This window comes from Mauremys mutica, chromosome 2 (genome assembly GCF_020497125.1).
Source record: "Mauremys mutica isolate MM-2020 ecotype Southern chromosome 2, ASM2049712v1, whole genome shotgun sequence".
NCBI lineage: Eukaryota > Metazoa > Chordata > Testudines > Geoemydidae > Mauremys > Mauremys mutica.
This window is the reverse complement of record NC_059073.1, coordinates 157,977,986-158,219,536: the sequence shown is the minus strand read 5'-3', so window position 1 is coordinate 158,219,536 and position 241,551 is coordinate 157,977,986. Positions and strand designations below refer to the sequence as shown.

The following is a 241,551-nucleotide window of genomic DNA, read 5'->3' as shown; positions in this document are numbered from 1 at the left end:
CACATGGCCCACTGGCGTTGAACTATTTAATTTCCTCTTGTAGCAAACACACTGCTGTTACAACATATGCTGAGCACAAATGGTTAAATTTTAACAAGTCCCTGAAGGACTGGTACTTGCTTAGCCAGGGCTTCCTTTTCTAACTGGAAATCCTGTCTCAAGGCCTGCAACTTGCCCTGGCGCAGGTTTGAGTTGCCGCCTGGTTCATGATCCATGCTCTTAATTGCTCAATTCTAGTTATCAAGTACACATCTCGGCCCTTTTCTCCAACTACTCTATTGCCCAGTCCTGCTACGACTGGGGGCAGATCCACCTGCCACCCTTCCGGTCAACCAGGGTGGAGAGAAAAATGCTAAACCCCTCTCCAGTTCTCAGACTTACTGCAGCTGAGAGTAGGCTCACCTTTAATCATGCAATCCTCAACATATAACACCAAAAGTACCAAACAAAAGAAACACAAAACAAAGGTAAAACAGATAGATGGTGTAAATTCTATAGGGCTCCCCTATTCTCAATTGCTCACCAAACTGTGACAAATTTGTTACCAATTCATCTACTGCAGGACGTTGGGGGAACACACCATATAATCAAATTTTAAAGCTTAATTAAAAATAATAAAACAACAATGAAGAGTGTTGGGAACGCTCCCACATTACTCAGGAAGAACATGAATACTTTAACCCTTAAGCCACTTTAATACTCACACATGTCCAAACTGGCCACGTCTGTATAACGTTCAGAGAAGGGGAATAGGCAGACGGGAGATTATCCTGTATACAGCTTGTCCAGAATTTCCAACATGCTTCCGCTCTTGGGAGAGCTGTTTTTTACACCCTGGAATCTCCTGCAGTGTCTCTTTCAGAGAGTCCAGTTCAGATTCCAGCCTGTGGCTTCTCCAGTTTCACCAAGTCAGGCTGAATTTCAAATTAACCCGTTCCTAGACAAATTGCTCACACTGTGTCAGAGGCTTTTCTTTGGTGATTAAAAGCTCCTTTGAGATATATGATCTTATCTAGATTGAAGGTACCTTCTAATGGGCATTGTTTAGATAGGTTTTCACGCGTGTAAAGATTCCAATTCTTTAAATACCTGCAGGTTTTAAGACCATAATGTACGTACATGTAACATGCTGGGGTACCCTTAGGGGGTGAGGTGGAATATTTAGACTGTCCCTCCCCCATTTTCCACACACACACACACACACACCAAGGCCATTATTTCCTATTACCACGATGCATCATATCTTGCTGCACAGTCAATAAATTCAGATGGCGTGAGCCCAAGAGAGACAGACGTCCCCACGGACAGTCTTCCTCCCAGTGTGGCTCTGGGGCATATGCTGGGGGATTTTTACAAGAGCTCTCCATACAGCTTTAAACATACAGCTCCAAAAGCTACCTGGTTCCAGAAATCTTCTTTCAATCTTTAAGTATTAGAGACAATGGGGCGTCCCCCAGACACTTACTGCCAACTTGTTCCATTTTGTAAGGGGACTCTAACCCCTCTTTCCCGCGTCAAGGTAAAGGGACTCTAACCCCCACCTCCCGCGTCGAGCGCTCACTTACCTCTCCAGGGGACTCGAACACCTGGACTGGGACTCAAACCCAGGCTGGGACTCTAACCCAGACTACTTGGATCCTGTGCAAACCTGGACTGGGACTCTAACCCAGACCTAAATTGTCAGGGACTCTAACCCCGACAATCTGCACTGGGACTCTAACCCAGGCAACCTTAACCCTACTCAACGGGTAGGTGGATGTTGCTGGATTTCTACGAGCTTCAGCTGGTTCACAGAACTCGCCTTATCGCCGACGCAGAGATCAGATTACCAGGCAAGGCTCCTCTAAATCAGAGGATGCGCGCTGCGTTGCCTCAGAGTCTGATCCCCCGCCGGAGAGTCAGACAAAGTCCCGGCGGAGTCGCCAAAGATGTCGGGGACTCGAACCCCAACAGCGAAGTTCGTTGTCTGACCGCAGAGTTACAGACAACACCAGCAAGGTCCAAAACAAAAGCTCTTTATTGACAAGTGCACGTGTCAGTAAAGAACTGCTCGTATCCGAAGAGAACCAGCCCCCCCTTTACAGCTTAGTATTAGCTTATATAGACAGTTTTATTACGTCATAAATTATTCACTTCACACAACCCATATCCCACCCCCCTTTGGTTAGTAACAAACCCTAATAACAAAGCACATCTGTCTTTCTTTATAATGTAAGCAAGTTGTGATGCCCCAGCAACTTTCTTATCAGCATAGTTGCCAAGCACCAAACACTGGAAGACAGGAGTTAACGCAGCTGGTAACTTGAGGAATGCACCTCCCTTTCGTATCTCACTTTTTCCCAGGGCTTTATGAAACATGCTGACTTCAGTCAGATTGACATAACTGGTTTTTGTGCTACATCTTTATTCAGGCCTAACATTACGTACGGCTGAGAAGCCAGGTTTCCAGAGGAGTTTTCATCCTATTACTTGGTATGTGTCTTAAATCACTAGTAGCTTTAATATAAGTTAGTATTATTCAGTTACAGAACACAAAACATTTTCCATTTCTTGACACAGTCAGAAATGTTATGGTGTCCAGATAAACAGATACACCATTAGTACTGTACTACACTGTAATAAAAAATGGACACTAAGGCCTGGTCTACACTATGAAGTTAGGTCAAATTTGGCCGCGTTAGGTCAATTTTATAATGAAAGCGTCTACATAACCAACCCCATTCCACCGACCTAAAGGGCCCTTAAAATCAACTGCTGTACTCCTCCCCGACAAGGGGATTAGTGCTAAAATCGACCTTCCTGGGTCTAATTTGGGTAGTGTAGACGTAGCACTGTCCAATTTGACAGCATTGGCCTCCGAGAGCTATCCCAGAATGCTCCAATGTGACTGCTCTGGACAGCACTTTCAACTCTGATGCACTAGCCAGGTACACAGGAAAAGCACCGGGAACTTTTGAATTTCATTTCCTCTTTGGTCAGCGTGGTGAGCTTAGCAGAACAGGTGACCATGCAGTCCCAGAATCACAAACGAGCTCCAGCATGGAGCGAACAGGAAACACTGGATCTGATTGCAGTATGGGGAGAAGAATCTGTGCAGGCAGAACTCTGATCCAACAGAAGAAATACTGATATATATGCCAAAATTGCACAGGGCATGGTGGATAGAGGCTACACCAGGGATGCACAGCAGTGCTGCGTGAAAATTAAGGAGCTCAGGCAAGCCTCCCAAAAGACAAAGGAGGCAAATGGTCACTTTGGGTGAGAGCCCCAGACATGCCGCTTCTATGATTAGCTGCATGCCATTTTAGGATGGGACCCTACCAGTACCCCAACACTCTCTGTGGACACCTGCAAGGTGGCAGCCTCATGCAACATGGATGAGGATTTTGTGGATGAGGAAGAGGAGGAGGAGGAGAGTGCACAGCAGGCAAGTGGAGAATCCGTTCTCCCCAGCAGCCAGGACCTCTTCCTCACCCTGGAACCAATACCCTCCGAGGGCCTATTATTCCAAGACCCTGAAGGCGGAGAAGGCACCTCTGGTGAGTGCACATTTGTAATGACACTACAGGGGTGTGCTTCACATCCACCCCAAAACCGCTGCCCCTCCTTTTAAACGCAGCCCCTCCTTTTAAACAGCAAAATCAACCAGCATTGGTTGCTATGGGAAAACCATTCCCACATATTATGAACGCAGAAGAAGCCAACCCCACATACCCTTTGGCTTACCATGGCTCCCTGCAAACTGAATGCTGTTGCCCAGCTGTGTGTGATGTGTCAACATACTGGCCTCTGGTTTCCACCAATACAAGTGGTGCTCATTAGCTATGGTAAAGGAAAGGGACATAACTGTGTAGAATTTCTTTCCCATCCCACTGTTAGTGGCTGGTTACAAGGATGAAGCCAGGAACAAGAGAGGTGATTTTAAAGTAAAACTCAGGCAGTGGTTCATATTAGTAAATGATATTCAACATATGGGGTCATCCCTCCACCAGGACCAATATCAAGTGCCTTCTCTGTATTGCTACAGAACTGGAATGGGCAAAGGATCCTTGACAGCTTCTATCCCTACACTGGAGCAGAGGATTCCTGTGTGCCTCTCCACCCATTCAGTTAATTCCATATGTGCTCAACAAAATCACAGCACATGGCCAGGGTGATAGTGCTAGCAGAGGCCAGGCAATTCTGGTTTGCAGAATTACTGGAACTGACCGGCCAACCTCTTCTATCCTCATGTCAAGATCTGTTACAGAGGAATGGCAATATCCTATATTCAGACAGTCTCTGAATCTGCCTGTTTAGGACATGGGTCTTACAAATGGCTTCTCCTGCTCTGCTGAGGTGCAGGAGGTCCTCATTCACTGCAGATAGGACTCCATTCACATCGTGTCCACACAAATGAAAACAATTTAGTGTATGAGAAGCCAACAACAATCTTCCTCCAGTCTACTCCTATATCATCTGTCACAGAGTGGACTGTCCCTTTAAGGCTATATGGGTTCAGTCTCACCTGTGCCTAGTTATCCACTTACCAGGTTAAAGGGGTTGGGCCAGTGGCTGGGTCTGGTGACCAGGCAGCTCATGAGAGTAGCCTGGCATAGGTGACGCATGAGTCTTTCGTTTGGGGAGGCTACTCCCAGGAGTGCCGGAAGCTCCCTAGAAGTAGGGGGAGACCAACACCTGGACTGTGACCATGACCCTGCTCTGCCCTTCCCCCCGAGTCCCTGCCCATGCTCCACCCCTCTCCCTGTGAGTCTGCTCCCACTCTGCACCCTCGCTCTGCCTCTTCCTGCCCCCCTGCCTCTTCCCCTGAGGCCCTTCCCACCGCTTGCTACTCTCCGCCCCCTCCGCCCCCATTTCTTTCTCTTAAGGGGAGGGGAGGGGCAGATGTGGGGAGAGGCCCCGGTTCAGGTGCCAGTGGCCCCCCACTTCTAGGGAGCTTCCAGCACTTCTGCTTCCAAGGCGCAAAGGCAGCGGGCTGGCGCATCTCCAAAGGGAGGTGAACTGCATCCAACATTTGCCCCCCCGCATGGCCAGCCATTTTTATTTTGGGCAGGCTTATGAAAGGGAACCTGCTCTGTCAGAGAGATGACACCAGGGGTTAGGGGAGAGCTCTTTGGAGAGTCCCAGACAGTGAAGGGGGCCCAGCAGAACTCACATATTCAGATAGATCAGGGAAGTTGAGAGAGTTTGGGCCTAATTCTCTGATTAGAGTTTGGGCCTAATTCTCTGATTCAAGTGTAACAGGTGAAGGACCTGCAGAGAAAATGTAGGGGATCTAGAGGGGGCCCAGGGTCAGAGGGCGTGTATTGTGGTGAATTGCTTCCAAAGGTCCTGAGGTACTGGTTTCACAAACAGAATGCCATAATACAGTTTGAGATAAGAAAGTACACCTCTACCTTGATATAACGCTGTCCTTGGGAGCCAAAAAATCTTACCATGTTATAGGTGAAACCGCATTATATCGAACTTGCTTTGATCCACCAGAGTGCGCAGCCCCACCCCCCCCAGAGCACTGCTTTACCGCGTTATATCCGAATTCGTGTTATATCAGGTCACATTATATTGAGGTAGAGGTGTATATTGTTTTGTGTTTTTTAAATCCATCAATTACAAGCTTTGTGTAACTCAGTCAGAAGTGCCAGACACCAATAGCAGTGTCACAACAGTTAGAGGAATAAAGTGAAGGGAATGTGTAGCTATAGAAGTGATAGGGAGGGAAAATATTTGTAGATTACGCAAGCCCAAAATAATAGCCTGAAGGCCTCCTGCCCAGCATGTTCTACAGGAATTCTCCAGTATTCACAGTGGCAAACCTGTGATTCTGATGCTGCATATAAGAAAAACAAATCGGCAGGTTTTTTTAAAAAGAAAAAAGCTAATATTTTCTTAAGCCCGAAAGGAAGAGGCAGCTATAACAGCAGCAGAAATGACCATTGTGTGCCATGCAGTAAGGCATCATTAGAGCAATAATTCCTTTGATTGTGGAACAAGCTCTCATCCCAATTGCGGAATTGTTTTCCAACCCTCAAAACATGTAAAGTGCACAAACAAAAGCAAAGTCATTCATAGAATTATAGATTATTAGGGTTGGAAGGGACCTCAAGAGATCATCTAGTCCAACCCCCTGCTCAAAGCAGGACCAATCCCCAAATGGCCCCCTCAAGGATTGAACTCACAACCCCGGGTTTAGTAAGCCAATTGGATAAACATGGTATGGCACCAAAATCTAGTCAGAGAATTATTCAATACCTGTCTGGAGATTATACCATTTTCTGCTTGATTTCAACAGATGCATTAAACAAGGGCAATAAATTGTTTCTTTCTGCATTACATCCTTTAATCTTTGCACTTCACCATATTGACAAGTTACTCAATTTTGTAAAGGAGTGCTATGAATTGTATCAGAGCATTCCAGATACTGGCAACAATTCTTTACTATTTCATTACCGAAATGAAGTAGTATTTCTGCATATTCAGCAGTCAAAGTGAATAGTTGTTTCCACAATTGACAGTCTGCTTAACAGTGCTTGAAAGCAGAAAATGAGCATATAGTTAAAGTAAATGGCCCTGTGTATATTATCCACAGTATATTTAGTTTGTGTAGCGCACAGCTAACTGTGAAAACCTGATTATGAACATCTATAATCCTTTAGCACCCTTCTCCAGTGTTACTTCAATAAAGCTGGGGGCTGCTACTTAAATCTATCCCTGTGTCTGTCTTCATTCACCTCCATGTCCTGATCTTCACTTTCAAAGCCCAATGCTACATCTGGATCCAGACTGAATACCTGGAGTTTGACAAAGGTGGTGAGCAGAAGAGGATACCTTACAGAAATTAACACACTCCTTGTATCAAGAAATAAGTCAACCAACAGAATGTATTCCAAAAGATGTCCAAGGGCTTATGTGCTGGTGCATGAAGCAAGAGATTGGACCAACTTCAGTAAAGGTGAAACACACATTATCAACCTTTTGTGTAGGAAGCTTAGTAAGGGAATTAAGCCTGTTTGGTTTCCTGTACTGTCTTTATGAAATTCATCACTTTATGGAATGGGCCTTAATTTGGAAAAAAGGGTTGCATCATGCTACATGGTATTTGGATAATTCTTTTGTTTGCAGGTCGGGCCAACTCAGGAATATGTGGGAGTTTAGAAGGTGCTGATGGTTAGGTTACAGGTGTAAGCAGAGTCAGGATGAGCCCCACCCTGACATCTGGTGGTAAATTATGGGGAGTGCAGAACGAAGTTTAAAGTGTTGCATTGGTATTTCGGTTATTTGCATGGGCACTCCCACCCCACTTAGCATACCGCAAAGCAGCATGGGATGGTTATTTTCACAGCTGTGAGAGCCCCAATTTCGTTGTTATTGGGGCAGGAGGAATGAAATGTTGTCACCCTGATTGGGTAAATGGGGAACTACAAAATTGTCTTGTGATGGGGGGTTTCATTGTCAGCAGGATAGCGCTTGCTAGATGGGGCACATGGGTTCCAAAACCCATTGAAAGGAGAGAGGCTGGGGACAGAGATCTGTACTGAGTGGTGCAGGCTTCTTGTGTGAGCCAGAAGCACCAGTCCCACTGGTACCTCTCTCCACTGTGGAATGTCAGAGTTAATTTTTGATTCCCTTAAGAATCTAGATACAGGTTACTGAGCTGAACTCACTGGGGCTCCCCTACTATGAGCTGGAATCACTAAGAGCTGAAATCACTGAAGAGCTGGACTTGCTGAGCTGAGAGCACTGACTACTGTGCTTATGAGTGGGGGAGCCTGAAGCAATACCGTGGAGCAGAGCAGCTGGCAGAGCGGAGTGGAGCAGTTTGTGCAGCCCTGGGTGAGTGGAGCCAAGAAGCTCGTGAGGACGGCTAGAGTGGCTCACAGGACAGCTGGTGGGCCAGAGCAGCTGGCAGAGCGGAGCAGCCCACAGAGCAAGCGGACCTGAGCTGTTTGCGGGGACGACTAGTGGAAGCAGAACCCCACGAAGAGGCAGGGCAGTTGGCCCCGAACCCATGTAAGGTGCCCCTTTCTACCTAGGCTGGGGAGGGGGACCTCTGCAGAGAGACTCTTGAACTCTGGGGCTGCACTGACCCAGGACAGAGACTTTTGGATTGTGGGACTTTTGGGACTGTGGGTAATTTGGGGGTTGCTGGACTCAAGGGCCCCAAGAGAAGGACACGGCCCAATTTGCTGGGGTGGGTCTTTGCTCACGGTTTGACCTATGAACTCTAGTTGAGGTATTTTCCCAGTTTAATGCTTGTTGTTTATCTCATGTAATTAAACCTTTTCTGCTACACCAAGAGTCTGTGCTTGCGAGAGGGGAAGTATTGCCTCCTCGAGGCGCCCAGGGGTGTGTGTAAGATTTTCCCAGGTCACTGGGTGGGGGCTCGAGCTGGTTTGCATTATGTTGTGGGGGAAGGGACCCCTATGTATTGAACCCGGCCCTTGCTGCTATTGTTTTGGCCCAGCAGAAGGGTTACACAGGGGAAATATGGAACCTCCAGTATCCAATTTTGAAGAGCAAAATGGCAACCTATCCACTGTGTGACCTCACATACACCATAGGTGTGCGATCATGCTGCACGAAGGATGCCATTTTGTGTTACATCCTCCACACAGTGTGACCTCATATGTGCTAAGTCACACTGTGCGGAGGATGCCATTTTGCTCTACAAAATGGCATCCTCCGTGCATTGTGACCTCGTGACCTCGCATGCACCCAGGGATGAAAGTAACTTAAAGGATTTACCGGTACGCTGGAGTCCTGAGCAGGGGCATGGCCTCAACTGGAAGAGGCGTGGCCTCAACCAGAAGAGATGGGGCCTTTCAATATTTAAAGTCCCTGGGGCTCCAGCTGTGGCTGGGAGCCCCAAGGCCTTTAAATCACCTCGGAGCTCCCAGCTGCAGAGGCAGCTGGGAGCCCCAGGGGCTCAGGGGCGAATTAAAGGGCCCAGGGCTCTGGACACCATGGAGCACCGGGCCCTTTAAATCACCACAGGAGCCCTGCCGCCACCACCCCGAGGTGGCAGGGCTCAGGCTAGGGCTGGGGTAGTGGCGGCAGGGCTCTGGTGGTGATTTAAAGGGCCTGGGGCTCTCCACAGCAGCTGGAGCCCTGGGCCCTTTAAATCACCGCTGGGGAAGCTGGTGCAGTCCGACACGGCACCGGACCGTACTGGCTTACTTTCACCTCTGCATGCACCGTATGTGCGAGCTCACGCTGTGCAGAGCAAAATGGCATCTTCCACACACTAAGGATCACTGTAACCCCATCTGCTGATAACGCAATCCCAAACAGTTTGGGAACAGCTGCTCTAAATGATGCCTGAGTGGAGACTTTTATAAGCCGCCTCCCTTTGCTAGAGGACCCATGGAAAGGGTGGGTGGGTCCAGGGGCTCCAGACTGCCATTTAAAGTGGAAGAGGCCATAGATTTGCCCCTTTCCCACCTGACCTTCCTCTTCCCCTCTTAGCTGTCCCCGCACCTGCAGCCAAACCCCTACCCCCCGCCCATGAGCCCTTAAATTCACCCCCTCCCAGGAGTCTCAGCCTTTCACGTAGCCCTTAAGGTAGCACTCCATCCCCTTCCAGAAGCCCTTGCCCCCCTCCACCCTGCTCCATACCTTACCCCTCCTGGATGGGCAAACCTTGCCCTCAGGTGATGCGTGCACACAGCAGATTACATCTCTTGAGAGATAGCTGACAAGAGAGTAGAAAAACTGGCCAGGCCAGTCAGAAACCAGCTGGGTGACAACTCTATTTTCCATGTACCTGCTTAAAAGTGGTCAGACCATGACCCTGGTATGCTGCCCTCCATCCCTTTCCTCTCTTGGCTCCACAGCCTATGGATGGGTCAAGAAGGACATAAGGCTACTCCTTTGTTTCCATTTTAAACAACCATCTGGGCTGGAAGATGTGGAAGAAGCTGACGAAAGGAAATCTGGGTAGAGGAGGTGCATTGTGCCCACACCCACACAACCCAGTAGTGCAGGGAACTGGGCTTATTAACTATACTGCCTGAGTGGTTGTTCTGGTGTTTGTTTGTCATTACTGGTTCCATTTGTTGTCTGTAACATATTTATCCCAACTTTTCATTCTCCTCACCCTTTTCTTAAATAAAGTGCCTCCTTCTTTAAAATGCAAACTGCTTATTGAGTTTTATCATGGTTTGCACTTGATGTAGGTGTCATTTGTTTCTTTGAATTTACAAGTGAAGGGCACCACAAACCCAGAAATCAGTTACACAAGGGTCCCTGTAGCAACTTTGTGTCTGGGGGTCACTACAGTGGAAAACCTGCAAAAATTAATTTTTGGGTGCACTCTGGGCCCTTATTTGATATTTGAATTTTGCCTCTTGTGTGGTGCCCCCTAGTCAGGGCCTTTGGTTTTTAGTTTGAGTCAGAGGTACCTGCTCTGCTTCACTAGAGTCACTAAGGAAATGAGGAAGTACTTAGGAACACAGAAACTGTTTATGTGGGCTTAACAGGATATCTTCGGGAAGAACCAAACTGAATTGACTTGCATGTTGAATTTCACAGTGAACAGTGCCTTTAGTGATGGTGCTTGGAGTGGGCCTGGCAAGGGCTGATAAAGGATATTGCATTCTTTAATTTTTCCCTATCTTGTTGCAATCACAATCACTACCCACATCCAGATTAGAGATTCTTTTTTGGTGTAAGAGTTATGCTGTTGTCCGCATTGGCAGCAGCCTGACAGTGATATCCTAGGCAGTAATTCAGTTCATGGGCAGATTTCAAAGCTTAAAGCTTACTATTTATTTCTCTTTGACTCCTGTGTCAGTCCAGATGCTTGGGGATAGAGCCTCCCGGCCAGCAGACAAAGACAATACACAAAACATTTTCATCTCTGTAACAACCCCTTCTTCCCCGCATTTAATGGGCTTGCCAGCTCACAAAGCCCCAGCGCTGCTGTCTCCAGAAGGTGGACATCCCATACTTTTGCTGGCTGACCTAGAGATTGGAGAGAAAATAAAGGCCTGTGACTACAAAACCCCTTTTAGGACTGGGACACCCTCAGTCTTCTCATCTGGTGGGCTGCTTGTTGAAAGACTTGGCATATCTGACTCCCACAGGACCCACAGTGAATCCCAGAGGATGCTGGGACAGCTGCATCTGTCAACTGCAAGAAACTGCCAGGTGATCACCTCCTTAGTGTCCAAATCTGCCCAAATCTCCTTAACAGTCTAGGTACCCTCAGCACTCTGCTGAGGTAACTAGCAAGTGTGGGGAAACCCTGGGTCCAATGAGACCATAGGGATTCCCCCCTCTCTGTGTGAACTAGGCTGCCTTCCCTTAGGGCTGAAGTGCCCATCCCTTTCCTCTGCTGCTCAGGAAGCCTCCAGGCTTTGTTACTCTATGGTATCTCCAATCTCCAGAGGGCAGAGAGGCTTTCTCTGGCTCTTCTCCAGCTTGCGATTGCCACTGCCACCACTCCCCCGCCCCTACCAGTGCTCAGGGATGGGGCACAACATTAATATTCTGTGGCAACTGCAATTAGGGTTAGATGGGCAAAGTTAGTGAGCAGCAAATCACACACTACCCTTCGGCTAGGACTACTCTTCTTCCCACCTTCTGGCAGTGACCACTGCTTCCCGCCTCTCAGAGCGAAGCCAAGTCCCCACTACTTCCCCCCCTTTCCCAGCCAGCCCACATCCTAGTTGGGAAAATTCCTTCCCAATTCCCTTCTAAGTAGGATGACCGTACGTCCTGTTTTGGCCGGGACAGGCCCCTTTTTAAGCTCTGTCCCTGCCATCCCCCCCCCTTTTTTTTTGACAAAAATGGGCATTTGTCAAAACTGATCAGTTAGCAAAAGCAAACACCCAGTTTACCAGAAAAGTAAGGTGTGCCCCCCCAAGGGGGGCATGGAGGAATGTTGGGGAGTGGTGATGCGAGGTGCTGGGCAGCAGGGCTTGGGGGTGAGTCACAGCCCCAGGTAGCATGGGGAGCAGCCCCAGCCCTCGGGGGGCCAGCCCCAGCCGTGGTCAGCTCAGAGGTTGGGGGGGATCAGCCCCAGCCCCACACAGCGTGGAACTTGAGGAGAGAGGGGGTGTCTGTCCCAGCTCCAGCCCCAGCCACAGGCAGCATGGGGTATGGAGCTCAGGGTGGGGGTCACCCCAACTGCAGGCAGCAAAGGGCTCCAGTGCTCAGCCCCAGCCCCAGCCCCAGCCCCAGCTGCGGGCAGCATGGGGAGTGGAGCTGGCGGGGAGGAGCTCAGCCCCAAGCGGCGCAGAGCTTGGGGGGGTATAAGTGCTGAAACTAGGGGTGTGGGGCATAGGCGCCCCCTGACTTTAAGTGTTTTCCATTGTATACAGGGTTTACAGTTTGGTTCATTGGCCTTCAGCATCCCCACTATACAAATTGTTCCAGGACACCTGGGGGGGGGGAGAGTCAGCCCCATCTGCAGGCAGCATGGAGCTCAGGGAGGCGTGTGTCAACCTGGCCACAGGCGGCACGGGGCACGGAGCTCTGGGGAGCTCAGCCCCAGCCCTGGGCGATGGGGGAATGGCGGCTCTGGTGAGTCCTGTGGGTGTGTGGGGTGGCTCAGGCGAGCCCCGGCTGACCTGGTTTTACTTTAGGAAATATGGTCACCCTAGTTCAAAGCCTTCAGACTAGAGGTTATGTGAGTCATGCCTGGGTAATAACTTTCTTGCATGAGTGCTAGTACATGTAAAAACATAGTCAAGGTGACTTCTATTTCACACTTCAATGTTTGAATCTAGTCTTGCAGTTTAACACACTCACTCTTCCTTGGGCAATTGCATTTTCTATAATCTCTCAGTGAAACATTTAACTTTGGCACAGGAAGTGTTTAAAAATGATCCCCTTTTGAAATTCCAGCTGAAGTGTTTTCATGTTCTTTTAGTTAAAGAACCACAAAAGGCTATGGTGCTTAGCAAGGTTTTTTGGGGAAGGCACGACCGGTTGTGGGACAGGGGCAGGAAAGTCCCTCTGCCAAAAGTACACGTTTTGTAAGAAAATCACTTTGATTTGTAAGTTGGTTAATACAGACAGAGAAAATATCTTAGCATTAAACCTACCTAGTAATACCTTAGATTTGAACAAAATAAAGGTTGGACTACTATACAAATTACAAACAAGACATATAACAAGCATGTATTTTTAAATGCTTAATGCAGAGCTAATTCTAGGAGAAATACATAACCTAAAGTATAAACAGCACACCATAAACACTTTGGGCCAAATGGATTCATTTCTGGAAGCTTACAATAGTCGACTAGAGCTTGCCTTTTCAGTGTTTTTACCAACAGTCAATTCAATTAAACAGCGTGATTAACTTGGTATTTATACCTTATCAGCTTTTTCTAAAACACTCGTGTGAGTTTGGTAACCATAGTGAAATACAGTAGATAGGGATTTACATATCCACTTGAAGCCTATCTTGTCAGTGGGAAACAGGGTGACTGCAGCACGTGATAGCGCCGGGCGTGTGAGCTGTGTGTGGCTGTAATAAGCAAAGGTTTAACTAGTTACCCTTCGAATTTATTGTACTGATGAGAATTGTACACAACAACAACAAACCCCCACGTGATAGCAAAGATAATTACATGGGCAGACGTTGAAGTATGTCCCGTCGCAGGAGATAAAAAAGCGAAAGTGAAAGTGACTGCATCGAAACTAGTAGGAATTTAAGCACCCAGACAAGACAACGCATAAAGAAATATATTTTCCCGTTTATAAATGACATGGTGATTTAGGTTGAAAAATGGAGGTAATTGCAAGCCTGCACAGCAAGGAAGGCCGATGGAAAACCAAATAAGGTACAAAACTGCCTCTGTTTTAATACTCAATAAGGGGAGAGAGCAAAATCTGCAATCGTTTTTGTCTGAGAATTCAGGTTTGAATCAGGAAGACATAAGAAAGAAATGTGACTATATTACCCAGGATGGGAGCAGAGATAAAAATAAACCGGAGTCAGCTAGCAGCTAACTCTCTGCAGCAGTTTGATTTAAGTACAAAGGGTAGTTTTATACCTTTAAAAAGCAAACCGTTTTAGTCTCAACTGTTAAGAAATAGATTGGATAGCCTAATCATGAGGCTCTGTGTTTGGAGCTACAGTCACTTGTCTGAGCAAACGAAGATATTTTGGGAGGGATTAAACAAGCAAATATTTATTATGATGCCAAGGTTGTTGGGCTTTTTTTTTTAAATTCAAAATTTACTACAACCTCAGGATAAGGAGCCAATAATGTCTACAAAATATTTTACTAAAGATTCTTATCTGCCAGTATTTTGAAGGAAAAATTGGATGTAAAGAAGGATCAAGGGAAGTAGATGAGGAATAATTATTGAAGAGAATTGTGCAACTTTTTTTTTGGAGGGGGAGTGTCTGTATTTCCCTCTGGAAACTCTTCTTCTGTTTTAGTATCAATTAATGCTAATCATGGCTTTTTATTGGGCTATTTCTAGTTTCTTTCTCTCTCTCCTGCAAATGATTGTGGGTCTGTTTGGGAGTAAGGCTGGAGCTGAGTGGTGCTGCTTTCTCTTTGTTTGATACAAGGTTTGGGTTTTTTTTCTTCTTCTTTTCTTTAGGATTGGTTAGTTGTGGGTGTACTTTTGGCCTTGCAGGCTGGCCTTGCTGGCACTTGCTGCCATGGGGTGCAGACACCACCCGTTCTCACAGATGATGAGGTTCTTGATCTATGGTGATGATTTGCAGAGCTCAGCTTCAAAAATCTGCTTCCATGAAGAAGTGTGCCCTGGCAAGGGGAAAGCAGTTCACTTGTAAGAATATAATGTATGCTTCTTGCATGAGCAAAGCTGTTTGTTAGCACACTAAACCTTGTTAATCTGGTTGCTGTGTGATGGACACCTCTGTGTCCCTGTTCTGCCTCCCTCTGTGTCAGCTGTTAGCATCACCATTTCTCATGTACTCCCTTTCTTAGGGAATTGAGCTGCTGACCAGAGATTTTACAAGATATCATTAGGTCACTAGTCCCATTAGAAGAATCCTTTCTAATATATAAAGCCTCAGCAGGGCCTGTCCTTTCATAGAGAGGTTATTGAATACTGCCTCTAAATCTTTGGAAGCTTCCCTAGACTTGTTTTGGCCTGGTCTACGCTGGGGGGAGGATTGATCTAAGATACGCAACTTCAGCAACGAGAATAGCGTAGCTGAAGTCGACGTATCTTAGATCGACTTAGATTGACTTACTTCACATCCTCGGGGCGCGGGATCAACGGCCGCTGCTTCCTTGTCGACTCTGCTTCTGCCTCTCGCCCTGGTGGAGTTCCGGAGTTGACGGGGAGTATGTTCAGGGATCGATGTATCGCATCTAGACGAGACACGATACATCGATCCCCGATAGATTGATCACTACCCGCCAGATGGCGGGTAGTGTGGACATACCCTGTGTCTATGGCTGAGGCTATGGCTTGCTTCTAAGTGGGAACTTGACACGTTTCATCAAGCAGCCTTCTGAGAAGAACCAAGCAGCCACTAGGAAGAATGCACCTGGGACTGAGGTGGCATCTATGAAAGGCTTAGGGTACAACTGAGAGACATCTGAATGAAGTCCCACAGTGAATAAAAATACTAACAGCAGAGGGAGCCCTGTGCTTTGAAGGTGCTGCAAAGTGGTCAGTTTAGTCTCTGGAGTTGGGGAGCACAGTGTTCTATGAGCAAAACTACCACATTCCGAGCGTGCTGCTGAGCACAGTGTTTTGGCTGGGGGTGTGGGGATTTCCCAGCAGCCAGTATCATCCTCCCGGTCCTTACAGCCTCCCCCCGTTAGTCACTTTGCGGCTACCTGAGATGTGGTGACTGTGGGCCTGGGACCAATGGGGATGATGACCTCATGGACCATCTGGGTCCTGAACTGAAGATGCCATTAGCAGTTTGCTTGATGAGAACAAGGGTTAACATGGGTGGACATGAACAGTATGTTTTCTAAGCCTAACCTGATTTTACTGTCTGCTTGGTATACTGTGCGATATGTTCTGTCTGAGTTTGGCAGGACAGAAAGTGATAACCCAAGTGCATGTTTCCTTAATCAGTAGTAATGTCAAGGGCTAGTGACCATGTGGTTTATTTCCTTTTTAGTTGGGTCTCTGGATTTCATTGTCCCGTCTCTCCCTATTTCCCCCATGATGCATGCTGATCCAGTTGACAATCTAACGTGGGTCGCTGAATGTCATTGGGTGCAGGGATGTTTAAATCATATGGCTTTTTTTTTAAATATTTGTCCCAGAAGAAGGTTGACAATTTTTTTTATTTTATTTTTTTTGCAATAGATGCACACAGATGGTGGCAACTGAACTGATTAACTTGCCAACTGGAAGGGAGAGGTTTTTCTGTGCCCTGTATCCACAGTGACTGCAGGCATTGTATTTCTTTTTAGTGTTCCATATTGGGTTGGAAAAACAGTGTAACGTATCTTGTGACTATTATCTTGGACTAAGTGAAGATATCCATGTTGAAGAGCAGAAAATATCAACTGACTCGCTCCATTATTAGTGATGCTCTTTGTTGTTTGCTTTTTTTAGTGTTTTTAAGACTTCCTGTATGATCTTCATAGGCTAAGCTTTGGTCCATTGAAAATTAACCTTATCATGTTGTAGATGAGAGACTTGGTTTGAATTTGGCATTACGTTGTTTCTGTATTCCATGTTCTGACTTTAGTAAGCAGATTTTTAAAAGTCTCTCCCTATATATTACTTAATCTAGGCATTTATAAATGGTTGAATCTCCACCTTGATACTATTCCTGTTTTGAACTGACACTCGGTCTCATCTATTGCTAAATCGACACTTGACTTGCATTTGATCTTTGATACCTTTGAAAGCTTTATAAGAGAGAGGGATGGATGGTAAGGAGTTCTATTGAGTTCTAAATTGCTGCAGATTCAGCCCAGATTGACAGCTGTTTGTAAAGTAAGTTTGGCGTTGTTACAGTTCTAAAAGACCAGCATCCCTATCACCAAAAACTACCATCACAGTTAGCAGTCTTGGTCTCAGCAGAGGCCAATGATTTAATGGTAAAGAAGACTGAATTACCTTGTGCCTTTAGGGGGTCCCTCCAGGTTCCAGCACAATGGTGGAGGTGCTCTGCCTATGTACGTGGTCGGTGGTAGAAGACTTTTTACTCTAGGACTGGAAATAAAATTAATAAGTGGTACAGAGGTAGCTGACTTTTCTCCTGGGCAAAATGTGAAATCCTCAGGCTTACCTCAGAAAAATGATCAGGCATCTCATTTGTTTTCTTTTTGGTAGTGCAGAGAGTGCACATTTGCCTATTGTGGACTGCTACTTAAGACAGCGATTTTTCTCATGGATTAATTCTCTTCCTAACCTCAATTCTAAACCCTCCCTGTAGACTACATGAAAAGTAACATTACAGCAGGCTAAAAACAAACCAACCAACCTTACTTTAATGACATGAATGAGGCATTTGCTTGGTTATGTTCTCTGTTTCTATCTGATTTTATTTCCACTCCCTCATTGTAGGAATTTCACATTTAATACCAACCAATCTTCTATTTATTATTTCTTCAGGTCTATGTTTGCTTCTCCTCCTGGTTTTGTGTTACATGGAAATTTGTTGAGGTCCTCTGGGGAAAGCGTGTATTGTGTTATATTTAACACAGGGGTGAAGAGGGTTTGAACTGAAAGCTCCTGAAGAGAGGGAGGTGGTAGTGTCCAGGATCTCTGGATAGCATGTTGTATTTTTGAGAATACTTCTCATGAGCAGAAGTGATTAGTTTTTCAGCTTTTCATTTTGTTTAGATTATAAACAGTAGTCATTGTGCTCTCTTTATCTGTCCAGCTCTTACCCTCTTCCTTCAGAGCATGAGAATCCTGGCCAGGTATGGTCTTCTGTGGGAATAAGATGTGAAGAGGCAGTAGGGAGAAAGAGACATTTACTCTACCCACTCCTCTAACACAGGCTGTTACTCATCTCTCAGCATGCAGCTGCCAATCAGCCTGAAGGAAGCCAGAGCCTCCCAAAAAATATGGCTATCAAATTTGCCGAAATATGAAATCCAGCTGCAAAATAACATACACGCACACACTGCGTCATTGTGGTTGCACCAGCCATGGTTTGCGGACCATAGATATGACAAGCAGGACCCAACTAGGGAAAACACAATCCGTGGCCACCCACTGATTTGGACTTTGAAGCCAAAATGAGATTTTTTGGGGGAGGTTTAAGTTTATGTAGGGGCAGAGAAGCTCTACCATATATAAAATAAATAATTACACATTTATAATTGGTAGAACATCTTCCATACAAATTTGATCACAAAGCACTTTATAGAATTTTCATAAATAAAGCCACTTTAGAATAATAAATAATAGCAGGGGAAAGAATTTGCATAGTATAGCAAGGGAAAACAGATACTTGTAGCTAAGGTTTGAAATGATTGCAAGTTGCTGAAGGAGAGAGACACAGGAAGGCTTTTTTGATGGCAGGAGTAGCAGAAGTAACCTCACTTGCACTGAGAGAGGCAAAAAATGGAGGGTCAGAGAAGTCTGGTGAACTACTGATGGGCACAGTCTGTAAGAAACCATGTTAAGTGAAATCCTGAAGATGTACAGCCTGCTAGGTTAGATGCTAATACCAAGCAGGCAGGGTGGAGAACTAAGGGCTAGTCAGATTACTTAAAGTTCCTAGAAATGCATTATCAAATTCCTCCTACAAGAACATAAGAATGGCCATATTGGGTCAGACCAGAGGTCCATCTATCTCAATATCCTGTCTTCCAAGAGTGGTCAATGCCAGGTGCCCCAGAGGGAATGAACAGAAATGGAAATCATCATGTTATCCATCCCCTGTTACCCCCAAAAATAGATTATTGCAATTGTTTAAACTATTTCATGGTGAGAAAGTCTATGTGAGAAATGTTCACTCTTTCACATTCCATTGCCCATCTATAATTTCCACCAAGGAAATGCAGAATATTAAATAGCAAATTGTCAGTGTGTGTAGAAAGCACTATATATCTTTAGCACAAAAAGTGGAAGGCAAATCTTTCTGGAAATCTGCAAATTGAAAAATAAGAAGGAAAAAAAGTTTGTATAAATCACAAGAACATATAATGTATCTTGTATTACACCCTTTGTATCCGTTGGTGGGTATTTCCCATCTATTTTCTCTCAAGGGCATTCCCCAGAAGTCATAAGCAGAATTAGTCACTCCTGGAACTTCAAACTGTGATCCACAAGACTTTGGAGCAACTTTTAAGTAGTGTACAGGAGCCAGTTTAATGAGGAAGAAAAAAAATCAGACCAACCGGGAGATGGATTAAGTAGGATAAAATTAAATAATCAGAACTACTAGTTTCTTTGCTGGGTGTCATTTTAAATGAAAGCTTAGGCCTGTGTGTCCACTAAGCAGAAACTGACAAGTACAGGATGCTGACTCATTGAAGCTACTGTGGTTTTATTTTGCTTATGGGAGTGCATCAGAAGTACAAAATTAGCCACAGTATTCTGTTAAATTTTGCATTGTCTTGCATGTGTAAATTTCTTAAACTTTAAAATGGTGCTAAAGCCATTCGATGAGTGTGCGAGCAATCCCTCTCCCTTAAGTTTTACTAAAATCAAATGAGACATTGCAACTAACACCCAATTTGTTCTGTCTATTCTGCATAGATATTCAAGCTTCCATGGAAATGTTCACAAGAGAAATGGCTTGTCTGTGTGTCATTGGCCAAAATTGAGCTCTCCCCACAAAAATGTCTAGTGCTGGCTGCTGCCTTTCACCCATCAGCTGTCTGCATGTCAGTGGCACTATATGTATATAATATTTAAAAAATCTGAGCCTCTTTCAGGTGGAAAGATTCTATTTTGCATAAATATCAAATATGATATCGAAATATTATTTCAACTGTATGGCACCCATCACCATGGTTATCTGGGTGCCTTACAAAGCTTGAGTTGAGACAGTCAAGATCTCTGAGGTGAAGCAGCATGCTTCCCTACAGGTGTACCAGTTCGCTAGAAAACCAAGATCTCAGCAGTTGCAAGCACTTGGACAAAAATATGTTACCACAGTATTTATTTCAGTTCTCATATCACTGATTTCTTCTTTCTCTCTTCCTCTTCCTAATTGTGTGTGGATTTTCTTTTTTTAATGTATGCTGTGGTATGTACTTTTATTAGTGAAGGCAAGGTCAAACAAATGTGCCATGCGCTTGGAATGGAAGATGGTGAAGCTTAAAATAGTTCTTAGATTCTGCCAGTATTCATTCCAGTGTTGGATTAGCCTCCAAGAAAGCTGTCTCCTGCATAAATGAATTATTCTCCCAGTACACAATTCCATTGCACCAGAGGAGCAAGGTTATAATGGTCCTCCTCCTGGTGTTTTAGATGATTTTTTAGGTGTTGTAGACCCAAATCCTTAAGCATTTTGAAGGTAAGTGCTGAAATCTTCAACTAGATAGGCAGGGTGGATGCAAGGATGTTTCGTGCCATAGGCAAAACTTCCAACTTGCGCCCCCCCTCCCTGAGACCTGTGGCAGCTCCCCGCCCCCCCCCGCCCTCCCTAAGGTGCCCTCCTGCAGCAGCTCCCCCCCTCCGCCCTGAGCCCCCCCCCCCCCCGCGGCAGCTCCCCTCAGCCCGGGGAGTCGTGCGGCAGCTCCCCCCCCAGCTCACCTCTGCTCCGCCTCCTCCTCGAGCATGCCGTTGCTGCTCCACTTCTCCCGCCTTCCAGGGAGGGAGAGAAGCAGAACAGGAGGGCGTGCTCAGGGGAGGAGGCGGAGCAGAGGTGAGCTGGAGTGGGGAGCGGTTCCCCTGTGTGCCACGCCCCCCTTACTTGCTGCAGGCGGCCCTCCCTGCCCCAGGTCCTTCCGCCTAAATGCCGACGACGACTGGGGCGGCCGAAGATGCGGCCACCACCAAAGGACCCGAAATGCTGCCCCCCAAATGCTAGCGCCCTAGGCAGCCACCTAGGTCGCCTAATGGGTTGCACCGGCCCTGTAGATATGATATTCTTTGGCTAGCCAATGTAGTGATTTGAAGATATCTTTGAAGTTTGCACACAGTATTAGTTGTAGTTTCCTTGGGCTACGGTTTTATGCCAAAGTAGGCTACATTGCTGTAGTCCAGTTGGGAGGTAACAAAGGCATATATTATCAGCAAGGCCAAATCATCCGCCAGTATTGGGGGCAGACTCTCATTCAGCTGTAAATGGTGGAATCCTAGAAAAAATGTACTCCAGCTAAGGCCTCACCAGTGCTGAATGGAGCAGGACAGTTACTGCCCACGTCTTACATGTGACACTCTTTTTAATACACCTCAGAATATTAGACTTTTTTCGCATCTTGGATCACATTGTTGACTCATATTCAATTTGTTATCCACTGTAAATCTGAGATCCTTTTCAGCAGTGCTACCACCTAGCCGGTTATTCCCCATTTTGTAGTTGTGCATTTGATTTTTCCCTGACATTGGCCACTCTCAGAAATCCCAGAGATCCTCCGCACCCAAAAGAGCAGTGTTCCCCAGTTTTACCTTAAACCATCGCTCATATAAACTACACAGCACTTGTAATTAAACGAAAGAAGGTTTATTTAAGAATGAATAGAGATCTCACTAGGAACAACAGAGAGTGATGCAAACAAATGATTATAATACAAAACAAAATCATAAAACACGAACTAGGGCCAACTCTTTAAAAGTTTCCTTTTCTATCTAATAAAGTAGATTTCAGTCTGTTGCAGAGCTGGTTGGCTTCCCAGGAATCAGGATCCAAACTTTCATGCAAGTTGTTCAACAAAATGAATGGATACAGAGTGTGTGTGTGTCTCTCTCTCTCTCTCTCCACACCACAATACTGTGCTTAATTATTTATGAGATGACAACTCCAAATGTGGAATTACCTTTCTATACATTGAGTTTTAAACGATTTTATTCTTTCCTTTATTTGTTCTGCATAGTTTGTTTAGGAGTGTTTTTTGCATTTATTCATTCCACTTTAAGGGTAAATGAAATAGTATATTTGGTTTATTATTCAGTTATTGCAGACATGGTAAATTTGTACAAGAATAGTGCTATCTTAAGTATCTGTTCTAATAGTGATCTGTGACCAGTAATAAACACCGACTAGTCATGTGGCGATTGTTCAGATCTTTGGTGTGCTAGTTAATGAGATAACTAGCAAGTGAAAAAGATTACAGCACCGTTGTGTATAGGGTTGCGAACTCTGACTGAAGCTTTCTAGGAGATTTTTCCCCCCAACATGTCATAATGTCATTTTCTTAAAATATCTTATTAAAATCTCCTGGATTGCTTTCAGTAGTCACCGGGAGATCAGTGCCGATTCCGGGAGACTCCCAGCCAATCCTGAAGGTTGGTAACCCTAATTGTGTATATGGCATGTTCACAACAGTAGTGCATGGCAGTCTAATCAATGCAACCACTAACACAGCATTAGAGTGACTTACATTTCAGAATTTGTGAATGGAAAACCTGAGTTGATTAAACATAATCAGTGCCTTGTGTAGGCCTGTGTGTCATGTGGGGATAATTTCATAAAGAATGAACAAAAAATTTGCAGATACAATCTTTTATGGTAACCAGGTCTCAATATAGTATATTCTATCAGTGACAATATAGCCGTATATTACTAGTTAAAAAGTGTAATATTCTCCTTTACAAGTAAGAAGAATTACCTAGCTTGCATCCTCCTGCAGATTTTAAAGCCCTACTTACTGAGATACTCAATACTACATTTGGACAGCTGTCAACAACTTAGTCTGTACTCCTACATGTGTGTTACTGTTAAAATGCTGGTGATAGAATGGCAATAAAGACTACGTATTAAGAAAATAATTAAAATCTTAGAAAATGTTGACTTCAATAATTCTAATGGCATTGAAATATAAATGTTATTTATAGAAACATGGGAAACACTTGGGCATGTCAGCATGGCTGCCAGAGAACGAGTAACCCAGAAGTAGCGAATGGTGAACAGAAAACCATGTTAAAACCGAGGACTAGGTCAAACAGTTGTTCAAACCAAGAAGTTCCACAGGAGAGTGTTCTACAATCATGCGAAGAGGAAGCAAACAGAGATTTAATCCAGGAAAAGCAAGATGGTAACATTTCTGAAGACTCTGACAAATTAAGGTAATGTTTTGGGTTTTATTTTATATGTTCCTGGTGGAATTGTCTTCTATTTGAATGTCTCAGTATATTCAAAGCATTTTTAAAAATGAATATTTAAAAAATAACCCAGCACCCTGTATTTGTCTAAACAGATAAACACATTACTGTTTTACAGAGGATAATGCCATACCAGATCATTTTGACTTCAGATATCCTTATACAGGTGTCTTCCTCTTTAAAAATTGTGCGCTATATATGTGCCAAATGCTACTGTGTGCTAGATGTATATCCATTCTCTAGTTATTGAAGTTCTTCTTCTCTTTTTCTATATGAGAACATTTTCAAACTATTGTATGAGTATTTACTCTTTTTATTCTCACCTATATTATCTAGAAATATTGTATCCCTTTGAGGGAAAAAGATACTGCATGAAGGCACAAGTCTTTGTTTTTTTCTACTACCAATTTTCAGCTGTGTGGGTGCTTGTGAATTTGATGCTTGTGAAAGGAATACGGTTTAAAATAGATCTGTACACAGAACTCATATAGCAGGAACAATGGCTGTGCAAATGTAGATTTACCAGTGTTGCCCCCACTATGAACCATAGGTGCTGGAACTAGGGATGTTCGGGGTGCTGCAGCAGCCCTGGCTTGAAGTGTTTTCCATTCTATAAAGGGTTTACAATTTGGTTCAATGACTTTCAGCACCACCGCTATACAAATTGCTCCAGCACCTCTGCTATGCACTTCAATCCTAGTGAACTAAGTGGTCCAGCTCTACCACTGAACATAATGCACTGTCTGACCCTTTGATCCTTGGACTCTCAGCTTAAATTGCCAACGAGGATCCTAATTGTGATTAGTTTTTATGATGCAAGCACCAGTTCATTAGGAACTAGACTAAGTCCATTAACTCGCTTTATATAGGACACAGAGTAACCATCAGGTTTCGGTCACTAGCAAGGTTGGTTGCATTTGAACTGGTGATCTATAAATGAAAGGTTTCATATCCCATGGGAAATCCTATCAAAATGTTTTTTGTTTTTTTTTAGTTTTTCTCTCAAAACTTACATTTCTCACTTTTTACTATTCACACTGATTTCCTCATAATTTTTCTTCTGTATTTAACAGTGTAGGCCCTGACTATATTCAATTTTTTTTTAGCATAACCCTGACTTGTATTTGTAGTCTCAAAAAGTATTTATTTTATCTGTCTTTTTTTCTATATGTGACCTTCGTTGATTTGTCTTTTGTTTGTAAGGTTATGAGTGCGGTCATTAGTGTTTTCGGTTTTATATTATACAGTTATTATGCAAAGTTTTCATTGTCTTAGCAGAAGAAACTCTTGCAGTACTATACTTATGAATGGATATCTCATCTCAAAACATTTGAAACAATTTGCTCTAAAGTGAAAATGTTACTTAGTTTTTTGTGTTTTCCTTCTCCTTATATTATTTAATTTTTTTATTATTATTTTCGCCTTATATTTTAGTATTTATTTCCCCTAGATTTTTTCAGCATGTTTTTTCCCAGATTAATTCCACATTGCTATAGAAAAGAGTATCTGACTGTAGATAGGCATTAACTCCTTTCAGGGGTTCTCAGGACAAAATTTTTGGTGGCCTCAGAGTGCGGCCATCATCTCTTGCTGGTGGCCGCTCTCACACTTTTTCCTAAAATACTTAATTAGCTTTAGGAAAACCAAATAAATATGCACATATACATATCCAAATCATTGTAACTTATTTATTGCTAGCTAGTAAGTCTGCTGTGAAAAGTGATATTAACAAACATACAAGTATCACTTCACCGCAGACCTTCTCAGGCCTGGCAAGCCGGGGACAAACTAAGCCCTGGATGGAGGGTCATGGAAGGCAGTGGGGGCCAGAGGAGATCGGGGCAGGGGGTAAGCAATGGGGGGCTGGAGCCTGAAGCCCTGCAGCCAGAGCCTGCTTCCCCACCATGCCTGGAGTGAAGCCGAAAGCCTGAGCCCCACTGCCCCTGAGACGGTAGGGAACTCACAGGCTGCCTGCTCCTACAGCGTTGTGCCCCAGGTGACTCCAGAGGAGGGCAGGGCCCAACTCCTGATGTTGGCTCCAGCAACCAACACCAAGGCGGTGTATCCAGGAGCACCAGGGAGGAAGAGGGGGCGCTACTTTGCCAGTGGTCTCCAAACTTTTTTGATCATGCACCCCTATCAGTAAAAAAATTTTTGAGCATGCACCCCCTGCCGCGCCGCAAGGCTGGCTCTACCATTTTTGGTGCCCCAAGCAAAAAAAAAGGACTTGGACCTTGGACTCCTGCCTGAACTGCTGAAGTGGTGCTGCTCCGGTGGCGCTCCTCCTGCTGCACACCCCAAAGGATCCTCATGAGCACCCCACTTTGGAGACCACTGTTTTAGACTATTAGTTGTCACCGGTGATGTCACTGAAAAAGTGATTTCTTTAAAATTTAAATTTCCAGTAAAGGCTGATTTTTTTTTTATATGTAACCTCCATGTGAAGATAGTTTGGACATTAGTATAGCAATTTCTTATGGGAAATAATAGCATGGGTTTTCTATTATCTTTTCAGAGTATTATTTATTTCAGTTTCTTCTTTCAATCATAGATGTCAAAGGAATTACTATCACTAATTTTTTTCAAACCTTCAAGGCTTTTCATAATGTCCTCTTATTATATCTATTTATTATACCTAGTTGCTTCCTCTGCTTTTATCTTAAATTTAATTTCTCTTTCCTCTTCAGGCACATGCCATTCAAATACCTGCTAACTATTCATGTCTCCATATGATAAATGATATGGACATTTAGCTATTTCACTCTTTTTTTTTTCCTGTCTCCCATAAATTCTTGTTAATTTGAACTGCTTCAGTAGTCCCTTTCCATTTCTGTGTATCTTCTTCTGAAATTGCCTAAAACTTGACACGTGCACTGTGCAGTGGAGAGAGGCAGTTCCTTTGTTGTGCCATTCTGCCTTTGTGTAGCACAACAAGTGCTCGTCTGCCGCCCTACCCACTGCTGCACCCCAGGTCTGGCTTGAATTGTTTCTCCCCAGACATATCAGGCTCTGTGTTACCCAAACAGGCTCTCATTCTAGTCCTTTCTCATTTTCCTTTATTCAGAGCACTCTTGTTTTCTCCTTCCCCTGCACTCTGTGCTCCTGGGGGATTCTGCGCCATTGCACAGTGCAGAATTTTGCAGAAATTAGCGTGCACACAGAATTTCATTTCCCCCACAGAAATGGGCTGCAGTGCTGCTAGCCGCCACTAGAGGCTGCTGGACCCAGCAGAGCCCAGCTCGCACATAGAAGACAAGGCCAGGGGGAGGGGGAGGGAGCTAGTTCCCAGCACGCCCTGAAGGAAGGGGATGGCAGCGCGCAGGAAACTCCATGCAAGCCTGGGACCAAGCATCAGGCTGTTTCTCCCTCTGGATCTCGGGGGGGGGGAGGGGGCAGATGTCTGGGGCTGGGGGTGCCACAGCTGGGCTTTGGGTTGGAAGAAGGGGTAGGTATCTGGGCAAGGAGCCCATGGCTGGGCTCTGGGGGCGAGGGGGTGCAGATATCTGGGCGGGGGGGTGGGGTGGGGTGGCGTGGCTGGGCTTGGGGGGGAAAGGGGTGTGGGTATCTGAGCCAGGGGGCCCCCATGACTGGTCTCTGGGGGGGAGGAGGTTTGGGTGTGTTGGCTGGGGGGAACCCTGGCTGGGGGTGGAGGGATTGTGGGTGTCTGCCCCCCTTGCTGGCCTCTGGGGGTGGGTGGGCATCTGGTCCCCTGGCTGGGCTCGGGGGTGGGGGCAGAGAAAGAGGAACTGGGTTGTCATAGGGGTTTCTTTAACACTCTATTCTTGGGGGAATTTTTGGCTGTGTCTCTATTGTTACAGACATACTCTCTGACAGGTATTTTGAAATAAATTACCAAAAAGAAACCGGTGTGATTATGTAGTGTTATTTTGACAAATCAAATTTGCAGAATTTTAAGATAGTGGGCAGAATTTTTATTTTTTTGGCGCAGAATTTCCCCAGGAGTAACTCTGTTTGCATGTGTGACAGGTGTGTGAGTGACTCAACATGGTTTCCCCTTCTTCTGCACACCCTGAGCCATGGGAAGCTGCATGTGGCACCCCACTGCCTCCATCCCTGCCCAAGCTTCTATCTCCCACCTACCTGCTCCCTCCTGACTTCTATATTGCCCGCAAGTCCTATCTCTTTCTTCACTACCCACCTGTGAAATTGATATGGCCCAACTCCTCCTGGGCTGCCTAGGAGCATCTTAGCAGGGCTAGTGATACCACTGGAGTGGGCAAGGCGGGGGAGGAGGAGGAGGAAATGGCCATTGTCAATGTGCGTGTGCTGAAGGCAGGGCATGGGAGTGAGCTAAGGCGATATTAATTTAACAATAGGTGTTCTGCCCATTTGCTATAGGAGAAGTAGAGGAAGGGAAAAGAGACATTTTCCACGCATGCATCTACAGCTGAGCATGATAGAGGAAGAGGCTTGCTGTACACTTGTGGTTCAGAAGTGCGATAATGTGCGTCTTGTGTAATCACTTTCTTTGATGTTGGGGTTGCTTCTGAAGTTGCACGCCTGATGCAGGGACACTGTAGATCAGTGATTCTCAAAGCCGGTCCGCTGCTTGTTCAGGGAAAGCCCCTGGAGGGCCGGGCCGCTTTGTTTACCTGCTGCGTCTGCAGGTTCAGCCGGTTACGGCTCCCACTGGCTCACTGCTCCAGGCTGCGGGAAGCGGCGCGGGCCGAGGGATGTGCTGGCTGCCCTTCCCGCAGCCTCCATTGGCCTGGAGCGGCGAACTGCGGCCAGTGGGAGCCGTGATCGGCCGGACTGCGGACGTGGCAGGTAAACAAAGCGGCCTGGCCCACCAGGGGCTTTCCCTGAACAAGCGGCGGACCGGCTTTGAGAACCACTGCTGTAGATCACAGGGAAGGGGTGATGCTGGTGTAGTGTTTACAAACTGCTCCCGGCACAATTTGCTCCAGGTAGCAGTTACTGATCTCTAGGTATTGGTTTTTGCTGCCCTGTCATAATTTGTAAGCTAAGAATATAAGAATGGTCGTGCTGGGTTAGACCAATGGTCCCTTCTGACAATGGCCAATACCAGATGCTTCAGAGGGAATGAACAAAACAGGCAATCATTGAGTGATCCACTCCTTGTCCACTCCCAGCTTCTGGCAAAAAGAGGTTAGACACACAAGGATGGGGGCACTCCAGTCACAAACTGCTACCATTGTGAAATCTCTATTTTAAATTTAGACACAAAGAAAGAAAGGTATTTTTGCAGTTTGGAAATGCATTCTACAGAGCTAAACCTTAGGACTATTATATATATAAAACCCTGAATGGAGATGATATTCTTTATTAGTGTCTTTCCTGTATAGATTAGGCCATACAATTTCTATATTAAACAAACACTGAATGGACACAAAACACTGAAAACAGCATAACACATTATAAACAGTATTTGGAATACTACGTATACTTTTTAAACACAAGCTATTAGGCAGAAAAATTACCCTTGTTCCTTATACGGACTTCCCCCATTGTCACTGTTACGCATATTGAACTACTAGTTTTCAACGCAAAATTTGCAGTTCTGCACACATGAGCACACTTCCCTCTGATCTTATTTCAGAGAGATTTTCTCAGGCCTTTTCCTCACTGCTAAAACTGAAGTGCCTTGACCTCACTGTGTTTTTACCTCAGAATAGTTCACCTACCTTAGTTACTTTTGAGGTAAAAAAAAAATCACCCTTTTTAGCAGTGAGGAAAGGGCATAACGGTTAGATTCATACAGGGACTTATCTAGAAAATCACAGGAACAACACTGCAATTCACAAAAGCTGAGTTAGGTGCCTGTACTCCCTATACAACGAATGGGGAGAAATTGGCTTCTAAGAATGTGATTCACAAAAGCCAGCTCACTAGCTAGACTCCCCCAATGTAGCCAGTGGGAGATGCCAATGAGAGGCACGTGTCCTAAGCCTTGCCCCTCTCACAGAAGTTGGGACTGCAGGGAGGCACCTATCCCTGCTAGCTATCCGCAACTGGGAACCACTCTCCTGGACTCAGGGGTCTTAGGCGCCTAAGCTGTTTTGTGTCAGAATGAGCTAGGCAGGTGCCTAACTCCACACAAAGCAGCCGGAGGAGGTGGTGGTGGTGGTGGTAATGCCTACCTTGTAAATTTTAGCCCAGTGGTTGGAGAACTCACCTGAGATGTGGGAGACCACTGTTCAAATCCTCTCTCTCCCTCTGCCAAAGAGGGAGTTGAACTTGGAGTCTCCCACATCCAGGTGAGTGCTCTAATCACTTTGCTAAAAGTTATAAGGTGAGCAGTGGCACAACCACCCCACTTCCTTCTCCGGCCAGGCTTTGAATGAAACCCTATCTAGTAGGCAGCCTCTGAGCACTCCTACCAGATTGGCCCCAACCCACAAAATAGGCATTTTCCAGCCTATCTGCCTTGATTGATGAGTCGCTCTGGGGATTTGGTGGAAGATAGGCATCTGGGTGCCTAGAATAAGGCCTGCCCCGAGGCTCTGCTCCCACTTCCTGTTTTCCCCCATGGCCCTGCCCATGCTGCTCCCCTTCCTGACCTCCCTCCGCCTCCCTCCCCCGAAGTGTGTGAGAGCTCAGGGCAGCTTGGGCTGGCCCAGGACTTGGGGAGGTTGGGGTCATCTGGCCGGCCAGTGCTCAGGTCAGCTCAGGCTGGCCAGCAGGCTGTGGCTCAGGCCAGTTTGGGCCGGCCAGCAGCCCAGAGTGCTGCTGTTTGGGCCAGGGGCTGGCCCAGAGCTCAGGGCAGCTGTGGCGGGTGGGCTGGGCCTCGGGCCTGCTTGGGCATTAACTTCACAGCTTTAGCATGTCTATGTAGACCAGCCTTTAGTAAGTAAAGGGAAGGGAATAAGGGGAATTGAGCAGGGGAAACGCACGCGCACGTGCACCCCCACACACTGCAGACATTCAGATGCAAATACTTTTGATTATGTCCTCCCCAAAATCAGTATCAGAGTTGTCAAGCCACAAACAATAATGGTGCATTTAACATTTCTGAGTCAGCATTATAGTATGTCTCCTCACTGATACGAAAATGTTTTTACTGTGGGGTAACGAACATGCATTAGCTTTCCCACTGTAAAAACATAGTGGAGATAAGACACGATAGTTTCACGAAAAGGCAAACTAGGTTAAGTCAGCACTGTGGCCCCTGCCAAACCAATTCAAATGAGTTCCTGATGCTGCCCCTTGACCCAGCTGCTTGACCCAGCTGTGCAGTCAGTCCACCCTGGCCCTGGCCACACAGCAGGGAGCGTGACCTAACCCTGCCCACGTGAGGGCACTGGGCAGCTTCAGTGTGTGTTACTGAGCACGCTCCGTATCAGCGAAGCGGATTGTGATGTCACATGTGCAGTTGGAGTTGTTGCCAAAAACTTTGGACACCGCGTAAGAACAAAAGGGGGGAGGGACGTATGCGCAATGCGTTTGCACTTGTTGCCGGCACAGAGGGCCGAGGACAGCAACAGTGGGGGTTCGTTGCCCGGTGTGCGCCGCACTAATTAACACACCAGGGTGGAGAAGCAAACCAAGTTTATTTGAGCCCAAATAAGGTGCAAGGGAGACATAGCAATCTCAAATCCTGCACACAGATACAAGCCGTTTTTCTCTTCTTATACATGATTTCAGCTAAGCATTCCCCATTACCCCCCACACTCCTCCCCCTTACCCCCCCTTCTTCCCCCTCCCGTCTATTTTTCTATAGCAAATACATCATGCAAGTAGCAATTACACTAAGCAGGTTAAATCATACTTGGCAAAAACCACTTTAGCTCGTTAGTACCTCTTCTGTGAACAGTTATCTGTACTTTCCCACCGTGGGGGCTACGTTCTCATGCATATAACTTTAATTACAGCATCTGCTTTCCACCTATCTTATTTAGTATTGGCTGCATCTAGTACCAAGCAGCCTTGCAGCTGCCAGTAGTCAGCACATAACACAAGAGGTTACAAAAGTTTAGTAAGGCTAACAAAAGCACTTTACATAAAGGTACTTTGGTTCACATAGGCCCAAAGCCATCCTCCCAGGTTACCTAGATTTATGCCTAGTGACACCAACACACTGGGTGAGGGAGCGCTGCAGGTTAACCCACTTGGCTGCTGGTGGATGGCTCCTTTCTTTGTCCGCCTCACATCATGGTTGCCGCATAGGGCGGCTGGTCTGAGCTGGGAGCACCCCAGGCTGCAGAGGTCCGAGTGTGTCGGAGGGTTGTCATGGTGACTGGTAAAAGGGCACTGTTGTAGCATGAGGATCATGGGCCTGACATTGAGACCCCCTTCTCCCTCATCTGCTGATGTGAGGCAGGGGGCTGAGGAAACGGGTAGGAGTAGGCCCTGTGTTGAGGGAGCTCCCCTGCTCTGTCTCTGGCCGCCACGTGGGGGTGGGTCTCAGCCGAACTGGGCTGGTCTGATCAGGTGTGATGGTGAATGTAGCTGAGCCGGTTCCATGGCCCCAGTGGAGGCAAAGCCCCTCTAGGCCCAGCTGGCACCAGGCCTGTTCATCTGCGGCTGCCTTGGCGCTGGTTCACTTGCCACTGCTGCTCTCCGGGCCGGAATGGTAGAGGAGTGGGACTTTCAATAGCTGTGAGCCAGGCAGATAATAGTGATGGTCTTTTTTAAGCACTGTTGTCACTTGATGTTTTCACACTTGCAGGAAATTGTGTGCGCATGTGAGGCAATAATTATTTAGTGACCATCTCTGATCAGTTCTCAAGCAGTGTTTTTCTTACATTGCCTAGCTGTACATTTTGATTACTATTGCTGGAAATGTTTTTCTATTGGTACAGTGAAATCAGCATTGACTCATGTTTACTGATAAAAATCCTTCCAGGCTTAACGACCGACACTAATGTTCCTGTTTCAGTAACTCTTTACATGTTGCAGAGCTCTCTGACATGCAAGCTCAAATCAGTCACCTGTGGAAATGAGCAAGGGAGTGTTTCTTGCCAAGTCTCAAAAAAATAAAAATGGCTCTGCTTTTCAAAACAAGCCCAACCCATTTCAGAGGGAGGGAAGTGGGGATATTTATACAAATTCCATATTATTATTAATAATGTAAATACACACAAATGTATTATTTTATTAGGTGTAATGTGTAACAATGTTGTATGCAGCAAAACTAGTCCTAGAAATAAAAAAAAGGGGTAGAAGTGTGGGACTTGCATACAGAATCGCCCCCCACCCAGCCTGCAAGGAGCTTGGTGTAGAGGAGTGGGACTTGCAATGCAGCATCCACCCTGCAAACTCAGTGGGCTTCCCTGCATCTTTTCCGGGCTGTAGCATCCCACTCGGGGGGACTGTGGGTTTCAAACCTCCCTCCCCCCCCCCTTACTTGGGCCGGGAGTGCACCCCTCAGGGCCTCCTCTCACTCCTGCTCCTCGCAGTCACAGGCTGACCGGGGAACAGCTGCACCAGCTGTTTTGGGTGAGCGCAGCTGGAAGCGCAGACCCCAGAGCCCCGCACAGACCCCTGGAGAATGCAAACGCTGCGCTTGTTCTGTGCCGCGTGCAGCTTCCGGGGCGGCTGGAGGCGGCTGGAGGCGGCATGTGCCACTCAGCTTCCCGGGCTCCCTTGGGCTCCCGGGAGGGGACGGGCGAACCCGGGGAGCTGAGTAGCACGTACCGCCGCCCCGGAACCTGCGTGGGGCATAACTAGCAGCCAACACTTCCGGCGGAAGTGGGCTCGCGGCCGGCGCCAGCCCGGAGTCAAGCGGAGCGGGCCCCCGCCCCCGCCCCCGCGCGCCGAGCTCGATGACCGTGAGAGAAACGGTACAAACGCACCTGCCCCGGGCCGCGGCGCGGGGGGGCCCGAGGGGAGGGACAGTCTCGCGGAGAAGCGGCCTGTGAGCCGGGCGGCGGCGGCGGCGGCAGGGACGGAGCCAGGCTGAGTAACCACCGGCCCGGTGAGTCCTTCCCCGGCTGCAGGCGCGCGAGCGAGAGGAGAGAGAGAAACGGGGTTTGCGCGGCGCTTTACAGCCACCCTGGCCGAAGAGTCGCGGAGACTGTTTCACTGGCGGGTCTTCTCCCTTTGTTGGCTCCTTCTCCGTGTCCGGGCTGAGTGAGTGTTGTGTATATGTCAATAGACGCTAGGCTGGAGCGGGAACCGGGGCACAAACAGACTTGCCTGATGGATTCGCATTAACCTTGTTGGAAAGTTTTATAAGCGCTATAAAGAGTGTCTGTCTTTTCTGCTACAGGTAGATCTAGCGTGTACATCAACTAGCATATTGCGTTCAGGTATTTCAGTGTGATTATAAATCTTGTCATTTAACATTTACAGGTAGGTTACAAACATCAATTAATCCTCACCACACCCATTTTAGTTACTTAGCCTCAGTTTAATAATTGAAGCACAGAGCTGTCATGTGACTTAGACAAAGTCTACTGTTTTGTTCCCTTATTGAGAGTCAACTAATAGCACCTGAGCATCCTATCCATGGGTAAGTGTCTGAAGGGTAAAAATGAAAACAAGAGAAGGCTGTTTTAGGGTTATTAAAGAAGTAAAAACCTTCCTTTTTTTTAAAATGGAGACAAACTTAGAACTTGTTTGTACATATTTTATCTGCTGCTATTACAAGATGCAAGTGATGCTGAAGACTACCATAACTGAAATAGTAAAGTGGATACAGACATTTTTCCATCTGATTTAGTTTGTATATAGTCAATTTCACTGTTGCCCTATTTGGGGTCTTCAAATGACATTTGAGAGAGAGACTTTTTTTTAAAAGATTGGGAGACCAAAAAATTGACAGTGGGGTCTAAGGAAAATCTGGTATCTGAAACTTTTAATTCATTTTTTTTATTGCTGATCAGATTTCAGTGTCCTTTTAGTTAGAGCTAAAAATGTAAATGGCATTTCAATAATTATCCATTCCCTCAGAAAGTTCACAATCTAAAGGTATGGAAAGGTTAAATACATAGAATAAAATGGTGTTTGTTTATCAGGTTTAGCAGAATATGTAGATTTTCAGAAATGTCCTGCAGGAGTTGGACTCGGGATTCATTAACTGAGAGATTGCCAAATGGTAGGAGTGATTAAAGGCAAACGCTAAGGGAACAATAGGAGAGGTGCTAAGGTACAATGTATAAAGCTGGGAGAAGTGTAGCAGAAAAGAGGTGCAGTTCATGTCTATTATTGTAAATACACTTCACAATATTAGAAATGATTTCTGGGTTTGTATTTTTATTTCTGATGAATATAACTTTTTCTGTGATATCTATAAAGCACTAGAAGTACCTTCTCCAGAGTAACTTAAAACTGAAATGGATAAAGCAATAGAATAATGATTCTTAGACTTGTGCATGACTATTGGTTAATCCCAATGGCGTTTTAGGGTATACGTGGTATATGAAAGGGCAGGTGTCTAAGAGAGCAACTTTAGCTTAAGCAATAGTCTGTAGAATAACAAAATTTGAGAACCACCATGTTAGAAAATAGACATTGTAGCTAAGAATCTTGCGCTGGCTAGATGATCTCATACATCTTCATATCAAAATTTTCTGACATTGAGGACAGCCAGGAGATATTTTGTGTCAAAATATTGTACCTTTTGGAAAAAATATACTCATTCATTCTCATGAATGTACTTAAATATTTATGTATTTCAAAGCCAGGGTATGTTTCAGCGAAAGACACGCAAGTCCACTGGCCCTTCGGCTAGTGCAGAAGAGTCACAGAAGAAAAATACTGCAATGATAAATTTGACTAGACGTGAAAAGGAAAAATATATTCCCAGTGATGAACCTTCTTTAGCAAGTGCAGCTGGTGACCAGAAAGAGAAACCTACATTAGAAACCAAAAAAGAACGTGCACATTCAGGACACGGAAAAGCTGCTCAGGCACATCAACTGAAGGCATCCCCGATCAGCCCCGATTCCCATAAAAACTGTGAAGTAAAGCTGTCAGCGTCAAGTAGCTCTTCAGCAAAGGAATCCTCTGTAGACATGTGAGTTTTTTATCGAAAGTTTGCTGTAAATCAGGTATCTTAATTTCTGTGTTTAATATTAATGTAAGTAAAATAGGCATAAATGCCAAAGGAATTAATAGTTGCGTGTAGGTAATTAGTGTTCATTATTGCTGCATGACACTTAGCTTGAATCTTTCACTTCCTGAGTTGAAGGGATTTGGCTGCGTCTCAGTAACCTGTGGGCAGTGGCGAGCTAGAGCAGGTTCCCATAGGTTCCTAAGAACTGGTTGCTAAAATTAGACCTCTGTGGAGAACCGGTTGTTAAAGGGCCAGGGAGTGGGCAAAGAACTCTAGTCTGTGGGCTGGACCATCTTGTTGCTCCCAGGATTCCCAGCTGGGGAGGCTGAGGCTCCCCGGGCCCCTCCCCCGCTTCCCCCCCAGCTGCAGCGTGGCCAGCCGCCGGCACCAGCTGGGCAGCTCAGCTGAGCTCCGGAGTCGTCCTGCTGCTTTGAGCTGCCGGCACGGTAAGGGGGGGAAGGGGGCTGCAAGCTCTAGGCAATTTGCCCCAGGCCCTGCAGGGGCTCCCAGCCCCACAAGTATGTCTCCCCCTGCCCCGGCCCCTCCCCCGCTCCCCCCCCTCTTAAATCAGAACTTTTTATAGGGAACCGGTTGTTAAGATTTCGGCAGCTCATCACTGCCTGTGGGGTAGATGGAGCTCTTGGTACTCCTTCTAGACTGGCCAAAGGGGACTGCTATGAAGTGCGGATGAGTTTTGAAGACCTTTGGGCTGGATGCAGGGCTTTGAGAATTGTAGGAACACAAGGTGGTACTGTAAACCAAGGGACCAATCTTATAAACATGTAATTCTAGCGGCAGGGCTAACTACTGGGAATAAGAATATATTTTATTATCTTAAAATTCTTAGTATCTGTTATGGAAGAATGCTCTGTGCTCTGATGTTTTGTACTCAGTGGAAGTTCTGTCTGCAAGGACTGCAAGAGTAGATGGGTTTAAACATCATCTGCGATCTTTAAAAGGAGAAATTAAGGAAAAATGGGGAGGTGAGCAGATGGCGGGATGGGAACTAGTCGATCATTTTGTGAGCACCCTCTGCTGCATCTTCAGGATTAGTTTAACTAGTTTTATTCCAAGAACTTTTCCAACCCAGTGTATTTCTAGAGTTTTGATCTGTTGACCCTGACCTTTTAAAGAAAGGTTTGACTTAAATATAGAGGAATGCTGGTATGTGAAGAAAACATTTTGCTTCCCTCAAGAACAAAGGCAAAACTCTAAGACCTGGTGTACACTAGAAAATTAGGTTGGCATAAGATAAAATCCACACCCCTGGGTGGTGTAGCTAAGCCAACCTGAGTCCCTGCGTTGACACTGGAAGGATTCTTCCAACGACCTTGCTACTGCTCCTCAGGAAGGTGGATTACCTACACCGATGGGCGAATCTCTCCCGTTAGCATAGGTAATGTCTACACTGAAGTGCAACTGGCATAGCTGCAGCAGCGCAGCTGTGCTGCTCTAGCATTTTGAGTGTAGACAAGCCCTTATTGAAATGAGAGCAGGATAAGAAATAATCATTCTCTCTCTATATATCTATATACACACTCTCCTACCTCAATATAAGGCTGTCCTCGGGAACCAAAAAATCTTACCATGTTATAGGTGAAACCACATTATATCGAAAGTGCTTTGATCCACTGGAGTGCGCAGCTCTTCCCCCCTCCCCCCGACCCCTCCCGGCAGCACTTCTTTACTGCATTGTATCTGAATTCGTGTTGTGTTATATCGGGGTAGAGGGGGGGGTGTGGTGTGTTGTTTTTTTATATATATAATATACACACACACACATCAGGCGCAAATCCGTGATCTCTTACTTGCATGAGAAGTAGGATAAAGTTGGGGATTTGCTTCAAAGACTCCATAAGAGAAACTGGTGTTCTCAAAGTGGGAGGGCTGTGGGAATCTTTAGGGAAATGAACCTATTGAAGTTTTAAATTGGTATTTATAAATAGTGGCAAGTGAAAAGAAAATAAATATGGCTACTCCTTTTCCTTCGTATAGATTGATAAAATGGTAGAGCAAGGGAGTGCTTTAGCCTTATTATTCTATGACCCATGCCTTATTTACTAAGCACCATCCAATGTGTACAGTGAGTACAAAATTATTCATTTCCTGATGTTTTCTAAGTTGCTTATCAAAAAGCATTATTTTTAATTTAGTTGAGAAAAGTGAATAAGTATGAACATTGGCTTGAAAATGCGACTTCATGTTTTCACAAACTTGCCATTTAAGTAAGTAATCCCCTTAAACAAGTATTGCAATTTTATGTATTTGAAACTTCCAGCACATAAATAGTTTTTCTGTTTTCTCATAGATTGATCTCATAGACTTCATGAAGTCAGCCTCCTCTATTTTTTCACTTATTTTAATTTTTTTAATTAGCTGTTGCTGTATAATAAAGGCTTTTGTGCTTCCATATAATTTATGCAGTTGAGTATCTGGACTTATCAGTATTATGAATAATACAGCTAATCATCACCATCATTAAAAAGGAATTACATAATCCTCCCTTAAGATCTCATTTTAAAAATTTAAAATAAAAATGGTAATTAACTGTACTGAAAATGGAATAAAACCGGAACTCTTCTGTCCTCCCCCCGCCCCCACCTTCATACAGTATTTTGAATCCTGTGGTCTCAGTCCTGGTAACGCTTCCTTGTTTAGTCCTGTTGAAGTAATTGGAGACTAGTCATATTAATTGTTTTGCAGGATTGGGCTATTGTGTCGTCGTCTCCGTCTCTTCCCCCCCCCCACACCATTTGTAGGGTGTTGATTTGTTTGTGTTTAATTTTTTTACATGATCATTCTTTTTTTCTTTGGCCACTCTGAAAATTCTTGGTCTGCCCTAACTTGTGGTATTCTCATCCTTACTACTTCTCCTCTTTGAACTTCTGTTACATTATCCTTTAAAATTCCTACAAATATCTGGGGTTATTTTTATCCTGGTGTGTACAACATGCAGATCTTTCTCCCCCTTTTAAAGTTCTTGGGTACCATCTTCCTTCCTTCCTGTTTTTACAATAGAACAAAATCTGCTTCATCTAAGTGTTTAAGAATTACTATTAATGTTTGTTTGACTTTAAAGTAGAAGATTTACTTACAGCCTGTTTGGGGTTCTTGTTCTATTCAGGTAATCTTCCTTTATGCCCATTGTATTCTCAAGTTTTCTAATGGTACCTGTTTTGAGAAGAAATTTCTGCCTCTTCCTTTGACCCAGATACACTGAGAAATTGCAGTGGGTGCTACCTTTTTTGTGTACACTCAACTTGAGAGTGTGTTTCACTCTAAATTTTAAAGCAAGTGCTGCTCACACCAATTTTGCAGACGCTCTGCAAGCAGAAAGTGGGGCAGTATCCTAAAAGAATTGGCTATTATCTTGCCCTGAAATCAATTAACTATTACATACAAAAAACGTTCCTGGAAAAAAAATTCTTTAGAATGCTAAGTCGAACACTGGAAACTTAGTGTCAAAGTTAGGTTGCTCATTTCAGTTCACCTTTCTTGTTCTTTGGTATACAGGCCGTTAATTAAAGCCTGTATTCCAGTGCATTTTTTTTCCATAGGACCCCTGCCTCATTCAGTGCACAGATTGGATAGTGATAAGAGAATGAGGTAGCGGTCCAATATTTTTATTCTTATATCTCTTAATGATCCCATATCTATTTACTGAACACCATCCAAAGCTGCTGTGAATACAGAGTTATTCATTTTTTCCTGGCCTTTTGTAGGGTACTCATTCCCATAATATCAGAGTGCCTCACAAACATTAATGAATTGATCTCCACAGAGAGATGAGAGCATTATCCCCATTTTGCAGATGGAAACTGAGACAGAGATTTGCCTGAGGCCACACAATGAATGAGTGGCAGAACTGGGATAAGTACTTGGGATTTTTAAACTCCACAGTAGGAATTGTGGGGAAAAACAACTTGAGAGAGCAGGAAAAATGTGTGAGTGTAATTGTATGACAAGGTTGTTTGTAATGGTAGGGGGCAGAGCTCAGCAGCCCTGAGGTTCACTTCTGGTTTATGTCTCATGTTCCTAAAATATCATGCTTCAGGGTTTCAGCTGGCCACCTGCAGGGCCCAGGAAGGGATCCTCCCCCTTACCCCACAATGTATTATGATTTTTATTTTAATTGGTCCTTTGAAGGATAGAAGATGGCCACAGCTGGAGAAATGGGACACTGGGCAGGGTGGACCTGTGCTCTGAGGTGGCACCGAGCATTCTCTCTGGCTGGCAAGTTCTTGCTCACATGCTCAGGATCTGATTGTCATATGTGGAATTGGGAAGGAATTTTCCCCCTATGTCAGATTGGCAGTGCCTGCAGGGGGGTTTCACCTTCTGCAGTGTGTGGGTGCGTTCACCTGCCACGATCATCTAGGTATATCTCAATCATTTCCCTGCCATTGTGGGGTGCTTAGGTCTATGGTGCACCTCGGTCCCTCCTGTTCTTTGCCCATGGCACACAATAGTCTAGTCTCCTGAGAGTGTAATACTTTGGGCTAATTTCAGTTGTTGGGTTTAATGTGTGGATGGATGCAGGATCATGTTGGTGTCCTGTGATATACAGGAGGCAGATGATCCATTGGTGGTTTCTTCATTTTTCCAGACCACACTGCCTTAGTGACAGAGATGCTAAACATCTGCAGCTCCCATTTACTTCATCCGCAGTTGTTTGTGAGTACTTGACACTCCTGAAAAGCAGGCCCTGGATGATTAAAGTTGGGCACCTGGGAAATTTTGGAACACAATTACCTGGAAACACTTTGGTTTAAGTGACTTGCTCAGTATCACATAGAAACTCTGATGGAAGCAGGGATACAAATGACTTCTATGTGGTGTTCATCAGTCTTAACCATAAGACTATGCTTTTTCTTCCTTCAGTCCACTATCTCATTCACTACACATCTCCCAGCTTCTGCAGCAGATGAGGCAGAGATCTTACAAACAATTGCATTCACTGCACAACTGAGTTCCATCCATCCTGTGCACTGAATTGAAAAAATAGCATGTGATCATGTAACTAAGGAATATCCTAATGTATATGCACAGGAAAGCAGAATAAGGTTGCATAGCAATTGAAAGTTTGGAAATGGCAGAGGTGCTTAATGACTTCTTTGTTTTGGTTTTCACCAAGAAGGTTGGTGGTAATTAGGCGTCTCTCATAGTAAATGTGAGTGAAAATGAGGTAGGATCAGAAGAGGCTAAACTAGGAAAACAAAAAGTTAAAAATTACTTGGACAGATTAGATGTCTTTAAGTCACCAGGGCCTGATGAAATGCATCCTAGAATACTCAAGGAGTTGACTGAGGAGATATCTGAGCCACTAACGATTAACTTTGAGAAGTCATGGAAGACATGAGAGATTCCAGAAGACTGGAAAAGGGCAAATATAGTGCCCATCTATAAAAAGGTAAATAAGGACAACCCAGGGAATTACAGACCAGTCCGCTTAACTTCTGTACCTGGAAAGATAATGGAGCAGATAATTAAGCAATCAGTTTGTAAACTTCTAGAAGATAATAAGGAGATAAGTAACAGTCAGCATGGATTTGTCAAAAACAAATTGCGTCAGTCCAACCTGATAGCTTTCTTTGACAGGGTAACAAGCCTTGTGGATTGGGCGGGGGGGAAGCGGTAGACGTGGTATATCTTGACTTTAGTAAAGCTTTTGATACTGTCTCGCATGACCTTCTTATAAATAAACTAGGGAAATCCAACCTAGATGGAGCTACTATTAGGTGGGTGCAAAACTGGTCAGAAAACCATTCCCAGAGAGTAGTTGTCAGTGGTTCACAGTCATGCTGGAAGGATGTAACAAGTGGGGTCCCGCAGGGATCAGTTCTGAGTTGGCTCTGTTCAATATCTTAATAATTTAGATAATGGCAGAGAGAGTACGCTTATAAAAGCAGCAAAGAATCCTGTGGCAGCTTATAGACTAACAGACGTTTTGCAGCATGAGCTTTCGTGGGTGAATACCCACTTCTTCGGATGCAAGTGGTGGAAATTGTCACTGTATGTGACTCCACTGGCCATCACATACAGTCCCCAGCTAAAACCCCTACAACGCATCATCAGGGATCTACAACCCATCCTGGACAATGATCCCACACTTTCACAGGCCTTGGGTGGCAGGCCAGTCCTCGCCCACAGACAACCTGCCAACCTGAAGCATATTCTCACCAGCAACTGCACACCGCACCATAGTAACTCTAGCTCAGGAACCAATCCATGCAACAAACCTCGATGCCAACTCTGCCCACATATCTACACCAGCAACACCATCACAGGACCAAACCAGATCAGCCACAACATCACCGGTTCATTCACCTGCACTTCCACCAATGTAATATATGCCATCATATGCCAGCAATGCCCCTCTGCTATGTACATCGGCCAAACTGGACAGTCTCTAAGGAAAAGGATAAATGGACACAAATCAGACATTAGGAATGGCAATATACAAAAACCTGTAGGAGAACACTTCAACCTCCCAGGCCACACAATAGCAGATCTTAAGGTGGCCATCCTACAGCAAAAAAAACTTTAGGACCAGACTTCAAAGAGAAACTGCTGAGCTCCAGTTCATCTGCAAATTTGACACCATCAGCTCAGGACTAAACAAAGACTGTGAATGGCTTGCCAATTACAGAACCAGTTTCTCCTCCCTTGGTTTTCACACCTCAGCTGCTAGAACAGGGCCTCATCCACCCTGATTGATCTAACCTTGTTATCTCTAGCTTGCTTCTTGCTTGCTTATATATACCTGCCCCAGGAAATTTCCACCACTTGCATCCGAAGAAGTGGGTATTCACCCACGAAAGCTCATGCTGCAAAACGTCTGTTAGTCTATAAGGTGCCACAGGATTCTTTGCTGCTTCTACAGAACCAGACTAACACGGCTACCCCTCTGATACGCTTATAAAGATCATAGATGATACCAGGGTGGGAGGGGTTGCAAGTGCTTTGGAGGATAGGATTAAGGTTCAAAATGATCTGGACAATCTGTAGAAATGGTCTGAAGTAAATAAGATGAAATTGAATAAGGAAATGCGAAGTACTCCACTTGGAAGGAACAATCTGTTGCCCATATACAAAATGGGAAATGACTGCCTAGGTAGGAGTACTGCAAAAAGGGATCTGGGGGTCATAGTGGATCACAAGTTAAATATGAGTCAACAGTATAACGCTGTTGCAAAAAAAGCAAACATCATTCTGGGATGTGTTAGGAGTGTTGTAAGCAAGACACAAGAAGTAATTCTTCTGCTCTGCTCTGAGTAGGCCTCAGCTGGAGTACTGTGTCCAGTTCTGGGCACCACATTTCAGGAAGGATGTGGACAAATTGGAGAGAGTCCAGAGAAGAGCAACAAAAATGATTAAAGGTCTAGAAAACATGACTTATTAGGGGAAGATTGGAAAAAAATGTGGTTTGTTTAGTCTGGAAAAGAGACAACTGACATAATTTTCAAGTATGTAAAAGGGAAAAGGTTGTTAAAAGGAGGAGGAAGGGGGAAAAAAAAAATTTAACCGGAGGATAGGACAAGAAGCAGTGGGCTTAAATTGCTGCAATTTAAACCCATTGCTTCAAGGGAGGTTTAGGTTGGACATTAGGAAAAACTTCCTAATGGTCAGGGTGGTTAAGCACTGGAATAAATTGTCTAACCTGCTTTTAAAAATCTCCAATGGAGATTCCACAGCCTCCCTAGACAAACACGTCAAGAATCGTCTAGACAATTAGCCTTGCCACGAGTACCGGGGAGTGTACTAGATGACCTCTTGAGGTCCCTTCCAGTTCTGTGATTCTATGAAATGTCAGAATTTTCAAGTGGTCAACTTTGCATCCTAAATAGCCTTCTTTTAATATAGTTTTCTTACATGTAACTTACTACCTTTTTTTCTTTTTAAAACAAAAAAGGGGGAAAAAACCATTATGTTCAATGGTAACATACCTTTCTCCCAAAAGGAAAATGGTGACTCAAAGTTTATATGTCAGCCAAACTGAACAGAATTTTCAAGGACAAAGAAAAGGTACTTTATCTGGCATCAGAGCTTTCTCCCTGTGACAGACTCAGGATGGGGAGGGGCGTGAGGTGGGGTGTAGAACTTGTAAGTATCTCTTATAATGGAAGGAGTTTGGTAACCTACATATATAGGTCAGTATCAGCCTTCCCTGTAATAGAGTAGGTTTCCAAAGAGAACTTACAGAAAGTGTTTGAGCTTTACTGTCATCACTCAAGATCAAAAGGTGTTGTGAAACTTTAATGTCTAGTTAGTTACAGGTACTTGATGAAATACTATTTAAAGTCATTGTGCCTGTTAACTGTGGATTACTCTAGTGGCTGCCTGAACACCTCTGAACAAGTATACTGGAAAAAGGAGCCTGTCTATGATATTTCTGTTAGAAATCTTTCATCATATCTTGGCATGTACAGAAATCTATTTTCAGGTTCCTAAGTCACAGCTGGTGGAGAGTGTACTCCAAAATATATAATCTTTAATGAGAATCTATTTTATGTGATTAACAGCTTTCCCCTTAAGACAACTCAGTCTTACCAAGATTTGTCACAGAAAACAATTGTCTATTTATAATCTATTTATGATATTGTTTGAATCTTCAGGAAGGAGATTTATGGCTCTGAGTATAAATAGTTAAATAGTACTATTTAAAAGCAATTAATATTCAGATAATGTGATGCTAACAATTTGGTGTCTTCCAAGGTTGTTTGAGCCTCCTTGAAGAATCTTGGTTGAGTCCTACTTTATACGTAGTACAGATCATCAGTTTTATCACAGATATGAGATTAAAATTCATAAGCATAGATGTGTAACCTTACAAATCGAATAGCATTTAGCTATGCAGATTTTCAGTCATTTAGTTTCAGGTCTTAGTAAAGTCTAAATTGAAACTGTTGTAGGTCTTCTGCTCTATAGGTGAAAGTTTGCTAGCCTCCCCTATGCTTGGCCACAGCTGAGTCACTTTTTTTTTTCTGGCCAGTCGAGAGCAATGTTTTTCTGAAAACAAATCTTATAATTTATGCCATAACATTGTGTAACAGGCTGTTTATGGCGTTACTGTTTTCAGAATAAAAAGATCCCTCCCCAAAATCATGGAAACTGTCCTAAAACCCTGATAACTGTACTTTTAAGTACAGTTGTGGTTAGCATGTTCAGACTGGAGAGGACTAATGAGTTAGGCCATGAAGGTATTTCTGCAAATAATTTCAGACATTGTAGTTCATTTTTGTAAGATAAGTGGGATAGACTTGAATAAAAGAAATAAAGAGCTATAAATAACAATGTTATTAAGGCTATAAATAATAAAAACCATGTTCTTTAAACTTTAACAGAACATATCCAGTTACTACCTGACCACATCAATCCATTTGTTGTTCCTTTTCCCTCTGCCCTTCAGCTGTATGTCTTGTTCAGGGTGTAAGCTCTTTGGGGAGGACACTACTTTTGTTTCTGTTTGAACAATGCCAGGCATATTGTGGGCACTGTACTGGATGCTAATTAATAATACATAGAAGCATAGACTAGAATAATTGCTAGTAGAGACTAATTCATAAGTCTTGTACATTTTTTTTCTTCCTCATGGAAAGCAGTGTGGGGGTGTTAAGATTTTGAAGTGCAAGTAAAAGTATTTTTTTTCCCATTCTAGTAAAGAGCAAATGAGTAGAACTTCATGAATAAGTTTTCTAAGGCTGAGATTGTGTTACAGTCAGATTATGATGTAATTTTATGCTGAATGCCTGGCAGAATCAGTTAGAGGAATATGCAGTACATCAGTATTTAAGACGTGCTTTTGTCTTTCAAGTTCATGACATCCAAATCAATCATGGATTACTGGCTCCTACTCAGTATGACACCTTAGCATGCTTTTTACTGCCGTTCAATCCCAGTTAGTCTGTGCATAGGGTCAAGGTAAGTATTGTATTTTTAATTTATATATTTTTACAGTACTTATGTTATCACACATGATAAATAACAGTAATTAAGGCCCTTTAAACATAGCTAGAGCTGGCTAATATTGTGAAAATAAAGAACTGAAAAATAATTACAAAATAAAAAGGGGATGTATTTTACCATTCCATGTGGTCTTCAGTGGGGTTCACATCACCAGCAGAGCACATATTAGGGCAGGAGGCAGTAATCTATTACTGGCATGGATGTCCTGGAATTGAGAATATGATCTATCTAACTCTCTTGTTTTGGGGGAAGCATTCACCACATAATTAAGATTTTTATTTCCTTTAAAAATGCATAATGTAGATAATCTTAAAATTTTCTAGTAATCTAGTAAAATTACTAGAATTTTCTAGTAATATTTTTGAGAATGATTTACATTACTACATCCAGTGGTAAATGGAGTAAATGTCAATGCCAACCAGATCTATGGTTTTACATGAAGTGTGTATCAATGTTATTTCAGTGAGGAGGACATGTACCGTGATGCAGAAGAAATAGAGAGAGAAAAAACATTACCTGTTTGTGAGACAGGCTCCTCAGGTACATTTGAACTTTAGTCTGTCATTACACAAATATAGTAGAATAGCTTATTATAACAACACTTCTAGCTTTGTTGCCCTCCTCTGCAAAGATCTTGTGCTCAACTATATCTCTGTGTAAATGTGGTGGCGGTTATTGCTCACAGTTGAACACAATGCACATTTTCATCCAGTGAAAACTATGTAATATAAAATCACTTTGGCTACAATCAGACGTTTACAGTCTACCTGTAATTTTTATCTCCTTCGCTCTCAAAATTTCCTCACAGCCAATTGAAAGAGTTGATGATGGATGACCTTTGTGTGTTGTGCTTGTACATGTGTAACAGGGCTTGAAAAATTTATCAAACACTACTAGCTAATAGGCAGTATGAAAGTTCCCAGTGCTGGGATCTACGGTCAGTGTTGTTCACTGCTAGCGCATCACTACTAACTACTTGAAATAGAAGTTTGTGGGATTTCCAGGAAAGGTTGTGTTCCTCAGCCTTGCTTGGGGAAATAAACTTCTCCTACCATACTTAACTAGTAAGTGTTTGATAAATGTGGGTGGGGTTCTTGCACCTGTCTCTTTACTTTTTGAGGGAAGGGAGGGAAGCTCTCTTTTCATTCTCTCTGGCTGCTGAGGGATGGAGAGAGTTTACCAGTCTCCTCTTTCCTTTTCAGGCTTTTTGTTTTGTTTGTTTTTCCCCAGGGGGTGGGAGGGGAGGAGGAGGAGGAGTTGCTGGGGTCCCTTCCTTGCTGGATCACACCATAATTTTTGCTTGCTCTCAGCTTTCCTGAGCTTTTTTTTTTTCCTTCTGATACTAACAAGATTTTTTATTGGCTATGAGCTCTGCTACATCAACTTCTTTGATTAGCACTGGTTTTATTTTTGAGTGTATTGATGAATAAAGTACAATCACTTCATTGTGTAGCTCTGTTTTATACTTTTCCTAAATTTAATGTGTATTATATGTGATCAATCTTGGCAGAAAATAAACTCAGTGTTGCACCTGAAATGGACATCATAGAGTACTGCCAAAAAGAATGGAGAGGAAATACACCGGTAGCAAAACGTATGAAAAAGGTATGCCGCCCCCCTCCCCCGGAAGGGTTTTTTGTTTTTTTTGTAACTTTTTGCCAAAATAGGCCCATATCCTGGAAACACATATTAAGTGCATGATTCTTTTATGTTGAGTTGGCTTACTGGTATGAGCTACGTGCTGTTCACAATAGTTTAATCGTTACATTTCTTTAACTGCTAAGGGCAGTGACAGAGTTTTGAGAGACTGTGTTTGTTTGTTAAGGTTTTATATCTACAAAGGCACTTTAATTGATACTGTCATGAAAATGTTAGTGGTACCAGGTCATTGAGATGATTCCTGCCCACCAATTTTAAACCCTCTATCTGTGTATAACAAATAGCTGCTGACACTTTCTTTGCAGTTTGAAAGCCACTGAGGCTGCGTGGATGACCAGAAATGATAACTTCTAAAAAGAAAAGTTTGAGACTTGAACCTGAGCCTTTAATTCTTTTGAAAAATGGCAGGGTTTTTTCACATGTTCTCTTGCTTATATTAATCTTTTTTTAGGTGTACAGCATTATTTTCAGGTAGATCTAGAATGGGAGAATTTTAAAAATCCCTAATCTGTCTGAATTTTTTTTACTAACTAGTTCTTGGAATATCTGTTTTGATTGCTAAATAGTTTGCAAAATCATTAACAGAATATACAAGATTTATAAAATAGTTTTTTTCCCCTTTAAATGAAAGACTTTTTTTACTTAAGTTCAAAGATCGCTCTCATCTCTGAGAGTTGATGAGAGAAATAAAGGCCAAACTTTGCTTTAGCTGTAAACGCCATTGACTGTAGTATGGGGAAAACAGTAGATCGGGGTCAGCGGCATGGGCCGAGGGATGTGCTTGCCGCTGCTTCCCGCCACCCCCATTGGCCTGTAGCGGTGAACCGCGGCTAGTGGGAGCCGCGATTGGCCGAACCTGCCGACATGGCAGGTAAATAAACTGGCCCAGCCTGCCAGGGTGCTTACCCTGGTGAGCCGCGTGCCAGAGATTGCTGACCCCTGATCTAGATTTAGGGTCCTCCTACATAAGCAAAGGAGGAATTGATCTTCAGCTTAGTCTTAGTTCTTTGGCCTTGCTTTCTCAATATGAACACGTATTTTGGGTGGAGAGAAATTTACCAGAGCACTTCAAATGCACACATTTCTTTGCTGGAGGGAGAATGAACCACAGGTGGTCGTGTTGCTTAATGAACTGCTGAAAGATGCTCAGACTATAGGGATTAGAATAGAATAAGAATGTAGAGAATAAAGCTCTTGTTTTAAATTTGATTTATTTTTTAATTCTTTAATCTAAACATTCTGTTTATTTGGGGTCCTAAACAGTTTTTAGTATTTTTAAAACAACTTTTAAAAGCCTTTTTATTGACCTTGAGTACTTGTTACTTTGCAGTGGGCTTTAAGTGTCATTAGGCCAAATTCTATTCTTGCAACTTATTGCAAGATGAGAGCAGAATTTGACCCGTTGAATGAAATTTGTAGTGTTACTGGGTTTCAGTTCAGGCCTGACCAAGAAAACTCAGTGAGGGCAGAATTGATTATAAGGTATCATGCCTCAGGGTAACTTCCCTTGTTCTGCTGGTGAGTGCATTGGTAGAGTGCACTGCAACAGAGTGACTGGCTATACTCATAGAAAAAACCCCAAGAACGTGTGTGCGCGCGTAGTTTTGTTTTTTTAAATCATTAAAATTACCTCTCTTGAGGAGGACAGCCCAAAACAAACTGATACTGGATTAGAAATACAAGCAGTGTTAAATAAATGTACAATAATACAAGCAGGCATTAAATAAAACAAGTGTGTGGTGTAAACAAGACACACCTCTATGGCAATTTTGCTTCGTAACAGCTGAACTAAAGCAAGGCTGGTTTTTGTCATATTTGTGCAACTGGGTGTCAAAACACTGTCTGCTGTACTTTCATAGAAATCATACAGTCCTCTAGTATCTGCCAATTTCAACAGAAATAAAAAATCTGCTTAGAGCCATTCAAAGTTTTTTCTTTTCAATCAGTCTGTGTATAGTTCTAAAGCACCCATTGCCATAATTCTCAGCAATGTCCTGCAGGGTGTCTTCTGCCAGTGGGACAACCATCCTGCATCATATTTTTGGCTTACGTGTTTTCTGTCTTTTGCAATCCTCCTGGCCTCCCCCTCCCCCCCCCCGCCCAACCCCCAATAAAAGTTAATACTTCGATGGAGGAGGCATCTAACAAAGTGGCTTTTGGGTGGAGCGAGGGTAGCTGAACAAAGGGTATGATTAAAAAAGGCGGGAAATGTCCGTTTTTGCATGATTGTTGAAGAATCTACTTTTTCAATATGTAAAATTAACAATTTTGTTAATTTAACGCTGTTATAAAACTGGAGTCCTCTATATTTACACAGAAATGTGCTTCAGGCTGTGTCAATGCACATGTCTCCACACTTACCTGCCAGGGAGTCTCAACTCCTGCGTTGAGAACATCTGCAGGTTGTAAGCGGCTGGTTCAGGATCATTCTACATGTTTTAATTAACATGCTAGTTCTGATGCTGATATTTCACATGGTCCAGCCAACATCTTTAATGTCCTTTGGTCCAAAAGGTACAATATGTAGAATTTTTCAAAAGTGCCTAAGAGATTCAGGAGCACGGGTTTCAGTGAAAGTCTGATTTGTGCTCCTTAAGTTACTTTGGCAATTCCCTGAACCCTCTAATAAACTCCTACTTCTAATGATTGGTTTGGTTTCTCACTTCAGCTACTATGGGTGGGCTGTTTTGTTTATAGCTTCTATTCCTATTAGATTTCTCAAACAAAGGCGTTTGAGCTTTCTGTGTGGAATATTGGGCCAAATGCTGTTGACTGTTAAATAGATCTGTAATTTGGGCATTTAATTTGATCAGTTATGTCAGGAGTAATAAAGGTTTGATGTATTTTATGCATAGTTATTGCAATTTATGTTGTATTCTTATACAGGGATACGAAGCAGTTTCTCAGAAGTTTACCTCTATAAGGAGAGTGCGAGGTGATAACTATTGTGCTCTCAGAGCAACCTTGTTCCAGGCACTGAGCCAAACTTCTGAACTTCCTGACTGGCTTCGGAGTGAGGACTTAACGTTGGTATGCTTCAAACTTGTATCTTCTGATAAGTAAGAACGAACATTTTTGTTCTCTATTGGGCAATTTTATGGCCTCGTTGCTGTACTGCACGAGCAACACAACACTGAAGCTATTATCACAACATGCTGGTGAAATCAGGACTTACTAATGTCAGTTTCAGAGAGAACTGCACCTATATTCCTTTTCTGTGCTCAATTCCAGGAGTGATCAGGCAGGACTCAGGTCTCCAGCCATCACATCTCTCTGGGTAGGGACCCTTGTCCTACTTCCTTTTGATAGTGTTTTTTTAAGGCTACAGAGCTGCCTGCCGTATGTGTGGTATCCCCAGAAAGCCAGTCTTCCTCTAGGCCAACAACATGGCTTTGCTTTCTCTAAGGGCTATGAACAGTCAATTGCCAGCATTTACAAGTTACCACACAGCTCCTTCTCAGCAGGTATGTTTATTCTTGGGACAAAAGCTTTGCACAAAATACATATGAAAGTTTCTACGTGCTTATCAATAAATACAGCAGAAATAGCCCCTCTGTTTTATGGGCCTAACGAGTCAACGTCCTTCCAATGGGCTTAGCGGGTAGTGATCAATGGCCCCATGTCTAGTTGGCAGCCAGTATCAAGCGGAGTGCCCCAAGGGTTGGACCTGGGGCCGGTTTTATTCAATATCTTCTTTAATGATCTGGAGGATGGTGTGGACTGCACCCTCAGCAAGTTTGCAGATGGCACTAAACTGGGAGGAGTGGTAGATACACTGGAGGGTAGGGATAGGATACAGAGGGACCTAGACAAATTAGAGGATTGGGCCAAAAGAAATCTGAGGTTCAAGAACAAGTGCAGAGTCCTGCATTTAGGATGGAAGAATCCCATGCACTGCTACATACTAGGAACCGAGTGGCTAGGCAGCAGTTCTGCAGAAAAGGACCTAGGGGTTACAGTGGATGAGAAGCTGGATATGAGTCAACCGTGTGCCCTTGTTGCCAAGAAGACTAATGGCATTTCGGGCTGTATAAGTAGGAGCATTGCCAGCAGATCGAGGGACGTGATGATTCCCTTCTCTTCAGCATTGGTGAGGCCTCATCTGGAGTACTGTGTCCAGTTTTGGGCCCCACACTACAAGACGAATGTGGAAAAATTGGAAAGAGTCCAGTGGAGAGCAACAAAAATGATTAGGGGGCTGGAGCACATGACTTCTGAGGAGAGGCTGAGGGAACTGGGATTGTTTAGTCTGCAAAAGAGAAGAATGAGGTGGGATTTGATAGCTGCTTTCAACTAGCTGAAAGGGGGTTCCAAAGAGGATGGATCTAGATCAGGGGTCAGCAACCTTTCAGAAGTGGTGTGCCGAATCTTCATTTATTCACTCTAATTTAAGGTTTCGCGTGCCAGTAATACATTTTAACATTTTTAGAAGGTCCCTTTCTAGAAGTCTATATTATATAACTAAACTATTGTATGTAAAGTAAACAAGGTTTTCAAAATGTTTAAGAAGCATCATTTAAAATTAAATTAAAATGCTGATCTTACGCCGCCAGCCTACTCAGCTCGCTGCCAGCCTGGGGTTCTGTTCACCTAGGCTGGCAGCGGGCTGAGCAGGGCCTGCGGCCAAGACCCCAGACCGGGGGGGAGGGAACGGAGGGGCGGAGGTTTCAGGCGTCAGGGCAGAGGGCTGAGGGAGGGGGTTCAGGGCAGAAGGCTGGGGTGGGGGCAGTTCAGGGATCAGGGCAGAAGGCTGGGTGTGGGGGGCAGGGTTCAGGGGCAGGGTAGAGGGCTGGGTGTGGGGGGTTCAGGGCAGAGGGATGGGGCTGTGGGGATGCAGGGCAGAAGGTGGTGCAGGGCAGAAGGCTGGGTGTGTGGGGGGGGTCAAAGGTCAGGGCAGAGGGCTGGGGGTATGGGGAATGCAGGGCAAAATGCTGTGGGGGGGCGGGGTTCAGGGCAGAGGGCTGGGGTGCTTAGCTTGTAGGGGTGCTCCCACCCCCTGCCCTGAGCGGCTCAGGGCAGGGGGCTGGAAGGGATATGCCCTGTTCCGCCCCCTCCCCCAGCACCCACTCCCTACCTCTCTCTGTGTCCTCTATGGAGCTGTATACACCCTGCTGCTCTTTCCCCTCCCCCTTGCTAGGGCCATCAGTTGATTGGCTCAGGGAAGGGGAGGGGGCGGGGCAGGAAAGCACCATGCTGGGGGAAGAAGTGGGGGAGGGGGAAGCTTGGCTGCTGCAAAACCAAGCTTCTGCCTCCTGCCCCTGCAAGGGAGAGCGATGGGTCGGGGGGGGCTGAGTTAAGCTGGTGGCTGGGACCGTGGCAGGTAGCTGCGTGCTGCTCAGAATCGGCTCGCGTGCTGTGTTTGGCATGTGTGCCGCAGGTTGCCAACCCCTGATCTAGACTGTTCTCAGTGGTAGCAGATGACAGAACAAGGAGTAATGGTCACAAGTTGCAGTGGGGGAGGTTTAAGTTGGATATTAGGAAAAACTTTTTCACTAGGAGGGTGGTGAAGCACTGGAATGGGTTACCTAGGGAGGTGGTGGAATCTCCTTCCTTAGAGGTTTTTAAGGTGAGGCTTGACAAAGCCCTGGCTGGGATGATTTAGTTGGGTTTGGTCCTGCTTTGAGCAGGGGGTTGGACTAGATGACCTCCTGAGGTCCCTTCCAACCCTCGTATTCTATGGACCCTTCAGCAGGATAGCGACCCCCTTGGACAAAAGCTCAGATTCGTTTGCTGGACCAGAAAGAGAGCCCTCTGTTAGTTCAAAACTCACCTTATACCAAAGTCACTTTGTTTGAATCTTGGGAAAACTCAGTTTGAACCATCTATGCAAACCTCCCGAGGGAGTGGTACATCTCTAGAGTTGTTGTAATCTCAGTGATGTGCCTTAAAAGAGATATATATATATATATATATATATACACTCTCTCTCACACACACACACACACACACACACACACACACACACACACACACACACACTTTTTAGTTCCTAGAGGAGCTGTGGTAACCCTCTCCCATGGAATAGCATAATCACATATAAACCATTCACAAATTTAATACAGTGGTCCATGAAGATACTGCATGGAGTTGCAATATCTGTCACAAATATATTCAGATTTAAAGATGGGGGTGGGAAATTGAGGCAGAAAGAGATATTAAGTGATTCTTAGAGCTGGGCACTAAACCCAAGTCTCCTTAGTCACAGCCCAGTTGTTTGACCACAGGACCCTCCATCCTCAACTACTATTCTTGGTTCCTTGCTTTTATATAGCATGAAAGTCACTATATGGAATTTATTGTATTTGTGACAATATTAAAAAAACACACCTTAATTTCAATTAAATATTTGAGATTTCTATTGAATTAATCTTCAGTGCAACTTCGACAGTTTGTGAATAACTACCTTGAGATTAAATGTATTGTTCCTCTTGGAAACTGTAATCTTTTGGTATTAAGAGAAAGATGTATTGAGTTCAGTAACTCCCTCGTACACCTATACATCAAGTTGGAGGTGCATTGGTAGTATGGTGAAGCTTATATCAAAAATGTTTCTATATTACTTCTGTGGATAACTAGATTGTTTCAGCTTTTGATACTTGCATTCTGTTGCTTCACCAGCAGTAAATTCACTTTTCAAAAAAAAAGTTTGCTACTAGAAACTGTGCGGATTCTGTGGACTAATACACAATGTTCAGAACCCATGACAGATATGTTTTTCTTTGTTTGCAGAGTTTGGTCAAATTATCCTATGATGTTCTAATGCAAGCCTAGCCAAAGTAATTGGCAGTTGAACAGTGCTCTTGTTACAATGCTATTGTGAAACATTCTGATTTGCTTCAGATATTTCATTAATGAGACACGTTGAAAGTACCTTTTATAATGAGGAACTCTTGCATGTTTTGAATGTTATTTATACTTTACCTTGAGGTTTTTATTACAAGTGCATTTGGCATTACAAGTAGTAAATGGATATTTTGTTTGCTTTATTGTATAGTCATCATATATTTTAATCACAGAACTATTTTGGTATAGAAAGGATCAGTGCCCTAGTTTTCTACTACTTTTGATACGATAAAGCTCTAATCCCTTTAATTAAATCCAGTTTTAAAACTTCCAAAATGTGATAACTTTGTCAGTGTACTTCTGCTGAAAAGCTGTCTTGTAACTTCTGACAGCAATACTGCCACAGATTACATCTGCAGCAACAGAACAATACAAAGGACTTCATAAAAATAGTCTCTAGGGGTACCCCACTGCCTGCCTCCTGCAAATGAAACCTCCCAACATGCACTTTGAGGGGTTGTATCAAAGAGCATTAGAGCACGAGAGCTTCCTAGAGGTGTGTAATTCCTACTTGGTGCGTTTTTAAATATATTGACTTCATATTTTCTTAACTTTTTCTACCAATCAGACTGTTTTTTATAAAAAAAAAAAAAAAAAAGTTGAACTATATCATTGTGGGTTTTTTATTTTTTTGCAATTTTTAAAAGGAGAGCAGATTACCATTATAGAATAGTAAGGTTTGTGCTATGCTGAAATTCATTCAGCAATGGGTGTAAAGAGAGTAGCAGAGTGCATGTGAGGGAGGTGTATTAGTGACAATTAGCAATACTTCAATCCTGAGTTTAAAAAAAAATTTTTTTTAAATTAAAAATATACTGATTTTAAGGTTCTGATATTGCATGTTGTCTTCAAATGGATATTGATATAATTATGCCCCCCAAAAAAGAAAATAGAATTTTGGTGGCTCTTTGAGTGATTGTCCCTTTATGTAGTGAATTATAGTTACTTCGGGTTGCCCATGTACTCCATGTGCCCAGGAACAGAGATTTTTCTGTAACAGTGTCTGCATATGTGCCCCCACTCTCCTGGTGCTCCGCATTAAGGGAATAAAAGGGGTTGCCGCCGGACCACCACTGTCTTCATCCTAGATCCTAAGAACTGAGCTTCAATGTTTTTGCTGACTTCAGCTTTTTCTGTAAGTAGTTTTTACAGTTTTCATAGCAAGCTTTCAGGGTTGGTTCCCTATTTTGGAACACCCCACCATGACAGGGAGCCGTTTCAATACTCCCCCACACTCTGAACTCCCAGTGGTTGCAGGGGAGTAAGCCAAAGATCCCCAGCTTCAAAAAATCACTGTGTGTGACATAAGCCCTTCCTGGTCACATGCTGTCACAACACCTGTCTGCACTCCTTGAGGGAAGTATTTGTCCTGTCAAGGTATGACATCTACAAGTTGTTCCTAAGTGAAAGTTGGCAGTCCAGGGAGTTTCTGCTCCAAAGCTTGCTCATGGAGGAGGCCAGGAAGGCAGGAACACCCTCTGACATACAGCAGGGGTCCCTAGCCAGCCTGAAGAAGGTAGGAATGGCTGCTCTTCTACAGTCCTGGGCAGTTCCAAGACCTTTGGCTCCAAGAGATTCTGGAGAGCAGAGCCAGGGCAGGGAGACATAAGCACTCCCATAAAAGCAAAGGTTAGGGCGGTTACCCATCCAAGCCTTTTAAAAAGAGGCAGAAATTCCTTGTCCCTTACCAAGTCATCAGGAGCATCATGCTCTGTATCAGGACGACCTGGTACAAGGAAGGACTGGATTGGGGCTCCCTTGAAGGGCAAAACTGCAGCACCCTCTGCTACTCGGACGATTCCTTCTGATGCAGTTGTGGTTGCCATTGGAGCCAGCACCCTCTTCTTCTGTGACCTGAGCTGTGGAGCTATCTTCACTGACTCCAGCATGCCTCTCTGCTCCAGATGACCATCTGCTTTTTCTGCCAGCTTTCGATCTACCTTATAGTCCATTCATCCAATCCATACTTTTTTAATTTCCTGGCAAGAATACTGTGGGAGACACTATCAAAAGCTTTGCTAAAGTCAAGATATATCACGTCCACTGCTGTCCCCATATCCACAGAGCCAGTTATCTCATCATAGAAGGCAATCAGGTTGGTCAGGCATGACTTGCCCTTGGTGAATCCATGCTGACTGTTCCTGATCACCTTCCTCTCCTCCAAGTTCTTCAAAATGGATTCCTTGAGGACTTGCTCCATGATTTTTATTTTTTTTTTTCAGGGACTGAGGTAAGGCTGACTGGCCTGTAGTTCTCTGGAATCTCCTTCTCTTTTTTTAAAATATTAGCACTATATTTGCCTTTTTGCAATCATCCGGGACCTCCCCCAGTCGCCATGAGTGTTCAAAGACAATGGCCAATGGCTCTGCAATCACATCAGCCAACTCCCTCAGCACCCTCGGATGCATTAGATCTGGCCCCATGGAATTGTGTAGGTCCAGCTTTTCTAAATAGTCCTTAACCTGTTCTTTCATTGCTGAGGGCTGCTCACATCCTCCCCATCCTGTGCTGCCCAGTGCAGCAGTCTGGGAGCTGACCGTGTCTGTGAAGACTGAGGCAAAAAAAGCATTGAGTACTTCAGCTTTTTCCACATCTATCACTAGGTTGCCTCCCCCATTCAGTAAGGGTCCCCCATTTTCCCTGACCTGGACCTTGTTGCTAACATACCTGTAGAAACCTTTCTTGTTACCCTTCACATCCCTTGCTATCTGCAACTCCAGTTTTGCTTTGGCCTTCCTTATTACAGCCCTGCATGTTCGAGCAATATTTTTATACTCCTCCCTAGTCATCTATCCAAGTTTCCACTTGTAAGCTTCCTTTTTGTGTTTAAGCTCACCAAAGATTTCTCTAAGCCAAGCTGGTTGCCTGCAATATTTGCTATTCTTCCTGAACTCTCAATAAAGATTCTTTAAAATACAGCCAGCTCTCCTGGACTCCTTTCCCCCTCGTATTAGCCTCCCAGGGGATCCTGCCCATCAGTTCCCTGAGGGAGTCAGTCTGTTTTTCTGAAGTCCAGGGTCTGTATTCTGCTACTCTTTTCTTCCTTTTATCAGGATCCTGAACTCAACCATCTCATGGTCACTGCTGCCCAGATTGCCACCCATTTCTACTTCTCCTACCAATTCTTCCCTGTTTGTGAGCAGCAGGTCAAGAGGAGCATGGCCCCTAGCTGGTTCTTCCAGCACTTGCACCAGGAAGTTGTCCCTCAGCACTCTCCAAAATCTTCCTGGATTGTGTCTGCACCAGTTGTTCCTCTGGATCTGCACAACCCCTCAGGTTCTTCTTTTGACCCTATGGGAGCTCCCTGGTGTGCATGCACCCCACGCATCTTTGATCAGAGAGATTCATTAGTAGTGTGTGTTCAGACTGCGCATGCACTGATGATAACTTCGTGCTCCAGACTGAGCTGCATGGGCAAATCGCCTCTGTTCCTTCTCAACTGCCTCAGCTTGAGACGGAGCTTAGTGTGTCGTCTTTGTGAATGCCTCAGCTGCTTGCAGAGTTTGTTCTCCTTAGTTTATTTAGTAGTAGTTAGCTACCTGCTGCTGAAAAGGTTTGTTTTATTTCCTCTGTGAAAATCTTCCATGTGAGGGACATGCCTGATTCACTGGGGTTTAAATGTTGCCTCGCATGTAAAGAGGCTATCCTGGTCAGTGATGGATGCTCTCATATGTTTACTGCCTGGAAGAGTCGCACATTCCACAGAAGTGAAACTGGATTTGGCGCTCAAATTCAAGACCTGGAAAAGCTGGAAAATCAAGCTGAACTGTTAATGATGGAGCACTCCCTTTACCACACTTCAGAGCTAGGTCAGGACAGTCACTTGGAGGAGGAGGAGGATGGGTTACTCACCTTGCAGTAACTTGAGTTCTTAGGGGTGTATTACCCCTCTTGTGTAGTGCACTACCCAGCCTCCTTCCCCACTGCCTGGTTTCCCCCTACTGAGAGCTAACAGTAGAGAAGAGCTAAGATGGCAGCAGCCCCCTTATTCCCTCAACGTAGAGCACAAGGAGAGTGTAGGTACATGCATAGACCACATGGACACTCTTAGGGAAAAGTCACTGGTCCTGAGTGCACGTGCAACCTGAAGTAACTGAGTGCACTATGCTCTAGGGACAACACATCTTGAACTCAAGTAACTACAAGGTGAGTAAATCATCCTTCTGTGCTGTTGTGTTAAAATTTACATATTTAAGAAATCAGGATCTATGCAGATGTGGATGCTAGCATCTCCTAAGTTATCCCTTTCTTTTCTTTCAAGGGAAATCTTAAACCAAGTCTGCCTTTCTTTGATCATATGTTAACTACTTCTAGAGTTCAGTTACACCAGACACTTTGGGTTGAATATGTATTTCTTTGGACTGTTTTCTCAAGCCACTTAAAATTTAGTCCTAAATCAGTTTCAAATACTATATTATTGCAGCTCAGACAATTAATACACAATTGCTGCAGATCTTTGACTGTTGTTCAGCGTGAGCATAAGCTGTGCTGATAAGGTTTTAAGAAACCCCTTATGTGCGGGTTGGGCATGTAGGCCAAAACAAAAAGGATAAATAGAAAGCAAGAGTTAGAAAAATTGCAAAATATTGTAACTAACTTTTTGCCTTCCTTCAAGAATAGTGAAGCCTACAAAATATTCATAATATGGGGGGAACACTTGGCCTTACCTTAAAAAAGGGAAAAAAAATTGGTAGTATGCACTTGTACACAACAGCTTTTTTTGAAGAATGAGGGTACCATTGTAAGCAGCAATACGTAGCAATATCTTCAGTAAAATATCACAATTTGACAATTTTACTTCCAAGATTTGACTTAATAAGTTGCTTGTTTTTCTTTTTCAACTTCGTAGCTTCCAGAAAAGCTGCTGAGCAAATATGATTGGATCCAAGAGTGGCAGCTAAGACAGAAACTGGGCAGGAAGATGGGAGAACTAAGTGACGAAATTAAAGACTACTTAATACTTCTAAGGAAGAAGGTTGGATAAATTATATGTTCACTTTCCTTAGTGAGTTACAAATAAGTATGTTTAGCTCTCCACCGATTCAACCTAAATTCTAGTAGAGTAAAATTTATTATTCTAGGAAGGGTAATTACTTAACATATCTGGAATTTATTACACTAATTAAAGGCAATAGAAAACTTCTAAGAATAGAAAATGGAATTTAGAATTATTTAGTATTAGATTAATATTTAAATCTTTGAATTCACCCCTTCCATGTTAAGGCATAGTATTTCTTTGCCTAAAAGCACAAGAAAAGTGGGAAGACTTTAACCTATTCCCGGAGCAGTTTTACCAGGATATTCCTGCCATACAGTTATGGAACTGATCAGACCTTCATGTTATGATGGACATAATACACACATAATGAAGGAGGCAGCTTGAGACAATGTGGGTTGTATTACTGCAACACAGTAAGTGTTGCACTAATCTTGTGCCACAATTCATGTTATATGGCACTACTTGGTAGTGTAGCACTCCTGTGAGGGTGACTCAGCCTTTCACCCTACTTAAGTAGATAATTGTGTTCCGGGGAAGAGCTGTATGCTTTCTGGATGAGACCTCACAAACTGAGGACATTTCTAGTCTTCATGGGCATGGAAAGATCCCTTGTTTCTAAAGAGTTGGAGGTTTGTCCTGGCACTCTGGTCCAATATTTTCCATCTACCCCCTCACTATTGCTGTTGAGCAGTCTACTGGCACTCCACCTAGCTGTTGTTCTCAGTCCCAGGGGTGAAAGGATTTCCTGCATTTATGTAGTACCATGTAAAGTGTTTTTAGAAGCCTTAGAGATGAAAGATGCTATATAAATGTAAAATACCAGAAGGGTGTGAGGAACTATACTGCACCACTACAGTGTGACATTTTTAATGAATTGTCTTGTTTCCTAATTTGTGGGAACTTTTTTACCTCCTTGAATTAGCTGATGCATAGATTTGTCTGTCAACATAAAATTTTATTACTATAAATACATAGTTCTAGGTTCACTCTCACTATTTTGGTTCATGTTTACTGTACATCCTTAGTTAGAGCAGAGGTGTGTTCCCTTTTGGACAAATGCTCTTAGTATCTGAGAGAGAGTGGGATGATGGATGGCTGCAAGCAGTGATAGAATGACTGACTGAATCTTTACATAGCAAAATGATCCTTTACTCCCCTTATCATTTGTGTGTGTTTATGTATGTACATATAGCCGTTATAGCATTGATCATTTGTTATCTAACATTTCCCTAGTGCTGTACTCTTTACAGATTAGCATTTGATTTTTCTTATTACAGTATGGAATCTGCTTACTCCAGGGATTCTCAAACTTCATTGCACCGTGACCCCCTTCTGACAACAAAAATTACTACATGACCCCAGGAGTGGGGACCGAAGCCTGAGTTTGCTGCCCCAGGTTGGGGGGCCCAGAGCCCAAGCGCCACTGCCCTGGGTTGGGGGGGCAGGGTAAAGCCCAAGGGCTTCAGCCTCAGGCAGGGAGCCTGTAACCTGAGCCCTATGGCCTAGGGATGAAGCCCTTGGGCTTCCCCTTCGTCACCAGGCCGCGGGGCTTGGGCTTCACCTTCATCACCAGGTGCCAGCAAGTCTAAGCCAGCCCTGGTGACCCCATTAAAATGGGGTCATGACCCACTTTGGGGTCCCGACCCACAGTTTGAGAACCCCTGGCTTAATAGAATGTTTTAATGGTTCCATTATTCATGTCTTCTGTGTGCATATGTTTATATTTTTATTTTAAACATTTTAAATAGGCACAGATCTACTTCAAATGCTAATATTTGCTTATATGCATATTTATGTAACTTCTGTGAGAATATTAGGAGCAAAATAACTAAAGCACTGTGGGTATTTGAAATGCAGGGAGAATATGAAAATTATAGGTATTGTTACAGCCTATGAAAAGGTATTGTTACAGCCTCTCTCCTATCAGAATCTGTCTCTCCAACTCATTCTTTTTCCCCTTTCTTTTTCTTTCTATTGATCTTGGCCTCATCAGATACTTGTTGCTACAGGAAAAAGAGAGCAGCAGCAGCAGCAGCTACAGCTATAGGAGTATTTAAAATAGATTTTATTATTTTTAAGTTTAAAAAAAAAAAAGCATGAGAGCCCTTTATACATCTAATTCAAAGTAGCTATGCTGAAAATGTGGCAATCTACACTTAAAGAAGGTCCTTCTTTCCTTTTGCAATTATGAATGATATGCTGTCACGTATGTCGATAATCCTATGTTTGCTTTTTATAGTGGGAGAGTATGAGCGAAATGAAAAGTCCTGTAGAGAGACAAGCAGCTTGTGATGAATTGTTTACAAATGAAGAGGAGGAGTACAGTCTCTATGAAGCTGTGAAATTTTTGATGCTGAAGACAGCTATTGAATTATATGATGATGATAAAAAAAGAAAGGAAGTACCAGTGTTCTCATGGCTATTGTTTGCCCGGGATACATCCAGCAACCCCAGTCAGCTAATGAATAACCACTTGAATCAAATAGGTCACACTGGAGGCCTTGAGCAAGTAAGGAGAGCTATTTATGCTTTCTAGTGTACGTGGCAGTTTTCTCGTGTCTAGGACTTTCCTGCTGTGGTAGCAGCAGAACTAACCAGAACACACAAACATTTTCTGAAATGCTTTGGAAATCAGCAAAGCTGTAGCAGCTTAAGTTTGATGTGGTTTGATGCTTGTAAAAAGGTAGCTGCTCAGTAAATGGAATAATAGCAGTACTTGTTCAGGGTCTGTGCTCATAATTGTAACGCCCTGTTTTCTGGAGTGTATAACTCCTGGATAACACATTTTGCTCATATTTTTATACATACAGTTTTTTAGTAAAGTAAATGAAGCATTAGATTAATGTCTTCCATGATTCTCATTGTACCAGAACAGGCCACTACTCTTTAATTATTTAAAATGTTGATTTTAAATGTCAAAATAAAGATAAGTATATATGAAAAGCTAGCAGTACCAAATTAATTACATAAGGGAAACATATATGAAACAAGAACTGCATAATAAATCCATTTTCTGACTGATAGAAATTTTTACTGGTCTTGATTACCTGAAAAAGGCGTAATTCATCCTTGAGGAATTGCAGCTACCTAAATGAGCCATGACTTAATGTATATATCACAAACTGGCTAATGAGGCTATTGGTGTGAAAGGTAGTACAAACATTTAAAAAAAAAAATCAAAAAAAAATCAGGGAGCCTGATCTCAAGACTGGATTCCTTAAATCAGTGGAACTGCCCTCAGAAGTGTAGTTGCAGGATAAAAACCCTAAGTGCAGTGTTCAACTGTGCATGTGTTTCATAATAGCTAAGGACCAGGTCTTGTTCCCATTTAAGTTTTTGTACTAAACTCTCATTGACTAGGTGCTTAGGTTCCACTTTTTTAAGTAAAAGTTGGCTATCACCTGCTTTTAACTTGTTGATTCTACTTGGGGTTCAGCTTTGTCACCGTTACTCACACTGAGTTGAACTTTACTCGGTGACTAATCCTATTGAAATCAATGAGACTGTTCTGATAATAAGTTATGACTAGAACAGGGTATGCCTGGCTCTGTATGAGTTCACAAGACAGGTGGGAAGCAATGATGGGAACCCTTCCTCTGCTACCTCACATCCATGCAGGCAACAGGCCTAATAAGGTTCTTGTACTTGCTGAGCACAAGAACTACAGAGGCTAATGCTGATGACAGTGCTAGTCTCCACTAAATGGGGCGGGAGCAGTGGCCCTAACCTGCATGCAGACACAAATTACCATCAGCCTTGCTCCAACTGGCAGAATTGGCTGGGTGCAGATGTGAGTGGATGCCCGTAGTCCCTTCAAGTGCGGTGGTGGCGCAACACTCATGTTCTTCCTGGCATTTCCTGGGGAAGTACTATGCCTTAGAGCTTTTACTGAGCAACATATGTCTGCACTGCTACTGTTGGGGCACAATTCAACTCTATTCCAGCTATTTGTGCAGTCATGTCCTTGTTTCACTCTGTCAAGGGACATTTAAACTATCTAAAGATGAGGTGGGACACGGATTCTGAATGCATAGGCATTCCCATTTTTTGAAATTGTATTTCATTTATAAAGAGAATGTTACTGCTTTTAACATGTGTCGCACCAGAAACTAAAGTCCTGAAATAATCGAACTTATACAGCACGAGGAGTGTCAAGCAGAGGTTCCCCCTCAGCCTTACAATTCTCTTGTGTAAGTTTAAAAAATAACAGGTATTAAATGCTGCTTTGATATACATTTGCTTTAGTATAACTAAAGTGCTTTAAACAGTTCTTGGTTTTTAAATGTAAGAATTCAGGCTTTGTCCAAGGGGAGTCAAATCTATCCGAACCCCTTGTAATTACATGTCTTAGACTGAGTTCTGAACATCCAGTGCACTTGGACTGACTCCTATCTGTATCAGTGGAGTAAAGGAGCATTCAGTGGTTGGTAGCCTCTGTTCAGGAAATGATACAGGTATAGGTCCACAATTTTCAATCATGAATGCTTAAAGTTAGGTACCTTAAGCACTGAAATAAGTGGCATTATTTCTTTTGAAAGCCTTGAACACACACAGCTCTCATTTTGAAATGAAGTAGCTTGATTTTCAAACATTCAAACAAAGAATTTCACTGCATTAAGTACTTGAGATTAAAATTTTTGGCTATACTGTGTAATGAGCACACAGTGTGAAATTGTTGTGTGCTTGAGCCCTGAGGATGGCCTGTCCGTAGGATGGGATTTCAGCAAATTTCCCCATGCAAGGGAATCTCAGTATCTGAGCTTTGTTCTCCATTTTAAGGGTGATCTTATACAGAATAACACTCCTGAAAAATACCCATTAGTATTATGCATTACATTCTAATTGATATATATTTTTTTCCCATCCTAGGTGGAAATGTTTCTTCTTGCATATGCTCTGCAGCATACCATCAGAGTTTATCGATTGTATAAATACAGCACTGATGAATTCATCACACTTTATCCCAATGACCCAGAGGCCGACTGGCCCGTGGTGACTCTTATAACTGAAGATGACAGACATTATAATATTCCAGTCAGAATGTGTGAAGAGACTAGTTTGTAAATGAGATTTTGGCAGATTTATAAATTTGATATCCAAATCTGACCTGGACGTTAAATTTCCAACACTATTTTGAAATAAAGTCATGATGAGATTTACATGATGAAACCTACAGTACTTTGGATCTCGAGTTAAAGGTTTGAACTGAAATTCCAAATAGGATCTTTGTAGTGGGCTGACTTGGGGCTAACAGGCCTAGTGGGCATGCCATGACTCAACAGTCCCCAAAGTCCTGAGATGGCCTTGCTTGGACGGTCCATGGGCATGGTGGCTGAGTTACGGTCCGTTGTTCCCTGGTACTCTGGATTCTCCAGACCAGGGGAGGGGAGAAGGTAGAAAGACCTTGGCCCTCCCCCTCCACCCAGCCCAAAGGGAAAGGGGAGAGGAGCGTCTCTTGCTGATACACCCAGACCAGCTTCCTCTGGGCCCCGTTCTCTCTTCAGTTTGGAGGATGATTGCAGCACTCTGCCCCCTCCCAGAGGAGAGTTCCCCATAAGTCTCAGCAGTTCAGATAGTCAAACAGGTAGCTCACTTCTCAGTGTTCAGATATTCTCCCTTGTCAGGGAGCAGGGGAGGAAAAAGGGTCAGGCCCCCAGCCTCCCAGTTAGGTCTTACCCACAGTCCAGACCCTTCTCCTGTGGTTTGCTCTGTCCGAGAAGCTGCAAACTGGCTTCCTCCATGCAGACAGCCTCTCCTTCATTCTTCCCCCGCTTGACTGTCAGAGCATGCTCTGCAGCTGTTGAGAGGCAGGGCCTGGTGGGCCCTATTCTGCTCCTTCACTCCCTTAGCCTTTTTGTGGGGTCTGTAAACCCCATCACAACCTCCCTTTAAAGAATACCTGATTGGGAAATAAAGTTGGTCTAACACTGTTGCTTTGTGTAAATGAATTTTCATGGCGCTCTCTGGAACAAATCTCTGAAATGGATTATGTGTAATAGAATATAAAATGTGTAAACTAAGGAGCAGGTATGATGGAAATTAAGATTCTCTCCCCTCCTCTTCCTCCTCCCTCTTCTCCTCTCCCCCCTCCCCCAAAAAAGGCCCTTTAGAGAGACTTGATAATTGGGGTTTACAGAGTAGTTAGCCTGGAGGTCAACAGTTTGGATCCAACTCAACTCTCTATTGTCTGAAAGTCATTAACATGTGGTGGCATTTTGGGAGAGTACATGAAATAAACTAGTGTCAATCCAGTTCCTAGTGTCCACATGCCCATATCACAAAAGCTGTTATCATAATTGGCATATTTATGGGAAGCCTCAGTGAAGGGGCTAAGGATTTGAATGGATCTGGAGATTGCACTAGAAACCTGGCTAGGGTTGAGCCAAATGGGCATGCAATGTGAATCTAGCCCTACTGCTGCCTCTGTTTTGTTTTTTTTTCTCCTGAGGGCCAGCCATTCTTCAGGGCTTTCAATCTGGCACCCTTCACAAGTGGTTTTAAAAAAATAAACCGGAATAGCAACCCTGCAATGTGGTCATAGTTACAGGATTTTCTGTCATAGCCATATGAATTGGTTTAAAGCTGAAATGTGGCATGCAAATGATCAGAATAGAAGTAAAAATTACTTTAAATGGAATGCAAACCATCAGTGGTGGTTGAGGATCTGTCCCCTTCTAGGAAGCACTTTTTACCTAATAGGATTGGACCTGTTACGCTGATTTTTATTTAAAGGTGCCCTAAAAAAAGGAATGTAGAAAATTTGGTTGTGCTGTTCCATTTGAATTATCTTTTAAACTTACCTTGCATGTTTAGTCCATAATTGCTTTTTGAAAACAGCCTGATGATAAATCCTCAGTTTACATGGGATTTAAGGGTGTTTTAAATGGTGAAGGCCAACTTCAGTTGTCAGTTATTTCTGATTTTTCATCTGCATAAAGAGAGGTAGAATCTGGCCCCCAGTTCTTAACTAGTGTCTGAAGTAGTTACTGTGGGTTTTTTTCCGTGTAGTGTTTACGGGCTTCTGGATATTCTGAGTGTAGTGTGCTTACTACAATATACAGTATATATTGACCACACTTCGATATCGCACACTAGCAATAAATAATGGCTCTATCTTTGTTATATCTATAATGAAAATTATTAGCAGGATTTGTGTTAGATGGTTCCTGGAAGCTGCAAGGGCAGAGCATAACAAACATTGTGATAAAGAATATGTTGAGATCAAACAAGGTTTAAGGCTTGTTGCAGTTTCTATCAGTTTACTAGTGGCATGGGAATAACCAAGAAATTGCCTGAAAAGTTACTGATATAAATGAAAAGTTTACATTAGTTGTTACACTTCACCTGGACTTTGTAATGGGAAAATAGTATACAAGTAGGTTTTTTCTGATTAATTTCTATCTTAAACATTGCTGTCATCTTGTTTTTAAGAAGGTTTATTGTACTTTAGGCTCACACATTTTAGTCTCAACAAAACTTATTACAAATAAATGTTTAGTTATGCAATGTGCAGGCATATTTAGGGTGCAGACTTGCAGCCCTTACTTATGTGAGCAGTCCCGGCGCCTGGAGAGCAACATGTGAAAGTGAGGGTTGTGGCATCAAGCCCAAAAGACTTGCATAATTGATATCCATAAATGGGGTGGAAGCCCGAATTCTGCTAAACACTTGGAATTTGCTTCTGTAGAGGTCAGTGGCAAAACTCCCACTGACATCAGTGGGAACAGGACACTTCAGGATATTCAGAGAATAGAAACGGCCTTGCATGTTACACTCGTGAAAATATTTTAATGCAAAAAACTCAGTTTTCAACTACATTGTATACATATGTTCAACTAAACATCTATTTCAAATATATTGGATTTAATATTGACTGCCTGTGTTTCCTTTTATCTGCTAATCCAGAATGTACAGTTATTCGCTTTCAGACCCTTATATTTTCTCCTATACTTTGCTGAACAAGCCTACAGTGTGGTGGATTCCACCTCAGTGGAGACAATAAATGAAGAAACTAAGGCCTGGTCTACACTAGGAGTTTATGTCGAATTTAGCAGCGTTAATTCGACTTAACCGTGCACCCGTCCACACCAGGAAGCTAATTAGTTCGACCTAGAGGGCTCTTTAGTTCGAATTCTATACTCCTCCCCGAGGAGGGGAGTAGCGCTAAATTCGACATGGCCATGTCGAATTAGGCTAGGTGTGGACGGAAATCGACCTTAGTAGCTCCGGGAGCTATCCCACAGTGCACCACTCTGACGCTCCGGACAGCAGTCCGAGCTTGGATGTTCTGACTAGCCACACAGGAAATGCCCAGGGAAAATTTGACACGCTCCGGCGCCTTGTGGATGTTCTGCAGGACCGCAGGCAGGAGGACAGAGTCCCCCTGCACTGTATCTGCAACCGCCCTCCCCCGCCACAAAGTCCCAAACCCCCCTCACCCAAAGTGACAAGGAGGAGGGGCGACAGAGGCTGTGAAAACTGTCACTGCACCCCTGCAGAGTGCACAAATACAAGAAGGCTCTCATTCCCTAAATGTTGAGAAGTCCTTCCCTTCTTGGCTCACCGAAGCCCCAGTCCCAGTTTCATCCCCTAACTGTGTAGCTGATTATTAAAAGTAGTTTGCTGTTAATTACTATTTCCGTCAAGTTTTTCTACAGAAGACTGTCTGTGAAGGGGGGGGGGGGGAAGGGGGTTGTTAATTGCATAGGACAGTCACCTTTACCAGGGTACAGACACGGAGGCAGGATCAACAGCAGGTCACACAGTGCAGTCAGTAGGCACCCTGCTTGGTCTGGGAGGTGTTTTCCATGTTCTGTGTGGGTGGGGGGTACGTGACTTTGTGCAATGGGAGGGCGGTTACAGAACTTATGCCCGCGGTCCTTGTCCCGGACCACAGAGCCACGCAGCAGGGGAATCTTTAACCGTCCTCCCCTGCCACAAGGTCACGTAGCCCCCGCACACAGAGTCCCGAAAAGGAGGGATGGCAGGCTCCGTTGAAACAACCAGTCCGGCACTGCAGACCGCTCTAGGAGCAGGAGCCTATCATTCCTCAAGTGTAGAAGCGGTGTTAACATCACTGCACACCCTACCCACCACAGTCTGCGTCCCTGTTTCAACCCTTTAACGCGAATTCATTAATAAAGAAAACATTGTTAATTAACAATGTTCCATTAACTTTATTTTTAAACGTGTGTTGGAAGGGGGGAAACATGGTGAACGGGGTATGTAACCGCAGAAGAAAGTCAACAGTAACTGAAGCAGGGGCAGGTTCAGCTTCTCTGTAAAGAAACTGAAGTGTCACAGGTTACCCTGCTCCCTGAGGAACCTAGCTTTCAAAGCCACCCGGATGCACAGCGCTTCCCGCTGGGCTCTTCTAATTGCACGGCTGTCTGGCTGAGCGTAATCAGCAGCCAGGCGATTTGCCTCAACCTCCCATCCCGCCATAAAGGTCTCCCCCTTGCTCTCTCAGAGATTGTGGAGCACACAGCAAGCTGCAATAACAATGGGGATATTGGTTTTGCTGAGATCCGAGCGAGTTGGTAAGCTCCTCCATCTCCCCTTGAGACGTCCGAAAGCACGTTGAATGATGACAGTTACCCAAGACCACCCTCGACACATTTTTCCCCCCAGCATGCACTGTGGGGAAATCCCAGAATTCAAATGGGCAGCGGGGACTGCGGGAACTGTGGGATAGCTTCCCACAGTGCACCGCTTCCAATGTTGACGCTTGCCCCGTTAGTGTGGACTCACAAAGTCGAATTAGTGTCCTTAGTGTGGACTCACAAATTCGAATTTGTAAGGTCGATTCCACAAATTCGAATTAAGTTAAATCGAACTAATCTGGTAGTGTAGACATACCCTAACATCCAGTTACTCTTGTTCCCTTGAGTATTCTTCAGTGGGTGCCTACCCATGTCAGCAACAGCTGTTCTGAGTGAAGATTGCAGGGTTAGGCCCTTAGGTGGCAACAGTTAAAATACTGAAACTGGAACATGGTGGAAAATACAGCAGATTTAGCTAGTTATCCAGCTACCTAACTAGGTACTTTACTTACATGACTCCTATTAGTGTAGTATCTGAGCACCTAGGTAGTAGAGATGAGAACTTTGCAGTTTGGTGTCTGTTTTTTGTAGTTCCCACATAGTCTGTGCATTTCTCCCCTCTAGTCTTACTACTTGTTACCTGTCTTTTGTGTTATGCGCAATTGAAAAATTTGAAACTTTTCAGTGGTGGGACCATCTCTCTATTTTACTTGAAGCAGCTAGCACAGGAGTCAGCAACCTTTCAGCAGTGGTGTGCCGAGTCTTCATGTATATACTCTAATTTAAGGTTTCGTGTGCTGGTAATACATTTGAACGTTTTTTAGAAGGTCTCTTTAAGTCTATAATATATAACCAAACTACTGTTATATGTAAAGTAAACAAGGTTTTCAAAATGTTTCAGAAGCTTTATTTAAAATTAAATTAAAATGCAGATCTTATTAGTTTAGTGTGATCCTTGCCCTTGCTTTTCCTTGCTGAGTTTTCCAGTGTCTGGTGGCAGATATTTAGATACTTTAAGCTGCACGCAGGCTTCTGAGTTATAAGTTGATAACCGGCTGGCAGGAGGTCAGCGGCTGGAACCCCAGATCCGGCAGCTGAGGTGAGTGGAGCTGGCGGCTGGTAGGGCTGAGCAGGGCAGGAAGCCTGGCCAGCAGCGAGTTCCTTCGCTCAGGCCAGCAGCGGGTGCTGAGTGGGGCTGTAGTGGGAACCCCAGAGCGGCGGCGGGCTGAGCAACTCAGCCCACTGCTGCTCTGGGGTTTCCACCACCGGCTCCTTGCCAGCTGGGGTCTCAGCCCGCTGCCAGCCTGGGGTTCCTTCCTCCAGGCTGGCAGTGGGTGCTGAGTGGGACCTCGGCTGGCAAGGGGCCAGCAGCGGGAACCCCAGAGCGGCGGAGGGCTGAGCGGCTCAGCCCGCCCCGTGTGCCATCAAAAATCAGCTCGCGTGCCGTAGGTTGCTGACCCCTGAGCTAGCACACTTCTGGGTGCTGAATAAAAATATATATTGGCCTGATTCTGCTCCCATTTAGTCAATGCCAAAGTACACATTGATTTGAGTATTTATTCCTAGTTTCTTTTTAAAATGCGTAAATCTATATTTGTCAATAGAGAACAAAGGTAACAACGCAGCTCTTTAGTGCATAAAAGTGCTTAATAAAAGAGAAAATGTAGGTGGGGTGATCTTTAAATTCTGACCTCAGCACTTGAGTGGGTGCTAGCTGTGAAAGCTTCACGACATGGTATCTCTAGAGCAGTGGTTTCCAAACTTTAACAAGCTGTGAACCCCTTTCACTAAAATGTCAAGTCTCACGAACCCCCTCCTAAAAATGAATATTTCCAGGGATTTTTCTCCTTTAGCTGAGTATAAATTATAAAAGCAGTGATCTTGGAAATATAAAATTTGTTTTTATGACATGCTTATTACACACTATCATTACACTATTTTTATTACATTATGAAAATGGCAGTACTCTTCCAAGATCTCACTTCCATAGCTTTGAATAAGCCTGTTATAAGACAAGGTGCCTGTGTTTCATCAAGGAGTATCAGATATGAAACCGCATGAAGGTATTTAAGAAGCCAACTCAAATCATTCCTCCTACACAAGCATTCAGGTCTCGAGCAGTCCAGGCAAACAACGCATGTTACAACAAAGCTTAAACTTATTCTTTGTAATAATTTTAAAAACAATACTAGCTGCCTATTTAATTTTAAAAACAGCAAAAAATATCCAGCTCCCTTTCCATTTCTTATAAGGAGTCTTGAAGTTTAAATCTCCTGAGTGTGATAGAGATCTGCTTAGCTCTTGGAAATCCAGAGGCTCTGGGCTGCTGGCCCCATGCTGCCCGGGGTCCCTAGAGACAGCTCTGTCTGCCATTAGGAAATTTTTTTCCCCGAGAACCCCCTGTAACACTTAGCAAACCCCCAGGGGTTCACAAACTCCAGTTTGGGAACTACTGCTCTAGAGCATAATTGAATTATTTCATTTTCATCCTTTGTTATATTAAGGAGGCTAAACCCATTCTAAATCTATTGTATGAGTGTCTCCGTTTCTTGTGATACCATAGGTTTTAGGTTGAGTCTAATCTAGGAGATTGCAAAAACAATTGACAGTATATTTTTGCCTTGTCTACATCTCTTTCCCAGATTAGATGGAAAATCTTAATCTGAAAAAATCGTTCCTGGCCCAAAAACCTAAGACTTGCTAAATGTGAGTTCTGATCTGACATTGGTTTAGTGAATTAGTTAAAATCTGTTACTCTGAGCAAATGTAGTGGAGCGTCGCTTATCTTAATTTTAACTGTTTTACTAATACACACACTGATTCAGAGTGTATTAAGGAATAATAGTATGGCGTTAAGGGTTGCCTAAATACCTGAACTCGGTGTTCAAAACAGCTTCCCTTTTGTGCTTCACTTCCACTGAAAATGTCCACTTATGAATGGCCTTTACTACTACTTAAACATTCAAATAGTGTAACTCCAGGATTTCCAGTTTGTTTTTGTTTGCTTTGAGGGGAAGAAAGGGGACTAAAATGGGCCAATTAAGGTTCCTGGTGGACTAGGACTTTTTCACTCATATTTTACGTCAGTGAGTGATGTAGGTCAAGATTTGTTACCAGTGGTGCACCTTCAGCAGATAAGGAAGGTCTTAAGTGCAGAGCAACTCTTGTAGTTCTGCTACACATTGAAGCCCAAGGGGATACAGTATGTGTAGGACTATGCAGATCCTCTGTCCAAAAGGAAGTGCTTAAAGTACTCTGGGGAAAAAAATGGGGGGAGGGTTCTGTCAGAATCTGCGAGCAGTAGCTTGGCAAGACTGTTTAAAGTGCATCCCTCAGTGACCCAGCTCAATTTTTAAATGGTTTATATTTTGGGGTGGTCGGTTGCTGCATCTTGCTCGCCTCCTCCCTCATAGATACTAAGCACTGCCAACCCCCCTTACTGCATTGAACAACAGGATAGACTGCAGCAGCTACTGCACTTATACTCTGCCCTGCAACTGTGGCATTGGGGGAGAAAAAAAGATTGTTCCCCTCTACCTCCCACCCTCAGTCTGTGGAGAGCTGCACAAAAAGCATTAACTTTGGCTTTGCAAAGGAGACAAGGAATTAGGGAGTAGGTACAGGCTCACCAGACAGTCAGTTAGCTTTTACTGATTGCCAGCAGATGTCACTGTAGGCGAGAGAGAGAGAGCGAATGGAAAGTTTTACAGCTTTATTTTGCCCTGTTCATTCATTGATTCCAGCGTGACGCTGTGGCCAAAAAAGCTGATGTGATCCTGGGATGGGAATCTTGAGTAGTGAGTACTTCTGTTTGGCTCTGGTGCGACCACTGCTGGAATGTGCCGTCCAGTTCTGGTGCCCATAATTCAAGAAGGCTGTTGATAGATTGCAGAGGGTTCAGAGAAGAGCCACAAGAATGATGAAAGAATTAGAAAATATGTCTTGGAGTGATGTGTATTGAGCTTGATTACAGTCTCTGTGTAGCTACATGGGGAACAAATATATAATTAATGGCCTTTTCAATCTAGAAGAGGAATGGCTGGAAGTTGAAGCTGGACAAATTTGACACTGGAAATGAGGCATAAAGTTTTAACAGGTTACTTAACCATTGGATCAATATACCTTGGGTTGTGGTGGATTCTCCATCACTGACAATTTTTCAGTTAAGATTGGGTGTTTTTCTAAAAGATGTGTTCTAGGAATTATGCTGGGGTAGTGCTATGGCCTGTGTTATAAATGAGGTCTCACTGAATGATCATAGTGGTCCCTCTGGTATGTTGCATATGTTGCTGTTTCCAGTTATCATATAAATCTTCTGTCATTTAAACTAACACATTAAAATTAACTGAAAATAACGCCTTCTTTAGGTCCAGTGCCATAGCCTTTATTTAATACAATTCTCCCCACTAGTTACAGTGGGCAGGTTTGCCTCAGTAAGAACTGAAGAACCAGGCCTTTCCTCTGTTTCTGAACATTACCCTTTTTGCTATAAAATGTGGTTTCGTGTAGAAGGCTAAGAGAAATAGTTTAAAAAAAAAATCTGCAGCATGTGTCTGCTATTTTTGATAATACAGTCAATGTTGAGGGCCATGTGAGAGCCTGAATTGTTGTCTCCCCCCTCCCTCCCCAACCTTTTCTGGGATTTCTCTTCTGAAGTGGACGCCACTTCCCAGCATTTAGACAGTGCTAAATTTGAGTGTTTACTCCAGTGAATGAGGTGGTTGAGTTGAAGGGGACTCTGAGTGAGGAATTCCTCCTTGCTGGCTTTTTGTCTGCTTCATGTCTCTGAGGTGAGGTGATTGGCTCAGAAGTGGGTATGACTGGACCAAAGGAGCATACTCTCTTTTTTGTGGTGTATAGCCAAGCAGGAATTGATATGGTATAACTGCTTCTGTCCAGCTGTCACCTGAGCCAGCACTTGGAGTGGACACATTTTACGTAGCTGTGGGCAGGAGAGCTGGCAGCAAAACAGCTAGTAAGAGAACACTACTGCCATGGTTGGTTAATGGTGTTGAAAAGAGGGATGGTACATTAAAGGGTTAATCCTTTATTTTTCTGCAAGTGCCTTCTACATGTTTCCACAAACCCTTGCTAGACCAGGAAAAGGCTCTCTGAGATAAATAGGCCCAGCTGTTGTCGTCTTCCTTACCACAGCCTGATTTTTTTTTTTTTTTTTGGTCATGGAAGCCACAGGGAAGAAAGAAGAGCCTGAATCTAACTGAAGCTAGGCATTCAACATTCCCTCTTCTATTTCTCAAGCATGTCACCCCCTGCTAGCCAGAACACATCTCCTCAAAGAGAAGAGGGGTGGCAGCCTCCCCATGCCTACTCTAAAATGGATCCTTGACTTCTTGAGGAGGAGGCTAGTAACTAACTCTGCTCCCCCAGTGAGGGCACAAGGAGGAGGATGGAAATGATTTTTTTTAAAGAATCAGTTGAATTTAGTGTGTATCCTCTAAGACAGAGGGCAGTGCTGGTGCAAATGGAAGCTGCATCAGACAAAAGAGAAGTTGACCCATATGAGGCGAGCAGGAAAACAGTGTTTCCTCTTCTGCTGGGTATGGCTAGGGAGTTTTCAGAACATGTGAAACTGATTGATCGAGCAAGATGTACAGAATATTTTCTGATGGGATAAGAGGTTGTCAGTACTGTTGATATTCAGCCTGCTCAACCACACACGTGACAGCCCTTTAAGGGAGCTGCTGCTGCTGCCCAGATATTACTGGGATCATCTGTTTAAGCAGGATCATGTTGGAAAATACAGACCCAGGAGGGGTCAAGAAGAGTCATGTAGCTAGTAGGATTATATGAGGGAAGCCAGTAGCTCAGTTAAGAGATAAGGGAGTGACTACAGAGAAGGAAGGCCTGAGGAGTTGTTCAGCATTAGTGTGCTAGGGAAATGAGCACTGGGAATGAGCTGTCCATATAGAAAACAGCTGAGAAAGGGCCAATGAGGAGGCTTGGCCTGGATACAGGTGAAGACTGAGGAGGTATTGCTAGGCTGAGGAAGCTACATAAAGGTGGCATAGGAAATGGCCCTGGGAAACAAGGTCAGGGCAAAGTGGGAAGTTAAGGCTGGGCAATCTACCTACAACAGAGGGTAGGCATAGGTCTCCCTATGCTACTGCCCCAGGAGATGGTATAGTTACCTTGTTGGTGTTTGGAGCCCAGGAGGTCTGGAAGCTGAGGCTCACAGAAGGGCTAAAGCCTCCATTGAAGAGAACAGACCATAGAGGCAGAGCTATGCTCTGAAAAGAGTATGAGGGAAAAGACTGTTTATTTGAATTTCCATTATTTTACGTTCTGGAAAGGTGAATTTCCATTTCAGTGCTGTGACTCACTGGACACCTACAATGGCCTGTCAGCCTGGGAGAAAGGCCTAGACGGATGCAAAGCAGTAGGGAAACTGAAGGAGCAGTGTCCTGAGAGGTAAGAACTTGTTACACACACCATGGTTCTTAACATCTTTCAATGCCTTGAATTCATGAGTTTAAAAACCAAACCAAAACCACACATGAGTGAGAGAAAGTAGCATCATTCTTCAGGGCATTTAATCCCCCTTCCCCTGGTTTCTCTGACACAGCAGAGATTGCAGTGCCCAAACCTGAGACTGGATTTACTCTGTCATGTTACACCTGTGTTGACTTCTCAAATCTATCAGTGTAGTAACTTGGAGGTAAATCCTAGCAGAATCTAGTCATTCAAGTCACTGTATCATCGGTGTCTTCCAGAAATGATTCTACAGCACAACAATGTGCAAAAGAAAATGATTTATCACAAAACATAGGAACATGGGAAACAGGAATACCAGCCATGCTCTAATTCCTCCAGGATAGTCTTAAATTTAAAATACAGGATTCAGTTCCTGGAAGATCATAGAAACGCAGGGCTGGCAGGGACTTCAAGTCCCAGCCCCCTGCGATGAGGCAGGGCTGAGTAAACCTAAACCATCCCTGACAGGTATTCTTAGACCTCCAATTATGGGGATTCCACAACCTCTCTTGGTAGCCTCCTCCAGAGCTTAATTGCCCATGTTCAGTAAAAGCTGTTTTATCTGGCACTTCACCAACCGGAAAGCTCTCTAAACTGGTATTTCTGATCTTCATTGAAATTCGTTTATAGTCGGGTTGGTGCGGGGCAGCAGCGGCTCGGGAGGGGGCGCTCCTAGGTGGAGGCATAGCAGGTGGCTCTGTGTGGTGCCCCCACCCCACCCTGAGCACTAGCAACGCAGCTCCCATTGGCTGGGACCCATGGCCAATGGGAGCTGTGGGGATGGAGCCTGCGGGCAGAGGCAGCGTGCTGAGGTGCTTGCTGCGCCTCTGCCTAGGAGCAACTGGGACAGGTCGCTGCTTGCAGAGAGCCTCTGGAGGGTGAGCAGCCCCCTGAGCTGGCACCCCCCCACACACACCTCCTCCCATGCCCCAAGCCTCTGCTCCGAGCTGCCTCCTGCACTCAAACTCCCTCCCAGAGCCTGTGCCCTGCACCCCCTACTCCCTCCCCCTTAGTTAACCAGCATTTTTCACATACTGGCATCCCCACGTTTCCCCACATGCTGGATAAAACAGCTTTTACTGTAGTTAGAAAGTTCCTAATATCTAATTGAAATCTCCCTTGCTACAGATTAAGCCCATTACTTCTTGTCCTACCTTCAGTGCCCACCATCCTCTTTATAACAGCCATCAACATACTTGGAGACTGTTATCTGGTCCTGCCCATATCTCCACCTTGGGCCTTGTTTTCTCAAAACTAAACACGCCCAGTCTTTCTAACTTTCTCCATAGATCAGGTTTTCTAAACTTTTTATCATTTTTGTTGCTCTACTCTGGATTCTCTCCAACTTGTCCACACCTTTCCTGGTCTGGCATGCAGAGTCGGACACATTCCTCCAGCTGAGGCCAGAACAGTACCAAGCAGAGGGGGACAATTATCTCCATGTCTTATATACAATATTCCTGTTAATACACCCCAGAATGATGATAGCTTTTTTTGCAACTGTATCACTTTGTTGACTCTCATTCAATTTGTGATCCCCCAATTGCGCCCCAGAGCCTTGTCAGCAGTGCTACCACCTAGCCAGTTATTCCCCATTTTGTTGTGCATTTGAGTTTTCCTTTCTAATGTGACGTACTCTACACTTATCTTTATTGAATTTAATCTTCTTTAATTCAGACCAATTCTCCAATTTGTCAAGATCCTTTTGATTTCTAATCCCATCCTCCAAAGTGCTTGCAACCCCACCCATTTTTGTCATCTGAAAATTTAATAAGCACATTCTCCACTCCTTTATCCAAGTCATGAATGAAAATATTGAATAGTACTGGACCCAAGACTGACCCCTGTGGGGCCCCATTAGCTATGCCCTCTCAGTTTGATAATGAACCATTGATAACTAGTCTTTGAGTATAGTCTTTGAATCAGTTGTGCACCTGCCTTATAGTAATTTCATCTAGATGGCATTTTCCTAGTTTGCTTATGAGAATAGCACGTGATATTCTATCTCAAAAGCCATACTAAAATCAAGATAATCCATGTCTACTACTTTCCCACTATCCAGTAGGCCAGTAACTCTGTCAAAGAAGGAAATTAGTTTGGTTTGGTTTGTTCTTGACACATCTATACTGGCTATTCCTTATAATCCTATTATCCTGTAGGTGCTAACAAATTGTTTAATAATTAGTTCCATTATATTTCCAGACATTGAAGTTAGGCTGACTGGAATTCCTCTTTGTTCCCCGTTTTAAAGATAAGTACTATGTTTGCCCTTCTCCAGTCCTCTGGGACCTCATCCATCCTCTGAGTTCTCAAAGGCAATTGCTAATGGTTCTGAGATTGCTTCAGCTAGTTCCTTAAATACCCTAAGGCAAATTTCATCAGGCCCTCCTGCTGAGTTGAATACATCTAACATATCTAACTATACTTTCACATGTACTTTCCCTATTTTTGGCTTGCATTCCTCCCCCCAACCCCGTTGTTAAAATATTGTGTTGGGTATCTGGTCATCGTTAACCTTTTTATTGAAGACTGAAGCAAAACAAGCATTTAAACACTTCAGCCTTCTTGATGTAAATCTCAGCCCTAAGTATCCTCAATATATAATTACTTCCTTATTCTGAGCATCACATAATCTGATTCCAGAGGTCAGTCAAGCTCAATCTCCATGATATCCTATTTTCTCAGGAAGAATCAAGTTAAGATCTCACCTGTCTTCACTTTGGCACTGTTTGAACCTCTAATCTAGACTTGTATTTCCAGTCAGTTGAAGCTGGCTTGTGTAGTACCAACATTTATATCTAAAGTCAACATACCTTTTCACAAATCTCAAGAAATGGTGCTGTTCTCATTTTGTTCTCACCTGGAACATGCATATGAAATATTTTGTGTTGGGAGAAGTTCAAAAGCTCCCAAAATAACCGAAGCTACTCTCTGCAATTTAGCACTTCAGCATTGTTCCGTAGCATAAATATGTAAGAAAATATAATAATCCTCCATTGCAACATGGATACGATGCTGTGGGCCTCCAATGGGCAGCACTTCAAGAAAAACTAATCTAAAAAGCAACAAAACCCACTGTCCAAGAGTGATTTTCACATTCTGGGCACAGAGAGTGTTAGCACATCTTTCTGCAGTTCTGATGCTAAGTGTGGCCTGGGATCCGCAGGCACCCATAGATGCCTTCTTTTGAGAGGCAAGTGTTCCAGTAAACAGTCTCCAAAGGAGGACCTTCTAAGGCCCTTTCACCCTCTAAAGCATTGTCCTCTACTACTCCACATTGAGGCTTAGTAGAAGTATTGTGCAGAAAAATGGTAATGTATTGTCTGCTCACTTGTGCTTTGAGTAATGTGGGTGGGAGACTTGACATCTAACTCAAAGGATAATGACTCTACTGAGCCTTCTTGTTGGCTTGGGGAGTGGTTCAGACTTTGTATTTATCAAGTTCAATTATTGTGGAGTTTCAAGTGAGATGTTGCAAATTATTAGCAAAACATTGCTAGTTAAAGAAGGTTTTCGCAGCTTTGGAAGAATTCTTCTGGTGGTTTGTCAGATGGGTGGGGTCAACAGCCACAGCAGCTCTTAAAAGCTGTTGAGCTGGCCCTGATATGAAGGGAAGAAGAATGGTGGGCTATTTTTTATACATTGACTTTTTAACAGGAGGAAAAATGCTTTTATCTTTGGGGTGAACAAAATAAGTAAGTTGTCCCATATGCTTTCATGTTCATAACTTCTAGGGGCTTTGAGGTACACAGCTGCTCTTGAAAGCTTTTCTGAGGCCTGGGCAGAGCTTTAGGTGCTCATTGACTTCAAATTAGGTATTTGCATCTGGCAGGATCACACCCTTAGCTGGAAAGCAATTGCAAGTGTCTGAGTTGTACTCTATTGGAGATGTTATTTTACTTGCTTGACCCAAACAGGGATACTCTGACATCAGCGGAAGTAACAGATGAAGAAATTAAAAGGAATCAGAATCAAAAGCAAATTGTTTGAACTTTACTCAAAGTAAAATTAGAGTATGAAAGCTATTTGACAATCTTGGAGCACAAATCCAAAAAAGAGGAAAGCATAGATCATTTCTTTAACAATGCAAAAACATACATCTCTGTTAAATACATAAACAGCACTCAATTTTAATGCACTATATACTTTATGCTGACTTTAACAGTCATTTAATAATCAAAGGCTGTACAAATTTATTTTTACCTTGATGGTTTTCTTTAGAGTTAAAGTAAATCCACAATTTGAAGTAAAACAAATAGTATGTGTTTATTAAACTAAAGTGACACTACAACATATGTACAGATTATAGAATCCAATGTTTTTTGTTTTAAAAGAAATCACCTGGATTTCTACAAATGTGACACAAAATGAAGCATGAGGTAACTTTTTCAAATTCTAGGATCCCTGTACCCTGCTTCCAAATGGTGCTCTGACTTGACACCTGCAGTCTTTGGAAAATTGACTTAAGTAGTAATGGGTGGCCATTCACTAAAAATACAACTTGACATGAAGATTATCTGGTCCTGAAAAGCTTCGAGTGCCACCATTGTATGTGAAATACACATCTCCCTAGTTTTGTCAGCTTTAGCCTTCTTTCTATCATGCAGCAGAATTGTAAAAATTCAGCTTTCCCTACAGGTATGTTAAGTGAATTGAACTGGGTCTTATTCATATTGTAGCATCCTCTAAAGTATGGCCTGTTGCCAAATCCCCTGCTTTGCAAAGATGCTCTAAGAACAGAAACTGTATAAATGCCCCCCTCCCTTCCCTCTTGCTTTTGTGAGCAGGAGTGTTCAGCATTAGCAACACGCTTCAGTGAGAAGTTCATTATAACACCCTTAGGGGCCACCCGTTTTTAAAATATTTACTGTGATGAATTTGTCACTAAGCTAAAAACAAGCCAATTTCTGAGAATCCAAAGGCACAATTAGAACACAAGAATGTTTGTTTGTTTATAGGCAGGGCTGTGGTGCTGCTCTCTGTAATGGCCAAGTACCACACCACCACTTGTGACTCTCTCCTCACAACACCCCTGTGAGGCAGGGGCATCATCTTCATTACTATTGTAGACAGCAGCAGCCCTTGACATCACAAAATTTGGCCAAACCTGCTTTAAGCTCTTCACTGAAACTGGTACTGTTCTGAGTCATCTTCCACAGGGCACGCCTGTAGCACCTATCCTGACAGACCATCTCAATACTGGTTCCCTGTTGTGAAATTTGAGTGCCACTCTCCCTCCATGTCCTTCTTTAAGTCTTAGCCATCCCCTCTCCCTCTTCTTTTAAATTTCAATGTGAGGGCTAGGTACTGGCTGACCTTGCACTAGTGCATAAGAAATGGTGATAGGACAGTGGGTGGAATGTGCTTCCTTCCTTCTTGGCCAGAGACAAAGGGGCAGCTGCAACTTCTGCCCTTGTGTTCCCTGCCCATACAGCTTGGCATTGTCTAGTGCCCAGAGTGCTGTTAGACTAAGGGAGAGGGTCCTTCTGCACTGGCCAGTGGCATACAGGCACATGTGTTCTGTACACTTTCAAAGGGTAGCATGGCTCCTTCACATGGCATTCATGCCCTAGGAGCTCCCAGAAAGATCCTGCCTGAGACTAAGATAGCAAGAATGCCTTGGGGAGCTGCTATGGTGCACTGCTCATCACTCACGAATAAATTCCCACTGTTTAAAAAAAACCAAAAAAACAACAGTGTTTAATTTTAGCCCTAAGTTGGGATTCTAGATACTGGGGCTGTAGGTGCTCCTATAAGTTCTGTGCCAAAAGCAAGAGCAGTATGAGAGGATGGACAGGCACAATCCCAAGAGCTAGGCTGAGACACCTGTTAAAAGAGGCAAGGTTTTCCTTACATCCTCCCCTGAGGAGCTGGCTTGAGGGAGGACCTCTAATCAGACTGCACCGGGTGAGGGGAGGGTAAGGCCTGAAGCAGGCAGGGGACAAGAAAGTGACTACCAGCTTCCTGTCCCAAGTCCTGCTAGGGGGGAGTTCCCAACCTTTTCAGTGGACAGATTCTGGGGAGTCCACCAGCCCAAACCATACCAACATCTGCTTTCAGAGCAGCCTCCACAGGCCCCAGTCATCAAGCAGGAAATATCTTGGATTGCAAATCCCTAAATTCGATCTAAAGTTGAACACCAACAAGGAAACTGACAGATCAAAACTTTAGTAAAGTGGCAGTGGGAATACAAACCACCACCCACCTTTTATGATTTCTTTACTCTTCCCAGTTTAAAAATAGAAGCTGGGGTCCTAGTCATCTTGTGCGTTTGCTATACAGTAATATACAATATATTGCAGCAAGCTTAGGTCAAGTCCGAGTTTAAACAAAGTGCACTTTTGACTATATTACTTAAAAACAGTGACTTTTTATATATAAAAAAGCTTGTTGATACAGACTAATATGTAATCAGTACATATGCCTTTTTATAGGTGGAGTCTATCACCTTTTTGATCTACCTGCAAATGAGGTGAACAAATCAGTAACTGATAAGAAAATATGAAAGTTATCAATGGGAGCCTCTCCATCATTTCACTATAGCTCAGGGGAAAAAACCCTCTTTTTAGCCTTACTCAGAGGCCCCCGCCATAATTACATTAGCACTGCCCTTGAAGAAAAAACATTGAGTTCAATGATAGTGATATGGTACCGAGCTCTCTATCATACTCACACATACAAACCTCTAATCCCCACCCCACAGGATCAGTCTAATTTGATGTTATATTATTTCCGAAACAATTGCCAATTTTTTTCTTTCTTGTGCTTGCTGACTTGTGGGTAAAGTTATTATTCCAACTATAAAATAAGGCACGGCCTAATATTTTTAGTTGTCTTTGGTACTGGATTTATTCCCCCCCCCCCACCGCAAGTAGTGGAGTCTATATTGTGTGTGTGTGTGGTTGGGGGGGTGGAATTGGAAAGGGAAAAGAAAATGACAAGAGTGCTTGTGGAAACACAGTTTTCCCCAGATTTTGTGTGTGCGCTGTTATGCCGTGTCACAAAGGAACATTTTAAGAAATGTGCTTTTAAAAGTACATCTGCTGATACAAAGTTTAACTTGCTGGGTAAACCAGGTGTAGTGCTGCTTTGCATCATTAGAGCAGCAAAACACAGTCAGCCCAAAGTAATGAATTTGGACCAACACTTCTAAAATTAATATTCACTCTTTAGAAGCTCCCTCTCCCTGTACTTATTTCTTTGTCCTCCTCCCCAGCTCAGCACATTAAAGGAAGTTATTTTCTGGATCCACCTATTTATATATTAAACTTTCTAATCACTGCATTACAAGACAGTCACCACAAGGACTATATTTTCTTTCTTGGCTTAGGCTCTCATTGTGTGACAGCTTTCCTTAACAAGAGCCTTCAAAATAGGGAAGGGAAGAAACTGAAGATGACAAATAAGAAACAACAGCGAAGTTGGTGAGACACTACTAATAAATATAAGACTTTGAGTTAAGCTGATAATTTACTCTAACAAGGTCTTGTATTGCTAGAGAGGAGTATTTTCCCTGAAGGGGTTCAAAGACTGTAAAAGCATATAGAAAGCAATAGTATGTATTGCCCATGAATTTCTTGGTGATTATGAAATGTTGAGCTTGACCACAGTGGAGCCTGAATATCATTATTTAACTACAGAAGAGATACAACAGCCAGCAAAACTTCCGTTCACCCTGTACTACTCTGCCAATGTACCTCCACTCTGATCTTCAGACACCTCCGTGGAAATGAGAGCATTCTTTGGTCATGGCCCATTCAGGCTCTGGCTTTTTCATTGAGAGGGTGCTAATTACTGCCAACTTGGTGGGGGTGCGGTTTAGTGACATAGGCACCTAGTTACTGAGAAAACTGGACTCAGCTCTCCAAACTCATTTTACACAGTTCATCCACAAGCTATCAAAAAGCTACATTCAATCACTGAGCCAGCTGTTCCCTCCCTCTTCCATACAGTTCAGTTGTAGTTTAGACAGAAAGAACAGCAGTGTTGTCACCTAGCGTATTTGTGTTTGCCCTGTGAGATGAAAGTAACTGTGTCCCAGTTGTGATGACTGTATCTTCATGTCATGACACTGCATCAGTGTGTGACTGAATCATGCCATAGCTCCCAAAAGACACATGTGAGCCTTTATTCCATATGGACAGGAGAAGAGTAAGACCCTAAAATATTGGGATTGTCCCACATTTACAGTGATGGATAGTGGAAACTTGTCAATAGGGAGTTGCAGAGGTGTGACATTTATTTATTTGTGGTGGTAACAGCATGATTTTAAAAACAAAATAAAATTTGTGAAAAATGGTAGACAAATGCCACTAGCGCTGTGTGAGATGTGATGCTAGGCTAATTGTGGGATGCGGGAAATGCCCATGATCTGTTTCACTAGAATAATCACTATTAAAATCATTACAGTTTACCTTTTCCTTAATGAACGTTAACATGGCATTCCCATAGCCATGTAAAGCTAACTCCTTGCAAATGGGTAATGATGTAATTCTTAACTTGCAAACTGTAAAGGCTTTAATGGCAACTGCTGTACTAGCATGATTCTGCCTGAGTAGCACTTCACAGTGCTTCAGCCCTGTTCTCGCCAAATGCTATGGCTCAATTCCCTCTTTCAAGAATATTTTCTCCCTGCTCTTAAAACAAAAATTCCAATAAAACTCCCCAGTTCTCAGCAGCAGCCAGTAGTTCTGCAGTCACTCTGAATACTGAAGAAGTAGTTGTCTTGGCTAAGGTTTTCTTTCCCTGAAGCTTCCCTCCTCGAGCACCTCTCTACTGTGCACAGAGCAAGAATGGCAACTCTCAGAGAACAGCTTGGGCGCCCTTCTAACCCGATTGGCTGCCCACCTCACGTGGTTCTCACTCCCCCTCAGCCTCTAACTGGATGCTCATAAAACCGTTTTTCATTCCCCTTCAGTTTAGCAACCTGGTGGGCTCTGTCTACAGGACTGGTTTCTCTGTCAGAAAGTCATTCAATATACTCATTTAGAACACTTCTTAAAAAGTACCTGAAAGTCTATCTAATATTAATACCACGGTTTTCATGTAGTTTGTATCCATGGATCAATAATCTCTACTAACCAGACCTTGGTAATAAATATAAATTATATAAAGGGGTTTGTGAGGTTCTGCCCATTGCTGATGAAACTGTTAATTAAGCCCTGATAATCCACAGCTGTGTTTCATCTATCACATTACAAAGATAAAACCCTTAACTGGACACAGAACTGACAGTCTCATTTTATAATTCCCAAATCTCTGCGAAGTGCCTTTAAATGAATAGAGAATTGTGTAGCCTATTGATGGCAGAGAGAATAGGTGGCTGATTCTTGTCGAACAAATCGATGCCAAGGCCAGCCAATGATACAATAGCACATTCTGGCCTAAACACTGCTAGCCAGCTTAAATTGCCTCCCATCCCCGATGACAGGCCATTTCTAAATACTGGATCACAAATCTCTAACACAGCAGAAATAAAAGCAATCTCAACACACTGGTTAAATAACAGAAGCCACCCTTCAAAACGCTGGATTTTAACAAATAACCTTAAAAATAATCGTTTCTTTTCATGCACTCCTGGCATTCATCAACCGGCTGCCTATTTTCGACCCCTTTTGTGTCTGTAAGATGCTGCCATGACTAAGCGGAAAATAATACCAAGGCAGACAGCAAGATCTGTTCCTCAAAGGAAAATATTTATAAGACAGCAAAATAAATTAACTCAAGCTGAAAAGAAAACCCACAATCCTCTGTTATTCCCCCAATCCTATGACCCTGTGTGTGGAGCACTAGCTATCAAGCAGACAACTTACTGATTTTTCCTTGCACATCTGTGCACAAAAACGGGAAGTTGAGCTGTTTACTGGGAACCATATGGTGCCCTGTCATGTACTTGCCAGGAAACCTAGAGCTTTCTCCATCAAGCCCATTGTTCAGTAAGTCTAAGAAAGCTGCTTCGGGCAGTAACAAATGTTCCTTCAGTATCAGAGAGTCTGTAAAGGAAGGGCTCAAAGAAAGTAGCATAACCCTGTGTATATATTAAATATCCACACCTCTCTAAAAAAACCATCAGTCATCAGCACTCATCTTGTTTTCAGTCATGTAATGCATGTTCACACTTGGTCTTACACTTGAGCTGCAGAATACAAATCAATTTTGTTCCTGTTGTATTATAGTTTAATTTCCATCATTTAGCAATTTTCAACAAATACATGTAAAGGCTAGTATCCCCCTGCAGGTTCACTCATGGAAATATTGTACCCTGGTTCTTTACAGTGAAACCTTCAAGGGGATACCTTTATGTTTGCCACAGTGATAGCGTACTGATATTGAGATAACCATGCATAGGGGAGGCTACTTGAATTCAGCAAAGTCCTTTTACAAAGGAAAAGGTATTGGGTAAAACTTTCAAAGGTGCCTACATGATTTAAAGCACTGTTGACTTTCAATGAGACTTTGGTGCTTAACGGACTTTTGAAAATTTTACCATTAATGCCAAAAAGTGCAGCAGAAAAGTGTTTTTCATAAACCTCATATAGGTGCGCGTACAACTAATACATGTTCATTGCAGTACAGACTAGGTATCCCGTTGTTTCATGAAGTTCTAATTTGAACCATGTAGGGTAGAAACATGTCTGTTACTGCAACTATGCAATTTAAGGAAATACACAACACACTGGAAATGGGATTAAACAGAATCTGTTACACTAGCCACAGCTGGTGCTATAAAAGAACATCTGAAATCTTGCTCAAACCCTGCTGTTTCTTGATCACTGATTATTTTTATAGATTCAATATACAAGGAGTATTAAACATTTTTTCTCCACAATTGAAATTTCATCTTAGCTGCTACACTAGCTTAACACTTCCAGTTGTATCACCAAGAATTTGGCATTTGCCATATGCTAAAACTTCTAGCTAAACAAAAAGCTTTAGCATTTAAATATGAGATTTTATTTTTTATTTTTATTTTCTTGGTTTTGTGGAATTTTAACTACATAAATATTTAACGCTCACAAATATTCAAAAATACTGCTGCTTAAATTTCTAGTTATGTACCAGAAGAAACATTACAATAAAATATTCTCTCAGTTTAGCTCTGTTTTTGCCAGAAAAACTGCATGTTGAAAATTTGAACACAGATGTACTAGAGAAAGCAAAACTATGGCACTAGAGAAGACCTTGAACTGGTCACTATGGTCTACATCAATCTATATACAGGGTATATACACGTGGCTGTGAGAGTCTGTACTCATGAATTTTTGTGTGTGCACAGTATTCATACAGCACAAAGTTGATTTGTCTGAGTTTATTTCTTCTACTGTAAGGAATAGTGGGAAAAACCTCCTGATAGCATTGAAACCATATGGATTTAATTTCACCCGTCCTGTGGCACTATTTTCAATAGCAATGGACTGATTTTTGCAACTCATTCAAAATTTCATTTTTTATCTTAATACATTTGTACATATAACAAACAGTACAAATGTAGCAAACAAGATGCAATGGTCACTGATACAATACGTTTCACTACTGGTATAACCAATACATGAGCAAACATCGGACTGTATCAGAGACATTTTTACAGAACTTGGAAAAATAGGAAGTGTACTGTAGCCTAAAATAAATTACACATAATATACAATATATATATTTATACACATATATGTATATATACACATATTGATATAGCCTTTAAAATAAGTTTTTAGAGTTGATCAGTTATTTGAAGTGTAAGGACTATCTGGTAAATAATCTAGAAACTGAATTTGTCCATAATTAAATAATAATTCACTTCTAAAACTTACAAAAATATACTTTACTAAATAAGATTTAAAATTCATAATTTAAGGATGTATCACATAGGATGAAATTCATCCTAATACACATCACTCATGTGAAGGCCCTCTATGCTATTTAAGCCCCACTTAAACCTAACAGTGCCCACCTTGTTCACACTATACAACACTTACTCATGTGGTGAGCAGTTCTCCTCATTCCCATGGAACTATTCTCACAAGGGTTACTCAGTGTGAGCAAGAATTGTAGAATTGGATCCCTAATGTGGGACTTCAGCAGGCACTCAAACTTCTCCCTTACTGATTTTGATTTATTTTTATAGGGAAATGGGTTAAAGCAATATTCCTATATATTTAATAGGGCTATATGTATTAAAGGGCTATACCATGGTGTACTCTTTAAGTTATATGTATGTTTTTGAACACAGATTGTAGAAATAATTGTATAGCAAACTGTAGTGTAAAAACTAAATTATACATAGAACTTATGTCAGACCAGTGGACCAGAACTTTGGTAAAGCTTTTCTTCTTCTTTTCTTCCCTTAGAAAGGAATCTTGGGTATGTCTACATAGCAATAAATGACCCACAACTGGCTGTGTCAGGTGGCTGGGCTTGCAGGGGTCAGGCTGAGGGGCTACAAAATTGCAATGCAGACTTTCCGGCTTGGTCCCAGAGTCTGAGCTCCAACCCCAACATCTACACAGAAATTTTATAGCCCCACAGCCCGAACCCCAGGAGCCCTAACATAGATCAACCATGGGTGTTTTATTACAGTGTAGACATACCCTTAGATGCAGCTGCACCACTCTACCAACTGCCGCAACCTGTTCAGGAAAGGAGAATGGAAACTGGTCATAAGGAAACTATGTGTAAGACTTGGCAGCAATGTTCTATAAAACTTCTTCATTCAATGTGTACAATTTTGGAAAAATCTTGCCTCTCAGATAACTTAATAAAGGCTAAATAGCATTCTTGTCCTGTATTTCTCGCATCCCTTTTATTATTTTATGTACCATTTGCTCACTGGGGCTCATGCCTTCCTACCTTGTTTTGTAACAATATACAGCATAACACCGAACGACGAGTGAAAACAAACATAATGGCCCACTGTGGTACATTAGTTTAGATAGCAAAATCATTGTCAAGCAAGTAAAATAAAGCTGCATTTTCAAAGGTTTTTTTTTTTTTTTAAATTCTCAGTAAGAAAAAATAAAAGGGAAGAGGGAAGAAAGGACGGCAGCAGAGTCAATAGCACAGAGACACACAGCAGGGCTTTGGTTGACAAATGCAGATTGTCCAAAGAAGATGGATGCGTATTGAAGAAAATGCCCTTTCATGTGATGCAGCCATATCTTTTGTGTTTGCATGGAGCGAGAAAACAAAACAAGCAAAAGCAAAGACCTTTCTTTAGGTCCCTCATTAGTGTGAGCATACTCAGTATGCTAGAGAATTTATCTGAAGCCTTTTAAATCAAGGCCTCTTTATTACAAAAATAAAAACAAAAAAAAGTATGAGAGAAGAAAAGATGCTGAAGTATCATTCTATGTGTCCCTGCAGAGAACAATCACGTCCCGTTTATTATTCATTCTCTTCCCTCATTTCTACGATGTCTGTCATTTCTTCTATCTGTGGCATGTCAGTCATTACTGAGTCTTCGCCTTCTGTAGCTGTCTCATTTTCGTTCCGCTTCTTTTTCTAGGTCGAAAAGAGGTTGTATTCATAAGCACATGACCATCTATATTGTTCATTGTGAATCAGCTCAATCCTACAAATGTCAGGCCTTATCAGAAGGAATGTGGTCTAATGTTTAGAATGCAGCATTCCTGGCTTCCACTCTTGGTATGCTACTGACTTGTCATGTTAATTAAAAAACTTCCTTTAACATCCCCATGGGTCCATTTTGTCCTCTGAAACACAGGTATTATTGTTGCCTCTGTCTTAGAGGGGTGTTGTGAGGCAAGTACTTCAGGATAACTGGAGGGAAAACACTATGTACAGAAAGTGAAAGGTGGTGTTCTAACTTCCAAAATATCACAAGTCAGAAGCACAAGAGGTAAAAACAGTGACATGCACTAGTACTGTAACATTCCTCTCAAAGAGAGAAGGTGTATTTACATAGAGGAAAACTAAGGAACTAGGAAGTTAATTCACTTGGCGGATGCTCACAAAATCAATGGCACAGCTGGGAACAGAACCTAGAATCCCTGTGTCCTAGTTCAGAACACTTAGTTAGTATGGTCTATGAGAAAGTGACAAAAGCAAAGGCCAGTTCCCTTGTAGAGCGTTTATCTGTGGACCCAAGCTCTTTGCTCACTACTGATAGGAGAAGCCATTGTCAGTATGAGGCAGGCCACTTGTGTTCCCAACATTCTGCTGTTGAGCACATGTGGCTTAATGTCGGTCTTTTCAAGACAGTCATATTATTCGTGCAGGATGAGTAAACCTAAGATGCCCTCAGCCCCAATATGTATCAAGTTGAAGCATCTGTTCCTTATTATCTGTTTCTCAGCAGGCTGCCCAGTCCGTATTGAAAACAGTTGTAAAACTCCCCCCAAAATCCACTGATATTATTGATTCAGCTGATTCAGGCATACTAACTGAGTAAGAGTGCAAGGGCGGTGTATACAGAAAACCAGTTTGTGGCTCTCAAACATTTTACCTATATTGAATCTTTTAGCTGAAAATAAACTGATATGCAAAACTACTGTTGATTGTGCCATTACCACACTGGCTGGGGAAGAGATCATTTCAGATTCACCGGACATGTAACAGTTATACCTGTCAGGCAAATGTGATCATCCAGTTGTTACCACTCCATTATACTACAAAAATAAAGTACTTTGTCTGAAAATTGTGGAGGTCAAAAATACTGTAGATGTGACAATTATACCATACAAATAATAAAAATATTAGTGTAAACAAAAATTAGTTGTGAAACTACAAGCCAAGAATAGCTTGGGATATAAGATTTTTCTTACTATTTTTAGTGAGCAAGAAAAAGATAAACTAACAACTACAGAGAAACAAAGTTCTCTATTTACCCACATGTTGAGTACAGCATGGGCTAAGGCAGTGTGAATTTCTCTGCTCTGCTGATGTGCCTCAAGCTTGTTCCTAACTTCTATCAATGAGCTTGTAGTTCAAAAGCTTTTAGGTAGGTTCTGATTTCATAATTTTTGATAAAAGCAAAAGTAGTAAAAATGTGCAGGGCTTTTTGATTTTTTGCCTTTAATGGAAATTTCTAAATTAAAAAAAAACACCCCACAATAGCAAGGATTCTTTTCTCTACACTCTTCCCCCCACAATTCTGTTTACCTAATGAGATGATTGATGCTTCTAACTGGAGTTATGCATCACATACCTTGTGCAGTACCCTGAAAACGTATCTGTAAGGGTTCAATCCCACAGACACACTTATGCATGTGAGAAACCATACTCACACGGGGATTCCCATTGACCCTGATCCTACAAACACTCCTACCTATGCATAACTTTCTTCATGTGAGTCCTCACTGAAATCAATGGAACTAGCCACGTGAGTTAAGTTAAGCATAAGGGTATATAGGACCGAGGCCATTGAGAGATGCATGAATACTCCACGAGTAAAGTTTCTCACTTGCTGTACTTTGAATGGGCGTGTGTTTGTGTTGGTGGAGGAGAAAACCCATCTCCATCCAGTTAAGTGAATATTTTATTCACTTCCACATGGCCTTTACACAAAAATTGTGTTTTCTACACAACTTGTCACCACACATAAGTAGTTATCTATGTTTGTCATGGTCACTGGATTCTACACAACCAGTTTCCTACCTGTTTCCGACAGACATAGCACGCTGCTATTGCAACCATGGTAGATTCTCCTACAAAACCAGCTAGAAGTGATCCTACTCCTAGGGTGGCTCCATGGACCCTGAGAATGGCAAGAAGAAAAAGGTAGGATTTAAAACAAAAATAAAAATAGAAAATTATACTTTCAGTAAAATATTGAACCAATATATTTTAATTAACAATTTCTACATAAGGCATAATGTTGCAGGTACTTAATATTCGCTGGGGCAAAAATCTAGGCACTGGTAGAGAGAATAACGTATATTACAGTAACATTTGCTTCCTAAATAGTTTCATTATTTACTATAATCTTTTATTGCCCGAAAATGAGAGGCAACCCATTGTGAATCAAATTTTGCCCCAAGGCAATCTAAATATAGAATTTAATTGAGAATGAGAGTTTTGTTGTAGACAATAACATGTTTTTTTTTAAAAAGTAATCTACAGAAGAGATACCATTCCCTATATACTTGTTGCATAGATTTTTCAGAAAAGTTATTTCTATATAATTCAAATACGTTTTCATAGCATCCTGTGGGTATTGGTTTCATCTCTTTTAACATCTGTAGAATTTTCAACAAGGGCCAATAGTTTTATGCCCAGCTAGAGACGGGATGTGGCTGGAACTTTGGAAGTGACCATTTACAGGAGTTTGAAACTATTTTGGTTTTATTTTAGGCTCTGCCTTTGGTGGAAACACAAAGAGTTAAATAAGGGGGGAGATGACCTCCTGAGGTCCCTTCCAACCCTGAGGTCCCTTCCAACCCTGATATTCTAGGATTAAATGAAATGGGGGGAGGGAAAGGAGAGTGGCTCCATTAGAGCTGTAGTGAGTGGAGTAATTTACCCTAAGTAAGGCAGCACAATGAGACTAGTGATGAGGACGATGATGCGCAGCACAGAGCTGGGTGCCAATACAAATGTCTTCTTTAGTGTCATGAGCCAGCCAGTCAAGTGTGCTCTAACTGTCACTGTCAGAAAAAAGGAAGAAAAAACAATCAAAATATGCAGTAGAAAATAAAGGAAGAATGAGCATTTTTTCATGTTAATAATGATACTGACCTCCTTTGTAAAGTGCTTTGAGATCTACTGGTGAAAAGCGCTACTGAAGAGCAAGGTGGTATTATTATAATAAATACTATTTATTTAGTGTTTAGCATAAAAAAATACAAACACCATGGCCCTTGTTTACAGTTGCTTTACCTACAGTGAAACTGTCTTAACTGCAAACTAGACTGGAAGGCCAGAATTGTTTTAGTGCTTTTAATTGTGCAAAAAGCAGTCAGAGGTACAGCAAACTTCCTTCAGTGTGAAACTGTCCTGCCAAAAACATTTCACAATAAGACAGTTTGACGCCATTAAAATAAAAAACAAAATAAAAATGTGTGTGTGACAGCAATACAACTAAATCTTAGACTTCTGTTCCATATGGCAGGTGCATTCTCCTCATTAAAAATGCATAATCCCTTTTAAGGTCAGGAAGAAAGGATACCTATATATGGCAAGTGCAGAACAGACCCCCTGAAACAGAACTTCATAGCTGGAGACCATAATCCTTACAGAGCTGTGCTCTTAGATATATACAATGTACACACGTAGGTTATAATATTTACATCAGCATTTTAATATTTGAGGGAAATATTTTGGCTAGTAGTGTAATAAACATCCATATATTATGAAGGAGAGCATTCAGTTTTATTGTTTGTGGGCCCTGTTCAGTATCAAGGTGTGTTGATATTGTGTAGTTGTCCAAGATGTTGTACAAACACACAGTTAATTACAGTTGGGCAGAAGCACACAGTGCACGATGCACATTCTCAAGCACTTAGAACAGATACATGTCCGCTTTTAGCTTTCCCACTGAGCCCATTTAAGAAATGTATGTATGCTAAATTTGTCTGGCTAGTGACAGACCCTTGCTACAACATTGATACCTTCAGCCCTAGTGTCAACTGGTCTGTATTTTTACCTGGAACTGGGAAAAAGGAGAAGATGCGCAAAGGAATGACACACAGTTCTGCAAAGGCAAAATCGACTCCAATTATGTCAACTAAAATCTTCTCTGATGCATTCGGAGTCCAAAACATCAAAAAACAGAGCTGGAAAAGAGAACCACATAAACAACGTTAGGAAGAGTTTGCACAGCAAAGCAAGGAAGGAGAAGGAGAGAGACAGGAGTTCAACTGCTAATCTACAGCCTTAACTGATGATGCAAGTATTTCCTGTATTAAATGGAGGAAGGAGATAGGTGCAGTACAATAATATTTGGCATATATACATCATTCAAAGATCTGTAGCATCCAAGGATCTCAGAGCAGGTTATAAACATTAATGAATTAAGCCCCATCCCCGTAAGACTGGCATACATTATTGGTACAGATGGGTAAACTGAGATAGAGGAAGGTTAAGTAATCTGCTCAAGATCACATGATGAATTGATAACCTAGAACTTTGCCAGTTCTGACTCCTAGCTACCTCCTTTAACTACCAGCCTAAATTACTGCCTCTTTACATATAAACCAATGAAAGAAATAGAGAAAAACAACATATAGTACACCAGGCAAATACTAAGATCCAGCAGGTTATGAATCAGTCAAATTACTAATTGATACGCAGGAAAATTTAATACAATGTAACTTTACAATATTTGGATTCTAGAATTCCTGGCTTCTTTACATGTAAAGGGCTAGCCAGACGCTAACCTAAGCAGAAATCGGGGAGAAAAGGTTGTGAGAGGTCTTCCAAGGAACCTTTCCCCTTACCACGAGTAAGAACAATCCCTGCACTTGGTGAAGTGCTGAACATTCACAGCTCCGACTGACTTCAAACGAAGTTGAGGGTGCTTAGTGGCTCTGAACACTGAAATGCTTTTACCACAAAGCATAAAGCAGAGTAACAAAAAGAAAATAGATTCAGAACGTGAAAACTTTCTGACCTTCCCTGAAATAAATCAACGACAGCCCTGGAAAAGAAAACACTGTCAGAAGTTCTTCCTGAAGACAGACACTGAGGAATTAATGTTCTTTTGTTTAGAGGACTGTGTTCATATAACCCTCCCGAAGGACATGGATATGAATGTCAAGTGTCTCTTAAGTGTCTAAATGCAGTAAATTCCTAGCTGCCTCCTCCTTTAACTACAGGGGCTGGGGGTGGGTGGGGCTTAATTCATTAATGTTTATAACCTGCAGTGAGATCCCTGGATGCTAAAGATCTTTGAAAGCTGTAGAAATGCCAAATATTATTGTACTGCACCTATCTCCTTCCTCCATTCCAAATGCAACAGTAAAGAGTATAAAAATAGTGCATGTCTTCTGAGTTTGCCCACAAACACACACAGATGTACGTGCACTCACAACAGTCACATAGGAGGAGCGGAACAGTTGTATACACAGAGACACCGCCATCAGTATAATGGTGGTAATCCCTAGGAGAGCTCAAGAGCCAAGAACCCCCAGCATATGGCATTCCTATAGTGTCTGTCTGCAGCTTGTTACATTAGGATGATCAAGCATGATTTAAAAACTTGAGTCTACAGTAGATAGAGCGCCAATATTCAGACACACATAAACAAGCAGATTTGAATACTTAGGCCTGGTCTACACTGGGGGGGTGTGTCGAACTAAGGTACGCAAGTTCAGCTACGCGAATAGCGTAGCTGAACTCAAACTACCTTAGTTCGAACTACTCACCCATCCAGACGTCACAGGATCGAAGTCCGCGGCTCCCCCGTCGACTCCGCCACCGCCGTTCGCGGTGGTGGAGTTCCGGAGTCAACGGGAGTGCATTCGGAGTTCAAACTATCGCGTCTAGATTAGACGCGATAGTTCGAACTCCGAGAAGTCGAACTCTACGCGTTGACCCGGCAGGTCTAGATATAGACCTACTCTTAGTTTTGAAACTGCCTCCAAGAAAGATTTAACTTTACTTGCGATACCCAGTGGCGGATTAATGATTTTGCCGCCCCTTGGCCCTGAAATAATTGTCGCCCCGCCTGCCCCTGGCTCCACCCTGACTCCACCCTTTCCCCGCCCCAATTCCAACCCCTTCCCCAAAGTCCCACCCCAACTCCACCCTCTCCCTGCCCCTATTGGATCCCTTCCCCAAATCCCTGCCCCGGCCCCACCTCTTCCTCCAGCACGCCGCATTCTCCTTCCTCTTCTTTCCCTCCCTTCCCCACGAAACAGCTGTTTCGTGGCGCAAGCCTGGGAGGGAGGGGAGAGAAACGGGATGCGGTGGCACGCTCGCAGAGGCGGCGAGCTGGAGCAGGGGAGCTTCTCCGTGGGTACTCAAATTTGCCACCCCTTAAAATTTGTTGGACTAGGCAATAATACACCGCTGCCGATACCTAAAATGTATAGAAATGTGTCTGCTTTTATCCTGTACAAAGCGTCAATGCACGATGGAAAGCCATAGTAGCCTGGCAGCCATAATGCCTCGTGCTGTGAACTTGTCAGATATTATCATTTAAGAACTTTTCCGTTCAGATCCAGACTAACCATAAAGCGTCAAAGAAAATGCACCGTGCTGTCAGAAGTGGTGTGGTGGCTCAGCACATAATTCTCTTCCCTCTCAGCAAGTATTGAACCATTGCCCCATCACAGTGGTGGGAACTCTGTGCAGTTAGATGTTCCATCTTTGGGATGAGATACAAAACAAAAGTCCTTACTGGCAACACTTTAAAGACCTCAGAGCACTTTCTCCATAAGTAGGGACAGCAGCCCTGATGTTTATCTTTGGCATGTTCTTCGCACCTTGTAATTTAATTTGTTTTTGTTGTTAAAAATAAAGTTAGTTATTTTTCGTCTTCCACAGGAAAACTGATGCTGAGAAAGCGTGATCATAAATAAAACAAACCATAGCCAGAAGCCTTAAAACATAACAGTCTGTCAGATTGCAAGACAACAGAACTGAATTTACTTTTCAGTAAATCATGAGTGGTGATGTGAGCTGATGATGCCCTCGGTATCTAATTGACTCTTTTTTAATCTATGGTGAGATTTCATGGCTCTTAGCCGTTCTCCAGTTATATGACTCACATGTTCTTACATATATTTGCAGTGAAACTCTGGCTCCATTGAAGTCAACAGCCAAACTCCCATTGACTTTTATGGGGCCAGTATTTCACCCTTGTTCTCTAGTTGCGTACCAGTGACTGTCTTTTCTAATTAACATGCAAGCAAACACACTTCAGCTGACAAACACCAAGTAAACAGAGCACTGCAGAGACACAAAATTTACTTCCACAGATGTGGATATCCGCATCTGTGGATATAAACTTTGTATCTGTGCAGGGCTCTACAAATAAGTCACTTTACCCTGTGCTACATGGAGAGGCACCTTCCTGACAGCTTAGAGGCATGGACAAAACCACTTACTTCAGGCTGCTGATTTAGCTTTTTTCTTCTCGTGGACAGGAATTAAGGATGGGATTAATTTAAGCAGCCTAAACCTCAGACTCAAGTGCCTAAGTTTGGGATTTAGGCAGCTAAATTCAAGTTTTAAGCTCTACTGTGATTCACAAAACTCCTGCCAAACACTGTAGGCACCTAAACGCAGTGTACATTTTCAGGGTAAAACTTCCCTAGGTGCCCTAGTTTCTGCCTCTGAGCATATGCATTTCTGCCTCCCTCTGACAGTCCAGAGGCTTATCTCCCACCTAAGTCCCAGAATGATCCACTAACCAGAGGAAGGTAGGCAGGCAAACACTTATCTTACCTGTGGGACCTGATCCAGTAGGCATGCTTAGCAGCTGCCTACTGGATTGGGTCCCATTCACATTCTTGGAGAGTAAGGTAGTAGCCTTGTAACTTTTAGCCCAGTGGTTAGAGCATTCACCCGGGATGAAGGTTCAATTACCCCCCTCGGCCTGAGGGAAAGAAAGGATTTGAACAGGGGCTGCCACTCTCTCAGGAGAGTGCTCTAACCACTGACCTATGGGATATTCTGATCTGCAGCTGCCTCAGTCTCTCCTGAGGAAGCACTTGCACTGTGGATAAGAGTCACTGGGTCAGAGAGAGTGAACGAGTCTGTAGCCCGGTGGTTAGGACACCCACCTGGGAGGTGGGAAACCCTGGGTCTGGTCCCCCTGCTCCACGGGCTCTCTAATTATTTATCCACAGTGGAACAGCTTCAACGGGAGAGACCGAGATAGAAGATCCCTGTTCAAATCTCCTTTTCCCCTCAGGCCAATGGAGAAATTGAACCTGCATGTCTCACATCCCAGGTGAATGCTCTAACCACTGAGCTAAGAGTTATAAGATAGGCACCATCACTGCTCTTCAGGCTGTTTTGTGTGGAGTGAGGCAGGTGTCTCATTCTCACAAGAAACAACTTAGGTACCTAAGTTACCTGACTCCAGGAGAGGAGTTCCCAGCTCTGCCTTCCTGCAGCCTGGACTTAGGCACTAAACTCTGTGAATGGGTGGGGTAGGACAAACCCCTCTCATCAGCATCTCCCTCTGGCTAACTTAAGCAGCTCCTCATCTAGCATTCTGGCTTCTGTGGATTGCATTCTAATGCACCTCTCTCCCCATTCAGTGTAGAGGGAGCTTAAGTGCCTAACACAGGCTTTGAGGATCACAGTGTTTCTGTGATTTTCTAGGTGCCTAAAAGTTAGGCATTGCGATGCTCAGTGTTTGTGGGCCTAATTTTCTTTTAAATAAAATATTTTGCTGCAGTGATTTGAGCCTATTTTACAGCCTATCTTGAATTATCTGTTGAAAAACAAGTGCAAAGAGTAAGATGGAAGAAAGAGAAATGAGCCAAAGGTTGCTATTGTGAATTTTAGACATTTTCTCCTTTAGCTGGCATCTTTCTTGCTGGCAAACAGAATTCAGCATACAGAAGCCAATCAGAGCAGAAGGGATCTAATAACCGATGAGAATGGAGAGGTTTGTATGTGCACAGTACAGATACTAATAGCAGCATAGTGACTGTGTGAATTCCTGCACTGTGGCAGTCATTATTAGCGAAAGTGCTGTGATTGCCATACTGTACAGGTTTTGAGAAACAGCATAAAGTTGCTATGCAGGAGAGTTTTCTGATTGACTTACCTATAAAGCCTAATGTAGAAAATAACTTCCGGCAAACACAGGCACAATCAAACCTTTCATTTTATTGCCCGTGCTCAGACACCCACACAGAGGTGAAATAGCCATAAAGTGAATTGTTCTTTATCTCTGAAAAGTCAAAGTTTGAACTGTGAAGTTTTAATTGCACTAACTTCAATGCACTTTTTTTCTTAGACACAGATAGCTGGTCACCTTGAAGATGACCTTGCTATTAGAAAACCAGGGACTGAACTACAGAGAACATACACAGATAATGAAGTCAAAATTCTAACTTTTTCCTCAAATGTTCCTTTTGAAATTATAGTAATTTTATTATATGTAATAAATACAAAAGTATTTCAATCTTTTATCACTTAAGTTCAATCTATTTTTTCCAGTAAAAGTTCTCTTTTAATCAGAAACACACTACTCATAGCAAGCAATTTATCTACTTTCATGGTTAAAGAGAACATATTTTAAAACCACCTAAATTTTGAGGATGACAAAAGCTGTAATTTTAATAGCAGTGTAACCTCTAGCTAAAACAGCAGTATTCTGTGAAAAATTAAGCAAATTCTGTTTACCCTGACATCTTCAAAGATTTATAACACCATAAATCCCCAAAGACATAAAGAGCAATTTCCACTTTCTAAATGAAACAAGGATTTTTCTGTCATACATTTTTCAATCGTTTGGGAAATCTGTCATCCTTGTATTCAAAAGTGACACCCTGACTGTAATTTCAATGGGGTGTCTTGGTTCAAGAGCTCAGGAACACATCTAAGACACCAAAGGAAAACTACTTCCACAGATTTAACAAATTATAATGAAAGAACTTTATCATTCTTGTATTGCAAATCAGTGTCAGCTACTGTACTGCGTAGCATAATGCTGTTCCTCCAAGATTGGTACATCCTTCCCTATGCTATACTGAACAGCAGCACTGGCATTTTACCAGGACAAAGTATATGCTACTATACATCAAAGAACAGCTCATTCTTTCTCTAAAAGTGTCTCAAATTGTATCCTAATATGGCTAAGAGGAGAAGATCTTTTCTTTTTTCTTTAGTTCCAGAATTACTGTAGATTAGTTCAAAACGACTACGCTCAGGGTCCAGTTTTGCTCCCATTGACGTTAATGAAAGTTTTGCTATTGACTATAATGGGGATCAGGACTATCAGTCCTATGCTGCATACACTTAGGTGCATGCTTAAGTAACTACCCTGAGAAGTTCAATTGAAATCAATTCATGGTGGAAAAGTTAAACTGATTATTCACAGTAGTATATTTAAGCATGGGCTTTAGTGTTGCAGGCTGAAGGTTGAAGGCAGTAAAGATCTAAAGAACTCAAACTTCTCTAATAATGTCCTACCATGCAGGCTGGCTTCCTGGATTTTTAGCTTTGCAAAAACAAGGGTAATGTTTATTATATTTGCTATATGCCCACAGCGCGCCAAGTGTCATGCAGAACACAGAGGAAAATAGTCCCTTCTCTGTGGAGCTTACATTCTAAATAGACAGACATAACAACTGGAGACTTGCATCATTGTAGGCCATTGGGGAAAGAGTTTGTGTGTAATGTGTCTATTACAACAACGGTGGCATGTGTCTTTATCTGACCATGTCTTTATTAGGCAGAAATCCTAATAAATGTGTCTGACTGCCATTCAGTGTAATATGTGTATGCAGTAGAGGATGCTGTGCATCACTAAGCACAGGGTGAAACTTGCTGAGGCTGAGAGCTTAGTGTTATTGGAGTAAGGCCTTTGTTTGTGGCATTCAAGCACCAGCTTGAATTTTGTTACCTTATATGGTAGGTAGTGTGGCAAGGTATCTCCTCCATCTCACCAGACTTAGAACTTCACCCTCTGGCAGTGGTAGGGCCTGGGGTAAATCAGCCCCACTCTGGCCAGTATTTGTGTTCCACCTCTGTTTATTTACCAATATTGCCAAGGGAGGCCTCTGTGCAGCCCAAGGAGTGCTCCTCCTCCAAACAAAGAGAAACAAATTTAGAAACACAAAACACAGGGGAATACCTTTCCTTGCCCCCTTGCTGCAGGGTGTTGTCCTGTTGTTGGCTTCTCTGTCTTGCCAGAGCTTCAATAGGAGACGTGGTAGATCTGCTTCTGGTGTTTGGGCTGTTGAATTTTATAGTCAACATACCCGACGGCTTCTACTACTTCATATGGCCAGGTGCTTGCTTTCAGCTGTGGACACTAGCACCATTACCAGATCTCTTGTCTGAGATTTCTGACCCTTCGCTCAGCGATTATAATAGATCTGTTGGGTCTTGTGCTATTTCCAGGTGTTCTCACACTATGGGGGTGACTTGGGCTATTTGGTTCCGCATCTACATCACATGCTCAGGGATGTTCCTCCCTGGTTAGGCTGTTCTTCCCAGTCTTCCTTAGCGATGTCCAGTATACCACAGGGGTGGTGACCACACAGCAGATCAAAGGGGGAAAACCCAGTAGAAGTGTCCTTATAGCAAACATCTGGAGAACCTCGCTTATAGCAAACATCAGGTAAGGTAGTACAGTATTCCAATTTTTTCCATTCCGGCTCACCAATTTCCATATCATGTTCTTCAGTGTCCTATTAAAGTGTTCGATGAGGCCGTGAGTCTGTGGATGCGTCTGACAAAAGTGGGTATTCACCCACAAAAGCTTATGCTCCAATACGCCTGTTAATCTACAAGGTGCCACAGGACACTCTGTCGCTTTTTACAGATTCAGACTAACGTGGCTACTCCTCTGGTACTCGTCTGTGGATGGTAGACTGAGGTTCATAGGGCACTTATGTGGAGCATTGCACACGTCTTTCATCAATTTTGACATAAAGGGGGTTTCTTGTTCTGTCAAGATCTCTTTGAGTATTCCAACCTTAGATAAAAATTTGAATCAACTCCTTCACGATCTTGGACATTGTGTTTCGTAGGGGTATGGCTTCTGAGTATTGGGTGGCGTAGTCCAGAACAACAAGCACACTCTGATGGCCCCGGGCCATCTTCTCCTGTGGGCCTATCAGGTCTACGGCTATCTTCTTGAACACGACTTCAGTAATTGGTTGGGGGCCCTCAAGTGCAGTTGAGACACATATAATGGGCATTCTGGGCAGCAGGCACAATATAGTCAGATCTCCATATAAACTCCTGGCCAAAAGAACCTCTGTAGAATTTGATCGAGGGTCTTATCTACCCCTAGATGTCCTCCGAACAAATGACGATGGGCTAGGTCCAATGCTGCCCTCTGGTGTCTTCGAGGTACCAGGAGATGCTCCACTTCTTGGTCTTGTATTTGGACTACTCTATATAATAGGTTCCTTTTTATCATGGTTTTCCCAGTGGTGAGCTGGAGCAGGTTCCCACAGGTTCTCAAGAACTGGTTGCTAAAATTAGACCTCCGTGGAGAACCGGTTGTTAAAGGGCCAGGGGGTGGGCAAAGAACTCTGGTCCGCAGGCCGGACCATCCTGTTGCTCCCAGGATTCCCAGCTGGGGAGGCTGAGGCTTCCCCGGCCCTTCCCCCGCTTCCCCCCAGCTGTAGCGTGGCCAGCCGCGGGCATCAGCTGGGCAGCTCAGCTGAGCTCTGGAGTCGTCCTGCTGCCGCTTTTTGAATGGCCCAGCAAGGTGTGTGTGGGGGGGGCTGCTGCAAGCTCCAGGGCTGGCCAGGGGGAGGAGGCAAGTGGGGCAATTGGCCCAGGCCCTGCAGGGGCCCCCAGCCCCACGAGGATGTCTCCCCTGGCCTCTCCCCCGCTCCCACCCCTTAAATCAGAACTTTTTATAGGGAACCGGTTGTTAAGATTTTGGCAGCTCATCACTGGGTTTTCCCCTCTATCAGGACCCCATTCACCTCAGCTATCTCTTTCTAATATTGTGATACAGTGGATTATTGGCTTGATTCTGCCCAAAATTCTTAAATGAGAGCCCAATATATTCAAGTCCAAAGGCACCTATTTCTGTTACACCTCCAGGACTGGTCTCAGCAGAACTAGGTCTAGCTTCTGGCTCGTCAACTATCTGAGTCACCCCTCCCCCACCTGTTGGACGAGATTGCTTACCTATGAGCACAGCCTTTTGGTTCAGGGCCAAGATCCTGGTCCCCAATCTTTTGTCCTTCCTCCTTTCTCGCCTAGCTTTGCAGGGTTTTCCAGCTGCAGAGAAAAGTCCTGGACTAATTCAGAGAAACTGGGAGAGGGCTATCTACTGGTGCCAGAGTATCAATCCCAGGATCACTACCCTCCTCTGACTCATCCACCAAGAGTAGGTTTCCAAACTCTGCGAAATCTCATCCTAGGAGAACTGGATATGGGCGCTTAGGGACCACCCCTGCCGTCACCCTTGTAGTGTTCTCTTGAACCTCAATTTGCACAGGGATGGTCGGATAGTAATTGACAGCCACATGTACACAGGTTATTTCTGTGCATTTGGCCCGAGAAAGCTGGTTCCACCCCATTAGTGGACTCTGGAAGTGCAGTCACACTGGTCTCAGGGAAACTAATGGAACAGTCTCTCTGTCATTCATCCTAACTGGCTGCATGCATCTATGTGGGATCATCATGACTCCCACAAGGTTAATCAAGCCACATGGATCTTCATGATAACCTAGGCTGCACTGCATGGGCCCCTCAATATTAGGACATTGGGCTGTTATATGCCCTAGTTCCCGACAGGCATAATACCTCTCTCTCTCTCTCTCTCTCTCTCTCTCAGGACATCCTACTATTTTTTGGCAATTGAGTCTTGCCCTCTCTCCACAGTTCCCCAAGTTCCTTCGCAGCCTCAGGTTGCTCTTCAGCATCCTTCCTCCCCAATATAGTTCTGCCCAACCCTTTAGAAGTCTGGGCCTTTGGGGCAGGGACTTGCCTCTTGATCTGATGCATCTCTTCCCCAGTGGTCCAAAAAAGTTCCTTGGTCATTAACTGCCTGTCTACAGGGGCAACTAAATCGTCATAAGAGGGGTCATACTGGCTAACCCATCCTCCTAGGTCTGGTGGTAGTCCCCTCATGAACCTGTCCAACACTAAGACTTCTATAATCCTCTCTGTCCTCTGGATCTCGGGGCACACTCACTTCCACGTTAGATGGATCAAGTCAAAGAGTTGTGACCTCAATGCACTGCTGTCCCGGTACCTCTACACATGGAACCTCTGGGCCCTTATAGTTGTTGTCACCCTGGACCTCGCCAGGATTTCAGCCTTCAACTGGTAGTAATCTGTAGCAGCTTCCATTGCCATGTTGTAGTAGGCCTTCTGGGCCTCTCTACACAGGAAAGAAGCAAAGATGCTGGCCCACTGGTCTTGGGGCCAGGCTTCACGTAGGGCCATTCTTTCAAAAGGTGAGAAGGTACACCTCCATGTCATCTTCCATTGTCATCTTTTGTAGGTAACTGTTGGCCCTTAGAAATCGTGTCCCATCGTGGCCATGTGTCAGAGCAGTCAGGGCTTTCAGTTGGTTCAAGGCCTCCTGCAGGGTGGCTTGATCCTGGGTTGCCTGGCTCATCAGCAGTTGACTCATTTCCTGCCGTAGCTGTACCAACTACTGTTGGATGGCCATCTGTACCCAGGTGGGCTCTTGTTGTGCTGTCATGGCTTGCACCAGAGCCCTCACAATGTCGTCCATTTTGGGGGTGATATACCTTGTCGCAGGATGGTTCGCTATGACAACAACCCCATCCCTGACATCAAGTGTGGCAGGGCACCTCCTCCATCTCACCAGATTTAGCACTTCCCTCTCTAATGGTGGCAGGGCCTGAGGTAAGTCAGCCCCACTCTGGACAGTGTTGTCTTCCCTATCTGTTTACTTATCAGGCCCAAGGAGTGCTCTTCCACCAAGCAAAAAGAAACAAATTTACAAAACACAAAACAAAGGGGAATACCTTTCCCTGCCCCCTCGCTGGGTGGTGGGGAGTTGTGTGTCAGTTCTTCCCCTAAGCAGGCACTCTGTTTTGGTTATTTCCCCTGTAGGGAGAAGAGCAGCCTCTCATCCTGGAGAAGCCTACCTCCCTGCTGCCACTAAGCTTGCAGCAGCTGGTCTCTCCCCCACCCCCACCCTCACCCCATCCCTCCTTACAGCAGAGAAAGTCTCAAACTACAAGTGCTCACTCAAACTACTCAATCCCTTCTCTCAGATACAGTAAATGCATTTGACCTAGAATTTAACCACCGATGTATGAAACAACTCCAGTACAAAAATGTTGCTGAGGTTTCATTTCAGATCCTGGATGAGTGAAGTCACTGGTTTCCAAGAATTTCTAGCACACAGCTTTTATAGATACCACACCTCCTAGAAACTATTCTAATGTACTTAGTGTGCGCCAGCAGGGGTTACTTGTCCTGAGAGACCCATTAAGTAATAAATTATAGTGAAAAGCTAACCAAGGTAACCAATGTGTGTATATGTAGCTTTTGTAGATCCATGGATAAACACGAGCCACTAAAGACAATTTTCCAGGAAATGGCAAAGGACAGGTATAGTAGTTGTAGATTGGGCTCTAATGTAATCTCCAATCAGAAAATCTTCCAACCAGCTGACAAAGCTACAACATGACTCATCATTTCTCAAACATTTGCATGATGCAATGTCATTAATGTTTTCTAACTGAGAGCACAAGCCAAAACAACAACAGATGGTACGTGCACTCCATCATGTAGCACATCATTGCTATTGTCTTTCCATTGCATCTATGGAGCCTAATGTCTTATTATTTCATTAGGAAAGAGCCATCAAAAGGTGACTTCGATTTCCAGAGTTTAGTGTCTGGCAAATTTAGAATACTGATGTGTTCAGATTCTGATGCTCATTTTAAACATTAGGGCCTGACGAAGAGGATTATATCTGTCAACCCAGAAACGTGGTTGTATAATGGGCACAGCCTTCTAATAATAGTGGAGGCGAACTGTACTTGATACATTTGGGGAAAGTCTGGCGTGATCTCAAGATGAAGCTGTCAAGTATAGGTATTCTCTTGTATGGTCTTTCTCTACATTTGTATAGAATAAGCTAATCACATATAACTAAAAATAGGTCAAGGACCCAAAGTCATCTAAGGAGTGCAATAAATCCATAAGATGTCCTTTAGTTTTATATTTTGTTTGGATTATTGACTTAGCCACAAGTGATGTAAAATAATATTCAGCGAGTTTCCTATTGGCTAGATAATAAGTGGTCTCTCTTTCACATAAAATAAATTCCAAATCACTCCATCGTCTTTCGAGAAGTTGACATCACACATGAAAGAGAGGCTGAACTGAAGAGTGGGTGTGATTTTTTTTTAAAAGGTTGTTCTAGTTGCAGAGTCTGTCAGCCACTCAAATGTGTGTCTTGCCTTAAGTTGCATAAGTACGAAGATCTGAATTTGACCCTTTGTCTGATATCCATTTATGCAAGATATCTGGAGAGCACTGTAATCTTAGAGAATTTCTATATCAGCTATATAGCCAGTGTGCAGCAGCCAGATTCAATGACCTTTGAAACTTTAAGCCTCCTTCAAATGCCAATGTGGTGGTAACATGGTTTATATCTTATAAACGCCTATCTTAAAGTAGAAAGAAATAAGTAGTTTTTACTTGCAGTTTCAATCTAAGTAAAACAATGGTGAGCAATAATGCACCTTTAATACCTCAACATTACTCATATTTGCTGTCATTAAGCCAAATATTCTGATTCCATTTTCACCCTGTAATTAGGGACACTGATGCAACCTTAAGCATAGCTCTACAATTACACCAATATTAAAAATATTCCCTACTGCCTGCTAAAGTGCTCATGGTACTGTGCAATCCCCACTAATAAATAGGTTAATAACCATCATTTTATAAGCAATTGTCATGCATGGCTTCTTTTAAGGGAGAGAGCTCTAAATATAACAGTGGTATTAATTTAGCAAAACTGAAAAATGATTTTGTATATTGCCACAGGCCAATAAATTCTAAACTCTAGGAGTTATCACATCAAAGACTGCAGACATGAAGAGGTTTAAGAAGATCCATCAGGAAGAGGTTTAAGAAGATCTCAAACCAAAGCCCTACATTAAGGGCTTTCAAATATTAAGAAGAGGTTTTTTTAAGGCAGTCCACTACTTTATGGATCAGTCATTTTTATGAACAACAGAAGGGCAAATGGTTCCCCCCAATTTCATGTTATGCTTGGAAATATTCCTTAATGGCATTCTTAGATGTATTCCCCATTTGAGATGGGGCAGAATATTAGGACTGTAGGTCATATAAGAAATATGTAGAATAAGTCAAGAAACATGCATGTTTGCAACAGAAAGACCAGAATAAGATGGTACTGTGTCTATGTCCATCTACAATATGGTGAACAGTCATGAAGTCAATATTTTATATCAATGGATAATTTCTGTGCCCTGCAAAAAGTTTGCCCATATATCTGAGTAGTCTTAGAATCTCTCTTCACTAAGGGTACGTCTATACTACCCGTCGGATCGGTGGGTAGTGTTTGATGTATAGGGGATCGATTTATCGTGTCTCGTCTGGACTCGATAAATTGATCCGCTAATCAACGCCAATACTTCACCTCGGCAGGAGGAGTAAGCCGAGTCGACAGGGGAGCCGTGGCAGTCGACTTGCCGCTGTGAGGATGGCCAGGTAAGTCGAACTAAGATACTTTGAAATTCGCGTAGCTGAAGTTGCATATCTTAGTTGCGCCCCCCCCCCCCCCGCTAGTGTAGCCCAGGCCTAAGTGGTAGGTTAAGGAAAAAAATAACTGTCAAATACAAAAGTTTTCAAGCAGTAGGAGGAACCAAACAATGCAGGAATGCTCTATGGCATCACTTTTGTTATGTCTAACCCAGTGGTTTAGTAGTGGTTTTCATATGCATAGATTCTTATCCTTCTCTGACTTTGCTCATACAACACTACTACATAAGAGGAAGATCCCTGGCAAAACTAAAGCTAGGTCCAGCAGCTGTACAGTAACTTTATTTCTGTTAGCATTAGCATGGTCAAAAATGATGCTACTGCATATTCTTCCCATGCAATTACTACTGAATATACTTAAGTGTTGTGATTACTCCTGGGCTGGTTCCCTAATGCGTTGGAGAAGTGCACGAATGCTGTGTGTGGGTGGTTTTTTTTTAAAAAAGGTGAAGCTTATCCAGGCTTTTCTTATAAAAGCTTGAATAAGCTGAAGGTGGTAGACACGAGATCTCCTTGAAAGCTCCCAACTTCAGAATTTAGTCACTGAAACTGTAGCTCACAGCACTCCTGAAAGTTTTCTAGGTTTTGGAGTGTTCTAACTACAGCCTTCAAATCAGCCCAGCAGAAATGTATGGGATTTACTCCAATGTCACCCCTCACAATTATGGTGCTTGAGCAGATACATGCTACAATGAAAATGTCTGATCCTCTATTTTCCTCTTGTTGTACTCACTCCCACATAGCAGATCCTTTTTGTGCAAAATCAGACAATTTTTACCTCTCCGGACAAAACAGAATCTCCTTGTTCACAGACAAAGGGTCACTAGAGTGCCATGGATGGCACACAACCATCAGCTCTCTGATATTAGGATTTTGGCAAGTCCACCTTGGTGGTCAAACCTCTTATTGACCAGGCAGGAGATCTGTGTTTGAGATGGCATTTGGAAACCTGATAGCAGTTAATATTTACTACAGAAAGAACAAAAAACAAAACCAAAAAGGAATGGTGAAGGGAGAAGCCTCGTTTGAGTGAATACGTTTGGCAACACATCATTTTCAGAACTGCTATTCTTTTCAACATAGGAGAGGAAAATAACATGGTGAAAACAAGCTGATCTTCTGCATGGGTGTTGCACTGTTCTAGAACTGGACCCTTCCTGGAGCTGACAGAATGTTTCAAATAGTAGGTCAGTGAGAGCACAGAGCTTGCCCTGGCAGTCAAGGCCTGGTTGTGAAACAAATGAATTATGCCAGGAAGATGCAAGTTCCAGTTATAATGTATAACTTAGCATCTCCTTGGCATAATGAGGTTCTGGCTAAGGTCCTGCCTGAAGAAAGATGCCAAAGAAACAGAGTTGACTCATATTATTGTTAAGTTCATTTCTCTGCCTTTGTAATGTTGCTTGTTAGAGAGAGTGGTTGGGTTTGTCAGTGAGGTAGAGTCAGGTTATAGGCAAGTTGAGCAGACAGCTTTGGGTGTTCGGTGAGAAGTTATGAGTTGGCTGAAGTAAATATTCCATATCTGTGCCTTCCCTATTCATTTTGACCTTTTGCTCATAACCAATTGTACTTTAATCCATCTGTTCATTTTTAGTTATAGAGCCATGATTTGGATAAATCCCTAGTTATTTCCTATGATGGACTAAATAATTGAGAATGATTCATTAAAGGGAAAAAAATGAAAGGTAAAGAGAATATGTAAATTTTTTTCACAAAGTGAAATGTATCAGTTCACCGTGTATGCCGGGGTAGCCAACCTGTGGCTCCGGAGCCACATACGGCTCTTCAGAAGTTAATATGCGTCTCCTTGTGTAGGCACCAACTCCGGGGCTGGAGCTACAGGCGGCAACTTTCCAATGTGCTGGGTGGTGCTCACTGCTCAACCCCTGGCTCTGCCACTGGCCCTGCCCCCACTCCTCCCCTTCCCGCACCCTCCTGGGCCTGCCGGGCCCTTGTTCCTCCCCACACCCAGAGCCTCCTGCACACCACAAAACAGCTGATTGGGAAGTGTGAGGAGGGAGGGGAGAGGTGCTGATCAGCAGGGCTGCCAGTGGGTGGGAGGTGCTGGGAGTAGGGTCGGGGGTGGGAAAGCTGATGAGGGGTTGCTGATGTATTATTGTGGCTCTTTGGCAATGTACATTGGTAAATTCTGGCTCCTTCTCAGGCTCAGCTTGGCCACCCCTGGTGCATGCAGTTGAAGTTTGACCTTTTGATGCTCTATGTCTCTCACTGGATGTCACTAAGTACTGGCAACACAGCTCATCCCATGCACACCTCCCTTCATTTCGCTTCTTTAAACATGTGGGAAAATATTTTGGCAATGCAGCCCAACTGGATAGCAGCAGCACAGAGACCAGAGACCAAACAGAGTATTTGGATCCTTAGGAGTTAACAGTATTGCATTGTTTTTGTCACCCAGTTTCTAACTCAGCCAGACTACACCTACTTGGTGCTAGGAGCAGACAATAAAGTAGACACAGGAAGCAAGTATTGCCTACTCCTGACTGAAACACATGTGGCTACTCTGATTTTGAAGATCTTCAGCACTTCTTGGGGAGAGGTAAACTGTTTAAGGTGGTACAAGGAGGTATAATTCTTTTCAAGTAAGAAGAAAGGAAAACATACTGAATATCACGGCTAACTCTGTAAAGGTAAAACCTACAGGAGCATCCCAAGGTTAGCTAAGGAAGAAACATTGCTTGAAACTAATAAAACTAGACTGGATGAAGCACTGAAAACAGATTATAAAGAAGAGGAATCGTATTGTGGTAGAATGGAGATGTAGAAGTGATAATGGGGCTAGATAGTGATATTTAAAAAAAAACCAAACCTCGTTATGTTCAGTGACCGTCTGAAGAAGGGCATTTCAATTATTCCTATACTCTGACCAGTTCATAATCAAAACAACTGTGTGCGCATTTCTAAACATACACCAGAAATCACTCTCCGTTTAGTCAAACTCCAGGCTTTTTTCTTAAAACAATAAAATAAATAAAATCATATAAAAGCTTGCTCTAATGGCATGAGTGTAATCCATTTAAAGGAGTTTACTTTCAAATAATAATTTATCAGTGCACTAGCTCGGTCGTTGAAAATAACAGGCTGGAACCATAATGTTGCAAATCTGGCTCATCTCCCAGGTCACTTTTATTAAGCAAACATCTGAGAATGTCAGCGACACTGTTGCCATTTAAAAAAAAATCTCTTTACCTCTCTGCTTCTGTATTTAGAATTTGATTTTTCAAGATTTATCCATTCTGTACATCAGCTGAGAATATTAAGGATTAGCAGAAACATAGAAATGGATAATCTAACTATTATGACGCAATATTCCTGCACAAAGTATGCTGTAATGTTTCCTGTTAGGTTAACAATACTATAAAAACTATTTATCCTACTTTAATGAACGTTAAATCAGACTGTATGATGCATTCCAGACCTTCTTGTACAAAGAATACAAAGTACCTGGAATGCCAGCAGGTGATGTTGAAATACCAAACCATATGTGCTTAATGTTCTGCACCCAGTGAGTCATGCCATCTGATATATGAATTACAGAAACTAAATGCTGCTTGCCATCTTTATAGTCTGATTCTATGCAAAGATCTATTAGACGTCACACTTGATGACCTGTCTCCTAGATGCGTGTGGTTAGTGAAATCATTCCACACATTCCCAGCAAACCACATGCCATGAAAATGTTGAGGTATTAAAAAGTTAGGCCCCCCGTGATTTGTAAGGAGGCTCTCCCCATTAAGCCAACTAACATAATCACTGCTCTTCACACAGTATTCCAGAACATCACCATCATCGCTGTAAGAACATCTATCTTAATACTTGTTTATCTTTGTCTTTAGTTGCTTTGCTTAGGAATTTGTCACTGTGGCTCAAAGAACTTTTGTGTAACCCTCCCCCTGCTCTTCGCTATTCCTTGAGTATCTACTACATTTAATTTCCCCTCTGCTGCCCACAGGAGTACAAATCTTCACCTGAAAGTGACTAATGATTTTTGGGTGGCCAACTTGAGTCACCTTTAAAACGGTGTAGTTTTAGAGTGTGGGTGTTCAGCACTCAATGTAAATTGAGTCTCTAAGTAGGGTGCCAAGAAATTGAGGCATCAACTCACCAGCCACTTCTGAAAATGCTGTCCTTGATTTTTTAAAACCTCTCTACCAATTTAACCTTAGGCTTGTTCTTGCTTCAACTGAGGTGCCGGTCCCTCTCTCTCAAACATAGCATGGCTGCAGTGATTAAGTGACCACTTCTGGACTCCATAGAAAGATGTGATGCTAGTATTAAGGGAAGGAAAACTCTAGCTCTCTCCGTTCTCCCCTTGGTGGTACCCAGGTGCATTGGAACTGCTAGGGAGAAGGCAGAAGCTTGTCCCAGCCAGTGGGGAAGTGAAATAGGCTGAGGGCCAGGACTCCCTTTGGAGCTCTTGTTCCTATGACTCTGTTGGGCCTGTCAGGACCTGCAAGTCACTCTCTACCTTGAGTCTGGATCAGTATGTCCACAAGATGATCAGCTATATGCCCAGCAACCAATTCACTCCCCTCTCTGGAATGTGTTGAAGTAGGAGCTATTGTTATTACTATTCTTGGATTTCTTTGACAGCTGATATATGCTACTGCTGACTTCAGGACACAGGATGGTGGGAGCTGTGCTTATTCTCTTTAGGGGGAAAATGATTATATGGTATTTTTTAATCAAAGAACAATTATTCTAACTATGGGTCAAATTCTAGCCTTAGTTACCCCTGTGCTTCCCCAGTGGCTTCAGCAGAGTTGCTCAGGGGTAGCTAAAGGCATAATTTGGTCTGCTGTCAGGTTCTGACTGGAATCTGCTGTCCCTCAGGCTTGAAATATGACACCTTGATGTATGGTTTCCACAGGCATATATCTTATAAGCTGCACAGTGCTTTGAACAGTTAGTTAGATGTTTTATTCAATATATAAAAAGCAACAGAGTCTCCTGTGGCACCTTATAGACTAACAGATGTATTGGAGCATAAGCTTTCGTGGATGAATACCCACTTCGTCTGACAAAGTGGGTATTCACCCACGAAAGCTTATGCTCCAATACATCTGTTAGTCTATAAGGTGCCACAGGACTCTCTGTTGCTTTTTACAGATCCTGACTAACACGGCTACCCCTCTGATACTCAATATATAAATGCACACTAATGCTAAACTGCAGTCTCTGTGTGAATCTGTTCTTAGGCACCATTCAACTGAGAAACAACAAAACATGGTGCCCTGTTGCAACTAATTTAAATGATGGGGCTGACACTAGAGACAGCCGTGCAGGAGACCAGCTTCAGAGCCGCCAGAGAGAAACTAGCCGCTCTCTCAGATTGCTCTTATGATCTTCCACTCTATGGGACCTCTCTTGCTGTCTTACATATGATAAGTATTTTGTGAATGAATTCAAGGGTGCCTCAGGGTTCTTCACTACACAATAACTATAATCTTAATTAATGTTAAGGGGGTAGGGGGTAAAACATGCATAGCAAGACAGCAAAATATCTTACTACAGAGTTTTAAAGAACTCCCCCTACTCTTGATAGATTTGATGGAAGATATACGTTTGTCTAAATATCTGGAAATATCCGCTACGAACCTATAGCTCCACTGACTATCTTATTCATAGAAATCTGAGCAAGTAGGCTAACGGGTAGGCTGGCATGAATGATGCTATGGTATTTTTCCTAAATTCCTGACCACAAATTGGACAAAAGATGGGTACATGGGAATTGAACAGCCTTCAGTGCCCCAATAATAGGTAGATGAACGTTACAGGATTGGTCACTTGACAGCAGGATTTGCTCAGATCAGCTGTAAATTAAATGTCTCTGGAGTGAGTAAGCAAGTGAAAGCTTTGGACTGAGCAAAGAGAACACAGGAACAGAAATACTGCATGCAGTGTGTGGAAACCCAGGATAAGCTGAACAACTGATGAAGTAATGCTATTTAAGTGGGTGCTTGAGTTGACATGAAGCAGAGCCTCACCTACCGTAGCAAGATGTTGGGCTGTAAAGCTGTCATCCAGTTATAGCTATTGGATCTACATGGCAATATTTCAAAGGAAACATACTTTGAAATGACACCCTATATACTTTTAGTATGGATGTGGCCCAATTCTAGTCTTGGATTTATACCAGTATAAACAAAAGCAGAATCTGATCTATAATACCTGAAGATGTGCACAATGGCTATTGAGTTCCCTTTGCCGGTGGCTGCATTTCAATAGCTGGTAAAGTCCTCCCTACTGATATCCCTTACTACTTAAGGAGTTAATGGATGAATTAAACAGTTAATGTCTGTAATGCACTTTGCAATTCCTAGCTCAAAGGCACCATTGAAGTAAAAAAAAAAAAAGTATTTATTTCTGTAATAAATGTCTTCTATTTTCAGTCACGGGAGTGAGAGAAGCCCATATCTGCCAGTAACTTGTGTGACCCAGAGCCAATCATTTACATTCTCGGGATAAACTGAGACACATGTGCACAACTCAGACAATATTTGCCTGGCTTACTAGGTGCTATGAAGGTAAATAAAGGTCTTCAAAGTACTTGTGTGCGCTCTACAGAAAGGCACTACAGAGTACAAAAGCCACAGTTCCTCTCATTCCGTGAGACTGAAGACTTTTCTTCAGTAATTCAGTCTATGAAAAGGTACCCTGGTTCATATTAACTTAGTCCTCTCCAAACAGGACTAACTTAGGTACCTTTTACTTTGTGTTAGCAGCATCCACAAGGGCAGTTCCAGTGCAGTGCATTAGTGAATGCTGCAATTAATCACCCTCGTAGTCTGAATTACATGGCCTTATAGACAATCCTTGAGTATCTGGTAAAACCTTGTCTTCACTACCAAAAAAAAAAGTGTGTTCGTAACTCAAGTTAGATGAATCAAGGTAAAATCATAGTGAAAATTACAAACTGCCTTACCTTCACTAGCATTTAACTTTAAGGATTTAACACTTTTTTTTTTTGAGGTAGTAAAGACAAGGCTTTAATATTAGAACTAACTGACTGTCACCTGTAAATAGCAAAGTCTGCAAAAAGGTCATACTGATACTGTCCAGACAGAAGTTACTAGCCAGAGAGTATGTTACCACTGCTTTACATACATTTGTCCTGCCCTGCTACAATTCCACTCTCCAAAGTATATAGGAGTGGGGAGGACCACTTAGGAATCCAATAGCCTCCTTCCCCTTTAACTAGCCACAGTAGCAGTGAAACTGCATACCTATGTGATAACCAATGCTGCCTCACTCCTAAATGCTAACCCCTACAGAAACAATAAATAAAACAAGGAAATTCATTGACAAAAAAAAACTTATTAATGTGGAGTTAATTGACTGCATCTACTTATTAATGTAGAGAGGGGTAGTTAGCTGGAAATGTTGTTAGGGGGCACTCTTTTCTCATATGCTTAGAATCACAGAATATCAGGGTTGGAAGGGACCTCAGGAGGTCATCTAGTCCCACCCCCTGCTCAGAGCAGGAGCAATCCCCAGACAGATTTTTGCCCCAGATCCCTAAATGGCCCCGTCAAGGATTGAACTCAACCCTGGGTTTGGCAGGCCAATGCTCAAACCACTGAGCTATCCCTCCCCCACAAAGTTACTATAACCAACAATAATAATTAAAAAAAAACAAAAACAAAAAAAAACTTTTCCAGAGCCCTTTTAGAACTTTCATTATAAGCGTTTGTGCCAGATAGCAATATCTTCAGCAGATACAATGAACAAGCTGGACTGTAAAATGGTGGCTGATTCTATTTGTCACACATGTTAACCTTTTAGTTCATCTTAAAGTTAGGGGCAGTTTTACCACAAAGTAAAACTGATTTAAGATTTTTACAGATATGTCTATGGCATGTAAGAGCAAACCTGAAATAGCTCCAAGTGAAACATACTCATAATTTAGTGCACAGCTTGAATTGCCCATCTTGTCTACTCAGCCCTTAAATCTTGCCAAGGTACAGAAATGAATGAAAATCAAGGCTCAATCCTGAACACATGAGAGTTTGGTTTCTTATACAAGAACTACCAATTAATTATAATATAGAGACTGCTTGCCGCTAAATTGTCCTCTTACACACCCAGCTCACTTATCAAGAGAACCCCTATTTTTCCTGGAGTCCACAGCCATGGAATGTGCCCATTGGAGAGGAGGAAAATGCAAAGCAAGACTGAATTAACTTCTATGACAACGCTGGTCTTTTCTGCAGCTTAAGCTGTTTCTAACAAAACAGTTTAAAGCCATGAGGACTGCATAGTGCTCCTGGCATCCGTTCTCTCTCAGTGGGAGCCAGCGAGGTGCACACTGTGCAACCCTGAAGTGTTGTAAAATAAGCTCCTAACACTGTAAGTGGAAGTGAACTGTGGTGACACATGGTGCGACTGAGCACCTGAAATCAGGATCTCTTCTTAAGGGTTAGTGTTCAGGTTGTGCAAATTGCTCAAATCTGCTTTAATGGGAATCAAGCATCCCACTTCACAGTTTGGAAACGTATCTTTAAATGTATCCAGTCCATCTGAGCTGACGTTACTATGTTTGCAGGAGTATCTGAACTAAATCAAACTATTCAGTAACTGCTGCTGTTTACACTGTTTGCAGCCCACCTAGTAAAAAAACAGGAATAGTTTTAATAAAAGACAGTTTGGGGTTTGAGGTTCCTTTTATTACTCCCTCATCACCGTCCTCTGTGCTCTGGTAGCAGCAACTATTCTCCAGCTAAGTAAGGCTGGACTTGGCTCCAGGCCTGAGGCAGTCTCTTGAATGACAGTGATCCCAGATCCCTGCTGAGGAAGGGAAAAAGCTCACCTTTCAACCTGGATCTTGAACGTAGTGGCAGGTTGTGCTGCCACCAGACCGGCCCAATTGTGGACTTTTTCGCTATCCCCCACTTCTTCTAACATAAGCACAGATGGTCCAGTTCTGCTGCCAGTTACAGCATGCAAACTCACTGACTTGCACACCCTGGAACATATGTACCTGGGGGCAGAGTTGGGGGCCCGAAGATGTTACGTGAAGGGCAACAACAGATGCAGTCAATTAGCTTCTGCCTTCTAAAACAAACCCTCTGGCCATTTAATTCAAATAGCGATGCACCAAAAGAAAACACCACCAAATTGGAAAGCCTGAGGGCTAAGATGCAGATGACTAAACGCTGTTAGTCACGGACCTCAGATGCCAACAGATCATATTTAGTAACTTAGGCTGCAGGTTCTGTTCCTTTCTTTGTATCAACACCACAATAAAAGCCTATGTTAGTTAGGAAAGAGCTCCCTTAGGAAATGGGGATATGATGCAAAAAAGCAGAACAAGGGATTTGGCCCTATTACTGCATCTCGGGCTACCTCTGAGAAACCTGATCCGAGAGAAGCCGCTGCTGTTCTGAGAAAAGCTCTCGTATAATATCAGCCTACTCATGCCATTTTAATAGCTGGCTCATTACAAGGGCAGTGCCAAGCTTTCCAAGCACAGAATAAGGATGAGGGATAGAGTTCTTATGTGCTACCCTAAAAGGGAGGAGGGGGAAGCTTTACAAAGAAGAAATTCAACATTTTAGTACTTTGAAAAATGCTTGGTTATAACTCCTGTATTGCAAATACCTGATGCTGAAACAGATCTTTCCTAAAATAAGGGCTCTGCGGAACGAATACACCAGGCCTCACCCTTGGGAGTCCAAATTGTGCTTAGGTTATAAGTGGAAAATGAGCGTGGTGCCCTACACTCCCCTCAAAATCGGCAGTCTCTGCTCAAGAGACTCAGGACTGAAAGACATGGGGAGCTGCAGCCCAAGGAGTACCCAATGCCATCAACAGAAGTCATCTGAGGAACAACAGCCATACTCTGTGCAAGAACCGCTTAAAACATCTGTGCCCAAAGTGCCTTATGACTATAGCAAAAAAAAAAAAAAAAAAAAGGAAAAACGTGACATAAGCACATTCTCAAAATGGAGCTTGAATTATTTAAAACTCCTTTCAGAGTGGCAGTTGTGTTAGTGTATCAGCAAAAACAACAAGGAGTCTCCTTCTTGTCAACTGTTGAGAAAAGCCCAATTACACCTTACCTGAACTGGCTCGTTAGTGCTGACCCCACACTTGGTAAGGCAACTCCCATCTTTTCATACACCTTTCTACTGTATTTTCCACTCCATGCATCTGATGAAGTGGGTTTTAGCCCACAAAAGCTTATGCCCAAATACATTTGTTAGTCTCTAAGGTGCCACAAGGACTCCTCTTTGTTAAGACTCCTTGTTATCCAACATCAGAATGCCTCTCAATGGCTTAGCTGCACTAAAAAAAAAATCTTTCATCTAATTGTTTCCCTTCCTGCTCCCACATCCCCATGATATTTAAATATCTGAATTTCAATGGCCTCTCATACACACAAGCTCTAAAAATAGGACTGTTGGGAGGGAGCTGCAGCTGGCTCTTAAATCAGAGGTCTCATTAATCTGATTAATCAGACAAGCTCTCTTATTTATGGTAAATCCAACAGCTGTTTCTTATCTGTTTTTGTTCTCCACAGCCTTTAAATGAAATTGCTTGTCAAAGGAAACCTTCTAGTGAAACTTGTGTAAATGCCCAGACATCTTCCACCAAACAATATTATTAATTGCAGTTTCACTACACAAGTAGCTTTAACAAATCCATGCACCAAATCTTCAGCAAGATGCTCTGCTTCAGGGAGTCAAACAGTGTTGACATGACCAAAGGACTGGCTTACTATACTGATCTAGCGAGGGAAAGGCTCCTCCCATTTCCCTACTACCACCACCACTGGACATCACTGGAGCGGGGGATCCCCCAGGGCATTCTGTTTGGAACCTCTTTTCTTACCGGGTTATCACTTTTGCAAAAGGTCCCTCTCCATCTCCCTGTCTGATGGGTTCCTTTCCAAATCAACCAGAGAAAGACCCATTCAGGTGGCATGGTCAAATACCCTCCTTGACTGATCTGTGTTCAGCCAGCCTGGGAAGAACTAGATCCCCTCCTCCTCTATGTTTGGACACTAAGGAAACCTGCTAACATGCTGAGCCCCCATGGACAGTGATCCCATTAGACTCAATATATGGCAGTAGGGCTGATCCAGGAGAACAGAGCAGTTACTAATGGTGATGGAAACAGCTCTTCCTCAGATAAAGGAACAGCTACTGTAGCTGTTTGAATTGGCTGCAGCAGATGCAAATTTGGAGTTCAATCCTACAACTACTTAAATAAATATAAATATACTGAACATAACTTTCTTCATTTACATAGTATTTAAGTCCCACTAAAGTCCTATATGCACATGTTTGCAGGATCAAGCCCCTGAATTGAATCAGGCCTGTAAGCTGGCTTTCCATAGTTTAGCCCTGGATCGACAGACTTTCCCAGCAAATAGTATGGCAGACAAGAGGGACTAAGTAGGAAATGCACTCTACTAATGATTCTACTTTTTGGTTGGGTTTATTGGTGAATGATCCTAGGTAATGCTGCACAAATAAAAATAGTCAAGAAAAGCCATCGAAATTGACTGTTCCGGGTACTTCTAGACAGATGGGTTTCCTACTATGAGCTTATGAAAAAATGGTGCCAATTGAGTAGAAGGAGATAGGTTCAAGCATGTAAAAATAGTCTGGAAAGCTATAAAAGAAAAGCCTAATCAGAAGATTAAAACTCTCTCTGTGCAGGGTGGTGCTGGTAATGCAAGAAGCTCAGGATTTATCAGAACCTTTGTAAGCTGAAAAATGCCCAAGAGGGTTAAGAAAATAATCAGTTTATATGAAGCCATGAGTGTTGAAATACAAGTGCCACAATCTGGGAGGAGGAAAGGCTTCCTGAAAAGTGACTCCAGTGAGTCAGAGCGCTCTGGCAGGCTGCAGGAGAGCCCAGCTCTCTGCTGGGCCTATGTTGCAGGAAAGACAGTCACCTTGGACTTGGGAGAAGTTAGAGCAAGAAGATCTAGAGAAAGCCCTGAGCAATAAAGGAGACAACACCAGAGGTCCAGGAAGCAGCCAACTTGTGGCCAGTCAAGCAAAGCCAAAAGCCTGTCATCACTAACAAGTTGTTAGAGTCTCTAAGTTATACTCCAAACAGCATTGGACCTAAATTGTGAGAGACGGAAGTGTGGCCTGGGCACAGATCTGGGAGAACTGCCTAGCTCTGATTTCAGTCCGGCCACTGACTCAGTGAGTCATTTCACTTCTCAGTCTCAGTTTTCCCGTCTGTGAAATGAGGCAAAGAATACCTTATCGACTTCACAGACAATAGCCATTAGTAAAGGTTAGTGTGCTGGAAGCACTGCCTCTAGGGAAGACTTGGCTCTATGGAAAACTATTTCCAATATTAAGTCACATGTGCTTCAGCCAAGAGGGTGGAGACTAGAAACTGGTGATGGCAAAAGACAACAACTGGCCCAAGATCTCTTAGTCAGAACAAATAGAAGCATCCACTGTTAATTAACTCCAAATTGGAATCCCCAGACATTTTGAAAGGGGAGTCCAAAAGGAGCTGACTCCTCCAAAGAACGGGAAGGGTACCTAAGGTGCCAGTAAAACCTGAGTATAGTGCGGATATACAGTTTTAGGCACTCCCTGCATCACAGCTGAAGCCAAGCCAGCATCAGCAACATCCAAAAACAGTTGTAGCAGAACCCTTTCCATGTAGGCAAAGATTTTATCTGAAAACCCTATAGGTTCTCTGTAACACTGTTTAGCTAGCGTGGACATTGCACAACGTGGCTTTCTGTGCTTATCAGGGAGTGTGCATGTATTTCAAACCTCCTAGCAACCACTGTGTCCATGCATGGTTGTCACTAGCACAAGCTCAAGAGTATGCTGAGCATTAGTATAAACACTTCCTTCATCATATGCCAAAATAGTAGTTGTATCTACCATGACCATCCTCTTCACCACTTGCTTTGACACTGAAGTCTATGTCGAAGGCTGTGCTACTCTCTTGGCTGGGGGTCCATTTTCCTCTTCAAAATGAGGAAAGAGAATTGTCCTCAAAATATGATGAAGGAAAAAATCATAGAAATGTAACACTTCTCCACAACTGCTTGTTAGAACTGCTTCTAAACAGACCCTTGGTGAAGAAAGAATGGTCTTACAAAAGATACATTGTATGCATTGGTAGGTTGGCCATTTCTGGGATGATGTGGGTTCAGAAAATAGTTCCCATTCTACAGAAGACAAGCTAAGAGAAAGCAAAGCTTTGTCTGGAACAGGCTCAGCTGCCAAAGCCCAATCCCAAGACAAGATTTGGAGGCATTTCTAGTTGAGTTAGCTTGGGTTTGGGAAGGGGAAGGAGAAGGGGTGGGGGAGAAGTTACAGGCCTGTGATGTTACTATCAGTATTTGCTCCATGGAAAGGCATGATGTAACACAAACCAAAACCCTGAAACTCAAATCCTCTCTCTCATGTGATTATTTTTCCACTTTAAATTCAACAGTGAGCAGTAACAAACAGGGGTCATCCAGGCAACAGCTGCTGACTCCAAAGAGTGCTATCAGCATATCTTGAGTGATTCAGCATTCTGCTACATTCACAAACCACAAACTCATGCTAGCACAGACAAATATGCAGATAGACGGCTGACTGCTAACATTTTTATTACTATTTTATCACTGTCCATGCACCTTAGTGCTACATTTTGAGAAACAGTCTTTATTTGTAGTTTTGCAGATGCAGTTGTGCAGTTATTAGTGTGCACAACAACCAGCAACCTTCAGTAGTAGGATTCTGACAATGAAACAACTTGATTATTTTGGGCACAAATCACTTGAATCCACAAATCAGATAAAAAATCCTGTGATATTGTAAAAATTGAAAGTTGTTGCGTTTTTAAAAAGTGCCCACTGTTAAGTAAGACAATGGGTAGCAGCAGAAAGCTTAAAGCAGAACTTGAATGGAAATGCAGATCAATAAGGGAAAAGTCAAACAATGAAATACACTGAGCCTTCATACCCCACAAAAATCTTTTCCAATATGCAGGGCTTAAGGAGTAAATGTTGAACCAGGGGAGCTCATCATCATCTTTTTTTGTACATCGAAGATAGAGTAACTAAGTCTATCAATTAGGGTAACTGGGTTACCTTGCCATGGTGAGCTCACATCATCTCATAGACACAGCTACCAGAGATTCCAGAATTTGGTCCTCAGTCTTATTCAAACTAAACTATGGGTGCAGGGATCAGCTGTTTCACACTCCAGCTTGGGTGAATGAGCATCTAATTATTGTTCTCTGAAATGCAGAACCCTTGTCCTTTCCCTATCCCTGCAGACTTGTTTTAAAACAAAAATTGGTGAGTGCTATAGCGGTGCCAATAAAACATCAAGAAATAAAACAAAACCTTTTTGTTGCACTATATAAGGCATGTAAGTTACCCACTTTGTGCTACTCTTCTCTTATTTGTTTTGAGTAAATCAAGAAGCAGAACTCCTCTGCCCCACTGCTTCTTCCACACGGGCTATTTTAGAAGATGAAACTGCCTTAACCTTCATAGCCAAAGCGAGTAATGATACAAGTATGTTGATGAGATTCTGGTAATCTGATTTTGGTGTTTGCAGCTTCACACGTGTGCAGTAATTTTTTGCTTCAGATTGAAAGGAAAAAGTTGACGAGTGACTCCTTACCGTTAACGATAGAGCCATGCAGACAAAAGTGAATTTCTTGATATGCGTTGCTGTGACTGTGCTGCTGGTGTTCACCAGTTTATTGCTGGGGTTATTCTAGGGTGAGAGAGAGAGAGAGAGATAACAAGCATTAACATGGCTCCAGACTGCTGTGGAGCTGACAGCACCAGGGTCACAAGGGGGATCTCACTATCTGTGTGCATAGTTCTTACTTTTTTTTTTTTTTTTTTAAATTTAGCTTCCAAACAGGACACTTGCACAAGCCACAAAATATTTTTCCATGTAAACTGACAATCATTGTTCAACTGGTCTCTCACAGAGGTTACTAATTGCCTCAGTCTGCTAAGTGGTAATGCCTGTTTAAAAGTTTCAATGATTCTTTCTAAAGGATACTGATTTGGGGTTGGCTATCTTTGCTTAACGCTTGTAAGGACGCTATCATAGCCAGGAAAAATGTTATCTTCCCTTTCCCCTGCATCAACACAGAGTGGTACAGCATATACATGGCAATGCAACCACCCGTCTCAATACAGATCCAATTAGCCAGGGAGTGACGAATATAAACAAAGATCTTGGAACACCTGGTGCTGCTAATTAAGTCTGATGAACTATACGTAATTAGAAAGCTAGATCTTCCATCCTGAACATGGACTCTGCACTCACATTGCAACGGCAGGTGTGCTTAAAAAAAAACCACAACAACCCCCATTCATTCCCCAAAGCACCTAAAACCAACATATGAAGCTAAAGGTTTTATACTACTGCCTGGGAACACATGCTTATGATAAATTACATAAATGAGCTACGCTAGGGGAGCACAGAAACCCAGAAGCAGGGCACTCCTAGAACAGTGGCTGCAGAGTCATCTATTGGCGTGACTACTTGGCAATTTAAGATACATGGGTAGGAACCAGAAGTGATAAGAACACTGATGTAGTACGATATTTACTCAGCTTTGATGTAGTTCAAGCAGATCATCATCAAACTGGCAGTCACCTGGTGTGGACAGCTTGCTAAACCTAATCTGAGAAATTGGAACTTGTGCAAACCCATCCAGGGGAGTGTCAGACATGAATGTGGGACAGATTAAAAGCACACTGTCTATTTCATGAGCTTTTGTACAAAATTCAGACTCAAAACTTTCACAAGTGGTAACTTAACTTACGAATCCCATTCTGCACTGGGATGCTCAAGTTGCACTTTGGTGCCCACATACAAACTGGCAATTTGTACAAAACCACTTCTAACCATCAGAAGGGAAGGCTCTGGAACAGCCTCCCAATAGAAGTTGTTTGCCCCCACAACTCCTGATTAGTTTTGAGAGAGAGCTGGGCGAATGAATGAGTGCAACTGTATGATGGGTTTGTTTTTGATGGTAGGGGGCAGAGTGCAGCAGTGCTGGCTCACTGCCAGCTTACATCTCATGTTCCTAAAAGCTCATGCTTCGGGATTTTAGCTGGCCACCTGGATCAGGAAGACATGGCCACAGCTGGAGATGGGGATTGGACAGGGTCCAGGACTCTGAGGTGGCACCAAGCATTCTCTCTCTCAAGTGGTTGGGTGGCTGGTTCTTGCTCACATGCTCAAGATCTAACTGATCACCACATGTGGGGCCAGGAAGGGATTTCCCCCCAGGTCAGTCTTAAGAAACAGTAGCTTCCAATAGATGCATGAATATGAACAGGGATAAAACAATTATTTTTCTTGACCCTCTGAAGACTGTGTGTGTATGTGTGTATTACACAACTAAAAAAATAAACAAGAACAATAGCTGAAGCATTCACAGCCAGAGAACAGATTTTTTTTTATAATGGTTCCTCTATACCCAGCCTGTGTCATGCCACCTTGCTCTTCAAAGGTATAATCTCAACCCTAGATTTATTTTGCAATTAGTTCATACCTGTTTGATTCCTATCCTAACTCCTTCTCCACATGAACTTGTTATTTTGGATACCACCTGCTGGCTGTGACAAATCATACTAGCTTCTACTTGAACTGTTGAATGTTATCAAATAAAGTAGTGTTATAGAATCATAAAAATGTAGGGCTGGAAGATATTTTGAGAGGTAATCTAATCCAGCACCCCATACTGAGACAGGACCAAGTGAATTTAAACCATCTCTGACAGGTGTTTGTCTAACTTCTTCTTAAAACCTCCAATGACCCAGTCAACCTGTGGAACTCTTTGCCAGAGGATGTTGTGAAAGGCAAGACTATAACAGGGTTCAAAAAAGAACTAGATAAATACATGGAGGATAGGTCCATCAATGGCTATTAGCCAGGATGGGCAGGGATGGTGTCCCTAAACTCTGTTTGCCAGAAGCTGGGAATGGGCGACAGTGAATGGATCACTTGATGATTACCTGTTCCGTTCATTCCCTCTGGGGCATCTGGCATTGGCCACTGTTGGAAGACAGGATACTGGGCTAGATGGACCTTTGGTCTGACCCAGTATGACCATTCTTATGTGATGGGGATTCCACAATCTCCCTTGGTAACCTATTCCAGACCTTGACTACCCTTATAGTTAGAAAGTTTTCCTTAATATGTAACCTAAATCTCCTTTGCTGCAGATTAAGCCCATTACTTCTTATCCTACTCTAGGTGGACATGGAGAACAATTGATCACTCTTCTCTCTACCGCATCCCTTAACATATTTTAAGATTGTTATCAGTCTTCTCTTCTCAAAACTAAACATGCCCCGTTTTTTTTTTTTAACCTTTCCTCATAGGTTGAGCTTTCTAAACTTTTTATTATTTTTGTTGCTCTCCTCTGGATTCTCACCAATTTGTCCACAGCTTTCTTAAAGTTGTGGTGCTCAAAACTGGTCAGTACTCCAGCTGAGGCCTCACCAGTTCTGCATACAATGAAAGAATTACCTCCCTTACCTTACATGCAACACTCATGTTAATACATCCAAGAATTGTGTTTTTGGCTTTTTTGCAACTGTATCGCATTATTAACTCATGTTCAATTTTGATCCACTATAAACCCCAGATTCTTTCTTGCAGTTATTCCTCATTCTGTAGTTGTGCATTTGATTTCTTCCTTCCTAAATGTAATACTTTGCATTGTTTTTTCCTGAATTTCATCATGTTGATTTCAGAGCAATTCTGCAATTTATCAAGGTGCTTTTGGACTCTAATCCTGTCCCACAAAGTACTTTCAACTCCTCCCAGATTGGTGTCATCTGTAGATTTTATAAGCCTATTTTCCACTCCACCTATGACTGTTCAAGTAATTAATGAAATAGGTTTTTTTTAGAAAATGAAAGCTACTATATTGCCCCAATCCTGGTCCCACTGTAGTCAATAGCAAACCTCTTATCAAGTTTAGTGGCACCAGGATTTGGCCTTGTATGTGGAGTTTCCATATCTTCTCATTATTGTAACTTGCACATGCAGTACACTGAAACAACGAGTTTCACGATATCTGTACTGATCATTAGCAAGTTCCACAACCCTTGTTCTAATCCACTCTGGTCCGCAGTTTATTTTTTTTATTGCTGATCCGGAGTACCACTAGGTGTCTAACAAAGATGCTGCCCAATTTTCATATTCTAGTCTATATTCAGCAGGATGTCCCTGAATAAGTCTATATATTGAACTTTAGTTGGCATGAGAGTATTGTCCTCATATAAATAAATAAAGTTAACAATTGTGCCTGACTGCTTATTTTAAAAATTGGATGCCCCCACACAAAAAAGTGTTTATTCACCCGGGATTGAGACCAAAGGAATTCAGGAGTGTACAAGCAGCTGGGGAATGGAGGGGTTGAGTATCTCATTTTGAACATCATAGAACACAGTTACTTGTCATCATGTAAATTAAGTGTCGGTATGTAGGCTGTTACCAGTGCCAAGTCAGAGCAAAATGTAATTCAGACTAAAACACTAAGGGGCTTTTTGTTCTGGTTTTTTCCCCTCAAATCAATTCCAGGAGCAGTCCTGGAGTCCTTATGTAATTTGCTGAACTCCCGTGAAAATTTTCATTCACCTCGATCGGTTAAAAGTCCATAGTATAGAAATAATATATGGAATGTCTGCTTGTTTTAGCCTATGAAGTAACCTTTGTTTAATATTTAATATGAGCAAATTAAGCTAATCCGGTCTGCAGAAACAATGTAGTGTCAAGAGAACAGCCTAAATTTGAAGATGAGACTTGAGTTCCTCAGCTGCTGGATATTTCATGAAGATGTTCTTCATCAGGGAAATAGCTACATTAAACTGGAGCTACCACTGAAGTTTTTAAAACTAGAGATAAGACAAATACTTGAAATTACAGAAAGGCACAATTAATGCTAATTCAGAGTTTAGGACTGTCTAAGATGTTAAAATAATACATTATAGATACAATAAATAAAAACAGAGGATCAAAAATACATCAATCAACTAATTCAACATGGCCTGAGCCATGCTTGTGTGTGTGCTCTCTCTCTAATACATATACACACACATGTGGAATAGGGGATGAACTCTGAGGTGGTAAAATTACTCAAGACAGTTAAGTTCAAAGATGATTGTGAAGAGTTACAAAGGGATCTCACAAAATCAGGTGACTGATGGGAAAAAAAAGGCAGATGAAATTCAGTGTTGATAAGTGCAAAGTAATACACACTGGAAAAAATAATCCCAACTATAGATACAAAATAAAGGGGTCTAAATTACCACTCAAGAAAGAGATCTGGAGTCATCATGTGTAGTTCTCTGAAAACATCCACTCAATGTGCAGTGGCAGTCAAAAAAGCTAACAATGTTAGGAACTATTAAGAAAGGGAGAGATTATAAAACGGAAAATATCACAATGCCACTAAATCCATGGGGCCACCCACACCTTGAATACTGAAGGCAGTTCTGGTCACCCCATCTCAAAAATGATGTATTAGAATTGGAAAAGAGGCAAAGAAGGGCAACAAAAATGATTAGGGGGATGGAACGGTTTCCATATGAGGAGAGAATAAAAAGACTGGGGCCTGTTCATCTTAGAAAAGAGACGACTAAGGGGGGGACATGAGAGGTCTAAAAATCATGAATGGAATGAAGGAAGTGTTATTTACCTATTTACATAACACAAGAACCAGGGGACACCCAATGAAATTAATAGGCAACAAGTTTACATCAAACAACGCACAGTCAACCTGTGGAACTTATTGCCACGCAATGTTGTAAAGGCCAAACATATTACTGGGTTGAAAAAATTAAGATGGTCAGGGATGCAATCTCATGATTTGGGTGTCCCTAAACCTGCAAATGCTAGAAGCATCTGGCACTGGCTGCTGTTGGAAGGTCTGATACTGGGCTAGATAGACCATTGGTGTGACTCAGTGTGGTCATTCTTACACACACACACACACACACACACAAGGAGGAATGGAAAATATGGAGATTAGGGTCTGAGTCTTCTTCCCTTACGCATCTTTTACACTGTTGAAACTCTTCTGCTTACTATTCTTAATTTATAAGCAGTGTAAATCAAAGGAAAATTGGGTCTAGAACTACCATGAATGTGAAACATGACTACAAAGTATTTACCACCATCATACAATACAAATACTCACCTTGTCAAAAGCAGGATAGACGGCTCTAATTTCTGTCAACCAGCCGTACGGCATGTGTCCCACAGGGTATGTAGCTGTCAGAATTGCCACAGCCTACAACAGGAGAAAAGAGAACATACTTACACTTCAAATCTTCAGACAGCATAAATAAACTAACCTTTTATCCAATTTTCAGTTACTATTGACCCCAGTGCAACAAGAGACAAGCAACCAAGTGGGCAATCATTACATCAGGAAAACAAATCATTGAAACAGTTTTTCTACGATGCATTTCAGACTCAGGGAAAATTCAATTTGGGTGAAGATATATGACTTAACTGTGTGGTTTTACCATCACAATAGTACACTCTGATTATATTGTAGATTTTTAATCTGTTTATTTACTCATCAATGAGTTCAGTTTTTCCCTTTATTCTTTCTACCATGTTGATTAATTATTCCATCTCGTGAGACTTACATACACTGCACTAGAATCCATTGCTTTTTCTATTAATTGTATTCCATGATCTTCATTTTTTCATACAATTTTGTTTTAATAAGTTCATAAGTAAAACAGCAGAAACATAAAATTATTTAATTAAAAAGAACGGCAGCAATGTAATTTGAAAGCCTGCAGACTGACTCACTTTGGATGTCAGATTGACTGTTTTGGGCTAGAGGGACCCTAGAGACAAAGAAAACTCTGCCTACTTCTGTACTAATCAATTGAGATCAGACAAAAATAATCCTAGATCATTGTTTTTAACACTAGAACCATGTCAATACCTGAAATATAAGAAAACTAAGTCCTCTTGTACTTTTGTAAGTACTATTTACATAATGAGATACAAAAAAACCTAACATCTCAACAGGTTTTAAGATTGCTTTGTGCTGTTGCTGTTTATATTTTTGTCTTTCCTGAGGAAAAAGTCAAATTATATATCAAGGAAACATTTTCAAATAATTGAAACTGCCTTCCCCCTCACCCCCCCCATGGAGGCTGGTGAGATTTTCCCAACACTGATCTGGCCACTGTTGGCTCAGATAAGATGGGGCAGTAAAAATGTCCATCATTTCAGTCCTACCCTTCTCAACTGATGCATCTTGGTTCACATGGGAAGATAGTTTAGGGAGATTCTCTTTAGGCTCCTTCTAATGCTGCTTGAAACTAGCAAACTGTCTCTGTAACTTTCCTCTTCCTCAGAGCCAAAGTAAGTGTCAGTTCTGTGAATCGCCTGAGAACTTGATAATTTTACTATTCCCACTCCAAGAGTTTGACTGTATGGGGTCTGCAGGATCAGGCCTTCCTCGTCTTGTTATGATTCAACTACATTTAGACTCAGCTGGGTATGGATCATTAGTGGAAGAGAAACACTTCTTTGGTCTGTACTACTGCTATCTCAGGCTTTGTCTTCACAGCAATCACACACCTACAGCTGGCTCAGGCCAGCTGACTCGAGCTCATGGGGTTCAGGCTGCGGGGCTGTTTCACTGCTGTGTAGACTTCTGGGATCAGGCTGGAGGACTCTGTGAGGTGGGTGGTTCCCAGAGCTCAGGCTTCAGTCCAAGCTCAGAAGTCTACACTGCAGTCAAACAGCCCCGCAGTCCGAGTCCCGCAAGCCTGAGTCAGCAGACATGGGCCAGCCGCAGGTTTTTCTTTGCTGTATAGGCATATCCCAGTGTTTTGGTCTCCTAATAGAGGAATCAGAAAGGGCTTATGGGACTAATCCTGCATGACTTGAATTAACGAAACACCCACTGGGTGCACAAGCAACATAGAATCTGTTTCTTGTCCTTATTACAGAAACTACTGTCAAAAACGTTGAAAGCATACCCTTCATTTGAGACCTAAAGCTATTTTAACTCATTTTTTAAAAGTTGATTAAGCACCACTTCTGCTGCTAACTGCCCCATACCAGTTTTTGTGATTAGATAATCACATTTTGCTGTTAGCAACGGTCCCTGTTGTGAGAAAGACCTACACAAATGGGAGAAAGTGGCTAGCCAGTCAGCTTTACCCCTTCCTCTGTATAAAGTGCTGTCCAATACACAAAGTAAACTGGAAAGATGGGGAAAATATTTTTTATAACCGTTTAGTTGTTACAATACTGTTTAGTGTTACTTGTACCAACGGTAGGGAAGATATATCAGTGGTATTTAAGTTGGTGTTCTTGTAGTTGCAAAGAATCTAGCTTTTTTTTTTCCCCCCTTTTCTTCACTCTACCATCTGTTTTCAGTAGAATCTCTCATATACCTGAAAGCTGATTTGATTGAATAGTTATAGAAATGATTCACTCTTTACTTATTTTGATACCAGGGCCCAGCAATAGCTCGGGCCACTGTTTAGCACCTCTTTATGGGTACTAGAGTCTCTCCGGATTAATTTAGAGATTGCTTTAGTATTTAAATATCCTCCAGGATTTTTAACTTGAGTGATGGTGTCTCAATGCACAGACTATGACTCTCCTACTTGGATAAACGTATATGAGATTTTAACATGAATGGAAACCCCCAAGTTGACAACCCTGGTTAAAAAAAAACAACAAAAAACAGAAATCAACTGAGGCATGTGGGCTAGTTACCCTCATAAATGTGTTCATGCTGTATCTCCTTCCAGGCCCCCCATCTCTTCTAGCCAAACACTGAAGTGCTAGCAGGAAAATTTGAAAACCCTTGCCTATACTCAAGTCTAGTGTATGGCAGTTGTCTATGCTGCCAGCACTTCCCCTTTCAGAAACCAGAGATGAAAAGCACAACTGCTGAGAGCGAGGAAAGCCCAGTCAGCTACCAGCTACAACTGTGACATGCTTTTGCCATTAATAGTAATGAAAGGCAAAAGATCTATTCAACAAATGTTTAAGGGGCATATCTAAAACCATCAACAGTCGGGAAAAGCAAAGGAGAGGTTAGTTAACCTGTTGTGTTCCCTTGTACTGAAATAGTGCCCAAGCACTCCATTGGACTAAGCACAGCACAAACACATAAGCAGTCAAAGTCCCTGGCTTGAATAGCTTACTGTCCTAAAATAGTTAGGCCCATCCCTGAAAGCACTTATAATACACATGCTGTCAATGGAATTTCTCAAGTGTATGAAAAATATGATATAGGATCATATATAGGGGCTGGAAGAGACCTCAAGAGGTCATCTAGTCCAGACCCCTGCACTGAGGCATGACCAAGTGAAACTAGACCATCCCTGACAGGCGTTTGTCTAACCTCTGCTTAAAAACATTCAATGATGGGAATTTCACAACCTTCCTCAGTAACCTATTCCACTGCTTAACTACCCTTTATAGTTGGAAAGGTTTTTCTAATATCTAACCTAAATCTCCCAGTTTAAACGGATTATTTCTTGTCCTACCTTCAGTGGACATGGAAATCAAATGATCATCCTTCTCTTTGTAACAGTCCTTAACATATCTGTAGGCTATCAAGTCCCTCTCTAAATATGCCCGGTCTTTTTAACCTTTCTTTATAAATCGGGTTTTTTAAACCTTTTATCATTTTTGTTGCTCTCTGGACTTTCTCAAATTTGTCCACATTTATCTTAAATGTGGCATCCAAAAATGGATGCAGTGCTCCAAGTGAGACCTCACAAGTGTTCCATAGAGCAGGACAATTATCTCCCATGTCTTACATATGATACTCCTGTTAATACACCCTAAGATGATATTAGCCTTTTTCACAACTATATCACATTGTTGACTCATATTCAGATTGTGATCCAGATCCTTGTCTGCAGTAGTACCACCTAGCCAGTTAGTCCCCATTTTGTAGTTGTACATTTGAATTTTTCCCTTCCTAAGTGTAGTACTTTGTATTTGTCTTTGCTGAATTTAATTTTGTTGATTTCAGAGCAATGTCATGATCACTTTCACCCACTTTGCATTCTACCTTCAGATTTGCAATCAATTTCACTCTGTTGGCCAGAATTAAGCCTAAAATGCCTGTCACCGCTGCTTACTCCCTACGGTTTCTGAAACAAAAAGTTGTCCCAAATACATCCAAAGAACTTACTAGATATTTTGTGTTTTGCTCTATTACTTTTCCAACAGGTGCCTGAGTAGTTAAAGTCCCCCTTGTGTTCTGGATATTTCTGTTATTTGTTTTAGAAATGCCTCATCCACCACTCCTTCCTGATTTTCATCTATAGTAGACCCCTACCATGACATCATCCATGTTTCTTTTCCCCTTTCATCTTCACCTAGAAACTGTCAACTGGTCTTCCTCTCGCCTCCTTCTGGATCTCAGAAAAAGTGTATATATTCTTGATGTATAAAGTAATACCTCACTCCTTCCCCGCCCCCGTCCTGTCCTTCCTGAACAAGCTATATTCCTCTATACCAATATTCCAGTCATGGGATTTATCCCACCAATATATATGTCCAACAGGGCCATGTTACTATGTCTGTGAAAACCTTAACATTAGGACTTTCTGTACATCCTTCACATTTCAGAAAGGTAGGAGTCTGCATTTAGTTTCCTAGTTTTTTTTCCCCTTATTGAAAAAAAGGAAGGACAAAAATCACAAAAAACTCTAATCCTCCTCCCATTGAAATCAATGGGAAAAATCCAAAAGATTTAAATGGGGGAAGGACCACATGAAGATGCAGAGTTTCTGTAAGCACAGGATTTTGTGTTATAGTTACAAGAAACCTGTGCCTCTGTGGACTGCCTGAACGTCACCTCTGATGAGTACTTCCGAAAGTGAGCACTTATCAGAGATAAGAGAACTGGTACCTTCAAAATGTTAAGCAGGACACATCTTTGGGACAATGGAGCCAAGAACTGGCCTTTGGAACCCTACTTCAACCAGTTTAGAAAGTGCCCAAGAGGTAGAGAGGTATGTATGTGTATGTGAAACAACCCAAGCAACTCACATCCCAGCCAGGGGCCTGATTCTTCCATGCCTTACCTCCTATACAGTCACTTACAACTGTGCAAAAAGTTAACAAATCATAACGGTAATGTGTCACATCGCTTTGCATAGCTGTAAATAAATATGCAAGAGGCAACACAGTGCAGATGAGACCCCAGACAACTATCTCTAATTCACCAGGCTCTGGAGCTTCCATTGCCTGTCATTGTGCAAATCCTGAAACCCCAGGATACTTGAATGGAATCTGTGGTCCCATGATGCATTTAATAAGACATTGCTTAGAGTGGGATGTAAGTGGGACTGGAGGGCTGACCAAGGGACAAGAGGCTTCATGTTAAGAGGCAGAAATTAGGCCAACATCTTCTGCTTGCTTTTATCATCCTGGGAAAAATGAACACTTAGCATTTGCATTTGAGACCACTTTCCCCTGTTCCTATGGATGAGAGGAAACACATCAGGAGGTGCTGCATATGGATGGGAACGAATACTCTGCTTCCTTAACAAATGTAAGCAAGGATGACTTCTTTTGTGTGTGGAATGCAGTACAATCATAAAACATTTCAGCTTCCCAGGAATTCACATACCTCTGTGGCTGCAGAGCTGCCGCCCAGGTCCCGGGAGACAAAAAGGTTGACAATGGGTCTACTGATTCGCTGAGTTGCCAAAATTAATGCCAAAGGCCACCAAAAACTCAGCATCTTCCTTACTGTAGCATCTCCCTGCAGTGTAAGAGAAACAAAGTCCTTTTTGAAACAAACAGGCAGGACAGAACCAAAAGCACAACCAAAGGATTTTTTCTCGTTTTTCTCACCCATCAGTTGACTTGCTACATTCAAAAGCACACAAGAGCTTGAGAGAGAAATGCTACATGAAAATACAATCTCCCACATCAGCGATACAGAATTAAAGGTAGCTGTGCATTCTTAACAGCCCTACTAGATCTGAATAATTGATGTACACGGTATTTGCATAATTTGTCCTGGCAACCGGTTATAAAGGCATTGATCTGCAGTGAGGGATTTGTAAATTACTGCAAGACATTCAAGGAAAAAAAAAAGGTATTCTGACACACAGCTTCCTCACACAGGGAGAAATTTCTCAGAATGTCAGTTTCCAATGTCATCCTTGTAGCATATAAATACATTTGCTGTGCTAATGATCCTATGTACTAATATAACATTAGCAGGAATGTGCTTAGCATAGCCATAGAGGTACTGACATAAGGATACACTGTACCGCTCTCACACAGCAGACTGTCGGGTAGCTGCCATGTACACTGTCATTGAATTGGTATGTACAAGGGTATGTTTGAAACTAAGCGTTATGTGCTTTTTTCCCCTGAGGAACAGAAAGCTTACAATCCTCATAAACACTAGCTAACTTGATTGCACAGTAAGTCCTACTAGGCATTAAGACATACCCCCATCTCAGGCCCACTGCTGTCAGGAATAATGTCGTGTATATTCTTGTAGTAGCCCAGGCATAAGGTGGTACATCGGACCAGTGCCCCCATGTACAAGGATAAGATTGGGATGAGGAGAGGCTCTTTGCATTCCAAGTGACTGTGAAGCAGAATGGCTACAAAAACAACCTAAAAGAGAAAAGAGGAAAAACAAGTCGACAGGTTAGGGGTTTTCTCTTTAAAACAAAGGGCCCAGTATTTCCTGCTGTATCCAAAACCAATCCATCTCTGACACTGCCACACAGATGCAAACTACACTGTGGTAGTGCCTTGAGGCCCTAGTCAGGGACTAGCTCTCCACTGTACTAGGCGCTGTGCAGACGAGTAGAACAAAGACAGTCCTTGTCCCAGAGAATTCACATTCAGGATTTGACACCAGGCTATAGTTGGACAAAGTACTGGTAACAGGGTCAGGTGCAGGACAGGTATCCATAAGGATGAGTATATTTGCATGCATTTAGTCTTGGTGTTGGGAGTGAGGTGGCCAGGTGGCCAGTAGCCTAACCAATTCCACATGGTGTTGACTCATTTTGATAGTGAGTATGCTTTCAATATCAATTTCTAAGTGTCTCTTTTTTTAAAGTCACATTAAAAAGCACAACACGGACTTCTTTGACTCTTTAAGCAAGTCAAACGTGATTTTTCAGTATTTAAAACTCAGTGGTTAGAAGGGAATCCCACTTCAATTCAAACTTTGCACTGGCTTCAAGCAAGATAACTGGGTTTTCTCTTGGCATAATTCTAACTGGTAAACTTTAATACTAAATACCAAATCCCAGGAATACATCAGATTATGGTGAGAATTAACCCCATTACACTTCCTGGATTTTAGTATTTAAGATAATAATTTTAGCTCTTTCACATTCATCACAGAGTCTGAGCATCCCAGTTAAAGTCCAGAGGTTTCCAATGGGGAAAATTGGGAAGCCTGCTTGACGTGGTTCTGTGAATGAAAGAACTGAAAATGACTCTATTGGCAGGGGCTGGGACTACAATGAGTTCTGAATGAACACATGGCGTTGGGTTTGCTTACTAAATACATGGTTCTGTGGTACTAAATACATCCTTCTCTCATTGGGTTTATATTGTGTGAAGACAGCGATTACACCTAATGTATGTCTTGCTTTAAAAAGAAATGAACACCTGTAAGTATTTACTACGCTGGTAATGCTGCTTATAGGAGGATTGCAAAACAGCTGATTTAGGATGCTACCGTGGAAATTTTTTCAATGAAGTTGCTCATCTAAAAGCTGCTCAAGAGAGGAAAGAATTAAAGGGCTCAGGACAAAAAACAATCATATCTTCAGGACTCCAGGTAACAAAGTTCTTATTAAACAGATGTTGCTACTGCTTATGTTCACTTTGCTAGTGTCAACTGATGCAGGGAAGTCCAGCGGTCAGTGATTTTGCCCTTCTGGAAATGCTCTTGTCCCACAGGTATTCAGTTATAGAAAGAGGAGATATTATGGACTTCATTTTCAATGTCCTTACACCTTGTTTAGTCAACTTGACCTTGTGCAAAGTGTGTGTATCTAAAACACTGCCAGATTAAGATGGCAGTGTTATAATCTTTTTGTTCAGTCTGAATGACCAGACAAGATGCAAAAACATGGAGAATGAGGCCTAGCTGGCTACATTGTGTTTTCATACCACAGTATTATACCACTGACTTCCAGGTTCACTCTAGAATGAGACGAGAGTCAGACCCATTAAGTGGATTTCTTTGGTATCAAGTTAGCTTGTTATAATTACTTCTAACTTATATTAATTGCAGAGATTTCACTCTACATGGTATACAATGCAAAAAGGAGTATCTAACACAGGATAACAGACCAAAAGGTTTAACCCTTCAGTATATGATTGTTTTTACTTAATAGAGGGAAGGTGATCTAGAGAACTGGATGAAGGATTTGGAGCCCAGAGCTCCTGAGTTCGGATTCCCTCTGACCTTGCACGAGTCACATGCTCCATCTCTGCCTTCACTTCCCCCACCACTAAATTAGGATGACAACACTGGCCTATGTACCTGGTACTGTGAAGCTAAATTTGTGTAAAAGTTTAAGCATTTTATAAATGAGAACTGCAATATTGGTACTTGATATCAAACGTGAATTTAAATGACTTTCCACAATGGATGTCTAGTAAAGTGCAGAATGAAGGGGACATATGTTTAACACATCACTCAGGTAATGGAAGTTGAAACAATGCAGGACCCCCCTTCCTAATAATGCACTGCAGCACCAACGTGGTTAAGCTAAGTTCTGACTGCAGTTTTTAACATGAAACTTTCAGGGCCTGTAACAAGAATAGCGCTTGCTGAGCTATCCTCACACTCGGGAGACAGCATATGTTATTGCAGTATGGCTGGAATTTCACCACGTTAAATCAACAAGTGCATAATTGAGGGATGAAGGGAAAACTGAGGAATCAAATATATATTTTATTGTCAAACAGTCTAGAGGCCCCACTCAGGATTTCAGCCCTATTATGCTAGGTGCTGTACAAAATATGGTAAGAGACAGTCCCTCCCCCAAAAGAGCTTAAAATCTTTAGTAACATTCGTATAAAGGTACCATATCCTGGAACATGTGGCAGCCATTGTGTTTCACTAAACTCCTGTCCCTTCAGGAAGGGCATAGCTGCAGTGAGACATTGCATTAAGCCAAGCCATCCTGGTTCCCCATTCCTGGAGTTATCTGACTTGTGTGGAAGCGAGAGCAGCCTCAGCTACAACTGCCACCGAGGGGACTCTATGCAGTGTGGACTGCTGAAGTACAGCACGCTCCAGGTAAAACCCCGCCTCTGCCAGCATGCTGGGAGGAAGGCGTAAACCAGGTTGTAAGCCAGTGAGGAGTTTTGACATGCTGGGGGAAACCTCAAATGCTTGTTTAGAGTAGCTATAGGGCTCCAGAGCATGGGCCAGGATCTGGCCCATAGCGCAGCAGGCACAACTTTTGCTGAGATGAGTCATTACCTGAGCTATGACATCTGAGATGGAGGCACATCCCACAAGGAAACTGTGCTTGTGTTTCAACAGAATGCCAGCATGGGTCCAAGCCTGTAAAGGACAGAACTTTGTTTAGAAAGTGACTAACATGGATACATCTATTAGGTTCAGGTTCCAGGCCCTGACTACTTTCTTACTGCTGAACTTTACACAAACCAGTTATGAAGCTCTTTCCTACATCTGAGTCAGCCTCCCATGTGAATCTGAACAAATCTAGGCCAATAACACAGAAGACACTACAGCTTTTAACTCTTTGCCAGGGCTGGGAGAGAGGCTCGGTTTAAATGACTGTACAGTAGCTGCTGAGAAGGGAATACAGTAATGAGAAGCAGCCTTTATTCCTGGTGGCGGGGGGGCAGGGGGAAGTGTTAGAGTTCTAACAAATCCAAGTAATAGGTTTTCTTTTTATTCACCAGCTTTCATTGTGTATAAAATTTAGCTCTGGTCTCACTGGCCAATGGGTATATTGAATATTGCTACAAAATCCTGCCTTTAAAAAGTAACTCACTGATGCCACTTCTTTTCTTTAGTTATTTGGAGAAAGTGACTGGGGTGTAGGTATACATCAGTAGCATAGTCTGCAAAATCTTTAACAGAGCAGAGGAATCACTTGCATGGGCAAGCTCTCCTTCAATGACTCTCCAAATACCTATCAAATAGTTGGGTTCTATAAGCTGGGAACATCACAGAGAGAAGTGCCAACTAACATTCCGTTCTGAGCCAGACACTCACCATGGCATCCATAAAAGGGAAGGCAGCAAGATAAAGGAAGGCCCGTCTTGTTTTACTTCCCACCGATTCATCCACATGGTGCAGCTTGTTAATAATGTAATACCCCAAATCGCTATATGCTGCAGAATAAAAGAATGGAAAAAAAAATAATAATTTGGTTAAACTGACAGATTCTAGCTGGGATGTTCAAAAGCACCTGTGTAAGTTAGGCATCTAACCTCTAGGCACTTCTGAAAATCCCACCTTCTCTTCCTAATCAAGGGTTTTTGTAGTGTCTTACGAATACAGCCTTTCAATGTATTTTGCAGGTACATATTAAGAGAATAAGCTTATAAGTATTCTTAAAAGTTTATAAAACACATAGCACCATATAACACTGATAATATTACCTGTCAAACAAGTACAAAACAGTGAAATTGCATGATGAATTATAAGGGCATGCAACAAACTGCATTTATGGCCATGTGATGGCCTCCCCTTCACCTTGTCCACCTATCATTTCTACTGCCACTTGTTCTAACATTGCAAAACCTCCAGGGCAGCCTCAGGTGGCTGTCACTTTCTTTCCACGGTTCAAGGGCTAATATACCACAAGGCTAGAAATGGATTATCTGTGCTAATGGAAACTGTACAATTCCAACTTTTCAGTGGGCAGTGCACCTGTTTCTAGTCCTGGTTCATCCTTAGGTAAGAGCTATTTTTAAGACGTTAGTTAAAGTGGCTTTGAACTTCACAATTTTAGAGGCTTCTAAAATGTGACACAACTTCCTTTTCATTTAAGGCCAATATAGCTGGACTCTCGGTACTAGATCCTAACATTACAGGTGGGGAAAGAAAAATAAATCCCAATAACTATTAAAAACCACTATAAAGATGTATAACCTCACATTTTAAAAAAACTGGTAAAAGAGTGTTAAGGTTGATAAGTCATGCTACTATTGCAATTTTTTTTTGCACATACGTCACTCTATTACAGAAGATATACATAGATACTTAACAGCATGTCACATACTTTATACATTTGCTTCTATTATCCAATCCATGTGTTAATACTGGTGGTCCCATCTAGCTCTGTTCTAGCCTAAAACCAGCTATCCTAGTGGAACTGGCAGGTTACTCAGGAAGGTAGGGGATTTGCTTACACTGCCACAAAACCTCAGTTTTGTTGAAGGGCTTACGGCACCAGTGTTATATTTAATATAGAACAATGTTTGAAGGCAGTCAGAGGAACTGAGCCTAGCACTGTTTTGCAATTACTGAGTGATAACACAGTCAGAAGGTTAGGGGATTCAAAGAAAGGTTTATCGCTCATTAGAACACTCTTCTAAAATGACGGGCAAGTAATGACAACTAGATCTAATGATAGAAACAGGAATGGGGGTAACATATTTCCACCGGAAGGCTGGGAAAACACAAAGCAAGATTAACAAATAAACCCTCCATTTTATACTTGTTTTCTAGTCCTTACAAAATTTCTGCTATCTATATTATTATGGCTAGGCTTGCAGTCTGTCAGATCACCCTAGTAATTGCCAAGCTGTACTTAAGAGTCACTCCCAAACAATCGCCTTTTGAATAGTACCAGGGAACCACTTTGTAAAACAGAACTCTAACCTTATTTCCTGAGTCCTGGCAGGTCGCCCTCAGTTCTTTTTCCTTAAAATATTAATTTTGTGATAATTTTCGCATATCAACTGATACCAGCTGTGGCTATTTTTTAAAAGCAAATATCTCCGTGTCCACTTAAGTTTTCACTCAATACTTTGTAAACAGCGTGTGCTACCTACAGATTTTTACAATTCCTTTGAATGCTGTTGCTTTCATTGCACAGCAGCACCTCATGTCTGTTCCCTAAAATAAAAACTGACTTGAATGAGCTTGTGCAACTTTGGAAAAGACGTGAAGAACATATTTCATTGCGCTCAGATTCTGTGAGGTCTGTGTTAGGTTCCATCCACACCTGTGCCTCAATTCTATAGACTAAAACCATGTGGTAAGACAGCTAAAACTCTTGCAGGAGCTACAGGGTGTTAAGTTCCTTACAGGGACAAATATCCTCTCGACCCAGTCCCTTCCTACCCTTTGTGTCCTGTGGACCCACTTCTTGCAGAGGGGCTTTCACGAGCAACTGAGGATGGAGAGGGCATTGAGCAAAGAGGCTCTCCACTTTCTCAGCCCTCTCTTTTTTCCCCCCTCCATAAAAGCAGGCAGTAGAGCAACCATCTTGGCTCTGAAAGATATAGAGATTTAAAAAAAAAGTGCACGGTCACAAAAACCTCGATTAGTGGCCAAGGACTGGATGAGCATGGAGACGGAACCAGCCTGACTCCAGGAAATGTTCCCACCAACACAGGGTTGGAGCACATTGGCAGGGCACTATGGAGAGCCTTGTACAGCTTCTGCCCCAAAAGGACCTATTCTCTAGACAGAGCACTTCACTCTCCAGGGCTTTCAATCTGGCATGTTTTACAAGCACTGAAATCCCTTAATGTTAGACAAAAACCTACTGAATTTTTGACATTGTTGAAGTCATAACAGCTGAGCTTAATGTTAGCTTTAAAACAGTTAACCTAATTTCCACATGTAAGTGAAAGGTGACAAACACTTTTGGTGATGGTACTAAAAAGCTGTTTTCATCTTTAGAGGATATCAGCAGACTGCTCTCGGCTAAGATTTACTGATCAATATTCAGGCATGTCTCTCTCAAATGTGAATAAAGCAATCTCTGATTAATTAGAATGTAACCTTGACAAGCCAGCGGAACTTATTATGAAGCACAATATAAAATTAATAATACAGCAGGCTGTTTTGTTCTCCCGTGATAACTCATACAATTTCTACAGATTCATATGTATATGTATTCATATTTCATATGTCTACAGTTTGGTCTTGCTGCTTGCATTTAAGTAAAAACTCTAGCTTGGCTCTTTGTTATATGAGTCTGTTCAGAGTCATAAGGATAAGCATTTTCCGCTATTGGATTTATCGGACTAGTGGAATATCGTGCATATAAATGGAATAATCCCTATGGCTGCTTCTATAAAACACCAAGAGCCACACACAGTCGACATCCCTGAAACAAATGCACAACTGAATACACTCTGGGAGCTTGGCTGACCCATGCATAAACTGTATTAATGACAACAGAGTCTTAAATAAATGGCACCACTGTTAAGTCATTCTGGGGTCATCCACTATCCTGCACGTTGTTCTTGTGTCATGAAGGAAACAAAAAGAACCCTCCCAGGAGGTGCTATCATTAATGTTCAGACATAAAGCCACACATAAATATTAGCTCTATTAGAAAAATATCACAAGTGGCTTTGGATTAATTGATGAATTCTCTGGATATAGTCCATCTTCCTACTTTGATGCCAATTTTAAAAATAAACTGTTCTTGTAGACTTGTGAAATGAAAAACTGTGTTTCTTGTCATCAGGTAGATGTGCCACAAAGTTGGAACACTGTATTATTTGAGCTCTTCAAAATCTGGAAATGCCTGAGAATTTCTCAGACAGCTTAATGCCTCATAACACTCCAGATATAGCTGTTCCAATTTTAAAGTAAGATTCATTTTAACTGGCCAAAAAATACACCAAATTTGAGTCTGGGCTCACTCCATTCCTTCTCTGCTCTGTGACTATGTTGTTGAGGAGAAAATGACTAAGTTAATTAGCAGAAATGTAAATTTTTAATGTTAGCTACTGCTACAGCATCATCATCTCAGGATGTCAATGCATTATACCCTTTTTAATGAGTTCTGTCTTATCACCTCCTGCAAAGTAGTCATGGATGATGATTACTTTAATGATAGGCTAGGTGATTAGAACAAGAATCCCACCAGAAGTCTATGAAAACTATGATTAGAAGAACCTGGATAACCTGACTCATGGTCAGGTCAGAGTTCCAGACTATGCTACAGGCAGCAGAACACTTGGTATCTGCTAGTCAGGTGGGCATGTTTAGAACTTGACTGACCACAAAAAAGGTGCAGTTAACCTTCATTCACACGCTATATTTTTTGGCACTAACAACTATTGACCATGTTAGCTGGAAACCAGGCCCTTGATCCTTCATGCACCAGTCACTATGAATGTGATTAGTCCCATGGAGTCCAGGGGGATTATTAATGACTGTAAAGCCACTCTCCTGTGCAGGTGCTTGCAGGATAGGGGCCTGTGTCTGTAACCACAATGGAAAACGAATGGCATTGCTACGAGCTTCTTGGGGATTCGGCCATCTGTTAGCCTGGCTGCTGAAGTTCTAACTGCTTTGTGCTGAAGCTGATAAGTGACACTTCATCTACTGCCTCACCAGGAGCAAAATGGTGGCAGTGTGAATTTGTAAGAGGAAGGGGATGTAGAGGTGTCTACTTAGTCACAGGGGGTATGATTTTAGCTACAACTCCAAAGCTACTGCTGGTTTCTGTCATTCCTAGAACATCAGCAATGGCAAATGTAACATATATATTCAATTGAAAAGAAATGGCCAGAGTGTTATTCCAGCATCTTGAAACTCCAGCTGAGAAAGGGTGAATTAAATGGCAACAAGTGCCAAAACAGGAAATCTGATCAGCAGAGCCCTGCACGGATACAAAATTTATATCGGTATCCGATCCGCAAACATGGTCCATGGATATCTGCATCCTCAGATATAAAGCGGATAGCTGCTGATTTGCAGAGCTCTACTGATACGGGATGAATTGTGCTATTGTGTCTACTGCAAAGGGGAAGATGCAGAATGACCTATCATGGAGCTAGTATTAAACAGGTCCCAGTTAGTACAGAACAGCTGCCAACTATCCGATAAAATGGAGAATTGTAATATAAATTAATCCCCTTCTCTGACAAGTTTAATATTGGTAAGATGTAGCAAATTTTTGTATGCATGCAATAAATGAGATCTGTTATATCATATTCTTTCCCTCACAGCACACTTTTCCTTCCCAGATGCTACTCCTACACAATACTCAGAAGTAAGTCACAGCTTGTTTATACCCTGAGATGTAACAGACTTCCCACAAAGTTATACTTCAATTAACTGGTGGTGACAGCTGACCCCAAAACATCACAGGATAAGGAATAGAGCATACATTTCAATGCCTAGCTCTGAACTGAAATGGCCAGTGGAAGGATGGTTTTGTGGCTAAGGCATTAGACTGGGAGTGTAAGTGGGAAGGAAATGTGGTTTCAATTCCCACTTCTGACATCATTTTCCTGGGTGATCCTGGCCAAGCCACTGACTTTCTCAATTCGTCATATTACTTGCCCAGGGTGTGTTTTGAAAATTGTTGGTGAGGTTCTCATACTACAGTGATTTGGGGTCCGGGAGGTGTAAGTACAAGATACACACAGCTTGCAGATGTGAGTCTGGATTGTTTGGCTCAGCTGGACATCCACATAGAGGATTCGTGTGGCTCATGTGAGAAGCTCATGTGAGAGGCTGGTGGAGAAGGAAGTAAGTGTGAGTCACAGGGCTGAAGCAGTCAGTCATTTTTGGCATTGTAAAGGAGTGGGGGCTGCTCTTCATCAGTTCTGTCTGAGTGCTGCTGATAGAATCAATCATAGCTGCAAATGGGCATTTCCTCCTCCAAGGCCACTTGATGTCTTCTTCCCTCTTCCCTCAGCCAAGAACAAGACTCTTCTCTTGTTCCCTTGGGTTTTTTGTTCTTCCATGGTTGAGTCTCACACTCCATGAAGGACAGACATGTTGCCTTCCCTTGTTCTTCACCTACAGACTACATCAGAGACTCTCGCTGCAGTCTGGAAACATTTTTTTAATTTGTTGAGCATCAATACCCTGGGCCTTTTGCTTCCTGGTAGAGGTTGTGACACTCTCACAGCTGGCTGAAGACCAGCTGCCAGACTGTCACTTGGTTCCTCCTTCTCTTCTTCCCCCCCCCCCACTCTGGAGGCTGTACATCTGTAGGTCAGAAAGGGATAAGCAGGTTTTAAAACATGTTCAAAGGGAACTTGAGACATAACTTAGCAGCATCACATAATCATTTAGTGCTGGGAATCTGACTAATGTCATTGTCTTGGGTCCTCCTCCACTCTCAGGGGTGGTCTTCATATATTTTCAGGCATACACATGTTACAATATTACAAAATATTTTACATTCTGCCTCCATGTACAGTTGGAAGATTGAGTGAAGCCCCTTCACTCAGGACTTTAAGGTTTGATTGGCAAGTATATATTTATATAGCTACAGATATAGATTTTTTTTCTCTTCATAAATGGAAACATTGGGCATAAGAGGTTCAAACCACAGCAGTGCTCTGTAGTTCAGCAAACCTTGGGTAACTCAACCAGCATGTTTAGAAATGACTATCCACAGCCATCTCTGACCAAAAGCCCCATGTACCTAAGAAGCAGTCCTTCTATAGCAGGGGTCGGCAACCTTTCAGAAGTGGTGTGCCGAGTCTTCATTTATTCACTCTAATTTAAGGTTTTGCGAGCCAGCAATACATTTTAACGTTTTTAGAAGGTCTCTTTGTATAAAAGTCTATAATATATAACTAAACTATTGTTGTATGTAAAGTAAATAAGGCTTTTAAAATGTTTAAGAAGCTTCATTTAAAATTAAATTAAAATGCAGAGCCCCCCGGACTGGTGGCCAGAACCCAGGCAGTGTGAGTGCCACTGAAAATCAACTCGTGTGCCGCCTTCGGCACCCATGCCAGAGGTTGCCTACTGCTGATCTATAACCGTCAGCTTGGAAATCGGGCTGATTTCCTGTGAGTTAGCAGGAACCCATATGGCTTAAAAACAAAATTAAATGGATCAGAAAAATGAACTCTTCCCAGTTGGTAAAAGTGCCCTCTGTTCAACCTGGTACACAAACTGGACAAAGGTGGGCAACTGAAAGACTATCTCAAGGCTGGGGAAAGAGCCAAGCCAAGAAATCTTATGGCAGATCTTGCAAATGAATATGGGGTTACAACACTAACTGCTTATAATCTTCAGTTCAAAATCCTGAGCCACCTCCATACATTGAGGTGGCCTGTGGATGTCAGAGATAGAAATTAATTAATTTCACTGATGGTTTTTTAACTTGTTAAATTAATGACAGGTTGACCTTGGCGAAGGGCTACTGCAGCCAATAAGCACATTGCCTACATACTGTCATAACAACAACGAAGGATAAAATTAGCCTTTTAATTAACATGTGGGGCCATGGTCTTAACATGAGATGCCTTAACACTGGGTGCCTGTTTCTGCGTGTTTAAAAGGTCATAGGGCTGCTAAGCATGATTAAAAGGTGGCACCAAGCCAGGAGATAACATCAGTGGACATCTGTTCTTCCATAAGGCTCTTATGCAAGTACAGTAAGTACAAGGGCAGGGCCTGCATGATGACTTGCAGGGCGTGTGGTGGCTGAGATACTGACAGCCTGACAATGAACAATGGGTCCCATGTGCAGGCCACCCTCTGTAGCTCCATGTACAGCGATAAATATTGCCACCAAACACCTGCCTAGTTCCCAGAGAACAGCAGGCCCCCAGATGGCTGCCCAAATCCATTCACATTCCTTGCATTCCTTCCCCATCCCTCCCCTCTGACAGCATACAGATATAAGGAATACCAAACACTATACCTGTTACAGGGACTTCACTTTCTTCCTCCTGCTCAGTTTCCTCTTCATCATTTTCCTTGTTGCAAGGGCTACATCAGCCTCCATTCTGTGAGGTGGGTTGGAGGTTGTTTGGGGCACCAGAGCTGGTATGGCTCTTAAAGATACACGAGGTCCAATTTCTGCTAGGCTCTTGGTTGTGGTCTAATGTTCTCAGATACTAAACCTTCATGGCCTTGAATATTCCATCATATTGGTTGATACTCAGTTCAATATCACATTTGGTGGGTCTTGCAGAAATCTGCAAATATTGTTAAATTCTTCCTAGCCAACTCCAGGTCTATTTGTATATTCTCCCTGCTCCAGTCAGGGTCCTGGTCTCACTTGCCAGTGGCTCTTGGGTTTTGCAAGATGTGATGTCTGTAGTAGCTGGTGCAAGAGCTTAGCTATCCACCAGAAATGGACAATGAAGCTTTGACTACGGCTATTTGTGCATGAGCAAGAACTACAGATGGAATCTACCATTCTAAAACAGTGACATTTTGTAGGCTAGACGGAACTCCAGCCACAAGACAATCTCATAGCTCCTCCTAAGTTTTCATTTCTAAGTGTGAGGAGAGTTGCAGGTTAAGCAGCTCTGGGGGATGGGATGGGGAAGCGAAGTCACCCAGGTTGCAGGATACCTTAAGTAAATAGTGAGAAAGGCTTACCTATCAAAGTATGAAATACAGCAGCCACCGCACCAGCCACAACCATGCACAAAACGGCTTTAGTCCTGTCTCGTTTGCTGTTCACAAACACCAAACCCACATTCTTGAAGTCACTCATTGGACCTGTGAAGAACTTCATAAGGGAATAGGCCAGCCCATAGCTGGCCAGCATTTCCACAGCATCTTCCTTAACAGCTGCGATACCCCTGTTCAAGGCCTGTTGAAATACAGAAAAACAAAGAATACTTCAAAATGTAGACAGTCTGGAAAAAAATATGATGCAGGCTATTTCCATAGAAACAAACATTTGACCAAAAGTGAAGTCATAACCACTTTTGATCTGTATTGACTTGACATTCTTTGGATCCTGCATGCACAGATATAAAGTGACTTTGAAACATCAAAATAAATACTAGCAGAGTGTATACGAAAACTTTTCACACACTGTATGGTTTCAATTTACTGTGCTGCACAGCTCTACTGTATATATGCACGGTGAGACAGATACCAAGTGTTCCAATTTACAATGGTCAGTAAGAAACTACGGAGGATTTAAATACATAAAGTGTTTCATGAAATAAAACATTTAGAAACAAATTCCTAAGTTATCAAAAGGAACCCCCTTCTACTGAAGTGCAGTACTTGAACAACTTTACTATGTGAAACTGACCACTGTGCAGAAAGCCCAAAAGTCCCATGTGAGGACTTAGGGGTGACTTTAGTAACATGTAGTCCAGATTAGCCTCTTGCACAGGAAAGTGAAATTTTACCCGTATGCAAAGATACAAAACTGGAACTACAGCTGGTCCATTATGATGCACTGAAATTACTTGGGGTTTAAAGTCCATTTCACTGTAAAAGGAGTTGCGCTATATTCAAGCTGACTATGAGTGGGTACCTGATTCTACACCATGGTGTTATTTTTCATTGAACTTAGCCAAATGTACATGTGACCAAATATGTTGGTCGTCCTCCCATGTAATTTCATGTTTCAAAATAAGATTGAGACCCTGCACCCCTTTATTAAGCAAAACTCTCAACTTATTAAAAATAAGAATGAAACACAAAATATCTGTATTTCAAGTTGTTCTTATTTTGAATAGTTTAGCAAATATCTTGCAGATATTGAGGAAAAAAGTGTCCCTCCTACCCAAATCTCCAATAATTTAACAGATTATTTTCATATCTAAATTGAACCAGAGAAAAATGCCATAACATTTTCCTCAGAACTCAGGAAAAGATCACACCAAGCACATTTCAAATGTGTTGACTAAATATGACAGAGTTTTTGTCTTCACTGCCATAGCATCAATCACCTGAGGCAGGGATCCCCAACGCAGTGCTCGCAGGCACCATGGAGCCCGCTGGGGCATCTATGTGCGCCCGCGTACTGGCCGGTAGACAAACATCTGCCAAAATGCTGCTGAAAAGTGGCGTCATCAAGAGGCGTCACTGCCGAAATGCCGCTGATTTTCGGCGGCGACGCCTCTTGACGTTGCTGCTTCTCAGGGCATTTCAGCCACGGTCCTCGGTGGCTCGTTGTCCGGTGCCCGCCACCTGGAAACTGTTGGAGACCACTGACCTGGGGTATTCAGTAAATTGTTAAAACAGGATTCGACTCAAAAAGCACAAAGGATGGAATGATGACTTGATTTCATAAGAATTTAGTTCTTATGGGTCACAGATGAGAGATACTGACAGGTCCACAAAGAACTGACCAATCAGGAACATCTTTTAACTCTCCCCTGACTCCAAAACTGTAGCATCTTGCACTTACGCACCACCCCTGGCAGTGAGCTTTGTTTGAAGGTAAAATATCTACATTTGAATATCATAAGGTAACTAGGTTCAAGTCTTAGCATTTCAACATCACAGTTCTACGTGAAGTACATACAAGCAGGCAACTTCCATTGGCTTTAACAGAAGTTGTTTCCATATGTTGGAGGGCAGCATTTAGCCTCTAATATTTTTTCCTTTTCAATCTCCCTGTAAGATGCTTCACTGCCACTTGCTGATGTTAAAACTAAATCAGTGTCTCCAGCATGACATAAAACTGCAGCAAGTTCTCCATACCCGATGCCCATTAAAACAGTCTCTTGCACTACACTATGCACTAAACATGATAAATGAAGTTCCATATTTTTCAGTCTTCTTGCTATACTTTGTCCTTTTTCTCCCAGACAATGACCTTATCCCATCATGTGTAAGATGCCTAAGATCTTCCCTCCTACGGTTACACACTTCTTCTTCTGGGGCCTGCATAATGCATGTGCTGCATTTGACAAGGGTGCAAGTTACATCTAATCTTGCAGAGTAAATCAAACCCAAAAAAGATGGCATCCTGTGCACACAGTTTGCTTAGAAAAAACTGGTGGTAGCCATCCACCATGACAAGGGGCAAGTGCTTAGCCTGTATGATTCCCAATAATAGCTGCATAAAAAAGGAAGGATATTAAAACTGTTTCAGAGCTTTAAGCTTGTACCTTGGTCACTTATACATGGGACAGTGGTATTAGGGGCTATGCTTTTAAGGGCAGAGCTTCCCACATATAGATTCTGGGCATGGTGCTGTGCAGTTGGAACCAGTCTCAGAATGAAGCAGATCACTGAACTCCACCAGGGCAACAGCAGACGTTGGTGCTGGTAGGGGCTCCTTAATGGACTGAGGATACCTATGGGATGTGATTAACACAGTTCAGGACTTATTGGTCATATGGATAGCCTACTGACAACACACATATAATGCAATTTGTCCGATTTGGGGCATGACCTGAAATAATACCACCTACTAGGGACAAGCCTTCCCTGGTGAGCATGGAGAGTAAATAACTTCTGCAGAATCTGAAGCTTTCATTTATAAAGTCCTTTCCGCTGACTCTTGTGTGACTCTGAAGTACTCAGTCTCACTGCACCTTGGTTTACACTCTGTGAAACAGGTGCTCTCATACTTACCTACCTGTGATGGGGTATAGAGAACCCACACTGACCAAGAAGGGTTTAATGAGAACCTGTGAACCCAATCAGGCCCATCCTGCTTCACCTGTGCAAAGTGTCAAGCCTGGAGGGAGGAATCAAAAGAGGAAAAGGCCAATTCAGTAATGACTGACTGGAGAGGTAGTGGACCGCTTCAGCTAGCCCTGTGAAGGAAGGGCCATTTGGGGCCAGAATCTAACTAGAGATTCCTAAGTGTCAGAGCTTCCGTGGGGGAGGAGGGCCTTGTGTGGCACTTCCTGTTTCTTTTGTTCTCCACAACTTATTTGATTCCCCCTGTATTGGAACCCGCAGTTGAGTCAGTCCAGCAAAAGGCTGTGAAAGGCCTACTTGGAGGCCATGGGAGGAAGCAGCCCAGGGATACAGCAGAGTCTAAACAAACAGACTCTGTCTGCTTCATTCTAGGTCCCTGGACTGCCATCCAGAGTAGAGGGTGGACCTGGGTTCCCCTTCTAATTCACCTAGGGCAGAGGCATGAAGACCCTAGAGCCAAGGCTCCAGCATGATGCTGCCAAACTACTTGTGCTGGACTTGGTTTACCCTGGAAACTGGAGTGGCTGTCAGCAGGAGAAGAGGCCACCATGCCATGCTCACCACAAGTAGGCACAGTTGCGGTGAGTATACTCTTCTTCCACATACTCCTTCAGAGCTGGTGGGAGGCTCAAATGATGTTTGTGAAGTACATTGTACTGGTTTATCAAGGTAGTAATTTCTTTCACTTCAACTGGAATCAGATCTTTCCATGCCTCTGCCAGCACTGCCAGTAACAGGGAAAATTTCCATCTTTTAGATGGAAAAATCAACAGAGGGTGCCTACTGCATTCTTTGAAGGGCATTATTTCACTTTTATTCCTCTCTTCCCTCCCATTGTCTTTTGCTTGCAGTAAACTATTTCTGGTGGTTCTAATTTTCAAGTAATAGCTAAAGCATTCAGGGCACTCTGCAACCTAAATTAATCCTGTCACTTGAAAACAAAGCTGCATATATTTTTAGGCATCATTCACCATAACAGGCACTTCCATCCTGTTAGGACTACTACTCGCTGTCAAGGCCTATGCAGGAGGGTAATGAATTTAGCACCGACACAATGGCAGTTTATCTGACAGTCTATGCATTCAGTTGAAACCCATGCCTGTCGTGGTTACCCAGATGGAAAGAGCCCTCCAATCTGAGCCAAATGGGTCTATAAAATGCCAGTGAGAATATGATCTCTGAGAAAGCTATGGCCTAAGAAACTAACAGACCCAGAAAAATCCTCATTACAAATAGGGGGAAAAAAATTCACCCTGGATGAAGCTCTGAAGTTAATTGAATTTGGGGTGAGTTTAGACCATAATAGCTTTGTGTGCCCATTTACCACATAACTAGGAATGGGCAAGAGAAAGTGACTCTAGGGTGGAACTTTGCTCCCCCATCATTTAAGAGTGAGCTCAGACATTTTCTGTGTAAACAAACTACAACAAAGTAAACACACCTGAATTGCCATAGGATTCCCCCCAATACCCACACTGTGCACCAGGTAATGTAAAGGAGCCCTACTTTGTTAGAGGAATGTTGCCATTAAGTTGTCCTACTGAGGAACAGCTTGCTGACACGATGAAATCCCTCTAAGGTTAGACATGAAATAGTAATGTCAATAAATGAGCCACTGGAAAAAGTCTTTCCTGTGGAAGACCACTTTAGAAAACTTACAGTAAATGTAACTGTCTACTAGCTGCTTAGTTTCAGTAACTTCCTCCAGACAAACCACTCATTTTGACTGATGTGTCTCACCAATTTCTTTTTCCATTTTCACTTTAAAGAGATGAATGGACAAACTATTCAATCGCAGCTTTCAAACCCTGTTGATCTCATCATATTTGATACCCTTAAATCAATGTGAAAACCCAGAAACATCGAGAGTTTATTCTGTGCATCATATGAAAGATAAAAATGTTTGCTGGGTTCCATGACATGCCAAATACTGGCAGCACTTTGGTAATCTTCCAATTTAATTTCCTGTTAGAGCTGCAATTCCATATCTTTTTAAAAAGTCATAAACCAAGGAACACTTTCCACTTCTTCTTGTATCACTGACTACAGTTTATGTGCGTGCTTTGTGTGCACAAAATCATTGACAAAACTGAATAAACAGCATCTGTGTTCCATATTTGTTCCAAACAAGTTACAAACTGTGTCCAAAAAGATCAGCATGATTTGTCAGATGAATCATAAGTTTTTCAAAGGTATTTAGGCTTTGCTTTGCTCAGCATTGTAATGCTTAACTGACTTGGGAGCCTGCCTCTCATTTTCAAAACTGACTTAAGCATTTCTCATTTTTGAAAATGAGAATTTGTCTCCTAAGTCAGTTAGGAGTTACACCCTAAATGGAGCAATGCCTAAATACTTCTAAAATCTGGGCCGAAGGCCCTTATTGTAGGGTTGACAAATCATGTATCATTTAGTGACTGTTCCATTAGCTTATGACTGGTCAATTAGTTTATTTTTAAAATCTCTTCATGCCAGATTTGGATGGAACACCTCCAAGGAAAACAGAGATGCTTCAGGGAGCGGTGCTGGTAATTTAGTAGATGACGGTCTTCTCTCCTGCATCATTACTGAACCTTTGCCCCAGTACAGTATTGGGAGCTACTGTGATGTTGGGGTTGCTGTCTTCTGGAAGAATGATAAAACCAAGTTCCTTACACTCTTATAATTTGAGATCCCACGGCACTCCTTTTAGCTGCAGAGGTGTTGACCCTGAGGTACAGGCTAAACTTCACCTTGAATAATTAAACTCTACACCTGAATTTTTTTCCTGCAGCATCAATTGGAGGTGTTCTTCCTAAAAGGATGCCTAGTGTTAGTTGGCACTGTTCAAATAGCTGCTGTATTTTTGTTGGGTGAAGTGATTCTTGTATCTCACAGGGATATTCTGAAGCTTACATACTTAACATTTGTCAAGCACTTTCAGTTGCTCAGAGGGAAGGAGCTATAGAAGGGCACACCGTTATTTCTTTATTATAACTCTTACCAAAAATGAATCTGTACCCGATACACGGTACGTAGCATACGACAGCAGAAGAATGACATAATTTTACAATTACCTGTCTGCCACATCTTTGTCAAATGTCTATTAATTGCAAAAATGACAGTACCATATCCCTCAGGTGTGCAATAGACAGAAGGGGCAGAATTAACCCTTTTGTAACACTCATTTAAATGGCGTTATACTGGCTATGAACTTGGCCTATTATATTTTTCATATTTACATGATTTTTGTCAGACAATAGCCTAATCATACCAACTGCTGATGAACTGAATGCATCAGTAAACAGTCTGCAGGAACAGTCAACTCTTGTTGAATGGGTTGTGTATTAAATTTCTACTTACAAATAAATGTAATTCTCAGGCCTTTAAAATATATTGCACACCGATCACTCTGGAACTAGTCCCGGGCTTGGTGGATAACTCACTTTGCTCCTTGCTTATAGAACAGTTGTTTATACTGATGCGACTGAAACTTTGCATAAACCTCATTATAAACAGAGTGAACTAAGTTTGGCCCCCAAACTTACTACCTTAACGGAAGTTAAATCCCAGGCAGCCTTTATGGATGTTGGTCTGTATGTGCAATCTTGAGTTTTGTTGACCTGGTTGAGATTAAGGCTGTCAACCAATTCATGTCCAACACTGATTCAGCCTTAAAAATCCATGTTATGCAAAAAATATATGTGAAATCAGTGAAGTTACACGGGACAGATACTGGCGTGAAGGAGAACTGAGCTATTGATTGAAAACAATTCATTCACTTTTGTCAGCCAGACATGTTAAATAACATTAAGCCACAATAGTGGTTTAGTTATAGAAACATGAAGGGCAAAATTATAAGGAAAATTTCCTCTATTTTTTGGTTCCTACTAGGACACCTGATAACATAAATGAGAGAAAACATGTGGGCAACTATTAGTGTCATTCTGAGTTCACAGTTTGCTTACTAAAGCTGCATTTTCCCCTCTCCCTTCTGCTTCTCCGTGGACTTGCATATCACTCACAGTGCACTACCTGGATTTCATGTTGTGCAGACAGAGGGCCACATGGAGAAATACTGTCCCAATATTTTATCACCTTTCTAAAAGAATAGATGTATTGTGTGGGTGACATGAGCATTTTGTTTTCTTTTACAAATGGCTAATTAGGGCCAGACCCTCAGCTGGCACAAATCAGCGTTGGTCCTTTGACATCAGTGGTGCTATACTGCCTTGAACCAGCCAAGGGTCTGGTTCTTACAATTAGAGAATATTACTTGCCAGACAATGCACACAGTGTAGGTATAAGAGATATTTGGTTGAAATAAGTAAGCAACCCTCTTTTGGCAAGTGTTTTAAAAGCCAGGCATGCAAGTTTAACTGTTCCTCCTATGCCACTTCATTCTTAGCCATTGGGAGGTAACTAACAACAGTCAGTCACTCTCCCTCTCCACAAGTAGTAACACACGCTTTTTGTTTCCAGTTTTTCTTAAACATTTTTATTATGAGTAGTAAGAATCCCCTCCTCACTGACCCTCTGCTTCACACGATGCTCGTTATACAAAATATTATGTCATAGCTACAGTGCAAGGCTGTAGTCCAACCTATGTTGAGTGTGTGTGTGTGAGAAATTTTGTTTTGGGTCTATATTAACCCTAATTTACACACACACAGCATCTTTCAGCCAGAGCATGACTGAAATACTGTTACTTCCATTGTGGAGGGAATCAGCAAGCCACTGCACAGTATGACATAGCTGGGGAGGTGAAACTTTGGCCAAGGACATGCAAACAACCCCCCCCCCATCTTCTCTTATGAAAAGTGTCAGGCTGTCTTTAATTTACACACACAACCAGCAGGGTCTTGGTTTTTATAGTATCATTCAGAAGTCTCCAGTGCTGAAGAGCAACTAGTAGAGCTCAGTGTCCTTACAAACAACTTAAAAAAAGAAAAAAACAAACAACAACTTTAGTGGGAACTAGGCCATATATCTTATACGGGAGTCCACCTACAATCATATGATCAAGATGTACATGTTCTGCACTTAGTTGCCAAATAACTGAGCATTAAAGCATAACATTTCAATAACTTGGGTCTAACTTAAGTGTATTCCTACAGATGTATTTACTGTGTGGTTAACCTCAAATACTCATGGTTGTGTTAGGGATGAATCTATGGCTGTTAAATAAAAGTAAATAAAATCCAGTATTTGGTAATTGTCGTCGCTGTTCTCATAACTCCCTGATCTTCTTCATCCTGGAGGGCAGAGTAGGATATAGAGACGATTGGAATTTGTTGATGTCTTATATTTGATAGGTTTACTCAAGTCTTTGAAAACTGAGATTGTGCCCGGTTTTTTTTTTTTGGATCCATCTTGCCAGTTTAGCTACCTGAAGGAAACCTCAAACGCTAAGTCTGAAACTGACAGTGGGTTGGCGAAGCATGTGTATGTCTCAAGGACAATAGCCTTCCCTCAGCCCCACCTCCACCCTCAATCATGAGAGGGAGGCAGAAGTCTTCGTTGAAGAACTGGGGAAAGAAAGAGTGGACAGTCTCTCCCTACCTTCCAGTCCCTTCTCTCTCTGCAATAATTGTTCTGAGTTTTCACTCTAAGTCTTGTCACCATGTACATTCTGTACCGGAGTCATTAGTACACTCTAGCTGCTTTGCTTTGTGCTGCTGCCATGACACACTCTACATTGCCAGAAAAAAAACACACAGCGGGTAGTTATCAGGAAACCTGGTCCTCTGATTTTTATTAAAATAAGACCGGATTTACTGCCATATCACTGATCTACTTTACTCTTAATCTCTGATAGTAGTACAACTACATCTCCACTAGTATGGTATCCTAACCATGAACATGTTGGATAAACACCTATATAACTAGATCATATGGTAAGAATAGAGATCACTAGCTCAGCAAAGTAGGAATCCCTCCTGTTATGTCATCACCTGTTCTGTTGCTGGGAAAGGTACTGGAAATTACTTGCATTTCAAGAGCATTTGTTTGCAACAAGAACACTAGTCTTAATTTAAAACCAACTCTGCAGCATCTAGTAAAATATGTTAACCACAGGGGATGTTTGTGTTATGTACCAGCGGGAATTTCCAGGGGTTGTTTCCCTAAATAGCTTGATTGTTAACTAACAAGGACCATAATGAAACATGAATTGTTAGTTATATTTATATTATATTATAGTAGCAGTCAGACCCCAATCAGGATCATGGTTCATTGTGCCAGATGCAATATGAACACACATGACAATCTCTGCCCCAAAGATCAGATCTTTGAAAAAAGACACTGAATTAAATGTAGGCCTTCAGATTTCTTATAGAAGACTACAGAACATACCCGTTATTCTCAGCGATATATAAAACGTACACAGCAATAAAACACAAAAAGCATAGGAGATTGATTTAAAAAGCAGTAACACTCACTCTGATTACATACACACAACTGTCTACGTTTTGACAATGTTTCAGTCATGTGCTTCTTCTTGTGGCATTACATTATTATTCTTTTTCTTTTGAAGTAAGTGAGTGAGGGATAGCTCAGTGGTTTGCGCATTGGCCTGCTAAACCCAGGGTTGTGAGTTCAATCCTTAAAGGAGCAATTTAGGGATCTGGGGCAAAAATCTGTCTGGGGATTGATCCTGCTTTGAGTAGGGGGTTGGACTAGATGACCTCCTGAGGTCCCTTCCAACCCTGATATTCTATTCTATGAGTTGTTAATGATCCATACCAAATGAACAGAATTTGGATCAGGTCCTTTGTGTATAAGTGTTAGACTACTGTCCAAGTCATAAGAAACCTTCCCTTTGACTTCATCAGGAGTAGAACCAGGCTCAACATGAGCAAGAACAGCACAAGCTTCCTCTTGTTGCCTACACCTGGGCCAAGTGTGCCCACCTTTAGGGAGAGAGGCTATTTAATTCTCTGCCTTTCTAACTGTGGTAGTGTGCCCTGTGAACTAAGACCAAGAAATAGCCATCAGAAGGCAACAGCTCTTGGTCACTATTGAGCCAGGCATGAATGAAAAGGACACTTTTTAAAAAATAGCAGTTAGGAACATGATCTAAAAGAGCTAACGCAAAGCAGGTGGCAGACATAAAGGTACTGCTCTACCCTCACAACTGAAGTAGTGGAGATAGTCTTACAGACAAGAATACAGGTTATAAACCAGTGGTGGGCCACCTGCGACCCATCAGGGTAATCTGCTGGCGGGCCGCCAGACAGTTTGGTTACATTTGCACAGCCGCCCGCAGCTCCCAGTGTCCGCAGTTCACCAATCCTGGCCATTGGGAGCTGCGGGAAGTGGCAGCCAGCACGTCCCTGTGGCCCGTGCCGCTTCCTGCAGCTCCCATTGGCCAGGAACGATGAACCGTGGACACTGGGAGCTGCAGACAGCCATGCAAATGTAACCAAACTGTCTGGTGGCCAGCCAGCGGCTTACCCGATGGGCCACCGGTTGCCCACCACTGTTATGAACTATATGAAAATATCAAGAAGTGCCAAAGAGTGTAATTTGGATACCTGCATCTTTATATAAAATGCTATTTTTCTCCACAAACTTCATCAGTAAAGAGAGATAAATAGAAATATAGTGGAAATCATGTACCCTTCAGACTATCGTAGGCTGACAGAAAGAAGAGTAACTTTTATCTCTGAAGTGACAGCTGAAGCACTTCATCCCCTTGCTTCCTTCTAGCGCAAAAAATTGAGCCCCAGGTCAGGTTTTGTGAAGCCATTAGTAAAAACGTGGGTATGCTAACTTATCTGACCAGTCTATACAGGCTGCTAACATAACGTTTACCTAAGGACGTTGTGGAATTCCTGTTCTTGGAGGTTGTTAAAAACAGGTTAGACAAATACCTTCAGGGATAGTCTACTATGCTTGATCTTGCTTCAGCACAGGGGAATGGACTAGATGACCTTTTGAAGTCCCTTCCAGCCCTACTATGCTATGATTCTATAAACAAAATCTGACTGGGAGGAAAAGGTTAGTATGCTCAGTGGGACTGCTACAGCATGAGTGCCCAAAAGAATAGAATACAATCAATTTATAATTTCTCCTCTTCACCATAACTAGTGCAAATAAAAAACAAGAATAATCTCTCTTGCATGATTCGTCTCATCCCCTTACTTGGAATGCCTGCTAGTCTGTGACCAGGAGCAGGGCCTCTCTTTAGCTGTCAGCGTACTCCATTCATTTCCACCCTCCAAATCTTATGTCAGATTTGTACCGTAGGCGGTTTAAAGAAAGAGGCTAAATCCAACATAGCAGATGATTCCAGAGAGCTTACAGCTCCCACCGGACCCTGGGCGAATTGCACAAAAACTGTCTTCAAAAGCAAATGTGCTGATCCTGATGACAGTAGCAGCCAGGAAGCTTATGGATAATTAGGCCAGCAGTGCTGGCATTGAGTTTAATGAAGATGGAGCATCCTTGCCACTGCAACAAAGAATGAAGAGGAGGCAGTTGTACTGATGAGTCGAGAGAGGCTGTCACATTCTAACCTCAGATATTCAGCATGCCTCACACAAACTTACATCTACATTCCTGCTCAGGAACAAACATTTCAAGATAGGGATAGATGTAGAGCTGTACAATTGTGTTGGGAATCTGGCTCCCAAAGCAATCAGCAGCATGCATCCTGGGGGATTGAAAGAAACCAGCGTATAGACCCACTAAGGTCAAACCTTACTTCATTTGAAGTATGTAAGGCTAGATTGGACGAAGTGTTAGAATATTTACTGTAGGGGACAACAGTGTGGTGGCAGGATGGTGAACCAGACGACAGTTCCTTTCCCACTCTGAAGTTGCGCATGTCATGATTCGCAAGATGACAGCTGTCGCACACCCATTAACATGGAAATAAGGATAAGGCTGTGTAGTGAGAGGAGCCCTTAGGAGGTATCATTGGAATGGCAGCGCTCCCACTCACTTTGTGCTGGAGCTGCAGTGGGGGTCTAGAATCTGGCTTCAGGTCTCTAAAATGGCAGATCTGTTCTTAACCCAGGGTTCCCAACAGTGGTACAAGAGCTCGATGTTCCAGCCATTCACTTCACTGCAAATGTTTAAGAAGATGGTACATGAACCAATGAAGTGTAGAAACCACTGGGACTTAACCACTTATATTCTGAAAGTCCGTATAGCAATGTGCTGAATCTGTGCTGTCTGACCTCTGTCCAAACTCCCTTCCTCAGCCAGGAATAGAATTCCTGATTGCTAGATACAGAGGTATGTGGGCAAATAACTATATAAGCTACTGGCAAAACATATGTCACATGGGTATTTAATGATTGCTCCATGGAGGATAGCAGCCTACTACTGCTACCAGTTACTACTTTAGCTCAAATGGTAGAAAACTGTGCTGTTAATTTGACCTGTTTTTAAAGGTCTGGGGGTCCCTACCCCGCTGACTTATGTGGTGGGATATGAATTCAGATGATGGAATTTGTGGGGTGAAGGCAGTTTGCTTTAAAAGTATTAATGTTTTACTTTCCTAAAACTACCTTAAAAGAATTTTATGGTTCAAAATACAGCACTCAAAAGTTGGGAAATGCCAGAATTAGGGTTTTTCTATTCAAACAAACTCACAGGTTGAAGTTCATGCTAAAGCTGTAATTTGTAAATTGCAGTGTATTCATTATAAATGGTAACAGAGTCCTGGGGCACCTTATAGACTAACAGATGTATTGGAGCATGAGCTTTCGTGTGTGAATACCCACTTCGTCAGACGCATGTAATGGAAATTTCCAGAGAAATGGTGTTTCATTAGTTATTTGACTGAGCAGCTTTTGTGGGGTGAGTGTGTGATAGACAAAATATGTAGAGAGAATGAGTTTATATCTATGTAACGTACATTACTTGTTCATGATAAAGGCCGAAGAACATTTTAACAAAAACAAATGCTTTTAAATTTAATTTATTCTACTATTAGTCAATAGCAAGGAATTATCACTGTATAAATAAGCTATAATGAGTGCCCTGAGTGAATATATAAAATTCCTGACTTGTTATATAGCTGCATCGTGCCAAGAAAGAAAAGATCAAAGCAATCTGGTCTTCTGTTCTTCTCAGTACTGCTCTCTGCCAAAAGGGGAACAAATGGGAACAGGCTACAACACTAAAACCTATAACTGTATGCCAAAATACAATGAACTGAACAGAATAACTCCATGCATTAAGACTTCTATGTTCATTCTCCCTGGACTCTATAGTACCTGTAGCATGACTGTATGTCCCTGAACATGCAGTATAACAGTTGTGCAATGCCTTTTAAGCTTTTGCAGTAGTATGACTCAGTTTTATGCTATCATTAGCCAGCTCTTAAAGGATTTTTCTTTCTTTCTCTGGCTCAGCTGTGACTCACTGCTAATGTTCCACTGTTTTGGCCAATTTGAGTTGAGTAAATGTTTTTGAGGTCTTTGATTTTTATCTGCTGTTTTGTGAGGTGGTGGCTAAGATCTGTCATGTAAGCAGCTGTTCCCTCCAGCATGCCACCGGACACACAAAGCACAGTTTGTTAGGTGTGAGTGACTGTGACTGCAATTGTAGAGCTGCCAGATTAGCTCATGTCTTAACTGCTCTGAAACAAGAAATAGAGGTCACCCATGTTCCCAGTACAAACACAGAATTGGTGTTTCCAGCTCTGGAAACTTCAACCAAACCAAAACGCACATTAATAAAAAAATCCTTTCATTTGTACTTGTTTCTCTCTCTTTTCATTTTTTATCCTTAGTACCATCTTAAGTGACTGAATCAAATTTGAGGGTAATTCTGGATTGTAGTAGTGATTGCCTTTCTTTCTGGGACTTTTGATAATCCCGATGCAAAACTCAGCTGGAAGTACTTCCATCTGTGATGTACAAACTGCAGCATTGTAGACATTGTTGTAACAGAAGATATCAATGGTCTAGCTAACCTATTATCCTCTCTCTCACTCTGACCTAATGCAGATGTCTAAATGGAAGGAGCAAAAAGAAGCAAATTGAACCTATACAGTTTCTCTGAGGGAGTTTCGTCCTGACACAAGACTCTGATCTCTCTATGCCCTGAAACATAAGGATTGAGACTCTGACTTTTATCTCTGTTAATGCAGGTGCTATTCTTATTCATATAATTGCCTAGTCTCTATTTAGAACCTTGCTAAGCTTTTCCCTGAGTATCCAATTGCACTTAGTCCAATAAATTAGATTATTTTAACAATGCACAAGGAAGTGTTTTTTCACTTGGTATATAGTTATGCTACTGAAAAATTTCTCAAAGTCATAGCAATCCCTGTCAAAATTATTGCCTTTGGAAGGCTTACTCTCACCAAAGAAGCCACGCTAGGATTTTACACACCTACTCCCCCATTCTAGAACCCCAGGCAAAACCTACTCAGTCCAAACATTGTGATCCTTAACCTTTCTTTTCTGCTATAAGCCCACTCCCTACAACCCTAAAGCCAAACCACCACAACCCCAGGCTTCCATGATATCAAGAGCAATAATTTGCATTTGTCATGAACATCCTTTGATTTTCAGAAAGTCATCTTCTGCTGCTGGAATGATCCATTCTAACTGTTCCCACCACAAGGAAAACAGGCAGTGCAGTCCGCCTCCCCTGGGCTGCTGCTACGCTCGCTGTGTTGTGATAATGCACGGATCAAGATTTTATAATTTCAATGCATAGACATAAAAACACCTCTTTCAGGCTGTAGGCACCTTACCAGATGACTAAAAATATGATCAAGCTAAGTAGGACACCACCAACCTCTCTCTGCATGAATGCAGAGTGCCACAAAAAAAACCTGATTTTCCCTCTCAAATGCTGTAAATCTCTAATCCCGACAATAAAATAGAAAAAAATTCCCACCACTCTCTATACACTCTAACCTCTGCCCTCTTAAAATGATTGCTCAAGTAGATGACCTGTAGGACTTGCTACAAAACCTGAAAAATTGGGGCTATTTTGGACCAAATGGGTTGTGGGGCAGGGGAAGAAGAAATGGCAGATTTCAATGTTAGGGGCCTTCCCAACACTCTGTCAGTAGTTGCCTCTCCTTTGGCATGGGAGCTCCAGCTCTAACATACCTCTGCTGATCTCATCTGGCAGTACTGCAAGGGAAAGAGGCAATTTCTGAGAGACAGGTCTCAAGCCATATATGGCTTTGAGAGTCAAAAATAATATTTTATCCTCCACCCAGTATGCTCACAGTGGGATATACCACTTAGCAAGCAATCTGTCATTGTCCATACTAATCTGTTTCTGGGGTGATTTTTCAAGTATAGCACTACATCAGGACAATTGCAGAAGCCTAATCTTCAGGTGACTAAGAAGTGGATGATAGTAGCCACATGAACATCCAAGAGAGGGTGGAAACCTCCTTATTTGATGCCGGGCTGGGAGGTTAGCTGGTTACTGCTGCTGCGTGATCATCTAACATCAACTGGGAATCTCACGACACAACTATAACAAGTGATTTTCAATGTGGTTGGAAAGGTAGGTAAAATACTAAGTGATTTTGGAATGTAAAGAGGCTGGGTATGTCTACACTGCAAACGAAGGTGCGATTGCAGAGTGGGTAGGCATCCATGTGCTAGTTTTAATCAAGCTGGTGTAGGTAACAGTGGCAGTGAGTGATGTGAACTTCAGCACAGGCTAGTTGCCCAGGTACAAGCCTACTGGGAACCCTGGGTATGTTCTTGGTTTGCTGTCCCGCACTGGGGTCTGTGCCACTGCGTCTTCACTGCTCTTTTCACTATGACACATAAATTAAAGCTAGCACAGGTGTGCCTACCCATGCTTCAATCTCATCTTGATCTGTGATGTAGACTTACACTATATGATCTATCCCAGTGGTCCCCAACTTTTCGTCTGGCGGGCACCAGACGAAGGACCATGGCAGCGATGGAGCATCCGCTGAAATGCCGCCGAATTTTTGAGACATTTCGACGGCGGTGCCTCTCGATGACGTCACTTGTTGGCAGCAAGCGGCATCATCAAGAGGCGTCACCACCGAAATGCTGCAGAAATTCGGCGGCATTTCGGCGGATGCTCCACCGCCGGCCAGGATGTGAGCACATTTAGAGGCGCCTGCGGGCACTGCGTTGGGGACCCTTGATCTATCCTAATCAATCATGGTACAGTAGAGGGAAATTAAAGAAAGGTGTTAACACTCAAGTTAGGCAAGATTCTTTATTGGATCTCTGAATATGTGTTATACAGATACAGGAACTAAGCAGTCCTTGCTAAAGATAACAGGCCAGCTGTGCTCTAGAGCAGGGGTTTAGGGGGAGATAAAGGAAGGCCCCAAAATACCAGGCACTAACTGATACATTGCGTCCTCACTAGAGTCTTTGCTATCAGGAGAGATATGAAGCCTCCCCAAACCTTAAAGCTGCTTTCCCGTGGCAGAGCTAGAACTAATCAGTGGATAATCCCATTCACAGCAACTTTTGAGGTTTCAAAAAGTGTTGCATGCCTTACTAGAACAAAAACAAAACCTTTTGAGTGTTTTTGCAAAACCAGAAGGTTGTATATGTCCATCATATACACATGCTCGCCTGGTGGTTTGTGTGCTGGCCTAGGATGTGGGAGACCCAGGTTCAAGTCCTTGCTCTGCTTGATTCAGAACAGCGCATTTATCGTTCAGACCACTCCAAATCAGAGAGTGTCTCACATTCCAGGACAGTACCCTATCCACCAGGCTATAGAACCAGTGTGTGTATGCACATGCCCTCCACCCAAAAACCTTTCTGACAAAACGTTCACCTGGAAACAGATGCATCTCTATGAAACACTGCGGTGCCTACCAGCCCCAGGCAGAATCTTCAAGTGACAGCAAGGGTGAAAACACCCAGGGCTGGAGACGTAGCAGGCCTTGTAACATGCATTTCTCTGTGCTAGGAGGGGTAAATCCGAGCCTGGTTGCTAGTCTTTGGTGACTTCGAATCCTTTCTTGGTTATGATGAAGTACATAGTGTAATTGACAGTGAAACTATTGATGATCTTGTCTGAGACCTCTCTCCCCATGGGCACAAAACCTGCACTGAAAAGCTACTACTGTTTAAACCATTCCAACCCCAGGGAGAAATGGACATTTGCAGCTGACTGGTTGCCCCACTAACCTGACAGCTGTAAGCGCTGACCTAATAATTCCTAGACTGGATATAGAATAGAAGTACTTGTCTCTAAGGTGCCACAAGTACTCCTATTCTTTTTGCGGATACAGACTAACACGGCTACTACTCTGTAGACTGGATATGTTCTCCAATACTATTTGCCCAAGTAGCTTCTGCTGCAGAGCACCACCTGTTATCAGGTGTTTTTGACCTGTTAAGCCAACTGCTCCTGCAGCCCTGCGCATACATCGAGTATAACAACAAACGGAGATATACCTATCTCCTAGAACTGGAAGGGACCTTTCAAGTCAAGCCCCTGCCTTCACTAGCAGGACCAAATACTGATTTTTGCCCCAGATCCTCAAGTGGCCCCCTCAAAGACTGAACTCACAACCCTGGGTTTAGCAGGCCAATGCTCAAACCACTGAGCTCTCTCTCCCCCGCTCCCCACAGTTAAATCAACGTGTGTAACTGGTATATAACTACATCCTTTCTTAACCTTGCTTTCTCTATGCTTTCCTGCAAAGATAACTATATTGGCCAAAATGATCCCTCCTTTGAATAGTGGTGATGCACACTTAACTTAACGTCAGTGAAATTTATACGGTTCTCATATTAACCCCCCCAGCTCCTTAAATAGAATAATTAAATCTTATTAACTCATTTTGTTTTATTATATCTAAGCACAAGAGCCTGGATTGCTAAAATAAGTGGAAAACACTGCCCAAATTCTGAGGAGCTGCAATAAAGCTACTATTTAAGCATTCTAGCAGATCAGGTAACATTATCTAGTACAATTCAGTGTCTGAGTCACTGGCTTTAAATACAGCATATTAAATCTCCTTATCTCCTATCTTAGGTTGTCCCTCTCTGAAAACACCTGGTATCAGTGAATCCTGGATTTCAAGTAATAATAAAATCCACAAAGAGAACATACCTACCATTCCTTCACATGTAGGTATTTTCATTAAATAGAAAGCCCTTATTGTGCAGAGAATTAGCCTACAGTCACTTGTCTCCCTGGTCCCAACCCATTTTTACACTCTGTCCAATGAATCTTTTAGCAACCTATTTCCATAAAGTGAGCAGGAAATCGAATGTGTCTCTTTCATCATCTCCATAGATCCCCGCCCCCCCATATGCAGGGGAGTGAGCTGGACTCTGAATACTAATTCAGTGTCAGTAAAGTATATCTCAGGGCTGCTTTAATACGCAAATGCTTAAGTAGTTCCTCCTGGGCTTTGGGCCAAGAGCTTTACTAAGATGGAGAGATGCAAGAGGAGTGTCGTACTATCAGAGTTGCAATGATTTAAAAACTGGGCCGTTCTGCTTTGTGCAGTTTTGCCCAGTAAACTCTTCATTAAATTGCTCTGTCTACAAGATCAATAGATTAACATGCATCTTTTGCTGGACAAAGTAGGGAAATCCTCAAAGCAAACGGATAAAATCAAAGATAAGGTACAAGTCTGAAAAATCTAAAAAAACCCTGAATTGTTGTGAAGCCTGTTAGGAGTTGATGGCAATTGTATTTCTGGGCACACAGATAACGAGAGGGGGAGATTTTTAGCATGGGTAAGCAGATGTATTAGTAACTGGCTGTATGTCATTTTAACAGAACACAGAACAAATACCGTGTATTTCTCTGAAGCAGTTTGAGCATCATAATCTACCACAAACTGCATGCGTCCACCTGACTTTGTTGACAGCCTATGATGGCTCTTAACAACAAAGCAACCTGCAGGGAACAAGCTTCGGTTTATATTAAGTCGTTATTTTTGAAATCTGGGATACAAACAGCAAAAGCAGTCTTTGTCGTCCCCGAAGAAGGTGGAAGCAGAGGCACTCCAAAAGCCCACCCTCCATTCATCCGATAGTGGTGGCTCCTGTCCTGCGGGGCTGGGCCCTGCTCCTGGCATTGTGACTTAGCTAGCCTTGAAATCCCATACACCAGGTTGCATGCCTGGAGTGGGGAGCAGGGCCCAGAACCCTGGGACAGAAGCTGCTGCCACAGGGTGAGTGCAAGGCGGGCTTACTCCTCACTCCCACCTATCTGGGGCCTCCCCTCCACAATGAGCCAGGAAAAGTCTGTTTGCCTGTCCTTTGCACCCTTGATTTTATGATTTCTGTAGGTGCAACTGAACCCATGCTAAAGCCGCCCCGACTAAGAGTAAATTTCACCTGGAGCTCTCCACATGTACCCAGTGAAAAAGGCAATAACTGTAATTCATTTGGTTATGCTCAAATGGACAATACAATGAATCCACTGCTAAAAGTCTGCGTCTGACCCAGCGGATCGACCAGGTTCATGTGTCCGAGGACAAACAAATGTCTCAGAAATGTGTAAAAACCAGTCTGAACTCAGGAGAGACACTGTCTGAGGGTCAGACAGAGAGGCAGAGGCTTCAGGAGTGCAATGTGTCTCACCCAGCCCAATGCTAAGGGATGCCTGAGCAAGGGGGCCTACCTAAAGTTGCAAGGAAGGACATAAGATGATATGAATACAGGCCATTTGGTTGTTTTAAAACACTTTTCTTCTCTGGTTATGTTCCTATGGATAAATAAATACGTTTGCTTTGAACACGCTGTCCTGTTACTGCACTTTCATACTGGGTTTAGGTCCCAAAGGAAAGCCTATAGCAGGAACCAAAGCACAAGTGGGCAGAATGAGAACATGGCCAGTAAACAGGAGTACTGTAACCTGGTGACCCAGTCTAAAAATGGAGGTGACTTATGGGATTCCACCCTGAGAGCTTGACAGGCACCTAGGAAAGAAGTCAAAGGGACAGCTTATGCTGATACATAACACCACTGTTCTCTATCACAGGTGTTAGAACACTGGGCCATATTACATAAACCATAGCTCTTCACCCACTACACTACAAGGTGTAAACTTTCCATTAAAACCAATACAATGGGTCTCATCTGTGAAATATGATTTTGATTACATAACCAGGTCTCCCGTTGCTGTTGACTGGAGAGGTACACATGTAGAAAGACAGAATATCAGAGCAGAGATCTACCACCTGCAAAAGTAATTTGGCTCTAATAAGTGTAGTCCAGGAGGTGCTCAAGACAGAACTAGTCACACCTGTTAAAGCTCAATTATGATGTTCACTTCAGCATTTCATGCAGTATTATCCAGAAACTTTAGAAGACAATTTATACCACTGCAGCTGTTCACAATAGGTTTGAGTCACCCTGTGGCAGCCTTGAGACTAAATTTTCTTTTTTTACAGTTCATAGTTCAAACATAACATTACTTAAATAGAAATGTTTGAGGGTGGCGGCAGCGGGTTCTTTCGTAACACTATTTTGCATGCATCTCATCTAATTTTTGCATTGTCCTGCCAACAAGACGAGCCAAATCTTCCCCTGAATTACGTTGTTATCAAACTGTAGCTGGTCCACTGATTGTGGCTGCTGTCACTGAGAACAGAATGTGGCCCAGTATCAACAAAACACACTGACACTGTTTCAGCTTCTGCAATCATCATATTTTGGCCTCCACAATCTAGCCTTGACAAAATTTTACCACTGTCTTGACATTGCAATAACATGGATTTGCAGAGATATTATCAGGTGGTCACTAAAATCCTGTTCCAATGACTGGAGAGAGTTGTTCATTTCCATCATGCTTTCTTCTCTTCGTAAGAGCAATATGGTCGTGTGCTTCCTTTTCCCCCCCTCCATCATCAAAATTTGTATTTGTTTTTGGCAAATGTAAAAACTGTTGTTTAAAACAAGGTTCTAGAATAGTGGAATGGGGCGTGTCCACACCACAACATATTTAATATTATTCATAGCAATAGCAGGAAAAGGCCGCAACAAGACAGGGCCCCACTGCGACAGCCACTGTGCAAACATGACAGTCGCTACTCCAGAGAGCTACGGGCCAGTCTTTCACAATATGGAATAATTCTTGTTTTCCTCCTAACCACTTAAAATGGATGGAGACATAGCAGAAGCCTGACCCCTCTCCTATCTCTACATGGGTCAGCAGAGCCAGCTGGACACGAAAAGAAGAGAATGCTGCACACTCCAAAGGGTGGCTGAAGAACATGCTCTTCCCCAAGAAGCAGCTTCCTGTAGCTCCTTCTGGGGTGGCGTGACTGTAAGTGGCGGGGTGGTGCAGGACTGCAAGTCTCTGTCCCTGAGGCGAGTTACAACCTGATCCTGCTCCCTTAGAAGTATATGACCAGAGAGTCACCATTGATTTAAACAAAGTAAGGACTTCATATGAAAAGAAGGTTTGCATAATTGGGCACTTGCTCATTGGGAGATGAGTGTAACCTTTGAGGGGAGAATTTATCTGAGACATTTTGGACAAAATGTACCAAATCATCCTGAATTTCAGAGGAGTGAGAAGTATTTAGATAGGAATCCCTGGATTTGAACTAACCTCTTCGGTGTTTAGTTTCAGGCTGGACTCAACTCCAAAGGAGCCTATTTTCTTGGGGCACACCAAATCTGCTATGGATACTGAGTCTTGTGAAAACTATTCACAAGATCCTGACAGTGTCAAGTGCAATACTCAAGCTTGTCAGGCTCCAGAAGCCCCCCTGCAGGAAAGTAATTTTTATAAAAACTGCTGCTAGTGGATTACATGCAAATCCCAAGGGTTTCTGTTTCTTTGAGGATTACCCAAGCACCATTAGTTTTGGCTTTTGGGGGATCAGTAAGGGGAGTTACCAGAGAGGGACATTCTCAAACTCTCTTCAATTTCTTGACTCATTTTTCAGCCACTTGTAGTAAGAAGTGGGAGTGGAACAACCAGCTTCACACCCCTATTTGAGCATCCAGTTACATTCCTATGGAACCTGAAAACTCAGCCTTAGTTAACCTTGAGACCTCACTGTAAATCACCAATGTCTGGGATTCCCTTTGGAGGTCTGATTTAGTGTTGTAACATCTCTCTTTTCGGATGTCATAACTGGGGGAATTGCTTCACTGATTACAAATTCGGAACAAAAATGTTACTTTGGCCCCAGATCTATGTTACCAGGGTTGAGGTCACTTATTTGTGAACTTTAGATTAGGTGGTAATAGTCAGGTTTATAATGGTTACCCAGCTGCAACCTTACTGGAGCACGGACTGTTATTGCATTATTCATTAGAAATGTTACCAACAAACACAAACAAGCTTTAGGATCGGAATGCCAACACACCCTTAAATATAATGCTGCACTGTGCACATGATGAAGACCCCATTAAGTTATTTTCAAATTAGAAATTCTTCTTTCCAGTCAATGACAAAGCTGCTGCTATTGATCAAAGGGCTTTAAGAAAAATAAGGCATCCCTTTTATTAACCAGTGTTAATTACGTTTTTCCCACAGGACGCCGTCATTACTCCTTTCTGTATAGATAGCTTTAAGAAAGCAGTTGCCTTTCACAGTTGCACAGAGCAGGTTAAACCTCTTCTTCTGAAACTCGAGGATGTACAGCTGAAAAGAGCTGTTAACTGAAGTCAGACATATTATGAAATTAAATGCAAAAACTATTCTGAAGCTCTGTTGCACGATTAACTTAGTTACATGAACACAGGACATGTCAATATTTTCCCCCTCTGTCAAATGTGATATTTATCTGACCTCACATCACACCTGGGTTAGCACAGCACAGCTGCCTTCCCTTCCCTCTCTGAGCTTGTGTGTGTGTGTGAACAAAGATCTGCACCATTACTGGCCATGCTGGAAGAGCCATTAAAACCTTGAGTTTACGCCTAAATCCCAGGTGACTGGCTGTGCTGTCTGACTCACTCTTTTCATACATTACAATTTTAAAATACAACACACTATACAAAAGCCTCAGAGGGGTAGCCGTGTTAGTCTGGATCTGGATCCGTGTTAGTCTGTATACAAAAGCCTGATCCTACATAACTGAAGTCAATGGGAGTGGGACTGGGCCCTAACAGACTAGGTGGTGAAGTGATCGCATCTGATCCAGACAATCTGGAGTTCAGGGGGCACTGACAACACCAGCCTGTCAACTCTAAATGAATGGGGACAGATTTCCCCTGACAAATTACAGGAAGGTCACTATCTCTTAGCTGTCTGGTGCAAGCAAGGGCACCACTGTCATTTGCACTGGGAAACCACTAGTCTGCCCTTCCAACCTAAAGGCAGATGCTGCACTAGTAGAAAATGCTATGAAGGGATACTGAAGCGACATTAAGTATACAATCATGCTGACAGAAGCACCTCTGGAAAAGAACTAATTGCTGTAAGATGAAACACTTAAATACGTTTTAAAACTCTATACACGGCAAATGCTTTTTGCTAGATAACTGGCGTTGTTAGATGAGATTACAAGGGACCACAAAATGGTAAAAGCTTGAAAAGCAAGGCGATCCTTTCATTTGTGAGGAACTCTGTACATTTTATTTCATTATCATATGCTGGGAGGCAAAAGCTTCTGAAAAATCTTGTCATTTGAGTTCTTTGATATAATTCCAGTTAGTTAAGCTCCAAATGGAGCAAAACTCCTCTGTATGCCAAAGAACAAAAGTTTAGTCTCCAGTAGACTTTTGCATTTAGTATAGCACTAAAGCTGAACTTGTTTGGACTACACAATTCATCACACAACTAGAACAATGTTTGTAGTTAAATTAAAAACTTTCTGTATTGTGTGGACGATGGCATAAATGTACAAAATAGCACACACAACTTTTTAAATCCCCAGCTTTTTTTTTTAAGCGCCCTTTTCACGAATCAAAAGTGTTTTGTTTTTTTAATTGCTGTTTTGTGCAACCTTTAGGCTTGATCCAAAGGTCTCAGAAGTCAATGGGAAGACTCCATTGATTTCAAGAACCTCAATCCAAAGGCCCCTAGTATGTCCAGAGCTGTAAGATCTTGATGTGTGATCTTGTCTCATCTCACAAGAAAAACAGGTGAGGTCCCATCAGTACTACGTCAAGTCACTACAAGAAATAGTGCTACTGTGCTTGGCTTTGAATTTGTACTGGCATTTAAAAGGCACTATGACTGTTGGAGTTATCTTTCAAAGGAGACATCAAACCAAGGTCATAACCATTTATGGTCCTGACAAAATCCCTTGATGCTTTTGGTGAGTCCCTGAACCCTGAACCTATTTCCATTTGGGTTGCCTATCTTAATTTTTCCTGAAGTTTTAATTTTATAATAGTTTGGGGCTGTTCAACAATGGCTATATTCCATCCCAGAGGTGGCTGCATTTCAAAGTGATTCTTGTGTGTAATGTATTTCACATTTCTATAGTACTGTGACAAATGATGGTAGTAATGTATCTTACTTGCAATATTGGTTCATGTTCAGAATTACACTTTTCTGTCTCAGATTTGGAACACTCGTGGGTGATTAATCAATTAATCCCCCTTAATTTGTGCTGCATTACAGCATGCTGTGTAAAATGATACAGGGTTCAAACAGCCTGAGACACACAGGCGAAGAGGAGTGTGCCATTTTGAACATCAATTTTGAATTTCTTCATGAAGTTATATTGACTCCTCTTCCTCCCAGGAAGAGAGCTTCTATGCCAATTGTCACCCAAGAGCAAATTTATGATGCTGTGGGTATATCTACACTAGGGAGACTATAGTGGTATAGCTCTGGTGCCATAGTTATGCCGGTTTAATCTGGTAGTGTTGATGCAGCCTACACTGGTGGAAGGATTTTTTTCCCCGTTGGTGTAGTAACACCACCTCTGCGAACAATGGTAGCTACCAAGTATCAGAGGGGTAGCCGTGTTAATCTGGATCTGTAAAAAGCGACAAAGAGTCCTGTGGCACCTTATAGACGAACAGAAGTATTGGAGCATAAGCTTTTGTGGTAGCTATGTTGACAGAAGCATTCTTCCATTGCCATAGCTGAGTCTACATTGGGGGTTAGGTTATTTTTAGAGTGGTTTTTCTCTCACCCATGATGACTGATGTGGCTATGTCAATTTAACTTTTAAAGTCTTGACCAAGCCTGAGTCATGAACCCCAAAATAAGGTCTGCACTGGAAGTGCAAATACTATGGTGCTAGTGGGCATCTTAACAGTGTGTCTTTAACAAGGAACCTTTCCTTTTCTCCTGCTCCCGGAGTACCTGATCTTAAAAAGAATTAAGAAATTCCAGGTTTATTACTGTCATTTCCATGGCAACATATCACAAAGGATTATGGTTTCACCTGAGGACAAGCGGGTGCAAATAAATGGAGTGTGAAAAAGGAAAGACAAATCCAGTTAGTGCAAGTACAGATGATGATCTAGCTGATGCTATCCACACTGTCTCATAAGTACTTTTGCCTCATCAACCTGAACAAAATTTTGCTGCCTTAACATTTTATTGGATTTGATAACATATGAGTCAGTCCTTCAAGCTGATCAACATTACCAATTAAGCATGTTCAGCTCCTCTCTGTTCTCTCACCTGTACCTAAAAAAACCACTCATCTGGTTGGAGGAGTTGTTACAGGGGAGGGTAATAAAATGTATATATGCCACAGGGTTGGGGAGTCTTGCAGATAGCAAAAAAAAACAAAACACCAAGACAGGACAGGTTTGGAAAATTAGATAACAGAGAACCTCAGACTGAAAAAGGATGGCTTGTTATGGCTTTGGGCAGCTCATAACTTCTCTGTTCCCACTATCCTAGCAGAATGCCTTCCTGGATAACAATGATGGTGGTGGTGGTGATAACTAAGAAGGCAAACAAAGGGACAGTAAAGCCCTGAGAACTACTGTGAGTATTTTATTCAGCCTCCATGCAATTTTCATTTTCTAGTCAATTTTACATTGCATCATGGAATGCCACCAAGTCAGCAGGATTGCCAGTTTCAGCTTAGGAAAATCCCAGGATACTCTAGATCTCTTTGAACAATACTGTGCGTATAGATCTGGAACTAATATTTTAATGCAATCTGATGTTACATGCTTTAACCACACAGAAGTAAACAATCAAACCTGTGCATTATAACAGCAGCAACAAAAATAAGGCCAGGGACAAATTCTGAATTTATAATTTCAGACAAACAAAAGCATAAAATTGCACCAAACTGCCATTTCAGTAGAATGTTCTCCTTCTATTATCAAGCAAGTTCCATACCCTGTTCATTATCCATCGTCTCTCCACTAACATCATTTTTACAGACACTAAAGCCAGTAATTTTTCTTGCCCCCTTCAGCCCTGTTCCAGTCTGAAAGACAAAAGCCCTTCAGTATGTTGTTTTCTTCCATAGTAACTGATTGCCAATAAACCAAGATATTTTTTCATCTTTCTCTCTTGAGCATTGAGCTACTGCAACAAAACAGCTGGGTCAGCCAGTGCAAACATGTTTCAGCATTGTTGGGAGCTAGACATTTTTACAACTTGTTTTGAAGGTTTTCTTTTTATAGATGTTGTTGATCTGCCTGTCTTTTTCCACACTATGGTTATACCTTCCTCTTTTTTGGTTTTTTGAGATCTTGACGCCTACACAGCAAGTGGCTGGGCAATATTATAGCCTTTCAGAGACAGGTGGGTGGGTCTCAATTACATAGTTCCTTCCTCCACTACTAGATTAGTGAACTCTCTACCCTCTAGCTCAGACGTGGGCAAACTATGGCCCGCGGGACTGTCCTGCCCAGCCCCTAAGCTCCCGGGCGGGGAGCCTAGTCCCCGGCCCCTCCCCCGCAGCCACGCCGCCGCGTGGGCCGCACTCTGGCCCGCTGCTCCCATTGGGCAGAGTGGTGCGTACAGTTGGCTCTGGCTGGGTGTCACGGCTGCGAGCTCCTGCCGCTCGTAAGGGGGCAAAGGGGTTGGGTAAGGGAGCGGGAGGTCCTGGGGGGCAGTCAGGGAGGAGGGGGCGGTTGGATGGGGCAGAGGTTCTGGGGGTGGTGGTCAGGGGATGGGGAACAGGGAGGGTTGGGAGTCCCAGGGGGCCTGTCAGGGGGCAGGGATGTGAATAGGGGGCAGGGCAGTCAGGGGACAGGGAGCATGGGGGTTGGATGGGGGCGGGGGTCCCAGGAGGGGGCAGTCGGGGAAAAGGAGCAGGGGGGGTTGGGAGTTCTGAGGGGGACAGGAAGTGGGAGGGGGTGGATAGGGGGCAGGGGCCAGGCTGTTTGGGGAGGCACAGCCTTCCCTACCTGGCCCTCCATACAGTTGCACAACCCCGATGTGGCCCTCGGTCCAAAAAGTTTTCCCACCCCGCTCTAGCTACTAAAATGTCTCTCCTCTACGCCTATGTTATACACCCTTGCATATCATACCCTCCTGGCAGCAATGTGGTCTTCTATATAATTAAAGGTATTTCTGCTCTTCCATTATGCCTGTTTTGCTTTTTATGGCTTATAATGCTGCTACAAACTATCTCATCAGTTAAACTAATGTTTTCTCACAGCTACCATTCTTTATGTGTATGAATATGTAGAGAAAGGATACAACACAGGTAGCTAAGGGCTATAAAAACTACATATGCACACAAAGGAATACTGAAGACAAAGTAACTACACAACGAATTCAAGCAATCTGATATCACTGGAACTCCTGGATGTTTGCTTAGCTGTATTCAGTCTCTGATGTTATACTCTCTTTAAAAGTGAGAGCTCCTAAGGATCTGCATTTAAAATGGCAGCTCTGTCTTACAGAATGCTGACTACTCCACTTTCTGTTTTTGTAAAAAAGCACTTTGGGATATAGATGTTTCTATGCATATTCTGTATTCTTCATGTTAGCTTTCCAAGTACCTAACATGCACAAATCTAGCCAAATGAAAAGATTACATAAAAATAGAGGGCTATTGTCACCCCTTGTCTTAGAGACATTTCTGCAGAATTGCAAAGTGGCAGATAGTTTAAAGATTGAGAAGCCCAACACTTACTGCAATTGTGGTATGTCAACTTCTGATTAGGCATCGTGACCAAGAATTTGCATAACAGCCTTAATGAAAGGGCCATCATCAAGCGGTTTAAGGTCCAAATGGTCTGTGTGACTTTAGAAAAAGGAAAAGTTTACAGAAAACATGTCAGAGCACATGAAAACCAAATCAGCTGATGCCTATGGGGGAGCAGATTGGAGAGGTACACAAGAGATTTTACACAGTCACCAGCACTATGACGTTTCAGGTCCTAATTCTCCATTTACTTGCACCTTGTATAGTCACTTGTAGCTTGTAAAATGGAGGTAAAATGCTACTATATCAGAATGCTAGTGTTTTACACCTATACTGCACAGCTGTAGGTGAAAGGTTGTGGGGAATGAAGCCATGAATGCTCCTCAATATGGAGATGGTAAGAAAATTAGTCAACTACACTTTCTAGAACGTGCGTCCATGTATTTAAAAACTAAGCTGTTAGAAAATGGCTGCATTTCCTGGGTCAAAAATTCACTGAAAACGTGTAGGACCAGCCACTGCTACAGACAAGATTCTGAATTGGATGGCCCACTGAACTGAGGCAACATGGTAATTCCTTTGTTACTCCAAAGAAAATGTCCAGAGCCATCTGAGTCTTCTATGAAAGGACCTTTCTCAACACCAGCGTCTCACATCATGAAACTGGCATAGACTAAAACACCCATTATTATTATTACATATCTGTGGTAGTGCCCAGAAGCCCTAGTCAAGGATGAGGATACCATTGTGTTATGCCAGATACAAACACACCAACACCCTGTACCTGGCCCAAAGTACAGACTGTAAGGCTGATGAGACAATAGGTGGCTACGCACGGACAGGTGGTGGGAGTAAAAGGAAAATGAAATGACTATGATTAGTGAAATAAACAGTTGTCACAGCACTTATTACTTAAAAGCTACATACAACTGAGTTAAGTATTTAGAGGATGGACTAACCTGAAGAAAACTATTGCACATAAAGTAACAGGTACAAATGCATCCTTTGGGATGGCTCATACACACTTAGCCTAGGGTTAGTGCAAGAAAAGCTTCTGAGTGCCAAAGCAGCACTGACGGACACTGATCCTGCTGCTCTGAATCTCTTAAAATATTACCTCCAAAATACTAACTTCTAGGAGTACACAGGAGCTCCTGGTAATAATGATAAAAAATGCTAAACTTTTTTTTTTTTAATTTCCCCATCTTCCCCACCTCTCTCCCCTTCAGGAAATCACACATGCCTAAACGTTTCCTAAAAACAGCTGGCTTGGAAGAAGTGAGTTGCAAGTATATTTCTCAGTGTTCCATCAATGGACTGCTGTAAGTGCTAGGATCCATCCACCATGGAATTGACCGGGGGGGGGGGTTTGGAGGGGGGAAATCTTTCCTCTTGGGGTTAGAAGGGAGAGGAGACCTGAAATGGAAAACAAAATCCATCACTTTGTTTAGACTTGTGAGTAATAATTACTGAAGCCAGCTTTTCCACATAGAATGCTCTCTTGGTTTCTGTGGCCAGGATGTTTTGCCACCAAAATCTAGGAGAAGTAAATTGAAATCTGTTTTGAGGGTTCTGTGGTATGTTAATACATTTTCTAAATTTAAAAATTTACTGGGCAAAATGCTTCTGCAAATGGGGGCTCTTGTATTTTTCTGTTTTTTTGCCAAGCAGACCCAGACGGAAAGGGTACATAGTTTTAGTAGTCTTTGACTTGCCTTTGCTAGGAAGAAAATATGAATCAAAGTCTACTGATTTTTGTTTTGCCTCTTGTGGTGCTTTCTGGCAGCAGTATATGTGTATGTGTCTGACTGTCTCACTGCTGAGACTCTGGTTGAAATTCTGTACATGTCTACAGAATGGAGCAGGAGCCTGTGATATTCCGAGAGCAATTAAAAACTGAATATGCCCTTTCTATCTTTTAAATCCCTTGCAGAAAAAGTGATGAACTGCTGAATAATGATTTGGGGAATCATGAACTTCATTCAACAGCTTTCATCACTGAGGCATTCATCAGCGCATGATTAGTTCAAAGATTGTTGCTACAGTGCAAAGACAAAAAAGGCATACTATGACACTGTTTGGCAATGTATTTCCCGATTGCTAAATAGTCTCAGCACCTGACTAGAAAATCTGATATTACACCTGAAGGCCATGGGCTGCAGTCCAAAAAACACCTGCCACCAAGACCAAATTTTCCTCTGGCCTATGCGACTGTATGCAGCTTTGCACACACAAATGTGAATTTGTATGTATAAAAAACCTTGCATAAATTTCCAAGGCCAGTCTCTAAATTATGGCCCAATAAATTTGGCTCAAAGAATGAAGAATTCGCAATTCAACTTGACAGTAATCTGAAGATCGGATATCCCTTTTAGAGCTAACGGATAGAGGAAAGGGTATAAAACGCTGCTTACAAGTGAATGGAATACAGCCATCCTCTCAAACTACAGTAGTTATCAACTTGGTTCTGAAGATCAAAACTACTTTTTCCTTAGTGTGAAGATTTAAATAGCATATTTCAACAAACTAAATAGAGACAAAAGAGTAACATACCAGTAGCCAAGTGTCAAAGATGTGCTGTCCTCATAGGCATGATCTTAAAATTACTTATTTAAAATTACTGCAATGTCTAGTGTCATGTGACATAATCACTAAATTATATTTCATACTCTTAACAAGCCCATGGTCAGCACTATTAAACCTTTAAGGACACCAGTTTGTTAAAGAGTGATAACCCTTAATACCTTTTTCCCCCCCAGTTGGATGAAAAGGCTGAGCATAAGCATACTTCCCTATAAAGCCCTTAGCAGCCCTTTCATTTCAGTAGCAATTTACAGCACTAACAAACTACAAGTTTAAATCCTTATTCACAAATAAGGTCACCTTGCAATCATGCATTAAGAACTCCCCATGCTTAAGGTCCAGATTTCTTGGGGCAAGGACTGCGTTTAGACAACTCCCAGCACAACTGAGTTCCAGTCACTGTTTGGGACAATACAAACCATTGTTTAATAAAATACGAGCGTTCATTTTTAAAGCGCTCACAATTTCTTTTCTGATGGTAACAAAACAAGCTAAAGATTCCATTAGGTGCACACTGATTTCACTTTTGATTTTTATTTACATTATGGGCATGCGTTGGATGAGAGTTCAGGCTGCAAACAAACACTACTAAATTTGAGAAGCTTTACATACATAAGCAGCTTGTTCAACTGATGTGTGAAAATATCTGCAGGTTCAGGGCATAACATGGTTTTCTCAAGTTATTATTTCACTCACCTTGAAATGGGAACAAGCAGCACATTGACAATAGACAGCTTCTCATATTTGTTTACCAATGTAGCTTCTGCAAGTACCTCTGTATGCTCTTTGGAAATGTCAATTTGTAATTTCTTTAGCATCCCTCAGTGAATCATACCACATAATCCTATGCTTCCTAATGGCAACAGTGCCACAATTAAGTCAATTTTCTCCTTTTGCCAGCACTAGTTGAATTCCACTGACAAGAGGCTGTGTAAAATGCAGCACAAGCACTTGCTACATTAAAAGCTTAAGAAACAGTACTGAAAACAATTGAAACTGCCCTTGCATGTCAGTTAACTATTATTTTATTCTTTTAACCTTTAATTATAAACAATTCTGTCCCTGATGTCAGAAGGACGTGCTGCTGAAACCATGATCTTTGCTGCTGCTTTCCTATACTCTCTGCGCAACTATAGCAACAGGAAAGCTGGAGGAGGGGAAAGAGGAAATATAGCCCTTAGGAGACAAGCTCAGCAGTGCATGCAGGGAAATGGTGTTGCAACAGTTTTCTTTCACTTTCTCTTTCAAAGTAATCTAAAATCTGTGAAGCAGGATTACACAAGAATTCATTACACTTGTGGTTTTATAACCCTGAAATCTGGCAAGCATGTTCGTTTGAGAGCACTGCAGTGAGGATACAGTATTGTCAACTTCAAGCATTTAAAAATCATGAGTTGGCCTCAAAAGATCAGGAGACTGACTTAAAAATCATGAATACTTTTATACTGTGATGGTTCTTATTTGCCTTCTGGTTGTTTAAGCCTTTAAGGCAATGGCTCCCCAACTAGGGACTGTGACCACAAATGGGGTTGTGCTATCAGCAGATGAGGTTGCGGTGATCATGAGTGTGCGGAGAACTCCATTTTGTGCCACATAGCATGATGTCGTGTGTATGATCCAAGTGCATGGAGAGCACCATTTTGCTCTATAGAATGGCACCCTCCATGCAGCCTGACCTTGCATGCACTGTATGTGTGAGGGCCACAGGAAGCAATAAGGCGGGAAATGTGGTCACAAAGGTGGTAAAATGGGGAACCAGTGCTGTAGAGTTCACCTTTTTATGCTTTCTCCACAACCATGAGGGCAGAAAACTTGTGTTTTGTTTTGTTTAATGAAAGCTGAGGTTCTGATGTATTCACAGGACTCCAGGAGTCTGGGTTCTAAGAAACATCAAAAACTGCACAATTGGGCAACACTGAGCATGTCATCAATTTAAACATTTGTTTTCCATGTCAGCCGCCATTTCTACTAGCAAGCAAGCATTTTTAGCCATATCTTGTTCCTACTGAAAACAATGGCAAGCCTCCCATCTTAAAACAGAGCAAGGTTGTATACCTTGCTTGGAAATGGTTATGAAAATAAATGTTTAATCAATTAGATCATTATGACCCCACACAAACGTACCCCCTTTTTTCCTTATTGTACTAAAAATGCATATGTTTGATTATATCCAATTGTCAATGTAGCCAAATTAATTCACCACATTCCTCACTTTATTTCATTAAAATATTCTTTGGTGATGGCTTTCACTCAATGCTGGTAATACTTCATCATCTTACCATCCAAAGACAACTAATATTATGCACTTCACTTCCCTATATGGCTATAGTTAGGTTAATTAATTTGCCCTAGCCCAATCCATTCATTTAATGTGTACATCAAACAGAAAATCAAGGCCATGATTGTGATCTTACACTGTCTTAAGTAGCTGTAACTTCACCATTGACTGCATTCTAGTGTATGAGAAGAACAGGACCCCGTAGGTTTCCTATGCTGACAGCATGTCAAGTGGAAGATAGCAACTCAGTTAAGCCACCTACTCTTTTTTGAAATGTGTTTAGTTAAACACTGAACCTTCTGATAAGCTTCTAAGCAGTGTGTTCAATTAGTGTTTCTTGGTAGGAAATTACTAATTTTTTTTTGTAGTTATTTATATCCTATATGCTTATTTAGGAGAGATCATTAATACGCCCATTTGACAGTATCTTTACTTGGTGCTATTAGATACCCTACTCAGAAGCATACAGACTTCAATTTGACATTCCTAACTCCCTTCCCCAAAAAGGTAAAAGTAGAAAATACTAAGATTATAAGGAAGACATTTTGGAAAATGGCAGATATTCAAGTGGCTAACATTATTTTCTTTTTCAGTTTTCTGAAAACTGCTGCCATGCCGAATGTGACACTTGCTCACTATCTGAAAAAAATCTTCCAAAGTTAATTTCTCTCTCCCGTTAAGCATTCTACATAGAATATAAGTATCCTGATGTCAGCTCTCATTTTCTGGGAGTAAACATTGCTTCTGAAAACAACTGTGTTTCATGAATGAGGATAGGATGTGGTATCTCAGATGAATGATTCATTATGGGAGGGCACAGGCTTGAGTTGCTACAGTATTAACAAGAGTCACAGTGCTTGACACTCTTGAGGCTTAACCAGCCGAATGGAGGTTGTTGAAAGTGTATCTTTAAGATCAAGATGTTGATCTCCATTATGGAACTACTTTTGTGCTTCCATCCTTCAACACAGACCAGATAGAAATTGGTTGCAGACATCTTTCTCTTGTTTTATGGTATAGCAATGAGCATAAACAGGCAGCAAACAGACACCCACCCTCTAAAAAGTAGGTGCTATGCAAATATATCCCACGCTGTCAGTTTGCATAATGTTCATGCCACTTTTGTTACAGCTTTTTTTTAAAAAAAGTAAAGCATGTGAATTACTTTCTATGGCACTGAAGAGAGAGAGAGCGCGCGCGCGAACATAGCATATATTCTTTATAAGGAGGGCACAGCAGAGCAAAATGAAAGAGACTGGGACTCTCTAAAGTAAATTCCATTCAGTAATATTTAAGAATGGCCCTACTGGGTCAGACCAAAGATCTATCTAGCCCAGTATCCTGTCTTCTGACAGTGGCCAGTGCCAGGTGCCCCAGAGAGAATGAACAAAACAGGTAATCATCAAGTGATCCACCCTCTGTCGCTCATTCCCAACTTCTGGTAAACAGAGGCTAGGGACACCACTCCTGCCCATCCTGGTTAATAGCCATTGATGGACCTATCCTCAATGAATTTATCTAGTTCTTTTTTGAACCCTGTTATGGTCTTGGCCGTCACAACATCCTCTGTCAAGGAGTTCCACAGGTTGACTATGCATTGTGTGAAGAAATACTTCCTTTTATTTGTTTTAAACCTGCTGCCTATAATTTCATTTGGTGAACCTAGTTCTTGTGTTATGAGAAACAGTAAACACTTCTTTATCTACTTTCTCTATACCAGTCATGATTTTATAGACCTCAATCATATCTCCCCTTGGCTCTCTCTTTTCCAAGCTGAAAAGTCCCAGTCTTATTAATCTATCCTCATACGGAAGCCGTTCCATACCCCTAATTATTTTTGTTGCCCTTTTCTGAACCTTTTCCAATTCCAATATATTTTTTTGGAGATGGGGTGACCACATCTGCACACAGTTTTCAAGATGTGGGCATACCGTGGATTTATATAGAGGCAACATGATGTTTTCTGTCCTATTATCTATCCCTTTCCTAATTATTCCCAGAATTCTCTTTGCTTTTTTGACTGCCGCTGCACATTGAGTGGATGTTGTCAGAGAACTATCCACAATGACTCCAAGATCTCTTTCTTGAGTGGTAACAGCTAATTTACACCCCATCACTTTATATGCATAGTTGGGATTATGCTTTCCAATGTGCATTACTTTGCATTTATCAACATTAAATTTCATCTGCCATTTTGTTGCCCAGTCACCCAGTTTTGAGAGATCCTTTTGTAGCTCTTCGCAGTATGCCTGGGTCTTAACTATCTGTAATAATTTTGTATCATTTGCAAATTTTGCCACCTCACTGTTTACCCCTTTTTCCAGATCATTTATGAATATGTTGAATAGGACTGGTCCCAGAACAGACCCCTGGGGGACACCACTATTTACCTCTCTCCATTCTGAGAACTGACCATTTATACCTACCCTTTGTTTCCTATATTTTAACCAGTTACCAATCCATGAGAGCACCTTCCCTCTTATCCCGTGGCAGCTTACTTTGCATAAGAGCCTTTGGTGAGGGGCCTTGTCAAAAAGGCTTTCTGAAAATGTAAGTACACTATATTCACTGGATCCCCTTGGTCCACATGCTTGTTGACCCCTCAAAGAATTCTAGTAGATTGGTGAGGCATGATTTCCCTTTACTAAAACCACGTTGACTCTTCCTCAACAAATTATGTTCATCTATATGTCTGACAATATTGTTCTTTATTATAATTTCAACCAGTTTGCCCGGTACTGAAGTCAGGCTTACAGGCCTGTAATTGCAGGGATCACCTCTGGAGCCCTTTTTAAAAATTGGCATCACATTAGCTATCCTCCAGTCATCTGGTACAGAAGCTGATTTAAATGATAGGTTACAGACTACAGTTAGTAGTTCTGTAATTTCACATCTGAATTCCTTCAGAACTCTTGGTGAATACCATCTGGTCCTGGTGACTTATTGCTGTTTAATTTATCAATTTGTTTCAAAACCTCCTCTAATGGTACCTCACAATCTGGGACAGTTCCTCAGATCTGTCACCTAAAAAGAATGGCTCGGTTTGGGAATCTCCCTCACAGCCTCAGCCGTGAAGACTGATGCAAAGAATTTATTTAATTTCTCCGCAATGGCCTTATCATCCTTGAGTGCTCCTTTAGCACCTCGATTGTTCAGTGGCCCCACTGGTTGTTTAGCAGGCTTCCTCCTGCTGATGTACTTTAAAAAAAATGCTATTACTTTTTGATTCTTTGGCTAACTGTTCCTCAAATTCTTTTTTGGCCTTCCTAATTGTATTTTTACACTTCATTTGGCAGGGTTTATGCTCCTTTCTATTTTCCTCACTAGAATTTCACGTCCACTTTTTAAAGGGTGCCTTTTTGTCTCTCACTGCTTCTTTTACTTCGTTGTTTAGCCACAGTGGCTCTTTTTTGGTTCTCTTATTATGTTTTTTAATTTGGGGTATACATTTAAGTTGAACCTTGATTATGGTGTCTTTAAAAAGTTTCCACGCAGCTTGCAGAGATTTCACTTTTGGCAGCGTACCCTTTAATTTCTTTTTAACTAACCTCCGCATTTTTGGGTAGTTCCCCTTCCTGAAATTAAATGCTACAGCACTGGGCCGCTGTGGTGTTTTTCCTGCCACAGGGATATTAGATTTTATTATATTATGATCACTATTACCACGGTCACTACTACCGTTAACAGAACGAATCAAACACTGACTTTGTGCTGTCAGCACAAACATGTCTCCTGTACATGCACAGCATGCCCCCCCCCAAATAAGCTCACATGCTAGGTTATAGAATCAAACAAAGAATTCTAATAAACTTGCCTGAGCAGCTTATTAGCTATAATATAATATCAACTAGCTGCTTACCTGAAGGGAGCTGCAATAAAAGTAGGGAAGGGGAAAGTTAAGTGCCAACGAAGGAACTTGTGATGCAGTAAATGCTGGGGGAAATGTAAAATACACTGTTATTGCTGGGAGAAAAACTGTTTATATTCTAGTTTCTTTCCTAAGACTATGAGGTGTCTGGCTAGCCTTGGGAACTATACTCCTGATGAGCACTGAGAGCTCTGCAAGATTTGTCTACCAAGAGGCAGGGACTGATCACAGGAAACCACGTCAAAGCTAGCTAACATTAAGAAAAACCGCCACTAAATAAACACTGTATATCTATACACTTCTTCCCTCATTCCTGGGTCACAAAAGGGAGTTTGATTTTCTGTAAAAAGCTGTCCTCCTGACATACTGTATTTAACCAGTCTTTTCATATGCAATGTGTAGCAGCACTTATCCTATTTCGTGCGGAATTTTGGTGAACGATGTTGGACAATCTCCCTATACTCTCCAGGCCTCAGATAGATATATCTTAGAAACAAAGTCAACAGCTGTTTCAATACACCTTATTATCAAGAAAGAGGCACACTAATGCCCTCTGGATGAGTCTCCTAACACAGACCAAGGGCTAACATTATGATAAGGAAAAATAATACATTAATGGAGAGGAACAGAGAAAGATTTTAGCTTGGTAATTCAAATGGTTGATCTGTTAATGCCAGGAGGACAATATTAAAATTCCTTGCAAGAAAGTCAGTCCTCAGAGGATAGATTATACCTTAAAATTACTGGTTGATATGTGTAGTCAGAAGCAGCTAGGACTGAAACTGAAGTCTAAGACAACCTGAAGGTTGTGACCACTGACCATCTAACCTTGATGATGGTGACTATAAAATGCTCAGGGAGATTAGAGAGGTTACAAAGGCAGAAAACACAATAATAATGGGGGATTTCAACTATCCGCATATTGACTGGGTGTGTGCCACCTCAGGAAGGGATGCAGCAATAAAATTTCTAGACACCAGAAATGACTGCTTCTTGGAGCAGCCTGTTCTGGAACCTACGAGGGGAGAGGCAATTCTTGATTTAGTCCTAACTGGAACACAGATATGGTCCAAGAAGTGAATATAGCTAAAACGCTCAGCAATAGAGACCATAATGTCATTACATTTAACATCCTTGGAGGAGGAAAATGCCAAAGAAATACACCACAGTAGCTTTTAACTTCAAAAAGGGGAACACCAAAAAAAAATGAGAAGGCTAGTTAAATGGAAATTAAAAGGAACACTCACAAGACAGTCAAAAGACTGGGACTGTTCAGCTTAGAAAAGTGGTGACTAAGGGGAGATATGGCAGAGGCCTATAAAATCATGGCCATTGTGGAGAAAGTGATTAAGGAACTGTTTTTTACTCTTTACATAACACAAGAACCAGGGGTCACCAATGAAATTAACAGGCAGCAAGTTTAAAACGAACAAAAGGAAGTACTTTCTCAAACAATGCATAGTGGGTTCAAATCCACATTAGATAAGTTCATGGAGGATAGGTCCATCAATAGCTACTAGCCAAGATGGCCAGGGACACAACCTCATGCTCTGGGGGTCGCTAATCCTCCAACTGACAGAAGCTGAGACTGGATGACAAGGGATGGATCACCTGAAATTGCCCTATTCTGTTCATTCCCTCTGAAGCATCTGGCACTGGCCGCTGTTGGAAGACAGGATTCGGGGCTAGATGGACCATTGGTCTGACCCAGTATAGCTGTTCTTATGTTCTTAAGGAATTCAGTATATCCTATATTCTGTTTTTGTTCAAATCTACATAGATACTCAGAACAGTGTCTGAATTGTGTCCAAATGCTCCTTTAGATTAGGCTTGTGGAGTCTTTTCTGGAGGCCTAAAGTGTGAACACTACGTTGTCTGAGTAACCGTCGTGTAAGAGGACATCTGTCTAGAAACCACTCTCTGTTAATCAGAGACCACCAATCACTGGAAATAATGAGTCCTTGGAGAGATAGTTCTGGTGAAGGGGTGGATAAAGGATCTTACTGCCACTTCCCATTGCTGCTGGGTACAAAAGAAACCAAAGCTAGTTTGAGCTTGTTGGCCTTTTGCATAACCCTCAACTAGGTTTAATCAAGGAGTCGCTCTTTCAAGGACAACCCGTAATTGGCAGCTTACGCTGTTGCACTGGTTGCTAGTGACTCCGATAAAAGCTTCACTGTGTTCCGAGGTGTGTTGACTCCAAAGGCGGCTCGGGGACAATACATACTCCTATCCTTGGGCAACACAGACTGCTTGTTCTGGAGCCCTTGATTGTTGATTAACTTCCTCAAAATAGGCTCAAAGAATTCTGCATGGAAAAACCTACCCAGAGTGTTCTTGTCAGATTTAATAGACCCTAACATGGATCAATAGCCTTCCTCAGTGCTGGAAGGGGTATGAGGGTATTGTTTTCAGGGACGGCAGGGGACTTAATGTGCTGCTTTGGCTCTTTTAGTGATTGGATTGCTCAATGGTTGCTCTGACTGCCAGGTCCTCATCTCTCTTACAAGAGAAGAGCAAGATACAAGGAGCTGGTATTATGGATCTTAATTTTCTAATGCAGTTATCCCTTTTTAATTGAGGATGCACTCAAGGTCAGGAAGTTTGGGGACAGAGTAGACTGCTCCTATGAAGGCACTGACCCTAAATCCCTGCCAGGTCTTTTTCTCCAGATATAGAAATAAGGCCCTGCCATAATGTGCAGCACTCAAGGAGATAGAGAAGACTGAGGTAGGAAAGTTGCTTAGAGAGGTAAGTTCAAGCAGGGGGGAAGTTGTGCCTCCCCAAGTTAAGTGGTACTGTCAGGGTTGGTGCTTTGAGGAGGAACTGAAGTAGTTTGCTGGCAAAAAGGGTAGTGTCAGTGACCCTGGCGTGAGCTAGTACATCTCTTTTTTGGTAGTTCTAGTCTTCAGCTCATTGGATCTTTACTTGCCTACTTTCTAGGGAAGAGCATGTTCCACTGTAGCAGGTCAATAAGTAGCTCATGCAGTTAAAGACACCTAGAAGTTTGAAGGAAAAGGAAGGAGTGCTAACTTCTGGAAACGCAAACATTCAGTGACATTGGACAATAAGGGGCAAGAGGCCCAAGACAGCAGAAGCTCAGAAACTGCCTGCCTGCTCTGAGTCATGAAGGCAGAATTCTGGAGAAATGCAGCTGGGGATGGGATCTGAGAATGGAACACTGGATAACTAAAATATTACCCAAATAATATTGAAAACAAAAAGTTACCATTATAAAAAGCACTCTCTTCATACAGAAACTATAAATTATTGACTAATGATTAACAAACTATGTTGCAATGGGCCCAGAAGCAGTAACACGAACTGATTGTGACTGATTGTCCATATACACAATACCTGCCTCTTATTACAATCAAATCCATTCCTCTCACTTTGAAATGTGTGGTTGAGTTCTTTAGCAATATGACCATCTGCACCATTTGTTCATACGATACTCAAATGAATGCTTGCATGGTACATGCCTGTGCTTAAAAACATTGGCTGAATAGCACAAATTTTAGTCACCTTTTTAATCTGGCATTTCCACTCCAGTTCTGATGAAGTGGTGCTGCCATGTGCTTATTGTCCCTGTGCTGCTTCTCAGTAGCAACCAGAGAGCAGGGAGGCCTGCAGGTGTTATTACCCAGTTGCACTTCCAACGTGATATCAATGGAATAAAAAAGAGCGCAGATATTCTGATTCTTTCCATCCCTGCCTTAGATCCCACATAAATTTCAAAGTAGGCCTGACCCAGTGGAGCTGCCTTGGAGGAATTTCAATGGGGACATCAGGGCATGAGTGGGAATATGACACAAAGTTGAAGTCTTACTGGCTAGTACTTACATTTACGGCTCCCCTCTGTTCAAAGAATGGAGAGAACAGTGTCTAGCAAACTGGGGTCCTGGCCCATGACTAGGGCCCAAGGTGCTACGGTAATACAAATAATTAACAACAACAATCGTTTTAGATGTTACGCTTGTGTCTTCTCTTTGTTGGACTCCTATTGCAGTTACACGGACTGGGTGGGAAAGGGTGGCCACAAAGCTTAAAAGAAGGGTAGTTCTAAAAGATCACTGAAACATGCTACTGATGCGAGAGGTCAAAGGGGAAACTGCACAGGTAGAGAGTGATCTGCTGCTAAGCTTCGCTTTCTAATGCAGCTTGTGGGAAAATACAATGGGAAGGATACGATGGATTTTGGAGGGGAAACAGACCCATCTTCCGTTCTTCGTTGCTAGCATTCACACGGCTGTGCTGTGTGTTATCCTCCCCGTTGTAGTTTTCACCACTTTCCTCTCAGGGCAGAATAAAACATGAATTTGGCATTGTGCCTGAAAATAACTCTAGCCGAGGGCCGTGACACAGCGAAAAAAACACTCTACACACGCAAAGGAAGAAAACTGCTTAGCCTAGACAGGAAGAGAAATACGATTTATCATGGAAAAACTGCTCCTCCCACATAAACTGCTCAGACTGTACAAAAGTTTAGATCTAAAGATGGCTCAGTCAGGAAATAACTAGTTCTGGTATTTTGTGAAGGACACTTGACTAAAACTGAACATCTGAGGTCAGTTTGGCAGATCATTAATTTTTCTTAAGTCCAGCATTTCTGTATGGCTAAATTTTAGCTACCCCTGCACGTATGCGGTAGGGAGCGGGGGAGCAGGGGCACAGGGAACCCATTCCTGTTTCCCACCTTGGTTGCCCTTGCTGTCTCAGTGCACAGGGCTTAACACAGGCTACGCTAAGGGCATCCACTAACTCACCGCTGGGTGAGATAAGGGTGTGGCCACCGTCCTCACTTCATTGCATATGTCTGATGCTGGCAGGCTCTGGTGTGAGGGGATGCAAGCTTTTCCTAAGTAACAGCAAGAGTCACTGCAGGCTGTGCTGCCAGCAGCATTCGTAGAGACATCACACCTGCTCCTGCACTAGGCGTAGGACGCCCAGCCATACAACACACTGCTGGCCTGCTAACTCCATTAAGTGCAACTCTGACACTTGGACCCTTAATTGTGCCTGAGCCCTTAGCATGTCTAGTCAGTACACTATGAATTCATTCTAATAATACTTGCATTTACATCCAAGCATTTTAAAGCACTTTGCATGCGTTACAACAGTGGCCCAAAGAAGCACAGTAATTGTGAATAGCAGAACCTAACTAATGAGAGCTGAGGCCGTGTACTCCTACATTATTGATCCAAATACAGAATGCTGTTGAATAAAGCAAGACGCACATTAAATGTATTAAAGGATGCACCTTATGCAAGAAACAGGGAGATCTGTACGCCCATGAATGGCGAAGGTCTTGTTTCTTCTAGAAAATAGCACCAGTTTAATTCAAATCAGATAATTAGACCAGTGCAAACCCTTGTGTGGACACTGTTATTTTGGATTAAGAGTGAGTTATTCTGGTTTATTTTAAACTGATTCTTAATCCACTTAAGCAAAATGGAAATAAACCTGGCTACAAACTATACTAAGTGTCCACACAGGTAGGGTGACCAGATGAGAGGAAGAAAATATCGGGACACTGGGGGGGGGGGGGGTCCGCCAGTGGAGCAAAACAAAAAAAAACAAAAAAAACCCCAAAACAGTGCTGCCGGCAGAGCAAAATATCAGGACAAATTGCGTCCTGACCTAAAATCGGTCGGGATGCAGAACTAACACCTAAATATCGGGACGTCTGATCACCCTACACACAGGCTTTTGTGGTAGGGTAACGAAAGTGATTTAAAACTGCAGCTTTACTTAAAGTCATGGAATTTTCTTATGTAGACAAGGCCCGAGGGTAGATAAGTCAATGGGACTTGTGCTTTAGAAAAGTCCCCCTGAAGGACATTGGCTGTACACAAAACATAATGTAGCACCTATTGTATATTCTCCCATGTCACAAACAGGACAATTTCTTTTTCTTCAAATATGCGCTTTTCTTCCCTTGTACTTTCACTTCCCTTGTAAAACACCCTCAATTCTATTAAAAGTTGCAGCAAAGACTGGACTTAACAGCTGGTGAAAATACAGACATCCATAAATTCAGGCTAACTGATGTACAGCTATTGTACACAAAGGCACATCATATGCACAGACACACCAGCATGCACACAGACTTTCAGTAGGGGTGGAGAGGAGCACACTATGTTAAAAGAAAAGCTCAACAGGTAACTCAAATGTCTGCAGTTGTTTTGCTGAAGGATGAGTTGTCTAATGGGAGAAAACATAGGCTAGCAGTTGATGTACATGAGCCGAAGTAAAGAGATTTGGATCTTTTTCCTAACTCAGCCACAGACTTGTGCAATTCCTTAATGTTTTGTTCACTTTGTGGATTGAGAGTTTGAGGATGAATAATGGAAAATAAATACTGAAAAAAAATACTATTATATAAATAGATAGAAGAGCCTCAAATGAAACACTGTTCAAATTTGGTCACCCAACTTAAAAGAAATAGGCTCTGAGAATGATTAGAGGCTTGATGTTTCCTCAGTATGAGGAGGAATTAAAGAGTAGTGGGATTTCTTAGTTTAGAAAGGACACAGTAACTACAGGATGGTGGAAACACTGGGTGCTGCTATCTGTCCTATTTCATAACATAGGAACAAGGGGAAAGTAAATGAAATTGAAATGCAACAATTTTTTTTCTCAGCCAGATACCTAACGTGATACTCATTGCCACAAAATATTACTGAGGCCATATGCTTAGTGGGTTTCAGAAAAGGATTATTTACACAAATAACATCACCCCCAGTTATGAGATATGATAAAAGCGATATAAACCATCAACCTCAGTGTAGAGGCTAACCTCTAAGATAAGGGCTAGGAAGAGCCTTCCCCCATGCGCCAACTATTCCATAACTGTCACGCTAGGGATGCCAGCATACACCACTGAAGTATCAGATACTGGCTACTGTCAAAAAGGGCTAGTAGACTAGACAGACCACCAGTGTTATCAGTATGGCAGTTTCAATGTTGTTATATTCTGTTTCAGTTTACAAGTGGGTTGAGTACTGAAGATGTTTGCAAAGTACTGTGAGAGAGCATCGTAAGTGCGAACTATTACCCAAAGTTTCTGAAAAGTAGCCTAACCATCTTCAGTACAACTAAAATATTAAACAAAAACAAGTAAACCTACTGTTCAAATGTTGGTTCATTTAAAAATCATAGTTTTACAATAATTTGCAAACCTAGATATTTTGTAAAGCTAACTTTATAAAATAAGCGCTTGTCTACATGATGGATTAAAGTGGCTCTACAGGAGTGTGTTTCTAAAGCACACTAATGTGCTGCACAGTAATTGGCCTGTGTGATCCCTGCTGGTGTGTACTAAAGGTTCCCTAGGGAGCTTTAATGCAGTGCTATTTACCTGTAGATCTCCAAATATTTTCTGACATGAATATCAGTTATTATTCCTATTATACAGATAGGGAAACTGAAGGAACTCGATAAAATAAATAAAATAAACTGTACTACAAAGGCAAATACAAGATGTTATATATTCAAGTTTGCAAACCAGTCAGTGTTTCCCCAATTAAACTAAGGATGAGATTTTCAAAAATGCCTTAGAAAATTAGTCATACAACTATCATTGATTTTCAATAGCAGCTGACAACCTAAATCCCTTTGACACTTCCAAACATCCTCCCCAACATGGTATTGGGTGAGGTGCGCTACCTAGGCAATTCCATTCTGCTAAAACAAGTTTCCTCAAGTTGTTTATTTGAGGCAGACAGCAATACTGGTTTACGGGGGTGGGGTGCGGGGTGTTTCTGATCTCTCCTAGCCAACTGGTGCATTGCTTCCAAGTGCATTATGTAACTTAACCACAAGAGAACAGCACAAAACCTGTCAGGTCTGGAATCCATAATGATATGACATGTATGACCAATCCCTAACTCTTCATTGTTTGCTGCATGAGATAGGTTAAACCCACTTAATGCATGCCTGGTGATATGCTGCTCTCTGTTAATGTTTAAAGGTGCACCCTTCTAGTAAGACTAACTTTTACAGCTCCTGGCAGACCACCTTTGGCCGGATACTGCCTGAGGGTATGGCTACACTGGCGATTTGCAGCGCTGGAAAGCCTCCACCAGCGCTGCAATTAGTAAGTGGCCACACCTGCAATGCACTCCCAGCGCTGCAACTCCCTGGCTGCAGCGCTGGCCGAACACCCCTCTCGGCATGGGGAATAAGGATTCCAGCGCTGGTGCTGCAGCGCTGGTCATCAAGTGTGGCCACACACCAGCGCTGTGATTGGCCTCCAGGGTATAAGGATGTATCCCAGAATGCCTGTTCAGCCACTCTGCTCATCAGGTCAGACTCTACTTCCCTGGCCTCAGGTGACCCGCCCTTTAAATGCCCCGGGAATTTTAAAAATCCCCTTCCTGTTTGCTCAGCCAGGTATGGAATGCAATCAGTGAATCTTTACAGGTGACCATGCCTCCACGTGGCAAACGAGCCCCAGCATGGAGCAATGGCGAGCTGATGGACCTCATCAGTGTTTGGGGGGAGGAATCTGTGCAGGCACAGCTGCGCTCTAGCCGTAAGAATTATGATACCTTTGCCCAGGTATCGAGAGCCATGATGGAAAGGGGCCATGAGCGTGACGCGGTGCAGTGCAGGGTAAAAGTAAAGGAGCTGCGGAGTGCCTATTGCAAAGCACGCGAGGGAAACCGCAGATCCGGCAGTGCCCCCACGACCTGCCGGTTTTACAAGGAGCTGGATGCGATTTATGGGGGTGACCCCTCTGTAAATCCAAGGACCACGATGGACAGTTCAGAGCCGGTAGAGGAGGGGGAGGGGGAGGCAGACAGTGAGGCTACTGTGGTGGGGGAAGCCAGCCCGGAGGAGGCATGCAGTCAGGAGCTCTTCTCAAGCCAGGAGGAAGCTAGCCAGTCGCAGCCCCTGGAACTTGGTGCAGAAGAATCACAGGAGCAGGTCCCAGGTAAGCAGCTTTTATTGCAATGCAAAGGTTTTGGGAGAGTAGGGGGGATGGTATGGCTGCATGCCTGCATGCCTAGACATGGAATATCCCATTGATGTGGTCTATCACGTTGCAGTAATCTGCCTCTGTAATCTCTTCAAAAGTTTCTGCAAGAGCATAGGCAATTCGCGTGACCAAGTTTAAAGGGAGAGCCATTGTGGTCCCTGTCCCATTCAGGCTAACGCGTCCGCGCCACTGTTCCAGGACGGGTGGGGGAACCATGCTTGCACAGAGGCACGCTGCATAAGGACCCGGGCGGAATCCGCATTGTTGTAGGAGACCCTCCCTTGCTTCTTTGGTAACCCGCAGAAGGGAGATATCTTTCAGTATTAACTCCTATGGGAAATGGAGGGAGTGTTTCAGTGCTGGTTTCCCCAACTGCATAGCGCGGCAGGCAGGAACCCCAGGAACCCCAGGGTTAATTCCTGAGGGAGATGGAGGTGCTGCGTTTAACAAAGCACCAGCACCCTGTTCGAGCACACCGCGGAAGGAAACCCCAGGGTTAATTACCATTACCATTTCTGGGAGGCTGTGAATTCTCTCGCAGTTGCTGAAATGTGTGAGGAATGCTTGTGAGACTTTAAAATAACTTCAGATTATACACAATGGAAGCTCTCTTAAAATGTATCATTTGCTGCATTTTTACAGTGACCTTGAGTAGTCCTGGGCCAGTCTTATCAGTGACTGAAAGAAAGCTGCAAAACCTGAGGAGGAAACCGAACAAGAGCAAAGAAGAACTGGTGAAGGCAGTTATGAACCAGTGTGCAACAGAGAATAAAAATGCGCAGGAATGGAGAGAAAAGATGCATCACTGGAGGCAAACAGAAAGCAGGAGAAAGGCGTTGACGCTGAAGAAAACCACGAGGCAGCTTATAAACCTCATTGCGCGCCAAACAGACTGTATGCAGTCACTGGTAGCAATGCAGGCAGAGCACTACCGTGCCAAACCCCCACCCTCCCAAACCTCTTTCCCCTATGCACCAATGTCAGCTCCAAGTCCCGTTCCCCAGCATCCAGGTTCTTACCTACACCATCACCAGCTGCCCCCGACACCTGTACGGTCACCTATGAGCCCAGAGAACTACGACCCTTACCCTCTGCACTCAACCCCCATCACCATGCAACAGTACAATCCTGAGGTGCACAGCACTCCTGGCAGTACATATGAAAAACTATGAATGTATAGTTCAACAACCAACCCCCCTGCCCGTGTACTTCCTTTTTTTTAAAATAAATGATTTTTGATTATGAATCAGTTTTTATTATTGCATAAAGTGAAAGATAACAAACCCCAATGAAAACACAGGTAACAAACATCAAGGAAAACACAGGCACTTAAAAGCACTGTAACCAGTGCACGTCACTCCTGGTCAAGGCAAAAAAACATTACTGTTGGCTTTCAGCCTCAAATTTCTCCCTCAAGGCATCCCTAATCCTTGTTGCCCTGTGGTGGGCGTCTCTAGTAGCCCTGCTGTCTGGCTGTGCAAATTCAGCCTCCAGGACTTGCACCTCGTTGGTCCATGCCTGGCTGAATGCTTCACCCTTCCCTTCACAAATATTATGGAGGGTACAGCACGCGGATAGAACCGCAGGGATGCTGCTTTCCCCCAAGTCTAGCTTCCCATATAGACATCTCCAGCGAGCTTTTAAACGGCCAAAAGCACACTCCACAGTCATTCGGCATCGGCTCAGCCTGTAGTTGAAACGGTCCTGGCTCCTGTTCAGCTTCCCTGTATATGGTTTCATGAGCCAAGGCATTAATGGGTAAGCGGGGTCCCCAAGGATCACAATGGGCATTTCAACGTCCCTTACTGTGATCTTTCGGTCTGGGAAAAATGTACCTTCCTGCATCTTCCTGAACAGGCCACTGTTCCGAAAGATGCGTGCATCATGCACTTTTCCAGGCCAGCCTGTGTAAATATCAATGAAACGCCCACGGTGATCCACAAGCGCCTGGAGAACCATAGAGAAATACCCCTTGCGATTAATGTACTCGTAGGCTAGGTGGGGTGGTGCCAGAATAGGAATATGCGTCCCATCTATTGCCCCTCCACAGTTAGGGAAACCCATTTCTGAAAAGCCATCCACAATGTCCTGCACGTTCCCCACAGTCACGGTTCTCCTCAGCAGGATGCGATTAATGGCCCTGCAAATTTGCATCAACACGATTCCAACGGTCGACTTTCCCACCCCAAACTGGTTCCCGACCGACCGGTAGCTGTCTGGAGTTGCCAGCTTCCACATTGCAATAGCCACCCGCTTTTCCACCGTCAGGGCAGCTCTCAATCTTGTGTCCTTGCGCCGCAGGGTGGGGGCGAGCTCAGCACACAGTCCCATGAAAGTGGCTTTTCTCATACGAAAGTTCTGCAGCCACTGCTCGTCATCCCAGACTTCCATGACAATGTGATCCCACCACTCACTGCTTGTCTCACGAGCCCAAAAGCGGCGTTCCACGGTGCTGAGCATTTCTGTTACCGCCACAAGCAATTTCATGTCACCCGCTTTAGGCAAATCCATATCATCATCGGAATCCTCACTGTCACTTTGGAGCTGAAGGAATAGCTCAACTGCCAAACGTGATGTGCTGGCGACAGTCAGCAGCAAATTCCTCAGCAGCTCAGGCTCCATTTCACAGCGTGCTGCACTCACAAATGGCAAGAAACGTGGACGGCGAAAGTGTGACTGCTGGGAAGTGAAGCGATGCACCACGGGGCGTTGGAACAGGAAGCGGAATGACCCACACACTTCCTTCCCCTTCCCACAATACGCAGCGCCAAAACGGCGCCAAAACGGGATGAGGTGCTCTGTGGGATAGCTGCCCACAATGCACCTCTCAGTACAGCGCTGGAAATGCTGCCAATGTGGCCACACTGCAGCGCTGGTAGCTGTCAGTGTGGCCACACTGCAGCGCTGGCCCTGCACAGCTGGATGACCAGCGCTGCAAACTACCAGCGCTGCAAACCGTAAGTGTAGCCATACCCTGAGTTTTATTTTGTCCCTCCTGTTCCAACTCCATTGCCAGGATCTCCAATGTAGCTGGATCATTTCAATTTCATTTTACATTTAAAGAGATACATCGGGAAACTGCTGTGTGCCGTTGCTGAAGCTGGCACATCTTGGGGGCTGAGGCAGGCTTGGGCCATGTGGATTGCGGATCCCCTGCCTTTAAGACAGGCATAGGACTCTTCTCCCCCACCTCCGTGTGAGGAAAAGACATGCCCAAGAGCCACCTTCAGATCCTCTTGGGAGCTTCTTTTTGGTGTATCCCAGTAGGAGGCTGGGTGTTCCCTAGGGGGAAAAGGTGGGAGGATGACGCTCAGGCTGAGCAATGACTGTGAAGAGGTTAGATTATTGGTGGTTATGGGAGATGGGGAAAACTGACAGTATATTCTGTACTTCTGGCAAGCTGGTTTTGTGGTAAGATCTTTGGAACAGGGATTCTATTCTATTCTGCATATGTTTCAGGTAAGCCTCTTGACCAAAACATGCAGCTTGGGGTCGACTAAAACATTTTGTGAACTTGTGTTGAATTTGTTGAATTATTTTGGTCAAAAAAAAAGTCTGAAGAAATCAAAACCTTTTGACATTTACTAAAGAAAACTTTTTGATTTTTAAATTTTCTAATTTCAAATTTTAGTTCAATTAAAAAACAAAACAACAACCACCACCCTAAAATAAAATGGAAAAAAAAAAGGTTCTTTTTGGGAGATGGGGTTCAGCCAATGAACCAAAAATATTGGTTATTCACACAGCTCTGTTCTGCATTCAGCATTGTTGCCTGCACTTGAAAAACAGATCTTGTTAAAGCCTAATTCAGGCACAAAAATTATAACAAAGATTCCCAGCTTCTATATCCTGAAAGACTAAGTAAAGCCACAGAAACCGGTTTTCCTTGAGAGCTTCTTTGTAGTGATCAACAGGAGCTTTGTGAGAAAGAAGCTAACTTTGAGAATCCTCTCTGCCCCGTGGAAACAAAGGCAAATAAAACAAACCAAATGTACACCAGAAAGGAAAGGAAGCGGCTTGAGAAGAAGTGTCACTAAGGTTGTGGGTATCATATTTAATTCTAATCCAAGACATTTCATGTATTGGGAAATAAAAGCAAAGTTAGAAAAACATTTTGGACTAGTGATATACAGAAGTTAGGTCAAATCCAGCTTTCCTGTGTGGGTGCAACTCCATTGAGGTCAATAGCTACACAAGGACTGAATTTGGCCTCTGCTGGCTCTATAACTACATCAATGATAGAAAAGTGCTAATCCATTTAAATGGTCAAATTAAAAATGCCACAGTTAGTACTCAGTTAGCCCTTTTTATTGTAAGTCTATATTGCTAACCCTTTTCTAATCTGGCTGTTTTATAGATATATCTCATCTTTACATGGATAAGCTGTTCCCAGTACTAAATTGCATACTACTTTTTTATTTGTGAAATATTTTGGCTTGGATAGATCAGAGGTTCTAAACCAAAATTTAAGAATGATTTTGTAACTGTACTGCCATGGGAGGGGGGGGATTAAATGCTAACGAACATGCAGTTTTTACCAAGTTTTGACCTGACTACAGTTGAAGCATAGGTTAAACTCAGTGGCCTGGAATGGAATAGAGTGGTCCAGGGACTTGGCAATAAAGGTGTCATAACAGTTTGGATCTACGTGTAAATGCTGCACTGAACAAATTAATAAAGATTACTAACAAGATGTAACTTTTTTTCCCCGTGAAGTGAAGAATCTCAAGAGTCAGTAGTAATATTATCTATGCAGGATTCAATTTACCCATTGCCCTGCAAAGTTATTTGCAACACCATAAAGAAAGGTGTAAAATGCTACCACAGAACTTATAACAGTTTGCACCCACTTTGCATTGGTATAAATAACTACAAAGTTTAGGGCAATAGGTAAGCTTACCATAGCTGTGCATGGTGCCGTACAGGTAAACGAAAAATCCCTCTTAGTGGATGATTCAAGTCCAAGTTCAACAAAAACACCGCAAACATAAGAGAAAGTAGAAAAGAGGAAGAGAAGGAGAATGGCAGTGGAACAGGACTACACTTCATGTGGCAGTGTGGTTTCCCCACAGCTATGGAATCGTGTATATTGGTGGTTTAACATATTTCTTGTTGAGTATGTTAGAGCAATTTTAAACTTTGCCAAATAGTTCTAGTAGATACAGAATTCAAATATTTGTATAAAAAATAAAAGACCAGATTCTGCCACTCTTACTTCACACTGAGCTGAATCTTTGGGTCTGATCCTGAAACTATGCATGGGTGAATATCTGTGCCTGCATGAAGTCTCACTAAAGTCGCTGGAACGCCACAGGGGTCTGCCACATGGATTCAAGTGCAAGGTTGAGGTTTGACCCTGTGAGTATTCCCACAGAAATCGAAGGGCTGTTTGCAGAGTAAGGTACTACTCTGCATGAGTAAAGGTGATAAATCTAGCCCTAAAAGTTTAATCTAGTTTATGTCTAATTTAAACTACTTGTAATATTTATGGTTATTAGATTATTTAGGAAAGTTACTAATGGGCTTGAGTCTCATCACACCACTTTGACACCAGTGTCACAATGTTGATGTAAGTGGAATTACCCAGTGAAGATGAGAGAAGAATCAGGCCCCATGATCTTTAATTACAACTAAAAAAGCAAAAAGGATTACAACATTGCATGCAATATCTATTTCCATATTCCGAGGCTCTGCACCTTACAAACCTTCTTCCCCCACTTAGAACACAGCAGTGCTATTGGAAAAAACTGTTTAATAAGGAACTTCTGAACTCGGTGATGAGAAAGGAGAGGTTAATTATAGAAGGGCTGTACTTTGAAATGACAAAGTCTATATCTTTAGTTCAGTTCACAATCAAGCTGGCAATCTTACAGGCAATGGATTGGTCTCTCTCTCTCTCTCTCTCTCTGTATTATGTAACTCAGCATGTTTGTCTAATCCACTGTTTACTCAAATCACTAAAGACATATGGAAAATCTGTCAGGACTTGGAACTCACTTTTTTACAATGCCTATCTCCAACATGCCAAACCTGCTAACCCTTCACTTCCTTTTCAATTGTCTGCGAGGGGAATTCAGTGCCCATGAAAGAGACTAACAGCAACTGGCTAGAGCCAGGCATTCAGCGAGCAAGCACCACTTCCAGTCCTCACCTAGCACTTCATAGATGGAAGCCCTGTAGGAGCAGCCTCTTTCCAGTTAGTGTGAATGAGAAAAATCAGCAGCCAGCACTAGAGGGAAGACAAAGGGATTACAAGTTGGGGAAAACTATCAAATGCATGAAGACTCTCTGATGAGAGGGACAGAACCACAAGGCATTTAATAATAGGGGAAGGTGAGAAGAGAGGCTAGGTCGCTTGGGACTCACCAAGAGAGGGGCAGAGCCAATAGAGCCTGGACTAAGTCAGCAGTCTGTGCTAAGGCTGGACTTTCCAAGTGGGTAACAAAAGGGGAGGAACCATTCAGTGTTTACACAGAGGGGCCGAGGTTAGCAATTCTTGGGGTTCCATCTGAATATTGTAACACCTCTTGCACTGCTATTTTGCGTTGCTGGGCCTCTCCAAGACAGATGACCATTATCATCAAATTTAGAGGTGCCTTTGAGATTGGGTTTAGGAAAGATCACAAATGAAATGAGAATATATCCACGTTATTACCTAATCTTGGGGCTTAAATCATGTGTTTATCCTGCAAAGCACCAAGATAATATGGTAAAATTTTATAACCCTGCTCTGGTAACTTGCATTGAGGTGATCCAAAGAAACGAAAACAAACTAGGTTTTTCTAACTATCAGCCAAGTGTTACATGAGGGGAGAAGAAGCAAGACAAGACAGAATTACTGTGCCGCTTACTCCTGAAACAAACTCTCCCTTCCTCCCACTCATGAAATGTGAAGTGATGGTAATAGTAACCCACACAAAATACACCACTGATCATTGGTTTGTTAATTCCTGAGGACTACTGTTTTAACTCAAATGCAATCCGAGTGTGTAAAGGGCTAAAGAAAAGCAGACCATATCCAAGACAGGTGCTCAAATCTTGATCTTCTGCATGGTACAGCATTTAACGTTGCACACAATAAAATAAGGTTAGGTGGTATAGATACTTCTTGGATTGGTGTTCAGAAGAAAAAACATTATTCTCCACAAATTAGTCTATGTTTTTCTTTAGTTTGAAAGAGCCAGTTTATAATAGCAATAAGGTGCTCTCTGGCCTCGTGTTCCTTTGAGCTATTCCAAATTTGAAGGAGGCACTGTTTGACCGGCTTTTTGTACAGAACAAATGGGATCTCCAATCCTGACTGAGACTCCTGTCGAGTACTATAATACTACTAATAATTACAATACAGTGTGTGCATTATTTATGTGTAGTATCCAGTGAAAGTTACTTATACTGTAAGCTCTTTGGGTCAGGGGCACATCTTTTTATTCTGTGTTTGTACAGCACCTAGCACCATGGGGTCCTGGTCCAGGACTAGGGCTCTGAAGCACTATGGTAATACTACTACTAAATAATAGTAATAACCTTTAAAGGGTGACTTTTAAAAAATAAAGAGAGACATTACCCTGAATTTGGCACCCATCCCGTCCCAATGGGCAGTACCCATCTAACTAGGTCCTTAAAAACTATCCCCAAGCTGAATGAATGAATGAATCCCAAGGTGAAATTTCTTTACCCAAAAAAAGTAATTAAGCTTCTAGACACTATTATATTTACATCTCCCAATGCAACTAACAATTAATTATAAATCTCTTATTTACAATATGCCTTTTAGAGTTCACTTATTGTCATCTTGCAAGACTTTATTATCTGCAGTTTAAACTTGAAATGACCCAAAGGTCAAGGCAGGAAAAAATCAATGCATTAAATTCATTTTATCGCTGAATCCGCTCCCTAGATAACAATCTGTAGTCTGAGTTCCTGTATTTACATTTAAGGCCAGGTGAAGGGTGAGAGGAGTTTGGGGGCGGGAGGGTGAGAGAGTGAGTTTATTTTCCAGTGAAATAGCAAAACACAACAACATGAAGAATGGCAAGTGATTTGCATCATAAAATACAAAGCTGAAAATCAGACAGAGGAGATAAAATGGACGTAAAGTAGAAAAAAGGTAAAAATGAAGAGAACTCTAAAAATGCCAAATTCATCTTATTTGCTATAAAAATTCTGCAGTGAATTGAATGTGTTCATTTTTGTTTGCAGTACTCAAATTTTTCAGATATAGCGATCTATATCTTACCATATCTGCCATAGGACCCAATTCCTGCAGCTTTTTAGGCAGATGTTCTTATTGATCCCAATGGACCTATTTCCATAAGGAAGGAGCTGCAGGGCTATGCCCTTGTTCTCTGAGTAACTCCTCAGGGTGTTACCTGTCCCCAATTAAGTTTGGCAGGACTTTTCAGATGTTGTTGGGATTGATGTGACTTATGTTACAAAACAAATGTCACACATTTGAGGACAACAATGAAAGGCTATTGGAATGTCAAGTCACTACAGCTCTACCTTGATATAACGCGACCCGATAGAACATGAATTCGGATATAACGCGGTAAAGCAATGCTCTGGGGCAGCGGGGCTGCGCATTCCGGTGGATCAAAGCAAGTTCAATATAACGCGGTTTCACTTATAACGCGGTAAGATTTTTTGGCTCCTGAGGACAGCGTTTTATCGAGGTAGAGGTGTACTTTAAAAGAAAAAACAACAATCAACAGATTCCTTCCCAATGCGCTGTCTCATCTCTGTTTTTTATATTGCAAATGCCTCAGGGCAGAAACTTTATTAATTTTGTATCTTTAATGACACTGAACATGTGGCCATTAGTTACTGAAGTGTTGACAATTAATATGAGACTGCAGCGGCAAATCTGCTCAGTAGGGTCAGTGGTACTCTAATAGAGGAAGCAAGGAATAGGTGACGGACAGTACAATGAGCATCATGCCATGTCAACATGTTGTGATATATAGAGAAGCCACAGCATCTGTTTTCACTTGCAGCATGAGACAGAAGCCATGTGATCAAGAGCACCTGCACAGAAATTGGAGACAGATGGCTGCTAGTGGGCAAAACAAGAACTCTAAGAGTCCGACCTAAAAAAGGTGCATCTTTAGGTTTTCATAGATACATAGGCTCCAACGCCATAAGGGATCATTGTGGTCATCTAATCTGATCTCCTGTATAACATGGGCTAGAGAACATCCCCTAGAGTTCATCTTTTAGAAAAAGATCCAATCTTGATTTTAAAAATTATCAGTGACTGAGAATCCACCACAACCCTTGGTAAATTGTTCCAAAGGTTGATTACTCTCACCATTAAAAATGTATGCCTTATTTTCAGTCTGCATTTATCTAGCTTCAGCTTTCAGCTGGTGGATCGTATTATACCTCTCTCTCCTAGATTAAAGAGCCCATTTTTAAACATTTTTCCCTATGTAGATACTTACAAACTAATCAAGTTACCCCTTAACTTTCTCTTTGTTAAGCTAAATAGATTGAGCTCTTTGAGTCTATCACAATTAGGCATGTTTTCTCATCCCCCAATCATTCTCATGGCTCTTCTCTGAACCTCTTGAATGTATCAACATCTTTCTTGAACAGTGGTCACCAGAACAGGACACAATATTCCAGCAGCAATCACACCAGCCCAAATACAGAGGTAAAATAATTTTTCTACTCCTACTCAATATTTCCATTTATGCATCCGAGAATCACATTAGCCATTTTGGCCATAGCTTTGCACTTGGAGCTGATTATCCACCATGACCCCCCAATGTTTTTTCAGAGTCACTGCTTCCCAGGTTAGAGTCTCCCATTTTGTATGTATGACCTACATTCTTTGTTGCTAGATGTATACATTTAGCCAAATTAAAACATATTGTTCGCTTGCACCCAGCTTACCAAGTGAGCCAGATTGGTCTGTATCAGTTACGTGTCCTCTTCATTATTTACCCTCCTCCAATTGTTGGTTCATCTGCAAGTTTTCAGTGATAACTTAATTTTTTTTCCAGATTAATAAATATATTAAATAGCCTAGGGCAGTGGTCCCCAACCTTTTAGTCTGGCACCCGCCAGACAAAAGGACCGTGGCGGCGGTGGAGCATCTGCCGAAATGCCGCCGAATTTCTGCAGCGTTTCGGCGGCGACGCCTCTCAATGACGCCACTTGCTGCCGACAAGCAACGTCATCGAGAGGCATTGCCGCCGAAACTCCGCAGAAATTCGGCGGCATTTTGGCGGATGCTCCACCGCCGGCCAGGACAAGGGCGCATTTAGATGCCCTCATGGGCGCCATGGCACCTGCGGGCACCGCGTTGGGGACCCCTGGCCTAGGGCCAATAACCTATCCTTGCAGGACCACACTAGAAACACACCCGATCAATGATTACCCATTTACAATTATATTTTGAGACCTATCAATTAACCAGCATGCTAGGGGCCCAATGGTGAGAACTGGCAAAGGGTTCATTGTTCTTTACAAGCATTTCCTGTCTCACTATACCTGATACAACTGCTTCCATCATATTCATCCATAAAGATAAGCATGTGAGGTCTCTACTACAAACTTGTAACTCATCAATGCTCATAATCATTGTGAGATATGTTTAGAGGTAGCATTTAAGAAATAATAAAACTATACTGAAAATTATGCCCTTATGGTCTTGGAGTAAAAGTGAGTCACCAAGGAAAATAGGTCTCAGCGATGGCCCATTCAAGCAGGAGGGATTTGTTCCAGGCTAGCCGATTATGTAATGTACTGCTCAGTCATGCACTATTACAACAACCCAGAAAAGTCAATGGAAAACCATCAAAAGGTAAACTAATCACTTGGAAATGGAAAGGAATTATACAACAGAGAGGGGATAGCCTAATCTGTGAATAAAGATAAAAGATGATTCAATACATCACAGGATAGAGAAAGAAACTCTGTATCCATTCACTGATGAGCTACCTTGAAACAACGAGAAAGATGAAAGACTGGCCCTGGCTCCTTGAGGCCAGCAGATGCTGCAGCAGACCGAACTTTGGGGTAAGGATCTAAATTATTATATAGGAAACTTAAGTGTAGGCCCTAGTTCATGTCTTATGAATTTGTTTTGTATGTAATCATTTGTTTCCATCATTCATGCTTGTTTCTATTTGAATCTCTATTCTTTCTTAAAATAAATTTCCTTTTGTTTTACTGTAATTGAACTCAAGTGCCATGTGTGACACAGCAGCGGTGAGCTCAGGTAAAACTGGTAATCTCAGATACACTGTTCCTTTGGGAATGGAGGACCTGGGCTAACCAGTGATTAGGGGCTAGATACCACAGGGGGATACTTTGAAGGGACTTGAGGGCTGAGTGCATCTACTGTCAACTAGCAGGACAGGGATAAGTCCAAGGGAGAATGCTTGAGTGGCTGACAGCTCCCTAACACAGCCAGCCTAATACAGAGTTTGCACAGGTAAGAGGCACTCATGCTGGAGGAAGTTGGCAACAAGATGACTCACAGGCCTGGGTACCCCAAGAATCACCACAACCAGCTTTTAAACCATTTAATGTGTGCCATGTCAATTTGATAACTTTTTAGATTTTTAATCAAGTCGTGAGGTACCAAATCAAATGCCTCACTGAAGTCTAAGTATATTACATCAACACTATTATCTTTATTAGCCAAACGTGTAATCTCATCAAAAAAAAAGATATCAAGTTAGTTTGACAGGATCTGTTTTCCATAAACCCATGCTGACAGGCATTAAATATATTACCCTCCCTTAATTCTTTATTAACCGAGTCCCATATCAGCCACTCCACTATCTTGCCCAGGATCTATGTCAGACTGACAGGCCTATAACTACCCAGGTCATCCCGTTTACCATTTTTAAATATTGGCACAGGATTAGCTTTCTTGCAGTTTTCTGGAACTTCCCCAGCACTCTAAGACTTACTGAAAATCAGCACTGATGGTTCAGAGAGCTCTTTTAAAACTCTTGGATTATGCAGACCTCCTGATTTAAAAATGTATAACTGGAGTAACTGATGTTTAGCATTCTCAGAAAGGAGACTTTGTTTATGACTAATGCTGCAATTGTAAAATAAAGATTTTCTTATAAACACGAACTGCTGTTTCGTTTACTCCTGGGCTTGTAAACAGACCCCCCAAAAAATGCAAGGTATGAGATACTACTAAAAGTGCAGTTTCAAAGTCATGTTCTAGAATACTATGCAACATTCTAATAAGGATTATAATAGACTATAGTGTCATGCTTAAAGCTCAATTTTTTTCAGATATAGCGATTTATATCTTACCATTGTCTGCCATAGGGCCCAATCCTGCAGCTTTTAAGGGAGATGTTCTTGTTGATCCCAACACACCTATTTCCATAAGGAAGGAGCTGCAGGGCTATGCCCTTGTTCTCTGAGTAACTCCTCAGGGTGTTACCTGTCCCCAATTACCTTTGGCGGAACTTTCAGGCCAAACATTTATCTGGCAAATCTAGTTTTCTGTTCATAAATAGCCTTAAGTTTGCTGAATTGTTTTGAAATACAAATCAATACAAATGTTTATGCAAACATTTATCCCATGGATGGCAAACTATTCACTCTGACCACTGTTCTAAATACTCATGATAAATAATTTGAGAGTTAGGTGACCAGTCACACAGCCCGTGATACAGTTTCTGTTCCCTTGGAGGACATCAAGACAATACCAAGGCTGCATTAGTTTCAAAATGATCATACCAACATTTCCCAAGTGAATTTCACACGTGCACATTTGATCAAGACTTTTCTTGAACGTTCTCATGAACAAAATTTCTTGTACAAATATTCAAAGGGAATGATTAAAAAGAACAACAAAGCAAATGTGTAGGGTTTTTGTTTTTGTTTTTGGTCAGAGCAATGCCCTGTGTTAACTCCGACCTTACAAGACTGCATTACTCAGTAATAGGATATCAATTAAAATCTTAGGGTAGATCCTTGCTACTTACGCTGACGCTTACTTTATTATGCAAAGTAAAATAGTGTTGCTCAGTTCTAGGGACTGCATGTGAAAAAAAGAAACAAGGTAGCAATGTAATCTCAGGGCCTGACTGTGTCCTTCCACCTGCAATTTTGGTAGCCCCACCTTCCGCACCTCTTCAGGGAGCATCTAGAATGCTGGCTCTTGTTGGTCTCTGACTGCAAAGGGGATCAAGTACAGTAACAGGAAAAACAGAGCCGCTCAGCACTTCAAACTGGGTTTGGCCAAGTAGGGAGATTGTAGAGCCACAGCAGCCCCACCTCAAGCACACTTGCTAGCTGGAGGCTAGTGCTGGGGGAACACATGCTGCATTACAGATAGGGCTGCTGACCATTTCTAATCTCATTCTCACCAGCATTCTTATCTCTGCAGGAAACACAATGCATGTCTTCACTGCTGTTTGTACTGTACAGCTCTATGTCCCACTTCTCCCCTTTCAAACACAGACTCAGACTCTAAGGCCAGAAGGGACTATTATGGTTACTTAGTCTGACTTCCTGCACATGGCAGGCCAAAGAACCACACTCACCCACTCCTGTAACAGACCCTTAGCCTCTGGCTGAGTTACTGAAGTCCTTAAATCATGATTTAAAGACCAACTTACAGAGAATTCACCATTTACTCTAGTTTAACCCTGCAAATAACCCCAGGCCCCATTCCGCAGAGGAAGGCAAAAAAAACCCAAACCACCAGGGTCTACAACAATCTGACCCAGGGGAAAATTCTTTCCTGACCCCAGATATGGCAGTCACTTGGACTCTGAGCATTTTTGGCAAGAACCAACATCCAGACACCTGGGAAAGAAGCCCTCCCCACCTAGCATCCCATCACTAGCCACTGGGGATATTTGCTGTTAGCAGTCACAGATCAGCTACATGCCATTATAGGCAGTCTCGTCATACAATCCCCTGCATAAACTTATCAAGCTCAGTCTTGAAGCCAGTTAGGTTTTTTTGTCCCCACTCCTCCCCTTAGAAAGCTGTTCCAGAATTTCATTGCTCTGATGGTTAGAAACCTGCAGCTTCCTACAGCTCCCACTGGCCAGGAATGGCAAACCACAGCCACACAAACCTAAACAAACAGTCTGGCGGCCCACCGGCAGCTTACCCTGATGGGCCATGTGCGGCCCACAGGCTGCCCACCACTGATTTAAAGCCTAAACTTGCTGATGGCCAGTTTCTTTCCATTTGTTCTTGTGTCCACATTGGTGCTTAACTTCAATAACCCCTCTCCCTCCCTAGTATTCATCCCTCTGATGTATTTAGAGAGAGCAATCATATCTCCCCTCAGCTAAACAAGCCAAGCTCCTTGAGTCTCCTCTCGTAAGGTGATTTTCCCTTCCTCGGATCATCCTAGTAGCCCTTCTCTGCACCTGCTCCAGCTTGAATTCATCTTTCTTAAACATGGGAGCCAGAATTGCACACAGGATTCTGGATGAGGTCTCACCAGTGCCTTGTATGATGGTACTAACACTTGCCTATCTTTAGCGAAAATAGATCATCTGATACACCTTAGCATTGCATTAACCTTTTTCATGGCCTTCCTGTGATCAACCAATATGTCCAGGTCTCTCTCTTCCTCTGTCGCTTCCAACTGATAAATCTCCATTTTACAGCAAAAATTCTTGTTGTTAGTCCCTAAGTGCAAGTCCTTGCAGTCTGCACTATTAAATTTCATCCCATTTCTATTACTCCAGTTTTCAAGGTCATCCACATCTTCTTGTATGATATTTTGGCCCTGCTCCATATTGGCAATACCTCCTAACTTTGTGTCAGCCTCACATTTTATTAGCACACTTCTGTCAAGGTCATTAATTTAAAAAAAATGTTAAATAAAACTGGTCCCAAGACTGATTCCTGAGGAACTGCACTAAAGCCTCCCTCCAGCTTGACAGTTTACCTTTCAGGATGTTCCATTGCAGTCTCCCCTTTAGCCAGTTCCTTATTCGCCTTTCAATTCTTGTATTAATCCCCATCTTCTCCAATTTAACTAATAATTTCTCAGGTGGAACTGTATCAAATGCCTTACTGAAATCTAGCTAGATTAGCTCTACTGCATTTCCTTTATCAAAATAAATAAATAAATCAGTAATCTTCTCAAAGAAACAGATCAGGGTAGTCTGCCATAATCTACCTTTTGTAAAACCATTTTGTATTTTACCCCAATTACCATTTACCTCTGTCCTTGACTACCTTTTCTTTCAAAATTTGTCCCAAGACCTTGCATACAACTGAGGTCAAATTAACTGGCCTTTAGTTTCCTGGATCGTGTTCCCCCTCGCCCTTCCTTAAAAATATATTAACAATTCTCTAGTCATAGGGCATGACCCCCGAGTTCACAGATTCATTAAAAATCCTTGCAATTGGGCTTGCAATTCCATGTGCCAGTTCCTTTAATCTTCTTGGATGGAGATTATCCAGGCCCCCTGATCTGGTCCCATTAAGCTGTTTGAGTTTGATTTCCATCACATATGTGATTTTTACTTCCATATCCTCAATTCCACTAGCCACCCTGCCACTATCCCAATGTCTTCATTACCCTTCTTAAAAAACAGAGGGAAAATATGGTGTTGGGCCATGCCTAGATTATCTTGAATCTCCACCCCATCTTCAACCCATAGCAGGCCCACTTCTTTACTTATTTATTTTGCTATAGAACCTTTTACTATTGGTTTTAATTTCCTTTGCATGGCTGCTTATTACAAGCCCCAATACAGCCAATAGGACTTGTCTACATCAGTTAGAAAATTCCTCCATTACAAACTTCTCCCGTTGTTGAATGTAATGTAGTTGTAGCTTTGACAGTCCCAGGATAAGCTTAACAGCTCTGTGTGGCTCAAAAGCTTGTTTTTCCTCAGAGACAGAAGTTGGTCCAATAAAAGATATTACCTCACTCACCTTGTCTTTCTAAATCTCTCCCATGACATGCAGTTCTTTACCTCTGTATTCCAGGAACTTCCATTACTTTACTACCACATTTTAACCAGCTATTAGTAGTGAACAACAACAACATATAGTCTTATAGTGGAATGTTAAAGCAAAGCATAAAAAAAAACTAGTAAAAGTGTTCTCAGGCTGAGGGAAGTGTTAATTTTGTTGATCTATTTGCTAAACTATTGAATCTGTACTTGAATACTTATTGAATACCTGTGCTTCTTTGAGAACATATAAGAAAACAGCTTCTCTGTGTCCTGAATAAGTATCAGTCCTGATCAAGTTTCAGAGTAGCAACCGTGTTAGTCTGTATAGTCTTGGATGAGTCAAGTGAATATATTGGAATTGAACTGTTTTGCTTTGAGTGGTACTGCACATTTGTGTATATACACACAGGGACGTTTCTTGTCAAACTTTTTTTCTAGTTATCCAAACCTTTTTTCCTAAAGATAATGCAGTGCCTGATCCAATTTGCTCTCTACAGCCATTATACAACCTATCTTTATAACCGTTCTTGAAATTGTTTTGGACTGCATTAAAACTTCCCACATCCCCAGCAAAGAATACAGAAACATGCTGCAATTATTATAGTTTTGAAATAGCTTGTGGAACAGTTCTAATAGGCCTTACTCCCTTCACTTGTCTGGTTGTTTTGAAATGATGTATATTTGTTGCTCTTTATTATACATGTGTAGGTATGTAGAAGATTTTAGGGTACATCATGTATACTGAAAAATGGGCAAGAATCAAAGGCAAAAATCTCTCAAAGAAAAAGTGTAGTTAACCCTTCGGCTTAAATTCTCAAACTGTTACTATAATACACAATTTTGCTGCCACAACTGTGAACAAACACATACCCTTCAGCTTTAACTTCTTAAGAGGTTCTGCAGGGTTCCTTGAGGAAGTGCTGAATCTTTGCGCCATAAGACTCAATGTCTCCTTTCCAATTTTGATATTTTTACCTCAGACTTTCTATGTAGAAGTAGAGATAAAGGAGCTGGGATGAAAATATATGCCCTCTTTTTCTTAAAGGCTTTCCTTTTATCTTTCACAATGTTATTTGCAACTTTCCTATGGATGCTACTGGATTTCGCCGGAGTGTCTCATTCCTTGGACTCCAGTAACAAGATAGTTATCCTTTTCTACATCTCCTGCTCTTGCTCTTTTCAGTGGTACTGTTGTTAAGTGGGCTCTGTGTCTGCAGAGCGGTGGTTTCCTGTCACTGCACTAAACTACTGTATATGGTCATGATTTAGGTCCATTTCTTTCTGTTTTGGGGGTTTTGTTTTTTGTTGGTCTCAGATATTAAAGATAGCTGAAAGTTTAGAATGTCAGGAGACCCAAAGTGAAATGCAGCTACGATCTGTGCTAAGTATGTGACGCACTCCTGCTTCCCATTATATTTTAAATGAGACGTGGGTCTCTATAGTCACTTCTGAGACCATCATTTACAAACTACTTTCAGCTTCCTGATAAAAATGATTTCTGACTAATGGGTAATTTCATACTAATATATACTTACATTTGGGCAAAGGTTGAAACCTTTTCCATTATAACAGGCAACATACACCTTTTATAGACGGTAATCTTTAGTCTGATTAGCTAATAGGGATACTGCAAATCCATAACAGCTGCTACCAACCAACAATAAATGTAAAATTGTATAACATGATATAGTTTTTAAAGAAATAACTCACGTTTCCACATACTAGAATCACGTCACACACAAATCATTATCTACCGCAGAAAGTAGATCACCACCCCGAAGGAAGAAAAGCATTCAGTATAACAACCACAAATCTGCAACCATTTATCCATGTTGGCTGCAGTAGCATTGTATTGTCCGATAATGGAAAACAACCAGCGGAGCTTAAAGGGGGACTCCCACCCTGCAGAAAGGTTCCAGAACGCACTGGATTGAAGATATAAACTTGAAACAAACAGATCTGACATTTTATTTTTAAAAGAACAGACTCTGCTTTGATAAAACATTATAAAGGTCAACAATCCTCATGCTTCATGGGGGCATGAGCTGATTGCAGCTGGAGTCAGAAATTTTTCCCATGGCATAGCTAAGGGCACTATGGGGGGTTCTGCTTTCCTCTGAAGCACCCAGCACTGGCAATGGCTGGACGCAAAAAATACCTGGCAATTAGACAGTCCTTGCGAATGCTAACTAATCACAACTCATCTTTAGGGACGGGTCCATTTCTTTGTTGCTGGCACTGTACACACATTACAAAGAAACGGGTTTTAAAAAAGCAGTTGAGGACCAGAGTAGCAAGAGGACATACCTCTTCCCCGACACATGAGCAGCAGGGTAGGTGAGTGGCAGAAAAATTTTGTACCAGCTCTGTACTACTGAAGCATCTCCATTCCACTGTGTGATCCTCCCGAGGCTTGTTAAACTGACATTAAGAATAGATTATGCCAGGAGTTCAAAGTGGGTACACTATACCTGTTGATCTGGCCTTCTGTCTCCTTCTCCTTGAAGTGGAGTAATTACGTTGTGAGTGACAAAGCACTAATCAGACAAATATTTGAAACAGAAGGGAATAGTGAAACTGGCTTGTCAGGTAAAATTATCTTTTGTAAAAATTCCCAACCCCATCCTGCAAATTTGTTCCAGCCATACAAAAATTCTAAGATTCTGAGCCATGCAATGCAGCCGCCAATGTTTTGTTGTTTGCTTTTCTTCTAGGGTGTCTTGTTTTGTTCATACTATAAAATCTAAAATAAAAAGTTTCTTGCTTCATTTGAGCAACACAAAGATTGACATTCTGTGTGCTTGCATTTATACATACACTAAAAATTTTAAGGGAATTACTTTAAAAAAAATCAAACTATTGGATGTATTGAGTCTGACAAGATGAGGTTTTTTTGGTTTTTTTTTTTTTTTTTTTAAACAAATAGTACTGAATTATTGGTACTTGACTGTTCAGAAGTGCCTGATAGCATGACTAGGAAGTACAAGGGTGATAAGACATACAGTCTGAGATTTTTCCAAGTAGCACTGGCAAACTGGGCATCTGCCTCCCACTGATTTTTAAATAGGATTTGGATGCCTAGGTCTCTTAGGTTCCTTTGATGCTGTAATGTTTTACTCACACATATATTGTGTCAGGGATTTTCAACCCATTAAGAAGATATCAAGCTTTACAGATAGCAGGAGAACAGAAAAGTGAAAGGAGAAAATGGGAAGATATTTCATGTTCAAGACTGTCCTCAGCCAGGATCAGTGGCAACTCTAAAGCAAATGCTGACACCCCGTTTTGATATACCATTAGCACAAAGAGCAAAAATGCACAGATAAGCTACTGTGGGACTAGTGATAAAAGGGCATGGTCAAATCCTCCTTCAGTATTTTCTTTTACACTGTATTGTTAGTAACACTCCCTTAGAAACGTAAAAGCAAGTTGTCTTTCCTTATTAAATTTGTCTTTATTTTATTCAACAATGCCCATAGCTGCCATCCTCAAACCCCCCCTCTGTCACATGCCCCCAACACTCGCTGTTTGAGCATAAAGTGAACAGAGCTTTATTTGTTTACCAGAGCCAGCATCAGCAGTAATGTCAGCACAGCACAAGCAATGAGCTTGCCTCTAACTCTGGGTGACAGGACAACTCACGTTTCTGGGAATCGGGCTTAGTTAACTGCTGCTTCTCTACAAGCACAAATGTTGGTTTTCTGTAGTTCCCACATAAGCAAGAGCTATTTAAAAATAAACATACAGGTGACAATGATATTTTAAAAGTGTTTTCAACACTCAAAATTCCCAACCAGTGTACAGCAGCTTTTTAAACTTTGTGCCTACACCATTTGACAGTGTCTCTTAAGATTAAACTGAGCCAGCAAATGCTGGAGGAGAGCTTTCGCTTTCCTTATATCTGCGCACAAATGCTCAAGTTCCAACTGTAATACAGCTAAGGAGTTTCATTTCACTAAACTTTCCATACCAAGCCTTGCTTGTACTCACGCACACTCTCTCTCCCCTCCGCCCTTTCCCCGGCACACTCCAGGATTCCACTTTTCTCTCTATTCCCTCAAAAGTAGCATATCGTAACCTCTGCCCTGGAAAGAGGGACTGGATGTGGTTCCCTTAGCTAATTCTTCAGTCAGCTTGAGCTGCCTGGGTGGAGGGGAAATGGCAGGCATAGCATACAAGGTATTTTCTCACTCAAAAGTACAACCCCATTGGCATTGCTCTGGAGATGCACCAGCCTTGGTTGATCCAAGAACTTGGAACCTGAACTCTAAGACCACTGCACAACTTACCCACTTCACAAGCCGTTATCACACTTAGCTCAACTGATTTAATTTTAACACTTCCTCATAGCTGAATGTTCCAAACATCTTTCCATTATACTAGTTACTTTTTTTTGGACTACCTCATTATTTGCTAATGTGGGAGAGGTTAGCGCAGGAGATGGTGTTTAAGGAGTTGTGTGGTCTGTTTCTGTCTCTCACACTGACTGGCTGTGTGACACCTGACAACTCACTCAAGCTCTATATTTACCCACTTGTAATTGGGGTGTAATACTTGAATGGCTCACAGTGGTAGTATGAAGCTTAATTGTTAGTAAAGCGCTCTGGGTGCCTTGAGTGAATAGTGCTATACAAGAGCAGAGTATTATAAAGATGGATGTATTTCATTCTGAAGAAGCCCTTTGTCATCTTATGGGACCTTGGTTGTATAGCACGCTGAACATTTCACCTGCACTGTCATCTTTCCCTTAGCATATTTAACACTTTGCCCAGCCACCAGCAACATTTTCAGGTGCATGGCTACAAATGGCAAGAAATTTCATGATTTTCTCTGAGTTCAATGATTCACTAGCACACACTGCCCTGAAATCATAAAAATACCCTAGGTTTAGTCTTATATTAATAATTCATAATTTTAGCCATAATTAGCTATTCTAATTCTCTACTGGGGAGGAGGGGTTTCTGGGCCTAATCACAGTTTGGATATCAGCCCCACAACTCAAGGGTGAGAGACCCAGACCAAAATCCTAAACTAATCAAAGGCTTTGACCACTCGTTTATCGTTAGTACACTGTCCCCTGGATGTTATTAAGTGATAGACAAACACTGGCTAGATCCATGTTTAATTTGGGCAGGCACTGTGTGTGTGTAATTCTACTAATGCAGTTCACCCTTGCTCTGAAACATGCCTGCTAGTGCAGTTACTGCCTTGAGTACATCATTTCAATTGAGCTAAATTATATGGTATTTTTGAGATTAACAAGGATGAGACCAGCAAACTCATTTGGAAATGTAAACATTTCCAAGATGTGTACCAAAGCTGCGAGAGGTAAAAATGTGACATACTAACTCACTGTGCTTACTAGACCCTCCGGGATAAACTTCTGAAATGAATCCTACATTCAACATTTACTTCACGGACTCTGAAACGGTTTTCACTTTCTGTTTATGGACAACTACACATGACTTTGATCTGCCTCCCGCAGCTTTCTTAACTAGATAACTTTTGAAACTGTAGAAGAATACACTGCAACAGAACAGCTTTACAAATCAGAGAGATTTCATTCAGGTTAGATACTTGGCACCTTGCTTCAACATCTTTATCTCATATTTTACAGGTATGGTCAGCTATTGGGATGGGCGAGAGAAATAGTAAGATGATCAGGCATTGTGAAGAATGCAGGGCATGTTGTTCTCATCTCTGATCCAAGAACTGGCTTTCAGACTTAGTGAGAGAGTAATCACTCTGACTTTCATTTGCAATATCTCAGAAAAACAAATCAAGACAGCAGGCACTTACCATGTGCCATCAGGCAGCAGAGCTGTGGAAGAAACCCTTGATTGCTTCCACTACCCAGAATCCAGGTGAATGAGAATTCCAGACAAGCAAGTAGGGTGGAGATCTGAGGCAGCCATAGGTTACTGGCAGGGACACAGTACTTTGTGTCGATGTTTTGTCAACTCTCCGCCAATGTCTGCTAGTAAAAACATAACGCATCTGAATTGAATGGTTCATAACCATCAGATATAAAAGGAGAAAAAAAGATGTTGGCACTGCTAGTTTCCTGGAAGTGTGAGTGCTTCCTCAGCTGGAGGAGGAAGAGGGGCTACTGTGTCCTTAGTCTCAATACTTAACTCAAGCACATGCTTAAAACCTATTGACTGCAAACAGAATTTAAAATTAAACATTGGGGAAGCTGTATATGTGATATATTTTGATTTTAATAAGACTTCTGACAGTCCCACATCAAAATTTCATAATAAAACTAGGGAAATGTGGTCTAAATGAAATTACTATAGGGTCAGAACAACTTTCTGGAAGACTGTATTCAGAGTAGTTATCAAAAAGTCTCGCTGTCAAACTGGGAGGATATACCTAGTGTGGTCCTGCAGGGGTCTGTCTCGGGTGCGATACTATACAATATTTTCATTAATGACATGGATAAGGAGTGGAGAGTATGCTTACATCATCTGTAGAGAACACCAGCCTAGGAGGAGTTGCAAGCACCTTTGGAGGGTGGGATTAGAATTCAAAATGACTGATAAATTGAAGAATTGGTCTGAAATCAAATCAACAAGATGAAATTCAATAAAAGACAAGTGCAATATTTTGCACTTAGGAAGGAAAAAAAATCAAATGCATAAATACAAAATGGGGAATAACTAGCTAGATGGTTCTACTTCAGAAAAGGATCAGGGGCTACAGTGGATCACAAATTGAATGAGAGTCAACAATATGATTTTGTTGCAAAAAAGGGTGAATATCATTCTGGGGTGTATTAACAGGAGTGTCGTGTCAGACACAGGAGAATTATCCCGCTCTACTCGGCACTGGTGAGACCTCAGATGGAGTACCAATTATGGGCACCACACTTTTTTCCAAAAGTGGACAAAGTGGAGATAGTCCAGAGACCAACAAAAATGATACAACGTTTCAGGAATGATTTTTATAAAACTGTGCATGTTTAGTTTTGAGAAGAGAAGACAGGCAGGGGTTGGGATTGATATGCTGAGGGCTGTTAAAAAGAGTTACAGTGATCAATTGTTCTCCATGTCCACTGAAGGTAGGTCAAAAAGTAATGGGCATAATCTGCAGCAAGAGAGATTTAGGTTAGAATATAGGACAAACTTCCTAACTATAACAGTAGTTAAGCTCTGGAATAGGCTTCCAAGGGAAGTTGTAGAATCTGTAGGAATCAGTTGGACAAACACCTGTCAGGGATGGTCTAGGTTTACTTGGCCCTGCTTCAGCACAAGGGACTTAGACTAGATGATCTCTCAAGATGCCTTACAGCCCTGCATGTCTCTGATGCTAGGTGTTTAAAGGCTTTGCTGAATCAAGCTTCAGAGCCTCCTAAATAGGGCCATTCCTTGCAAAGGCAGGGTACAGCAATATTGCAGCTGGGAACATGCTTCCCAGCACGAGTACACAGACATGCAGCAACTGTAGTTGAGCTAGCACTAAAAACAGCAATGTAGCTGGGGTAGCATGAGTGGCAGGGTGAGCTAGTCGCTGCGTACACACCTGCCCAGAGCCCCTTGGTATGTACTTGGACAGCTAGCCCAAGCTGATGTCCGTGCTACCCATGGCTACACTGCTATTTGTTAGTATGCTAATTTGACCAGAGCTAATGTGTGTCTGTCTACTCCTGCTGAGGAACCTGCTCCCAGCTGCAGCGGAGACATAACCTCAGTGCACCCTTAATGTTGGAGCCATGAATTATTTATTGCTTGATTGATGCTGTATGCCCACAAACACCCATGAAACATGCGATGGCAGATGCCTTTGGAGGGGAAAATGGGGGACAAATTAAGATGAAAGAATCCTTAGGAGAAAAGGGCAGACAGTTGTATCATTAGGGAAAGGCAGAAGAAGTGAAGGACAGTCTGTGCTGAAACACCTAGGAGCTGTCCAGGGCCAGAAAAAGCTACAGCAGTACAAAAACGGACTTCATATCAGACAGCATAACAATCAAAGCTCCACAGCCAAGACAAAACTAAGTGATGCAACACTGTCAATTTTAAGTATTAAACAAAGTACAAGATTAGTTATATTAAGATTTAAACATATGGGTTCAACTTGGCAGCCTGTAGAGGAAGTCAGGCTGCTAGTTATTGTTGCGCTGTATCATTCTACTCCCAGCCAGGGATTTTATAAAAGAAAAAGTTTGAATTGTGTGGCATTTCCTATTTTTATATGTGGTTTCTCTCGTCCGCAGAGGTAGGATTTATTTCATCCACAAAGAAACCACAAAACAAAGGGAAACTAACAGAAGAGTAAAGGATTATTTAATCTCATTATCTAGCAAAAAAATAAAAAGACATTCAGTGAAGATTAATGTTACAGGATAGACACATTGTTCTTTATCGAGAACAAATGAGTTACTGATGGTGGGGGAAGGGTTCTTGAAACAAACTCCCATAGGCCCGCAATAGAGCAGCTCATTGCAAAACAGTTACTAATCTCTTCTAGAAATCATACCAAGCCCTCTCCCCAGAGTTCTGTCAACCAGTGTTTATGGTCTCTAATTCTATAGGTTTATTGCAGCAGAAATCCAAACATTCCCCACTCTCTCTGCAATCACTATTGCTCCTTTAAATAATGTCTCTTCATTTTTTAAATGTCTTACTGCAGCACACACTACTCTGAATTATTGAATGCAGATTTCTTCTGGAAATGTTTATGTTATATATAATACATAAAAATCTCCTTTAAACTGCAACTGTTAACATTATCTGCACTTGAAAAAGGTCACAGATGAATGAGTCATGACTTTCCCCATCCCCTCCCATTTCTACAGTTCAATGCTAATTATTTCTTATTGCCTGTTAGATTAGTATTACTTTAATATTCCTTTTGGTACTGGTCACATTGAGCTGGATTTCCTGTTCACTTCAAATGATTTTACACTGGCATTGCTCCATTGCTTACTTCTGATTTATACCACCAAAAGTGAGAGGAGACTCTGGTCAATTATTTAGAAATATATTGATGACACATTGATGGGTATGCAGCTCTCGTTTGGGCTAATCCCACTCTTCGTACTACAGTAGAAAGCTTAGGTTGCTCTGCGATAACAAATTTGAGAGAGCCAGTTTACTGGATTTTAGGGCCTTCAGCCAGATTTTTCCTTAGAGCCTCCATCTTTTCAATCTCACCATTTTCCTCAAAAATCCCCCAACTCCTTTCCTCTATTAATACACAGACAGCAACAGACACTCCCACACCCCACCCTTACCATGTGCCAATTAAAATAAAGATTGTTGAATTATTGGGTCTCTCTCACAAACACACTTCCTGCCCTCAAGCTCAATTTCACAGCTCTAAGCCCTGAGGCAGAGATTGTTCCCCTCCCTTGCTAGTTATTCATTTACATTTACAGTAACATCCACAACTTATTAGGGGCTTTGTAAACAGACAAGCAGCCAGGGTCAGACTCTGGGTATGACTCGGGCTTGTGGGGCTAAAAAACAGTGGTGCAATCACTGTTGGGGCTGACATGCTGCGCCCCCCCACCCCCATCCCCTTGTGGGGTCCCAGAGCTCAGGCTCCAACCCGAGCCAAAAGGTCTACACTGCAGTTTTACAGCTCTGCAAACCCAAGCCCTGAGAGCCCAAGTCAACTGACCTGGGCCAGCTGCAGGTGTTTAATTGTTGCATCTAAAGAGCGAGCTTGTTTAGTGTAATTCCTCTGCTCTAGTGGAATTCAAGAATATAATGAAAAAATGTTAGGTGGGTTGCTTGTAGTGATCTCTCATAAATCCTATTAATGAGGGAACACTTGATCTCTATAGAGTTTATAGAAAAGCCATGCTATTTATTCTTTAGTTCCAGAGAGTCTTTCCTAAGTAGTCTTTTTCTGAGCCTATTACAATGCTGGAACATGTTCTAACCCGTATACCACTGACTGTACCTCAGAAGGTTCAGACTGTGAATGATGAAAGGTCGTCATGCTTTCATGCCTTAAAATAAAAGATTTAAAGTTAAATTACTGCTAGCAAGTATGTAAAGAACTGTGCAGCCATAATTCATCCATACATTTTTGTGCATGGACCTCAGGCCATATTTTCAAAGGAGGAGGCCTGAGGTCCATGCACAAAAAACATGTTTGTGTAGCAGGATGCCTATATTTGCACATGGAATTGCCATGTCTGCACACAGATATGGGTGTCTCTACAGGCAAAGGGCATGTTGGATACCTAACTAGCCATTTATGTGCACATGTGCTGTAACTGCACCTGCAATTGTTTAAGAAATTTCACACACAGCTTTTGGGCCTCTTCCCTTAACAATTTCGCCCTTAATATCTATCTCAATGTAAACTAATATTTGATTGCTAACAGCAAATCTAGTACTGTCCAATTTGGAACAATGCTATAAAGACATTCTCTTCCTCCAACTCCCAAATAATACTGTACATATTTGCATTTTATGTTATTTGTAGCAACTGTATTTAAAAAATGCACTCAACCGTGGCAACTATGAAGCTTTTCTTGGATGAGTAACTTCTGTGTCTAAAGGATCCAAGTCTTCAGGTAAGAGAGAAAAGTTTTTAACGTTTAGGGTTGTGAAACAACCCTTCCTAAACAAACAGCACAAGATGAGGGCATTGTCTCCCTAAATCTGCAGGTGCATATCTCCAGTGTTTCTGCATTTGTTGCAGCATACAAAGGGACCAGAGTCTTCCTCGTGACTATAGCATTATGTGAATCAAGGTCACTCTAATGCAGCTTGGAAACTAGGGGCGGCACTGAAATTATTTTTACTGTGGAGGATGACCCACACAGAGGCTTGGGGAAGGGCAGATCTGTGAATGGGGATCTTTTCCACAAAATCACCCTTGAAGCAGCCAAGAGCATCTGCAGTAGAAGGTGGAAAACAGAACGCTCTTCCTTTTTACAAGCCAGATGATGCAGGCAGGGATGAACCGTTCAAATCTAGCCAGCGTAGGGGCATGGCAGGGGCTTGGCTCCTCACCTGTACATTGGTCCTGTGTGACTGGCATTCCTCTTATGTGCCTCTGGGACTCAACAAATTTACAAGATGCTTGTGTATGAGGAACTGGATGTATGGCTGAGTGGGTGGATGACAGAGAGAGATAGACTGACAGGATAAATGAGGGGAGCCAGTTTTGGCCGAGGGGGAAAAACTGGGCAGGGATCCTTGTGGGGCAATTGGGACTGGGATACTGGACCAGAAGAGACAGTGACAGAAGGATCTTTGTCCATTAGAAAACACTCCCCTCCAGAATCTGAAACAGAATCTAAGATTGTTAAGTCTCACCGTTCTTCTGCCATCAGCAAATATATGAGAGATCTGTTGGCAGACTGTCTCATCCCTCTCTTGTGGCTGGTCCACAGAGGATGACAACATACTACTGCTATCAGTTACTCCGTTAACTCAATTGGCAGAATCTGTGTGATCAACTAACGGTTGTAACCTGCTGGCAAGCAATGTGAACAACAATGTTTCAATGAAGTTCATGGTTTTCGGGTTTTTTTTAAAACCATACGTAATTACATACAAAAGACTTAATTAAAAGAATATTAAGGTTGCAAAGCCAAGTATTCAAGGAATGTGTGTACATTAAGTCTTTAATTACATGGTCACATGCTATTTTTTCCCATGTCTACAAATCAGGGCTGATCTGACCAACAGAATGGGAACTTGCAAGTAGTGGCCAGACACCTGTGAAAAGTTTGGTTTAAGTGCCTTGACCAGTATCACAAAGGAACTTTAGCAGCAACCATTTGGCTTAGCCATAAAACCATCCTCTCTTCCTGAAGTCCCCCCTTGCCTCATTCACTACACACCTTCCATCTTCTGCAACAAATGAGGCAGAGAACTCACAGAAACTAGCCTCCTTCAGCACACAATCTTGAATCATCCCCAGAAGTCCATCCTGTGCACGAAGTGAGGCAGGGGTCTGGTGGAAAAAACTGTATGGGATCACTGACTTAAAGACTGTCCCACAATGCATATGATCATGGGCGCAATTAAGGTTTTAATCTACTCCTGTTTCAAAGCAGTGTATATCAAATCACGCTAACAAACGTTCGTTAGTGTGCATCAGCAGGAGTCCACACAGTCATTTAGTGTGCAGCAGGCTAGTGTGGGGTAGATTCACACCTCAGCTTGGCACAAATTAATGCCCGTGTGTACAAGCCCTTAGTCCTTCTGTGATCTGCCTTGTTGATTTCCTTTGCAGTAAGTACAGGACTGTACATAGTTAACATTATGCCTAGATTCACTGAATCATCAAAATTAGAGCTAGGTAAGATGTAACCATTTTACACCATATAATCTAATGCCTGGTAATGTAGGATTCTTCAACAAGTGTACTTTAGATTTAAGTAATGCAAGAGATGGAACTACTCACATTTTCCTTTGGGAGGCTTAATCATAGTTCAGTACATCTCAGTGCTAGGACATATATTCTGATTTTTTTTAGCCTAAGTTTTCTATCTTTTTAAATTCTACCTCTTTACTCCTAGGTTGATATTGAACAGGAGGATATACTAACTTACTCCTTTTCCTCTTTCTTTCCTCGATGATTACACCCTTCAAATCCCTACAGCCTGTTACCATGTTCCTGTTTTATCCAAGCTATTTATGCTTATTTTTAATAATCTCTCCTTTTAAGTAACTGGAAATACTCTTTTAACAGAATTGAAAAATGTGTTTCAAGGCCTGAAATCTGCTTTAGTTTTCCTTTCAAACAAACATACTAAACATTTTTAACTGGGAGACCCTTACAGGAAATAGGCAAGGAGGCAAGCTGCAATAAAACCTGTAGTTTTGCAGCTGAAAGACTATAGATCAAAGTCTCCAAAACTGTTGGAACATAGCAATATGCTACAGAGATGAAACTCTTCAGGATAAAAAAGGAAGTGAATAAGGGCTATCCCTGCAAGAACAAGCTCAGCTTGCTAGTATTACAGAAACAAGTGGCTGCTTCTCTCTGATGGTTAGATTATAAAAAGAAGATGCTATCCAGCAGCTGGAGATAAGGAAGAGAAAGGAAAGTGGGGTAAATTGGACTGGGTCAGGAGACAAACTGGCAAGGGAGTTTGATAAATCCAAAATATAAATTCCACATTTTCAGGGAAGTGAGCAATTCACATGTGTTGTAGTAAGAATTAGACAGAACTCCCATTTACAGTTGAATTTTGTCCTCAGTTCTACATATACAACCTATCTGACTGCACCATTGCAGAGCCTGGTGTAACCAAAAGTAAACTCAGGCCCCTGAAGCCTGCACCTCCTCTCATTTAGGCCTGAGCAACTCTACTACAGGTAATGCTTTATATCAGAGTAGGGCTGGTATAAGTGAGATCAAACACATGCCTAAAGGTATTTACTGCTTCTAAATTCATTCATGGAATTAACCAGGGGTGAAAGTAACTTAAGGGACTTACTGGCACGCCGGAGTCCTGAGCAGGGGCATGGCCTCAACCAGAAGAGGCAGGGCCTTTAAAATACCCAGACCCTTTAAATCACTCTCGGAGCTACCAGCTGCAGAAGCGGCTGGGAGCCCCGGGGCAATTTAAAGGACCCGGGGCTCCCCGCAGCAGGGCTCAGGCAGTGCTTTAAAGGACACAGAGCTCCCTGCAGTGGCCCGAGCCCCATGCCCTTTAAATCACCACCAGAGCCCTGCCGCCGCTACCCCAGGGCTCCGGCAGCAGGGCTCGGGAGGCAGCCTGGGGAAGCCGGTCCAGTCCAGCACAGCATACTGGCTCTTACTGGAACACCATACCAGACCGGACTGGCTTACTTTCACCTCTGAAATTAACCCACTTCTTAATAGGCAACACGTGACCTGAAGACATTTGCAAAGTACACCAGTTAAAAAGCCCAAGACTTGACAAGTGTTGCTGAACCACTTATTGTACTTAGAAATGACTCCTTAGGTGCTAGCACAATAAAAATAAATCATCGTTCTTGCCTAGAGTGATCACAACATACACCAACAGTTGCATTGCCACCAAATGTGAAACACTGAACTATTTCCCTAAACAAAGGAACAGAAAAAGAAATATGATTTACTTTAGGTTTCGCAGTGCAGTGAATGGAGGCATTTTTAAATAACTACTCTACATCTCCAGTACATTTTCTTTGTCCCCTTCATTTGTTCAATTAAAAAGGTGTGGACATCAATAATGTACACTAATAACAAGGAAACACTTAGCTGTCTTTATAACTGAGGTCTTATCTATATACAGAGGTGCTCCTGACTCATTCTGGACTGTCTCCCAAATTAATTCCATGATCAAACAAGCACTGAGCTAGAATGATACAAGGATGCATGGAAATATTCTAACCAAACTAATTCCATGGATTAGACCACAGGATTGAGGAAATGCTGCACTCTGCTCTCTTAGACACTAGGGTTCATGAGAGACTGATTTTTTGCTCTGTATAGCCCCCAGCAATTCCTTTTTTACCTGCGGTCTCTACAGGCTTTTTCTTGTTATCTGAAAACATGGCAGCAGAACATAAACATGGCAACAAAATGTAACACCACACCTGCGGGTATCTCACCTCAGTGGAGGATCAGGCAAGCAGAAGGAAACCTAATCTGGTGACCTAGTTGCACATTAAACAAACAATCAAACAAAAAAAAAAAACCACACACATTTCAAAGTGTAACATAGGAAGCTACCAATAACACCTGAGATGACATTACAGAGAAACAGCAAAGTTCAGTGCACAGTTGCAAGTGATTAGAGAGCTAACCTTTTCCTGATGTTAATGAAGTCATAGGCAATAATGCTAAAAACACAAAGAAGTAGTTTTCTTCCAGTGATCCTAACTGTAACCAGTTCTGCAAGAATCACAATTGCTAGCAACTACTCTGATTAGTGGTTTAGAATTATCTAAACTCAATACAGATTGAGAGGAACTGATGCAGAAGTGATATGTTGGGTAAATGCACATTTCGAAATGGCACTGCACTCCAGCTTCACCTAGCAATAATGCTTTCTTATACAGCAAATCAGATTTTCCTAAAGTTACTAGTCCCTTTGAGACCCATTCAGGAAAACACAGAAAGAAGGATCAGGTTTAGGACACTGATGAAATAATTCTTGTGTAATATACGTCTTCTAGGTTCAAACTTAATAATACTTTCCATCTATATAACAACATGTTTTACAAATACTAATGAATAAGTATCAGAGGGGTAGCCATGTTAGTCTGGATCTGCAAAAAGCAAATGAATGAATGAATGAATGAATAGGTTTCACGACATGCCTGTGGGGACATATTACTATTTTATAGATGAGAAGGTTGAGGCAAACAGAGATCAAGGCCCAGATTCTCAAGTATATTTAGGTATCTAATTCCCACTGATTTCAAAGAGAATTAGATATCTAAATACCTCTAGGGATCTGGGCCTAAATGACTTGCCACACAGGAAGTCAGTGGGCAAAGCCAGTTAGAATCCACATCTGACTCCAAGCCCTGTTCCTTAAAACAAGACTATCCCTGTTTCACACAGTCACAGGATTTGCTGTGTTAAACACACAGCAGTCCATCTAACAATGTAATTCACAGGTGTGATGGATTATATAGTCTGGCTGATCAGATTTCAGGTTACTGGAGTGAGAGAAGGCCCTATTGATGTAAGATCAAGAAGAGAGAAGAAATAATGAAAGTGGAGGCAGCAGCAGTGGGGGAAAAACAGAGTAGTCAGAGAGAAGACAGGGAGGGTGCTAACAGAGAGAGGGAACAGAGGATACCTCTGAGGCTTAGAGCTATATATTTTAGAATACAAAATCTGAAACGTTTTGAGTGATGTGGGTATAATTCCATCAAGAGAGTTTCTAGTGACAACTGAAACCATTCAAGCTTCACTCTTGTGGTTTATATTGGCAGCAGAACCCTTCTGTGGAATTATAGCCCCGTAACTCATAGTTACCTGCTATCTGTTCTATACTGTATGTACAATAAAAGTACGTACATAGTGGCATAGCTGCTGTATATCACTGAATTACTTGATACATGGCTGAGATTTGTATCTCTGCTAATAGGACAACATATATATGAGACCTTTGATTTTACCAAGTCTCCATGTCGGTCGCATGAGGTAAAATTCCAGTAAATGTTCTGTCAGAGTAGTCAATTGAGCATATGATCCCTCCTGTTATAGTTAATACAGACATGCATTCCTAATTACTCCTGTGCCCTATGGATCTCTGAAGCACTGACTGGAGAACAGATACCAAAATCTCTAATGCAGAATAAAAAAATATGGGGATATGAACGTCCCTCATATCTATATATTTTTAATACCCTTAAATAAATGATCAGACTTAGGCATTCAAAAGCAGAGAAAGTGCATGTCAGTCCGACTTTAACTCATCATTTTCTCTAACTTTTCTTCCAGAAATATTGCCAGAAGCACCAGCATAATGTGGAATACCACATTTCATAATGTCTTAAAAATCTTGGGTGGTGATTGGTCAACTCAATCACACAATAGTGTGACCAGTGTGCATTCTGGAGCACGATTCCAAGCAAATTGCAGTCATAAACCCCAAAGAGATCAGCACAAGAAATGTTTTTGGAAAAAAAAAATCACTGACTTAACATTTGCAAAGAATAAGGATGGTTGAAGCTCATTTCATAATACTGTGTTTTATCTCCTGACCTTTTCTACATTTTTATTACCCCACCCCTTACCGCTATTAGAATCCTAGAAATGAGGTCCCTTCCATCCCTCGAAGAGGTCATGTAGTCCAGCAGCCCCTCCGCCATGCTGAAGCAGGACCAAGTAAACCTCCCAGACCATCCCTGACAGGTGTTTGTCTAACAGGCTCTTAAAAACCATCAGTGACTGGAATTCTACAACCTCCCTTGAAAGACTATTCTAGACCTTAACTATCCTTATTGCTAGAAAGCTTTTTCTAATATCCAACCTAAATCTCCCTTGCTGCAGATTAAACTCATTACTTCTTGTCCTACCTTCAGTGAACATGGAGAATTGCTGATCACCATACTCGTTATAAAAATAAATACTATTTACCATGTCCCCCCTCAGGCTTCTTTTCCCCCCCAAGACTAAACATGCCCAGCTTTTTAAACTTTGTCTCATAGGTCAGGTATTTAAATCTTTTATCATTTCTGTTTATCTTCTCTAGACTCTCTCCGATTTGCCCATCTTTTTCTTGAAGTGTGACAAGGTGGGTGGGGCAATATCTTCTATTGGACCAACTTCTATTGGTTAGAGAGAGAAGCTTTCAAACTACACAGCTTTTCCTCGGTTTGGGAAAGATATTAAGGGCTTGTCTACACTGGCACTGTACAACACTGCAACTTTTGCGCTCAGGGGTGTGAAAAAACACCCCCCGAGCGCTGCACGTTTCAGCGCTGTAAAGTGCCAGTGTAAACAGTGCTCCCAGTGCTGGGAGCCATTCCCCTTGTGGAGGTGGGTTGTTTTTTTTTTATAGTGCAGGGAGAGCTCTCTCCCAGTGCTGGTGCCGTGACTACATAGCCACATTAAAGCGGCAGCACTTTAATGTTGCCAGTGAAGACATGCCCTTAGACTGTCACAGCTAAAGGTTGAACAGATAGTTTAGCACAAGCAGTTAGCACATATTCTAAGGGACAGAGGTGAAAGTAAGCCGGTACGGCGTACTGGCAAGAGCCAGTACACCATGCCGCACCGGCTTCCACAGCGGGGATTTAAAGGGCTCCAGCGGCAGGGCTGAGGCTGGGATTTAAAGGGCTCAGAGCTCCCTGCTGCTGTGGGCAGCCCAGAGCCCTTTAAATCCCGCCCGCGGCTCTGGCGGCCTGGCTGGGGCCAGATTTAAAGGGCTCGGGGCTTCCTGCGGCTGCGGGCAGCCCAGAGCCCTTTAAATCCCTGCCGCCGGGCCGGGATTTAAAGGGCTCAGAGCTCCCCATGGCTGCAGGCATCCCAGAGCCCTTTAAATCCCGGCCGCGGCTTAAAGGGCTCAGGGCTCCCCACAGCAGCAGGAGCTCTGGGCCCCAGCCTGGCAAAGCTCGGGGTTCCCCGTGGCGGCCAGAGCCCCGGGCCCTTTAATTTGCCCCTGAGGGGACCCAGCCACCTCTTCAGCTGGGAGCCCCTGGCTGATTTAAAGGTCCTGGGGCTCCCAGCCACAGCCAGTGTCCCAGGGCCTTTAAATCTTGAGAGGCCCCAACCTCTTCCACTTGAGGCCCCGCCACTTCCGGATGAGGCCACGCCCCCTCAGGACTCCGGCAGTACCGGTAAGTCCTGTAAGTTACTTTCACCCCTGCTAACGGACCATTCAAGGTGAAGTGGCCCATTAACACCCCGATAGGATAGGATAAAGGGGGGGGGGTTAGTGGGTTACAGATAAATCTATTTATATAATAAGCAAGGGGTGGCCAAACTGTGGCTCACGAGCTGCATGCAGCTCTTTTACAGTTAGAAAGTGTGGCTTGCGGAGCCTCCCACGCTCCCCATTCTCCCCCTACCAGACTTGGGGGGGGGGGGAGGTTGGGACCTGCGTCTTGCAGCGGGGTGGTGGGGTAGGGGCTTCTACCCAGCAGTGGAGGGTGGCTCAGGGCTTCAGCCCCGTGGGGCGCACCTGCCAGGACCCGGGACTTCAACAGGAGCGGGGCTGAAGCCCCAAGCCCCCGCAGGTGCTCCCCCTGGGGCAGAAGCCCGGAGCCCTGGCAGGTGTGACCCTGCTCTCAAACTTCTGAAGACTGTCATATGCAGCTCAGATGATCAGTAAGTTTGGCCATCCCTGTAATAAGCCTTTTCATCCTCATCCATAACAATTTTAAATTAACAACAAACACTTTGTTCAAACCATGGGAACAGCCATGGGTACTAGGATGGCTCCCCAATATGCCAGCCTCTTATGGGCCACCTTAAAGAAGACAAATGCACCATGTAACCAATGATATGCCAGCGATACATCAATGAAGACAACAAACTCTCTCCACCACAACTTCAACAACCACCACCTGTCCATTATACTCTCTCTGGAACACTCCCACACCAGTATCAACTTCCTGGACACCACAATCAACTTCAACAATGGAACTTTACAGAAAATATACATGAAACGAACAGATCACCAGACCTACCCCAAACACTCCAAGAAATCTGTTATCTTCCACCATGCACCCAAATACCACAGAACATTCTCCGAGGAGCAAGTCTGGGATATACACACTAACACACTCAAAACTGCCTTCACCAAACAAGACACTCCATCAGAGAAGTAGATTGCATCATGGAACAGGCCACTTAAATACCTTGAGAGAACCTGCCTCAATACAGAACTAAAACCCCTCTGACCACAAACCGCTAGTTGTTACTTACCACCCCACAACAGAACCCATATGGAGTATCATCAAACAACTACAATCTATACTCAGTGGGGACCCCATCCTGAAAGAAATTTTTCCTGAACCCCCACTTCTGGCCTTCAAACAATCCCTCAACCTCGTCAAGCTCAGTAGCAGCAAGCTCCCTACCAACTCAAAACAACACCAGACCCTGCTAGAACAACAGATGCAAAACTTGCATCCAAATCTCCACTAATAAAATGATCAACACCCCCTCTCCCGCCACACAACACGTTTCATGATCTATGGAGTCTGCACATGCCTATCACAACATGTGGTGTACCTCACCCAGTGTACTAAATGTACCAACAACAACTGTGTGGGTGAAACCAGAATGAACACACAAGAAAATGATAAAAGGCAAAAATACCTTATCACCTGTGGATGAACACTTTTCACAAAGTGATCACTCTATATCTGACCTATCAGTCCTCACCTCAGAGGAAACCTGTACAACACTTTTTTTCAAAAGACAAGCCTGGGAGCTTAAATTCATAATTTTGCTAGAAATCACTAAAAATCACGGTCTTACTAAAGAGAGTGGACTTGTGGCTTATTACAACAACCCCTAACCCACTAAACGCCCTTTTTGTCCTACGATTACAGTGGTCTTAACGAACCACTTCACCTTGAATGATCCCTTAGAATGTGTGTTAACTACTTCTGCTAAACTGTTAGACCTTGTAGTTAGCTGTGACACTCTAAAAGGCTATGTCTACACTAGCGAGCTTACAGCAGCACAGCTGCACCGATGCAGCTGTGCCGCTGTAAAATATTGCATGTAGCCTCTACATAATTAAAATCACCTCCAACAAGCAGCGGCAGTGACATCAGTGAGTTACATAGCACTGTGCACACTACCACTTATGCTGGCGAAACTTATGTCGCTCGGGGGTGTGTGTAGTTTTTTCACAACTCTGAATGACGTAAGTTTTGCCAACATGTGGAAGTGTAGACGTGGCCTGAGTAACTTTCCGAAATCTGAGGAAGAGTTCTGTGTAGCTGGAAAGCCTGTCTCTCTCACCAACAGAAGTTGGTCCAATAAAAGGTAGTTGTAACGTTACCCTGGTGTTATCTGAACGGGTGATCTGCTAGGCCACTCCAATCCTTGACTCTGGGAGCCAGCCTTACTCTGCTCTGCTGTGAGAACCCCCACTCCTGGGCTGTCCACGCACAGCCTCTGGCATGTAAGCTGCTCCTTGGATTGTGCAACTGAATGACACTAGCCAGTATCTCCGGTCCCAGACACAACCCTAGGAACCTCAGTCTTGCAGTGTCCAGTTATGCATGCTGGACTCTGAAAGCTTATATGAGTTCATCAATTTAACAAAGAAATTGATATGTACCAGGCGTGTTATCCCAAGGGGAGCCTCTGACACACTGCAAACCAAACACACTGCTTCAGGTAGAATAAACAGACAGATTTATTAACTATGAAAGGTAGATTTTAAGTGATTATAAGTCAAAGCATAACAAGTCAGATTTGGTCAAAAAAATACGGTAATTCCTTGCTTAACGTTGTAGTTATGTTCCTGAAAAATGTGACTTTAAGCGAAACGATGTTAAGCGAATCCAATTTCCCCATAAGAATTAATGTAAATGGGGGGGTTAGATTCCAGGGAAATTTTTTTTTTGCCAGACAAAGGGTATTATATACATTTTAAACAAGGAATTTAATACTACAATCATCATTGCTGAGTATGAAGCAATGGAAACATTATTGCTGAGTTTGAAGCAAGGGGATGTGCCCCTGTCTTACCCCACACAGGCACAGCCCACTGGCACTGCAGAAAATGAGGCAGACAAGGAGGCTGAAGGTGCCGTAGGCTAGGAGAAGCACGTTGCACAGCAGCAGCTGCAGCTTCCCCTACTCTGCAAGCACCAGGAGCGGGGGGCTCAACCCTCGGCCCACTCACTCCACTCCTTCCCCCAAACCCCCACCCTTAACCTGCTTCTTCTTCCTCCCACCTCCTCCCCATTTACTCCGCACGCCGCGTCCTTGCTCCTCTCCCCTCCCACCTGAATGCTGCAAACCAGCCGATTGCTGCAGGCAGGAGGCGGGGGGCGGAGAGGGAAGGCGCTGATCCGCGGGGTCCACTGGCGGGCGGGAGGCACTGGGGGGGGAGGGATAGGGGAGCTGATAAGGGGGCTGCCAGCTGTGGACAAAGCAGGCAGCCAAACAACGTTATGGGGAGCATAGCACAACTTTAAACAAGCAGGTTCTGTAATGGAGCAGGGACATAAGATCGAAACAACATTAAGCAAGAGGACGTTAAGTGGGGAGTTACTGTAAAAGCAAAACGCATTCTAAGCTGATCTTAACACTTTCAATGCCCTTACAAACTTCAGCCAGGCTCTCCCCTTTGATCAGAGCTTCAGACGCTTAGTGGTGATGTCTGCAGATGGAGGTGGAAGAGAGAGGAAGAGCATAGCAAACGTCTCTCCCTTTTATCATGTTCTTTCTTCCCTCTTTGCTTTGCCCCGCCCCCTTCTGAGTCAGGTGAGCATTACCTCATCACAGTCTCAAACTGACCAAAGGAAGGGGGGCAGGGTGACTCACTCGGGAGTCCCACAGATCCTTTGTTGTTGCCTAGGCCAGTGTCCTTTGTTCCTGTGAGGCTGGGCTGAGTTTGTCCCCGTACATGCCCTGATGAGGTGTGAACTGCCCCTCTGCTCTTGGGGAGTTTTTGCCCAGGCTTGCTATAAGCCATGAGGACACATTTTCAGCCTCATAACTATATACATGAAATTATAACCTATAACATTACTATAACAATGCTCAATGCATCATGAGCCTTCCGAAGACACAACATGACAAACTTTGCATTGGATACCACACAATCATTTTATAAGGATGAACACGGGAGTGTATGGTGTTCCCACAAGGTACAGAACATCACAGTATTACCTCTCACACTCTCTCTAATAACCTGGGACTGACACAGCTACAACAACACTGCATGCAACAATGGAAGATTTCTTAAAGTGTGGCACCCCACACTGGACACAATACTCCAGGTGAGGCCTCACCACCGCCAAGTAAAGTGAGAGCCTCCGACATCCCTTTTGCATACTTCAATTGACTACTCTTTAGGACTTCCTCCTCCTGCCTGCTGCTAATGACTACCTTCTCTGGCATTCCCTAATGCCTATTTTCCCCAGATTCTGTCCCCACTCTTCCTCATGGCTGCTCCAGATGTGTCTTCATAACTGACCCAGACTTGTTCCCTCTTCCTCTACTACCTTGCCTTACAGCAGGGGTTCTCAAACTGGGGGTCGGGACACCTCAGGAGGTCACAAGGTTATTACATGGGGTTGGGTCATGAGCTGACAGCCTCCACCCCAAGCCCCGCTTTGTCTCCAGCATTTATAATGGTGTTATAAATTAAAAACACTTGTTTATATATTGGGGGGGGTTCACACTCAGAAGCTTGCTATGTGAAAGGGGTCACCAGTGCAATAGTTTGAGAACCACTGCCTTACAGCTAAGCCAGGAGTGGGCAAACTTTTTGGCCCAAGGGCCACATCTGGATATGGAAATTGTATGGCAGGCCATGAATGCTCTTGGGGGTTGAGATGTGGGAGGGGGTGAGAACTCTGGCAGGGGGTGCAGGCTCTGTGGGTCCAGAAATGAGGAGTTCAGTGTGCAGGAAAGGGCTGCGGGCTGGGGCACAGGGTTGGGCTGCAAAGGGGGGCAGGGCTCCATGCAGCCCTGTCCACAGGTGCTGCCCCTGCAGCTCCTATTGGCCAGGGTTCCCGGCCAATAGGAGCTGTGGAGGTAGCGCCTGGGGCAGGGGCAACGTGCGGAGCCCCTTGGCTGCCCCTACATGTAGGAGCCAGAGGGGGGACATGCTGCTGCTTCTGGGAGCCGCATGGAGCCATGGTATGCCTGGAGCGGGGCAAGCCCCAGACCTTGCTCCTCAGTGGGTGCTTGAGGGCTGGTTTAAAATATCTGAAGGGCCGGATGCGGCCCCCAGGCCATAGTTTACCTACCCCTGAGCTAAGCCATCCACCTTTCATTTTAAAACAGCTTCAATTTCTAAGCATTCTATTTACACTTCACAGGAACAAGTTAATTTATTAGTGACTAGGCCAAATGCTAATGTCATCCTAATTCCTAGAGACCTAAATAAAGTAATTGCTATCTCCTTCATGAATGCTGTATACAGTACCTTTGGTTGCTACACCAGTGCTCACAAACAAGTGTCGGGGCGCTAGCTTCAATATGAAAATCCTACAATGAGGCTTGACCTAATTACAAAAACAAAAAACGTAGTTCTTTAGCCTCCCTGCTGAGGAGGTAATGTCTGTCAAATGTGGCCTTATGTTGCATCTATCTGTAACTAAACTCAACAAGCAAGCAGAATCTTCCACTCTACTTAAGCAACAGCATTGTAAAAGCACACCACTTTCTGTGCATAAGATCTGACTAAGTGCCTACACCATATAACACTGAATTGCATTGTTGTTGGGATTTTTTTGGTTTTAAGGTCTCTCTCCATGTGAAGACACTGTAGAACTCAATCAATTCCTATTGAATTCTGGTTGGTGTCCCTGATTGTCTAATTGTTTGGGGCTTTTTTGGTGATGTCTAAGTACCCTGAAGTGCAGAGGTGAGACATCTCTCTCCCCCTCACACACACTTGAATCTATTACCTGGTATGGGGGGGGGCAGGGAAGGGGGAGGCAACTAAAACCATATACACCCTTTGTCCTCTAGCCTTTTCCCCCCTCGCCTTCCCCCGCCTTTTAGTTCTTTGATAGTCAACTGCCTCTTGACTCGTCCCTTCATTTCCACTCCCACAATATCTAGCAACCCCACACTTTGGGGATGGCCTCTTGTTAACTTAATTTTTAAATAAAAAAAGTTGAGTTGAGAGCCTTAAACCAGTTTACTCTTCAGGCCATTAAGCACAACCCAACCACTCCTGTAGCTGAAAACTGTAGTCTTGCTGGGAAAAGGGATGGTGGTTTTCCTTTGAAGCACTGCTGCTAACTGCTCCAATCACTTTAAAATGAAACCACTGCTTCTCCTTCAGTGCTTAGCAGTGCTGCAGTATCTGTGCTGTGCCTACAGACCAGAGGGGAGACTAATAAATAGCCTGCTTGGGGATCCCAATTCAATTTCTTAAGTAAGATACATTGGCAAGAGGACAAGAGAAACTGCTGGGAACTGGGAATACAGGTAGGAAAAAGAAGGGTAAGAGTTACCATTTTAAATTGCCACCACTAATTTATTTCCCTAAGAGCATGAATGCCTTTATTATCACATCCAAAATTGGGAGCTAGGCAGTATTCCCAACAGAAACTGAGATTTGAATATCTGAGCCACAGACTGCTACTGAAAGGGCACTGGCCTTAATGGAGATACAGAAGGAGAATTCCACAATTTATATAAAAGGTAAGGAAGAAAATTGCAGCCATGCTGCCAGGCAGCAGAAAGGCCCCAGAGTCAGTGTTGAAGCAGAGATCTTGAGACTGGCTTGGTTCTGGAAGTTGCGCCATTACTCATTCCACCTAGTAGCTACAGATTAGCTCTTACTTCTTGGATTTCTTATCTTGGACAATATAGATTGGTAAACTGCATTATTGTTTCCAGTCAGCTTCACATTCTGCTTCTCCTGTACTAACACAATGTTATAATATTTGGGTTACAAACCCTTCAGGGGAATGTAATTCCTTCAACATGTTTCCAGTGAAACGTTAAAAAAAAAAAACCACAAACATTTCTGTTTAATCTTTTGTAAAAACTTGTTTTCTTGAACTAAGTTTGGGCCTAAATTTACCTGAAAGTGTCCCTTTAGTTCAGGAATTATGCACACATGTGAAAGGGGGAAAATCTGTCTTTAAATATTGTCATAGCAATGCAATATTTTCAAAAACCTAATGGTATTTCCACTAGGATACAATATTAGTAATGGAATCATGGTTATTGTATATAGTTATAGTCTACACTGATTACAATGGGAGCTTATATTGTCACATTTCTGTTAAAGTGGTATTAAAGGCCTACCTAATCTAGGTTAGTCTTTGACCACTGACGTCAATCATAATAATACTTTGTTCTTAGGATACCTTTCATCTCGAGTATTTTTGAAATGTATTAACTCTCCTGGCTGCCCTGTGACATCAGTAAGTGTTATGCACTCTTTAAAAATGAATGAACTGTGGCATCGAAAGGTTATGTAACCTGGCCAAGATGCCACAGTGGCAGTTGGGAATATAAACTCTCCAGTCTCACTAATTCTCTTTAATATTTTATGCACAACTTGTTCTGTTTTTCTGGTCACCATTTAAGAAAAGAAAATGGTTTTAACTACAAGGAGAAACCTGTTAAAATAAAACTAGGCCTCTTAAACCAGCAGCAGCCAACACATTTAGAATAAGGGCTGTTGATGTCTCATTGCTCTTATGGTAACTCACTTATTTTAACCCCAAGTACCATACCACATGTAATGTATAAAATTATCAGGTTATCCCAAGAGCCGTGAAGTACTGAAGCACAATAAAGAGTTAATGAGGGAGTAGTAGTTTGACTCCTTCATTGCCTTGTTTCAGCTTGCCTAAGCCTAAATGCCACTGAACATAACACGTGCACGCATGTGTGTATACGGTACTGCTAATGAATTGCTGGTAATGGATCTCCCAGTAACAGCCACGGGTCTTGTTTATCCTATGGACAGTTGGGAAAAAAACAAAAAACATGGTTGATAACTAATTGTTGGGACATCTACTGTGGCACTGGCTGCTGATTCCATTTTCAAAACAGTGTCATACACCCTTACTTGTAGCACGTAAGGGCCACTGCAGGGACCTTGAGCACTGGTGCACCTTGATTCCTTTTCTTCTCTGCCTGTGGCACATCATAACCTAGTCTCCTGTGGGTCCCATTTATTTGGGTCTCATTTTGGTTGTTGGCTTTAATGTGCTGGCACTGAGCGATATTGGAGACCTGTGGTACCCAGGATGTCAGACTACTAGCTAATCTTCTGGCCTTGCACTCTATGACTCGAAGTTAGTTAACACCAGTGCTAACACGACAACAGTAGGGAGTCCCAACATTGATAACTGGTGTTGGCAACCAGGGAACACTCTTCCAAAATATTGCTATTACTGATGCAACCTCAGAGGCAGTTTAGTGCACAGAGCACTGACCAACAAGTCAGACCCACATTCTATTCCTAGCTCTGCCAATGGCTTACTGGGCATTCCTGAGCAAATACATCACCCCATCAGTACTTCATTTTCCCCAGTATTGCCAACCCTGAAATGTTAAAAGAAATCAGTCAGTTCCCAAAAAAGTGGCTTAAAAATCATGACACTTTTTGGGGGGAGGTCATTGGCTTCTGGTTTGTGTGTCTTTTGAAGGTTTTTTTCTGCAACCACAAGAAATACAAACTTAAAAAGCAACAACAAGACATATGCTGGTATTTTCAGGTAATCACTGGTCTCCAGTACCTGGGCCCTTAAAAAAAAAACACCAAATATCATGACACTCACGATAAAATCATGAGTTAGCAAAACTTCCATTTGTAAAATGTGGATAATAATGCTTATCATTGTGATGTGCTTTTAAGCTCCCTGGATGAAAAGTGAGAATAGTGGTGTTATTACATCAAAATGTAGTGGTATAATACATGATGCAGAAAATAAGGGAGTTCAAAAATTTCTGGGATCCATTCTTAAAAGCCCCCCCAAAATCTTATACAACATAATGAAACATTTATGTTAAATGTACTTAGGAAAGCATAAGTCAGCATAAAAACAGAGCAAATAGAAATAATGTGTTAAAGCTAGTATTGTGATTTCCCCCCCATCCACTTCTAAGTCATTCTGTATTCGTACTTCAATATTACAGTTTTTTAGTATAAAAAAAATTCAGATGCCTACGTCTGAGAAAAGTTTACAAGACTGAGATGAGGTTAGCTGATTGAAATCTAATCACAGTTTTGTCCCACAAAGCAAAGAATGCTGGATCAGGTCCTTAAAGTCAATGAGAATATCTTCACAGACATTAATGGGCTCTGAAACAGACTATAAGGGGAGAGTTTATTAGTTCTCACTGGTGTTACTGTAACATTTTTTACATTCTAAACACAATACAGAATTATAATTAAAAATATAATGTTCATATGGTACACCCATAATCATTGCGTCTTCTGAAAATACTTAATACCCCTTATTGTTAATCTCCCACAATGTACAATGCTCACAAAGTTCTTTAGTCCTCTCCTAAATCACCTGCCAAATAATTATCTAGTGACAGCAGAGGACAAACAAAAGATGTGGCAATTTCTTAGCTGTATTATCCTCCCTGTACTTAGCCACATGATAAAAATATCTCAAATCCCACAAAATTATGTTAAGCAAAAAAGAGTTTAGACACTTTATTGAAAGGGCTCTGCTTTAAAAGCTGTGCTCCCAAACAATATTTCTACTCATGGAAACAACAAATGGGGAAGCTGTAACAAAAGTCTTGTGATCTACAGTATTCTTTCAATGACTGCTCCATCTGTTCAGCCAGTGTATATTACTAGGCTACTTTTCATACAATAATCTTATATCCGACCTACAAATTCTTCTGTGCTTCTTTTAGAGATTATTAGCCATAGGGAATAACTTCCCTTCATGCTAATTTGACTGATTTATATTAGCAGTCTTATTTTAAGCATAAATGCACAAGGGGAAGTACTGTAGCTTCTTCTGAGCTGTCCCTTGGCACACCCATTATTATGTATACAATTCTTCTGATTTTGCCCTATTATTAAAATTATTACCGCAGGAGGGAGTGATCAGATGACTGGCTCATCAAATCTTTATCTTCTGGAAAGTCTATTTTTGCTCAACAATACTAGCCTGATAATCATGTAGCATCCATTGGGGGGGAAAAATGCAGACATGACATCTCAAAAATTGGACAAGCTTGTGCATAAAAGAAAAGAATAAAATTATCATTTCTGCCTCAGCTTCCAGTAAATTAATGAAGCTCCCACAAGTGTCAGTATTTCATTCCCTTTTCCTCAGGGATGCACTTATTGTTAAAACACAGTTCATCATCACTGAAGACAGGTAAACCAGGTCCTGTCACCTAGCCTCTCCTCCAGCCTCTGTCTCAGCAATCTTATGCTGCTCCCTACCCAGCAGGTATCCCCAGGGAAATCTTCCACTTAGCTGGTGTAGGAAGACCCCTTTCCTCTTCCTTTCCCTGATCCACAATCTCCTGCAGGAACCTCTCTGTCCCCTGCAGCAATCCCCCTTTAAGTGAGCAGCTTGTTGGCCTTCTTTAACCCCTGCTGGGAGGCAGCTGATTAGCCCAACTCCCTTGAAAGGCATCCCATGCCTGTCACTATCTCTCATTCTACCAGGTATCTAGCAGGCCTTGCTGCGAAGAGTGTTGAACTTGATCGACCCTGTCCACAGCAGTGAGACCATCATTTTCAGCACCATTTTAAAAAGCTGCATAAATAATTTTTAACATGCATTTTCTAAATGCTCATTTTCCCAGTGTAAGTGGGGGTTGGGATGTTGGTGGCAAGACCGTACTGAACACTCAGCATTCAAGGAGTTCTTCTGTGATCTACTTGTTAATGTTGAAAGTTCTGATCTAAAGAGAACTGAAATCAATGGAAGACTTTCTTCTGATTGGCATGGACTCTGAATCAGGCCCTACTTGTATAAGGCAGATTGTACATTTGTATCTCTAATTCACCTTTTTTCTTCATTTTCTTCTATCCTGGTTTCTCTCTTTTGTCAGGAGGCAGAGAGTGGGATTTATAGAAAACTGACTGGTAGAGTAAATTGCCCTTGTGTGAGACAAGAACAAATTGTATATATATCAAAATATTCTGAATATCTTTTACTGCTTAAATTTAGAATAAAGATTTTTTGTTAAACGTAGAAGAAAAGAGAAACAAGAATAAGAATGAAATATCTTGGCAAATAGTTGATTTTTATATCCATTTTCCATTGTAATAATTGTGCCCAATCTCGCACTTTTTACACAGTCAAATTCACTAATTTATTGTATAGTATCTTTGCCTCAATAAGGAATGCAGGAGTAGGTGCATATGCTGATTGTATGTATAAGAATTGCCTAAAAGGCACCAGGTTATCTGTTGATGGAACAGTAACATCACAAGGATGAAAGTTGTTAGGGGGCATTCAGCTAGTTCACTTGTTGCATGGGGCTTCCACCCACTTGTGGCTATGTTTCTTACACAGGAAACTGTGCCAAGTAAATAGGTATCTGATAAAAAGTGAGGAAATACAGCGAGCCTTATTTTAGATGGTGTCCAAGGCAAAGAACAGCTTTAAATCAGCAATAATGTGGAACTTTAATTAGGATGAAATGGGCACACTTGTTCACAATTGACTTAATCCATTTCAAAGTTTGTTAGCAATAGATTCCAGGGCTCCCTATGCTACTCTTCTCAGGTTCTCATACCATGGCATCTGAATTTGTGAATTTAAAATGATGACAAAGAAAGCACTACAAAAAGAGTATTCAAGGTAATTAGAGTTAGAAAGTCAGCTCAGTAAATTGTTATAAATTAAATGCTTAGCACTTCACATTTCAGAGATTCTCTCTTGCTGTTTATACTAATGCAGAGAATGCTACCCTATTTTTCCCCCCATTGATTTAATCCATCCTTTGTCAATATCATTACACAGCATCCTGTAAGAGTTTCCTAAACACAGTGCTTCACTGGTAAGGTGGCAGGGACTGGTGCCTACAGATGGTTCACTGCCTGCTGAAGAGGTTGCAGCAGCACCAGCTTTTCAATGACGCCACATGGAGAGAGGTAAAAGATCAAGATAAAGCAGGCTGTATGAGGGGGAGGGAATTAGGCCCCTTCACTCCATCACAAAAATCAATAGATATAACTGCAGACCAGCAAGCCCCAAACAAGCAGCAATTAGCAGTGTATCTCTAGGATATATCTATAACCATAATCAATGTCTGTTTAAATATTCTCAATCAGCAGCTCAACCTGCTACATGCTTTGCAATAGGTTTTTTAAAGAAAAAAATCCCCCTTTCCCCCACAAATTTAAAAAATCCACTGTACAATATTTTTGCTTAAAGTAGTTTTAAATTAAAATATAGACAAATTCTTTATGTAATCCCCAATTACATAATCCTTGAGTGCACTAAAAAGATGTCCTTCTATATGCATCAAAGTAGAGTTCAAAACAGATCATGTTTTAACATTCATGGTGGAAAGCAGAAAAGAGTCTGAGTAATAAACAAGCAGTAAACAGATCTTTCCAACACACAAACACAGCAGGGAGGCTTCAAACCCAAAAGCAACCATGAGATGAAAAAGAAACAGAAAACAGAGAGCCCACCCCCAAATAAATGAGACAATCGATATTCTGCATTCAGGCAAAAATTTGTGATGCACTAAGCAAAGCAGCAGCAATGTTGTTTGTTTTCTGCAAACTGCTATCTGCAAATTCCTCTCGGGATACCTACAGACCACAGTGCACCCTATTTTACAGTCTCCTACGGATGTTCTGGCAGAGGAAAGGCCACATTTGACAATCAAATACAGCCCATGTGTGCATTGCCATCAGCGACCCTAGGCTCACAGGGAAGAGACTAATAAATACAGAGGGTGTTTTGTCAACAGTCAGCAATAGGGATCCTAATAAGGCACATTTGCAAAGCAGCAGCTTGCACAGTAATTTATCCCTTAGGACCAGCGATGGCTGGCTGCATTTGGCTATGTCTAGAAAAGGTAAAAGGCGTCCGGCGAGTTACCTGCTCCCCGAAGTCGATGGCTATATTGGTGATGCCCAAAGGAACCAAGAATCGGATCAGGGGCCAGTAGTTAGTGAGCGCTGGAAATTTCACCATAGTCCCTGCTGTGCGAGGACCCCAAACACATCTGCCGTAGCAGGGAAACTGCAAGGGGGGGAGGAATGGGGAAAGAAGGGGAGAAAAGAGAGAAAAGAAAAGCCCCCTAAAAATCAAGCTTCTGGCTTGGCTGGGGGAGGCTCTGCATCTAGCAGCAGCGAAGCGGTCTCTTCTCTCCTCCTCCGCCCGCTCTGCTCCGCTCTGCGCGGTGTGTTGCTGTCTTAGCAAGAAATCCAAAAGATCAAGTCCATCCCTGCTGCCCTCCTCCCACACAACAATGATCTGCTGCTGCTGCTGGGAAAAAAAAGAGGAGGGACACCACCACCACCAGAAATTTCTGCGGGCGGGTTTTCCATTATAGGCGCTAGGGCACACACACAAAAATAAGGCAGGTACCCTGGCTTAGCCTAGCCGGCAGCAGGGGGATGGGCGCAGGGGTGGGAACAAAAACAAACCAACCACCGGCATGGGGCAGGATGAGCCGGGCTGTCTCGCCGCCGCCGCCGGCTCCTTCCCCAGGCTGTGGGAGGAGAGGGACGCAGGAGGCTGGCTGGGGCTCCTGGGCGGCCGCCTCGGTGGTGCAGAAAGCGGGCTGAGGCCGGAGACGCTGCGCCCCGGCCCAGCTACGTCTCTTCTCTCGGCGTCTGCCTCTCTAAACACGTGGGTTTTGACACACACCCGGCCTCATTTCAGGAGGGGAGGGGAAAGAGCGGCATCTCTCTGCTCCACCTAACGCCGGCGCCCGGGCACAGCAGCACCTCTAGCTGCTGCAATCCGCACAGGAGAAGCAGCTGGTGCCTGCTGAGCAGGACAGTAAACAAGTGGTGCGCGCCTAGGTGTACAGCGAGCGTGGCTGTACGAATGACTGTGTGTGTAAATGTGCAGTCTCTTCCATACACTGCATTTATGCACATACACACTAGACATAGGCATGAGACACACATACACAACATGCTTGCCACACACGGGCTCATAGCACATTGTATATGCAGTGCAGGTGTCGGTTTGTGTACAGTAACTGTGGTTTTGAGGGGGTGCACATTGCCACTTCGTGTATGTAAGGCCTGGTCTACACTACGGGGGGGGGGGTCGAACTAAGGTACGCGACTTCAGCTACGCGAATAGCGTAGCTGAAGTCGAACTACCTTAGTTCGAATTTCCTACCTGTCCAGACGCCGCAGGATCGAACTCCGCGGCTCCCCCTTCGATTCCGCCACCGCCATTCGCGGTGGTGGAGTTCCGGAGTCGACGGGAGCGCGTTCGGAGTTCAAACTATCGCGTCTAGATTAGATGTGATAGTTCGAACTCCGAGAAGTCGAACTCTCCGCGTCGACCCGGCGGGTAAGTATGGACCTACCCTAAGTGTGGTGTGTGTACATTCATATGGCTGTAACTGTAGTGATTTTAAAAAGAACAGGAGTACTTGTGGCACCATAGAGACTAACAAATTTATTTGAGCATAAGCTTTCATGGGCTACAGCCAGGGGCGGATCCAGGCCCCAGTACGCCAAGCGCGTGCTTGGGGCAGCAAGCCACTGGGATCAGCGGAAGCTGCGGGACCAGCGGACCTTCCGCAGGCAAGCTGTTGAAGGCAGCCTGCCTGCCGTGCTTGGGGCGGCAAAATGCCTAGAGCCGCCCCTGCCTACAACTCACTTCTTCAGATGCATAGAATGGAACATATAAGAAGAGTATATATATACATACAGAGAAGATGCCATACCAGCTCTGAGTCTAATTAATTAAGATGACCTGTTATCAGCAGGAAAAAAACTTTTGTAGTGATAATCAAGATGGTCAATTACAGACAGTTGACAAGAGGTGTAAGGATAGTTATCATAAGGAAATAGATTCAAGTAGTGTAATGACTCAGCCAGTCCCATGATTTTGCATGTCTGCAAACAATATCTGCATTTCTGTGTGTACATCTAGCATGCATCTGTTAAAGCACTCTGCTGTGCTCCAAGGCACTGCCACATGATTGAGTTACAGTCAGCAGAAGTGTGCAGTTTTCTGTTCCTCCATGCATTGTACTAACACTCGTCTGTAAACTTCTCCCCCGGTCTGGTTTTAGGATTTATGAAGTCCCAAGCAAAAGTGGAGCTTTACAATGCTTGGAGCAGGACTTCATCTGTGAGTTGCCCACTTGCCTCCCTCTCTTATTCCACTGTAAAAGTGCAGAAGAGTGAGCTGGCCTGCATGTTGCACGTCTACACAGGTCCCTCTCAAAAGTGGGACCCCAAACTTGCATTGCATGTTAATAAGGCCTTCACAGTGTGCATTTGACCATTACTGTAGAATACTGTAGAATGTAAGCAGTGCCTGATGGGGAAGGTACGTCCTGTCTGTTAATGACTGGCTGGAGGATTTACGATACTGAAGCAAATTAGTGGATGGGGGTGTTCTTAATCTCGCTAGTCATTACCGGTCAGGAAATGTCTGACCCAGAGTTTTTGTGCTCATAAACCACATAAAATAATAAATAAATAGAGACCATTTGTCAGCAAGATGTGTTAATATTTCAAAGTCAGTTTAATTTCTGAACAATAAAATGTGCCATTTGCTTGTAGTCTGGAGGCCTAAGCCTGTTCATGTGGAAAGCAATGGAGTATCTGTTCACTGGGAGCACTGTTGTACCCTGGCTCGTTTCTAGAAAATAAAGACTAATGCAGTTAACCACTGAGAAAAGCAGGCTGTGATTCTCAATTTTTAATTGATATATGTAAGACACTTGGACTTTCCAATTTCTATTGACGGATTTACCCTAAAGGTGGAAGAACCAGGGTATGTCTACACTGCAAAGTAAAACCCATGGCACCACATCTCAAAGCCCAGGTCAGTTGCATCTGGCTCAGGCAGCAGGGTAAAAATAGCAGTGTAGATATTTGGTCTTGGGCTGGAGCCCAGGCTCTGAAAGCCAATGATGGGTGAAGGATCTCAGAGTCCAAGCTCCAGCCTCAGTGAGGGTGTATACTCTGCTATACTTTCAAGTAGATGCAGCTGTGTATTCCACTGAAGTGTGTGCATGCCCAGAGCTCTGGAGTTGGAGAATTTTGCCTAGCAGTACCCCTGGAGGGGAGGTGCTCGCATCTCATAGCTGTAGCCCCTCTCCTGGCTTATGAAGCAGCATGACCGTGACCTCCCTCAGTTCCTTCTTACCTCCCATGACTGGAGTTGCAGCTCTGTGTAGTTTTCAACCTCACAATCCTTTATTCAATGACTTTTTTCTAGTTTTATATAGTTCATTAGTACCGCTAATACAGTGTTAGATTTAATGTTAGTTGGAGCTTGTGTTCCTGTAGCGATGCAGGGACTCACCCCTGCAGCGCCTCCTGCTGGTCATCTCAGGGAATTAGCTCTTCCAGCCTCCGGAGCACCCTCTGCAGGCCAGTGTCCCACTACCACTGCCCCCCCATGTCCGTCCTAGACCCCAGTGCCCTTTTATCTGGGGTACTTCCCCCAGCAATACCCCCACACTCTGCCTCTGGGTCACCCCCAACCCTCTAATCCCCACCTTCCCTCAGTCTGGGCTACTGCCAGTCATCATCAAGCCCCTGCTCTCTGGGGCAGACTGCAGTGTAAAAGCCACTCATCACAGGCAAGGAGGTTCAGACCTGCTGCCTTCCTCTGCCTCCCAGTACCTCTATGGGCCTAGGACCAGGCCCTGCAGCCTGGGGAGTCACCAGCCTGGAGATCCCCTGCTTCTCTGGCCTTTCCCCAGCCCTGCTTCACTCCCATACTCTTTGAGGCTCAGGCAGCTAGATCCATCTCCCTCCTCAGCTAGGGGGAGACTCTGCCAGCTCCTAGCTCACTGGCCTTTTATAAGGCCAGCTGTGGCCTGACTGGGGCATGGCCCAGCTGTGGCTGCTTCCCCAGTCAGCCTATTAGCTGCTTTCCCTGCCACAGCCCTCTCCCAGGGCTGTTTTAAGCCCTTCAGGACAGGAGTGGGTGATCACCCCGCTACAGTTCCCTCACCAGGGTTTAAACATTGTCCATCGGGGGCGGGGGGAATCACCAATAACGATCCCCATGCACAGTGCTTGCTGCTCTAGGTGAAGCCCCCATCATGGAGCAATGTTTGATTTGCAGATCATTGACGGAATGGACTCAAGTGGTGAGGAGTCTTCATTTGAAGCAGCATCTGCTTGAACAGGCCATGCTGTCTGCTTCAACACCGAGCCCTCATCAGATTCCAGGTCATCCTCTGGTTCTAAGAGTGCTGCCGCTTCTCATGCTGGAGCTGGTGCCTCTCTGAAGAGACGGAGGCAAAGACAGCCTGTACCTGCCGACAATGCGGGGCAG

At 42.7% G+C, this 241,551-nt stretch overlaps 2 protein-coding genes across 6 annotated transcripts; one reads left to right on the top strand and one right to left on the bottom strand.

Annotated features, from left to right (window-relative positions):
- The first annotated feature begins 13,499 nt into the window (after positions 1-13,499).
- OTULIN (OTU deubiquitinase with linear linkage specificity) lies at positions 13,500-63,749 on the top strand. Of its 5 annotated transcripts, none has more exons than XM_045006126.1 (9): positions 13,500-13,787; positions 22,867-23,097; positions 34,739-35,074; positions 45,543-45,619; positions 46,590-46,684; positions 49,625-49,768; positions 58,431-58,556; positions 60,820-61,089; positions 63,450-63,749. In XM_045006126.1, exons 1-9 carry the CDS (start codon positions 13,771-13,773, stop codon positions 63,642-63,644), a joined length of 1,491 nt encoding a protein of 496 aa, XP_044862061.1. In that variant the 5' UTR covers positions 13,500-13,770; the 3' UTR covers positions 63,645-63,749. The 5 variants fall into 5 exon arrangements, with proteins under 5 accessions (XP_044862061.1, XP_044862063.1, XP_044862066.1 ...); XM_045006128.1 differs by lacking the exon at positions 13,500-13,787 and adding an exon at positions 14,484-14,527; XM_045006131.1 differs by lacking the exons at positions 13,500-13,787; positions 22,867-23,097 and adding an exon at positions 32,776-32,897.
- A 23,639-nt stretch (positions 63,750-87,388) lies between these two features.
- On the bottom strand, positions 87,389-237,911 carry ANKH (ANKH inorganic pyrophosphate transport regulator). Its single transcript, XM_045005918.1, has 13 exons — positions 237,712-237,911; positions 237,157-237,300; positions 144,479-144,695; positions 136,196-136,314; positions 135,431-135,514; positions 132,415-132,585; positions 131,579-131,713; positions 126,137-126,229; positions 120,580-120,675; positions 92,211-92,340; positions 91,089-91,212; positions 90,224-90,323; positions 87,389-88,108 (listed from the first exon to the last, which is right to left on the bottom strand). The coding sequence occupies exons 1-13, from the start codon at positions 237,718-237,720 to the stop codon at positions 87,992-87,994; spliced, it is 1,539 nt and encodes a 512-aa protein (XP_044861853.1). The 5' UTR covers positions 237,721-237,911; the 3' UTR covers positions 87,389-87,991.
- Between the last annotated feature and the right edge of the window lie 3,640 nt (positions 237,912-241,551).

Bases quoted from the DNA above. Each gene is read 5' to 3' on its own strand.
- ANKH (XM_045005918.1), bottom strand. The intron at 136,315-144,478 runs GTAAGCCTTTCT...TTTATTCTGCAG, and splicing joins TGTATTTCATACTTTGATAG to CATATAGCGATTTGGGGTAT. The intron at 126,230-131,578 runs GTATGTGAATTC...CTCCTGTTGTAG, and splicing joins GCAGCTCTGCAGCCACAGAG to GCTGTGGCAATTCTGACAGC.
- OTULIN (XM_045006126.1), top strand. The intron at 46,685-49,624 runs GTATGCCGCCCC...ATTCTTATACAG, and splicing joins TAGCAAAACGTATGAAAAAG to GGATACGAAGCAGTTTCTCA. The intron at 61,090-63,449 runs GTAAGGAGAGCT...TTCCCATCCTAG, and splicing joins ACACTGGAGGCCTTGAGCAA to GTGGAAATGTTTCTTCTTGC.